At 33.9% G+C, this 288,358-nt stretch overlaps 1 protein-coding gene across 2 annotated transcripts; it reads right to left on the bottom strand.

Annotated features, from left to right (window-relative positions):
- Positions 1-170,288: 170,288 nt before the first annotated feature.
- On the bottom strand, positions 170,289-261,808 carry TENT4A (terminal nucleotidyltransferase 4A). Of its 2 annotated transcripts, XM_003759614.4 has the most exons (13): positions 260,583-261,808; positions 208,145-208,268; positions 205,059-205,105; positions 204,095-204,215; positions 202,106-202,213; positions 189,266-189,394; positions 184,723-184,936; positions 183,692-183,818; positions 181,899-181,999; positions 181,538-181,710; positions 180,737-180,895; positions 174,546-174,710; positions 170,289-172,716 (listed from the first exon to the last, which is right to left on the bottom strand). In XM_003759614.4, exons 1-13 carry the CDS (start codon positions 261,560-261,562, stop codon positions 172,522-172,524), a joined length of 2,643 nt encoding a protein of 880 aa, XP_003759662.2. In that variant the 5' UTR covers positions 261,563-261,808; the 3' UTR covers positions 170,289-172,521. The 2 variants fall into 2 exon arrangements, with proteins under 2 accessions (XP_003759662.2, XP_031801972.1); XM_031946112.1 differs by lacking the exon at positions 189,266-189,394.
- Positions 261,809-288,358: the final 26,550 nt, after the last annotated feature.

Genomic DNA, 288,358 nt, shown 5'->3' with positions numbered 1-288,358 from the left:
AAATGATCTATAAAAATTCATAATATAAAAAACACATCTCATAAATAAGTTTTACATCATCTGTAAAGAGTGGTTATTTTGCTTCCCTCTTCAATATAACTTTATACCCTAGAATTTTATTTCTTATTTTATTGAATAGCTAGAAGTTTTAGAATATTAAATAATAATGATGATAACAGGCATCTTTGCTTTACCTATGATCATATTTGAAAGGCCTCTAACCTATCTTTGTTACATAGAATGTTTGATTTTGGTTTTAAATAGATAATATTGGATCCATTAAGAAAATGTTCCTTTGTTATACTTCATAGTGCTTTAACAAAAAGAGATGTCCAATTTTGTCAAAATTATTGCCAGTATTTATTGATATCAGTATGTGTTTTAAAATTTATTTACCTTAAAAGCATGATTTATTTTATTTCTAGTCTTCCTTGTGTTGAACTAATTTGTCTCTGGCATTATTCCAATCTATTAATATGTGAGTTCATAAATTTATATTCATGGATATGTGTCTTAATTGTGTATTTCTCTCTATCTTGTCCTCCTGAGCTTTATCCTCTTTACTCTCACTACCTCTTTAAAAATAATAAGGTGGTAAAATAGTTTCACAGATACTTGTGATCTATAAATTAAAAAACCTGTTTTCTGCCTCTTCTAGTTTTTTTCTTCTTCCTGACCCATCTTTTAGGCCAATTTTTTCTTTCCTATTAATTATCCTTTGATGGCTTTGCAACACTTCATGTTTCTTATGACCATTCCCTCGCCTTTCTTATCCTCACTCTTAGATTCTTTTCTCACCTCCTTTATTCCTATTCCACTCCTATTTCTTTTTAATTTTTTAAAATTTAATGTATTCCTAAACTATTATCTTTGTATATAATTGTGTTCAATTTGATTTTATCTAATTCAGATAAATATGAGCTTATTCCCTTAGCCCTTTCCTCCTTGTTTAAATATTCTCCATCTTATGTACCTCTATTATGTGATTGTAATTCCCCTCCCATTATTCTATTTTTCTTCCCTAGTATGCTCCCCTGTCCTTTTAATTTCTTCTTCTCCAGAGACCATAAAAACAGAAAAAAAAAATCACCCACCCAGTTCTCATCTGTCATGTTTAAATATTAAGGAAATAATTTATATTTATTTCTTATCTCATTAGCAGCATGAAAATAATTCAACCACATTTAGTGCCTTCTAACCGAAAGAACAAACATGCCTTTCTGTTTCTCTTAGATCTCTTTTTCCATTCTAAATGTCTGCTCATATCTGGTCTTTTCATTAGTAGTGTTTGAAAATTCTCTCATTAAAGATTAATTTTTCTCCTAAAAGATTATGCTTGGTTTCATTATATAGGCTATTCTTGGTTGCAACCCTTTATCTTTTGCTTTTTGCAAACTATGTGTGGTTTCCCTTTCCTTTATAGTGGCAGCTTCCAATTATTGTGCTATCCTTATTGTGGCTCTTTGTTCTTTGAACCCTTTGTTCAATTTATATTTTCTTCTTTGACCTGGAGGTTCTGTATTTTAGCTCGGATATTCATGGGAAGTATTATTTCAGGGTTTCTTTCAAGAGCAACCAATGATTTCTATTTTTATTTTGTCCTCTGTTTCAAATATATGTAAAATGTTTTCTTTTATAATTTCATGAACCAGATTTGTGTTATAATAATATCATATCCAGATTTGTGGAGGAAAATCATGATTTTCAAATAATCTGATAATTTTTAAATCATCTTGTTTTCTAGGTCTTTTTCTTTCATATTATATTTCATACATTGTTTTCCATTTCTTTTGTTAGACTGTGAGCTACTTGAGGGCAAAGTATTAATAAATGTCTGTTGGTTGATTGATTTTTTCCATTTTTGATTTTTTAATATTTCTTTCTTTATTTAGTGATGATTTTCTAATTGGCCCATTTTACTTTTTAGGGTATTTCATTCTTGGGTAAGATTATTCACCATCTGTTTTAAGGCTATCATATTTTTTGCCATTCTTTCTTTGATAGTTATTCTACTGTATCTCTCTTATATTATTTCTTCCTGGTATTTTGAAATCGTGGTGGCCAGGGCTTTTTTCTTTCTCTGAATCTGTACTTGGACTTATTGCCACTTTCTTCCTTAGAGTTTATTCCCTGTCCATCTCCCAGATCCCAGATATTTCCTCATAATATTCAGTGTTTTTCTTGATTTGCTCATCTCAGTAGCTTAGTATTTGGGATGGAAGTACTATTTTTGGATTAAATACTGCTGCCTGAATGGCATGGAAAGACCTTGAGTGTGATACTGAAACCAGGTGTCTCATTCTCCAGGAATTATTTGGTCTTATTTCTTGCTCAGTCCCAGGTTACCTGAATGTTATATTAGGACAAGTTTGCCTGGATACTAATTCAGGACCTTTTGGGCTACCTGCCAGATATACAGGTAGCACTGCTGATGAGGCCTTTTCCTCCTGCTGCTCTGGATATTTCAGAGCCAAAATTAAGATCCCAAATCAAGTTGATAGGCTAGAGCAGTAGCTCAGACACCATAAGGCAAAATGTAATAACTGCAAAGTATGATATCTGAATTTTTAAAAATCGACTCTATTATTATAGGATTTAGTGATGATATTCTCATACAATGATTCATATAAAAGAACTGAGGGTCTTAGTGTATTACAGACTCTATGTGTCAATTTTCATATAGTGTCTAAACAAGTAATTCAATCTTACACTATGTTAAGATCCATAATATCCAGAATGTAGGAAGTGATCATCCTATTGTAGTCTATTGTAGTCCACCTTGTTCACAATGCCCTCACAATTGTTTTCAATTTATGGACCCAAAAATTTAAGATGAACATTGATGAGCCACAGTAAGTAGAGAAGTGGGTAATTAGGATGTTGAAGCACTAGAAACCAACGTTTATGAAGACTGGTTGTAGTAACTGAGATATATACTTCAGATAATAAGAGATTATTTTATATGAGTATCATTTGAAGTCATTAGAAATTTTTATCCTGGAGAAGATTTAGGGAAAGCATAACAAGTGTTTTCAAATAATCAAAATATTTAGAGAGATTAAACTGTTTGTGTTTAATCTTAAATAGCAAAACTAAAAGTAATGAATAGAAACTGTGGAGAGGCAGATCCCAATTCATTGTAAGGGACAACTTTATAATCATTAGGCAGTCATATGTGTTGTTTTAGAAGGTAGTTTTTTGCCTTTACTAATGATCTTTAAGCAAAAACTAAATATTATTTTGTTAGATATGTTATAGATGATTCTAATAACCTGTGAGGTCCCTTCTGTCTCTGAAAATCTATGGTTCTATGAGTTAAAAGTCAAAATAAATGAGATAATGTTAAAAATTCTCACTTGCCCTCAGTGACTTAAAATTGTCAGCCCTGGAAGACCTCATTCCAAGATCTGAAACAGATAGCAGAGATGATTGTTAATGATCAGTGATATAAAAGATTATAAGGAATCCATGCAGTGTATTCCTGTAATCCCAGTTACCAGAACTGAGATTGGGAACTAAAGTGATTAGATGTCTGCCCTCTCAGAAATCAATGGAAAAGTAAAGGGCCCAAAAGTTGCTTAAGAAGAAACAGACCCAGACCAGAAATAGTTTAAATCAAAGAATCTATGCCAATCAATGTAAGGATAGGGCTCCAGTACTCCCTATACTCCCAGCCTGATTGACATGAGGAGGGGAGAAGGAAAAGAGGGAGGAAGGGAAGAAAAAAGGAATGAGGAAATTGGTGAACAGGAGCAATCCTTTGAACCATAAAAAAAATGAGCTGCACACAAAGATGATATATTATTAAAGGGGGTATGTGAATATTTAGAAAATGAGGCATCAATTGGCAAAAGCCAGAATGGTGTCATCAATGTTATTTCCTTTTTATGATATGGTTATTAAACTGTAAATCAGGGAAATGATAGAAACATTGATTTCCAGTATTTCTTAAAATTGATTTTTAAATACCATTTACCAAAATCTCACTCATGATTTCCATTTGGCCATAATGAAGAGTTTGATGTTAGATGAAAATCTAGGTGAGTGGGTTAAGAATTGGTTGAGTCACTGGACCTAAAAAACTCTCACTAAAGAGGCAGTATCAACATAGAGGGGGGATCTGGTGGAATTTTCTTGACCCTGAACTATTGAATATTTTTATCAGTGATTTCAATAAAAGTACATGTGCCTATACTTATCAGATTTTCAGTGGCACAAAGCACAATAAGATGGCTAATACTTTGTATGATAGATTCAGGAACCAGAAAGATCTTGATAGACTAAAATGATGGACTTGTAATAATAAAATGAAATTTTATACAGATTAGAAATGCTAGCTAATTTTGATTAAAAGTCTGTCAGGTAGAAAACTAGATTTGTTCTGCTTAACCCCAGGGGGCAGAATTAGTAACACTTGATGTAAATTGAAGAGAAGTAGATGTAGAAAAAAAATCTTTCTAAAAAAGTAAGAAATCTACAGGTATGATGACATCCTGATTAGGTCATCTGTTCCCTCTTATTAGGAATCTTCAGGTAAAAACTGGATGATCTTTTGTTATTAACACTCTAGAGAGATTCCTTTTCAAATACATTTTGGGCTAAATGCCCTCTGAGATACCAAATCAATATTTTCTTCTTTAACCCAAACTTTTTCCCCTTCCAAACTTCTCAATTACTATCAAGATATAACTCTCCTCTAGGTAACCTAAATTCACAACCTAAGTGTTCACAATCTTCACTCTAATTTCCTCTAAATTCACTAGTATCCAATCAGATTTCAAGTCCTGAAGTCTCTACTTTCATAACAACTTTCAAATATATCTACAACTTTCTCCTCTTGTCTCCCAGAGGGTCTCCCTAACATAAGTTTTTCTCCACTCCAATCTATCTTCCATTCAGCTACCAAAGTGATCTTCCTGAACCACAGATCTACCCAAGTCACCCCCACTAGGCAATAAAATCCAATGGTTTTCTATTATCTCTAGGTAATAGCTTTTTTGTCAGTCAAGGTTCTTCAAAATCTGGCTCTCTTATAAACCTTTGTAGTCTACTTATGCCATACAATCTTCATAACATATTCTATGATCCAGAGATACTGGCCTCACTGATATTCCCTAACTAACACACTCATTTGCCCTCCTCCCTGCCTTTTCACCAGCCAAGTCCCTTACCTGAAATTCTCTCCTACCTCAACTCTATCTCCTGACTTCCCTAGCTTCTTTCAAATCTAAATTAAGACACTGTTTCCCTTAATGCTATTTACCTACAATTTATCACATATGTTTATATCTTTAGGTGATTTTTATTTATTTAACTATTTTTATAGTTAAATACTGATATGTAGATTATATCTTCTTTTCCATATTTGTTTTTAGTTTATCTGCCCAATTTGATTATGATCTCCTTGAGAAAAACAAATGTTTACCTTTTTTATTTGTATCCCCAATCTTTAGCACAGTACTTGGCACACAGTTGGAGCTTAATAAATGCTTGTTGACTCAATGATTTTTGTTTGTAAATCAAATCAATCATTGCCCTCTAAATGCTGTGTGGAAACTGTGTGAACTTACTCTCCCAAAAGATAGAGATGATATAGAGGACAGTGTACTAGCATATGTTGGAGAGGGAAAATGTTTTTCAAAATAACTCCAAAGTTATTTTGTAAGGAAAGATCTTCATAAAACCTTAAATGATCTGTTAAGTATCAATACTACATTTATAATGATGTTATTACTTTTTTAATATTATTATTTTTTTTCTTGTATTCTCTGTATCTTTTTTTTTAATTTAATAGCCTTTTATTTACAGGATATATGCATGGGTAACTTTACAGCATTAACAATTGCCAAACCTCTTGTTCCAATTTTTTACCTCTTACCTCCCTACCCCCTCCCCCAGATGGCAGGATGACCAGTAGATGTTAAGTACATTAAAATATAAATTAGATACACAATAAGTATACATGACCAAAACGTTATTTTGCTGTACAAAAAGAATCAGACTTTGAAATATTGTACAATTACCTTGTGAAGGAAATAAAAAATGCAGGTGGGCATAAATATAGGGATTGGGAATTCAAGGTAATGGTTTTTAGTCATCTCCCAGAGTTCTTTCTCTGGGCATAGCTGGTTCAGTTAATTACTGCTCCATTGGAAATGATTTGGTTGATCTCCTTGCTGAGGATGGCCAGGTCCATCAGACCTGGTCATCATATAGTATTGTTGTTGAAGTATATTAAATTAAGACAACTCTAAGATACCACTACACACCTGTCAGATTGGCTAAGATGACAGGAAAAAATAATGATGATTGTTGGAGGGGATGCGGGAAAACTGGGACATTGATGCATTGTTGGTGGAGTTGTGAACGAATCCAACCATTTTGGAGAGTAGTTTGGAACTATGCTCAAAAAGTTATCAAACTGTGCATACCCTTTGATCCAGCAGTGTTACTACTGGGATTATATCCCAAAGAGATTATAAAGAAGGGAAAGGGACCTGTATGTGCACAAATGTTTGTGGCAGCCCTTTTTGTAGTAGCTAGAAACTGGAAACTGAATGGATGTCCATCAGTTGGAGAATGGCTGAATAAATTGTGGTATATGAATATTATGGAATATTACTGTTCTGTAAGAAATGACCAACAGGATGATTTCAGAAAGGCCTGGAGAGACTTACACGAACTGATGCTGAGTGAAATGAGCAGGACCAGGAGATCATTATATACTTTTAATATTATTTTTAAAAATTATTTTGGTCTAGACTTTTAATTTCATTTATTGGTTTAAGAAATTTCCCAGTGAGGAATCTGTCTACCAATGCAGGTTAGAAACTGTTCAGTGATCTAAAGTCTTACGGAAGTACTTGGAATCCTAAGTAGTTAAGTGACATGTCACACAGCCAGTATGTGTCAGAATCAGAAACTGAACTCAATTGTTCCCCACTCCAAAAGTGTCTCTTTATCCTTTATACCTTGATATTATGTGGGACAGGTGTTAGACTTTTACCCAAATTGGCTGCTCAGAGGCATCTTCACATACAGGAGGCATTTATTCAGTCCTTGCAAGGAGAGGGTCAACACACCAGATGAACAGCCCTGCATGGTGTGTGGTCCTGGGCCAAAAACAATGAATGAATTATATAGCAACAAGATTTGGGTTCATTGGATAGACTGAAAAGGAACTAACTATTGACCAATGGTCAGCAATTCTGTGTGGATCACATAACTTTCGAAAGCTTAGACCTAGGGTCTGACCTTCTCTGACTTACAGAATAGGGAATCACATTACTTCCTGAAACTTAGGCCTAAAGTCCTACAACTGCTGAGAAATCTTCACCTGGTCCCATTCAATGTCAACTACATTACTATCTGATTCTGGCAAATAATCAGCAAAAAACACTATTAAGATGCTGTGGTTCCTACGGAAGCAGAAAAATCTGAAATAAGATAATCTTCCTCATAATATTCAGTGTTTCTTTCTTGTTCTTTTTCTATTTTTTCTATTTCCCCCAGAAACCACTTCCTACAGAACAAAATTTTGGGAAGAGAAACAAGGAAGGTCTTCTAATAGTCTCTAAGAAAAGTCTCTAAGAAAATAATTAACAAATGATGAGAAAAATAAAAAAACTAATTCATAATCTGAAAACTTTGCTAATAACAACCCTATCTGGCATAAAATGACAATTTGAACTTCAGTGGGCATGGTTGCTCTGTGGACAAGTTAGTCATTTTAAGCCATCAATGTAAAGCATTACAGTGATTTAAACCATGAAATTTTCAGATTATGAATTTGGGTTTTTTTTTCTCATCATGAGGAAATTTCTGGGTAGTCACATAAAGCTAGGAATACCTCCCTTATGTCAGTCAAAAAAATAAGGTTTATTCATATACTTTAGAAATTTTCTCCAAAGTTCAATTTCTTTTGAGATCCTTGATCACTCTCTAGGCACAATCAGATCAGACCAGTTGAGATTTGTAATGGAATCCCTAAATCCCTTTAAGGCTCATTTGATAACACTGGAAGAGGTCTTTCTGAATTCTTCCAGATGTGAGCATCTCCACCCCCAGGCAATCAATATCCATTCCTTTTATAGTAGTATCCATCTCCAGTAGTATCCATCCATTAGATCATAAGTTCCCTGGGGGTAAGGGCTTTTTTTTTGTTTTTCATCTTTCTATTCTTAGTACTTTGAATAGTGCCTGGCACAAGGTAGGTGTATATTAAGTGCTTGCTATTAACTATTTCCAGGGATTATTAACCAAGAGAGTCTATAATCTCCTTGGCTTTTGAAAAAAAATTTTGATAATAATATTAAAATATAACTTATTTCCTTTATAATTTAATATATTATAATATATAATGTGGTCTGAGAACGTAGCAATTCCTGAGAATCCCTAAAGCTACCTAGCCTTGGGAGTACCATAAACAGATGAAGAAACTGAGGCAAAAGAGGTAAGTGACTTGTCTAGAGTCACACAGTTAGTGTGTCTGAGGCCAGATTTGGACTCTAGATCAGGGATTTTACCTACTGCATCACCTACCTGCCTTTGTTTATATGTTGTCTATGTTTAAACAAAACTTATGTTTGTCTAAGTCAGAGGCTCTTAACTTTTTGTATGTGTGATGGATTTCTCTGGCAATCTGGTGAAGCCTATAGAATCCTTATCACAAGTTTCAAGAGATATACTATATCAATATTTCAAAGTCCAGACATTCTGCCAAATCAGGAGTGACTTCAGCTCATCCTCCTGTTCAGTGTCATCTTCTCCAAGAAGCATTCTAGTAACTTCAGGAAACACTTCCTTTAAGACATCTAGAAACCTTTGAGGAACCTAGAAACCCTTTAAATCCCAAGAGAGGCACATGCTAGAAAAAGACTTTGTAATTCAGTCTCAAGATCACTAAGCAAGCACATGCTTTCACTGATGTGTATCAGTAGCTGCCACAACTAGAGAAGAATCCTATCCCCTAGTACATACAAAAATTCCAAGGGAGAATTGACCGAGGACCAAATTACACATTCAGAAGATATAAAAAGCTATTCCTTTTCCTTTTAAACTTTATTGAGTATCTTGCTTTCTTGTATTTGTATTTTTGGCATTTGATTTCAGTATCTGCCTTTAGTAAACATTGAATAAAGGTGGTTCCATGTCCTGTGGCAAGGAGTAGCTCATAGAAATCAACCAGAAGCATCTGACTACACACAGCCATTATCAAGAATCCAAAGCACAAGTTATCAGAATTTCATGAGACATAAACTCAGTGATATGCATGTTCCATAGGATAGACCCCATACATCCAATATTAAGCATGCCATATATGTTTCTGAATAAATCCCTCCCTTCTCCCAATCCCACAATCCTTCCCTTATGACAAAAACAAATAAAAAGAGGGAAAAAAAGAGCAGTTTAGTAAATCACCAACATAACTAACTGATTCTGACAATACTTGACCCACTACCAATGAAAGGACTGCAATGCATTTTTTTCATCTCTTCTTTTAGTAAAAGCTGAAACCCAGCCTTTAGGTGATTCATTTCAAATCATAGAAGATGATCACTAGATATAAACATCACCAATAGCAGTGAAGAATAAATTCTGTTATGTGAAGAAAGATATGAATTAAGTATTTTATTGTGACTAATAAAGAAGACCCCCTAGCAAGAATATTCAGACAAGGAAAAGGTTAAACTCATTTATCCAGAGCTGCATACTAATTGAAGAGAGTCAATAAGGGGAAAATAATATAACTTCATATGCTTGTTTTTGTTTAACTTTTACAGGCTCTTTGGAGAAAGAGCACCTCCCAGTGTTCTTTCCCAGAGTTTTCCAGCAAGAGAACCCCTCATGGGAATGGTGCTGAGGACAGCTCCTATTAACTCAGTGTTCAAGAAAGTCTCTGAAATCTATTTGGAATTATACCCTGGGGGCAGTTGTTATGAAAAGGGTGTAGGGAGGGGAATTTATGCAGCTGTTCATTACAGGCTGTTTTCCAAGTTGCTTTTATAGCAATTTGACACTTCTGAAAAGATGTTAATAAAAGCCATACTATGATACAGAATGTAGATATGTACTGTGAGAAAGCCAAAGGCACAAACAGAGAGAAAGGGATAAATAAAGGGAGACAGACAATGAGAAGGAAGGCCTATTGAATAAGAATTGTTGTTAGACACACAACTAGATTTAATTTAACATTTAATACAGTAACATTCATTATCTCAGCATGCAAATGAGCAGTAGTTATACCCGCTTAGGGCTGTTCTTCTTACATTTACACAGTTATTTACCATAAAAATTATTTTCTCACATATTATCTCTTTGGATCCCCACAAGTAGTCAACAAGGTAAGTAGCACATGGGTAATTATCCTCCAACTTGTGTATAATAATAGTAATGCTAGTTTATATTAACATAATATTTGAAGATACATATTTTCCCCACAATCCTAATAAATAATGCAAATACAATTAACCATTTATAACAATAACAGAACACTTTAATGCTTAAAAGTGTTCTCAAAACACCTACTATGTTCTTCTGTCTCCAATGGAAATTCAAGTACTATTATCCCCATTTTATAAATTTAAAAAAAATTGCTCAGAAAGAAAAAATGACTTGATCCTAATAGCACAAAGCTAACACTTGAATGCAAACCTCACTCAAAAATACAATGCTCTCTACTCTGCACTATATTATAAAGTTCTTTCTGGATAGCCCAAATCCTCCCTTCCCTTCTTTATTTTTTCCTCTTGATGGCAATTATTCTCACCTCAAATAACAGGACTTACATATTCTTTCCCCACTAGCTAAAATGTCCTCCCAAAAAAGGATCAGATAGATAAGCTTGTTCTTGCTGTTATATATAAAGTCTAACTGCCTTATAGAGTATTTGTACTCCAAAAGGACAAAATCTTAAGCCAAAGAGATGGATTTAATGGTGAAATTTCAGATCTTAGTGATATGGAAGGTGGAAGAGCTGAGTGAGGAGGAGCTCAGATAGAACTTTTCTTACTTTGAAACTACATCATGACTGACCATCAATTCTACCTACTAACACTGTCTACCATGAGTCTATTACATCCTGACACTTTCCAACAGGCAAATCTTCTTTAGGAATAGTAGATTGTGAACTAATCTAACAGGTCTAATTTAGATAAGCAGCTCAAAGTTGGTTCTGCATCATCATTTACTCCTTCAATTGTAGTGTATACCACGGTTGAATCCTATAACAGAGGAGGCCACAAATTCTTACCAATACAGATATCTATGAAAACCCTTCCTTTTATTTCAATAAGAAAAAAGAAGAAAGACCTAGGCCCAAAGACACAGGCATGGCAGCTATATACCACTATGTGTCCTCTCACCAACAGACCCCTTTATTGTATTTACTTTTACTCCCTGTTCATCTGCAACCTGACAGAAGGATCATCAGCTATATACTCCTTCTCTTTCTCTTCATTTGGAAGGCCACTTCCTTCCCTTTTCTTCCTAAAATGCTATAATATGATATTTCATGAGTATGGCTGAATAAAGATGTACCTATATCTTGATATCTTCTTAAAAACAAATACGACTCCAGTAGTAACTTTCCTCTCCTTGTTTAATAATGAAACATCAAGGAAGCCTAACAAAATGTGTCTAATGAATACATCAAATCATAGACAATCCTTAAACATGCAGTAATAAAGATAACTGTATGACTTTGTGACTATTAGTATGGATCAAGTCACAAAACAAGGAGACATTTGTTGTCCAAAGGTATTTGCCTTTTGCTGTACAGACTTCACTATCATGGGATTTATATTGTACAGAGTAAAAATTGAAGTATTCTCCCTAAAATAGTGACTTTCTCCAATTCTTTAACTGGTATCAAGCCTCAAAACTATAGAGCTTCCTAAATGAAACTTATAATGATGCACAAGTTCAGTTTAATAATCCAGACAAGAAAACTGAATGGAATAAAATATGTATTGTCCAGTTAACATAGGCGATTGACTGGATAACACATTGAGCTAGCCCTCAAACACATTTTCGATGCACTGCAGATGGACAAGGACAACAGAATTAAACAAAAGGAAGAAACTTGGTTTGCATTGGATTCCACTTAGACTGCATTTGGAAAATTACATAACATTCAATGACTCTAAACTTCTGTCTGAAATAAAAACTCAACTTTTAATACCAATGTTCTTCTAGTAATTCTATATGACTGTAATTTATGGTATACTACAATCAAAGAGTCACAATTGTAGATACTCAAAAGAAAATGGAAATCTATTTGCTAAGTGTAAATAGGCCACAGTATACTATTACCAATTATGACTTTCACATCACACAAAGAAGATATCATCAGGGACTCACAAAAATATTACACATTACAAATTATTTCACTATCCTAAACTTCATTTATGGGCTTTCCATGTAATACAAGCAAAGGATAGCAGATAGCCTGAATGCTGCATCCATATTCCAAGAGGCTAAAAGAAAAGCACCCAGGATGGGGACTATATTTTCTCTGCAAACATTTTTAGAAGGATATGAAAAGTATCATACAGAAAGACAAGATGTTAATGGGTTGTAAAAGATACCACTGCAGGGAGCACCCAGACTAATGACATCACAGATCCACCAAATGTTAAAGCATAATTTCTAACTCTCACACTAAAGAAAATCTTCATGAAAACATATTCCTCTATAATCTCCCCCTCCATAAGAAAAAGAAACCAGAAGCTCCTTGATGGTAAGTACTACTGTTCTTATCTTTTCATCCCCAAAATTTAGTATAATATTTGGATGTAGTAGACATACAACTCAGTTGATATGCAGACTTGAAATTTTGATAAACCTTTGTCTTTTTATCTCTTAAACCAAAACTATAATTTTTAACTTAGTTTCTACAATGTGCCAACTTTTATGAAAGATATGAAGGATAAAGGTAAATGCTAATTTAATCTAGATGATATTTCTAGAATTTCACTACATCTTTCCCTATAATAATATTGACTATGAACTGCAAGTATCTTCCTAGTGGTCCATTTGTCCATGTTTATCATGAACAAGGGTTCATGATAAGCATGAACAAGAATCCCTGAAAATTATATTTTGATGCCTAAGAAAAATAATCCTGAAGTCAGTTCTGTCACATCTTTATTATCATTTTAAGAGAATCTATAAACCATCTTTCCTTTCAGTCATAACTACTTTATGTCTTCTTCTTAATTTATAATGAGAATAACTACATTGATTTCAGTTAGTCCCCTTAGTCCCCTCAGTTACATATCTCTCCACTTTTTGGTCATTGGACAAAAATCTCATATTGAGAATATGAATACTTAAATTAACATTCATAGATGGTCTAAAAACAGATTCTTAGCATCTGCTGCCTTCTTTAAAATTTCAATCTGCATAGTTTCTTCAGAGGGTTAGCAGCTTCCTGATGAATTATTTTATCATGACTCCAAACTCCTTCTTCATTCCCTAATTTACATTTTTCAGCTGTCTCTGAATGATTCCTTTTAGTGAACATTAAGAAAAATAAGCATTTATCTTTTTTCTTTGTTCTCAAAGTAAATAATTCATACTATTTCAAATAATAAATATTCTCCCAAATGACCTCTCATTTTGTCTTTTATGGGAACGCTTCCAATTTATCTTAAATTTTTCCATTGTAAACCATTTTTTTACCATTCTTTTTTCTTATACTTTCCCCCTTTGTCTTCTAGACATGCCAATTTTATTTCATTTTATATATTTGCTTCAGCAAGCCCGGTAGGTAGAAGCTGATTCTTTCACCACATTTTGCTTCAAATTTCAAATAATAACTGATGTGAATTTAGAGTTTTAAACTTTGCAAAGCATGGTATTACTTTATTTAAGTCTCACAAATACATTCTGGGGTATTATATGTATTTTTTATTAACCTGTGATTTCATCAGTGAGGAAACTGCCATCAATAAAGATTGGTACTTGTTCTAAAATTTATAGAAAGTTGTCTGGATCAATGAGATGCTTAATGATTTTCCCATCATCACATAGCTAGTATACATAAGAAACAGGACTTGAATCCAGGTCTTAATGATTCTAAGGCTGAACTTTTTTAGAATTCCACGTTTTTTCTCCAGGATAGGTATTATTATCTCCACTTATAAATGAATTAACTGAAGTTCAGAAAAGTTAAATGATTTACCTATAGTCACAGTCATACATGGGCTCTGAACCCACAGCTTCCTGATTCCAAATTCACTATGCCATATTGCCTTTCATATAAAAAGAAAAGGGGCAGCTAGATGAAGTGAATAGAATACTAGCCCTGAAATCAGAAGGACCTCAGTTCAAATCTGGCCTCAGACATTTAACATTCACCAGCTGTATGACCATGGAAAAGTCACTTAACTCTAATTGCCTTGCACCAAAAAAAAATATGGAAAATATTGTTAAAGGATTGCTACTTCTGATTAACAAAAATATTACTATATTTTAATACTTCTTGGATCCAAGACTTCATTTATACTAAATCCACTGATATTGGTATCAACCTTCTCATACTTTAATAGATATCTGAATGATGCATTGTGACCAAAAATAAAAATTGTACCTAGTAGTCAGTCCTGATTTAATTTAGCTATTCTTTTCTTAGAGTAACAAAGAGTGCATAATCTAGCTCACTTTCAAAGCCTTCAAGCTTTACAGCACCTTTACAGATCATTATGATGGGTTGGCCTGTCCCTCACCAGACTGAGACATCAAACAGGAATGCAGTGGAGCAGATCATTGGAAGAAGTGAGTTCTTGTCCACCCATATAGTCCAAAAGGACTGGATTATGATGAACATCACATTACTCACTGCTGGCAGACTATTGATTCCTGTCTCCTGATATTAAGCGGGTGGCATTCAATTTAACAAACTCTAAGCAAAGACAGAATGTAAAGTTCCTAAAAGCAGGGACTTTGTCATTTTGATTTATCTTCATTAAACACCTACCACAATACAGTACATGTATTAAATACTTAATAAATATTTGTTTAATGAAAAGGAATTGTGAGAAAACTAATTTAAGTATTAAATTTTCAGGTGTCATATGAATATATTAGCACAATTCTTTGTACAAATAATTAGCATTGGAACTAAAAACTAAAGTGAAGTCTAATAAATTACTTGTGTATGTCTTCTTTGTGAGTAATCTTTTCATTGATCCATGTCAATAATATCTTCCCACTTTAGGAGATATTCTTCATGAGTCTCCATGTGGTCAGGGTGGGGGAGAGAAATATCATCTGTAGGTTAACCTTCTGGTGGTGAGTCCAGTGCATGTAATTAGGGTAATGATTGTTCTACTATTTTCTCATCTGACATATATTTTATGCCTTTACAATTTAGTGGAATGCTCCAGAGTTTACATACTATTGTAACAATGCCTTCAAGAATCCAGAGTTACCCTTATGTTAACATGAGGCATCAGAAAAGCACCTTAGGGAACAAATCTTCTAAGAGTTAAGTTTTGATAACAAAGGGTAATGAAACATATTCATTCCTCCTAATTAATTCCTTCATTCAAGATGATCCTGCATCATAGGTGGAGGCTCTAGGACATAACTACCTAAGATATGGTTCATCAAGTCAGACAAATTTCTACCTTGACTCAGTCCATTCATGAAGCACCCTAGCTGCAAGATAAGATTGGGAACTCCATTTTTACCACATTTGTGGTAGTAGGAAGAAATGTGCTTTCCCAACATATCGCTGACATTTTTAATAAAGAATTCCACTTATAAAGACTTCATCTTTCATTAGGTACTACCTAATGCTCTAAAGCTAAAGCTAAAGCTTTGTTTGCTTTGGGATCAACCTCTGATAAATGCAAATAGGCAGCTGCAGTGTAAAATCAAAAATATTTGATGTTTCAGAGTCCACTGCAATTAATAAGATAGGTGCTTAAGCTACAGGGGAAAAAAGATGAAAGTTAAATTACATTATTCTGGAACTTGGGTAAAGGTAATGCTACTGCTGCTGCTGCTGCTGATATAAAGATTATTATTAGTAAAGGTTAATTAGTCTTTGTCATTTCTGATGCAGATAATCTCAATAGTATCTAATAATTGAAAGTTATGTCTGAAAGTAGTTCACAGTGTTGGAAAATATATCTGTTATAACTCCCGTGTAAAAGTCAGATGATTTACAAACTGTCAGATGGTGTCAAAAGCTGGTTAATTCAAACAAATGAAAGTCTGATCCAGGATTAGAAAACAATGAAATTAAAAATAGCGGGTCACAGCAATATAGCACTTTGTTTAAAAAAAAATTCCCTCACAAAACTCTTTGAGGTAGAAAATGATAATTTTTTTTTACAACTTATATAAAAGGAAACTGAGACCACTAGAAGTACAATGAACTGTCCAACATGAAATAACTAAGCAAGGATTGTCAAATCCTTGTCAAATGTCAGCAAGGATTCAATACCTGGGGTTAAGACTTCAAATTCAAAGTTCTCATTGACAGGCCCTTTTTCTCAAAATTCATTAAGTTGAAAAATAACTTGCAAAAGTTTACCTTTAAAACTAAGTTATTCATAAAAATTCAATATTTGACCAAAACTCTTGGGAAAACTGAAAAATAATATGGCAGAAATTAGGCACTGACAAACATCTCACACCATATATCAAAATAAGGTCAACATGGATACATGATTTGGACATAAAGAGTGATACCATCATATGAAAATTATGGAATATTACTGTTCTGTAAGAAATGACCAACAGGATGATTTCAGAAAGGCCTGGAGAGACTTACACGAACTGATGCTGAGTGAAATGAGCAGGACCAGGAGATCATTATATACTTCAACAACAATACTAGATGATGACCAGTTCTGATGGATCAGGCCATCCTCAGCAACGAGATCAACCAAATCATTTCTAATGGAGCAGTAATGAACTGAACTAGCTATGCCCAGAAAAAGAACTCTGGGAGATGACTAAAAACCATTACATTGAATTCCCAATCCCTATATGTATGCACACCTGCATTTTTTTATTTCCTTCACAAGCTAATTGTACAATAATTCAGAGTCTGATTCTTTTTGTACAGCAAAATAATGTTTTGGTCATGTATACTTATTGTGTATCTAAGTTATATTTTAATATATTTAACATCTGCTGGTCATCCTGCCATCTAGGGGGGGGGGTAAGAGGTGAAAAATTGGAACAAGAGGTTTGGCAATTGTTAATGCTGTAAAGTTACCCATGTATATATCCAGTAAATAAAAGGCTATTAAATTAAAAAAAAAAAAAAGAGTGATACCATCAGCAATTGGGAGAACAAGGAATAGTTTACCTATCAGATCTATAGAGACGGGAAGGATTTATGACCAAATAGGGTTGTATAGGACGGCTTGGAGGGCAGCGGTGTTTGCGTCAGTCCGGCCGAATCACCATCCGATGAGCATAAATGATATGATGCCTACACCTTCCCATCCAATGAACAGTTGAAATAGGTTGTTTGAGGTAGAGAACATTATGAAATGCAAAATGGATAATTTTGATTATATTAAATTTTAAAAGTTTTTGCATAAATGACACCAAAGCAGACAAGATTAGAAGGGAAGCAGAAAGTTGGGAAACAATTTTTACAACCAGTGTTTCCATTAAAAGGCTCATTTCTAAAACTATATGGAGAACTAAGTCAAATTTGTATGAATCCAAGCCATTCTCCATTTGGTAACTGATCAAAAAATAGGACCAGGAAGTTTTCAATGAAGAAATTAAAATTATCTATAGTTATATATAATTTCTCAAAATACCTACTGATTTGGGAAATTCAATTTAAAACAACTCTGAGGTATCACCTCATGCCTATCATATTGGCTAATATGACAGAAGAGGAAAATAATGAATGTTGTAGAAGATATGGAAAAAAATTAGAACAATAATGTATTGTTGGTGGATTTGTGAATTGTAAACATTTTGAAGAGCAATTTGGAACTATATTTAAAGGACTATAAAACTGCATACATTTTGATTTAGCAACATCACTCCTAGGTCTGTATCCCAAAGATGTCATTTACAAAAACAAGAAAAGGACCCACATATACACAAATGTTTATAGCACCTCTCTTTGTGGTAGCAAAGAATTAGAAATTGAGGAGATGGTCATCAATTAAGGAATGGCTGAACAAGCTCTATTGCATATGAATGTAATGGAATACTGTTGTACTATAAGAAAGGATGAGCAAATATATTTTAGAAAAACCTGGAAAGATTAATATGAACTGATGCTGAGTGAAGTGAACAGAACTGGGAAAATAGTGTACACAATAACAATAACATTGTGTGAAAATCAACTTTGATAGACTTTGCTCTTCTCAGCAATACATAGAAATGATCTAAGACAATGCCAAAAGACTCATATTGGAAAAATACTATTTATACCCAGAAAAAAGAATTGTGGAGCCTGAATAAAGATTAAAGTATACTGATTTCACTTTTTTTGGTTATTTTTTTCTTCTCCTTATTGAACCATGTCATAGGTCTCTTTTTCTGACCTCTTATGTTGTCTTAAGCTAGAAGAATGTGTCACTTTTTTTGGTGGTTCTGCCATTCCTGAATTTGATTTGAGGCAATATTTTAAAGTTGTTTGAAGGGTAATCTTTATTAATAAAATTTGTATCCAAACCGTCTCATCTTTTTTTTCTGCATCACATGTAAAGTGACTATTTTTAATAAATGAATCAAAATATTGGGGATACAAATTAATTCTTTGTAGCCTCAGTGAAAGCATGATCAGAGAAACTATACTAGCATTCAGCATATAATGAATGCTTTGTAACTTGACTTATTACAAGATGGTTTAAATTTGTTCCACTAGGTTTCTTTTTATACTTTGAAAACTTTTTAATTCTGTGTATTTTACAGATTATGAATATTCAATTTGGTTACACCTAATTAAAACATTCTTAATTTTTTATGAATTAAAGTTATGTCTGCAGAGGTGTAGGAAACAACTTTTAATGATAGTGTGTTTCAATACTTTATTTGGTGAATACTAAAGAATATTTTGAGGTTAGTATTCATACTTTGAGGACTTGTTGTCTTAGTTTATAAAGGATAGGAAGAATTTGGTATATAATTCTAGTCATCTGGCCATGTGTTTCTAATTAGATATCCAATAGATGTTTGTTTTCAATCTATAGAGATATATTTTACTGTTTCCATCATTTCTTGCATAATCTGCCCTGATCAATTCAAAGTCCCCAGGAATAAATTTTATATTTAACTTCTATTGAGAATTATCTGATCCTAAATAGTTACCACAAGCATCTCTGTTTCTTTAAACAAATTCTTATGAGCCATTCATTCATTTAATATTTCCTTATCAATGTATTATTGATTGAGTCCATGTAAGAATTGGCATTGGAGTAACTTTTAATGTCATTGTGGCATATGAACCTTTTCATGGGTTTAGCCTGAAGAAAATTCTCTTTTGGTTATATTCAAGGAACCTAATGGGATAAATCCATTGTTTTCCTAAAATGAGATCTGTTTGTTCCAAAAGTGAATGTGTAAGTTTTTAAATTTTATCATGTGTTCTGAGAATATTTAGCATTCTCATTCTTCCTTTTTTATGGAGATAGTATAAGACTTTCTGTAGCTGCCTTGGAGTAATGAGCTCTGTGTGTCATTAACATTGTATAGATTTTAGTGTAGTCCTCTTTCTGGATCCACCATGCTCCATCATGTTCCTGCATCTGTGTTATTTATCCAAATGTGCTTTGACTCCAGAATGCCAATCAATCTCTTAATATATACCGTTTCAGCTCTTTTCTTGATGGTCTAATGTTCATTGTGTTTTACTTGGAGAAGACTAAGGTATTTATGGTTTAACTTGACCCCCTAATTGAAGCTCAAAGCTATCAGTTTCTTACATCCTTGGTACTTGTTAAGAATTTTATATTTATTGGGAACAAATGGCATTTTAATATCATTGGGGAAATTTTCCATAAGAGGAAATAGCTATTTAATGTGTTTTGAAGCAGGTTCTCACTATGCTTAGAGCTAAAGACATAGTTTTTATCTCTATGAAGTTTATAGTAGAAAACATGTAGAGATCATTCTGACACAGAGTATAATCTAATTACAATAGAGAAATTTGTAGAATGACCATCCCAATTGTACCTTACCATAATCCTATATAATGGTATCACAAGTATTTTTACTCCCATTATCAGTATAAGGAAACTGAAGTTAAGAGAAGTGATTTCCCCAAGTTGACACAGCTAATAAAAGTCAAGGTAAGATAAGATCTCAGGTTTTCTAGAATCAAAATACAATACAATGTCTACCATGCCTTGCTATTTCTCTAAAAGAAAGGAATTGTTCTCCCAACTAATGGGGAAACTTTGATATTAGAAGCAAAAAAGGATCTCTGATAGAAGAGGAAAGATGGTAAGAAGATAGAATGGGGCCAAAGCTGCTTTGAATACCTATAACATGTCTTATGTTACAAACACAAGTTATTGGAGTGCAGTAAAATTATTTTCTCAATCTTTTCCAGAGAAATATTTTGTATTTTAAAAAGGTAAAAAGAATGAAAAGAACAAGAGGAACATATCAGAGGATTATACATATCTAAAAGAATCTTTAAGTTCCTAATAAATGCCTTGGGGATCAACTTTTCTATCATTTAAAAAAGAAAAATGACTTTGTGTGTGTATGACATTTCCATTTTAGAGCAATAGAGATAGCACCACAAGCCACCAGAAGAGACATAAATCTCTTTAACTGTTCTGTGATATAGAACAACCATATCTCTCTCTAGACATATCAGCCAGAAAAATCACTTTACCAGTCTCCTCTTCACCAGAATCAGTCAGATTCAATCTGATGGGCAAGAGGGAGAGGGAGTAGTGAATTGAAGAAATAGAATAGTCCTGTCAAGGGTCATATTTTCAATTTCCATTTAAAATTCCTGCTTGTTCACCTTCTATTTTTCTATTAAACTTTGACTCATTCATTTGCTTAAGTCCCACAAATCTATGCTCATTGTTGGGCTGTTGTCTATATTGTGTGTATTTCTGATACTAACCATTTTAACATCTTCACTAAGAATATAGAATCCTTAGAAAAAAATCCCATCCTTTTAACATCAAGATATTTTCAAACTAGGCCAGCAGCATAATGACCATCAATATGAAACAGGTTCCTGAAGCGATTTACAATGTCTAAAATAACTGGAACTCGGGTATCATGAAAGGTAACTGAATCCACACCTTGTTTAGCCTAAGCATCTTAAATACCTACAATCTCTATTGGAGTGTGGCAAGGCTTTAAATTTGACCATGCCCTATTCAACATTTTTTCTGGGGGGTGTTCTTGTTCTTTGTAGTTTCACCAAAGACATTTGTAGCTCTAAAATATCATATTTATCAAATGACACCATTCTAGGATGTAACTAATTCACTGAATAATGAAATCAAGACACAGAATCATTACCCAAAGCTAAAACAATGTATAATCTTATAGATGAAATAGATAAGGATAAATGTAAATTTTTGTACCGGAACTAAAAATCATTTTTTCATATGTGCCATATAGGACATTTGACTTAACTGAAATGAAAATGACTACAAATGCAATATGAATCACCAAGGTGATGTTCATACTAAAAATGTTTATTCAAACCCATCTTCTATTAGAAGTCTTGCCCTGATCTTCCTTTTTGCTAATGCCTTCTCTCTAAGATTAATTCCAAATTATCCCATCCAGAAATTGGAACTCATTATTGAACACCAAATAGATAATTTTGATTATATTAAATTAAAAAGATTTTGTACCAACAAAACTACCGTAAACAGCCTCATTTCTAAAATATAAACATAAATATTTGCTAGTCTGGATTTTCCAAAAAGCTATATCATTTATTTACTAAAAAATCTTGAGCCAAGAATAAATTATATCCTGTGGTTGCAATCTAAACAAAATTTCATTTTTCTCTGATCTAATTGTTCCTCATAATTGTATTGATTTGACTGTACAAATTCAATTCACTGATGTGAGAAGAGCTATCTTGCAGCTGGAGTTTTATCTAGTTGGTATTTTATACCTCAGATAAATAGCCAGATTACCTCTGTTGACATTCATTTGACCCTTTGTATGTCTGGATAACAGTCTTTCATTTGTAGGCTACCTAAATGGAAACTTTTTTCATATTAATTCAAGAAGGAAAAGGGGGACAGATTTGGACATCTAATGTGCAGTCTATGGTATATAACAATATAAAAGAAAAGGGTTCTTTCTTACCATCAAGAAATTTTCAATCTAGTGAGGAAGATGAGGACATAAAGCCTTATATAGTAGCTGCAATATGAAGCCTCAAACTCTTAGCCTAGTTCAGAAGAGAGATCTTTTCAGATTGGGGTGACAGTAGAAGTCTTCATGGAAAAGATGGCATTTGAGTAAAATATGGGTAGGATTTCACAAAAAATAGGGAATAGAGAGGGAGGTGTTTTAAGTAAGGGAAATGGCATGAGTAAAGGTCCATGGGCCAGAAGACAATGACTTTTGGACAAAAAGAAAGCAAAATATTTAAGTCCCCATAGGATGAACAATGAGAAAAATCTGGGGTTTTTATTGGGAATTCTCTCCCTTCTCATCTCTGCTCCTTGGCTTCCCTAACTTTTTAAAAATTTCAACTCAACTCCTACCTTCTTCAAAGACCCTTTCCTGTTTCCTTTTAATTTTAGAACTCTCCCTTAGAAACTGGCTCTAATCTGTCCCTTGATTGAGCATAGTGATTTATAGGTTGTTTCCCTTCCTATATTGTAAGGTCCCTTTTAGTAGAGACTATTCCCCCCTTTCTTTATATATCTAGCATTTAGTGTATGTAGTGCATGGCATGTAATAGTACTTAATATTACTTACTTGACTTGTTAACCTAAGAATTTAAACTTAATCCAGTAGGCAATTGGAGTTTCAAAATATTTTTGAGAAGAGTGTGGTTATTGAAAGTATTTAGAATTAACTGAATAGAGAAACTAGAGACAGAAAAATTGGTACCTCACTTTATTCTTCACTTCTAATGATAAAAATAATACAAGAGGCAGTATAACTTCATCAGTTCCATTTGTTTTAATTATCATCTCTATGAAGATAATTCACAAGTCTACATAGTCAGCCTCAATGTCTTTCCTGAGTTTCATTTATGCAATTCCAACTGCTTATTGGCTATTTCAGACTGAATGTCCCAGTGACATCTCAAACTAAATGTGTTCAAAAGAGAATTCATCATCTCCCTCTACATCCTTCCCTTTTCTTCTAGTTCTCAAGTTCATAATCTCAGGATTATTGTCACCTCTTCATTTTTCTTCACCTATGCATTGTCATATTTTGCTGTTTCTATCTCTACAGAGTCTCTTATCATAGGTCTCCTTCCCTCTACTTTCATAGACAACACTTCGGTTCAGAATCTCATCATTCCAACAGCTTCCTAACTGGTTTTCCTGCTTCAAATCTCTCCTCATTCCCATCTTACCTCAATGCAAATACCAACAAAATGTTCTTTAAATACAGCTATAACCATGTCATTCTTCTACTCAATAAATACCAGTGGCTCCTTATTGTCCTTAGAATAAAATATAAACTCTTCTTTTTGGTCTTTAAAACCCTTGAAAACTTGACCCCAAACTATTTTTCCAGTCAGTCATTTTATGAGAATTTATAAAGGAGTTGCTAAGTATCAAGCACTGTGCTAAGCATTGAGAATACATTGAGGGGGGAAAAACATTGTTTCTGTCTTCCCATTCAAATGAGAGAGAAAATATGCACTTAACTATAAACATACAAAATAAATATACCACAAAGAGAAAACACATTTGTTATTGTTTGATATTCCCCTCCTTCAAGCTACAATTGAGGCCAAATGAGCATTCTTTCATACATTTGACATTCAATTTCTACTTTCAGTATCTTTGTACTGGCTTTCCCACGTGCCTACTTTCAGTATCTTTGTACTGGCTTTCCCACGTGCCTAGCATTCACTCACTATTTCCTCATCCTGAAATCCCACACTCCCTTTAAAACACAGGTCAAGTGTTATTTTCTACACTATAATCAGGTAACCTTTCAGTGCCTCCAAGCAATTCTTTGAGACTATAAGTTATGAACAGATTCCCATTCTATATCCATGGTTGAAATTTTCACAGCATGAGATCCTTAGCTAGTTCATAATACATCTCAAAATATAGTTCCTAAATGACCTGTGGTTGGTTCTGATGACTTGACTAGAATTTAAAAGTATGAAATGCTAGTGGCTATGGAAGGATACCAAGAGCAAGGAAAAGTGAGAGAAGAAAGATATTTTTATTTAAGTAATTTTATTGCTAGAAACTGAGAAACTAGGAATATTTGACAGAATCCATTCTGTACCCATATTATTCTATAACTCTGATCCACAAAGGTAAAAAAAAAAATCCCTTCTACACTTCTGCCCTCATCTTTGAAAGTGGAAAATGATAGTTCATGTAATCAGATCTAGAGATTGACTATCTGAGAAAGTCATTTAAACTCCTTTGATTATAAGTGAGAGGAAAGTGAGGTTATTAATGGGAAATCAATTGTGTTATCAACAAAAAAAAATGTGAATCCCATCTAAATGTTATGTTTTAAAAGTTATTGCCACGATATGATAATCAATCCCTTAGATTTTTATAGAAAGAATCCATTTGAGGTTCACAATTCAATTCAACAAATAATAAGCCTGTACTATGTGCTAGGTTCTGGAGACACAAACCAAAAATGAAACAGGCAGTGAGGAATTCCCACATAAAAAAATACAAAATGATTTAAAAGATCTAATAAATAGAGGCAAATTAGGGAGAATTGGATAATGGGAGGACCTGAAAAAGTCCTATTTAAGAAGTAGTACTTGAGGCAATTCTTAAGGGAAATTGGGGATTCTTAAAGGTGGAGTCAAAAAAAGAATGCACACATTCGAATCATAGGGGATAGCCTATATAAAGATACAATAATAGAATACAGAAAAGGCTAGAATGAACATCAGGTAGCCCTGTCTAGAACCTAGAGTTCATGGAGAGGAATAATGTATAAGAAATATGGAAAAAATAGACCTGCCCCAGATTGTGAGAGGTCTTAACTACCCAAAGAAAGAGTTGAAATTTTTTCACAGAGGCAACAAGGAGGCAATGGAGGTTCTTGCACAAAGGAGAGATATGATCACATCTGTACCTTAGAAATATTCATTTTGCAGGTGAATAGAGAATTGCTTAAAGGAAAAGATGAGACAGGGAGCCCAAGAGACTACTGCAATAGTACAGGAAAATGATATTGAAGGCCAAATGTAATGTGGTGGGTGTGAGTGAAAAGCACTAGACAGATTTTATGGACATCTTATAAGCCTCCTTTTCTATAATTGAATTTAAATGCAACAAATAACATATCTTTGCTTTGTAAAAACTATTGAGAATTGTAAGCAAATTATTTTAGTGCCAGTCTCCAATTTTTATTTTAAGGCAGAAAAAAAATCTGTCTCTCATTTTCCATGACTGACAAAGAAGAACAAATACGTTTCTGAACTTCATTTAATTGATGACTTTCAGATCAGCAATAAAATCTCTTCAACAATATAATAGGACAGTGAAGCATGACATTCATTTTCAATTTTAATCATAAAACATCTGCTTGTTTTAAACTTCTTTTGATCTGACATTTAGTTAAAATTATCCCTATCCATCATGTAACTGTAAGAAAATATAAACATATCCCTATTGTCATCTGAGAAAGAATATTATAGAGGTATAGAAATACTGACATAACCAAGGTTGTAAATAACTCTGGTGATAGATGAATTAGTGAAAATAAAAAACATTTTTTTAAAACAACTTGAGATTTTAAATCAAAGAACTCATGAATATGTACAATTCAGTTAATATATTGCGTATTTTGCAGTGAATCATGTCAAGACTACAGTGTCAAATACACTAGAATATGAAATGTGTTTCAATTGCAATACTTTTAATTAAAACCAAATACCCACAAACTTGGATCCAGTCATAAAGTTCTGTAGTTCTATTTCCAAAACAATCCATCATATCAATTTGCAATTTCTGGAGCTTATAGAATCATAGATTCAAAAACTTTTAAAGCTGGAAAGGACCTTAAAGATTATCAACTCCATTCTTTTCCAGATGATATAATATCATTGGAGTGTCTATCTTTCTCAGGTTTTTTGTTTAAATTTTTAAAAAGATAATGAAAGTTAGAGGTAGCACTACTATGATAAATACCAAAGGAAAAATACAAGAGGTGTGTATACCTCTGTATATTTACTCAATGTTTATTAAAACCTAAATCAGCAGAACCTCCTGTAAAGCACTTTTTAGGGTGAGAATCTTAGATATAAGATATATATATATGATATGAACTAACCTGAGCATGATCAATTAAGCTATAGGGTTTAAAATTGATTTACCCATATGAGTAAAATCTGACTACATCACAGCCAAACTGGTTCACTACAAATAGATTCACAAGTAATTGAACTAGTGCTTTTTCTTTTCCCTTAAAAAACTTTTTTTATAACATACTAAAATTTTACATCATAGAAATTTCTAGATTGAACAAACGCTTTCCTATTCTCTTGGAGTAACAACAGCAAACATTACATTAAGCATTATCATTTAACACACTAATTGCATCTGATAATATGTGCAACTTTAAACACCCATAGTCTATCTCTTCTGGTGGCCTCTTTTCCAGGGCCAAAGCTGAGCATTATAATTACACTGAATTCAGCTTAATTTTCTTGTTTTTTCTTCATTGTTGTTTCTAATGTATATGCATGTGTGCACGGATATATATACATATATGTATGTATATGTGCATACATAGCTATTGACATGCACAGATATATTTATCTATTTATATTTATTCAATAGCTAAACAATATGAACAAAAAAGGACCAACAATTAAATGGAATCAAAATCAGGAAATAGTATAACAAACACTTAATAAATGCTCATTAATAAATAATTATATGTGCATATTTTTGTGATTCTGCTTTTTTATGCTACATCAATTCAAACAAGCTTTTCCAAGTTTCTCCAAATTCATTAGTTTTTATCTATTATGATATTACTTTCATATACCACAATTTATTTTATCTATTCCCCAATCGATGGGCATGCACATTCTCCCCAGTTCTTTGCTGCACATTATTAACATTTTTGCAAGGGACCTTTAAATTTTATCTTTGATTTTCTTGTGATTTATGCCCACAATGGGATCTTTGGGTCACAGGATATAAATGATAAAGACCCTTGGCTTACATACTTCCAAATTGTTTTCTAAAATGACTGGACCAATTCATAGCTTTGCTTACAGTCTGTGATTATACTTCATCCCACATCCCCTTAACATTGACTATACCTTCTATCTTCTTGCCTAATTTTCTGATGAAACTTCTAAATTGTTTTCATTTATATTTTTCTTAGTTATTTGGAGCAATTTCCAAGAGTTGCAAATAATTTTTAATTCTTCTTTTGAGAACGTTTAAAATACAATTTTTATTAAATTATCTACTGGAAATTACTTGATTTTGCATATTTGAGTTAATTCCATTTGTATACTGATATAAGTATGCTTGTATATATGATATCTGATCTTTAATAAAAAACATTTAATAGATTTTTCCCAATTGACAATTTCCCTTTTAATCCTAGTTTCTGTAATTCTATTCATATAAAAGTTGTCCATTTTAATATAATCAAAAATGTATCTGCTTGGCAGATAACAAATAAAAAAAGAAAAAAAATCACTAACACTTATAGTTGAGTCTTACTTAATAGCTGACTTTGCTATCTGGTCTCATCAAGAGATCCTCAAGCAACTCTAGCTTTGGTGGCAGTGGAAAGTCAAGACAATGATGATTAGAAAGGCAAAGAGAAGTAGACTGTGATAAGAAGAAACAATAAAATTTATGAATCTATTGCCATCATAACCCATTTTCTGACTTGAAATCAGCTGTCCATTGCCTTTACAAGAGGAGCAATATTGGAAATGGAAGTCTAAAATGCCTTATTCTATACCTACAATCCACCACTTTCTTGTGGAGAAGTGGGCAGTATAATTCCTGTTAATATTCTTTTCCTTTACATTTTTATGGTCATCGTCTCTGCTTTCTGTTTACTGTACTCTGCATTTCTTTTTATATTTATCCAAATTTCTCTGAATTTGCTGTTTTGTGATGTAATAATATTCTATTTGTATTAACATAGCACAATTTATTTAATCATTCTACAAATCTTGGGCATATACATTATTTCCAGTTTCTTGATATTTTCAAAAAGTGATTCTATAAGTATTTGGAAACATTCTGGATCTCTCCTTCTATCTGTGACCTTTTCATCCTTCTTCAAATTTCCTATGATTCTCTTTCTCCTCCCCCACCATCTCAGCTGGGAATCTTGCTCTGTATTTTACAGAAAAAAAATTGAGACTGTGAGATCCTTTTTTCTTCCCTTTTACCTATTTTTTTCCTTCACCCCTGACTCACAGAGAGGACTACCTCCCCACCTTCACAAGCAATCCCATTTTATCCTGTCTCTTTCAGCAAATTGTCTCCTCTGTTATCCCCACTGTCACTTATCTTCAATATTTCCCTTTCTGTTGGGTCATTCTCTACTACCTACAAACATTCCCATGATTCTCCCACTCTCAAAAAATTCCCAGTTAATCCTTCTATACTTACTATTAGATCTCTTCTGATCCTTGGGGCCAAACTCCTTGAAAAAGAGATTTATAATGAGTACCTCCCCTGTCTCTTTTCTCACTTCTTAACCTTTATAATCCTGTTTCTAAAATCATTATTCCATTGAAACTGCTTTCTCCAAAGTTAACAATGATCTTTTTAATTGCTGAATACAGTGGCCTTTTCTCAATCCTCCTTTTTATTGACCACTCTTTGACACTATGGATCACATCTTTTTCTCCCATACTCTCTTCTTCCTATATATATATTTTCAAGACCCCACTACTCTCTTCTGGCTTTTCTAACTACCAAACTTCCCCTTTTCCATTTCTTTTGCGGGATCTTCATCTAAGTCTCACTCAATAACCATAGGTGTCCCACAGATCTCAGTTTTTGCTCTTGTTCTTTTGTTCCTTTATATAATGGGCAGCCCTGAAAGGACTCATCTTGACTTCAAGAAGTTGTAGCATGTGCAGCAGCCACACTCTAATCCCTGGTAAAACTGTCTTGGCAAGGAGACCACTCCAGGTTGGAGGTAACCAATAAGCCTCAAACTTATTGATGAGTCTATTCCAAGCATATGAAGACTTCCTCCTATTTTTTTTCCCTAAGGCAATTGGAGTTAAGTGACTTAATTCAACATTATCGAAAAAAGAAATTATTTTTCCCTCTAAATCCTGGCCCCTCCTAATGTCTTTATTACTGCCAAAAGCAATATCATCCTCCTAGTCTCTTGGGCTCTCAACTTAAGTGTCATTCTCAACTCGTTACTATCTCTCACTTCCCATATCCAATCTGTTGTCAAGACCTGTTCAAAACCTCTTTTGCAATATCTCAAATGTGCTTTCTTCTCTCTTCATACACTGCCAACCTCCTGGTACAGGCTCTTCTCCCCATGCTTGGACCATAGTAATCGCCTGCCAGTTTGGTCTCCCTGCTTCAAGTTCCTTCCTGCTGTCAAAGTGTTTTCTTGAAGGACAAGTCCAACCATGTCACCTTCCCCCCACCCTCAACTCATTAAGCCTCAATGATTCTCTATTGCCTCCCACATAAAATACAAAATTTTCTCTTTGATATTTAAAGTTCTCCATAACTTTGTTCCCCTTTCTATCTTTCCAATCTTCTGATATTTTACTCCCCATACTCTAAAATCCAGCGACACTGGTCTCCTTGCTTTTACTCAAACAAGACACTCCATCTTTCAGCTCTGGATATTTTCTCTGGATGCTTGAAATGCTTTTCCTTCTCATCTAAATATATTGGTTTTTTAGCTTTCTTTAAATTGTAGCTAAAACCCTACCTTCTTTAAGAAGCTTCTTCTCAATTCCTTTTAATTCTGATACTTTCTCTTTCTAATATATGTGTATGTATGCACATGCACACAAGTGCACATATGCATATATGCTTGCCTGTTGTCTTGCTCATTATAGACTCAAGGATTATGATTTGCCTTTCTTTGTATGCCCAATTCTTAGAGTGATTGACAAATAATGGGCATTTAATAAATGTTTATTGATTGACTGACATTCTTGGTGAAAATGTCCAGCAACTATAAAGTATGGAAAGCTTAGTTACTACTTAACATAATTGTAAATTGTTTTAGGAAATAATTGTACCAATTTACAATTCAAACAAAAGTGTATTTGTGTGACTGACTTCCCATTACTTCTGCTCTGTCATTCCTACTGATTTGATTAGTGTGATATAAGATGTTTTAATTTAATTTAATTATTCTTGCTTGAGAGAATTTTTCATGTGATTGATAATTATTTGAATTCCATGTTCTGAAAATTATTGGTCATATTCTTTCCACTACTTATATACTAGGAAAAAACCATATTTTTAAAATATTCTAATACAACAAAATTAGCTAGCATTTATATAACACCTATTGTGTGTCAAGAATTTTGTTAAATGTTTTACAAATACTCTCTCTTTTGATCCCCTCAAAAACCTGGAAAATAGGTGCTATTATTGTCCCCATTTTATAGTTGAGGAAACTGAGGTAAACAGAGATAAAGTGATTTGCCCAAAATCACATAGTATCTGAGGCCTGATTTAAATTTGTGTTTTCTTCCATGCCTCCTTTATCTACTATACCACGCAGATGCTCAAATAGCTCCTTCATATAATAAATAAACTTGAAAATTCCTTGAATGACTCTTTGATTGACTAATATTTAATTTCATTTACAGAGTCAAATATATTTATTATGTATTACAGAATCAAATATATAAATGCTCTGAATTATGTGTTTCAGTTTACTAATTTCTCTCAATGCAAACTGTACATTTAAGTGTGAAAGAAAAACATATATATATATATATATATTTGTTCAGTTATTTAATTCATATCTTAATTCTGGGATACCATTTCTTGGCAAAGAAAATATAGTAATTTGCCATTTTGTTCTCCAGATCATTTTATAGTTGAGAAACTAAAGCAAACAGTGTTAAGTGACTTGCCCAGAGTCACAAAGGTAGTAAGTGTCTTAAGTGAGATTTAAGCTCATGAAGATAAGTCTTCCTGACTTAGGCCCAGCACTCTATCCATTATCTCACCTAACTGCCCTAACATATCTATAGAATCACTTGAACACAGTAATTTTTACTAAGCTACTTAAGTGGAAAAAGAGGAAAACTAAAATAATCAACACTTCCTTACAACACTATCCAACAATGAAAACCATTTCTATTCTATTTTTTTCCACTGCCAGTTTCTCCCTGGGCTAGCTGCTAGAATCATAATAGATAATTCCTGATGTCTTCTGAAAAATAATAAAGTTATGAGAAAAGTCACCCTTTGTGTACTCAAGCAATGTGGTCAGTGGTACAGGCTATAAGATTGTGTTCATGGACACTTGGGGAGCAGGAGCTCATCTCCCTTAGTGAATTAGAAGGCAATCAATAAGCAGAAGAAGAAAGGCACTACTTCATGAGAATTTCAATATAATAAAAGAATAATTGATCAAAAAACATTTTGGAGTGAAGTAAACTATCAAGTAATTCACCCATTTGAAAGCATGGGAGAGAGAGCAAAATACAACTCCTTTAGGAAAGAAAATGATTTACATTAGTTGTCCTTATATTCTAATCTCCTTCAGTGACTAGTACATACTAGGCACTTGATAAATTCTTGTTCAATTAAAAGGTAAGAGCTTAATTCAATTAAACTCCCTTCATGCCTTTGATTTGAATTCTAAGTATCCAATAGTTTAACTAAGTTCAATGAAATCTCCATTTATTTTTTCTCTACTTTTTTTGGGACCAGACCTGTGATTTTATTCATTTGGAAACTCTCAGAATAAAAAGAATTCTTCTGCCACTGTATAACACTACCTTTTCTGTACCTTATATTCTTAGATAATTACATGGAGAACTGAGAAACTCAGACTTGCAAAGGGCCATTCAGTACCAGAGGCAAGACTTTGAACCTAGGTCCTCCTGACTGCACTAAGGATAGCTCTCTATCCATTATATAATGCTGCCTCTTTCTTCCCTTATTGCTCTGTGAAATTTCCAGTGGAATAACAAGTCAGAAGAAATGTTTTTTAAATTTATATTTATTACCTGTGTAGTTACCTATGTGATCATGTACCACCTGTGTGATCTGCAAAGAAATTCTCTAGAAATACTAGTTTCCTTTTTAAGATACAAGTTGGGTTCTCCACATTAATGGCAGTAGCAGATATTGAAGTGACACTCTGATTTGACACCCTCAGCTTTTTATTTCAGTGTACATGTTCCTGTCAGTTTGTGAGCCTCTATTGTGGCTCACCAACCTGTCTGGCAGAGTGGCAGGCTTGGAGTATGAAACAGATTGAAAACAAATATATTTAGCAGACCAAGACTCTCACCTGAATGTACTATCAAACTATACCTTTTTGCAAAAGAAACTCTTCATGAAAAATAACTCTATGGCAGCCCAATTCTAGTATATTCAATATTGAGTGAGGCTGGCTGTCAAAGATGTTCTGATGATAATTAAGCATTGTTTACCAGAAATGTTACTACTACAAGTCAGTGTTTCCCAAACACATGTACACACACATCTCCCTGGTAGAGGCAAATTCGTTAAGTATCTATTGTGTGCCAGATCCTTGCTCAGCACCAGGGATACAAAAAAGAGTCAATAGACAGTTCTTGCCCTCAAAGACCTTACAATCTAATGAGGAATGCAACATGTAAGAACATGTGTACATAGCAAGGTGTGTGCAGAATAAATAGAAAAGAATTAAAAGAGAAAACAGCACTGGAATTAAGAGAGGAAGGGTTAATAAAGACTTCCTGTAGCAGATGAAATTTTAGTTGGGACATAAGGGAAACCAAGGAAGGACAGCAGTCAGCATAAAAGAGGGAGAGATTTCTAGGCATGGAGGGGGGTGGCCAGAGACACGCCCAAAGATGGAGTATCATCTTGTTTGTAGGATAGTCAGGAGGCCAATGTCTCTGAATCAAAGAATACATCATGGAGAAGAAAGAATAAAAAGACTGAAAAGGAAAGGGAAGGAAGGCTATGGAGGGCTTTAAATCTAGAAGACAATGCAATAGAAATATAATAACAGAGATGGTGACGGAGTTTTACAAGGCTGGATTATTGGTGACTACACTGGTAACTGGTAGAGATGCAATTTTGAACCCTCACCAAACTCATACATTCTAATTTATATCCTAACCGAAAGAATGCAGACTTCTTCTGGGTTCAGTTTCAAGAAAAGGTTTTGTCTGTGTCTCTCCCCCTACTCCCTTCATCTACAAATTGATAGCTTCACTGTTAATTTGAATTTCATGACAATACACTAGAATATGAACTTATCATTACAAATCTTGCTCAGTTTTTGAACAGGTTCCCTTTTATTTACAACTGAATTTCTGAGCTAAAGAGAAAAAAAGAAGCCATTCCTTTTAAAATAGCTGTACAATGTAAAAGAAGAATGAGCAGAATAAGTTTATTTTGTTGTCTCTCCTTCCTTGTTCCCAAATTGCTTCATACTTCATATTATCTGATGTATTGCAAAACTGAATCAGAACCATCCTAGACTGTGGTGTTAAACATATATGATGATGTATATTTCATTTATACTTTTACTCATACTTTATGTACATTAAATAAAGTCATCCTTAAGAAATAGAAGAGACAAAAATTGAACTACTTGAAAAGACAAATTATAAAGGTTCTGGGGTCCTGAAACCTTCTGTACTTTAGAAGAGTTTTTTCTTTATTCTGAAAGAATTCTGAATGTCTCTTGGATTGATTCATTTTTCCTTATACTTTATTGCCACTATTATATTGAATTCCTTTCCATTCCTCTCCAGCCCAAGGATATGACAACTAGGAGCTTTGTTTTTTGCAGCAGCTATCCTTAGAATCAAGAAAAAAAGAATACCACTTGCTTCTTGGAGAAAGATTCTTCAACTTATTTTTCCAAAAAAAAAAAACCAATTATAAGAAGTCCTTGAAAACATATAAGTTTAGGTATCAGACTCAAAAGTAACAATAACCAGAAAATGATCAAGTCAGAAGCCTATTCTTCCTTTATCCACTTTGCCATCTTCACCAATCTTCTTTCTATTTCTGACACAATTATCTTACAAAATGCTTATAGGAAAGGTTTATAAAGAATGTCTTAGGAAGCAAAGTAGGAACACAGTTGTATAAATGATTTTATACTCCCCATAACAATGTCATGAGAATAAAACTGAGCAACTGATTTCACATAAGAGATAGTCCATCATCTGAATACTCTATTCCTGAGTTTTCAAGGTTACTTTTGTCAAAGATTATTGATCTTTAAATTTTTGTTGAAATTTTTTTATTTTCTTCACCCATCCACTGAAAAAAAGTGAAGAAAAAAAGGAAGGAAAGGAGAGAAAGAGGGGAAAGGAAAGAAGGGAAGAAAAGAGGGAGGGGATAAGGGAGGGAGGGAAGTAGGAGGGAGGAAGGACAGAATCCCTGTATTATAGAAGCAAAATCAAGCAAAATATTTTTCCATGTTGAACACATCCAAAATTGAATCTCTTATTCTTCCTATCAGCCCATTATTTTTCTTTCATTGATTATATTCTTCTTTATCAATCCTCATTTTAGCTGATCAAGATCTAAATCTTTCAAAATTGTTCAATTTTATAACATTGATGTTACAGTGCAAGAGGACATCTATGTTTACAGATTTTTCAAATGCCTCATTTACTACAATGGAAGATTTCTGTTTGGTTGGATCAAAGATTATCAGCAAATAACATCAATCAGCATTTAAAGAGCATTTTAAGATTTACAAAACACTTTATAAATATATCACTTGATCTTCACGATAATGTTGGAGGATGTGTTATTGTTTTCCCCATTTTACAGGGGAGGGTATAAGAAGCAAGCTTCTTATCAAGAACTCTACTTGGAAGCTGCAAGTAAGTTAGGAAGAGCTTTTTTTTTTTTTTTTATTATGAACCTTCTTTCAAAAGGGGATATAAAAATATGGGCACAATCTTTAAGATAAATACACAGCCTTTTATTCCCCATTTCTAATTTGCATTTCCCTCCCTGTTTCCCCATTAGCTGGGCACCATGGAATTTCCAGCCTATCCAGAACTTAATCCCACCCTACCCCTACATAAAGCACCACCTCCACATTTTGGCACCACCTTCTCCCTATTTTAACTCAGTTTCAACCAGTTTTAACCCAAGTTAGTTTCTCTGTCACATAGGCGGCAACATTCTTATACATGATATGAAAAAGTAACATCCCCAAACATATTTTCTACAAGGAAATGGAGTCAGAATTCCTTATCAAGACTTTTTGACTCAAGGTCCAACATTCTGTCCCCTAGGCTACTTAGCTGCCTAAATAATTATAAATATTTTTTTAAAGCAGCAATAATTTTAAATGAACAAAGAAAACCAAAACAAGATAATTCAAACAAATAGATCAATTGTTACCTGATATAAAATAATACATATATGTATACATTGTTACTTCTTATATAAATTGTACATTGTAGAGTACCATAGTTTCTTTACAATCTACTTGATTATGTTTGTATTGAATTTTTTATGTTTTTTGAGGATTACTAAACTCACAATAAAAAAAATTTTTAAGGAAAAAAATTGCTGAATTTTATCAGTACTCTGTAACCAAATTGGAAAACTGCAGGTCTCAAATGACACCAAAACTGTCAGGTCATTTTTTTATATGCTGTTTTTGTGGTTTCAAGAAAGAAGACTCCTAGAAAGAACACTTGACAATATGGAGCAACAGGAGTCCCAGGAAAGAGCCTGGCAGCACAAGTTCTCAACCTCAGTCTTAACTTTTTTTTAAGGAGAGCAAAGTTGCCATTGCAGTGGGATTTAAGGACTATTGAAAGCTTCTCTTTTCTCATTCTCAAACTCTACCATTGATCTTGCCATTGTGCCTGAAATTCCCAGATTATTTCCTCATTGACTGATGATGGCCAAAGTTATCTATTAAAATATAAACATTCTCTAGGAGTTACAGCTGTTATCAATTCATTAGATCAAATTAGTTTTTGTCCTAGATCACAATATAAGCAAAGCTAAGCAAAGAGGAGATATGGCTAGCACATGGTAAAAATAAAAATGTTGTCCTATCCTTCCCCCTTTTGATCAATTCACATATAAGTGAGGTTCAAGTGTACCTCTTTCCCTCTTCTTTCTTCTTACTCATATAGACGTCTTATGGTCTCAGATTTTGTAAGATTTTTTTGCCCTATACCCTTTTTCCCTCCCCATTCTTCTTAAAAGATCATCAAAATATAATTGAACTAGGCCCTCTGTAAAATCAGACTACCTTTATGACCATTAGTGGTAATAGGGTTTTGTCATCTTCACATCTTAGAAGATAAATAGTTTCTCCTTTCTTAGTCTTCATGATTGTTTACTCATATTTACTTTTTATGTTTCTCATAACTCCTGTGATTTCATTGCAAATTTTCTAAGCAGCATTGGTTCTTTTTATTAAAATTAGAAATGCTTAGAAGTCATCTGTTTTATTAAAAATCTATTTTTCCCTGTAGGATTATATTCTATTTTGCTAGGGAAAATATTCTTGGTTGTAAACCTATATCTTTGCCTTATGATGTTAGAAGTTTTCAGCTCCTTTATAGTGGCTGCTAAATTGTATGTGATCCTTATCATAACTCCTTGGTACTTGAATTCTTTCATTCTGACTACTTGCAGTATTTTTTTTCCTTTGATCTGGAAACTTTAATGTTCCTGGGAGTTTTCATTTAGACATTTCTTTCAAGAGGTTACTGCTGGATTCATTCTATTCATACTTTTCCCTCTAGGTCTAAAAGGTCTAGGAAGTTTTCTCTTATGATTTCTTGAAATATGACACTATGCTTTCAGGTAATCCAAGGAAAAAGATTCCTCTGCTTGATCTGTTCTCCAGGTTATTATTGTTGAAGTTTTTTGCTATGAGATTCTTTAGTTTATTCTATTTTTCAGTCTTTTGACTTTATTTTATACTATTCATCTTTTGGAATCATTAATGAATTAAATTTAATTTAAATTTTTAAATATAATTTTATTAATTTATTTCATTCTAATTTTCAGGGATTTGTTGTTCAGATAAGCCTTTATATCTCTTATTACAAACTGTAATTCCACTCCATTTCAAATCTTTCATCTATAACATTTTTTTCTTTTTTTTTTTTTTTTGGCTGAGCCATTTGGGGTTAAGTGACTTGCCCAGGGTCACACAGCTAGGAAGTGTTAAGTGTCTGAAAACAAATTTGAACTCAGGTCCTCCTAATTTCAGGGCTGGTGCTCTATCCACTGCACCACCTAGCTGCCCCTATAACATTTCTTTTCTGGTTTTTTTTTTCTTCTTTAATGCTTTCATCTCACTCATAAACACAATTTAACTCTTTTTGTATCTCTTGCCTGGTCCCTTCCAGTTCCAGTAACTCCATTTAAATTTGTATCCAAGTGATTTTTTTTTTGAAGTTTTGCTTGTAGCTGTTTTAGAACCACTCCCTTCTTTTGAGTTTGTGTTTTGCATGTCCCTGTCTCTATAATGACTTTTTTATGGTGAGATTTTCAATTTTTTACTTCTTTGCTTATGCCTCCAATCTACTTCCTGAGTTATCACTTGATAATAGGGCAGGCTTTCTACACTTCTGAAGGGAATGTCTGTGCTGATCCTACTTTCATTTCCCTGGAGTAGGTATTGAATATTAATGCTATTCCAAGATTTCATACAAAAGTCAGGATAGAGACCTGAAAGATTTCATTGCTCCCAAAGTGGTCTGATCCAGAGCAAAAACTGATCAATGTTCTCCTAGTCTGAGCTCTGACCTATGTTTAAACCTAAGCCAAACATCTCAGGATTTGCAGAGTTAAAATTCTAGCAGATAGCTGCTGCTGAACGCTATTTCTGAGCGACTGAACTGAAGGTTCCATTTAGTCTGCAATTCCTTCCCCAATTATACCATTGTAGGCTTTACATAGGGCTGAAGGCTAAAACTGACTCTCCTCTGGGAGTCAAAGCATATAGCTCCTGCTTGCTTCTGAGCTTTTTGTTGCCTAGGATCTATGAACCACTCTTTACCTTAGAATGCCACTCCTATGGCAGGTTCCCTCCTCAGGCTGCTATGGATCTATAACCCAAGAGTGAAAAGTGAAGGATGGGGCTGCAAGTTAGTACCTATTCCTTACTCTGCACAAAATCATTCAGCTCATCTTTTTATGTCTGGCATTCCTTCCCTAGCACACAGCCTCTCTTCTCTTTCAGTTCTTGCAATGGTATTTTCCAATGTCCTTTCTAGCTAGACCCAGTGTCCACAGACCTCTCTGTCTGTCATCATATATAGACATGGGCTAAAAAGAAAAACTATTTGTTTCTTTAAATTTCCCAACCACGACTGTCTAGTAAGTGTTCCAGATCTTTGAGGGATATTTTAGGGCAGAGCATTATTGAAATTCTTCTTGCTACTTTACTATCTTGATTCTGTCTCTACTGAAGCACTTGGATGAATGACTAGGCCTGTCATCCATCCCAGCTGATTTCTTGATGTGGTTACTTCTTTTTCAGGACATCCTCATGAGTTCTTGACTTATTGCTTTAACACTAACTTTCACTACAGCTCTAATAACCCAGTCTCTTTCAACTTCCTCTGCAGCATTTTTTAAACCTGCAGAACTATTAAATACCACAATCTTTTTAAATTGCTAACTGATTCAGTTCAATTAGATAAGCATTTATTACATACTTATATTGTGCCAAAAATATTCTATGTTCTGGGGACACAAAAATATTTTTAAAAGTCCATGTTCTCAAGGAGTTTATATTTTCCTGCAGAGAAATATTGCATATACATATAACTAAATGTAAAATATATAGAAAAGAAAGAAAATATATAGAAAAAAGGTAATTTTTGGAGAAACAATCAATAATAATAGGAAGGAATTCTTTGTGTAGAGTTTGGAATTTGAGCCAAGCTTTGAAGGAAGCCAAGGACTCAAAGAGACAGAAATGAAGATGAAAAGTTACACAGACATGTAAGGACAATATGCCTAAGAACTAGCTGATGAAATTTTATGTGCCAGAAATATCAATTAAGCCAGTTTGGTTGGAATAAAGAGAGTATGAGGTACAGCTAATGTGCAATCAGTCCAGTAAGATAGATTGGAACTAGACTGTGAAAAAAAGATTGTATCTTGTCCTAAATATAATAGGGAGTCCCTGAAATTTTTTTAGCACTGAAATGACTTTTTCAGTTCTATACTTTAGAAATTTCAAATTGTCATCTGTGTGGAGGGTTGACTGAAAAAAAGGACAGACTTGAGACAGGGAGATCAATTAAGAAGCTTTTACAATACTCCAGATCCTAGTCACAAACTCATAAACCCATATGAGGTCTACTAATTGAAAGTGAGGACATGAAGTTATGATTTATCATTAAATGTTTGATTTGTACACCTATGTACCAGGATCATATAAACAGTTTTTGAGAAAAGTTTAAGAAGCCCTGGTCCAGATGATATACAACAAGGATCTAATTAACTAATGTAGTATTCCTGTGATTGGTCAGAAGGTTAGGAAAAATATAAAAAATTAAATGGGGAGAGAATCACAAGACTTTGTTAAGAAAATATCGTTATAGCAGACAAATGTTTGCAATCAAACCAAGACCCATCAATGTAAAAGGAAAAAATGTAAATAATATATGAGGAAAAGTTAGCAAGCTTTTAGGAAAATAAGAACAATTTGATATACAATACATTATTAGGTTTCTAATAGGCTCTCTGTTCCAACTTCATCTTATAAGATAATAATTTGTTCATAATTCATGTAAACAATTCTTTTGTCCTTAATAATCATCTTTTTTGCAATTAGGTTATCTTTAATATTTGTATATATATGTATATATATATATGTATACATATATATGTGTGGAGAGAGAGAGAGAGAGAGAGAGAGAGAGAATTATTTTGCAGTAACATTAAGGAGAAACATTATTTGATATAAAAATTACATTAAATCCATAACAAGACTAAATTTGAGTTGGAGAATGGGGGGAGAAAAACAGAAAGATAAAAATATCCAAGAATGCTGGAATATGATGTGAGGTGTAAAGAAACAAAGTGCAGAAAAGTCATTCTAAAAGGCATTAAAGAGAACAGAAAGAAGGAATAAATGGATTTAATAGGATAGAAAGAATTATCCCAATGCCTTTCCCTTGGGGAGAGGGAGGTAGAAAGATTTTAAAGAAATTAAGGGAACTGACCTAGATATACAATCTGAGTCAGAATTACCAAGATTTTACTTTATGCCTTACAGGTCCCCTTTTCATATATACTCCTGTTCATCCCTGCAGTGCCAAGACTATCGCCTTTGTAGATTGCTTCTGGACAGTATATTTTATTTTTTTTATTAAAGCTTTTTATTTTCAAAATATATGCATGGATAATTTTCAGCATTAACCCTTGGAAAATCTTGTGTTCTACATTTAATCTCTCCCTTACCCCCACCCCCTCTCTCTTAGACAGCAAGTAATCCAATATATATTAAATATGCACAATTCTTCTATACATATTTCCACTATTACCATGATGCACAAGAAAAATCAGATTGAAAAGGGAAAAAATTGAGAAAGAAAACAAAATGCAAGCAAACAACAACAAAAAAATGAAAATACTATGTTGGGATCCATATAGTTCTCAGTCTTCTCTCTGGGTATAGATGGCTCTCTCCATCACAAGACCATTGGAACTGGCATAAATCACCTCATTGTAGAAAAGAACCATGTCCATTAGAATTGATCACTATATAATCTTTTTGTGGCTATGTACAATGTTCTCCTGGTTCTACTCACTTCATTCAGCATTCATTCATGTAAGTCTCTCCAGGCCTCTCTGAAATCATCCTGCTAATTGTTTCTTACAGAACAATAATATTCCATAACATTCATATGCCATAATTTATTCAGCCATTCCCCAACTGATGGGCATCCACTCAGTTTCCAGTTTCTGGCCACTACAAAGAGGGCTGCCACAAACATTTTTGCACATGTGGGTCCCTTTCCCTCCTTTAAGATCTCTTTGGGATATAAGCCCAGTAGTAACACTGCTGGGTCAAAAGGTGTGCACAATTTGATAACTTTTTGAGCTTATTTCCAAATTGCTCTCCAGAATGGCTGATCTGTTCACAGTTCCACCAACAATGTATCAATGTCCCAGTTTTCCCACATACCCTCCAACATTCATTATTATCTTTTGCTGTTATCTTAGCCAATCTGAGAGGTGTGTAGTGGCATCTCAAAGTTATTCTTAATTTTCATTTCTCCAATCAATAGTGATTTAGAGCACCTTTTCATATGACTACAAATAGTTTTAATTTCTTCATCTGAAAATTGTCTGTTCATATCCTTTGACCATTTATCAGTTGTAAAATGGCTTGAATTCTTATAAATTCAAGTCAATTCTCAATATATAATTTTTTAAAATAAGGCCTTTATCAGAACCCTTGGATATAAAAAAATTTTTCCCCAGTTTATTGCTTCCCTTCTAATCTTGTCTGTGTTGGGTTTGTTTGTACAAAAGGTTTTTTTAAACTTAATATAATCAAAATTATCCATTTTGCTTTCCATAATATATTCTACCTTTTCTTTGGCCACAAATTTATTCCTTCTCCACAGATCCAAGAGGTAGACTATCCTTTGTTCCTCTAATTTGCTTACAGTATTACTCTTTATGTCTAAATCATGAATCCAATTCAACTTTATCTTAGTATAGAGTGTTAGATGTGGGTCTGTCATACTAATATCCAATTTTCCCAGAAATTTTTGTCAAATAATGAATTCTTATCCTAGTATCTGGGATCTTTAGGTTTATCAATCACGAGATTACTATAGTTGTTGAGTATAGTAGCTGGTATGTTTTGGGGATAGTAAACAGCATCAACTTACACTTAAAAGCCATTTATAAATTTTTAACTAATGCCATATAGAATCCTGCATTTGATTTTCATAGCAATCCCATGAGACCAATAGTACAAAAGTTCTAATCTATAATTAGAAAAAATGAGACTCTCAAGCGTTTAAGTAATTTGTCAGAACTAGAGCCCAAGTTATCTTTCCCAAAAGTAGAAAGGAATTTACCTGAATTATTGCTGCTTTTCCATGATAGAGAAGAAATGATACTGGCTCCCAATGGGCTGCTAGCATCCTTTGAAGAAGGGAGAAGAGAATAACCATCCTATCCGCCCTGAAGTTCTCTTATATGTGTTGCCTCCCTCAGTCAACTGGAGAGCAGATAAATGTCTTGCTCTTCAATTTGGATGCTCAGTGCTCAATTCTTAATTTGGGGGGTGGTTCATTCATTCATTCATACTTGGGATATCTGCTCAGAGGTCTGACATTCTGGAAATATTGTCATTTTAATGCTCTCCTTTACCTTGTGTGTTCTCTTATGTCTAAACATGAAGGGATGGCATTTATTCTTTAGGCCTATACCAATACTCAGTCTTTATCCTCATGCTATTTTCATATTCTTCTCTCCTCATCTTTGCTACTTCTCAGTGACAAGTATTTTTCCAAGAGATCACATAGCTACATCTTCAGCTATGGCCTCTTTTCTGAGTTCAAGTCCCACATTTCTTACTAATTACTGGACACCTTCATTTAGATAGCTACCATCAATTCAAACTTAACATACATTTAACCCAAACTCTTTCCTTTATTATCAACTTTCCTGTCAGGTAGCTATTCTTGATTCCTGACCCTCCTTTTATATCCAAATGTTATTAGTGCTTTTTTTGGTAATGTCTATCAATTCATTCCACTTCTTTTTCATTCAACTTCCAAGGATCCATCATATTTTAGACTGTTATAATTCTACTAGCAAAAACCTCCTCAAGAATGTCTCAATATCATAAATGTCTGCCTAATATTCCTGTGAAAATACTGCTATCAGCATCCTAAAACTACTATTAACAAAGTGTCATTCCAATTAAATGACTTCTCATTACTTACAAAGTAAAATCCAAATTATTTCAATCTATTTAAGGCATGTAGAACATATGAATTCACTTGAGCCCACCAAAACCATCACATCACAAATAGCATTCTTTGCTTCAATCAAACAACAAGCATTTGTTAAGCACCTACTACACGTAAGCCAGTATGACAAAAACAAAGGGTCTTTCTGCCTCATGATCAATAATCTTTCATCCAGAAATAGAAAACATTGATGAAACATTTCAGAAATAAGTTTCTCTTGACATTTTTAAAAGAATGCTTGAGATTCTGATTATCAAAATTGATTATTTCACTCATCTTCAATATTTGACAAAGAACCAGAAGGAGGAGGAAGAGGAAGATAAGGATGATGAAGAAAAAGAGAATAAGAGAGAGGAGGAGGAGGAATTATAATCATGTTTTTTTTTTCAATAGATGCAAAGTAATCACCTTCCATCTCACTTGGAAAAATCTTTTAATTTCAGACTGCTAACATGGCAAAAAAGGTTGAGAGTCAGAATTAGCATTTCTATCTCATTACCAAAGATAAACTGTTTAAATGACAAAGTATATATCTTCTGATTACTGAGACCTCCTTACTACCACCCTGTCTATTCCAGAGTTCTAATTAAAATAGGAATTGGGCTCTCTCCAATGCTATTTATCTTTCCCTCTGGCTCACTTGACTAAGTATTCAAAAAGGCTTTTCACAAAGAATCATCCCCCATGATGAATGATATCATTTGTCAGTGAGGTTATAGCATGACCTATGAATTCCTACCTACTACTAAAAATTGATTTCCATTATAAGTAAACACCCCTTTTATGGTAACTGAACTCCAAGTCAATATATTCCCAGACAAAATTCAAATTTCAAAAGCTAAAAAATCTGTAGAAACTTAACATAGAAGAGCAAATCACCAAAACAATCAATATTTAGTGTCTTTTTCATACATGAACACACAGTTCTGATCCACATTTCTATTCCTGAGGACATGCTCCAGAATTACTGATTCCACAACTTTCCAGGAGATAGAGGCCCTGCCTTTTATACTTAGCAATTTCATGACTTTAGACAAGTCATTTAAAATTTTCTGTGCCTCAGTTTCTTCATCTGTACTTGGTGACCTCAAAGAGATATTTTGGTTCTAAAGTTATGATCCATAATAATCCACATTAATACTTATCCCAAAGCAGCCAAGGGCCTGTCCTGAACTGTGCTCATTTTACTCGTTTAAAGACTTGATCTCCAGTCCTTAAACGTTAACTATTTATGTTTGTACACTTAAAAAATATCTTTAAACTATCTAAATCTATGTTAATTTTCCAAGAAACTTTCATGTTGTCTGTTTAAAGTATTCAAAACATGTTCAAATATCAGACATTCTTCCTCCTTGCCTAACACTGAGTCGCTGGACTCAAGTGTTTATCTTTCTGTCTTTGTTTCTGCCTCTGTCTCTCTGTCTTTGCCTCTCTCTCTCTCTCTCTCTGTTTCTTTCTGTGTCTCTCTCTGTCTTTCATTTTCTTTTTTACTTTAGATATCTCTCTGCCTCTCATTCTCTGATTCTCAAAACACATACATTGTTCTCTTCATCACATTATGATATCACCTTTTTATCCATCTAATGACTAACACAGGTATGGATAAATAGGATACTATTATTTTCAGCATTAGTTCGACAATAAATGAACAAAGAAGAGCTGTGATACCTTTATGTTTATTCCTATATGAAACAGGAATTATGAAATTCAACATTTAATGGTTGCATTTAACATCATCTATTCCAGGGATTCAGTAAAAATTTATCCAAGCTCTTTATAACTTGGCCCACCTGGCTGAGATAATTGAATCCCAGAAGTTACTAAACCTATTTTCATGTAAGTCTCAACCAGAATAACACACACACACACACACACACACACACACACAGGAGAGAGAGAGAGAAGGAGAGAGAGAGGGAAAAGGGAGGAAGTGGGAGGGAAGAGAGGGAGAGAAGGGGAAGAAGAGGGGAAGAAAGAAGGGGAAGGGAGAGGAAGAAGGGAAGGAAAAGGAGAGAAGAAGGAGAGAGAGGAGGGGGAGGAGGGATGAGAGAGGCATACCAAAAATAAAAATCCTAAAAAACAACACTCATGTATTAATAGACCAATCAAAGCTGAGTGACATTATTAAAGCAGAAAGTACTCAAGTAATAGTATTAAAATAGAAAATACTCTCAAAAAGGAAAAGTCTTTAAAGGTGTATTTCTTAAATTTTAAAATTTAAATGCCTTAAATTACAAAAATGTATAGACTATTTGCCATCCACTTTCTTGAAGCACTTTTCTGCTCAGGATTTGCTATCTTTGGCCATTATCATGGTCAATTTTAAGAAACCAATTTTAATTCAGATCCACAGCTCATTGCATGGATGGCCTCCAATTTCTCAGGCTCTTCTTGAATGACTGTTATTTGAAAGAATCTATTACTAAGTACCTAGAGGAACACAGAATTTTATGATCCAGGAGAGATAACCATCCTTAGCTTCACACATGCTAAATGATTTTTTTTTAATTCTGTACTCAAAAGTGTAATAGTTTTAAACATATAATACTTATAAATATACCTCATATTTACATACTGTTCTATAACTGGAATGGTTGATAGAGAGTTGGAATTAGAGTTAGTGATAGGATTTGAATCTAGTTTTTTCCTAACTGTGTGACTCATTTAACATCTCAGTCTCAGTTTTTAAATCCTAGAAATGGAGATAATAATATCTATATTACTTACTTCATAAGCTATTATGAAACTGAAATGATGATCTTTGTAAAAAGCTCTGTAAACTTGAAGGCACTATATAAATACCAGTTGTTATTAATTATTTCATATGGCCATCACAACCACCCTTTGACTAAACAGAGAAGAAATTACAGAAGAAACTTTTATGGAAGAAGAAATGTTTACAGAAGAAACAAATTAAAATATTTTCCAAAGATAACACAACTAGTAAGTGGCAAAACTCAGAGCCAAACTCAGATCTCTCCTACTCCAGCTTAAGTACTCTTTCTCCATACTAAAATTTCCAAATATTTTTATCATGAATAATAATAATAGTAAATAATCATAACTAGCCTTTATATGGTACCTATATACAAGTAAATTATTATTTGAACAGCCCACATAAACATGTTTATTTTTTTAATTTATGAGTTGTATATATGTACTACTATATTAATACATTATGAATAATATAAAGCATGTAAAAATTAAAATTAAAGATGAGAGAAATATTTTAAATAAATTTCACTTTAACAGCATAAAATCTTTTTAACATCACTAACATTTAATTGCATTGTATTATATTTCTCTTAATAATATATTGTGAAAACTAAGTGGTTGGATGTTTTTCACTATTTCTTTTAAATCTTGGTTTCATACTTTATGATATGCCAATTTTAAAGTCTGATTGCAAGAACTATCAACTGGATGATATCTGTACTTGCTTTTAATGACTGTCATAAAAGAAAAGGATACTTCACAAAGGTATTTTGACCAAGGTGAAAGAAATATATCACTGGCCACATTTATTTATGTATAGATTCATTTTTTTCAGTTCCATCTCTATTCATTTTTTGTTGAAATCTGACTATTAAAGTTCCATCTTCCCTTATATCAATCAGTTATTCTGGTAAACTAATTGAAAGATTTCACATTTTTATATTTTTAACAAATGGGTTTAAAACCTGCTAGATCTCTTCATTTGGAAAAAATTTTAATGGATTGGAAAAATGTTTCCAAATGTTAAATATGCATATATAAGAGGTTTCAGTGGTAACACACAGTTTTTTTCAATAGCAAAATATTTGTTTTATTTAATGTCTTAATAAGGATAGTGGCTTTAGACTAATCCTAAGTTAATCATTTACTAATAGCACATATAAATTCATATTTCAAATAATATTGATAATTTGGAACAATATTTTATCAAATTTTATTAGATTGTCGATTTTGCCTTATAACATGACTTACAAAGTATTAATACTGAGGTTGTGCTACCATTTTCTTGTCATTTGCTTATGCTTGGGTTATTCTATTATCTAGTTTCTTTGTAGAGTTCTTTTGAAGACATTGTTCATTTTGTTATTTTAGTTAAAACTAGATAATATAATCCATAAGTCCTCCTCAATAGACTCTTTAATCTACAATTTTCTAAAACTAAATGACTAATAGACGACACCACTGACAACATCTCTATGTCTCAAAGATCCTACTGTTGCCTCAGGATACTTCGAATATATGTCAAGGTGACTTCCTGACAGGAATTAATAACCCCAGTGTCAATCTACAAATTAAATATTAGTAAAAAAAATTATTTTTTTCTTTTCATATAAAAATAATTATAAATAGAAATTCTAGTATTTTTCCCACATTCCCTATGGATCCCATCTTGTGGACCCCATTTTGGACAGCATTACACTCTACTATATAAATGTTTTAAAAATCAAAATATAAATAAAGAATTTATTATTAAAGGGTTAAAGAACATCATGCAGAAAATGAGGATCTAGCCAAGCAAAGAATTCTTTAAAATGTCGATCAATGTTGTTCAGATAGATCCAGTGGAAAAAGACTAGATCAGGAATCAAAAGACAACACTTCATGTCCAATCTTTACCATTAACTAGTTCTATGACTTTGAATAAATTAAAAACTTTCTAGGTCTCATTATCACAGAATTATATTTAATATAGTCTATTATTGTATTTCTCCTCCTGAAGTACATTAGCACTTTCACTAGATATAGATGACATAAATATTAACTTACTTAAATAAGTTATAGAAAAATTATAATTAAATGAGAATTTTTAAAATTCTGCTTATTACATGTATTAAGGGATAAGAGTAGGAATGAGATAAATGCAGAAAGTTATGTAAGCAACATAAGTAATAACTGAGAAGACTACTATTTCAGAACTTTCTCAGGCTATTGTTTCATTTCAAATATCACAGAATTTTTAAAAGGGCAGGAACTGAGGGGATGGGTAGAATGGAGAATTTTTGTGAAGTGAGATAAAAGGAATGAAAAGCCAAAAACTTGCAAAATATCATTTGTATGTCTGTCAATCCTGTGTGTACTTTTTGAGTAAGATTTTTCAACTTTGTTCTAGGAATCTCTAGATTTGAGGTTGGTAAGCATTTCTGTAACATATGAATGTGTGTATTATCTATATACACATATACATTTGAATGTATATGTCTGCATGGGTGTGTATATATTTGTATATACACACAAATATATGTATATATAAGCCTCTATGCAATTTGGTCATCTTCAAGAGTTGCTTAGTGTATTTCCTGAGAGATTTGCCCAAGGTCACACAACTACTTAATGTGTCAGAAATGAGCAAACATGAAGAAAATCAATCCACTTTCCATATAACAGCTCCTCGGATAATGGAATTTAGCTATCATGTCCATGGCCCTCCCCAAAGTCTTCTCTTTTTTACCATAACTCCCCCTACCAGCCACTGTCTTTTCATATAGCTTCAACCCAAGACTTTCACCATGCTGATTATTTAAATCAGAGAAGCAACATTGCCAAACTGTTAGAGGCCTGGATTTGGTCTTAGAAATTCCTGAATCAGAATTCTGCATCTGAAACTTAGCAATTCTATCATTCTGGGCAAATCATTTTTGAGCAAAAATGGGTAAAAATGAGTAAAAATAAAGATAATAATAATAGTATCCATCTCAGAGCTGCTATGAGGCTCAAATAAGATTACATGTGTGTTTTATATAAATATATATATATATGTATGCATGTGTATACATGTTTATACAAATACATATATATACACATCTATATTTATCCCCTTGATATTTTAAAGAATGGGAATTTTTTAATTCCCATTTATTTATTATAATTTATTGAAATAAACTAATAGTTTTATAGACATACATCACAACATAATTATTAACATAGTCATAACATAATTATTAAAATATCAACATTACAAATAAACATGATTAAAAACATAAACAAGGAAATTATATCAAGCTTAAAAATAATGAAATAACTGATATTTACTATATGTATCAAATGGTTTAATATGTAAATACTTAAAGGAAAAAATTATTAAATAGAGAATGGCTGGAAAAATTATAGTATATGTAATAGAATATTACATGTAATGAGAAAGAAGAGTAAAATAGTAGATTTATTACTATCATGTTATATTTCATAGGCCCATTTTAAAAAAAAACTGCAATCACAGATGCTCTTTTCTATATAACAAAATGCTTGTGTTTATTATTTTAAAAAAACTTTAAAAAAAAAAGAACACTTTTTAAATAAAAAAATAAAAAGTTACTCAATATCTTCCAAGATCTTCCTATTATTCTCCTAAGTAAAAAGATTCTTCCTATAAACTATTCCACTACCTAACCTTCCTTAGAATACCTTAGATCCATCCTTGATTTTAATTCCAGAACTGTTTTCCCCAACTCCTTTGCCCTATAAAGTAGCAATGTGGTTCAAAGATAACACTCAATTTCAGATAGAAATTTCTAGTCAGCCACACTGAAATCCTTGATTTTTGACATCAGACTTTCTGAACTCATTTTTCCTTTCTTCTAGAAACAAAAGATCCTTTGAGTTGCCTCAGATCCCTAAGCTACTTATGCTCCCCAACAGTAATCTTAGCGCCTCAAATTTTCTGAACTCCCCCTCTTTTTACCTATTCCTTGGCAGCATCACAATAATTTAGTCCATTTCTATTTCCCACCCCAACTCCTCACCCTTAGGAGTCACCTCTGCCAAGTAATTGTATCTCTGAGTTCAGGCCAATGTTAGTACAGTTGCAACTTAATTATACTTGCACGTATTCTGGTCCTAACCAAATTGGAATCATTTCCAGAGATACATATGACTTTAGGGTATCTAAATTGTTGCCTCAATGTTCTCCCAAGACCTAGATAAACTAAATTGGACTCAATAAGTTTTAGAGAACAATTGGTTAGACTCCACCTCAATATATTTAAAATCAGTTGTAGAGTTTTATCCTGGAATACAAGACATGCTTCTGCCTGAAACATACTTCAGTGTTTTGAATGTAGAAAATATATATATATATATATATATATATATATATATATATATTTGTGTGTGTGAATATACATGTATACATTTAATATAATTACCACCAAAGTTCCTAAATTCAATATTCACAAAGTCATAGTTAACCTCTTTATGTTGGGAAATGCTGTTTCTATTGGCAATTATTTGTACTGTGTTTCCAAGACAGAAGCTTGCAGATACCTTGCCTGTGGGCAGTGGAATTGGTGATTAGATGAGCTCAAACACTGACTGTTCGTCAATGAGATAGCAGTTTGAAAAACAAGAAAGGATGCTGTCAGTTACTGGGTACCCTGAGGCCTGTCAAAAACTATTGACATGACATGTATGTGGCCCCTATGGAAATGAAGCTAGGGGAAAATGTATATTAGAAGAGGGGGAAAGAAGGTAGCAAATTGAAGAAAAGGACAAAGAAAAAGGGGTGGGGAAGGGGAATCTTTTTTCTATGGATTAGGATTAATTTCTATCTAGATGATAGCCAAAAGAAAGGTAGGCTGCTGGGGAAAGATCTGTTTCAATTCCATTAAATGCCAGACACTATACTAGGCAACAGAGATGCAAAGAGAAAAATAAATCAATCTCTGACATCAAAGAGCTGATTTTTGCCACAAAAATGATCTTCAGACCCCAAAGATTTTTAATATTCAATCATCCATCATTTTTGTCTAGGTACTATTTACTAGAAAATTGTGATCCACATTGTTTCCCTGAAGAATCTCAGATTCTCAATTGGGAAGGAGATTAAAAGCCAGCTAGTCAAAGATGTACATGAATAAGAATCCAACGACACCTCCTCCTCACCACCACCACATATCCAATCTTTGTCCAAAGATCCTCTAGGGGAGACAAACCCACTATCTCTCAAAGAAATCCATCCCACTTTAAAATTTTTCATCATAAGGAAATTTTTTTCCTTGTGTCAAACTTCAAATTTCCCTTAAACTAAACCATATAATAAATTCTCCTGGACTGTGACCTTTTCACTGAAAGAAGAAATTCCCAAGAATATATCCTCTCTTCATTCAGGTCAGGAATTTCTCTGAAATTTGGTTATCTTAAAGATTTGCTTAGTGTACTGAGAAATTAAGTGATTTGCCTAAGGTGACACGGTCACTAATGTGTCTGAAATGGTCCAAAATGAAGAAATCCAATCCCCTTCCCAAGTGACAGTACTTCAAATACTAAAAGACAGATAGTATGTCCATGGCTCTCTTCAAGGCCTTCTCTATCATAACTCCCCTTCCAGTTTCTGACTTCAACCAGTTCTCATATGGTTTCAACCCAATATCTTCATCTTGGTAGTCATTTAAATCAGAGAAGCAACATTGCCTAATGGTTAGAGTCCTGGATTTGGTCTTAGAAATACTTGAGCCAAAATTCTGCATCAGAAATTTACTAGTTTTGTCATGCTGGGTATTTAACCTTTTTGAGCTTCATTTACCTCATCTATAAAAATAAGTGAGCTAATGATAGTGTCCATTTCAAGAGCTGCTGTGAGGCTTAAATGAGATAATGTATAGAAAAGGTATTACAAAAGTTAAAGCACTATGAAAATGTAAACTATTATTATTAGAACTTAAATATTCTCCAACTTTCTAAAATGGGGTGCTCCAGATTTAACACAATACTCCACATGTGGGCTGACTTCCTGGTCAAAAGTCAAGTTCTTATATATGTACCTATGTATGTGCCTTATCTCCTTTCTTCAGGGACCACATCATACTTTAAAGTTAAGCATTTTAAAGTTTGAGAAAGAACAACAGTGACAGAAACACTCTGTGACCAAGTGCATAAGCAGAAACTCACTAAATGGCAGACTACTCATCTACTAAAAAAACTCAGTAATTCTAGGAAAATTCATGATGACATATGACCTACAACCTGTTCTTTCTGTCTTTTCCCAAAGACTAGTTCAGTTCAATGAGTAATTTATGAATTCTGTGCTATTACATAACACTACGTCATAGAATTGTAGGTCCTACTTAAGTATGTGTCCCAACACATTACATTTAGAGCCATCCTGGGCCACTTTACTCGGCCACAAAGGCTAAGTTGTTTGGAGTCAATCTCATCCCAAATTGAAGAGGATAATTTTCAAGATCTCCAGGAGGAGCCCAAAGCTGCGTTGTAGACTCCAGGTTTGTTCCAAATAGATTTGGCCTTCACTTCCCTATACCCAAAAAATTAGCCTAATCCCCTAACCTATCCCCTAAAGATTGATGTACAATCCTCTATGTATTTTGGGTTCTCAGTGATGAAGTAGTGGTGGATTGATAACAAAAGAAATGAATAAAGAATGAATATTAAGAAGAGGGGTCTACACCTCTATAAATAATAGCTACAATACCAAATAAAAGAATAATTTTGGAAACTACAAAAAGATCTGCTGATACAAAAACTACGTCAACTGTGTAAGCATGAAGAAAAATATTTCCTAAGCATTCTTCTGCAACAAGAACAATGATGAAAATAGTATGCATATGTATACATATGCATGTACATGTGTATTAGTGACAAAGCAACAGAGAGTGACCAAGTCTCTTAGATTCAAAACCAAAGGGAAAACATAGTTAACAGGTTACTATCTTGAGAGAAAAATAGGTAAAAATTTAAATAAATACAATAAAGGCATACTATGTATACTTATATTCCTTATCATGAGAGTTCTTGATAATTTCTAATATTATTTAATGTTATAGGCCAGAACTCTTGTACCTGAAACAAGGATTCTTACAAGGTGCTAAGTAGAATTAATAAGACAATGGTTATCTAGTTTAGCATGGTGATTAATAGTTCTCTAGTTATAATACATGTACTTAATACTTAATATAGTTCTACAAGATTCACACCTATGATGATGTAATTATAATAGAGTATATAAACAGCCAGCAGGGACTGAGAGACAGATTCATTCCATCATCCACCTTTGTGGTGGCTGGAGGCTGAAGCACAAGCTCTGGGAATCAGACACAGATTCACTTCATCTCATACCACCGTGGTGGCTGGCCTCCTGCACTTCCCCCACTGAGACCAAAGCCAATCTGAAAGGCTCTCCAGAAAGCTGCCCAGCCCCAGGCAAGGAGACAATAAAGAATTTGGACTTTAACATCTGGCTATTCTAGTGATGATTAAGACTAGAAGTAATTCTACTTTTCCTAGACAACAGATAAAAACATAAAGTTTGCAGAATTTGACCAAAGAAACATATTTAGCATAAACCAAGATACAAAGGAGGAAGAAGAGAAAGAGGAGGAAAAATCTAATTCATTTTCCTCTGTTCTTTTCAAACTAATAGGCTTTATCATCTTTGAAATTACATATTAGTTGGTTGCTCTTTTACTCTATTTTTTCATTCATTTAAAGTTTAAGTAATGGGAGAATGAGGCTTAATAGTATAGATGATTATTAAAAGAGCATTTCTTTAATTCTCTTATGGAGTAACAATTTTTTAAAAGTATATTTACTTCCATCAATGCCTCTAGATCAAGTCAGTCAAACCAATAAATGTTTATTGAGTATTAGTTGTGTTCATGGTTTTACTAGGCACTATATAGAAAGAGAGAAGCAATACCCTATCACTGCCCTTCAGGAGCTTCTTAATATTATTGAGAGAACAAAACATAAATATGTGAAATGAAAACAACAATAAAACTTAGAGGATAGTGCAATGTAATAATACAAAAAGATGGGATAAAGTCATCATGGTTAATTCCTATATGATTTGTGTGGGATTTCTCTAGGCTGGGCTGATCAGGGAAGATTTCATGAAAGAAATTGGATTTGGGATAGCCTTTAAAACTGAGATAGAATTGGAATAAAAAGAAAGGGGAGGAAATGGACATGCCAGGAGAACAATAGGACAAGGCTAAAATAACAAAAGAAACAAATTTGAGGCTTATTGAGGAAGAATGAAGTAAATCTAGAGTAAACATTTCAGGTTGTTGTTTGTCCTTCGTTCTTGAAGAGGACCATGACATCAGGGAGGTGATGCTGTGACATGCAAGTGAATTGGATTGAAATGAGGAAGGGCTATTCCAGGTCACCTGCTTCACCTTCCCCTCAGAGCCATCTGAGTCCAGGGGCCAGATACAGATCTGGAAGACAGGAGATGGTCTTACATGCATTAGAAGACTTTGGCCTTTTTAAGACTTCACAGGTCTCACTTTGACTGAGGCTGACTCCATTCAGTGATTAAGGCTAGGTAGCAATTGAGGCAAAAAAAAATCTCCTTTTTCACCTACTCCAAAAAAAATCTAAATAAATAAATTAATAAATGAATCTGGGAGGGGAAGACCCTGAAGATTTCTGGCCAAATGAGAAATGACTTATTTACATTCAATTTGAGTTAGGTAATAATTAAAATAGTTGATATGCCTTAAAGCTTACAAAGCAATTTTCATATATTATCTAAGATTTGGGTATTAAAATAATGCTATCAGATTATTAACTCAATTTTATAGTTGAGGAATAGGGCTCAGATTAGGTTATGTAATCTGTCCATAGTTACATAACTAATAGTTGCAAAAGATAGGATTTGAGACCTGGTCTTCCTGATACCTCATCTACCTATTACTCCATGCTATTCTAATGAACTATTTTAAAAGAAAGAAAATTGGAATTAAAAATTGCTTTCAATGCCAAAAAAAGGCACTTGGAGTTTATCTTCTAGGTAATGGAGAACCATTCAAGGGTACTGAACAAGGGAGTAATATATTTAAAGAAAATTTTGAGAAGATTTATTGGGCAGAAATATTCAGGACAGATTGGGAAGAGAAAAAGCTAATGAAACTGTTTATAACATAATATAAGCATGAAATAATACATTTCTGATTTATAATGCATCACATATTGCTATTTCTTTAATTGCTATAAGAGCATTGCACTGAGAGTCAAGAGTATACCAGATTATAGTCCTAGCTCTGCCTTTAATTTGTTTTGTGTCAATGGGCAACACTTAAGATTTCTAGGTCTTAGTTACCTCATCAAATCTGAATTAGTTCAATTACAAAAGTATTGAGATATGCATATGCATACCACATTTGTATGTATTTGCACATTATATGTGTTTGTACTTATATGTGTGTTTTTACATTTATATAGTGCTTTCAGATTTGCAAAGTGCTTTATATATACTATCACTGACTGAGTATAATCAAAAAGGTTTGGTAGCAAGTCTGGTATTCCATCAAACTTCTTGGACAGTTGAATTGCTATTTCATTCATTGGATTAAAGGAAAAAACCCTGAAATTGGCTTACGTTGTCACTAATCTGTACTCACAAAGTGGTGTTTGTTATGTTTGTTGTTATTGTTGTTGTTTTTCCATTTAACTGGAGAAATTGACTTTGGAAAATAAGATTGTAGAATGGAAATACTGGAGGTAACACAATTTGGGAGCATCGACTCTCAAGCTTATTGAAAGAGAGAAAAATAAATAATTAGGAATAAGTCACAGAAGCAATCAAGAAGACATCAATAACTATTGACCCATTTGCCTATTTTCTTCTCTCTCTAAAATTTTTAAGAAAACGAATAGAAAAAAAATCTAAAATATTCTGGAAGTAAAGATGGAAAAAGGAATAGACAGGCTTTCACAGACAATATTCTATATTAAATTATATCCTTGTTGTCATGAAAGAATGACATAGATGATACAATATTATGTTTTGTTTATTGTTTAATGATTACTTTTTTAAAAAAATATTTGATTCAGTAGACCAAATGTTGTTTCCTCCAGCAAATTGTTATGTCTGAATAAGTCATGAATTGTACAAGATTATTCAGAACAACAGGGAAAACTGAGGATCCCATGATCATCACCATTCAGAAAGGTATAAAATAGTAGATATGTATTTACCAGCAGTATTTGTCATTCTCAAGGAATCTGTCTAAATCAGGATTCAAATTAAAAAACAATTTACAGCTCTAATGAGATTCTCTAAATATTCCTATTTATAGATAATATTGTGCTGATTATTTTCTAAATACTAAGTCCTAGAATACTACAGCCTCTTAAATAAGATCCACAATCACTCAAGAGCTTGGCCTTAACAGTTCACAAATGGAAAAGATCTAATGGATGAAAAATACCTATCATAAACTTTACGACATACAATTGAATAGAAAAGTTGTTGATTTACTTGATCTTAGACAGGTTTCCTGTGGATTGAACCAGGCCTAGACTTAAATAGAAGGAATAGAATGTCAAGATTTTAGGAGACACACTGCTTTCCACAGCTAAGACCCAGCAAGCAAGCTATACTCTCAGTTTGGCTTAACAGTAATTCTCTACGTTCGCCCTCTAGATGATCTCTCCCTCTGACAATATCATATAATTTTTGTATTGCTTTGATTCCTATTTCCCAGGAGACCACAGAAAAGTCAGTACTGCAGCCAACATGCTATAACAGAAAGTGATCAATCAAATTTCCTGACATGCTAAGTGAACCAAACCAGGTGTTCCTGTTCCCATCAGACTAACTGGTTCTGTATCCTGATGAAAAAACTCCAGGCTCAGTGACCCTTAAGACTCAAGACAATCACAAGGCTCAATGACTGTGATAAAAACTGTTTCTACAGAACCTAAGAGCACCTTTATTGTGCCAAAAAAGAATGACTGTGTTGAGTTCCACCTTTTTGTGGTTTTCATGCCTAAAACACTATCCCTGCCACAAGTCACAAGCCCACCATCTTGCGAGGACTTTGGTTCACAAACCAGCACAACATGCCCTCATCAGAGAGGGTGTTGTGCTCTATGTAAAGCAGAAATGAAGTAACTCAAAAGAAATGCTAGATGTGCAAAATTAGAGAATTCATCCAAATGGTCACATAGACATTTTTACCTGACCTCTAGTAGAGCATTCTGAAGTTGTATTAGTCTGACCATTCACAATTAGACACACTGTAACATGATTAACATAGTGATGTCATTTTGATCCTTTTTGAGAACAAAGACAACAATCAGCCAATCCAGTCTGCACTGGAGCCAGTATTGTCAGGCACCAAGTCATAATTTCCCTCAGACTCAGTCAATCCACAGCAGGCCACAGAGATCTGACTTGTACTTTCTTTCAAGTCAGGACCCTGCAAGATGACAATTCACCCCCATGAGGTAACTTCAGTTGTGAAAGGAGGGATCTAATCAGACAGACTCAAGAAAGCCTTTAATCAGTCAAATTAGGGACAAGTTACAAGGTTTCTGTCATATCCATCATCCCCAATCAAGGTTTTAAGTATTCTTTCTATTTCTATTTCCATGGAATAATATTTCCCTTTACAGGAATATTGTTAATATCAAATGTAGTATTCCTTTCTCTGTTAAAAGGACATACTGACAGTAAGAAAGCTCCTCCCTTTAAACACTCCTAGGAATGCCCATGCTTTCCCATGTAATTACTCTCAACTAGATTGAGCCCAGGCCTTGTAGGCTAGCCACAGCTACCAAATGTTTTTCTCCGTTCCTTAGGTGACTGCCAGATTCCCTGCTCCTACTAAAAAGTATAAAAATCTTTTTAAAATTCTCTTGCAGAACATTTTATATAACAACAACAACAACAAAATGCATGGTTCTATTCAACAGCGAGTTGACTCAGGCCAGTTCCAATAGTTTTGTGATGAGGAAAGCCATTTGTACCCAAAGAGAGAATTATGGGGACTGAATGTGGATCACAATACAGTTTTTTTCACATTTTTGTTGTTGTTTGCTTGCTTTTTTGTTTTCTTTCTCTTTTTTTTTCCTTTTTGATCTGATTTATTTTATATATCATGATAATTGTGGAAATATGTATATAAGAATTGCACATATTTAACATATATTAGATTACTTGCCATCTCAGGGAGTATGTGGGAAGAAGGAAGTGAGAAAAAAATTTGGAACACAAGGTTTTGCAAAGGTGAATGTTGAAAATTATCTATGCATATATTTTGAAAATAAATAGCTTTGAAAAAAATAAAGTTCTCTTTGTGGACATCCATATACTCTATTATATGGGTGATCCAGGTTTCTGAGACCCTCTTTATTTTAATTAAAGACACCTTTTTTATTCCACTTTTGAGTTTGATTTATTTCAGGACTAACACACCATTCCTTAGCAGGAGAGAAAACAATCTCCTCTTTCTTTCCCATTCTTCCCACCCCCCTACCCATAAAGGTTATGTTACTCTTTGTAGAGCTGTAGATGTTAAAATAGTTGAATGTCTGTGAACAGTGATTAATGAGATAATTAACGTTTCAAAGGGATGAATTGCAAAGTATACAACTTACAGAGTTACCAGGTGAGAAAAAAGTAGTTTACCTCTTCTCCTCACCCTAATAGTTCTCTTTTTCTTTATTTTCAGAATGATTTTTGCCCCTTAAACTAAAACCAGCATCCAAAGACCCTTGCCAGGACTGTTACTTTCAGCATTAAATTTAGTGTTTGTCTTAAATGGACAATCTATTACTATCAACACTGGTCACAGACCAGCATATAATGTTTGCTATATATGTTCAGGTAAACTTAAATGTCTTACAGTGCCTCAAAATGCCTCAAAAGTCTCAAAAGTGGCATATTAATTTGTGTCATTTTAAAATTAAAATTATTTTGAAGTAAAACTTAGCTGTTAGCTTTTTACAATAAAATGTATTCAAGTATTAGTTTATTTAGTTTCTTAGATCAATAAAATAATATCCTTTATGACTAAATATTCAGTCAATGTTTGCCTTTAAATAAATAAATGAAAAATTCCTGTGGACATTCTTAGGAAATGTATTGTAAGTGCCTATGCTTCTGGTGACTTTAGATCTACTAAACTTATAGTTTGTAATGTCACTATTTAAAATATTAATGCCAATGTAAGAAAACTATTTCCCCCTGCCCCCGCTTTAGCTGCTGTGGTCAGGAGCCCAGAATGTAATCACAAGGCATTAAAGAGGTGGTAAACATTGTTCAAACAACCAACACAATGTTGTTAGATTAAATCCTTAATCAATTTAAGAGATTTATGGATCCTTTGCCTTTGGATGAAAGCAATTGCCAACACACAGGAAACATCTTATGACTGGCTAGGAAAATCAGTCTTGGGCCAAAATGAAAAAACAGGAAATTCTTTAGGAGGTGAGCAGTCTAACTTAAGGTGGGCTTTGCAGAGAAAGACTCCCATAGAGGGTTTGGAATGGAGGAAGGAGAGCTTTCTATCCTTTCATTTCCTTCTCCACTGGCCAGATTGATGAGGTCTTCACCTGAGTGGGATTGACAGAGGTAGGTTGAAGCTTTGATGGAATTGCTCCCTGGGGAGAGCAGGAAAGAGAATTGACAAAGATCAGTTTAGCCTCATGGTCCCATCCTTTGTGGATGTCACGAGTAGCTCCATCTTGCTATGTCCCATAAGAAATCCGAATTATGTTAAACCCCTGAGATTAAATTTCCCCTATAAATCTGTCCATGGTTCATACCACACCATGTTTACCGTTTCCCTCGGGGTTAGAACCATCCATGGCACTCTGCCTTTTTATCTCATCCTTACCCCATGCCATGTGATATCTCTCCTCTCAAGCCTCCTCATACTTAGGATGTTTTTTTTTTTTTTTCTTATAACTAACTCTTTCAGGATACTAAATCACTTTTGCTAGTTAGCCTGGCAGCTAAAGGCATACTCCAACCTCATGGAATATTCCCTTTCTCCTGGTTAATTGCAAATTTGACTAGAGAACTTTTTTTTCCCATTTTTAATTATTGAAACCACTTTCCTGTTTAACTATATGCTCTCCCAACTCTATTTCATATTTACCATCCTGGGTGCCTATAATATGTCTACATTTTGTCTGTAACATTTTCTCCTAAATAAACCTCCCTTTGCCAAAGAAAATGGCCAGTGTGGATTCTTTACATAACTGAACCCCAACATTTGGTGCCTAGATCACATATTTGCTCTCCTAAATCATCACATCAAGATCTTTGGAGTTATTGGACCACTATGAGACAATTGATTCATTAGGGACAGATATAGATAACAAGAGTTAGTCACCTGAGAGAAGTAATTTCAAAAAGTAACCTGTTTCTCCCTTGCAGCAGAGAAAAGTATTTTCTATAAATGAAGCAGGCCAACTGAGTGGTCTGTACCTGAAGGTCTTCCAATCCATGGAGTATCAGGTATTGTTACTCTTTTCCATATCTATTTCTTAAAATCATTGTACTCTCAGGTTGACCCCAGTCTTTCTATGGGGAACTGTGGTAGAATATGCCAGAGACTGGGAAGGTAGGAATGCGTCATATTAACTGTTCTTACTATACTCTCTTGGTAAATGCTTTTGCTAAAAACTAATTGCTGCTAGCTGATTGTTAATGCTACATATATCAATGAGAGATATTCCTGTAATAATAGGAGTAAACCAAAAGGTTACTCCCATGCCCAAGGTAGCAGCTATTTTTTGAGTATCCAACCAAAAGTTCAAATTCAAGATGAAGGAGTATCAAAGAACAGATTTCATTTTCAGGAATTTATTTTTTGAAAATCTCCAAAGATGTTTTTTATCAGAAGTATTTCTAATAGTAATGCTAATTAAACTGAGAAGAGTACTCAAAAAACTTAGAATGATACTAAGAAATTGACTAAAATTATCCATACTCTCTGACTCAGAATCCCACTATTAGGTATGTACCCCAAAGAAGCAAAGAAAAAAAGAAAAGAAAAGAAAATTCTCAAGTACACTGAAATATCGATACAGCATTTTTTGTAGTGACAAAGAATAGAAACAAAGTGCATAACAGTCTACTGGGAAAAGGCCAGACAGATTGTGCCCTATTAAAGTGCTGATGATAAATATGATGAGAATGGTGAAAATATGTCCACAATCCCTGATACTAGGAAGACTAGGGATAACAGCTGTAACAGGGAGCTTCAGTGAGCTATGATAGCATTAATTTGACATTAATAGCATGAGCCTCTGGATGGGGAGAGAGGATAATAAGATAGATGAATCAGGTTGCCTAAAGAGGGGCAAAACAGTTGGAAATAAGCAATTCAAAGCTTCCATGCCAGTCAGTAGTAGTATCACATCATGAGTAGCCCTGTCACTTCTCGCCTGATTATTTCAGGGAAAAATAGGTCTTTTAAAAAATATGAATATGCTAAATATGGAGAAGCCTGGGGAAAATTTTATGAACTAATATTAAGTGAAATAACCAGAATCAGGAAACCAATAAATGACTACAACAATATAAATGGAAAGAACAATTATAAAACAATCAAAACCAAAGGCAATGAAATGATAATGACTAAGTTGTTGCTCAGTTGTTTTCAGTCAAATCCAACTATTCCTGATCTCATTTGGGTTTTTTTTTTTTGGGGGGGGGGCAAAGATAATGGAATGGATTGCCATTTCCTTCTCTAATTCATATTACAGATGAGAAAACTGAAGCAAACATGGGTAAGTGACTTGCCCAGGATCACGCAGCTAGAAAGTGTAAAAGGTTAGATTTTAACTCAAATCTTCCTGACTAAAGAGCCCAGTATTCTGTCCAGTGCTCCACCTAGATTGGCCCTAAAATGATATGAGAATCCACCTGCTCACTTTTTTACAGAAAGGTAGATTGTTGATCTAGTGTTGGAGACTACAATTGTCAGAGTTTTTTTACATGTTGGTTAGTTTTGCTGAAATATTTTCCCTTTATAGTTTATTTTTAATAAGCAATGACTCTCTGGAAAGAGTACAGATGCATTGAAATTTGAAAAATATGTGTCAATAATTAGTGTCAAATTCCCACTCATTCTGAGTTTTTATCCATTTATACTTTAGGCAAATTCTCAGTTTCCATTCTTCATGCAATTCTAAATGTTTAAACCATAACTCTTTAATCCTTTCCACTGTTTTCTTCAAATTTTTGGCTTAATTTTTTTTTTTCCTTTTCCTATTTTTGCTTGTGTTACCTTCTTGGCCCCTTTAAATTCTTGCTTGGGGTTCCCACCCCCCCCCACCTTATTGTATTATATAACTCTTTGGGGTTGGATTTGGTCCCCCTAGCCTGGAAAGTTGTACATTTTTCCTTTCTCCCCTATCTTTTGTGTTCTCTCGGGTGTCCTTTCCAGGTTGTAATTCGTATTTTTGTGTACTTTGGGTGAAACGTGGCGTGTCTGGTATTGGGTTACCTGACATCTGCACTATCAATCAAGTTGAGCTGTCAAACTCGCCACTGCTGGATGGTTATTCTTCTAATGTCAATTTGTCGACTATTGTATATGTTCTCTGTAGATCTTGTTCCTCTCTAGATACTACTGGCTATCTTAAAAAATGATTGTTTGACAGAATGTTAATTTCTCTTTTTACTATTGCATCTATTTGTATCCAGATCTAAACAATATTTGTATGAATCTGTAACTAGTATGTCTATCATATCTACTATATGTAGTCTTGCTCATCCTAAATAGTGATTCAATGCATAAAAGTAATGATTGTCAATTATACTCATTCTAGTGATTCACAATGGCCAAGTCTGATGCATAATGTCAGAGGCAATGATTGGTAGTTCTTGCGATCCTTCCTGATCCTGAAAAGTCTATTCTACTCTTTCTGTACTTCTGCATCTGATCTACTTCATCATCTATATCCTTCTCTCCTGCTGATATGTCCTTCTCTCTCTCAATTATCTGTCATGATAGTTGTCTATCTGTTTTACTCTGTGAAAATCTAGCTCTAAATATATTGTCTTGTTCATAGGTGTACTATCTGACCCTTCTCATCTGTCTACTTCAATCTCATCTTCTTATCAGTTGTTTCTCTCTCTCTTTGTCATCATCTCTCTAATTCTCTTGTATTTCTCTCCTCACTTACATGCTCTCTCTCTATCTCTGTGCTATGTAGATTCTCTCAATCTCATGTCTCTCTCTCTCTCATGTCTGTGTGATCTCTCTCTTCTCTGTCTCTCTCCTCTATCTCTGATTAGTCCTGTCATCTCCACTTCTGTCAATGTTCTCATTCCTACCGTCTCTCTTTGTGTCTATAGTATCTCTTCTCTGTCTGTCTCTCTCTCATCTGTGTATGTATTCGTTCTCTATTGTTCCTGTATCATGAATGTTCTATTCATTGTTTCTCTGTTGATCCTGTTACTCTTATAATCTTTTGTCTATGTGATGCTATCTTCTTATTATGATTTTCATATCTTTTTATCTAGCTTATTTGTCTGGTCTTCTATATACTCTTGTCTTCTGTGTATCTTGCTTGCTGCTCATCTACATACTCATACTTGTGATAGTATTCATAATCGCTGTGACTACTCTACTTCTTATATCTAGCTTTGATGATGTCTTCATCATGCTATCATCTACTCATCTTATTGCTATCTGATCTATATCATAGCTCTTATCTGACTCTGATAGTATTCTCGTCTGTATACTCTCTCCTCTGACTCTGAATGTGATGCTCTTGTCTGATATTTACTTCTCGATCATTGATCTGATATCTACTCTTATGTACTGTCATGCTCTACTGGTCTATCTCGATGCTTATATCTGTCTCGACTCTATATTACTGCATCTACTGTATATATCTGTATCTCATGTTCTATTCTCCTATATACTTCTAGTGTGTGTGTACTCATCTATCTCTATATGCTATCTCTATACTCTGTTGTATCTCTGATCTCTATGTTCTCTCTTCTCTCTGCTGTTGTTGTCTCTCTCTTTCTGTGTCTGTCTCTCTTCTCCTCAATGCTCCTTATGTCTGTATCTTCTGTTACTCTCTCTATCATCTGACTATGATCTATCTCGATCTCTAGGTATATCTCTATCTCTCTATATATCTGTCCATCATCTTGTTTGTCTCTTCTCTTTGTTTCGTCTGCTCTTTCTGTCTTTTGCTGTCTTCCTCTGTATTGTACTCGTCGATCTCTATGTGTGTCTATCTGTCTGTATAGTGTCTGTCTATTATCTTCTGTCTATGTTTCTCGTCTGATCATTGTTGATCTCTCTTGTGTTGTCTTCTCGTTCTCTTCTCATAGTCGTTCTTTGTCTGTCTCTCTTCAGTCTTCTTCTGTGTCTCTATTCTCTCTCTCTGTCATAGTCTCTCGTCTTCTATTCATCTGTGTCTTCTGTATCTCTGTTCTGTCTCTCTCTGTGTCTGTGTCTGTCATGTCTCTCTTGTGTGTGTGTCTCTGTCTCTGCTTGTAGTGATGTCTGTCTTCTCTCTGTGTGTTGTCTAGTCTGTCTGTCTTCTTTGATCTAGTGCTGTCTGTCTGTTCTCTCTCTGTAGTCTGTTGCTCTCTGTGTGTAGTCTGTCTGTCTCATCTCTCTGCTCTGTCTGTGTCTGATTTCTCTGTCTCTATTAGTCTATCTGTCTGTCTCTGTGTGTGTGTTCTTCTCATCTCTCTCTTCATCTGTCTCTTCTTGTGTTCATCTACTCTATCTTTTTCTGATCTCTTTGTTTCTATCTAAACTTCTAGTTGATGTGATCTGTCTGTCGTTCTATCTGTGACTATGTCGTCTGTGTAGTCCTTCTCTCTGTGTTGTGATCGTCTCTGTCTCTCTCTGTGTGTGTCTGTCTGTGTGTGTGTGTCTGTCTCGTGTGTGTGTGTGTCTGTCTCTGTGTGTGTCTGTCTCTGTGTGTGGTCTGTCTCGTCTGTGTGTGGGTCTACTTCTGCTCTGTGTGTCTGGTCTATGTTGGTCTGTCTCTGTGTAGTGGCTGTCTGTGTCTCTCTCTCTCTCTCTCTGTCTCTCTGTGTCTCTTCTTGTGTGTCTGTCTGTGTTGGTCTGTCTCTATATTGTTATTCTGTTTTGTCGTGTGTGTCTGTCTCTCTCTGTCTCTCTGTGTGTGTGTCTGCTCTCTCTCTCGTGTCTGCTTTGTGTGGTCTGTCTGTTTTTCTCTCTTGTTTGTCTTCTCTTCTGTGTGTCTGTTCTCTGTTCTTCGTCTCTCTGTCTTCTCTCTCTTCTTCTCTGTCTCTCTCTTCTCTCTGTGTCTGTCTGTCATTTCTCTCTCGTCTGTCTCTGCTCTGTCTCTCTTCTCTGTGTGTCTGTTCTGTCTCTTCATCATCTTGTTACTGTCTCTCTCTTCTCTCTATGGTACCTGTCTCGTCTCTCTCTCTCTGCTGTGTATGTCCTCATCTCTCTCTCTCTCTGTTCACTATCTCTCTCTCTGTATCTTCTCTCTCTCTGTGTCGTCCTCTCTCTCTCTCTGTGTGCACTGTCTCTCTCTCTCTCTCTCTCTGTCTGTCTCTCTCTTGTGTATTGTCTCTCTCTCTGTGTGTGTCTCTGCTCGTCTCTCTTTTTCTGTGTTCTCTCTGTTTTCTGTCTCTCTCTCTCTCTTCTCTGTGTGTGTTTTCTCTCTCTCTCTGTGTGTCGCTCTTCTCTGTCATCCTCTCTCTTGTCTGTCTCTGTCTCTTCTGTGTGCTGTCTTGATAATTCTCTCTCTTGTGTATCTGTTCTGTGCTTGTCTCTGTCTCTGTTGATGTGTGGCATCTCCTTGTCTTACTCTCCTTGTCTGTCATCTCTCTGATGTATATGTGTCTGTGTTTCTGTGTCGTATTGTCTCTCTGTGTATTTCTGTCTTCTCTGGTCTGTGTGTCTGTCTGTCTGTCGTTCTCTGTCTGATCCGTCTGTTTGTGTGTGTTCAGTTGTTGTGTCTCTCTGTCTGTCTCTTCTCTTCTGTCTTTCTCTGTGATCTGCCTGTCGTCCTCTGTTTCTCGTCGTCTTGTGTGTGTCTTCTTTCTCGTGTGCTCTATATCTTCTCTTTCTCTGTGTCGCCTGTCTCTCTTTCTCTGTGTCGCCTGTCTCTCTTTCTCTGTGTCGCCTGTCTCTCTTTCTCTGTGTCGCCTGTCTCTCTTTCTCTCTCTCTGTGTCGCCTGTCTCTCTCTCTCTCTCTGTGTCGCCTGTCTCTGTCTCTCTCTCTGTGTCGCCTGTCTCTCTCTCTCTGTGTCGCCTGTCTCTCTGGGTGTGTCCGTCTGCCCGTCTGTCCGTCTCTGTCCGTCTGTCCGTCTCTGTCTGTCTGTCCGTCTCTGTCCGTCTGTCCGTCTCTGTCCATCTCTGTCTGTCCGTCTCTGTGTGTGTGTCAGTCTGTGTGTGTGTGTGTGTCTGTTGGTCTCCCCCTCCCTCCCTCCCTGCCTCTCTATCATGATTTTTTAAAAAATTAGCTCAGGAACTAGTGAAGAAATTTTTCACACTCACCTTGACTTGTTACATGTGAAAAACTCATGATAAACACCAGTTTTAGAAAGGTACAAGTATTTCCCCCATCTCTCAATCCCAGGACTTTAGTATGCAGATCAGGCTACTTCTCTCTGGGGGAAAAAAAAAGGCATGCTGTTGAGTGAATTTCTCTCTGAGAGCCTGATGCCCAACTTTTGGAACTCAAGCTCTCTGATCTCTTGGGATCTCTAGAATTGTAAGTTTTTAAGCTCAAGGTTATACCCATCCTGGGAGTATCCTCTCTCAGAATTTTTAGTTGCAAACCTAAAATTTTTGCTTTTCTGGATTTCAGTTTTCTCATATGTAAAATTAGGAAATTTAGAATTCCATTTAAATTGTATGATTGATGGCCCTTCTTAATCTGGGTATTAACAGCAAAATAGTACTTTGTTTTCCCTGGACACTTAGCTTTACCTTCAAGCAAAGACACAAGCTTTACACATCTTTCTTATCCAGCTATTGGCTTAATCTCTAGCCTTCTTTACTCTTCCAAATCATTTAGCTTCCTTTTTATTATTTCTTCAACAGGTTTTTTTTTTTCTCCAGCTTTTCTCAAAACTCACTCTCACAAAAGTACGATGTGCACCCTCCTCTTGAAGAAAATACATGAAGAGAAGGATCCAATTCCAAACTCTATAGTTACTATATCTAACCCAATTTATTTTCTCTAACTTCCTAAGATCAAATATTGATTTTGTATTTATATTTGATTCCATTCTCTGATTCTATTCAATAACAACCTGAGCCATGTTTCATTTTCTTGGATTTTAGTTTAGAAGTACATGAGTCCACGAAGAAATTAAAACTATTTCTAACCATATGAAAATATGCTACAAATCATTATTAATCAGAGAAATGCAAATTAAGACAACTCTGAGATACCACTACATACCTGTCAGATTGGCTAGAATGACAGGGAAAGATAATGATGATTGTTCAGGAAAAGATAACCCGGAATGTTGGAGGGGATGTGGGAAAGCAGGGACACTGATACATTGTTGGTGGAATTGTTGGTGGAGACACATCCAGCCATTCTGGAGAGCAATTTGGAACTATGCTCAAGAATTTATCAAACTGTGCATACCCTTTGATCGAGCAGTGTTTCTACTAGGTTCATACCCCAAAGAGATACTAAAGAAGGGAAAAGGACCTGTATGTGCCAAAATGTTTGTGGCAGCCCTTTTTATAGTGGCTAGAAGCTGGAAAATGAATGGATGCCCATCAATTGGAGAATGGTTGGGTAAATTGTGGTATATGAATGTTATGGAATATTATTGTTCTGCAAGAAACAACCAGCAGGATGAATACAGAGAGGATTGGCGAGACTTACATGAACTGATGCTGAGTGAAATGAGCAGAACCAGGAGATCATTATATACCTCAACAATGATACCGTATGAGGATGTATTCTGATGGAAGTGGATTTCTTTGACAAAGAGAAGATCTAACTCGGTTTCAATTGATCAAGGATGGACAGAAGCAGCTACACCCAAAGAAAGAACACTAGGAAATGAATGTAAACTGCTTGCATTTTTGTTTTTTCCTCCCGGGTTATTTATACCTTCTGAACCCAATTCTCCCTGAGCAACAAGAGAACTGTTTGGTTGCACACATATATTGTATAGGTGCTTGCCATCGCGGGGGGAGAGGCAGGGGGGTTGAAAGGAGGGAGGGAAAAATTGGAACAGATGTGAGTGCAAGGGATAATGTTGTAAAAAATTACCCTGGCATGGGTTCTGTCAATAAAAAGTTATTTTAAAAAAAAGGAAGAAGAAGAGGAAGAAGAGGAAGAAGAAGAACATGAGTCCAAAGTATAACTTATATTAGATTGCTTGACATCTTGGGGAATGGGAAGGAGGGAAAATGGAAATCATCTATCAATATACCTTTTCTGACCACAGGATTGAAGGAGGGGTTGTCACTACCTTCATATATCTACCCAATCATATTGTTTTTACTATCAATAATACTTTAGACTTTGTAACCCATCATATTGTTTTCCATCTATGATGCTTCTCAAAACCTTTTGATCTTGGCTCATTGAGGAGTCCAAGACTTATTTTGTTTTTGAGTACTATTTTCATCAATAAAATAAACATGCTCAAAACTTTATTGCCTCAGTTTGCCTTAAGTTTCAAATGTAACATTGCTTTAACTTCAACTAGTCTCTCTGCAATTATTCCATTACTTATATAATATCACAAATTCTTTCTCACCAGAAGATATAGACCTGTTCAATCCATGATACACCATGATACAATCCATGATTCTGGCTACTCTGAATACCCTAGAAGAAAAGCTGGTGCAAGAAGCTGTCATTCAATTAAGGTGTTTCCCCACAACCCAAATATCAGTAGAACATCTTCAGGGAATTTCCCTAATGTTACCCAAAATGCCACTTGTGCCTTCTTCTGCCTATGTTCCTCATAACACCTCCTAATGCCTCCTTATACTGATTTAATTTTTGCTTGACTAAAAATGCTTTCTTAAAAACCTCTCTCACATAAGTCCTCTTCTTTCCTCTGATAATATCACCACCCTGGTATAAGCTCTCACCAACATATTACCCACACACAACCCCCTCTCCAGTAAATTTCAGTAGCCCCCTTTGACTTTCAAGATCAATATGAAATCCTCTGGCATGAAAAGCCTTTCATAATCTGGCCCCCTCAAACTTGCTGGTCTTTTTATACCTTATACTAATACCCTACATACACACACACACATATTCAGCATCCAGTGATACTGGTCTTATCGCTGCTTCTTACACATTCCCCTTCTGATTATGCATTTTCACTGGCTGCCCCCATGCCTGGAACATTCTCCCTATTTGTCTTACTTGGATTTCATCATCTATAGATCATCATTCTAGAAGACGAAATCAACTTAGAAACTTCCACCTCCTTAATGATTCCCCAGTCTGTCATTTGATTCCATTATATCCCTGAAATGGGTAACCTTCCCTTCACTTCATTCCATGTTCTTTTTTTGTGTATAATCTCCCTCATTCAAAAATCTTACTTACTCTAAGAAGCCTTTCCCAGTTTTCCTTAATGTTTGAACATAGTTGTCTGCATGTCACTTGCCATTAGATTACAGATTCATTGAGAGGAAGGATTTAACTTTGTACTTCTTATGTCTTTGATGTCTATCCAAACTCTAAGCCTTTCATAACACCTGTTTCACCTGCCTTCATGGCCTTTGGGACAAATTGTTTTCATCTGCCCCTTCCACCAGGGGAAGTCTTAACATGTTTGGAGTAGACACCCCCCTAATTCATCATAGGGTTTTAAAACCTCTTAGTTACCCTCCACATGGTATAGCCCATCTGCTAAAATGGTTTTCTTGGGTATTTTGGAAGCCAAAATGGCTTCTGTGCATGCTACAGCATCTTGGAGCCACAGATGAGAATTAGGTTGATAAGGTAGAAAACAGCTTTATAAAGGACTCAGCAACCCTCATTCAACATGAACAACTTGAACAACATATCATACCCTTAGTTTCAAGTGCTCTGCCTAAAGGAAAATAAATTTTGTTCACTGAAACCTCACAATAAATATTGGGACTTACAGGATAGATTTTTTTTCTTAAGAACCTTGCCTTAAACTCAAATCACTCTGACTCTCATTAATTGGCCATCAAGAAGTTCCAAAGTCAAATTTAATCACTGTTTGGGCTTTGATTTTCTCAGAGTGGAATATAAATAGCAATTGTTTCTGTTTTGTTCAGAAATCTTGAGGAACTTCCCCTCCCAGCTTGATTTCTTTCTTTTTTTGACTAGGTAAAAGAGGCCATTCTCTGCCTCAGTTCTATATCTATATCTTGCCACTGAACCCAAATGCTTCTGGAGGAGAGAATGAGGCAGGTTACATAGTTCCCACTCACTTAATTCCAATTCACTTGCAGGTCATGGCCTCATTTCCCTGATGTCATAGTCATCTTCAAGAGCAAAGGACAAATAACAAACACTTTTTATGAGTGAGGCTAAATGCTGTTAATAAGTGTTTATCAACTTGACTTGGAATCAGCTGGTCTAATCTTGTCTGGGCTAATATTATTTTAAGTTCTGGATTTGTAAGTAACTTAGTTTCAGACAATAGCCAAGTGGCCCAGTGGATAGAACATCAGGTCAGGAAGACATGATTTCAAATTTAGTCTCAGACACTTACTAGCTATGTGACCCTGGGCAATTCATTTGACTTTTTGCCTCAGTTTCTTCATCTGTAAAATAAGCTGGTGGAGGAAATGGCAAACCAGTCCAGGATCTTTGCCAAGGAAACTCCAAATGGGATCAGGTAGAATGAGTTGAAATGACTAAACAGCAACAGGTTTCACAAGGCTTGGTAAGACCTCTCAGCCTTTCCAGAATCTGCTTCTCTAATATGAGTTCTGGATATGGGACTGGCTGACCCGCATCTCCTACTTCACTTTCATACACCTACAGTGACCCTTACCCAGACTACAGATCTTAAAGAAAAATAAAATTATCTCCTTTACCCTCCATCTTAGTGTTTATAGAACTCCAGAATGAGTCCCTTGACTCTCTTGATAAAAATGAGCTTTCCCAATGTAACCTTCAAAGATTTCTTCCTTAGACTTTAGTTATACTGTGAGTTACTGTTTGACCTTAGCCTCCATCATCCTCCCAGAGGACTGCAATAGTTATGATCTCAGAGGCTCACCATGTTACCATTAACCTTTCCTCTCTGCCCTAATTGATTTGCCTGAGGTAAATCTCTACTGTCGTATAACAAATAGTATTTTATTTTACTGACCCAGACTGGTATTTGGAACCCTTACTCATTGAAGGTCAAAATACCAAGACATAAAAGGCCTAGGTTTAACATTATTCCCTTTCAGACTTCATACTTCTCCTACCAATAATCCCCTGAGACAGACTGACTTGTTTTGCTGGCTCTCTTTTCCTCTCTTCTCCAAGGATAATAAGGCCTGAAATAACTAATATGATTTGGACAGCCTATAAACAACAGTAAAAAAAAAAAATCAGCCTCTCGCTTCTTTTATGTGCTTGCTATAGGCATCTTTTATATGAAAAAGAGGTCAATGTATTTCTCAAGGCTACTGGCAAAAGATACTATGCCCCACTTTGTCAGCTCAACTTTCCTCATCTTTTTCAAACATTAAGATACTTTATCATCATCGACATCAATGTCATCATTATCACCATCTCTGACATTTGCACAGTCCTTTGAAACCTAAAAAACATGATGAATATATATATATATATATATATATATATATATATATATATATAAATATAAAATTGGAACAATTTTTTTTAATCTGACCATTCTGCCAGAGGAAGTCTTCATAAGTTTGGAGCAGACATACCTGTCACTTATGGCTAGTTTTGAGTCCTGTCAGTTACCTTCAATTTGGCTTAATCCATCTGCTGAGATGATTTACTAGAATGTAACTACAGCTTCTTAAAGCCATAGGTATGCAGTTAGTATGCATCTGAGATATCCTCAGCAGTGTTTGTCTTTCATAATTAGCCAGAAAAATTATCATTTACAAAAAGTATCTACCAAGCAGGTACAGAAAGAATAGTTGGTACATATCCTTTTCCCAAAACAGGGGCACATTTGCCCACTGTACATGAGATTCATTGAGAGAATGGGCACAACCTTAAAGAACAATACTAGGTAGGCTATAAAAAAATGAGTGTAAGTGCCTTTCTATAGTGAGTAGCTAATGCTTCTTTCTACCATAAAGCATCATATTTCTTGAAACTGCCAGAGATTGTCTTTGGAGGATAAGGATGTTGCCATTCAATATCTATTTACTATTGTTCCAATTTTACTGCCATCATTTTTCTCTTGCCAGAATTCTTGAAGTCACAGGATCTCTTGGGCACTTCCATCTCAGAACACTCATCTACCTAAGATCACAAACTAATACATACAGCAAGAGGTGATGTGCCTAGATTTAGCAGAGCTGGGTAGAAAATAATACAACTGCCATTTCTCCTATCTGATTCTTAGAAACAACAGAAGGTAGTTCAGCCTCTTTGAAGTGCCAAAGGAAAGAGAATTAATACTAAAGCAGTAGACCCTTTTATATACACACCTAGTTCTGCTCCAGCAATCTTTGAGCTTCTATTGTCAATCAGAAGACTTTTTGTGATCACATAGTATCAGTTGTTGAGTCATGGCCAGAAAGAGACTCCAGGAAAGAAATACCTTCACCTGCTTCAAGGACTGAATCTTCTGGGTCAATCTATGCATATTACATAATGAAATAGCAACCCAGAGGTGAGGACCAAGAGTTAAAGAGTGACATTTTCTTTCTGTTGATTCTGTATCTTTTCAAAAAGGATTTATTCTATCCGTTTCTTGTTTTTAAGACAGATATGAAAATTGGTTGTATGGAATCCCAAAGATGTAACTAGCTAATAACCACAATAATAAAGATCAAAATGTAAAATCATAAATTATCCTTTGGTTTGTGCTTCAATATCAAAATATATTTGTTAATTTATGTCATACCTCAGTCAAAAAGTTTCCAGATTAAAGCACTGTGACATGGTGTGACATGCAAAACCCGTGAAACACAAACACAGTTTAATAATAGCTCTTAACAGGTTATAATCAGGGCAAAACTTTTAGCCTAAGTAATTAGCTTATTTGTTCAACATACAAGAAAAACAAGTAAGTATGAATTCTCCCATTTTATCTTCCTATATACATATGCTTGCATTCAAGTACACTTAAGATCAAAAGACCATAGATTTAGAACTGCATGGTTATTTTCTCAGAGAGATAAAAGGTAGCTGAGAAATGCTATTTCCAGAACAATGCTGTAAGGTAGATGCTATTATTATCCCCATTTTGTAAATGATGAACAGGCTAAAGCAGAGTCAGTGATTTGACCATGGTCACAGTTAAGAAAGTATCCAAGGTAGAATTTGAAGTGCTCTGTTTATTGTGTCACTTTTCATAGTGGCAGGATGATATAGAAGAAAAATCACTAGGCTTTGACTCAGAAAAGCAAGATTCGAATTTCTGCTTTATTTTTGTATCGTCTTACCCTTCTGTTTCCTTATTTATAATATGGCAAAAATATTTGTACCCATAACTCTCAGGGTCATTGTGATGTAAGTACTTCATAAACTGAAAAGTTATATAGAAATATGGGAAATTATTGGTTTTGTGGCACTTGTTATATGTGGAAAGCTTGAAGAGATTCCATTGCATCAACACATATGGAATAATCACTTGGTTTATAAAAACAAGTTATACCAAAATAAAGTCTTATCTTTGATGTAGAAAAAAAATGGAACAGAATTGATATCGCAGGAATACTTTGATTTATATATTTTTCCAAGAGTGGTAATTTATTTATGCCAATTTCCCCATGCTCTGTTCCTTTGGTAAACAATGGTTCAATTTTTTTATAGTAGCATATAATCACCTTAAGACTGACGCTCCATACATGAACAGATGATAAACTTTGGGTAAGATTATAGGTTATGAGTTGTTTGCCAGTTTATCTAAAAGCAATGATATAAAATGATAACAATACTAACAGGGGTATACTAAAGTTCTCCTAAAATTGTTTAGGGAAATTGGTGGTACAGTAGATAAAATATCAGTCTGGGAAAAGAAAGATTTATCTTCCCGAGGAGTTCAAATCTGACCTCAGACTATGTAGTTATGACTCTGGGCAAGTCATTTAATCCAGTTTGCCTCAATTTCCTCATCTATAAAATGAATTGAAGAAGGAAATAGCAAACCACTTCAATATCTCTACCAAAGAAATTGTAGTCATGGAGAGAGAGAGACATGACTGAAAAATGACTGAATAAGAACTGTTGAGTTCGATGTGTTGAATTATTCCTATTTAGTGAGTTTTCATATGTTTTCATTGATTGAACCATGAAGTGCTATAAAAGTATTAGCTATTAACATTATTTGTAAGTAAAACTTGATTTGTTTTCTACTAATTTCCCTTAATATCTCCCTCTCTCCTCCCCCCCCAAAAATTCAGCAGTAACACATCAATTCAGGTACTCTTTGAACAATACTGAATAAAACATAATTCCAGATCCTGCAGAACTTATTATCAAATACACAGGGACACATATATACATATGTGTGTAATATATATATATATATATATATATATGAATCCTATATGTGTATAACATAAATATATGCATATATACTTATGTGTTTGCATACGTATTCACACACACACAAACTGTGGGTAAGGGAGAAGAGATGAGGAGGAAGATCCTGGCAGTTGAGAGGATCAATATGATTCTTGAACCAATCCTTGAAGGAAGCTAGGGATTCTGATAGGAGCAGCTAAGAAGGGAGGAGTATTCCAGGCAAGAACAACCTATGCAAAGATGGTAACTAATTAATCCTTTGGCCAGATACTTAGAAGAGTAGAATAAGTGAATATAGGACTATAGATCATAGCAATAACTTAAGGGCTGGCAATAATGCGCTTTAAAGCAACAAACAGTAGCCTAGACTGAGGCAGTGAAATTTCAAAGAGTTTTTATGATAATAATTTTTTGTAAAACTTGTCCAACTGAACCTCAAATTACAGATAAAAAGCTTGAATAGATGACTTATGGGCAGCATTCATGCTAAGCCCCTCTCTATCTCCAAGGAAACAACTCTAGTTTCAATCTCAACATAGCTCCTCTCAGTACAATTACAATTAGACCATCTGATGTCTCCCAACACCCAAAAAAAGCTCTAACTGCTAATGTGGCTCTCGGCTGGAAAAGAGAGAAGGCTGGGAGAAAGGCATCAACATTTCTATTTATATTTAAGATGGTTATGCGCCTCCAAAACCACATGCCACATGCAGCCTCAGGGAAAACAGGCCCTCATTACTAGATAAAAACTGTTATAATATCTACACCTCCTTATTTGACAATAAGTCTGGAGTCAAAAAAGTGAATAATCTCAACCACAAAGTAACTATACTAAATACAACAGAAAGAATTTATTGAAGACTCAGAATCTAATCCATTGTGTTGATTAGCACTCCAAGTGCTTAAATCTTCTTGGCTACTTCTTCCTTGACTTGGCTGCATCACATATGTGAAGGCTTGTAGACTCAACAAGACACATGGCCCTGACATACCCAGGAAAACTCACCAACAAGATGTTCAATTCAATGCCACTATCATGGCCAATTTAACACAATGGAGCAAGACAACCAAGAGCCCTGCACCTCATTCTTTCTGCCTGACATATGACATGATTTCAACACAAACCAAAAACAAATCAGAATAGTGTTTATTGTTTCTATTCTGGATCCTGTCAGAGTGCATTTGTATATGTCCTCCTGAGCACATCTGCTCATGCCTTGCTGTTAGACTGCATGGAACAAAGTCTACTTTGCGAAGTCAAACCATCAGGAAACTCAACACATGACACTCCTTGAAGAAATTGGAGAAAACTGGGCCCTAGGAAGACTAAGGTAGAGAAAGAGAGGGAGGAGGAAGAGTGGAGTTTTTCTACTGACAAAAACTCTTAACTAGACTACATGCAATTGAATCAAGAACATGTTGATATCAAAATATGTATTGCTTCAGATAGACACTCAGTAGTGATGAAGGGTTCAGTACTCCATGGTCTGTTAGGCAAGGAGCAATTTCTTGTTTTTCCTGTGACTACGTATGAAGTGTTATTTTGAAGTCACACTGTGATAGACAACAAGTAACTAGATGTCATTTGTCCGAATGAAAATGTAAAGTTCCCGGGAAAGAAAGTCAATTAAAAACACAGGTATTATGCTACTGTGTCCCTAGGATCATGGTAGTTATTAAGAAGGACAAGATGGAGTACCTTTCTAGATGAAAAGTGTTAGAATCCTTACAAAGTGATGTCAGTTGCCTAATTTAGCATGAAACTTAGCAAATTCTCTAGCTCACTAATGTATTTAAGTACTCATTGGAATTCACACTTTTGGGAGATTCACTACTCAGTATGAGATTCACAAGTCAGAAACCCACAATCCCACTCTCTCAGAGGAGGAGTCAACCTTTGAGTTCACACCTCTAAAAGAGTATAAAAAGGAGCTGAGTTAGTTTAGTGAGTCAGTTCAGAAGAAGCCCACTCTCGGAGACGGAACCAGATTCATTCACTTCATCTCACACCACTGTGGTGGCTGGCCTCCTGCACTTGGCCCACTGAGACCAAGGCTGGTCTGAAAGGCTCTCCAGAAAGCTGCCCAGCCCCACGGAAGGAGACAAGACTCAGAAGGAGAAAATAAACGTTTGGATTTTATCAGCTGGCTGTATTTGAGGTGATTATTACTCTGAACTGAAACTAAGGCTGCCTCCAGAAAACCTCCCCAAGAAACCTGCTCTTAGAGAGAACAATTATGTATTATACAAAAGAAGAGAACATCACAGAAAAGACTAAACATATGTACATGAAGGAAAAGAGAATTAAGACATGATGTAATTAAGTAGTACTTTTTGTCAATTTATTTTACCCTTGCCAGAAGATTTTTACCCAAATGAGATAGGTTCCTTTGAAAGCTATTACCTTAAGAAGTTCTATTCAGATTCCAACAAAGCTGACTCTGCCCAGGGTACTGAAACTATTCTTTGGCAATTCCATTAGATCCTATAATTGGTTTTTTGGTTTTTTTTTTTTTTTTTTTTTTTTTTGAGGATATCCTCTTTCCTAAGAAATTATTACTTGAAAGTAGAGTCAATTGTTAGGAAGTCAACATAAGTCATTCATAGTAAATTGTGATGAATATGATGGATGTTCAAAATGTAGCTAAAATAGAATCAAAAATGAGGAGTAACTAACAAAGTAATGAGATCCTACTTCTGTTACCATCTGTGTGGCCTTGGCAAATTACTTAACCTTTTTCCTCATTTGTAATCTATGGCAATTTATGGGATCATCTATTGAGAGCCAGAAATGACCTCAGAGGCCCTTGAGTCTAACTCCTTCATTATATAAATAAAGAAGTTGAGGCCAGGAAAGTTGTAACTTACCCAGAGTTACAATTTTTCTGCATGGTTTCTTTTTAAATATATTTTTTATTTCATTAAGTATTTCCCAATTTCCAAAAGACATTTTAAAGCTCATTTTTTATATTTAAGTTCTAAATTCTTTCTCCCTTCCATTATGACCCCCTGTGTAAAAAGACAAGAAATATTTTAATCAATTATACATTTGAAGTCATGTAAACCATTTCCATATTAGCCATGCTGCAAAAACAGGAAAAAAACAGGAAAAAAAAACAAGAGTAATAAAGTAAAAATTATGCTTCAGAGTTCATTAGTTCTCTAAAGTTAGATAGCATTTTTCATCATGAGTTTTTTGGAATTGTTTTGGATCATTGTCTTGAGCAGAGTAGCTAAGTTTTTCTCGGTTGAACATCTTTTCTATATTTTTATACAAAGTTCTCATGGTTTTGCTCACTTCACTCACATTAGTTTATACATATATTTTCTGGCTTTTCTACTCATCATTTCTTATAGCACAATAGTATTCCATCAAAATCAAACTTGTTCAGCAATTCCCCAGTGATGGCATTCTACATGACTTCTTGAACCAGCCTCGACAAGCTTCACTCCAAGATATACTCAGACAATATCTATACCAACTTTTGATACAGCATTGCTTACAGGATCATAAATCTCTATTTCTCTGGAATTGAAAGGAAAATGTTTAGGTATAGTGCTTAATCCATAGCAAGTTTACTATGGTTTTTATTTAATAAAGGAGTTTAGTCGGCTTCTAAGTGGTACAATGATTTCAATGCTGGATCTGAGTCCAAATCCTTCCTCATACTAGCTGTGTAATCTTGGACAAATCACTTAAGTTCTATTTGCATCAGTTTCCTCATCTGTAAAGTGGGGATAAGAATGACTTCTACCTCACAGGATTATAGTGAGGATCAAAATTAGATACTATTCCTAATTTTTTTCAGAAACCTCAAATACATATGTGTATGTGTGCATGCCACATAGTAGTAGTAGTAGTAGTATATACTAATGGAAAAAATATTTAGGTAAGAATTAGAAATTCTAAGTCATTATAACAATATATTTAGATCTAAAATGGATCTTAGATCTTAGAAGTCTTCTCAACTAATCAACTTATTTTATAAATAAGAATATTGAGAGAGGATAAATTACATCTGAGGTAGTACAACTAGAAATAGCAATTCAGAAATGGTGCAAGTAATGGTAAATAATAATATAATAAAAATAGGTATATGTTAACCTGCTTAATATCCTTCTATAACTATCAGTAAATATAATATAAAATGCAAACTACTCAAACTAGTTTCACACTCATCACAATTGAGCTTTAACCTACTTACATTTAAATTAACCAAGGGAATAGGAGGCAGGAAGACCAGAGTTCAAATACTGTCTCAGCAATCTGTGTCATCTTGGGCAAGTCACTTAGACTCCCTCAAACTCAACGACTTTATCTGTAAAGTATGGATAATATATATATAAAACCCAAGAAAGCCCTATAAAATAAATAGATACTACAACTTCTACTATTATTACTTGCTACTTTCCAAACCCATTCTGCCTTCTATCCCCTTTATGCATTCATTCAAAAACAGCATTACTCATGCCTAGAATAACTTTACCTTTTAGCTGCTTGACAGCTGGTTTCATTTTGTAGGCTCTTCTCAGCTTTGAACGATTTAATTCAGTCGAAACACCTGAAATACAACTTGGTGGAACAAGAATACTGAGCTAAATCTACTACCTTGTCTTAATAGTCTCCAGATATCTTCAGGGATATTGGGAGCCAGCAGTTGTTACATTTTCATGGTGAGGACTTATACCTCGGAAAGTGACAAACTACAAATCAAGGCTTGATTTATTGTTTTGTTGATTCCTAGGCTATAGTAAGTGATGGGGCAAAAGGTTAATAATGCAGCTTAAACTAAAAAATGAGTTAATCATTAAATATTTACCAGCATACCCAACTGAATTGTAACATAATGCTAACAGAGTGATATAGGAAGGACATCAGAGCTGGAACAATGTTTTTAGACTATAGTATCTGTGACAAAACATCTCCTACAATGCAAGGCAAAATCAAAGCTACAGGAAAAAAAGGTGAGGTGGGGTGGGGTGGGGTGGGCAATATGTCTCTCTTGGTGTGAGACCACAAAGACTTGCTTACTGGGGAAGTGCTTTGTCTTCAGGATATGGCAAGAAGTATTCAGACTCAAAGGAATTTCATTTAGGTGAGAAATTCTCAAACGGAAAAGTTTTAAGGGTAATAGAGTAGTATGTTAGATCTGTAGTATACTTACTAGCAAGATGTGACCCTGACTAAATCATTTAAGCTGTCTGTTTCCTCATCTTTGAAAGAGGTGATAATAATAGCACCTATCTCACAGTGCTGTTTTGTGGATCAAATAAGAGAACATATGTAAACCATATGGAAAAGCTTGAATTGCTATATGAATACTAGCTAATATTATTAAGAAAAAATTATTTTGTTTAAATTGCTAGTAAAATCATACACTATTATTCAATGGCTTTTGTCATTGAGGACGGAGCCTGGGTTTTTGTTTAAGGTTTTTTGGTTTTTGTTTTTGTCTTTTTACTCCAAGGGCTTATCACTAAGCTTGAAATGGATTAGGTACTTAATAATGGCCTTTTGATTGGTTCAAGAGAAATTATCAAACTTTCTTGTATATCTGGGCCCACAGAAATACCAAAAGAATATAGGAGAGAAAGTGATCAAGGGATCACAGCTATAAGATATGAAATTATCTTCTTGGAGCTGAATTTTCCTAAAATACTTAATGTTGACTTCTCAAGCTTTCAATCACTGCTACAAGTTAATTCTGATTCTGCTCTGATCTTTTGTTTGGTTTATCCTGTGAACTCTAACCTGACTCAGAATTTTAATCCGTTTACTCTTCCAGGTGACAACTTGGATTCTTTCCCTGGTACAGAGAGGAAGTTATCTCTCCTCCAATGCCTATTATTTGCCCTAAGACCAAGTAGCTAGGGAAGAGTCAGAAGAACTTCAGAGCAGTCTAATCCTGAGAAGCATTCTCCACTAGCTTGAAAAGTATTGTATTAAGATTTGAGAGATTTGGGTTTATGTCTCAGGTTAACAAAGTGCACCTAAGCAAGTAATGTCATTTTTTTTTTGGAAATTAATCTTTTCATTGTAAAATAGGAGATATAATTCTTGCATTCCTTATCTTACAGAGTTGTTGTGAAGAAAGTACTGTGTTAACCTTAAGTTACTCTATAAATGTACATTGGTCTTTTAAATTAGTCACTTGACCTGAAAGATACCCAAATCCATTTAAAGAGTGGGAAATCAGAGCTAAGATATTAATTTGTGCCTGTGAAAAATAACCTGAAGACTTAACCATGTCAGGAAATACATTTGGAAGCAAAACTACATTTTCCATATACTTTAACCATACTTTAACCTAGTCAGTTGATCTTTAATTTCTTTTCCTTGTTCAAATGTTGAATGGAGTCTTATCTATTTACTGCCCAAACTGACTACAGTCATTGAAAATTATGAGCCTTCTTCATTCCCTTATTAGGGTACTAGACCCATTTTCCCAGCCAACTTCCTCTTTTGGAACAGAGAATAATCTTAAACCATACATTTTGCCAGGATTGATCACTCTTTTTAGCATTAGTGGCTCTATATAAAAATACGTAAATTCTATGGAAGAGATTTATTAAAACCTGATGCCATCCTGACTAGTTCAAAGTTCATCTGCTTGCCAAATGAAATCATGTACCAACCTTTTATGATAAAGAAATTGATTGTCCACAATGCTAGGGCCTCTATCAAGGCAAGACCAATCTGCAGTGTTCCTGGGATGTTGCTAATGAGTGTTGCCTCAGCTACAGGGGGAAATGGAGGTGCTTGAGAGCTACAGCTGCTCTTCATTTGATCTGTTAATAATGAGCCTCGCAAAACCTGCAGGTGCTGGCTGACGGGCCTGCTTGGAATATTCGATTGCTTTTGCTATAAAAAGAATTCCAAAGGATTTATGTGGGGAAGATAACTTGATGCTCAGCTTATCCCAAAAAGAAGAACTGCTTATATCTCTATTCACTTTCTGGTGATTATAAAACTTACAGCACTGAGCCTCAATGAGAGATGATCTCTAGAATCTATTCAATGATACAGCCTTGTGGGTAAGACTGTATTATAGTATAATGTTTGTACTTCCATGTAAGTAGCAGACTTCCTTTGGATAAGCTACAAAAAAAAAAACTTATGCTGAATTCTGCTCACTAGCAAATAATATTATAGTGAAGTTCCAATAACTTATAAAGTTCCAATAATGTAAGAAGTTCTAGTAACTAAATGAAATTTTTAAAAATAGATATTTGAGGATCTAACCAGGGGTCCTCAAACTACTGCCCGCGGGCCAGATGCAGCAGCTGAGGATGTTTATCCCTATGATAAACTATGAAGTTTCTTTATTTAAAGGCCCACAAAACAGTTTTTGTTTTTACTATAGTCCGGCCCTCCAACAGTCTGAGGGACAGTGAACTGGCCCCCTATTTTAAAAGTTTGAGGACCCCTGATTCTAAACTGTATAGTTTATAGTATATAGATTATAGTATATATATAGTATAGATGCAGATAGATATCTATATTTACATATATCTATGTTTGTGTACATCTATCTGTATACATAGATATAGATATATAGTATCAGTTTAGAACCATTTATATAGATCTGTTTACATATAACTATAAATATGACAAGTCCTTTTACTTATATAGGGAATTGCCAATGTAAAAATTTCTCCACAAATGCTGCCATGTACCTTACCTCTCAGCAACTTATTGTTGATAATCTGCTGAAGCACTTATATGTAAATGAGTTGTCCTGATTCACATTACTTAAGTGGGGCCCATACAGGTCTTAAACTCCAGTCTCCCAGAATCCAAGGTCAACTCTATGTACAATATTGTGCTTCTTCTCTCTACATTGCTATGACTCTTTCTTAACACTTTCCTTTATTTTGTATAAATCTACTAATTGGTTTGTTACTCATTGGTTGATGTGTTCCTCCTAAAAGATTGAAATAAAGCATGATTCGGGGGATAATTTTTTTGTTGTGTTTCTTTATACAAATGAAATCCTATTTTCCTGTTTATTTCAAATGAGATTTTCCAAAGACATTATATGAGGGTCTTTAGAGATTCTCTTAACACTGCTGCCTCATTCTATTGGCAGGATAGGAAAGTAAACAGCACTAAATGAAATTACTAACAATCTCCAACATTGGCTTAAAATAGCCTGACAGATCCAGTATTAACAACTAGACAAAATATGAAATATAAAACTTGAAGTACTGAATTGTGAGTCAGCAATATTTTGTTGACAGAAGAAGGAAAACAAGACCCACTCCCTTCATTTCAAAAGTTGGGTTTTGGTTTGTTAGATTTTTTATTTTATAGTGTTATAAAGAAACTACTAAATATCATCTAAAACCATTATGTTCCAATATACTTTAAAGTGTTCTGAAATGGGAATCATTAAATACTCTTTAATTAAAAAAAAAAAAGCTTGGAAAAAGAAGGAAATTTTTTAGTCAAATCAATGTGTAATCATAGGCAATTCAATGAAAAGTAAGTTTTCCACTAAAACCTAGTTTCTAAGTTAAGAAAAGAGAAGAGAGGCCAAACAATTGCAGGAAAATTGCCAGACAGTATTTTCCTATTGGAAAAGGATAGTCACATGATATATATACCAAGTATAAGAATGGGGGTCAATTGTATGAATCTGTCAACTCCCAGATGACTTATAGAAACTGACAAAATGTGAAGCTATGATAACTTTATGAAGGGAATATTCATTTCAGTATTCATTATGTATGAACAAGGCCCAGAGCTAAATCAATTAATCACAGGCTTTAGAATATATCTGAAATGTATTTAATCAGTTCTGGTGTCTTGAAAGCCACTGGCTGAACTAGAATAACATTGCATAAATGTGTTCATATTATTAAAGTAACATAACAATGCCCTGTAGGTCATCTATAAAATAGCAGACCAATTCAGAACCCAGAGATTCAAAAATTTGGCAATAAAGAGCAGCTTTCAGTCTACATCAAAAGCCAATGATAGAAAAGGATACAGTGAGAATAAAGTAGATTGAAGGTTTTACAAGAAGCTGAACAGCAAAGCTGCATTGTTGTTATGGCAAACATCTGGAGGATTCCAGCAACAGGACTTTCTGGAGCTGCAAGTTGCCCCTTTGCTATATGTGTTCTCTTTAAGCTTGATCCAATTCTCTGTGCATTGGTAAGAGAATGTGTCTTATGCTTCTGAAGCCATATTTTGTACTAACTATAATACCACAACAAAGATTCATTTCTAACAGCTAAGTAAGTCTAACCATTGAATTGATATCAACGGATAACCTTGAGGGGAAGCACACTGGTAGGAGTTTGTGAACTACAGAATTAGATAATTACACTCAGCCCTTCAGAGCAATCCCTAAAAACCTGAAGGGGAGAAGTAATCACCTGAGCTCTAGGGATCTGGCCTGACTGAAAATAAGGATTGAGAGAGGAGATAAAGCCTGTGCTAAACATGTCTGCCTCTGCTCTCATTATCACTTCTTTTTTTTCTTTGTAGCTTAGCTAAAAGAATATCTCTCCATGGGAAGAAAGATGCAAAGGTATAAGAATGAGAAAGGGATAACCTGAAAGAAAACTGGTGTGAAGGAAAGAGCTGCATCAGAATTAAAGCTGACCTCAAATAAAATTGGTTCCCAGAGATAAGCAATGATGATAGGTAATGAATTCCCTATTACTGATGGTACTGAGAAAAATTTTTGAGAAAAGGTTTGAGAAAAGAGCTGTTTGTCAGGTATGTTGGAAAAGGGCTTCATGCTTTAGTTAGGGGTTAAATTTAAATGATTTCAGGCATCCCAAATCTGAGATAGAATATTTAAACATTCTTTGATATATCTCAAGAAATCTCTAAAAGCTTTTTGTTACATAATTGATGAAAATTATAAAGATTAGATTACAACATATTACATAGTTCCCATGTCTAGTCTTTTAAGAAAGTGGTAGTTTTAAGAGATTATCAAGAGAGTTTGAATATAGTCCTAAATGGAGAATTCAAAGTGATACTGTTCCCAACTCCATCCAGGAGTGAGATCAGGCTTGGGACCCAGTAGGGATAATATCTGTGAAATTTCTATAGGATAAACCAAAGCCTCCTTGAATTAGAGAGAAATTTCATCCATGATATATGTCAGAATGATGAGGTCTAGATTTCAGGTACCCAAATGAAATTAGAGTTTCTCTTGGTCAGGGAATTAAATGAGGTCTAGTGGCAAGTTCAGGGTTCAGAGAGTCAAATGGAGCTCCCATGCAACTCCTCAGAATGCATCACAAGAATAGAAAGTTAAATGTGGTCTAGTGGTGGCATAAGCAATTCTCTGTAAAGGAATTTACAGACCTGAAAACCTAGATTGATTTTTTAAAAAGGCTTATTATGGGGATTAGAAGTAAGTTAAAAAGTCTGGTTAAAGTTTAGTTAAGGAAATAGGTGAAGATAAAGAGAGGAGGGCACTGGAAACAGTATTCCCGTGGGCAGAGACCCTTAGTGTGCCAAGCATAGGGCTGCCATGTTTGGAATCTCTGCAAAGAGAGGGCTTTAGTTTGGCTCTTTTATAATAGGAGGCCTTGGCTACAAGCTGAAGGGGGCTAATGGGTGGAGTCCCTGGTTGGTTCCTGGCTGGGTTTCAGCTAGGGCTAGAATTTGAATTGAATTCATTGGGTTTCAGGACTGAGCCCACCCCACCCAGCTAACAAAGATGAAACTGTACTTGGGGTGGAGTCCCCTCACTGAAGCAGAGTTGAAGGAGGTTTTCTCCTTTAAGGATTTTCAGTTTTGGGGTTCCCTCTTCAAGAACAGTCTGTATAGAAAGCAAATGTCAGGACATAATCATAGGAAAAGTAATGACTAGAATTACAGATTTTAGCACTGAAAGAGTCAGGCAATGAGGAAGACAGAGGGAAATTAGGTGTCAGAAGCAAGAATGGACCAGATGCACAGTGTCTTAAAACTATATTTGTTCATAACCAGGAACTCAAGAAAGTATAGGACAGCTAGCAAGAGACAAGACCTGAAGTTTAAGAATCAAATGTTAGAAATCAGGGAAACATCTGGAGTTGGGATAAATAAGCAGTATTTCAATTTGTCACACACTACATGCTGCCAGTCCATGCAGGATTTTTAAGTACATCTGTGAGCTTCCAGTACACCTTGAAGTTTCCCTTCAATTTTCTCTAAGTTTAGAGTTCCTAAAGGGGCTATAAGCATCATCAAAGTCTCTACAGGAATGGACTATAGCCCATATAAAGTTATTCTGGCCCTTTAGACTTGATGACTGATAGACAACATGAAATTCTTGATCTTGTTAATTTTATAAGCTAGTTAGATAAAACCATTTTAGAATTAGGCCTCCTCTTCACTGTTTATATATAGTAGCATTTGAAATGTAACTGCTTCCCACTGTGAAGTAGAAATCTGAATGATTACCACCAACTTAGACTACAGATGGAAATCTCTGAGTAGCTTACTTATTTTCCTCTCAAATCATAAGTAACTGGTTCAAATGCAAGTTTAAAATGGCTATTACATATTGCTAGACATAATGGAGTCATTATATTAGTGAATAAGTCAACAAATATTAAGTACCTACTATGTGCTAAGTCAGGCACTGTGTTAAATCAAGAGATAAGTGAATATTAAGAGAAAGAGGGAAAAAATTGTTAAATAGTACAAAGAAATCAAAGATTATGGCTGCCAAAATGCTATTGGATTTTAAAATGAACAGGTAAGTGGTGATCTTGGAGAGAGTATTTTCAGTAGTGATAAGTTTGGTAATCAAATGGATGTTTCAAAGTGAGTGGATGATGAAGAAGTAGGAAGGTTTAGCACTGAAGTAATGGGAAACGGGGAAGACATAACTGGGTTTGAGGGGGAAAGAGGTAAATAAATTTAACATGTTTGGAGGCAGATAAAAAGGATCCTGAGAAAATGACATCTTGAAGATGAAAGAGAAGGGAAGTAATGGAATTTAAGCTTCTTAAGGGCAGAAACCATTTTTGTATTTATATCCTTGCCCCCTTGCACCAGCTTGACATAGAAAAAGCGCTTAAATTATTGATTGAAAAACAGAGGGAAACAAAATAAATGAGAAATATGGATCCTAGAGGAAAAGGAAGATGCTAAGATAAAGAGGAAACAAAAGACCAACCCAAACTTTGAACATGCAAAGCAGTGGAGCTTCCTGTAGGCTTCTGATGACAAAGGCCTCAGGGGAAAAAAATCTGTATTAAGAATTATTGAATACCAAACAAAATCCACTAAATAAACATTTAGTAATATCTATTGCAGGCAGAGTATTGTCCTAAATTCTGTGAATTTAGGGAAGATATTGTAGAGACTACATACTGTTCCTATCTTCATTTGCGTGTGGTTTGGTTGGGAGATCTAACATAAATATACAAGGTAAGGTATTTTTATTATCATCTGTCAATCCCCTTTTTTCTAAAGTAAGAAAAATTAAAATTTGTCCATATTTTATCTAATTGCGTTAATGACTTACATAAATGCACTGATCAGGCTACTGAACAGAAATTTTTAATGCATCAATTTTTAATCCCAATTACATCTAGAATAATCATAGCTGGTAATGGGAAAATATGTATATTTATAAAATATGTCTTGGATTCATGTTCTCCATTATGACTTTTCTTACCATGCTATTTTAAGTGCCTTTTCTTTGAGCTACTTATGCCCTTTAGTTGACTAGAGAAATAGACATACTGGTGGATAAGGGTTTTGAGTGGATGAAAGAGTGTATTGAACCTGGAGTAATTATTCTAGAGACTCCACATGTGAGATGAGAAGAGGTTGCCCAGGTGCTATAACCATGGCAGGAAATAATGCATAACTGGATTAGAGAGATAGAAAGCAAATCAATGGGTGTTTTCTGAGCACTTAGGTTTTCAAAGTAGGTCACCTTGGATGGCATCTTGAGCTCTTTGCTCTTCAGAAAAATAAATCTGTTTTAAGCACTTACTATGTGCCTGTCACTGTGCTAATTGCTAGGGATATTAAAGAGGCAAAGAGGTTATCTCTGACCTCAAGAAGCACAAGGATCCAATAAAGTTTGCTGACTCATTGATTATAACTTCTAAATCCTTTACTCACACTTGGCTCTGATAACAGTTGATTCATTTGATTGTTGCCTTGCTAGTGTTCTTAATGTTCTAGACCATGGATAAAGGCAAAATTACTTTATCTGTTTTGCATGATTTTTTTTTCAAGAAGTTTTAGAGATACTGAGGATATGAAAAAATGAGAAGTATTCCATCTTATTGGTCATATTACCCAGAAGTCTCACTAGGGTTATCTAAGTAAGCCTTCATTTCATTTGCAAATAAGGATGATTTTGGTTCCTCCTTGTAGATGTGTACATGTAAGTTTTGTTTTCCAACCATATTGTCATAGAATTTCAAGAACTGTATAAAATAGCATAAAGGAGAAAGGGACATTCTTTTATTTCTGTACTGATTAAGAAAGCTTCCATTGTTTTATCATTGCAAATATTTTTAGTTTAAAATATTATATATATGCTTTTGATGCTATTAACAAGGATCCTTCCACATCCTTTTTAGGATCTTCTTTAAGAAGAGATTATTTTAAATTAGCAATATAACTTGACAAAGGATCATTCAGGTCTGTTGTTATAATCATGTGGCTTTAATACATTTTTTTGTATATATGATTGTTATTTTCCTAAGTGTAAACCATTTATGACTCCCTGATATAGGTTCAACTTAGTCATAATGAATAAATTGAAGCTGTAGCAATACTTTTCTTGCCAAGTCTTTGGATTTTTTCCATTAATTTTCTTTACTGAGATTGGTCTAAGGTACTCTTTCTCTGTTTTTTCTTATCCCAAATTTGGATAGCAGAACATTATTTAGGTATCCAAAAAAAAAAAAAACTTGAATAAGTGCCTTCTTTTTCATTTATCTTTGCAAAGGATTTTTTAAGAATTAAAGTGAGTTAAAGTCTGCAGATGTTTTTGCGTTTTGTGAATAATCCTTTTTTTTTTCTTCAGGTTTTCAGTTTTGCCAACATATAATTGTGTTTTCTTTCCCTCTGTTTATTATGAATTCACAGCACTCACTTAAAAAAAATTTCCTTTCTCTTTTCAAATCAACTTAGTTAATGACTTATTGATTTTGTTATACTTTTTAAAATTATATCTCTTGGTTTCATTTATCATTTATGTTGAGATTTTCTGCTTTCCGTGTTATCTATTTTTTAAAATAAATTTATGGTATATTTTATATATATAGGATTTTTAAATTGTTGCTTTTTGAGACTTTTTTTCAATTATATAATTGCTTAAGTATTTTTTATTTAATTTATATTCTGAAAGATATAACTTTTTGCAGAAGACTGTATAAGCAACATTCTTGCAAATCTGGTGTTTTGCCACATTGATCTCTTTTACACAGTTACTATCAGTGTATGATAGGTCCTTTGACCTATTCATTGATCAATCAGGATGTCATTATTTCATTTCCATTTAAACTTGTATATTTTTGTTTGAATTCTCTTTACTGATTATTATTTTATTATGATCTATGATGGATGTTTAATATTTCTATTTTTATGTATACATTTTACATATATTATATATAGATATGTACATTAAGTATAATATATGTGTGTTGAATAGCATCACCATAAATGAAATTCATAACATTTTAATATACAAAATTACACAACACTTATGTGGACGTCATTAATGAATCAATCAGCAATCACTATACAGTTGGTCACCAATTTGTAAGAGTAAATATCTAAATTAGTTCAAAAGAAAAGAGAATGAAAAAGATAAGAACATGTGATTAAAATTCTTATCTGATCTATATAATCTAGTAATTGATAGTATAAAGTGAGGGGGATATAAATTTAAATAGACAAAAGAACATCAGCACGAATTACAATAATTTCATTCAGAATTTTATCTAAGGAACATCACTTACTTTAATGAGGACACCAAAGTAGACTTAAAACTGATTTAACAAATATTTGACTTACTGAGCAAGCAGATTGACATGGCAGCAAAGGGCAACATCATTATAAAAGATAAATTTGAAAAAGAATTCCAGAAGATTATGAACAATATTGTCTTATAAAATAGAAGCAATAAAGACTAAAACTAGATAAAGTTCATTAGTATAAAAAAAAAAACCTAAGTCACCCAAAGAATTGCTTGATGAAATTGAAAGAATGACTAACACGCAAAAGATGGAAAAGATATGAAAATATTGTTATGACAATCTCAAAGACAGTGAAGAAATCAGAGTTGGACACTGTCAGTCCTGGGTGAACTTTTAGTAGTGGTATAAAAGACATCAAGGAAAACAAACCAGAAAAAAATAATTGGGCTAGATCTACTCAGAAGAGGTCCGTACAAGAATTAACAACAATACAATGATTTTGAAATATGGATTGTCAAAATAGCTGAAGGAGAAGATAATACTTAGAAAATATCTCTGACTTATGAATGCTCAAAAAATGAATAAGAATATTGCTAATTTCTATCAACTGATAACATTTTAATAAGAATAAGCTATATATGCATCAAAAAAAAAAATTCTTGTGGAAGGCATTTAATAGATTAGTCCTTCACAAGCAACCTTCCACATAATACCACATTTGTATCATCAAATGACTGAAATATGTAGAGAATAGAATCCCATTGCATTTGGTCTGTTAAGTATATTTAAAACATTTGATTTATACATATCCAAATCAAATAAAACTCTTTAAAGTTATTAATGAGATTATTTCATTTGATATTTTTCTAATCACAAATATTGGGCGAGATATAAGACATTTGCTTGCCAAAAGTATTCAGGATTACTATGGAGAAGCTGAAGAATAGATTCCAAGGGGAAGAGGGATGCCATGAAGATGAAGAAATCTTCCAAATGTTTCTATATATGGAAAGTATTGTGCTGTTTGCACAAAGTTCCACAAGATTTGAGAACAGCATGGATGAAATTTATAACTATGCAAAAAGAGTTTGATCTAATTATATGTCAAGAAAAAACCAAGGGAATGATTAATAGTGTATAGATTGCCAAAAATTGTATGTGTGTATGAAATCTTTAAGAGATACTAACTATGGATAGTGATTTAGGTGCGGGACTGAATGGGAGGAAGAAAGTATATAAACTATATACATACATATGATAATGGACATGATCTGTAGGTCCTCTATTTAAACAAATGTTGGTCTATACAATAAATATTAGTCATTTCCTTGGCTTTCCCATTAACTTAGATATTTCAGGAGGAAATATTTAAGTGGAATTGTTAAAATTTTAAATTTCCCAAAGACAATAGGGCCTATTCATATAATATATAGGTATATAAATAGCATATGTACTATGTAAGATGTGTGTGTATATATGTGTGTGTATATGAGTTTGTATATTTATGCACATATCTATGTGCATGTATATATTATGTATATAAATACATGTATTATAATCTTTAACAGACACTGCAAATGGATAGTGATTTAGGTGCCAAACTGAATTGGAGGCAATAAATAGACTATATTACCTTGGAGAAATTGCAAACCATGGTGATCACAAAATTTTCCCTGAAATATAGACGCACTGTTTTAATGCCAAAAGTATTTAGCTCCTATTTTATGGCTGCACGAAATAGAATACTTCATTCTCTGAAGTATTAAAATGCATGTCACCTACAGGTCAATGGAAAGGCATGTTGATAGATATGAGTAGGCTTATATTACAAAAAAAGGAATTGTGAAAGGAGAAATAAATTAAAAGATATCAATGAAATGTATGAGCAAAAAAAAAGATGAACTAGTCACATAATAAAAATGAATAATAACTATTGAACAGCCTAATGTTCTACTAGTCTCTATCTTCACTATGTTAGGAGAAAGCAAAGAAACTCCCTAACATGTTGAATGAACTTCCTTTGGTGAATATATGGTAGAGGGGTTAAGAGAGACAGAGATATGGGCTAGTTTAAATGAGTTATGGTCTGAACTGTTGGAGAAAACATATACATCAAAGAAATCAGAAGTACATTTGAATATACTTTATGCATTACTACATGATCAATTTATATCAAGGTACTCTGAAGTGTTGAAAAATATTCTTTTATGTTTGCATTCTGAAGATGTCTTTTGAATCTAATTTTTCTTACAATTTGTTCAATTCTGTAGTTATTGTTTAAAAGAAAAAAAAAACTACCTAGGGTAAATGTCCCTGAAAAAGGGACATTAGTCATCCACAATTACTATGTTACTGTTTTTTTGAATTTCAATTAATTTTCTTTTATGAATTAAGATGGTATTTTTTGGTGCATTTAAAAGTATAATTTTGTCTAAGGTCCATTTCAACATAAAGTAATTTTACTATTTATTCCTTCTGACATTATGAATTTTTGACATTGCTTTGACTGAAGTTATGACTACAACTCCTATGTTTCTGCAATCAACTTAAGGTAGCACAATAAATTTTGTTCCAGACTTTCATTTCTCTCATTTTTAATATGTCTTTTATTTTTTAAAAATATGTAGATAAAAGCAAAATTACATTTTATTTTCCTATCCATTCTGCTATTCAATATTGTTTTATTGGGAAATTGAATTCATTTGTTTTTAATTATGTTTTAAGTTTGTTTATCTTCATTTATTTTTTTGTCTTGATTTGAAACCCCCAAATTTAAATTAGCACTTGTTCCCAGCAATTTGTTTTGCTTACATAGATTTGTCTACTTTGTTTCCTTCTTACTCCATTATTTGAATTTACCTAAATTATTAATATCTATTTCTTTTATTTCTTTTTCCTTCGTACTCTTCTCTTTCCTACTTTAGATAAAAAATATGGCTCAAAATATCCCATCCCCTTCTTGCTTTGCCTTTTAACATTCATCCTCTGATTTTGAACAGCTTTCATTTGTGATTCTCTTTTTCATGAAGTGTCTGTGAACTTGTACTAATTTTTTCTCCCTTCTTTTCTGTTTTGAAAACTAGTTTCCTCTTCATATGTCATAAACTCACAGGCTTTTTAAAATTCTCTCTTTGTAACTAATACAAAGTAAAATTTATAGGGGAGAAAAATTTAGACTTTCTTTTTTGTCCTATTCACATTTTTATCTAATCTCTGATCTTGCTAATTCCATTTTTAAGGGACTTTTTTCTAATGAATCTTATTCTCTGGGATGAATTGTAATTTATGAAGGCTCTATTAAGACATGATGGAAGACATTTTATTTCTCAAATTATAGGAACCACTCCTTCATTATGACCTAACATTCATATTTTGCGTCCCAACAACAGTATATGTTATTGGAACAAATCTGCCTTACAGTTCTTCATATGCATACAATTTGATGTTCCCCCAAAAGAGGCTCCCTGCCTTCTTATACTTGATCCCTTTCATCTACTTTTCTAATGTAATTGTCCTATGCTGTTCCAAGCAGGTTAAAGAACCAAAGAAATAATTTTCTCTTATCCTCTCAAAGCCAGGCTGGCAGGAATGCATTTCCCATTTCTTGTTGTCTTCTTTATATCTAAGCAACTTCCATCAGCTCCCTAAGTCTTATTCCCTCTCCAAATTATTTTATGAAATAATATGAATTTAAATCAATAGAATGTTAATTTATTTTTTCTTCTTACCTTCTCCTCATTTGTCTATCTCTTAAAGTTTTCTTAAAATTTAAGACCTTTAGACCCTATAGTCCTAGACAATCTTTCTTTGATCCTTAATCAGTGTAAAAAAAAAATTTTTAAAGACTGTGTCTTTCCCTGGATCATGAGAAATATGATTGTATTGTTTGAACTTCTTTTATTAACCATGCTTAATTATCTACCTTGTATTTATCCTATATGAAGTGGTTACATTGTTGATAGCCTCTAAATTCTGGTTTCTTTTAGAGAAAAAAAAACTTAAATTGTTCCTTTGTTCTTGAAAATCTATTGATTTTTGTCAGGAAAGAGTCCTTTTTTAAAGAATGTTTACTTTAAGTGTTCCAAATCAATATTGATCAGAGAAATGCAAATTAAAACAACTCTGAGATAACGCTACACACCTGCCAGATTGGCCAGAATGACAGGGAAAGATTATGTGGAATGTTGGCGGGGATGTGGGAAAACAGGGACACTGATACATTGTTGGTGGAATTGTGAACACATCCAGCCATTCTGGAGAGCAATTTGGAACTATGCCCAAAAAGTTATCAAACTGTGCATACCCTTTGATCCAGCAGTGTTTCTACTGGGCTTATACCCCAAAGAGATACTAAAAAAGGTAAAGGGACCTGTATGTGCCAAAATGTTTGTGGCAGCCCTGTTTGTAGTGGCTAGAAGCTGGAAACTGAATGAATACCCATCAATTGGAGAATGGTTGAGTAAATTGTGGTATATGAATGTTATGGAATATTATTGTTCTGTAAGAAATGACCAGGAGGACGAATACAGAAAGGATTGGCAAGACTTACATGAACTGATGCTGAGTGAAATGAGCAGAACCAGGAGATCATTATATACCTCAACAATGATACTGTATGAGGATGTATTCTGATGAAGTGGATTTCTTCAACAAAGAGAAGATCTAACTTAGTTTTAATTGATCAAGGATGGACAGAAGCAGCTACACCCAAAGAAAGAACACTAGGAAATGAATGTAAACTGCTTGCATTTTTGTTCTTCTTCCCGGATTATTTATACCTTCTAAATCCAATTCTCCCTGAGCAACAAGAGAACTGTTTGGTTCTGCACACATATTATATCCAAGATCTACTGTAACCTCTTTAACATGTATAGGACTGCTTGCCATCTGGGGGAGAGGGTGGAGGGAGGGAGGGGAAAAATTGGAACAGAAGTGAGTGCAAGGGATAATGTTGTAAAAAATTACCCTGGCATGGGTTCTGTCAATAAAAAGTTATTTAAAAAAAAAAAGAATGTTACTTTAGGATAAATTCTAATCTCCTTTGCTTTCTGTAATATGATATTCCAGTTCTGTCTTTTTCTTATAAGCAAGGAATTCTAGGTTCTTCAAATTAATTTATCTTGATAAGTAAGTCTTTTTTTCTTAGTTGCTTGAAATATTTATGATTGAACACTGAAATCCTAAAGTTAAATTTTTTTTTATTTTTTTTATTTCTTCCTAATGGCAACTTGTGAATTTTCTCCATCAGTAACCTGAACTGTATTTTCACTGGGGCATTTGAGGGCATTATTTCCTGCAGTGATAGGAATCTTCACTCTCTTGTTTTTCCCTTTGAGAGGTCTATGATAACCAAATTATCATTTCATACCTCATCTTCAAAATAGTCATTTTGATTGTTTGGCATATATTCTCCCAATATGGCTATTCTTTGACTGTATCTTCACCAACTTTTCCAAAACATCTTTATCTTTTAGTTCTATGAATACTACTTTTTCATAGCCCCAATTATCATGAGAAGAGTCTCTATCATATTTTCTCAATTGCCTGCTCTCTGTTTTGAGAGTTCCACTTTACATTATTTTTTCTATTTCTCTTCTGAACCTTTCCACAGTTTCTTACTATCATTCCATTATTGTCAGAGTATGTATATAAATTGTTGCCTTGCTCCCCTCTCCATATTTTCCACTTCTTTGATGCTCTTAATCAATTTTTTTATTCTTTATGATTATCCCTGTTATTCTTTTTCCCCTTTTGGAGCTTCATTCTATCAATTTTCTTATGGTTTCTCCCTTCCCTTATTAATGGTCATCATTTTGTCAGGCTTCAAAACTGTTTAGTTTTTCCATTGGTTCCCAACTTTAATTTTTCACTACACAGATAACCAGGGCTTGGTGACTGCAGAATGTTCCTTGAATTAAGAATATAGGGTATCTTTTTAGTTCTCTGCCATGAGGAAACTTGTTGAATGATAGCTTCAGTTTGGTTCTCAGCCAGTACAATGCACACAAAAGATTGACTCTGTAGTACTAGAACTGCCCCACTACCACAACTGTTCACCCTCTCTACTCATAGGATTGGATGAGTTCTATCTTTCCCTCAGTTCATTCTCTCTCTCTCTCTCTCTCTCTCTCTCTCTCTCTCTCTCTCTCTCTCTCTCTCTCTCTCTCTCTGATATATATCTATATATATATCAATATATAGATGTATATCGATATATATATATATAAATTTAAATGATTTTACTGTGTTCTATAATGTAAAAATCAGTATCAAAAATACTCTGAAAACACATATTCAGGTGTCTAAGAGCATTATTTTAGAAGATTTTATGAACAATAAAAGTTTTTCTTTTTCCAATTTTTGATAAATCTGGTGCATTTCTTGTTTATTGAAGGTGATATGGTCTTATAATACTTCAATATCTTCTATCAGCTTGGTAAATGGGTTTTAATGACCCCCCCTCCAATTAAAATCACCTAGTTAAGGGTCATTTTATTTCACATATGCCAATGCAAAGCATTCATTCCTTATATTGTTCTCTTACTACAAGCAAGACTACTTTTTATATATTAATTTTATGGAAAAAAATATATAGGAATTGACAAAGCTGACATTAAATTCTTAACAAGGAAATTTGGAGGCAATAATAAGAAAAATAATGTTCTTTTCTTCTATAAAAATACTAAGGCAAACAAAGGAATTAATTACTGAATATGAAACATTGTTATACTAAACCTGGTAAGAACAGCTATTTAACAATCATTTACATACTTAGAAGCTTGTTATGTAAAGGAACCATCTTTCACGAAGTTTAACTCAATGAATGTTAGGTTGTAGCTGATATAGTTTTAATTTGATTTAATTTGATAAGTATGTATTAATTTCATGTTGTTGCATGGAACTAAGGAGTAGGAGAGCTACAAAGTTTCAATATGACACAACCTTCACTCTTACAAATTTTATTGTTTAGTTATATTGTACTTAAGATTATTTTTGTTGTTTCATTGTTCAAGCATTTTCAGTCATGTCTGATGCTTCATGACCCCATTTGGGTTTTCCTTATCAAAGATGTTGTAGTGGTTTGCCATGTCTTCCTCTAGCTCATTTTACATATGAGGAACTATGGCAAACAAAGCTAAATTACTTGCCCGAAATTACACAACTAGTAAGCATCTGAGGCCAGGTTTGAACTTAAGAAGGTCAATCTTTCTGACTTTAGGTTGGCATTCTATCCACTAGCTGCCCAAGATTGTTTTACTCTTACATTTGAGAATTATCTTAACTTTAAAGAACTGAGTGTTCCCATAACACTTGACAACATTTTATGCATTTGAGTTTACAACATTAATAAAAATAAAATAGTTGTAATTTCTTTGCCCAGAAATGTGAATAAGCTGTCATCAGGTAGATACTAGTGCCAAGATTTTGGCTTTCTAGTCAGAACAATGAGGCTTCAAAAGGGAGGGACATAGATGAATCCAGAGGAATATAATACCTATTTCAATTCAATTATGCTTTTTTAATTTAAAAAAATGAAACTATTAACACAGCTAAATATTACTAACTGTTAATCATTGTTTGATATGTTAAAATAACTAATTTGGAGACAAATTTGAATTAATAACCCTAATCTAAATTCTGAGCCTTATAGGAAGATGTTTTGTAACTACTATTTTTACTAAGTCATTTAAATAAATTCCTTTACTTCACATTAATTGGAGCTATTGTCTGACTGTTGATGGGAAACACATGAATTATAGAGTCAGGTGTAAATAACTACAGTATTTTCCCTGACTCCTGGAAGTAGTAGGTATTCTCTTGTTATTTAGCAAACATGAAAAACTTATGTGAGTATGACGTTGGGGAAATAATACAAAGGAGTCCTACATAAAAATACATTAGCATTTCACTACATTTCCTACAAGGAAGACAGTAATCTCAGTGATGTAATTCAAGGGAATCTAGAATGGCTTCCAAATCCAAAATATTTTCCAACTGACTTGTCCATAATGATTGAAATGCCATTATTACAGATTCATTCCTTTCTGCTAAGCATTTCCCTCTCCCCTTTTTAAAACATCAATACCTTTGGAAGAAATAATATTAAATTAGTGGCCCTTTAGTTTCAATTAGTTTTATTAGATCCCTTTCTTACCTAATGTTCTTGCAGAACATTAGGCCATGGTAAGAAATAGAAATAAAATATTGAAATGGAGGGGGAAAAGACTAAAGGCAAATGTGCACCAAAACCACAGTTTTTCCATATTTCAAGAATTTAATATTAGAAGCTGATTCTTTTCTGACCAAAGAATTATTTTCTACATAAAGCTACAATTCAGTTTGCAAATTTGTAATAGTGGATCTATAGCAGTAAATGATGAGAGAATCTTTTTTCTCTAAGTGCAGAATCTTTTCAGTTCATTATAATGCTTAGCTAAAGGGAAGATGATACTCATTATCTAAAGCTATTTAAACTATCAGGATCAAATGTCAACACCATAAATCAGCAGGCCTAGAATTGGGTGGTTAAAAAAAATTCTAGTCACTGGTTCTCCATCATTGAGTTTTATATCAATCTAAGATTCTATTTCCATTTAGATGAACAGTTATATATAGTGGGGAAAAAAACTAGAAAGGATGACAAAGAAGATATTGTGGATGATTTAAAGTATGAACATTAATGCTCTTATTTTTATGCACAATAATGAATAAACACTACTGTTCTCAGATTTGCAGCACTAGATAAAGTGAAGTTTTAGGGTTTGTTTGTGGGTTTGTTTTTTTTTGGTGGCTTCACTCTTCATAACTCATGAATATACTAAAATTTTATTATTCAAACTTGACAAATGCAAATATGAAAACATTTGTTCAATAATCAGATAATTATTAATATTAAACTAGTCATAAAAAAAATTCTAGGTGTTCATCTGAGTTACTTGTCATAAAAGATGCCAGATTCCCCAAAGCACTCAAGGTAATAATTGCAGTTATCATTTATGATATCTTTTTTTAACCTCACAGAAAATACAAAAGATATGAAGGAGACAGGGATGCATATGTAAGCTCATAAAATATACAGATAGATCCACAATAAACCATAAACAATAAAAATATTCTCTTCCCTCTCCAGTGATTCAGAATTGGATTCAAAAGTCCTTTTGACTCAGGACTAACCTGAGAAGGGAATGATACTTTTATTCTCCGGGTGGATAATACCCTGACATACCCTAATTGCCTCTTTGCCTCATAATGTCAACTGTAGTTTGGACTTCCCCAGATGATAAACATACTTTGAGCTCCTGAAAAGACACTTATACCTTTCCCAAAAGATCTATTTTATGTAACCTACTTTAATAGTTGGAAGGGTAAAATCCTTATCCTGTGCATTCCCTATAGTGGAATCTTAATCCCTTCTTCTTCTTCTAGTATTATAGATAAATGTAATGCTTACTTTATTCCAAGCACTGTGATAAGCCAACTCCCAAGAACCCATACAAGCATTTTCATTTTTAAAAAGAAAAGAAATATTTTCATAAAAAATCAAATGCCTGAACTCTCAAGCTGATGATTACTCATGAAGAAACCTCCATTTCTGGATCTCCTCAAGAAATCCCCCTTATAGAAGAAGAATTGGATAGGGAATTCACTAAAATCTTTTTAGTGAAAGAAGGAAGATTTCTTGTATAGCAGTAGCCTCACATCTTGTATATCTTGTATCTTGTGTATCTTGCTAGCAGATCCTTCACAAAAGGGATCCAGTTTGAGATTTCAGGGCTCTGTTCTTCTATTCAGAGAAGGGGAATTCATGGAGCAATCTGGAGTTAAAGAAATGCCATGGGGAGCAAAAGTTCAAGATTTTTAAATCTGTTGGAAACAGGTTGCTGCTTACCAGTTGCAGTGTGTTTCCCTTATTCACTTCCCATGACCTATTCTTCCCGCCCATCTCAGTGACACATAAAGATGGTCATACCCTTGATCTTGCCATCATGCATAAATATACAATCATCATGTTCAAGAAATTCTTACAACTTATTGTTTTTTTTTTACCTCTCCCTCTCTTTCCCTACACTTTAACCTTGCTGTGACCACCAATCCCTTGAACTCAATTCTCTTCCTGCCATCACTCCTGTACTAGTCACTTTCTATATAACCATATAACTATATAACTATTTTTATATAACAGCAATCAATTCACTTTCCTGTTCTCTACAGAAGTTCTTCTATTTCCCCCCCCCCCATTTTGTGACTTTTTATGGTTAAGTTCTGCTCCTGAGGGATAGGGGTTGATGTGCCAAGCTTCTTGTGCATCTCTAAGCCTTGACTTTGAATACAGTGGCCCCTTGTGTTTGGTATCTTGCTCATAATAGGGGGTAGCCCTACCTGCTCTCTCCAGGCAATAGTCTGGCTTCTTGGGCTGGCAATCTATTCTGCTACTGAGCCAGGACAGAGGGTCTCAATTCCTGATCTGTTGTGCTCAAGACTTTCTCACTGACTTTCCCAGACACCATATGAGCTGGACTGACTCCTTTCACCCCAGTAAGACTGACCTTTCTTGAAATCCTTCTAACTTATCTTGAGCCAGAAAGGAGTTTCATTCCATCAGACTGTTCAGAGGTTTGAGTTCATGTGGTTTTCAAAGGAAACTGGGAAAGCACAAGCAGCTTTTTGGCTTCACTCATTGCCTCCATCCTGGAACTAAATAGAAGCTCTTCTAAACCCCTTTATCCCTCCTCAAATTTCTAATGGTTCTCTCCCCACACTCTCTCACCTGAAATCCTGTCTCACATTTAAAAGAGAAAAAAAGTCCATGAGCTAGGATCTCTCTCTTCTTCCCATTTCCATATCTTTTGTCACTCAGATACCTTCTGACATTATCTCTTCCTTCACCTTTGTTGCACATGAAATGGACTTACTCGTTACTGAAGCTAACCTTTCCACATATTCAAGTGATTTTACTCCATCTCTTCTAATAGACTGCTCATTCTATCAACCAACCTCATTTTTCACTTATTTTCAGTCTCTATCTGTGTACTGTCTCCTTCCATACTGTCTAAAAACATATCCATATCTTCCCCACCCTGAAAAAAACCCTCAATTAATTCTTCCTTCTCTATCATCCTATATCTTTTCTGCACTTTGTAGTTAAACCCTTTGAAAAATCCATCCAATGGAGATGCCTCCACTTTCCCTCCTTTCATTCTTTTCATAACATTGGATCACATGACTTCTGATCCTTATCAATCCCACTGAAACTGTTCTCTTCAGATACTAATGATTTCAGCCCAGTGGTCTTTTTTTCAGTACTCCTTCTCCTTGATTTATCTGTAGTCTTTGACATTATTGATCACCCTCTCCTTAATACCTTTTTCTTGTGTTTTTGGAACCCCACTATCTTCTGATTTCCCTCCTACATATGTAGGATACTATCTCAGTATCTTTTTGCTTATTAAGTTTAACTATAGGGGTCCCACAGGGTTCTCTCCAGAGCCCTCTTTTCTCCTCCTTCTTTACTACTTAACTTGGTAATATCATAAATTCCAATCCATTTAATTACCATTTCTCTGCTCATGATTTTCAAATCTACCTAACCTTCTCCCAATTTTCTGTTGACCTTCAATCTTGTATCTCCAACTGCCTTTCAGAATCTGAAACTAGATGTCCAAAAGACATCTTTAATTCAATATATCAAAAGCAAATTTCTCCATAAACCCTCCCCCTTTTCCATTACTGTTCAGGGCAGCACTAACTTCTCAGTCCCTCAGGCTCACAATTTAAGAGTCATCTTCAATTTCTCTTTATCTCTCACCCATATCCAATATGTTGTCAGGAATTATTTCACCTTTATGACATTTCTCATATATGCTCTCTTCTCTCCCATGACACTGCTACCACTGTGGTACATGTCCTCATCACCTCATACCTGAATTGTTGTAATAGTCTGTAGATGGGTCTGTATGCCTCAAGGCTCTCCCCATCCAATTCATTCTCCATTTGGCCAAAAAAAAATGATTTTCCTTCTTATATACAGCCATGTCATTCCTCTCCTCAATAAACTCCCTATCACTTCCAGAATCAAATACAAAATGTTCTGACTGGTATTCAAATTCCTTTATAATTTATTCCCTTCCTACCTTTCCAATCTATCTTACCCCTTCTCATGTACTCTTCCATCCAGAAACACTTACTTCTTTGCAGTTCTACAGACAAAACACAACATCTCTCAGAGTCATAATTTTCTCTGTTTATCTTGGATTCAATCTCTCTCTCTCTCTCTCTCTCTCTCTCTCTCTCTCTCTCTCTCTCTCTCTCTCTCTCCTAGGTTCTTCCCTGGCTTCATCTGAGTCCCAATTAAAATCTCACCTTTTACTGGAAGCTTTTCTCAACCCCTCTTATTTCTAGTGTTTCTCTTCTCTTAATTATTTCCAATGTACCTGTTTATTTATATATTGTCTCTCCCATTAGATTGTGAACTCCTTGTGGACAGATCTTTTACCTCTTTTTGTATCATCAACACAACACAGTTGCCAGCACATAGTAGGCACTTACTAAATGTTGATTGATTGACTGAGAAATCCAAACTATACTACTATAAATCTCAAGAGGACATTGTAAGACTACCAAAGAAGATATGAATTCACCAGAATACTCAGCTGGCAGGGCCTACTTAGAACTCTTATTTTTAAAAAGGGGGGAAGGGGATTCCAAAATAAGGGGTGGTATTCAGTACTTTACTGGGGGGAAAAGGGCTCAGTATAGAAGAGAACTAGATTAATTGTTTATAGACTGTTGTGAGCTTTTTTTTAACACATTTTTTGCATCTGTTCATGTGCTTATATGAGACTTTTGTATTTCCTATATTTTCTGTGGAGTGAAATAAAATCTATCCTATATCTACTAAATGTTTCTATTACATTAAGTGTTTGTACAGGCACTGTGTATCCTGTTACTTTCATGTATGGAAACACAGACATAAATTTACTTCAAAGCTTAGAATTTACTCCCCCAAAAAATCTCCTGATTGTATAACAAACTATGAGATACTAAACTTTGAAGATTCCCCTTAAGATGGAATTCTGTCTATGTGAGAACAGAACTAACATGGGATTCATAATGTTAAATTCTATTTTTCTTCTCCTTTTAATATATTATTCCTGAAAAATAATGCTATCAGAAAAAAGAAAGAAAGGAGTTTTATGTTGTTAGCTTTCTTCAAAATAGACAGGCAAAGGAAAGTTCAATGTCAATGTTAATTCTTTTCCTCTGTATTTGGTTGTGATGTTGTATTTTCCTACTCCTCCCCTTTTGAAGGTCAGCAACAGAACATTCCTTTCTTTTCTCTTTAATGACATTTCTTTTTAAGAACCATATACTGAAAGAAGAAGAAAAATCTTTTGGAAATTATGTAAACTATAGCTCAGGGCCCTCAAAGCTCTGGCCTCTTATGGCAGGATCAAAAAATATTCCCATATAATTTGTATCTAGGTCATATACATGGGTAATAGGATTGCCAGATTTTGTACAAGCATTCAAGCTAAAAACATTTTAAAATGTAGATTCAATCTGTTCTATTTACCTGAAAAGTCTAACTTCATATTTTTTTCTCAATCACTTCATTTTCCCCAGATAACACTAGGTTTTACAAAAAGATAGGTCCTTTTTGCATCTGCCCAGTCTGCTAGCCCTGGCAGAAAGAAACAGATTGAGATAAGGGAATACAAAGCCCACTGATGAGTTTAATTCTTCATACCCCAATTTAGACCTAATCATTAGTCTGTGACACTGGTACAAAGGAAAATGATTTCCAGCTTGTATGCATAAGAATAACTTTTGCAAGCTGGTAGATTTTCGTCTTTTAATAAAAAAAAAATCCAAATAGTCTGAATTATTATTTGCCCTGAACACTTCAACTAAACACAGAGCACTTACTTCAACTCAATGATCTGTCCTCAGACCTTTCAATTTTTAGGACTTCCTCTGGAGAAGAATAACATTGGAACCTGGAGAAATGGAGAACTATCTCATTACTTCCTCAGTCACAGACTGTATCTGTAAAATCTCTCTGATTGTGCTTATGGAAATAACTAAGCACAATCTGCCTTAATCCAAATTTGGCCAAAGTTCCCATTTTGCTCATGTTACTGATCTACAAAAGGAAAAATTGCTTCTCAGTAAAAAATAGAAAAACTTCCAGGTCACTAGAAAAATAACAACAAAAACAATGAATTTGGAATAAGAGGACTAATTTTAAACTCCACCTCTGTCATTACTACCTTTGTGACCCTTAAGCAAAATGTTTAATTTTCTAGATCTTAGTTTCCTCACTTATAAAATAAGAGTTGGATTAAATGGCCTCAGGTCCCTTACAACTCTCAATCTTAGTCCCTATGAATCCAATGAGTAGCCAGAGAAGGATTTATTTCCTTAGCCTTCTAAGAAGCCTTAGCTTCTTAGAAGCATTTCTGTATTTTCTCAACCTCATTCTTGCCTCCTTTAATTGTGTGAGAGGTAAGATGGTATAATGGGTCTTGAGCTTGCCTCGAAGCCAAGAAAATCTGTTGTCTAACACAAATTTTCTGTGTGATCCTGAACAAGTCATTGAATCTCTCAATCCTGTAGGAAACTCTCCAAGATTATAAATTACAGAGAACATGATGAACTGTATTGGTCAAGAGAATTTTCTCATCTGTGAGTACCTTATAATAAAGAAGTTACAGATCAAGTTCCTATCCCTATTTCATGGAGCATAGGTCATCTCATGGATCAAACGGGAATAGGTCTATATCATGACCCCTTTTGATATGTTACATATGTCCTGACACCTTGCTAAAGAGCATATATGATTAATAATTGTAATATTCTTCTCTAAAATGTAATGTTCTCTAGGAGCAGGTTTCTTGGGGGGCTTCTGGGAGCAGCCTCCCTTTCAATTCAGTAATCACAAGTGCAGCCAGGAATTAAAGTCCAAATCTTTTATTGTCTCCTTCAAAGTCTTATCTCCTTCACTTGGGGCTCAGCTAGTTTTCTGGAGGCCTTAAGGATTTTGGTTTCAGTGTTCTCCACAGGACAGTCTGCCCCACTTCTCTGTCTTCCTTAGTTCAGCCCAACTGCCTTCTCTGCTTCTGAATCTCCTCAACTTCCAGAGATTTGTGCTTGAACCTCCAGCCACAACAAAGGTGGACAATGGAATGAATCTGTCTCAGCCTCAGAAAGCTTCTAGTGCCCTTGTCCTTTCTGGCCCTGACAGTTCCTCCTTATATGTTCCACACTAAGTATACACCAATCATTATATCACTAGGAAACCTTTATTTGTTGTAGGATTAAATCAATGCTAAACTAGATTTAACCATTTAACCTCAATTCCATTTACTTAGCACCTTGTTTCAAGTTCTGGCCCATAACAAATAATATCAGCTTGATCATTTGGCCCTCAAAATTTGGAAGAAAGGGGGTTACCAAAGACTACCTGAAAGTCCAAGCACCATCTCTCCTATTTCCTCATAAATCTCACAATAGGCAGTTGTTGTTGTTTTTATTTCTAGCTTAGTCACAAAGCTTCTTTTGTACAGATCACTCTCATCCTTTCATCGCTGCCCAGGAATATCTGGAGAACTTTACAATCTGAAGGTAATTCTTCTTCCATTTGGACTCTGTTGAGGTTTTTATATTCTGGTGACAAATGCCTTTTGTGGGCATATACTTTCTTGTTTATGCCTTACTTGACAGTTTTAATCAGTGAATCAAAGAACAAAGTTATCTCTGATGTCATATCTTTCAAGGAATTCTTAATTATTATATGCATGGGAGATCTGCCTTCTTGGAAGGGAGTCTTTGAGGCCGTGGGCTTTTTTTTTTCAACTAAATAAAAAAAATGATTATAGTCAGCTATAAACTATTAAGTCCATGAAAAAAGTACATCTCAATCTCATATTACCTAAACCTTTTAATAAACTATGTAACTGTAAAGATGTCATTTATAATATATAACTTATTTTTTAAAAGCCTTATTGTCCCTATCTCATATCTTAATCAAGGATGGCTTCAATGCTTTTGTGGATCATTCTTTTAATTTTTTAAAAAATAGATTGGAAACGTAGATATTCAATTTCCTAATAATATTCTCTTTGTCACCTTTTTTTGGCAATAAGAACTTCAATTTTTTCCATGCCTTTGATAGCCTCCTCCTTTTAAAATATTTTGGAAAGTGATCTCTTAATGCCCTCAAAAATTGTGTTGATTCCATGACAGATTCATACATATATATATATATATATATATATATATATATATATATAACTAATACTGCTGTTCTTCCCTTCATTTTTTTCTTTAGTTCCATTTCTGCTTCTTCATGAAGCACATTGTGGACTGGGTTGTTAAAGTCCAAATGTCAGGACTTTACTGTTTTTGGATGAAGAAAAATGTTATAAAAATCTTCACAAAGCTTTCCTACGTTTTCATTCTGATTACTGTCTCCCTTTCTGGTTGCAAAATAGGCATGAAAAATCCACTAAGATTTATTTTCTGAAACTTGATATGAACTTGATTAATAACACAATCTTAAGTTTTAAACCAGAACAGCTTTTTTGAAGGGAGTTCTTCAGTGTAATCACCTATAGAATAAATTTCACGCAATTTAATAGCTTTACTTGCAAAGCTTTTTGGTGACATTTTCTTCATTTTACCAGAATCATAAAGGTAAATCACTTGAGTTTCTGGGGCAAAAAGGCAGCAGAAGTTGCTAATATCCCTCTAGCCTCTCTCCTGCTTTATGACTGCATTTAGGCTAATAATGTGTATTATACTCCAGTTGACAAGATTCTTTTCTGGAAAAGAATCAAGAGAAATGAGATGGAGAGAACACACAAATACCCAGTGGAACCTTTGCAAAACAATGTAGCATACAGGTTCTGCTCTTATTTGGTAACTTTCCCTGTGGATCTCTATCCTCTCCTGAGCTCTCTCTATATATATATGTGTGTATCTGCAGAAGAATTCTGAATGATAAGTTATTTGGTAAGCTGTTTGAGGATTTGAGCACAGCAAATACATGAAGAGTTCAGATAATGATCCCAAGTGCCAAACATAATAAGTGCTTAATCTCTATCCATCCATGATACAGATTGGTGATGGTTGTGTCATAAACAATACTAGGTAAGGAGTAAGGCTTTGTTCTGGTTGTGCTGGGAGATTCACCTGCTCTATCACACTGTCTCCTTGTTGAAGGACTGTAGGTGCTTCTTTTATAGCAAAAACTGATATTTCCAAGGGTTTTTGAGTGACTCTTTCAACCACATTGGATAAAGCCAGTTCAACTTCTCTTAAAGCCTCTTGAGCTTCTTTTGTAAGCTGGCATGGTGAGTTTAAAGCACTGTCTCCCTTAAAATGTCATACAATGGCTGCAATTGATAGGTAGTCAAGCCTAACACTGGACACATACATTTCTGAAAGGTATTTAAGGTGTTCAACTTCTCTATTCTTAAGGAAAGTTTTTGTACTGTAAGTACCTTAGGGTATACTTCATATCCTAAATATTGAAAAGGAGCATGTCTGAATTTTTTCTGGAGCTATATGCAATTTGTAGTTCCTCAGTGTTTCTATGGTCTTTTGTAGACATGCTTCTAACATTTGTTTCTCAGGTTCACATCCCAATATATCATCCAGGTAATGTTATAACATTACTTTTGGAAATGCTTTTCTTACTGGAGTAAGAGCATCAGCAACATACATTTGGCCCATAGTTGAGCTATTTTTCATTCCCTGTGGCAAAACTGTCCATTCATATCTTTTATAAGGCTCAGCTAAGTTAATGCTGGGCACTGAAAAAACAAACCTTTTCATATCCTCCTTATCTAGAGAGATAGAATAGAAACAATCCTTAATATCTATAACCCAAAGAGGCCATTCCCTAGGTAATTGAATAGGAGATGGAAGTCCAGGCTGAGAGTTCCCATAGTTTCTATCTGTTCTTTACTTTTCTTAAATCAGTCAACATCCTCCATTTTCCAGATTTATTTCTTACAACAAATACAGGGGAATTCCAAGGATTTAGAGAAAGTTGTAAGTGTCCTTGGTCAAATTGCTCCTGTACTATTTCCAATAAGGCCTGAATTTTATCACTAGCTAAGGGCCACTATTCTATCCACACTGGTTTATCAGTTTTCTATTGAATAGAAACAGGTGAAAGTGTTGGCAGGCCTTCCATAGCAGCCCTGCCTAAAAAACCGAAGTACTCATTTTTAACCCTAATTGTTGTAAAATGTCTCTTCCCCACAGATTGATGGGGATTTTTTCAACTATAAAAGGAGTAAAAACTCCTGTTTCACCTTCAAAAGTCCATCTCAAAGGGGGAGCACTAACTTCAGCTGCTATTGATCCTCCTACACCAGACATGTAGGTGTCTGCCCTAATCTTTGGCCAGTGACTGGGCCCGTTGGCACCTCTAATGACTGTATGATCTGCACCTGTGTCTACCAATCCTTCTAATGGTAGGCCATTTATATAGATCGTGAGCATAGGTCAGTCAGCTGTAACTGCTACAGTCCACAATATTCCTGGATTTTGTTGCTTGGAGTCAGAATCTGGGCAACTATCACCAGATTGCCTATTAAGAGTCTGTATCAGTAAACCTGATGCTACTACTTCTCTGGTTGATTAAGTCACACATTGTCTACCTGTGTTAGTGACTGGGATATTATCTACATTTTCCCCAGTTTCCCACATCAGTGTATGGATGAACACTGTTTTCACCTCAAAGGAGGTGAAATGGCAAAGCCTACTGTGCCTGGAGGCAAGGGATCCATAGTCTGGAGAGGAACAGATTTCACCTCTCCAGGGGGTATCTCAGTAGTCCCAGCTGCATACAACTCTATTCTCCCCAATTGTAATCCTTTTTTCCATCAGGTTGCTTCTTGGCTGATTGGTCATGTCTGAGCATTGAACTTCTAAAGGTTCTCTTGGTGCAGCATTGGCTGCCATTGTGCCCCAAGTAGTTTTTGTTTTGGGTCCCCCCTCCCATTTCCCTGAATCAGTCTACATTCTGATGCCTAATGGAAGCCTCTGTTGCATTTTGGACATGGGGTTTTGGGTCTTGTTCTCCCACCCTGTTTTCTCACTCTGTCTCTATGCCAACATTGAGCTTTCAGATGCCCACATTGAAAGTATTGACGAGTCTCTCTGGAAGTCCCTTAGCAAAAGGGATTCTGTCTTCCCATGTTTGGATCTTGGGAAGTCTACATCATAGCCCGGCTATAAAAGGTATTTGTGCCCACTGTGGCACAATGTCTTATGATCTCCTTTAAAGGAGCATCTTTATATAGTCCTAGCATAATTCTTTTACAAACCTCATTAGCATTTTCTTTAGCAAGTTGCCTTATCATAATTTCTGTTGCTGCATTTTCACCAATAGTTCATATGACAGTTGTCTACAGACATCCCACAAAATCAGCAAAGGGTTCATTTGGCCCTTGTGCTTTTTTCATGAAGGCCTCTCTGTCCTATTTACCTGGGATAAAGCTCCATGCTTTGATAGCAGCAGAAGCAATTTGCTCATATGCTGCTATGGGGTAATTAATCTGTGCTGAAGTGTCTGCATAAGAACCTACACCTTTTAGTTGGGCACAGGTGATTGGAGATCAGTTTGCCTGTTTTGTTGGGCTTGTATCCTATAGTGCTCACTATATTCAGAAAGCCCCAACAAGTGTTGTCCAGGTTCTAAGCATGTCCTTGCTATAGATTTCCAATCACTAGGGGTTAAAATTTCATAAGCCAAATTCTGTAATAACATCTTAACATAAGATCATGTAGCCCCATAAAGAATGCAAGCCTTTTCAGATCTTTGATAATTTCTATATTAAAAGGAGTGTATCTTCTCCTTTCTTGACCTGAAGAGTTAAGCTGTTCAATTACAGAATATATTTCTATTCTCATATCAGCTGTATTCTGCTCTTCCTCTTTGGCTTTAAGTAATGCTTTTTGCAATTGAGTCATAGGAGGGGGTGATTGCTGGAGGGGTGGTGCTGGTGATATCACTGCCCCTCCCATTCCTCCTCCTCCCTCCACCCAGGAAGGTGAAGTTGATAGGGGAGGGTCAAGATCCTGCTGGGGTATAGGTAGAGTTGAAGCTGCCCTGTGAGAGTGAGAATCACCAAGCCCTTCAAGTTCACTTAACTCCTCATGCCCTCTGATGATATTTCCATTAATCTCTCCCTTCTCTTCCTCTTTCTCCTCACACTTCCTCATCTGGCTGTTCTTAAAACTTTTCTTTTTTCTATAACTTGTGGGATTTTTCTATAACTTGTGACCTCTGTCTCTCCCTCTAATTCTTGCCTACAATTATCTTAACACCAAACATTCAGCCAGCATGAACTGTAAGAAGAGCCATTTATCCAAACATATGCTAATAGAATCATTGTTTCAAATTAGTGCTCAATTGTCTGGTTCAAGTACACCTATTCAGAGTTTCAGCCCTCTACAATATATTTTATTGAAATTCTTTTTATAAACAAGGTCCCATACTAGGTGTTATGAAGGATAGATTGCTTAATAAAACAAACTTAATCCCTGCATCTTAGCTGCTTGGAGTCCAGTAGGAGAGATTTGATGTACACAAGTAACAAGATTACATGTAAAAAGTACCAAATGGGTTGTACATATGTGGCAATAGGTATTTTTAATAGGATCCATCATTTCCAACTGAGATGAATAGGAAGAGCTTAGTTTTTTTTATTCACTCCTCAGAAAAGCCCAATGTTGGAAAGAATCTCAGAAGCCAACTAAACCATGCCAAGGTTTTATAAATATCTGTCTATTTAAAAAATTCAAAAAGTGACAACCAATCTCTACTTGAAGACTGTTAGTAATGGGGGAAGTCAATCTGATGCAATTCATTTCACTTTTGGATATCCTAACCAGGAAGTATTTCTTCACATCAAGCTTTAAATCTACATTTTGACAATTTCTATTCTTTTTGTTTGGAACTCTGGTGCCAAACAGAAAAAAATAAAGTTTATTTCTCCTTTGACATAATAACCATTCAGTCTTTTTTTTTTACTTGAAAGTATTTTTTAAAATTACATATAAAGATAGTTTTCAATATTCATCTTTATAAGATTTTGAGCTCTAATTTTTTTCCCTCCCTTCCTTCCCCTCTACCCAAGGCAGCTAGCAATCTGATATGTTATACATGTACAACCATGTTAAATATATTTCTACATTAATTATGTTGTAAAAGAAGACTCATAAAAAGGGAAAAACTATGAGAAAAAATTAAAAGTAAAATAGTATGCTTTGCTCTGCATTCAGATTTCATAGTTTTTTCTCTGGATGTGGTGAGCATTTTCCAACACAAGTACCTTGGAATTGTCTTAAATCATTGAATTGATAAAAAAAAGCTGAGTCTATCTTAGCAATATTTTATCTTGTCTAAGTTATCTTATTTTATTACTTTTTTTCCTAAGGCAATTGGAGTTAAGTGACTTGCCCAGGATCACACAGCTAGGAAACTTCCTAGCTTCTGAGGCCAAATTTAAACTCTGGTCCTCCTGACTTTAGTGGCTAGCTTGCCACCTAGCTAACCCTATGTCTATAATTATTTTAAACGGAATTTCTCTTTATATTTCTTGTTTCTGGGTTTCATTAGTAATATATAAAAATGCTGATAATTTATGTGGTTTTCTTTATGTCCTGCAACTTTGCTAAAGTTGTTAATTTCAAGCAGTTTTTAATTGGTTCTTTAGGATGCTCTAAGCATACCATCATAAAATCTGCAAAGAGTAACAGTTTGTTTCCTCACTGTCTATTCTAATTCCATTTCTTTTTCTTCTCTTATTGCTAAGGCTAATATTTCTAGCACAATTTGAATAATAGTGGTGATAACAGGCATCCTTATTTCACTCCTGATCTTGGAATGCTTCTAGTTTATTCCCATTATATATAATACTTGCTGATGGTTTTAGATAGACATTGCTTATCATTTTATGAAAAACTCCATTTATTCCCATGTTCTCTAATATTTTTAATAGTAATGGGTGCTGTATTTTATAAAAAAGCTTTTTCTGCATCTATTGAGATAATCATATGGTTTCTGTTAATCTTGATAAGATTAAGTTTTTCTAATTTTTCTAATAGTTTTCCTAATGTTGAACTAGCTCTGCATTCCTGATATAAATCCCACCTGGTAATAGTATATTATCATTTAGTCTTAAAGGCAGCTCTTATGATCTCTTCACTCACCTCTCTCAAGTCTTCTCTACTATAAGTTGAAAATAGCTCAGTCTTCCAATTAACCATCCTATGATATGCTCTTCATTCCTCTTACCTTCCCAGTAGTCCTCCCTCTGAACATGCTCCAACTTTTCAGTGTGTCCTTTTTAAAACACCCAGAACTGGATACAATTATCCATATGTGGCTCTGACCAAGGTAGAATAAAATGGAACTATCAGCTCCCTTGTTATGAGCAAATTTTACTAGACAAATCATTTTATCTCAATTTCCTCAACTCTAAAATGAGAGTAATAATAGCATCTACTCCCCAGGATTGTTGTAAAGGTCAAGTGAAATAATATTTGTAAAGCACTTAGTATAATACCTAGCACATAATGAGTGTTTCCTTCCCTACTCCCTACCCCACCCTGAAAAATAGTAGTCTAATCAACATCACCTAGCTTGAAGTTGTGCAGTTGATCTTTTAAAGCCAAATGTAGTACTATATTTTATGGCCCTGAGAATAAACCGACTGTTTTCTGAGGATCAGCCTGGCTAATCATTAAGAGATACATCACCAGTTGAATGACTAAATGGTGATTTATTTTTTGGTGAGATCATGAAACAGAGGAAAATAAAAAAATATTCTTGGCCCTGTGCAGCCTCCTTCTGCTTTTGAAATAAAAATGATAGAGTGGCAGAAAAGGGAGTAGAGAATGCTAAGAATCACACAGATTGTAGACCAAAAAATTTGAGTTTAATTGTTAATACTCATGACCAATAAGTAGACAGACCTGTTGCTGAAGAGAACTAAATCATATTGATCTCAACATTCTTTTTATAAGCAAAACAAAACCAGAAGGAAAAAGGAAATTAAAGCTAAATGGAAGAATGCTTTAGAAGTACTTCTTAGAAAGTCAAAGAAAGAGTAAGTTTTATTATATACCCCAAAACTATGAGAAATATGATTCCATAGAATACTTGGTCATCATGTATTACAATAAAATATCATGACAGTAATTGCAAATTACACATCTAAAGCAATTGATAAGGACTACTTAGTAGAAAATGCTTTGAAAAACTTGATAAGATCCTTGCAATCAAATCATTATACTCTTTGATTTTTGATAAATTAAATACAAAGAGGAAAGGTGAGGATGGGAAAGAATATATAAGGAAGTATAGTTCAGGACAAAAAATGAAAGAAGCCAAATATTTGTAGACTAAAAGGAAGACTCAGACCTCTATGTTATAAGAATTTTCTCAAAAAACAATCGTTTGTAGTAGCTGAACATAATGAGCACCAAATAACATACAGAATAAAAATGACTGATTTTAACACATAGAAACAGATATTATCAATACAGGAATCATTTTTGCTATCTGTACACAATCTAATCATGAGCTCTTGGCACAGCTAAGAGCCCAATTTATAATAAACAAGGAAAAAAAGAATAGCAAAGAGAAAAATTAAAACATATAAGAAGATTTAACCCTGAATTACATAATAAAACTGTTAAAAATAAAAATAAGAAATAGGCAACAGAAATGACACTGACCCTAATTATAACAATTTTATCCAGTAGTTAAACCAATGTAAATTAGTTGCTACAAGGAGAGCTAAAAAAGCCAGGAATTCCCTTAGTCAACAAGCATTTGAGTTGCATGACAAAGGGCAAGAGATGACTGCCAGAGGTAATATAATTCAAACTCATATATAAAATCTTACAAAGAAGAATGATGGACAATCATAAGCAATATCATTTGATAGAACAAAGAAAAATGGTAGAGGATAAAACTATTCCAATAAAGGCATTCAAGATATACAACTAAGCAAAGTGATCCCAAGGATATTCAAGGATAAAAATGGAAAGATTACAAACAGAAGGAGAAAAAAAGAAACAAACAATTTGCAAAAATTTAAAAACAAGTGGAACCCCAGCCCTTGAAGCATAACATCACAAGTTACAGAGGAAGTGGAATTCAATTAAAGAGAATAAAGATGAGAAAGTGGCCAAATGAGATCAAATATTTAGAAAAGAAATCTAAGCAACATGAATATGAGGGCATAGAAGGACTGATTTATAAGGAGGAAAGTGTGTGTATGTATGTATGTGTGAGTGTGTGTATATACATACATTCACATACACACACAAACATATATAGAAAGAGAGAGAGAAAGAAAGAAATCAGTAACTACTTATAGGTCTACTCGGTCTATCTACAGAAAATTGTTATGAAGGTCATTTCAACATGAATTCAGGGCCTCAGAAAAGTATTTATTAGGAAATGATCAGGCTTTCACAAACTACATTCAACGAGGGCCCAAATCCTTAATATTTCACAATGGACTGAAAAACATAGATATTATATACCTATACTTATTGTTTGGTGATTTTAAAAAAATATTCAATTAGGTGAAAGAAAATGCCACCTTATAGACCCTTTTATGATAAGCCATCTCACATCCATATATCAAGATCATTCAATATTCCTTGGAAGATATTATAACAAAAATATCTTCTTCGGTGATCTAATGACAAATATCAGATGAAGCATGAAAGCGAGCAATATATGATCAATAGAAGCCATTGTGATAAAGTAGTCCAAGTTGAGGAGCAATTCTCTATGGAGTATGAGGTTCTCTGGATTTTTCTCTTTGTGTATGGTACTATGGTGATTGAACTGAGCCTCAAGGCATTGTAGGATCTTGTAGAAGAGAATACTAATCTTTCCTTGGAGTTGGGCCCATCCATCCAAATAGATAAGACCAAATGGATGAAAATTATCTGTTGTCCATACTTAAACATACATCTGAATTATATGTGTGTGGGTACATGTATATGTGTATATTATCTGAGACAGACAATAAAGGTGAAAAATGAGCTAGGCCTAGTGTCGAAATGGAGCATAACATACTGGATTGGTTCAGGAAACTACAAAACTACTTTTAGATTCCCTAACCTTTCTTTAGAGGTAAGGGACAGGGGCAACTAGGTGACACAGTGGATAGAGCACCAGCCCTGAAGTCAAGAAGACCTGAGTTCAAATCTGGCTTCAGACACTTAATACTTCCTAGCTGTGTGACCCTGAGAAAGTCACTTAACCCCAATTGCCTCAGGAAAAAAAAAAAGCAAGGAATCATCATTTCAATATAAATCTCTTACCAATGTTGCTGTATGGTATTGAGACCAAGAATACCACTACCTAAAGATGCACATCAAACAGATGCAATGGAAAGATATATAAAGTGTGTGATCAGACAGCAGCATATGATACTAATAGTTTGTTTTCATTATTATTACTACTAGCATTTCTATAGTACATTATGGTTTGCAAAGTGCTTTATAAGAAGTATTTTGCTTGATAAAACCGCCCTGAGAGATAGGTGTTATTATTATGGTTCCCTATCTTACAGATGAGGAAACTGAGGCAAACAGAGGATAAGTAACTTACTCAGAGTCACTTTTATGTGTCTGAGGTCAAATTTGAACTCAGAACTTCCTGTTTGTGTATAGTATTATGGTGATTGAATTGAGATCTATCTATACTACCATATAACTGCCACACCAATGAAGAATTTCAAAGCATATGAGTAAAGGAAATAATCAAAGGAAAGAAATGAACATTTATTAAGCACCAACTATGTGGCAAATATGCTAAATAATTTACAAATATCTCATTTGATCTTGACAAAAAGCTGGGAGGCAGGTGTGTGTGTGTGTGTGTGTGTGTGTGTGTGCGCGCGCGCTTGTACACATGTATACATTCACAAAATTCCTTCTATTTCTCTCATGCAGAAATGTGTGTTGGAAATGGAAAAGAAAGAGCATAACTGGTAGTTGGCAAAGAGATGTCCCACTTAAGATATAATGCCAAGTCATCTATAAGCAATCACTCAATAATAATTTATTAAGTGTTTACTATGTATTAGGAATTATGACAAACACTAGGGGAAACAAAGAAATCAAATTAAGACAGTAAACTCTTTAAGATTTAAGTAAACTCTGTAAAAAAATGACCACAGGAGATTCTCTCCTTCCATGCCTTGCCTTATCTCTAATCTTGCAGGAAATTGTACAATTCTACTAGTATCAATAGGACAAATGAAGTCACATTCAGCTGAGCTAAAGGAAGACAATGTTGAAAGTTATAGAAAGGGAACAAGTACCCTGCCAGCATAAAAGTAAGGAGCCAAGAATTCTAGCCCCAAGGTCCATATTTCATAGGCTCTCTGAGTGACTTCTGTCCCCTGCTCCTACCTTGTAGGAGTTGAGAGGTTTGTCTATGTACCTGCCATTATTTATTTGTCTCTAAACTGAAACCCAGTAAAAATGAGATTCTGCCCCCTGGAAAGGAATAAAGAATTCTGAATTGGTTGTCATTACTGAAATCTTTGTGTGCCCAGCTTATATTTTATCACCATTTTTGTTTTGTCATCAAAATTGTTTTTAATTTTTTTCTCTCCTCCACCTTTTTCAGTTTAAAACTTCCCTGATTAGATTTTCAAGTTCAAGTTAAATATATTTTACTGGTCCTCCCTACATTCTACTATTACTGTCCAAAAAACCCATCATTCTTATATTTTAAATGTGATCCAGATAGCCATATCTCATTTTCTAACACCATCTGTATCTTTGGAAGTAAATTTGCATAAATAATAACAAAAAACAACCTGTACTCCTAAGGTTTTTTGTTTGTTTGTTTGTTTTTTTAGCTTTGTTTTTCTTACCCAGGATATCATAACATATAATAATTCTTTCCAGCTTTTGTTTGGTATCATTCGTCTGTAAATTATGTGAACCACCAAAAATAGATAGTGTATATTAGTTTTTACAAGTATTATGATACTTCTCCTTTATTCCAAATATCTTCCTTCATAAAAGATGGTGATGTTGGAACACTTTAGCAATGAGTTAGTGAGCCAAACAACTTGCTGCATCTACCTCTGACCTGTACAAGATGGTTTCTTTCCTGGTAGCTGGAATAGGTTGTTATTATCACTCCTTGGAGTATGAAGTACTGTTTTTTTCCTCAAAGGATCTGTCTCTACTCTCTGTGTAAAGAGCCTTATGCCTACTACATAAATTCAAACGTTAATTGTTCTTTCTTCCTTAATTTCTTTATATCATATTCTTCTATCCTCTAACTTGCTGACACAGGTATATACTGTCCTCCACCTCTCCTGGTTGTTTCCTCTTCACTTTCCATTTGAAGCACTTCTCCAGTTATTTCAAGGAGCACTTCATTTTCTCAGTCCTTTCATCTTCTCTAATAGAAATCAACTTGCCTTTTGTGCACATGTAATACAGTTTGTTATTTGTTACTGCTTGCTCATCATGAGAAAATTTCCCTTTCCTTTCATGCTTGCTGGAACTGAAAACATCCATTCTCTATTAGTCTTATTGCTAGATCTTGTGCCTAACTCTCCTAGTGAACTGACAAGACAAACTTTCTGTCCATCACAACTTTTTACTGCATCATGGGTTCTGTGGTCGGGGCTCCAAAGTGAATTTTTTTCTATTTTCCTGCCTTTTTTCTGCAACTTTCATTGCTTTTGTTTGTAATGATATACTGCTACTTGATCATTTTCTCAGGTGCATCTGATTTACAGTTAGCACATTCCATCTTATCGTACTGCACATAAATTGTAGCTGTTCTTGACTGTAAGACAAACTTATTGTAAATCCAACTTTCCGTTTTTTCTTCTTTCTTTTCTCTCCTCTCCTCTCACTACTGATCAGTCAAACAATGCCCATTCATATCTTGTCTGTGCAAATTCCATGTCACTTATCTAAATTCCTTAATCTAATATACAGAAACCTAAGCAATGTAATCTCTTCCTGCTCCAACATATCTCTCTCTTTAAGCTCTACTACAGTCATACTGGCATATTTAAGATAGGACTAGAGATCTGTGCATCCTAAGCCAAGTTTAAAAATTGTTTCCTTTGTGTAATACACCAACAGAAACTTGGAACTTTTCTGTAATGTGTGTTAAAAAAGCAAATACCCAATAGGCAAAAAGAATAGAATTTTCTGGCAAACATGCCATTGTGCTCCGAATTACTAATTAAAGAAATGCAAATTAAAGAAACTCTGAAGTGCTACTTCATACTTAAAATGTTATCAAACTATACCATATTCTAGAGCCTATCGTTATCAAACTACACCATAGACCTAGCAAAATCACTACTAAACTTGTAAGCCAAGGAAATTGTTTGCAAAAAATATTCGTAGCAGTTTTTTATGGTAGCAAAGAGCTGGACACTAAGGGAGTGCCCATCAGTTAGGGAATGGCTCAACAGTTAAAATATACTAAAATATAGTATGTAAAATGTACTAAAATATATACTAAAATTAACAGTAAGAGTTAATGAAGGAAATGATTTGAGAGAAACCTTAAGACATAGGAACAAATAGAGAATGAAGTGAAAAAACAACAAGAACAATTTATACAATAATAACAACACTGTAAAGACAAAGGACTTTGAAAAACTTAAGAACTCTTATCAACATAATGACCAAAAACAATTCCAAAGAACCAACAACAAAATATGCTACCCACCATAAGAGTGAAATGATGGACTCAAGGTACAGAATGAGACTTTTGGGGGGGGGCATGGACAATACATATATTTGTTTTGTTTGACATATTTGTTACATAGTTTTTCTTTGCTTTTTTCCCCAGAGAAGGCAAGGAGAGAGGAAAGAATGAGAGAAATTTGATTCCTGTTTATTGGAAAAAAATAAAATTTAATAAAAATGTATTTTAAAAGTAGTATTTTAAGTGACCCCACATTTTGTCTGTTATACACTGCTCACTAGGTTGCTATCTTGCTCACCCTGTTGCCCCAACTCTTTATGTACATATACATATACCTTCCATTTTCCTATCTCTCCTTTGTAGCTTATTCCAGTACCCTTTTTCATAATGGTCCATGTCCATTCTCTTGTCAGAATCTTACTTGGTCTTCAAAGGCCAACTCAAGTCCTGCTACCTCCCTAAATTTTTCCCTGCCAATATTATTCCCTTTCCACCAACCAAAAGTGGTCTCTTGCTCCCAGTATTTATTGTCTGCATCACAGACATGTAACACTTATTATTAGTCATAGTTTTGTTTTTGTTGGTTGATTGGGGGAGGTAGAGTGTTGAGATTTTATATCTAAATAGGTGGAACTGGGAAATGAGAACCAGGCCTAGACTCAAGAAGCTCTAGTTCTAGCTTCAGACAATTACCAGCTGTATGACCAAGGAGAAGTAACTTAACCTACTATTACAAACTACCTCAAATTCCTCAACTATAAAATGGAGACAATATTATCATCTACCTCTCAAGGCTGTGGTGAGAATCAAATGGAATCAAATTTCAGAAGCATTCAACACAGTAGTGTTAAATAGTAGTGACATATAGTAGGTTCTTATTGAATAATTATTACCCTCATTTCTCCTGTGCCTTCAATTAGTCTATGAACTTCTTGAGCATATACTTATTTATATTACTTATAGTATCAGTGGTGGTTGGTAAATAGTAAATAACAAATAAATATCTATTCATTTGATTTGATAAACAAATATAAGTCCAAGTCAGTAATTACACTGGTCTTCTCACATGGATGAAATTTTATTCAGAGGTTTTGAAGAAAAAAAAAAGATTGTTATGAATATCAAACAAATTTGTTTTTTAGCATAGGACTGCAATTCTTTTGGCCATTCTTCAGGGCAACAGGCCAAGATGCCTTCTCACTTGACTCTTTTTATAACTATTTCATGGGAAGTCTTTACATTTCTTATTTATTTTTAAAAAGGTAAAGGTTAAGTCAGAATGAAAAGGTTAACTTGGAAAGATTAAAAGTGTTTCTGACATTCCCTGGGTCAGATGTGTTATACTTTATACCTGTCAAGCAGATCTTAACTGAAAATTGTTTTCAAGTAAAAATGTAATTGTAAGAGAATAAAGTAATCAGGCTACATTGTGTGCCCTAGACAAAGGGCTTGACAGATTTCAGGTCTGATCAGTTTTTTTCCTCACATACACAGAGTTGCCATCTTATATAAAGCTCCATTGTAACCAAATTACATTGGAAATATGCCATGCAAAGGCCAGTAGAAGGAAACAGGGATGTTTCACCTGGAAAAGTGAAGACTTCGAGAGCATATGGTAACTGTCATATGATAGGAAGTTTCACATTGTTCAGTTTGACCCCTGAAGGCAGAACTATGACATATTACTGTAAGATGCATTAAAGAAAATTTCTTGAAAATCAAAGCTGTTTAAAATTGGAATAGACTGTCTTGGGAAATAATGATTCCCATTCACCTGAAATATTCAAAGAGAGGCTGAATAATCATCTGCCAAGAATGTTTTGGAAGACATTACTGCTCAGGTATTCATTAGACTAGAAAAATTACTTAAAATCTTTTCCAAATCTGACCTTTTGCCCAGAGAATCACAGAAACAACGAAAGGAAATTGGCCAAATCCTGTACTCATGAGAACCAATAGAATATATGCTCTGCCCCAGATAAGATTATCTATTAGACACACATAATGAGAGAGACATACAGATATCATTAGACAGTGAAAATGGACAACACATTGAGGCCTGAATTAAAGAGGAAGAACAGAGCAAGCTGGATTGTCTTTGAGAAATTGTAAAATTTCTTTAATGGTGCTCCAAACTTCTCTAAAACAAAGACCCATCTTTTCAATAGCAATATTTTTATAGGTGTTTTGTAGTTATAAGTCATAGAACACTATAGTGTCTGAAAAATTAAAAATGAATATTAGTCAAAGTTATAATGGCATCCAAGTGGCATAATGGTTAGGGTGCTTGCATCTAAAGTCATAAAGAACTGAGGTTAAACCTAGTCTCAGACACTAACTAGCTATGTAATGTTGGGTAATTCATTGTTAACCTCTGCCTCAGTTTATTCATCTCTAAAATGGGGAGAATAATAGCACCTGCCTTTTAAGATTGCTGTGTAATCATTAAGGCACTATATAAATGCTAAATAATTATTGCTGCTAATAATAATAGAGGTACATGGTGTGTTTAAGGAGACAGTAAAACATATCTAGGACCAGAATAAAAGATATAAAAGAAATGCATAATGGGCAGGAATGGCAAAATAAAAAAGCTTGTCATGTTACAAGAGAAAGGGATAATCAGATAGACAATCCCATGGTCCACTGGCATTTTTGAGGTGTTAAGTAGAAGTGAGAATGACCTCCAGCATATGAAGCCTACAATCCACCTGTCAACAAACAAAGCTTATAGGAACATGTGGGAAAGAATTTCAAAGTGTGACATGACTAGGATTGGCATGAATGAATTGTGACATTCATCTCTGAAGAGAACATTTATATTGATATGATTATAGATCCATTTGAGAATTTGAACAAGGAGTCACTAGTGAAATATTTTGTTTGTTTTTTGTTTTGTTTTTAATAAGAATAATATCCTAAAGCTTATATATTGGAAAGATTAACTTGGCAGTTATCTGAAAAATTGAATTGGAGAACAATGAAGTTGGAGAAAGAGATAATTTAAAGGAAGCTATCACAATAATTCAGATTAGTTCAGACTTTAAGGCAGTGGCCATAGATGTGGAGAAAAAAAGGAATGGTTTTAAGAATATTGTTGAAATATAATGAAACAGATCTGGCAAACTGAATGTAAAATGTGAAAGGGGATGGCAGTCAAAGTTGACTGAGGTTTCATGCTTAGGTAAATGGGAAGATGATTAGACCATCAACAGAAAAAGTGGTTGCAAAAACTAGAAGGTTTGTGGAGATGATGACCTGAACTTCAAACAAGTTGATTTTGAAGTGCTGATGAATGATTCATCCATTTATGTAGATTTCCAACAAGTAGTTTAAATTTTGAGAAGATTAGGGCAGGATATATAGATTTGGGAGTCATTTCTAGTGATAAATGGATGACAGGTACATCAGGGATAATCAAAGGCCAAAGACAGAGTCTTGGTGATACCTAAACCTATCAGATGGGAAAAGGAAAGTGAGTCAGTAAATGAAGTAGAAAAAAAGAGTGAGAAAGGTAGAAAGAGATCTAGGAGAGGGCCTTGCCACTTAAAGGAAGAGAGTCAAGGAACCGACTTAACAGTAGCAAATGTTAAGAGGAAGCAAAAGAAAATTACTGAAAAAATAGTTTTGTATATTCAGTGAATAGATTGCTGGTAATTATGGAAAGAACAGTTTCAATAGAGTGATAGGGGGCGGAAACCAGAATTGAAGCTTTTAATTTAGATTTCTCTGGATAGCAATGAAGGGGAGGAAAGCTAAAGGAACGAGAATGTTAAAGAATCATTGTATTCTTTGATCTCTCCAGTCTGCCAAGTCATAGTCCATCTGAGAACATTACATTTATGGAATGGCTGGTGGATAATACTACCCAAAAGGTAATGCTGTGTTCTCTCTGTTCTCACAGGTGCAAAGTTCTGAAGGCCTTATACAGAGTGTCCCAAAAGTCTGCATTAATATATCATCAAAAGAATTTAAAAATGAAAAACAAGAAGTTCATGACCCCTTGGTTTAAGAACTCCTGTGCATTAATCCAGGAACTTTTGACACATTGCTGTGGAGCCAAAGCAACAAGGGACTAGGCTTTGTTATAAAGAAGCAAAAATACGGATTTTGCCCTCTACTTTTACCATGGCTTTTCTGGATAGTGCAGATCAGTTAGAAAAAGAGTTAACTCCCATCAAACCAGATTCTTTTTTTCCTTTCAAGGATCCAAACCTTATAGAAATACTATAAGACTTGAGGCCTATGCAGGTCTTTGAAGTGAAAGGAAGACTTACCAGTATATTGAGAAGGGGACGCAGATAGTGCCTAGCAAACCTGAACTGGCTCACTTCCAGTGAAGAGTTCAAGACTTTAGGATGGTAACTTAAGACATGATGTGTAAGGATCTGGGATAAAAGTGATATTGTAAAATTACCTCTCAAAAAGCCTCAATAAAAAGGGGGAAAGGTTTTATGGATTACTTGTGAGTTACCATGAGTTGCCTACCGTCTAGTTTTATTTTCTGAATTCTCTCTTTTGAGTAAAATAAAAACTGTCCTAAATTTGATATTTTGTATTTCATTGATTGCTTGCTTAGGCATTAGGGCCATATTAGCAACATCAATGAAGATTTAAAGAGCATAGCCTCAGAGACAGGAATACCTGGGTTCAAATTTCACCTATCATACATACTGGCTGTGTGTCTCTAAGCAAGCTGCTTAAGCTCTCAGTTCTCTAGACAATTTTCTAAGCCTATAAATTGCACAAAAGATATAAACTTGAATTGTTGAAAAGAATTGGTTCAGGAGGGAATTACCTATACCACTGAAATCTCAGGTCTGGATTCCATGCCTATCAATCAATCAATATTAAAGGTCTATTATGTGCTAAACACTGTGCTATGATCTTGGGATACAAAAAGAGGCAAAAGACAGTCCCTGCCCCCATGGATCTCACAATCTAGTGGAAGAAAACAAACAAAAATGCATTTAAAAGCTGTACAAAGGATAAATGTTGTTCATTCATTCAGTTATATCTGGTTCTTCATGACCTCATGGACCATAGCACACCAGGCACTTAAGGAAAATTACTTTAATGGCTGGCTGGAGAATGGATTGGATTGTCATGGAAGCAATAAACGTGAACTTGGACAAACATCAAAAGAAAGTAGGGGATCCTAACAGAAATAGATATAGCCCCTGGGAGTTGAGATTTTAATCTTATCTAGGATTGTCTGGCTCAGTAGCTCACTGTTTTTACTGCTATATTATCGACTTCCAATTTCATTTTGTGAATGTGCTGTAGCATCTTAATCTATTTTATATGCAATACATGCATATACATATGCATATGTATATATGTATGTGTATATATATATGTGTGTATACACACACTTATGCTATGTAATATCCTTTATGTTAGTTGACTCTTTAGGTCAATGGAAAGTTAGGATATAAGAAGACCATGGGAATGGATGCATGAGCCATTTAATAAATTATAAATTGTTGTTAGACACCTCCATATGTCATACCTTAGACAAAACAAAAGGTAACGAGTTAGACCCAAATTCAAATTTAGCCTCAGACACTTGTGAATTTGAGCCAGTCTCATAACCTCTGTCTCAGTTTCCTCATTTTTAAAATATAGATAATAACACTGATCTCCCAGGATTACTATGAGGACCACATCAGATAATATTTGCAAAGAGCCTTGCAGACCTTAAAGGGCTATATAAATATCATTTGTAGTCATTATTGTTGTTGTTGTTGTTGTTATAGAACTAAATCTCACAATCTTATCATAGATTAGGAAGGACCTCAGAGGTCATTTAGTGTAAGCTCCCATTTTAAAAAGAATACTAAGGACACAGAACCTATACTTTCATAAAGTACTAAAAGGAGCTCAGACAACTGGGAACTCAGGTCTGTCAAGTCTGTGCCTGTGCAAAGGAACTGGGTGGTTATTCAGGGCTTGGGGTGCCACCCACTGGTTTATTCATATAATGTACTCTGAGTAACTATTGCCCCAGTAGGAGAGGAAAAAAGCTATTTATTATCAAAACATGGACTTGAGGAAGAAGGAAAAAGGAAATTGGGAAGAAAAAAAGGCTGTTGCTTTTCTTCTTGTTCTCCCAAGCTTCTGAGTGGGTGAAAACTGCTCCAAAGAATTCTAGCAACCAATGTACATTTGAGTCTTAGCCTTATAAGCTTATCAAAGGCTCAGTATTACAAGTATTTATCATTATTAGGGTTAAAGGAAGTTTTTGGATTTTCAAAGTGTTTACTTTTATAAATCAGATGAAATGTAATTCAAGCAAGTTAGCAATTAAGATGTAACAAAACACACTCCTCTGTTATAAATCCTTTTGTATGGTTGTGGAGGATGTGAGTCACCCACCCACCCTTTGAGATCTATATTCCAGCTGAGTGCTATGAAGTAATTCTGCTCAAGAACTGTTCACTGAGCCTCCTACAGCCTAGAAAACACTTCAAGAACAAATCTACTGGAGAGCAGCTGACAGCTTCAAGATGATTTCCCAAGTTCTCTGAGTGAAGCAATATTCTCCTTTATAATACAAAGATCTTTTGCCTTTTGCCATAGCTGAAAAATTATGGGGTACCAAACTCCATGGGAAACAAAATAACTCTCCTCTACAGAATTCACAATTGATTTGCCCTAACCTCTGTATAGTCTTGACAACTGTATAGTCTACAGACAACTGCATAATCTTGGCTTAATTAAACTGTCTTTTCTATATGCTCCAAACACTAAATCCTGGATACAAGGAAATGAGGAATGATGCCAAGTGTTTTCCAATGAAGTTGGAGTTCATACTCTGCTTCTTTATTTTACCTAAGTCCACTCCAGATAATACAATTATTACCTGTATTGTATTAGCTCCTTTATTAAAGAAATAAGCAAGAAATGAACATTTCAGTTTTAACAATGTGCAGATGGATGATTGTTAGGTCCTTCTTATTATTTCTGATCTCTCTCTCTTAATCCCATCCTTCTTTTCTCCTACCTCCTAAAAGTATCATTCCCCAATAATAAATATAAGCTGGAAGAGACCTTAGAGGATACTTAATCAGATCATAGTCTAAAAAAATAGTGTTTCCATATATAAGTGGTATAACTTTATAGAATATTCACTAGGAGTATTCGCTTCTATGTGCTATCACATAACTATATTCAGGGAGTTTTAATTATATTGGAATGAAACATTTCACTTATTTGACAGGCATCATTCTATTTGAGCTACCAGGTCAAGTTATTTGATCACTCATTGCACATGTGTGAATAGAGCATTAACAGGCCCTGCATTATGGTAACCAATTTACTTTTGAATGCTCAGTGTTTAGTATAATTCCTGACATCTACTAAGTGCCTAGTAAATGCTAATTGACTAGATCTCAATGAAAGAGATTGCTATCAATATTAAATCATGAACTATTATTATATTCTAGCTCTACTCTTTCTTTTTCTTCTAAATCACTCACCACGTCTCTTTCTTTAGTATCCACAGATTCACACGAAGTATTTTATCATGAAGTTTCCACTGTATATAAAGTAAAAAGGAAAAAGAAAAATAGAAATGCTCTCTTTTTGCAGAAACGGACATCATCCACTAATTCCTTTTTTTGCACTCCTTTTTTTCTTCCAGATGTTCCATGACACAGAAAATTCTCCTCAGAGCTTTAATGGACTTATGAGCAAGGCTTATAAAAGGAATAAAGTAAGGAAAAGGATTTCATTTTCTGTTTTAAGGGATTATGAAATATAAAAGGGGTCAAAATATTCCTTCTCCTCACCTCAGCTTGCCAAGGTCATAAACAGGATTAATAGTCCATAGACCTTGCAAGTTCCAAATGATTCATCTCCTTCTCACTGCCTAAATTGGCCCTATCTACTTGAATAGGAAGAAGAATTCATAAATACACATTCTTATAATCCTACTGCATGTTTGCAGCTCAGGCTCTGAACTCCTTGTCACAAAGGAACCATCACCAAAAATCATAACTATCCTACTGAAGATGATCTCACTTCTAATAGTAGTGGGGAGAAAGGGCTTTAAGCAGATACTGCAAAATAGATCTTTGGAAGTCTCCAAAGGATCCCCTTCGGGAATCATTTCTTGGGTAAGCTTCTCTTGGGTTACAAGAATAAAAGAAAAAAAATCAGCTTGCAGCAGTGAGTACTTGGCAGAACATTTCTGCATTGTCTTTTTGAAGGCTTCCACCTTTTGAAAGCAGAGAAGTCAGCACTATAATTGTTGGACAAATTATGCAGCACTCTCTGAGTTCCATGCAAATGTTAACAAAAGCAGACATCAGCAACATTGGGTCTTTTAATCCATCTGTAACTAACCAGATGTAATACTACCTACATCCTGCTAGATTGAAAGAAATGAAAATTTAAAGTTTCAAAAATGCTTGCTTGTTGCTAAGGGAAAATTATTCCTGTGATCTCATGGGGCTCCCCAAGGCACTCATACAATACCTCACTTGTGGCCCAAAGAGTCTACCCAAGTTAAGGCATGGTCTTTATAGCTACTATCCAAGGAATTTTATATTCTGACCAAGCCTCAGAGTGGAGATGAGAACAAATTTGTAAGATGATAGATATAGATCAGGAAAAGCCTCCTGAGACTATCTTGTTCAACTCTTTCATTTAATGGAGGAAGGAACTGGAATCCTAGGAAATTAAATGACTTGTCCAACGTCATACAGATAGTGTCAGATGTAGGATTTCAGCTCAAGTCCTCTGTCTAGAGCCAGTGCTCTGAAAGAGAAAAAGAAAGGGAAAAGTTACCAAAATGAGAAGCAGATTAAATTAATTCAACACTGTATAGGTCAGACTGTTAAATTCTAGTGATGTTTACCTTTAGCACTGCACCTGGGATTCTTCATCAATCATGATGTTTATTTCAGCTGTTCTGTACTTACTCTTTTAGATTTTAAGTACTAAGGAGGTAAAAAGTTGTGCATCTATGATAGCCCATTCAGATGATTCCCTTCCCCCAGTGCTTCCAGTTAGTACCTGATAAAGCCAGGAAAAAAAAAAAAAACTAAGAAAAAATTAATTTCAACCTGCCTCACATCAAATCTTCTTCTAAAGACCAAAGAAACATACATCTTTGGATATGTCAAGCTCCCAAGCCTTCCAAAGATCTATTTTGCAGTGTCTGCTTAAAGCCAAACTAGACCTTGCCATCCATCAGATTGTCTCTGAAGGACATGCACCTGCTCTGAGCGCTAAGCTTATTTAACCCTGAAACTTTTCCTACTTCATCTTTCTGCTGAACTTTGCCACCTAAAAGGAAATGAACAAATAACTATGCAAATGACTATTTTCCTTAATGCAATAAATGTTTATGAATGGAATTGAATTGAAGAAAACCTGACATAAATTAATTCCCACTTACCTTTTTTTAAAAGTTTTTTGTTCTTATTTTTATATCACAGGCATTTCTATTTAAACTGCACATATACTGCAACCTTTCTTTATATTTTTATTTGATTTTACTGCTTTCAGTGAACAAATATCTACCTCTGCCTCCTATCTATAATTCCCACCTCATTGAAAAATAAATCCAAAAAACCTTCACAACAAAAAACACATAGTTAAAACAAATTCCCGCCTTGGCCATATCCCAAATATTTCTCATTATTATGAGTTATCAGGTTTATATGTCAAGTTTACAAAACATACTTTATTAATAGTCCTTTAGAATCATGATTAGTCACTATGTTGAAATAGAAATCCAAAAAAACCTTTACAATAAAAACACATAGTTAAAATAAATTCCCGCCTTGACCACATCCCAAATATTTCTCATTATTATGAGTTATCAGGTTTCTGTGTCAATTGCAAAGCATACTTTATTACTAGCCCTTTAGAATCATGATTGGTCATTATGTTGGTCAGAATTTAGAATTGTTTTTCTTTATAATGTGAATTTTTCTTGTGCTTCTGCTCTTTTCACTGTATCAGTTCCTATAAATGTTCCCAATGTTTTCTGAAACAATCCCTTTCTTCATTTTTTATAACACTACTACATTCACGTGCAATTTTTTCAGCCATTCTGAAAGTGATTGGCATTTTCATAGTTTCGAATTCTTTAGTACCACAAAAATAACTTCTATAATGTTTTTTGTATATCATGAGTTATTTTCCTCTTTCTTTGATCTCTTTGTGGGTAGAGGTCTAGTTATGGTACCAGTAGATCAAAAGCTATGGACAGTTCAGTCACTTTGGGGGGCATAATTCCAAAATATTTTCCAGAATGGCTGGATCAATTCACAGTTCTACCAACAATGAATTAGTATGCTTGTTTCCCCCAGTCTTTTCAATTTTTATCATTTTCCTTTTTTGTCATCTTAGCACAAAGAAGCACCTCACAGTTACTTTAATTTGTATTTCTCTTACTATTAGTGATTTAAAAAAAATTTTCCTATAATTACTGGTAGTGTAGATTTCTTCCTCAGAAAACAAGTTTCATAAGCTTTAACCATTTAACAACAGTGGATTATGAGCCTTCCCTTATAACAAGCAACAGATGCAATGATCAGGTAGATGGATTAAATCACATTCTACATTCATAATCCTTCCCTTCCTTAATGAAAAGAGAGAGGTATATTTCAATATAGGTTCTTCAGTTTGAAGATTATTACATTCAGTAAGAATTTGATGATATTTTAATGTTGTTTTCATAGTATTGTCAATTCAATCGTATCCTAGTCTTTGTGACCTCATTTGGGGTTTTCTTGGCAGAAATACTGGAATGGTTTGCTATTTTCTCCTCTAGCTCACTGTGTGGAAGAAGAAACTGAGGCAAACAGCATTAAGTGACTCACACAGCTAGTGTTTGAGGTCATATTTGAACTCAGGTCTTCCTAATTCCAGGCATGGCACTTTTTCCATTATACCATCTAGGTGCCCTTTTATATATTTTTGTGTACATTGTTATAATTATTTTGTATTTTGTTTTCTTGGTCTTTTTATTTCATTCTGTATTATTTCATTTAAACCTTTTTGAGTTTCTCTAAATTTCTCACATTCATCATTTCTTATGGTGCTATAATAATCTTTCATTTTTATGTGATAGTATTTCATTGAACCCATTCATCATAAAACGGGTGGCTACTTTTCCCCATTTTCCCCCATCACAAACTGTACTGTTATGAATATTTTGGCATATATGGACCCTTTCTTTATGTCTTTGACTTCTTTGGGGAATATCCTTAGTAGTGGAACAACCTATTTTTCCAATAGTTGTCTCTCATTGCCCCCATTCCTGTACTCTTCAATACCTTTCAGCCAAACTTATCTGCAAGATATTTTCACATCTTGTCCTGCATTCTCCACCTGTATATTCATACAGGCTGTCTCCCAAGCCTTGAAGGCACTTCATTCTCCTCTTTTCCTGTTGAAATCCATTTTCCTTCAAGAACTATAACTCAGATCAGTTCCCGTGGGTTCCATTATCTCTGTGCAGATAACTCTCAAACCTATATATCCAGTCAAAGTCTCTTATATAAGTTCTCATCGACCAATACTAACTGCCTAAAGAAATTTCATATTGGAAATCTAGAGTTATCTCAAACTCAATATGTCTAAAACAGAATTCATCATCTTTCCTTTCAAACCAATTCTTCTGAACTTTGCTGTGCTGTTAAGGACAACACTATCTGTCCAGTCACCCAGATTGGCAGCCTCAGTGTTATCCAACACTTTTCATTTTTATTTATTCGATATAGTCAGTTAATTGCCTATGTAAAGATAGATAGATAAATAAGTAGATCTAGAGAGATAGACCTAGATAAATATGAAGATGTAGCAAATGCCAATTTACAAAATAGTCCCAAAGAACAAAGGAGGAACTATCAGTATATTCACTGTAGTCACCTATAGCTCATAGAAAAGTTTGCTGAACTTTCCAACCAGCAGATGGAGAGAGAACTAGTGGACATTTACTTATAAAAATGACCAATGACATTAAAAGTAATTATACATTTGAGACTTATCCAAGCTCATTTTTGCAAGGGACTACAAAGGCTTTTTATTCAGGAGAGGAATGTAACTCCAGTCCCAAAATCCAATGGTAAGCGACTCTTTTCTCCTCATTCAAAGAAATCAGTGCTCTAAAGCTGAGTGAGGGCTAGGGCAAGTTTGTTGAGAGTGAGAGAGAAAAGCTTTATACCCAGTCTTTTCAGTCTCTCTGGGCCTCTTAAGGCTTTCTAGATCTATAGTTGCTTCAATCACTTCTGAATTTTTCTTTAAATAAATGTCCTTATGATTTATTATTAGGAAATGTTTGATTTTTATACCTACTTTATATACCCATATACCTGAGGTCACGTGAAAATTTTTCAGGTAAAAAATGATGAGATCCTGAATGGTGTGTTGGACAGAGAAAAACCAAAGAATTGATCCCTGAGGCAAGTATGGAGAAGGGACTGAAAGATATCAATTTAGCTTCAGTCTCTGGGAAGGTCATCTACACACAAATCTAAGTTTTATCAAACCCCTGAAATCTATCCTCTGTAGGGACCTTGGGCTGTCTCACCTTGTCATGATTTATCAGAAATCCCAGTCATGTCTCTGAAGTTAAATTTTCCCTATAAAGTCTACTTATGAGCCATCCCATGGCTGAGACCCTCCTTTGGATCAGTCCCCCTCATGATATCTTTCCCCTTATCCCTTCCCCATGACACATGGTATTTCTTCTAATTCCATTATGCTACTCAACCCCACTTCTCCTTTTAGCAAACTAACTATTTTAGGATAGTGAATCCCTTTCAGGATTTAGCCTGACAGCTAAGGGCATGCCCCAACCTCCTAGGTAATTTGAGTTGCACTGAGAAACTTTTCTTTTATATGCTCTTACAATCTATTTCATATTTACCATTCCAGGTATCTATTGTATCCCTTCATTTTGTCTGTAACCTCTTTCCTAAATTAATCCACCTTTTACCAAGGAATATGGCGATTGCTAATTCTTCACATGACTGAATCCCATCATCTGGTGTCTACATCATTTACATCAAAAGGAGCTTACAAGTGGGAAAAGTTTAAGAAGTCCTGCCCTAGAAGACTAAAATTCATTTTCCAAAAGATAAGCCTTGAATTTTTCAATGGTTGATTGGTTAAATCACACTTCTGATACCTCTGATGAAGCCAAAAAAAAAAAAAAAAAAGTATTTGTCTTTAGTAGCTCTCTTTTCAAGTTAAAAATGATAAATAATAGGAAAGGCAACATTGGAACATGTTCCAATATTACACTTATGAGAATTAAGTTGATTTGGATTAGAATGGAAGATCCTGATCAAGAGATTTCTTCAGTGTGAGAAAGTGAGAAATGTATGGGAATTTGTTGTCCACAATGATGAAATTTAATTTGGAGAAATGAAACTTTAATTAGAAAACTGAAACCCAAAAAGTTATCAAGGAATAATCAAGGATAGAGCTTATCTTCCCCCAAAAGAATGTAAGCTCCTTGGGTGTAGAGGACCACAGATAGTGAGAGAATTCTAGATGAGGTATAAGACCCTTCAGACCAGAGGAAACCTGCTAATAATGTCTGGGTTCGGCTCCACATCTCCCCTAAGGGCTCTCGACTTTCCTGAGAAGTCAGGGGGTGGTGACAACCTGTGTTGTGATTGAAGCAGAATGATACCGGCTGGCAATCTACATACAAGAGCAAGTTATTTATGTGGATCCCATGTGTGCATGCCCAGTGTTATTTTGGTTACATAAGGGTATTAGGATATATAAAGGGGGAAGACCTTGGAATAAATGGACTCCATGTTTTTCCATCATCCTCGAGAGTCTTGCCTCATCACTCCTCCACTAAGATGGTATATTTTAACTACTCCAGCATGGGGGCTCTAGAAAACAGGACACAATATTAGCCCCCAACGTGGAGCTCTAGATGAGCTGATGTGTCAGCTTGACTGTTCAGTGGAGAAGTCCCCATGACTAGGGTAGTATAAAAATAGGCAAATGGGAAGAATTGATAAGGGCTAATCTAATCACTTTCATTTCTCAACCAAAATGGGGCAAATACTAAGAAAAGAGCCTCCCCTGCCCCAGGTAAGTATGAAGCAAGCTTAATTAGGTTAACAGAGAAGCAAGGTTTATTGGTAACTCAGAAACAGATCGCTGGGTTCTTATATGCTCTGGAGTGCACCTCTCCTTGGCTTTGTAAGAAGAGTTTGGAGCCAGAGATGTGGAAGTTAGTGGAAGAACAAAAGAATCACACAAGTTTTAAAACAAGGAAAGATTTTAACTTGGGTGGTAAAACCTGTAAGTATGAGAGAAAAAATAAGCAGACGGTTGGTACCTATAGCCCCTGAGAGTACAGGACATGGGACAGAGCTAAGGAAGTCTTTTTTAGTATTTTACTGATTTATATAGTTTGTTACTGCTATAGGAAAGTTGCAGGGCATGGCCAGTTGGTAGAGAAGAGAGTTAAGTATCTTAAGTACCATGGCCTGTTGGGCAGAAAAGGAATTATGTACCTTAAGAATCTTGCTGATGAGCTTACTTTTCACTTTCAAAGTTTATTTTCAATTCTACCTATACCTGAGTATGCACCCCTAGGGTATTCCTCATCTCCTGACCCTCTTCCCTCAACTTTGCCTTCATGGGTGGGAGGAGGAGGAAGAAGAGGAGTGAGAGGGGCAATAACACCATCAGCACCACCAACAAAGCAGTTTTGCCCACCCCTTATGTCTTCATTACAAGAGGCAGAGCTCAGATCCAAGGTCCCAGATAACAAACACCTGAGGCATGATGGCAATAGCTATTACACCCAGAGAGTCTTTAAGCAAGTTGGTAGGGGAAGGGAATTACTGTTAAGGAGAATAGAGCTGTATACCCTTGGGACTACTGAGATATCCCTTGGAGAGTTGAAATCTGTCCCTGTCTGGCCTATAGATCCTTTGCCTCCACGCACAGTCAGCTTGACCATTTCACGTCCTGAGAGTGCTTACTAAACAGTGTCATCCATAACACTAATTTGGGAAAATAGGGAATGTGTAACTAATATCCCAGTCATTGGCCAAAGATTATGGCAAACACCCATATGTCTGGCATAAGAGGATCAATAGCAACTGAACTTAGTGCTACCCCTTTGAGATGGAAATTTTAAAATAAAACCGGAGTTTTTACTCCTTTTGTAGTAAAACAAAATCCTCATCAATCTATGGGGAAGAGACATCTTACAACAGTTAAGATTACAATTAAGTACTTCAGTTTTTTAGGTAGGGCTGCTGTTGAAGGCTTGCCAGAACTTTCACCTGTTCCCATTTAATGGAAAACTGATACACCAGTGTGGGTAGAACAGTGGCCCTTAGCCAGTGAAAAATTCAGACCTTTTTAGATATAGTACAGGAGCAACTTGACTAAGGACATCTACAACCTTCTCTAAGTCCTTTGAACTCTACTGTAAAAAAGAAATCTGGAAAACCCATGCTGTAGTGGACACCTTTTTCAGGATTTACTTTTGCAATACCAGCAGCAAAAGAGACAAGCCCAATTGGTCACTGAATTCCTTATACAAGCTTTTGCAATTATGGGTATGCCACAAGCAATAAAAATAGATAATGGGCATGCATAGAAGTATATGCAGAAGTATAAACATTTTGCACACTTTTGTGCACAGTATCAGATTTCACACACAACTGGCATACCTTTTAATCCTGTAGGACAGGCAATAGTAAAGAGGAGAAACCAAGACATCAAGACGTTCCTCCAAAAACAAAAGAAAGGGGGAGCCACAAGTAACCCTAGAGAACTTCTAAACTTAACTCTATATATTATTAATTTTTTTTGATTTTTGATGGATCTGCACTGGTTTTGGTAAACAGGATCTATAACCCACCAGAAGGGCACTGTCCAGTGCGAGTAGCTCCACTATCTTTAGATAATCGCCAGGTGATGTGGAAAGATCCAGAAAGTGGTGAATGGAAGGGACCAGATAGGTTAACTGCTTAGGGGAGAGGGTTTGCTTGTATCTCTACAGATGAAGAAAGAATCAGATGGGTGTCATGAGCCATATCCACCTTATGCCATATGAAAAAAGAGAAGACCCTCAAAACAAAGGAGAAGACCTAAGAAACATCAGATGGTTCCATCACTGAATGTGCCCACCACTGAAAAAGTCTGTGTATGGCAATTAACTCATGAACATCAAAAATAACTGTTAATGAGACTGATGCAGTACTTCAAAACCTGCAGGAATCATTGGATTTCCCAACCCACGAAGTAATGGACAATAGATTGGCTTTGGACTATCTCTTGGTTGCTGAAGGAGGTGTATGTGTGATTGTGAACTGATAGTTATTTTCCACACCTTCCTTCTGGGACTCATTGGAAATCTTTTATAGTATTTTGTTTATTCATATTGTTTATACTACTACTTGCTTGTGTTATATTACTACTTGCTTGTGTGATTCTTTCCATGCTGATAGATTTAACCATTGATATATACCTGATTCAATTAAAACAAAAGAAAGGGTGAGATGTAGAGGACCACAGATAGTGGGAGAACTCTGGGTGAGGTATAAGACCTTTTAGCCCAGAGGGAACCTGCTAACAATGTCTGGTTTGGTTCCCCATCTCCCCTAAGGGCTCTCTGCCTTCCTGAGAAATCAGGAGGCGATAACAACCTGTGTGTGATTGAAGCAGATTGATACAAGGTAGCAATCTACATATAATAGCAAGTTGTTTATGTGGTCCTGTGTGAGCAATATATACTTAGTGCATGCCCAGTGTTGTTTTGTTTACATAAAGGTTTTGTTTACATAAAGGTATAAGGGTATATAAAAGGGGAAGACTTGGAATAAATGGACTCCATGTTTTTCCACCATCCTCAAGAGTCTCACCTCATCACTCCTCCATTAAGACAGTATATTTTAACCACCCCAGCATGGGGGCTCTAGAAAGCATGGTACATTGTTACCCCAATTTGGGGGCTCTAGAAAGCAGGACACAACGCTTGGGGCAGAGACTGATTTTTGTAATCAGGGGTGAGGCTGAGATTTAAAAAGAATCTTTCATTCTTTGCCTTTAGCCCTCCTGAGTCACCTTCCCTCATCTAAAATGTAAGCTCATTGAGAGCAGGGACTGGCTATGTAATGAGAGGTAGAGATTCATGTCCCAAAACTTCTGTAATATCCAACTAATGGAGAATTGGGAGAGGGACTTGTGCTTCAGGATAGGAAATAAAATGCTGCTTTTGGAGTCCCAAAGTGTGTCTGCTCACCTACATACCCATTCTTGCAAAAATGTAAAGTAAATCTTTCCTGCATTCATCAGTGAGTCAGTGGAGTTCTTGGTAAGATATTTTGTTTCTTACTTTTGGGAGTCCCACTCTTGCCAGAAACTCTGTTCTTCATGAGACCTAATCATTGGAATAACAAATTTTTGGTTTCACTTAATACAGTCAATAATAGACAAGAATCAATAACTGAGGCTTCTGTCAGAACTTCAGGAGTTTTATTCTATATTTGCTTCATAGTTTTAAACTATGAAAAAGTTTAGTGAAATGAATATGATGGTAGAGGAAGCATTTGTAGCTGAAAAAGTGATTTGCTCTATAAATTAAATTATGTTGCCTTTTTAAAATACAAAACAAATTTGGGATTTGAAAAGAATAGACAAATAATTATAACCTAAGGTTATTTTACTGTTTTAAATATCCAATTACTAGATCAAAAATATTTACCTGTGTAAACACATCTATACATATAGGTATATATGCATAAAGGTAGTACATTAGTTGGTTGAGAGGGAGAAACAATGTTAGAATTTTTATTGACTCATAGAATTGATGAGATGTGAGCATTGAGGGTTGAGAGATCCCCTAATAGCAATGGGATCCTACTTGGCCAATGGCAGGCTTTGCAAAAGTATTTGCAAACTCCAATGAATACAAGCTCGAGGTTTGTGGCAAGAATGGGTTTATTTACACTAAGAAGACAGCTTTCTTAGTAGGCAAATTCCTGATTAGGAATTAGCAGAGTTGGATTGACAGGCCTTCAGTTTTATTGGGTTTCTTCTGGCCCATAGCTGGGGAGCAGTTTGGCCAAGATTCCCAATTGAATGAGATTACTTATCTGGGAGTTTTCCTTAAGAATGGGTGTGGCCCCTCCCAGAGGCCAGGAGGGTTTGAGACCCAGTAAAACCCTTCTCTCAAAGGTTCCTTTCTAGCCGTTCCCCCCCCCCCCAGATTAAAGGGGATACAGTTAATATCAGGGCTCCCCCAAAGATTAAAGGGGACACAGTTTACATCAGAATGATCTCAACTTGTTTTAATTCCAAAGATCAAATGTGCAATATTATGATTCTAATGACAAGGATTTTGATAAACTTTTAAAAAATATATAGTTTTCAAAAATTATAAAATTATCAGAGAATAGACACTTCATATATGGCCTTATCTAAAAAAAGGAATAAGAAATAGCTATCTTTCTTAATGATATTCTGAAAAAGAAAAAGGATGTGTGTTCCCACTAATATTTCAGTATACATAGGATAAAAATAAGAGAAACTAAACCAATTGTGAAGTGTAGGGCTTGCATTCCCTCTGGAGACACTAGCACTATTATAATTTGAGAAATTTGTGGGGAAGGAGAATGGAGAAAAGAGAGGAGGGAGGGAGTCCCAAGGGTACAGTGTATTACAAATTGTCCTTGACCTATGAAAGGCAAAGACAGCCTCAGGCATGCCCAGGCCTGCTGATAGCCTCATGCTGGGTTTGAAATAACAAGCAGAAGGATTGTGTGTGTCTAACTGGAAGGAGAGGCAAAGAGAAACAGGAAAGGCTATTCTGTAAATTACTTAAATTGGACATATTTTTTCACCAAGAACACAAGTTTCTAGATACTGAACACTAAATATATTTCAGTATAGTCCTAAAAATAAATACAAAAATGTTACTGGTTCACAGAATCAGAGACCAGAAAAGACCTTCAAGGTTACTTGGTCTATTTTTTCTCTCTGTCTCTCTCTCTGGAAAAAAAAAAAAAAAAAAAAAAAAAAAAAAAAAAAAAAAAAAAAAAAAAAAAAAAAAACTTGTTTAACCAAATTAATACAAAAGAGAATTTTTCAAACATCTAGACTTTCCGATTTCTGCTAATTTAGCTGCATTCTCTTCTCAGACTCCCATGTTAAAAAGCTTAGTCATCCTTCACTCATGCCTTTCTCTCTCCCCTTACATATTTAATCACTTGCTAATTTCTATTAGTAGGACATTGGAAATATAAATCCCCTCTTCTCTGTTGCTATGACTCTGTTTCAGGACCTTATTATATCTCATCTAGACCAATGTAATAGCCTCCTAACCAGTCTCTCCAGTTAATCCTACACTACACCAACAGATTAATTCTTGTAAAAGGTAGTTCTGATTGTATCTTTTCTCTATTCGAAACAATTCAGTAGATCCCCCAGTTCACTAAATAAAGTACAAAACTCTTTAGCCTAAAATTCAAAGGTATTCCCAAGCCACTGACTTCTCTCTTTTCCCTCTCTCTTTTATTTATGGTGTTAAGATGTGAAAATGAAATGAGTAGTATTTTTACATCTTCTGACCTCATTTTTTAGAATGTGAAAATTATTGACTGGAAGCAGATACTACCTCTCACTTTCCACTGAGCATGACTCTAATCACCACTCTCAACTTCATTCCAATTTTCTCTGGGCACACAAAGAGACAGGGAAGCAATGCAAAAGGCAGCATAAGCCACAAATCTCACCTCCTACAAGAAAAATTCACTTTTGCTTAAGGACAAAAGATTTAGATCCTGAATTACTTATTTTGAGAAGTTTGTCAGTAAAAGTAACTAATGGAATACCAAATACCCGATCAACTGCTTCAACACCCCCCAGTCTTTAGTTCCCTCATTCAGTCTTCATTCCATCCTTTGTATTACTCCCTCAACTCTCTAATTGCCATGAAAACTAAAAATGAAAAAAAAAAATCAAGGAAAAAAAAAAAAACACCCCATGTTGCCTAGCAAGCTCTCAATTCAAACTTGTTTACTGAGTCACTTCATGTTCTTACCCATGAGCACTTCATATTTCCATATCCCAGTGCATATCTCATATAAAAGTTTCATTCTAGCAAATAGAATTTCAAATCCAATCAGGACATTCTTCCATATCCAAAGGGATACAAAATTGGGGGTGTGCTCTCCAAGTTAGCCTCCATTTCAGAATGATGTCAGGAAAGTTTTCATTTCCTCATCCATGAGTTTCCATATGTGTTTCTGATTTGTGCCAGGACAGAATTTATCTATATTAAAAGACTGTGAATGGCCAGGATCAGTAGATATAGTACAACTGAGAACATTTTCCAATCAATATTTCATTTTAAAAGGCTGTGGGGAGAACTTTTACACCAAAGACCATATCTTCATTTTCTTTGTATCTTATCTAATGCCTAATACAGTATCTTCAACATATAAAATATTCAATGAATGTTTTCTGAATTTAATTGAATCAAAAGAGGGAGAAAAAGTTCATTGACCTGAATAATAATAGAGGTGAGACTAGAATTTGGGTCTCCTTAGTCTTTCTTTTTCCCTCCCTCTGGAATATTATTTTTATATTTTCTAAAAAATGATATTCACTAATTATTTTAACATTCTTTTCTTTTTAAATTTTTGTCCAAATCCATTTTTCCCTCTTCCCCTTGAGAAGGAAAGCTATATGATATCAATTATTCATGTGAAAATCATGTAAAACACATTCTACATTAACTTATGTTTGTTTTTTAAAAGTAAGGAAAACAAAATAAGAAAATTATATTTCAACTTGTTCTCAACTTGTACTTGAGTTTATCAGTTCCTGTCTGATTGCTTTTTTTTTTTTTTTTTTTTTTTTTTTTTTTCCATCACGAGTACTTTGAAATTGTCTTGGATCACTGTATTGGTCAGGATGTTACTATACACAATCATCTCCTGATTTTTTTTCACTTCACTTTGCATCAGTCCAGATAGAACTCATCCCTTTTTTCTGAAACTATGCTCATTTCTTGTAGCATAATAATACACGATTACAATGATATGCCACATCTTGTTCAGCCATTCCCTAAATGATGAATGTACTCTCAATTTTCATTTTTTGCCATCACAAAAAGAGCTGTTATAAATATTTTCGTACATATAGATCTTTTTCTTTCTTTAATTTCTTTGAGATGCAGATTTAATGGTACTATTGCTGAATCATGTATGCACACTTTGGTAACCCTTTAGACATAGTTCTAAACTATTCTCCAGAAAGGTTGAACCAGTTCACTATTCCATCAGGAGTTCATTATTGCACTTATTTTTCTATCATGTTCTCCAGCATTTGTCATTTCTCATAAATTTGAGGTAATAGATCAGAGTTGTTTAAATTTGCATTTGTCTAATCTAACTGGGAGGCAGCTAGGTAGCAGAGTGACTAAGTACTAGGTTGGAGTCAGGAAATCAAATTACTAAATTTAAATATGGCTATGTGACTCTGGGCAAGTCACTTAATTCTGTTTGTCTCAGTTTTCTCCTCTGTAAAATGAGCTGGAGAAGGAAATGGCATATCACTCCACAGTATCTTTGCCAAGAAAACCTTAAATGGGATAAAGAAGAATTGGACACAACTGAAATGACTAAACAACAACAATGAAATCAATAGTGATTTATATTTCTATATGACTTTGGATAGCTTTGATTTCTTTTTCAGAAAACTGCCTGTTTATATCCTTTGACTTTTTATCAATTTGGGGAATGGTACTTATTTTTATAAATTTTACTTCATTCTAAACTCAGCATATCTTCGAGATATAAGGCTTCTATAATAAAAACTTGCTGTAAAAATCTTTCATATTACTTCATTATTTATGGTATCTTTTAGAAATTTTTAATTTTTTAGAACTTTTAATTAGGTCTTTTATTGTTTTGTTTTTGCTTTATCTGAAATTGACTGCTACTCCTGCCTTTTTCACTTCATCTGAAATATATCAGATTCTGTTTCAGCCCTTGATTTCAACTCTGTTGCTATTATTCTGTTTTGAATGCATTTCTTATAAACAACACATTGCTGAACTCTACTTTCTAATCTATTCTGCAATCTACTTCAATTTTATGGATAAGTTCTTCCCATTCATATTCCAATTATAATTACTAACTGTATTTTCCTCCATCCCATTATCTTCTGTTTCTTCCTGTTTTTATATCTTGTCCCTTTTCAAAAGTCTATTTTGCTTCAAACCATTGTTTTCCTTAATTCTTCTTTCCCTTTACCAATCCTCTCTCTATTCACTTATCCCCTTCCTTTCTTTTTTTCCTTATAAGCTACATTTCTGTATATAATATAGTGTTTATATATTCTTTCCCTCTTTTAGCTAATTCTGATGAGAGTGAAAGTCAAGCATTATCTTCCACCATCCCTTATTTCTTCCTCTATTGTAAAAGCTATTATTCCTTGAGTACCTCTTTTATGTGAGAAAAGCTTCCCTCATACCTCTTCCTTCTCCCTTCTTCCAGTATATTCACTCTTTTTCACCCTTTATTTTTTATTTTATTTAAAAAATCATTCCAACATAATCAGCTCACACCTGTCCTCTGTCTATGTAAACTCCTTTTTAACTGCCCTAATCATGATAAAGTTTATAGGAGTTACATGTGATTACTCTTTCATTTTACCTTTTTTGTATTTCTCTTGACTTTGTGTTTGAATGTCACATTTTCTATTCAGCTCTTGTCTTTTCATCAGGAATGGTTGAAAGTTCTATATTTCATTAAATATCCATTTTTGTTATAATCTTACTCCTTAGCCTTCTATAATATTATATTTCAAGCCCTCTACTCAATTAACATTAAAACCACTAAATCTTATGTAATCATGAGTTTTGGGATATGGCTATAATATTCCTGGAAATTTTCATTTTTAGTTCTTTTTTAAATGATTGGTGAATTCTTTCAATTTCTGTTTTACAAATGCTGGATCTGAGATATCAGAGCAGTTTTCTTTCACAACTTCTTAAAATATGATGTCTTTAATCACAACTTTTACATAGTAACATAATTCTTAAATTATCTCTCCAGGTAGTTGTTTTTCCAATATGATATTTCACATTGTCCTCTCTGTGTCTATCTCTGTGTGTTTTATTCTTTCATGATGTCTCATGGAGTTATTAATTTCCAATTGCCTAGTTCTAATTTTTAATCATATATTTTCTTTGGTGAAATTTTGTACCTTTTTTCCATTTGGTCTATTCTGCTTTCTAAGGTATTATTTTCTTCAGTATTGTGTGTGTGTGCGTATCTCTTTTACTAAACTGTTAATTCTCTTTTCATAATTTTCTTGCACTACTGTCATTTCTCTTCCCAATTTTTTTCCTCTACCATTCTTATCTCTTTATCTCCCCCAGGAAAACTTACTGAGCTTGAGTCTCATTACATTTTTCTTTAAGGCTTTGTTTGTAGCTATTTTTACATTGTTATCTTCTTCTGACTTTATGTCTTGATCTTCCCTGCCAAAGTAGAGGCTTTTTATGGTCAAATGCTCATTTTTATAACATATTTCTTGACTTTGAACTTTATGTTAAAGTTGGACTCTGCTCACCTGAGGGTGAAGAGGCATTGTCCCAAGCTTCTCATTTTTTCATGCTGCTGTTTTCAGAGCTATTTCTGGGAATCTGCAAGTTTTTGGTGCTTCCAAGGTATTGTGAAGAATATGATTACTGTTCTAGTCTGTGTTCTGGTCCTCTGTAGCTGCATTTAAGAGTGCCCCCTCATTGCTTTAGAATTAACTAGAGCCTCTGTTCCCTTATGACTGAACACCAGCACTCCTTTCTGTCTGAAATTGCAACCCAGAACTGCATATGAACTAGACTTGCCAATCAGAGTCAGCTCTGCCCAGTGTCAGTCAGTAGTCCCTTGTAATCCCTTTCTGATCAATAATACAACATTCTTACCATCTCTAGGCTGAGAGTTTCCAAAGCTACTGTTGCTGCTCCAGCCAGTGTTGTAGACAACAGATAGACTTTCATCCTGGTATCATAGACTTCTCCTTATGAGTTCTTAAATTTTTTTAGCCTAGAAAAATGTCTCACCTTGAATTTCTGTTGTCTCTGCTGCTCTAAAATTTGATTTGAGGTATTATCTTTTAAATGGGTTGGAGGGGAATATTGGAAGAATTTAGCTGGGTGATTGCCCCAATCCACCATTTTGGTTCTACCCCGAGCTCCTTTATTCTTAACTAGTGCTCTTTCTTCCAACATACAATTTCCTGGAGACTAACCAGATGGTACTTTACCAATGATATGCTATTGTAATATTTTAATAGTCCTAGTAACATGAAAAAATTTCCATCTCTTCAAAAAACTTGTCATTTACTCCAAAGGAAATCTGCTATCTTAAATTAAGAAAGAATATATAATATAATTTACAGAATGTTGACTTTGGAGCCAAGAAGATCTGAGGTCAAAGTTCTACCTATCCCCATATTGACTATGTGATCGTAATGAAGTCACAACTCTCTAGTGCTCTAGACAATTCTCTAAGACCAAAAGTTGCAGAGATGGTGCTAACCTGTACTTGTTTACTTTATCTGGAAGTTCCCTATAAAGTTGCCCATAAAGATGAACTCACAGGTCCAATCCCTATCTCCTACATCTTAAACTAACAAAATGTCCCTAAAAATTTTCTTTGAAATATTTGGACACTAAATGTGGTTCCCCAAAATACCTTGCAGTATAAGTATTTTGAAATTAATATTTGAAATAATTGTAAATCATTTGTCCATTTATAATTCTCCAGGTCCAGTCAAAATCTCAATCATGGATCTTTCACATATAAGCAATCAATTTTGGGGTATACCCTGTACAAGGTATGACATCTCTATAGTAAGTTTACTAAAAGAAACAGCTGTAAGCAAATTATCTGTAGGAAAAACCATAAAAACATAAGAGATCTGGAGGAAATAAAAATAATAGTTTTTTCAGGTGTTTAGTGGTTTAAAAAACTCTACCTTTACATTAGAGACTGCCTATACTGACTAGAGTATTGGATTTGGAGAGTCAGAAAGACTTGACTTGAATTAAACTGAGACAAGAGACCCCCAAAAGGGTTAATCAACCTTCTTTACCTTCCAGATCATTTGAATTAAACAGACATGTCTAAGTTTCTGAGAAGGGAGGTTCTGAATCCAAAATATAACCTGTAAATATGATTATCTGATCTTTATTTCTTTGTGCTTATATTTTCTTGATTCTAGATAAAAGAAATATTAGAGATGATTTTATGGGCTTTGAAGGGTGAAAAGAGCATCCAGATTTTAGGAAGTAGAATTTGTGAACAACCAAGCCCAATCCAGATGTCCTGTAGTGGATGGACTAAGAGCAAACACAAGGTTTGCTTGTTTTTTAAGGTTTTGAAATTTAAGGTAAATATTAAAGACCAATTATAAGGGACTTGATAAGGTCAAACTGTTTATTTCTTATATGTGTAAATATTATCAGTACTTTTATAATTATCATTATTATCTGGATAATTTTTAGGGGGAAGGCTAGGGTTCAGCCATGTATGATGGAATCATAGTGAAAAACAACAAAAAAAAAGTAATTATCTCATACAAATGAGGCAAGAAAGGAAAAATTGATACAGAATAAGTAAGTGGAGTGGGGGTAGGGCTTGTAGTTTTGGAACCTTAATTCTCTTTGGAAATGGATTAAAGAGATAACCTATACATCTAGAAATTTAGAAAGAAATCTAAATTTAGAAAGAAATTAAGAGAGCAAAAGGATAAGAGAAGAGAGGAACTTTTAAACAAGGCATGCACATTAAAAATTAGGAAGGGGGAAGGATAAGGGGAAAAAAATCTTAGAAAGATAGGTATTTTAAGGTGGAGAATAGAGGGATTCTCAGAGGGCTGAGTAAGAAATAGAAGATAGGGTGTAGAAGTAAATTAGATGAGTGGGGAGGGATAGGGTAAATAGGGCAATAAGGATAATGAGGAAAAACAGGATAGAGGGAAATATACAATAAGTAATTATAACAGAATCCAATGGGATGAATTTACCCATAAAATTGAAAAGGAATACCTTTATTTTATTATTAGCTTTGACTTTGAGATCATGACTAATACCCTTGCTTTTTTAACATAAAAAGCCTACTCTAGCCCTTTATTTTATCTTTGTGTGTATCTTTAATTTTTTATTTCTTTTCCTGAAAGCTTGTTGAATTCAGATTTTAAATTGATTTTGCTATTCCTTTTCAGTTTTATGACAGTGTAGTTTCCCTATTTTTCTGCCACCAATATTATTCAATTTTGTTTTAGACCAGTTAAAATAGCTAGACATTATAAAATACCTAAGAGCATACCTGCCAAAAGAGACACAGGAACTAACTACAGGAACATAAAAAACACTTTATATAAAGTAAGATTTAAACAATTGCAGAAATAGTCATTGTTCATGAGTGGGTAAAGTCAATATAATAAAAAGGACAATTTTACCTAACTAATCTATTTATTCATTGCCATCCCAATTAAATAAGTAAAATAAAAGATTTAACTGAGTTAGAAAAAGTAATAATAAAATTCATTTGGAAGAACAAAAGGTCAAGTAGTTCAAAGAAACTAAGGGAATAAAATGTAAAGGAAGAAGAGTCAGCAATACCAGACCTTAACTAATATTATAAGATAAGAAAGAATTATTAAAGTCTAAAATGAATAATCTTGGTTACATTGATTTTTGTTTATACAATGTAACCAAGATTAGAAGGAATGCAAAAAACTTGGGGGAACATTTTCATAGATAATCTCTCAAATAGGATATGATTATGATGAAATACTGCTAGAATATAGGAAAGGATGAGCTGGTTGATTTAGAAAACACGTGGAAAGACTTGGACCAGTAATGCTGGAGAAACTGAGGTAAGATAGAGAGTAGAGAGTATTTAATAATTTATTTAATGAGAGAGATTTACTGGGACCAAATGGATCCATGGTTTGGTCCCAGGGCTGAACGAGACTATCGTCTCCAAGAATACAGCAAACAATGAGAGTTCTCAATGACCTATATACATTGGCTCAGATTCAGGGGGCAGACTGAGGCAGGGGCAGAGTCAGGGTGCTGAGACCAGGAACAGGACTCTGACAGGGTGAGGTGAGCCTCTGGAGATGAGATGACATAATAGGGGGAGGCACCCCAGACATGGGGAGGGGTATCTTGAAAAGATGGCATCTGACATTCCAGTAGCTTAGGATGGGGAGAGGCATTCTGATATTCTACAACATAAGATTTTTTTATCCTTACCAAATATTCTGATAAAGAGGGAAGGGAGGATAAAGAGGTCCAACTCCAGAGAAAGAATTGACAAATAAAATATGTATAGTTTGGTCTTACATATATGTATATATGTACATATGTGTATATAAAATGCATATTTTGCAATTTAATAGTAGCCTTCTCTAGGGCAGGGAGGTGGGAAGAAAGAGTAAAATTTAAAAGTATATACCAGGGAACAAAAGAAAATCTAGAAGGAAGTCCAGAAAAGCTGGGTTGCTTTAAAAACAATGTATAGGATTTATAGCTTTTAGTGAAATGGAAATTTGTTTTATATTGAATCCTCTCTTATGTTCTACTGTATACATGGAATTTTTTTCTGTTTTGATTTTCTTCTTTAATTTAAAATAAATTTTAAAATGAACATTAAAAAAGAGATAGAGGAGATGCCACCCCTGAAAGCTTTTGGGAAATGTCTATACTTTTCTTGTTGCTATCATAATAAATATTCCTTATAAAAGTTATTTGATATTACTTGGTTAATAATAATGGAACTCTAATCATTGCCTATTTATATTGCAGAGTACACTATCTCTCACATACTCTCCTTTTTCTTCTCTGACACTGACACTAACCTGGTAGCTCTTATTACCTACTATTATTACCATACTATTGTCGTAGTATGGAGTAATGAAATGGCCTACTGGTTGGTTTCCCTGCCACAAATCCATCCTTCACTCAACTGTAAAAGTATAACCTTCTATTTGCAGATCGAAGGAACTTTGCAGTTTTCTAGATTATGAAAACTTGTTACTGATAGAGTTTAACACCTTTTCTCAGGGCCTTTTAAAGGTGGCTATAAGTAAAAGGAACTTGCTGCTTCATCAGCTCAAGAACAGAAGAGAATCAGCTTTGACCATCAGGGGAGTAGTGAAAAACCAGAAAGGATGCAACTAACAGAGAAATGACTTTGTGCCATACAGATTGTTTATAAATAATCAAGGTACCAAGACTTTCAGTTCAGAAGAGAGTGAGGTTGGTGATTTTTCAAAGCTCTGTCTCACTTAAATCTAAATTACAAGCAATTCAAGGTATCATCCTTGTAATGACATTGGTCCTCTTTAGGAACAAAAGATGAAAAAAAAATTCCAGTAACTTCCTATCATTTTTAGGATCATTTTATTGTTCCAATAGCCTGAACCCTCTTTATCTTTCCCCTCTACTTACATTTTACACTTACTTTATACTTTGCAGTGACACTGACCTCCTATGGTTTTCTGTAAACATGGCATTCTACTCTCAACTCCAAGCATTTTCTCTGGCTATCCCTCATGCCTGAACCGTTTCCTTCCTCTTCTCTGCCTCCCAGATCTCCTGCTTCAAGTTCCAGCTAAATCCCCACCTTCTAAAGGAAGTCTTTCCTGACTCTCATTAATTCTAGTGCTTTCCTCTGTTGACTATTGATAATTTACCCTGTATATAGTTTGCTTCTTTGTAGTTGTTTGCATGTTGTTTCTCCCCATTAGACTATGAACTACTTCAAAATAGGGGCTGTCATTTACCTTTTTTTATTTTTTTGCATCTTCGATAATTAGCACAGTGCCTAGTATGTAGTAGGCACTTAATAAATGTATATTGATTGACCAGTATAGATGCTCAAGATGAGTGCATTAGAGATAAATCTACCACCAGCTTCTCAGAGGTGCCTCACTGAACCTTAAAGGAAGAGGTGATTTAGCTAGAATTATCATTGTGAGTGGTTGCAAATTGGGATAAGAATCCCCAGAGTTTACATAGGAGAAGGGGAGAGTGGGGGAATTCTAAAAGAAATTGTTAACCATTTCTGGGGCTACATAATTCCTCTATTCAGTCCTGAAGAAATCACACACATTTAAGTTTTAAAAAATACAAATTTAGTTACATCATTCTTAGCCAACCCCAATGGACCTATACTGTTCATCACTCAGCTTGTTTTTCATTTTGTTTTTGTTTTTCCACTGTGCTCATCACTTGAAGATCAGTAAGTAGAAGGTAAATCTGGACCTAATAAGAACAAACCATTCCATGTTCTCACTAGGAAGGTAAGAAAATCTGAAAGAGTCGATCATTAAGAGTTGTTTACATGATAGGGGGAACTCCAGGTTTGGATGTTTTTTACTGGGATCGACCAACCCTGTCAGAGACAAACCATCAACACAAACATTTTCCAAGGCTATAGGAATTGACAGTTCCCCCATCATGATCACTAACAATCACAGCAAAAATGAACTTTGACAAGTCACTAAAACAATAGAGCAAATAGCACATCAGAGCGGAATTGCCTTGTTTGGGACTTTTGCTGCTGAAAGAAATAATCCAAATCCCCCTGGGTAGGGATAACAAGTTTTCATTTAAAATGCCCTGATTTTGATTGTAGAAATTTCCCAGACACTCTTTCAGTAGAAAAGGGTGGGGGTGGGTGGAGGTTTGAGATTGTTATGAATAATCATTGCTACCCTTTTTTAAATGTTCTATTTTAAGTATTAGGCACAATCTTTCTGTCCTAGAATTAACTTAATTCACAAACCTAACTTAGAGAGACACCCTCTGACTTAAAAAGAAATCACTCCTTCACAAAAGCATATGGGGCCCTCCCCCCAACAACTGATGAGACAGGCAAGATAATGGGAGTGTTTGTTTTTGTTGCATTGAAATAAAGCAAAGACTGATACAAGAGTGCCCCCTCTCTCTGGAAAGACCGCTCAGCAACAGCAAATATTTCAGACAGGGTATAGAAATGTTTGGTGCTTGGGAATTTAAGTTTTCAGACTACATGCTATCTGCAAATATAGGACATTAGTTAATGAGCATCAACAGCCAAGTAGATATATCAAAGGAGATGATCTGCACAGTGGTTCAGATAATACAAAAGTAGCCAAAGCAACAGCTAGCTTGGCCCAGATATAGAAGGAATCACCCATAGATCCATAGCAACAAGACCCCAAGTTGTAAGGTAATTTACCTGCATCAATGAATAGTTAATAGATAGATATGTTTAAACAAAAAAAGTTAAAAATCATTTAGGAAGCACTATAAATCTTAAAACATTATAGAAATATGAGTCATTATCTCATCTTCTTCCAAACCCCTCAATGTTTTCAAATCTCTTTTCATTAAAATTGTTCCTCACTCTGAACCAATAAAATTAATAGTCCTACAGATAAAGTATTTTTAAAAATAAGATTGCAAAGTTCTTAGCAAATTTTGAGTTTCAAAATTGAAATTCCAAAAATTATCTTTGGATAGTTATTCACAGCTCCCCCCCCCCAATTTATAAAGCATATTTTAAACCTTTGAAATACTGAAGTATTGCTATATATTTGTCTTATTGAAGGGAAAGATTTAGGGACTTACAATACAGCTTTTGTTCAAGGCAATGAAAAGGCAAGATTAAGTTAACACAAGCAAATGTAATTCAATATAAATTTACTGAGTCTCTATCATATAAAAAGAACTGTTCTAGATGCTGTGGGAAACAGAAATATCAGGTACTGTCCCTTTCCTATGAAAACTGTTTAAGTTGTCTAAGGAGGAGCAAACCAGTTTGGGGAGGAGGAGAAGGAAGAGAAGGAGAAAGAGTAGTAAGGAGGAGGAAGGGGGGAAAAAAGGAGAAGAGGAACTTAGGAGGAAAATGAAAAGAGGAGGAGAAAGAAAAGAGGACGAGAAAAAAGAGGAAAAACAGAAGGAGGAAAAGAGAAGGAGGAGTAGGAGGGAGAGGGAAGGAGAAAATGAGGAAAAGGAAAGGGGAGGAAGGGAGAAGAAGAACAACAGCAGCAGCATCACGACCATCACTATCACCAGCAACAGCAGCAACAGCAGCCAGAGATAGAAGACTTAGAAACCTTCCACTTTTGACAGCTGATTTTTCAGCTGCTTAGCTGCGGATTTTCATATTTAAAGGTAAGCATAGTTGAGCTGTTTGGTTGGAGAAATGCTGGAACAGTTACAAGAAGCTCACTGGAAGGAAACTAACTCCTGTTGCTATGTGAAGAGCAATAATGGCTTATTGTTCTAGTGTCATCTACAACCGCAGGGAGGAAAACTCAAAGATGCATATGTTTCTTTTGACTTTTTCTGGTTTCAGAGGAAGAAACCGATTTTATATGTGCTGTGCTTTGCTATGAGAGGAGTCTTGGAGCTAATTGGACAAATTATATCATACTATTGCACTTCTGAGGGTTTTTATGGTGTTTTGGCTTAAGGAACTTGTCACTGATATCTTATAACACTTTTTCTGCTCAATGTCCTGTTAACTGTGCCTATAAGAAGAAAACAAAATGTATTGCTTCATCAGCTCAAGAAAAAGAGAGGTTTTGCCCATAGGGAGAAAAATAAAGACCAGATGAGAAGCATCTAGCAGAGAAGTGACTTTATGTAGTTCAGATTGTTCCTGAAGGGAATAAAGAATCAAGATTTGAAGTCTAGTGTTGTGAATTTCCCCCAGGAAGGTGAGTTTTCCCACTCATGTACCTCCCTGATAGATTTTTCTGAAGTTTGTACCCAATCTTCCTCATGGGCATTAGATACATTGCTAGAATGGTGTTAATGAATGGACTGTGATTTATTATTATTATTATTATTATTATTCCAGGTTTTGCCTTATATTGAGTAACTTTGGAGTTTGAGGCTTCCTGCTTTTGTCTTCTATTAAGTAAAAGGATTATTCCTGCTTTTGTCTTACAGTTTAGTAAATATCTTATGTTTAAGAGTTAATGTATCATAGTGTCTGCTTTTATATAAATGGAAAGCATACCAATGTGAGTTTGGGAGCTAGAGTAGCAGCAGTAGCAAGATGCAAAACACAAAGACATCCATACAATGTCCTAAAACTCCTTCCAAAATTATTCAGAGAATGATGTAAATGGAATACAGTGAAGTAGGTTGGAAAAATGAGTAAGCAAATAAAGTTGTTATTATATATGAATAGTTACGGAGATGAGCAGGACACAAACTCAGAATAAGAGAATGACTCCAAAATATCTTCAAGCAAAGCCTCAGAGTAAAACATAGTTTGGGTACAAATTCTACTAGAATTAGGGGGGAAATGAAGCAAGAATTTGAAAGAGTTAAAAAATGATCTATTAGTAAGTGAAAATACTCAAGGAAAAAGCTGGAAAAGAAATTAAAGTTATCAAGGAAAGATTTGGAAAGAGAATTTATAGCTTAACCCAAGAGGTATAAATCTTAACCTAAGCAAAAGATTTCTTGAAAATTATAATGGATAGAAGTTAATGACTCTATAAGACAACAAAAATACATTTAGGCAAAATCAAAAAACTGGGGGAAAATAGAAGAAAATGTTAAGATGCCTCATATCAAAAAAACACCTAACCTGAAAAACACATTAAAAAGAAAAAAATTAAGAATCATTAGACTACCTGAAAAAGCTAGGACAAAAATAACAAATATCATATTTTTAAAATTCATGAAATAAGGGAATTTAATAAACAAACATTTATTGAGCATCTAATATGGACAATGGCAATGTTAAGTCTGGAGGACAGAAAGATTTAAAAAAAAAGTTCTTATACACAATTAGTTCATGATCCAGTAGATTATAAGGAAATAAAATGGTCCTTTCCAACTATGAGATTTTATGGCTCTTAAAGAGACCATTTTATTTTGTTTTGTTTCTTAAAACTGAGTCAAAAGAAAATATTTTTTTCTCAAAAAAAAACTAAATACAGTATTTGGGTGTTGAACAAATTAAAAGAACAAATCTAAAAAGAAAATTAAAAAGTTATCTGTTAAACTTTACTTTTCAGGTCATATTCATTTGATGCATCTTGTTCAAAAATTGAGTTTTCAAGAGCAACTGAATAAAAGGATATTTCTGGCAAAGGAAAAAAAAAGTCAATTTTCTCTTATAACTTAGAATGTGCTTTCTCTTTAGACCTGTGTAATTCTCTACTGCCACCTAGTGGTATTTTATAATTTTTTAAAAGAATTAACAGCCTTATAGTTTTCAAACTAATATATTCAGTGACAAACTGTGACAAAAAGAAACAAACAGGATAAAAGACTATTAGAGATGTTATAATGCTAACACAAAAATTAAATAAATCCAAAGCAAGTTCACAACCAATTTATAGAGTCAAATTTTCAGATTTGAAAAGTTCTTCCTTGGATATCATGTAGTCCAATTAGTATCTTAACTCCACCGTCTGCAACATGCCTGACAGGTGGTCATCAATCCTTTATTTAAAATCTTAAATGATAGGGAAATCACTATCTGGTGGGGCAATCCATTCCTCTTTTGGTCAGTTTTGATTATTAGGAACTTTTTTTCTGACATCAAGTCTAAACCTGCAACCTAAAACCACTGCTCATCATTCCTATTAAAGGCCAAATAACACAAATCTAATCTCTCTTTCAAATTATCTGTCTTCAAATGATAGATGAGTAATTTGACTTCAGCTCCTGGAAAAAGTCTTCATTGTTCATGACATATAGAAATGGAAGCCACAATAAACAACAGCATGATTTCAATGAGTTCAAGCTATGCCACATTAACTTCATTTCCTTTTTTTTTTTTTTTTTTTTTTTTACCAGCTCACTAGAATGTTAGGTCAGAGGAATACTGAATACATATAACATATGTAGCATCTCCTTGACAATGCTTAATGAAGAATCTTTCCACTTCTAGAGCATACCCAAGGGGAATATATCATGGAATAGATGTCAGTAAATTGTGGATCCTTGTATTCAAGATGGAGAGAGATGGCTAAAAGATAATACAAAAAGATGAATTTAGAATTAGTTGAATATAAGTCAGAAGTCATGATGTATTTGTCAATGATGTGGTTGTCCAATTCTGTTTTAACCTTCATCAGAACTTATTAAGAGTATTCAGTTCTTTTATGAAGGATTTTATTAAAAGGCATGAGAGAGACAGAGAGAAGGAAATAGAGAGGGAGGGGGAGAAAGAAAGAGGGAGAAGAAGGAGGGAGGGAGATATAAGTGGGGGGGAAGAAAAAGAGAGAGAAGGGAAGGAAGTAAGAGAAAGGAGAGAAAGGGGGAAGGGAGGGGAGAGAAAAAGGGAGGAGAGAGATTCCAATAACTCCCAAGATAACACATTCCTCTTAGGGATGTTTCAGGATATTTTCCTTCAATTAAGTCTAAATTTGTTTATATAGCCTCCAGCCAACACTTTTTATGTGACAAAACAAAACAGGATTAAACCCTTTTTTATTCTAACAGCCCTTCAAATACTCAAAGTCTAAGGTCATTCAATTCATCCTTCCATGGCATGGTGTCTAGTCTTTTCACTAGTCTACTTACTTCCTCTAGAAAAATACATACCTATTACTCAGCACCAAATATTCAATTTAATTAAATTCAAAATTTATTAAGTATATGTTATATCCAGGGCATTGTTACATCCTGGGAATACAAAGAAAAAAGTCCTTGCTTTCAAAGAGTTACATTCTATTTTAAGTATTCAGTAGTTGTTCTTGCCTTTCTTCTCTATCATATTCTTTTACCTTATAAATTTGTAGAACAAGAGAAGGAATACTGGATTTGGAGTCAGAGTACCTGTTTTTAAATCCCCCTTTCTATCTATGACTCATACATCCATGGATCCAAGTTTCTTAAAAATGTAAATTCAGGGAGTTGGACTAAATAGCCTTTGAAGTCCTTTTCATCTGTGATCCCTTCTAACTTTAATTCTGTTATTCTATGAGCCAATGAATCCCCTAGCCAAAGTCTGGATTTCTTTCTTGCCTTTTCCAAGGCACTTTGTTGTTGTTGTTATTTTGGAGGGGAGGGGAGGAGTTGTTTTTTATTTAAAATTTAATATTTCTCTCTCTAGTTACATGTAAAACAATTTTTTTATTTGCTTTTTAAACTTTGAGTTCCAGATTCCCTCCCTTCCTTCTTCCCTATACTCACCCTCATTGAGAAGGCACATGTGAACTTATGCAAAACATTTACATAAAAGTCATGTTGTGAAAGAAAACATAAATTTCCCTTCCCCCAAAAAGAAAATCTTCAAGAAAAATAAAGTTTTCTTTTGTATTGTTTTAAAGAGTATGCTTCAATCTATATTGTTGATCATGCTTTTCAGATAGATGGATAATTTTTAAATTATTTTTCCTGGATCTATTTTCCAGGTTAGTTATTTTTCCAATAAGATATTTCACATTGTTTTCTATTTTTTATTCTTTTGGTTTGTTTTATTGTTTCTTTACTTTTCATAAAGTCCATTTGCTCAATTCTAATTTTCAAATAAGTATTTTCCTTGGTGAGATTTTGTACCTCCTTTTCCCATTTGGCCAATTTTACTTTTTAAGATGTTCTTCTCCTCATTAGTTTTTCTATTTCCTTTGCACTACTCTTGAAGGCGGAGGGGAACTGTTCCCTTTAAGATTATTATTCTGAGATTATATACCCTTTGAGCAGGATCTCTCAGGCTCCAAGGAGTCCAGATAGAGCCCAAACCATTCAGGATAAGAGAATCAACTCCCATAGAAATTTTAAATTCTCATTCAACTGAGGAATTCTGATCTGATCTGTCCCAGACCTCACTGGGTCTGACCTGCTTGGGCTGTCCCAGTCCCCACTAAAGATATCCAATATAACAGCTTCCTTTCACCAAGGTCTTTTGCAGATGGACCTAGATAGCTCACTCAGTTGTCAGGATCTTTCTGCACTCTGAGAAAGCATTCTCTCAGTGCCAAAACTCCATTTTCCAATAGATCTGCCACTATAGAAGTCAATCTCTTGGTAAATTGATTTCTATCCAACAATAAACTTTCATTTTGCAACTAATAATTCGGGAATGAGTGAATTCTTTCACTCCTAAAACTTGTGGCCAATTTAAAGGGGATTTTCACAACTCTCTTATTGCCATTAACCTTTAGACCATCAGGAATTGAGAACACTCAACCTGCATCACTCTCAGTTCTCTTTCCAATTTTTCTTCTTTCTCTCTTATTTGATTTTTCGAAATTCCTTTTGAGCTCTTCTATAACCTGAGGAATTCTCCTTATTTTTCTTGAATGTAGGAGCTTTAACTTTATCTTCTTCTGAGTGTGTTTTTATCTTCCTTGTCACCACAGTAGCTTTTTGTGATCAGAATCTTTTTCTGTAGTTTGCACTTTCTCATAGATATCATCCTCTACTCTTTCATATTTATTGGCAGTTTGGTCAAGAAGGCTTGAAATTTTTCAGAAGCACCCATAATGATGACTTTAGAACCTTGAATTGATTTTTCTGAATCATATGTTCACCAAAAAAAAAAAATATTTCAGTTTGATAAGCCAACCAGTAGATAAAATCTCTCCTTTCAAAGCACTCCTACACTGGATTTTTTTTCTTTCAGAAAAAGTGGAAATCTTGCATTTCAAACAATTTCTTTAAAACTTGTCATCTTGAAAGCCAGTACACTTCTGTATGATTAAGCAGGACTAGTCTGCTAGTCTGCTGTCATCACTGGCAAAATCATCTTTTAAATGAGATGATTCAGAGACTTACTTTTGATAAGCTGATGACTTTTATGGCTCTTGGTAAGACTTTTTTCAGAACTGTTGAAAGAGTCTTTACTACCAGCATCACATTACTGTAAAAAACAAATACAACATGAAAAGTTTCTTTTTTCATAAAATCAACAAAATTAAATATATTGTGAAGTAATGAGGAATTCCACATATGCAAAGAGTATGAGGTTTTTTTTTTTTTTTCCAAGTAAAAATTCTGTTTGGGGGAGTGGGGACCCTACCATTTTCAAAATATCAATGGCCCTTATTTCAAAAAAAGGGTCACAAAATAAAAATACTTTTTTCATGGCATTAGTTTGCCATCAAAAATCACTATTTTTTCGTGGCACAGTGAACAAAAACAAGAAACTGACTATATTATCAATGGTTTCAGCCAGTTGCATACTGAAGGGGGATGGCAAGGCTTTCAATTTCTCAATGACCTACTTCAAAATGTTAATATTGTTCACCATTACTATTTAATATTGTATTAGAAATGCTAGCTATGGCAATAAGAGCTGAGAAAGATATTAAAGGAATTAGAATAGGCAATGAGGAAACCAAATTATCACTCTTTGCTGATGATATGATGCTATACTTAGAGAACCCCAGAGATTCTACTAAAAAGTTATTATAAATAATCCACAATTTTAGCAAAGTTGCTGGTTATAAAATAAACCCACATAAGTCATCAGCATTCTTATATATCACTAACAAAATCCAACAGTCAGAGTTACAAAGAGAAATCCCATTTAAAGTAACTACTGATAGTATAAAATATTTAGGAATCTATCTGCCAAGGGAAAATCAGAAACTTTATGAGCAAAACTACAAAACACTTTCCACACAAATTAAGTCTGATCTAACTAACTGGAAAAATATTAAATGCTCTTGGATTGGGCGAGCAAATATAATAAAGATGACAATACTACCTAAACTAAACTATTTATTTAGCGCTATACCAATCAGACTTCCCAAAAATTATTTTGATGACCTAGAAAAAATAAAAACAAAGTTCATATGGAAAAACAAAAAGTCAAGAATTTCAAGGGAATTAATGAAAAAAAAAATCAAATGAAGGTGGCCTAGCTGTACCAGATCTAAAATTATATTATAAGGCAGCGGTTACTAAAACTATCTGGTATTGGCTAAGAAATAGACTAGTTGATCAATGGAATAGGTTAGGTTCAAAGGACAAAACAGCCAATAACTTTAATTATCTAGTGTTTGACAAACCCAAAGACCCCAGTTTTTGGGATAAGAATGCATTATTTGACAAAAATTGCTGGGAAAATTGGAAATTAGTATGGCAGAAACTAGGCATTGACCCACACTTAACACTGTACACCAAGATAAGGTCAAAATGGGTTCATGATCTAGGCATAAAGAATGAGATCATAAATAAATTGGAAGAGCATAGGATAGTTTACCTCTCAGACCTGTGGAAGAGGAAGGAATTTATGACCAAAGAAGAACTAGAGATCACTATTGACTACAAAATTGAAAATTTTGACTATACCAAATTGAAAAGTTTTTGCACAAACAAAACTAATGCAGGCAAGATTAGAAGGGAAACAATAAACTGGGAAAATATTTTTACAGTCAAAGGTTATGATAAAGGACTCATTTCCAAAATATATAGAGAATTGACTCTAATTTATAAGAAATCAAGCCATTCTCCAATTGATAAATGGTCAAAGGATATGAACAGACAATTTTCAGATGATGAAATTAAAACTATTACTACTCATATGAAAGAGTGTTCCAAATCACTATTGATCAGAGAAATGCAAATTAAGACAACTCTGAGATACCACTATACACCTGTCAGATTGGCCAGAATGACAGGGAAAGATAATGCAGAATGTTGGGGGGGATGTGGGAAAACAGGGACACTGATACATTGTTGGTGGAATTGTGAATACATCCAGCCATTCTGGAGAGCAATTTGGAACTATGTCCAAAAAGTTATCAAACTGTGCATACCCTTTGATCCAGCAGTGTCTCTACTGGGTTTATACCCCAAAGAGATACTAAAAAAGGGAAAGGGATCTGTATGTGCCAAAATGTTTGTGGCAGCCCTGTTTGTAGTGGCCAGAAGCTGGAAAATGAATGGATGCCCATCAATTGGAGAATGGTTGAGTAAATTGTGGTATATGAATGTTATGGAATATTATTGTTCTGTAAGAAATGACCAACAGGACGAATACAGAGAGGATTGGCGAGACTTACATGAACTAATGTTCATGTAATGAACAGAATGAGCAGAACCAGGAAATCATTATATACCTCAACAGCGATACTGTATGAGGATGTATTCTGATGGAAGTGGATTTCTTAAACAAAGACAAGATCCAACTGAGTTTCAATTGATCAAGGATGGACAGAAGCAGCTACACCCAAAGAAAGAACACTAGGAAATGAATGTAAACTGCTTGCATTTTTGTTCTTCTTCCCGGGTTATTTATACCTTTTAAATCCAATTCTCCTTGAGCAACAAGAAAACTGTTCGGTTCTGCACACATATATTATATCCAAGATCCACTGCAATCTATTTAACATGTATAGGACTGCTTGGCATCTTTGGGGAGAGGGCGGAGGGAGGGAGGGGAAAAATCAGAACAGAAGTGAGTGCAAGGGATAATGTTGTAAAAAACTACCCTGGCATAGGTTCTGTCAATAAAAAGTTATTTTAAAAAATGTTAATATTGTTTATCTTTGAACATATTTCACATTTCAATAGAATTTACCTTTCACCCCACCCCACCCCACCCCCCTGTTTTAATCCTAAAAAATCTCTCCAATAGTATGGGGCCTGTTCTGATTTAAAAAAAAAAAAAAAAAAAAGTGACCCACATCTGTAGATGCATTTTCAAGACAGGTGTGAGTTGTTCTTTCACTTTTGCTAGCTTCATAAATCTGGTTCAGAACCATTCTGCACAAAAAATTCACTAATGTTTTTGTCTTGTCACATTCCTTATTGAAAATTCAACTATTAATATATAAACTTCATTGTATTTCATTTTTATTATATCTCAACTTAAAATCGTCTACAAAAATACAAAATAAAACTAAAATTAAATGTTAATTTAATTGATATTTTAAAGCATTTTGTGTAGCTTTTAAATGATTTCCTTGATAAATCTGCATAGAAATAAATGACTGTGTTGATTAAATAATGCTCATGTGCCACCTCCTACAACAAACTTTTCTTGATTCCCTGGAGTTCTTAGTGCCCTCTTCCTTCTCAAATGATCTTACATATATTTTTGTTCATATGTTAAAATCAGTAGAGTTAAAGTTTCTTAATGACAGAGACCATTTTTCACTTGGTCTTTATTCTTTTAATAAGAACTAAACAGACACTTTTTACACTAACATGATGTAGCAACAAAGACTCTTCTAACAACCCTAAAAAACTCTTTTCAAGAGCCAAAAAGATTATTAATTTATCAAAAGCAAGTCTCTGAATTATCCCTTTTTGAGGTGATTTTGTAAATTAAATAATAACAGACCATGAAGTGCTATTTGACTTTACAAAGTATACTGATTTTCAAGGTGACAAGTCAAAGCATTTGTTGAATAATTTTGTTGCATTGAATCTATTATAAATTGCTTCTTAGAAATTTGGCTGAAGGTTAAAAGTCTAACATCAGTACTAAAGATAGAAAAACAAAACCTCTTCTAAATTAAGACAATTTGTTTTTTATTTTTAAGAGTCAAATTAGGCCCTAAAAATTTGCAATGCAAGAGGGAAGGTCTGTTCTATTTTTCTTCATATTCCGCTCTTTATACTTCTTAGTTTGTAGCTTGTTAGAGGCAGAGTATGTAGGATGAAAGTTGTTAGGAGGCAAGGTTGCTCAATAGATGGAGCACTGGATTTGGAGTCAAGAAGATCTGAATTCAAATTAGCCTAAAACACTCATCGGCTTGATCCTAAATAACTCATTTAATCTCTGTCTGCTTCAGTTTCCTTATTTACTAAATAGGGATAACAATGAAACCTACCTCCCAGGGTTATTGTGAAAATCAAAGAAGATAATATTTGTAAAAAGCTTTAAAAACTTTAAAGCCCTATATAAAATGCTAGTGATTATGACTATTGTTATTTTATATGACACATATCCCTACAAAGTGAATTTTCCTAGAAGCTGAAAGGGAACAAAACTAAAGAAAACAATTTAATCCTATTCCTTCCTGCTTCTGCAGAACTTTTGCTCCATCAATCATTCTCTTCCACCTTCCTCTTCGCCCCCCCTCTCTCTCCCACCCCCTTCCCCTCTCTTCCTCTCCTTCTCTTCCCCCACCCTCTTTCTCTCTCTCTCCATACCCATACCCACACCCACACCCACCTCCACACACACATCTTTTCCCTTAATCTGTAATCCCACTGCCCCACTCTTCAAACCTGAAAAACTTCTGGAAAGGATTCTATGCCTGATATCTCCACTTCAATATCCTCTCTTTGATCTCTCCAGATCTGGCTTCACTACTCATCACTCTCCTGAAATTGCTGTCACTGATATAATTAAAGATCTCCTAATATCCAAATCTAATGTTCAGAGTCCCTATGTCCTTGATTTTTATCCAATATTTGACACTAAGGGTAATTCTTCACTGATAATCTCTGTTCCCTTTTCTTAGAGGATATCATATTTTTCTGGTTCCTCTTGTACCTTCGTAATTCCATTTACTTTGTCTACTTTCCTGGCTCTCATTTCACTTTCTAACACCTTAATATTTATTGGAAAGGTTACCTCCTCAGGCCACTTCTCTATTTTTCCATTCATTCTTTTATTTGCCAAAATGACTTATATATGAATGATTACTAAATTTATATATTTAATCCTAATCTCTCTAAGATACAAACTTATCCCACATGGATTATCCTACCTGAATAAACTGGTGATAACCCAAATCTAATGTATCAAAAACTAAATTATTGTATTTCTATGAAAATCTGTTCTTCTAACAGGATAGCTTACCTCTCAGATCTGTGGAGGAGGAAGGAATTTGTGACCAAAGAATAACTAGAGATCATTACTGATCACAAAATAGAAAATTTTGATTATATCAAATTGAAAAGGTTTTGTACAAACAAAATGCAGACAAGATTAGAAGGGAAGCAATAAACTAGGAAAACATTTTTACAGTCAAAAGGTTCTGATAAAGGCCTCATTTCCAAAATATATAAAGAATTGACTCTAATTTATAAGAAATCAAGCCATTCTCCAATTGATAAATGGTCAAAGGATATGAACAATTTTCAGATGAAGAAATTGAAACTATTTCTAGCCATTTGAAAAGATGTTCCAAGTTATTATTAATCAGAGAAATGCAAATTAAGACAACTCTGGGATACCACTACACACCTGTCAGATTGGCTAGGATGACAGGGAAAGATAAAGCAGAATGTTGGAGGGCATGTGGGAAAACGGGGACACTGATACATTGCTGGTGGAATTGTGAATACATCCAGTCATTCTGGAGAGCGATTTGGAACTATGCTCAAAAAGTTATCAAACTGTGCATACCCTTTGATCCAGCAGTCTGGATACTGAGCTTATATCCCAAAGAGACATTAAAGAATGGAAAGGGACCTGTATGTGCAAGAATGTTTGTGGCAGCCCTCTTTGTAGTGACCAGAAACTGGAAACTGAGTGCACGCCCATCAATTGAAGAAAGGCTGAATAAATTTTGGTATATTAATGTTATGGAATATTATTTTTCTGTAAGAAATGACCAACAGGATGATTTCAGAAAGGCCTAGAGAGACTTACATGAACTGATGCTGAGTGAAATGAGCAGGACCAGGAGATCATTATATACTTCAAAATACTATATGATCATCAATTCTGATCGATATGGCTCTCTTCAACAATGAGATGAACGATATCAGTTCCAATTGTTCAGCAATGAATAGAATTAGCTACACCCAGCGAAAGAGCTCTGGGAAATGAGTGTGAACCACTACATAGAATTCCCAATACCTCTATTTTTGTCCACCTGCATTTTTGATTTCCTCCACAGGTTAATTGTACACTATTTCAAAGTCCGATTCTTTTTGTGCAGCAAAATAACTATAGGGACATGTATACATATATTGTATTTAACATATACTTTAACATATTTAACATATATTGGTCTACCTGCCATCTGGGGGAGGGGGTGAGAGGAAGGAAGGGAAAAATTGGAACAAAAGATTTTGCAATTGCCAATGCTGAAGAATTACCCATGCATTTATCTTGTAAATAAAAAGCTAAAATAATAAAAAAAAAGCAAAATAAAATAAAATATTCTTCTTCTTGACCTCCTGATTTATGACAATAACTAATAGCCAAAACATGATATTTACTTTTCTGAATCCTTTATCTCCCATATCCATTATTTGTCCAGCCTGAGGACTATATTTGTCACAACCCTTCTAGTGATTCCTCTATTTGCTTCCTTACCATAACCCACTATTGTAAACTCTCTCTTTGAATATAAGGCAAAAAGGCTCCAGGACTATTTCTCTTCTCTGTGTCATCAGGGACTATATATTTCTTTGGGATAAACAAAGTAGAAATAATTAAATGTAAAAACAAAGAGGTGGCAAAGAAAAATACTGACCTGTGACAAGAAATTAAATGAAAGAAATTAGAAGAGATCAAGAACCATTAAGCACTTGAAACCAAATAATAAATAAGAGTCTCTTCTCAAAGAGGATGCAGGTAAACAATCTGAAGAAGCTGTTGCCTATCCTCCAAGGAATGATGATGGGTGTGGTTCAACAGGTGCTATCAGGCAAACAATCATCCAGTGAGGAAAGGAAGAAGAAAACCTCCAAGACCAAAATAATAGTAGAGACATTTGCTTTCATCGCAGGATATATATTTAGAAAGGGATATAGAAACCACCTGCCATAAGGCTACTATTTGCTTTCCAATGATTCACACATATATCAAATGGTACAAGTAGAAGGAATTTAGAAAACACTGCTAAAATTATGACATCTTGGTCAGGAAATAGGGGACCTTCGGGGCTCAAGTGTGTTTCTGTCATTATTAATCAAGAAAAGAGTTTCAGAAAAGAAAAGAAAAGATTTGGTTTCAAATCTGTGAATGAGTTTTGGATTAATACTCCATGGCTTAAAATACAAGAATATCAGAAATGTAATGTATGTAGTAAAGTGAAGCAAGGTTATAGTTTATAAAGGTATTTTTTTTTTCTGGAGTCTTACAAATCTAATCAAAAGGATTTCAAACTGAAAAGAAAGGGGAAGGAAGAAAACTGTCCATCAATGTTAGCTAAGCTAGATAGGCTTAGACTTAGTATTACAGAGAGTCCTTACGATGTTGGGACAAAGAATGGAGAAATCTAGACACCCATTAGAGATACAATTCAAGAAAAGAGATAGGAAAAAAATAGACAAAAAAAAAAAAAAAAAAAAAAAAAAAAAAACCTATGGCAAAAAGTCTGATCTCGAGTTCTAGAACTGGAATCAGGAATCTTTAGGTTCAAATTTAATCCCTAAAACTTACATTTGTTCAACTATTAGGCAACTCATGCTTCTGAGTATCTTTTTGCAAATTCCAAATTCTCTTAAATATTTGGAATACATAATTAAAGGGAGAGTTTGTGAATATTTAGAAAACCAAAAAGGCATTATGAAGAGCTTGCATAGTTTCATCAGACCAGGTTGTGCCCCACTAAACTAATTTTTTTTCTTAGTATTATAAGACTAGTAGATGGTAGGAGGGGAAATAGAATAAGTAGAGCTTTTTTAGATCTCAACAAAATGTCTATGCTATTTTGTGAAAAAAGATTAAAAATGTAGGTCACAGAAGATTATAAATAGGTGACTTCTAAAGTAGTTGAATGGTCAGACTAAAAGATACTAATTAATGATTTGCTGTCAAGTTTGCTGTCAAGATTTCTATGAACAGAGAGATTTGTCCTTGGTGCTGCAGAGTTTAACACTTTTAAAAAATAAATCATTTACACAAAAATATAGATGTCATTTTCAGGAGCCACAAAGTTAAGATGGATAGCTAACACTGAATAACAAATCAAGATGCAAAAATACCTCGAGGATAGAACAGTGGGCCTAACCAAATAAAATGAAATGTAATAAGAATAAACATGAAAACTTACACTTGTACTCAAAAAGTATATTTTAAAAGAATATTATCGAAATTGGGTGATAAGATAGCAATGTATCTAAAAAAAGATTTGGGTTTTCAGTCAATCATAAATAAGGTCTAAGCATGTGTGTTATGCTCCTCCTCAGAATGAATGCATCCATCGGGTTCTATCAGGAATACTACTCAATTTGGAGCATCAGATTGGAGCAAGAACATTGACATAAACTGGAGAGATCCAAAGGAGGACATTCAGGATGATAAAGGACCTGATGATCTTGCCATATAATTGATTGAAGGATGTTTAACCTCAAGAAGGACAATGGGAATATAATCACAATGTCAACAAGGAACTGTAGAAAAGCAGAATTAAGCATCCTAGAGGAAAACTTTGCTCACATTATAAAAGCTCCTGTTAGGGAAGGGCTTTTGGTAGTTTTTTTGGCCTTACTTTGTATCTGCAGTATTTAATATAGGGCACAAAGTAATCCCCTACTAAACGATTACAGACTAACATTTAAAGCTGATCAATAGAGTATAAGTGTCTTAAAAAATAATGGGCTCTCTTATAGGTTTTAAAAGGAAGGTAATAGTAACATATACTCCTGCTTTAGACTACCTGTGTGACTGGGGAAAATTATTAAACTCTTCAGAGACTTTTTAAAAAAGTTATCTCCAAACTAGGGCTAATGGTGATACCTATCTCATAGGGCTATTGTGAGGATCAGATATGAATATACATAAAGCAAAGCTTTTTAAACTTTTTCCATTTGTGATTCCTTTTTGCCATAGAAATTTTTAGGTGACCTCAGGTACATAGATATATAAACTGTCATTATTCTAGAAGGGAGGAGTGAGGGGAGTGATTCTTGGCCCAATACAGTGGGCTAGATGGTTTCTGACATCCCTTTTAACTCTAGATTTTCTGATCTTCTAAGTCTAGTTCTATCATTTTACTATTACAATATCCTTATAACTAGCTTCTTTACCTTTATTCTAATCCATAATCTTTCCTTTGTAATGACAAATTCATCTTCTTTGTATACTGTCCTAATCACATTGTTATAGACACAAAGATTTTTAATAGTTCACTTTTATCTACAGCATTGGTCTAAGTTCATCATTTAAGGTTCTCTGCAATTACTATTATCCCACCTTTCTAGCCTCATCTTATACCACTTACACATATTCAATATTCCCAATAAGAGTGCACTACTACTTAATAGTACTCATATATATCCCCTACTGCATTCTCAACTTTGGGTGTTGCTCACAGCATTTCCTATTTTGGACTACTTTTCCCATTTACCTTGTACCCCCAACTTACTAAAATCCTTCCCATACTTCAAGACCTAATTAAAATACAACTTTTTTCTTGAAGTGTTTTTTTTTTTACTTTCCTTAGTGTTTTGCTTGTATCTAGTGTTTTATTTTACATTGTATTTATATAACATTCCTTATCCCATATTTGATTGTAGAAACCTCAAAGTCAGGAAGACCCACATTCAAGTTTCCCTTCTGCCTTCAGTTTGATCCCGAGTCATTTAACTCATATGACCTCTCAGAGGTCTAAGACTGATGACAGTAAAACTGTTTGACCTGAGACAGCCCTGTAAAAAAGTTATGTAAAATCACCAACAAAATGTATATACACATTCAATGGTCTTGCATCTTCAGGAGACAGCATTCTCTTAGATTCATGCATAAAATGAGTCTTCAGAAAATGTCTCCTTTGATATACAAACCCAAATGGTCTTGCATAATCGCTTGGAGAAAGTCTGACAGGATGTTAATTCTTAGACTCATGTATAAAATGGATCTTCAGAAAATGTTTTTTTGCAGATCACTTCTCTCTTGAGAATGATTTGTCCGCCAAGAGAATTTGTCTTGGTGTTTTCCTTAACAATAAAAGCTTTTTACCATAGCCTTTGAGTTTAGCAAAATTCCTTCACTGAGAACTTGCACCTTGGAGAACAAGGAAACCTCACCCATTCCTGCCAAACCTCTTCTTCAGTACCATTGTCCTCATCAAGACTATGAGTTGCAGAAAAGATACCAACTTGTTTTGGTAGAGGGTATCTACTATTGATGAAATCATAAATCTTTTCTCTGTTCCTATGTGTATGATCTCCTATTCCTTTAAAAATTTGTCTCCACCTAATATATTCAATTCTCACTATTCATTCTACAATTTCTTGCAAACTGGCTTTTATCCTCATCATTTTACTGGAACAACTCTCTCAGAGGTCACCAGTAATCTCTTAATCATCAAATTCAGTTGTCTTTTTCTTTTTCAATCTTCTTTCTTGGCTTCTCTGAAGTAGTTGATATTGACACTTCCTCTTCCCTTGCTTCCAGACACTAGACCACCTTGGTATACCAACCTCTGAAGGCAGCTCTTTCTCTGGCTTCTTTTCCTCTTCCAGCTCCTAACACTGGGTGCCCCTCAATGTGATATCTTTGGCTTTGTCTCAAAACTATTTCCTTTGAAGGCAAGAACTTTTTTCTTCTGACTTCAATCTTATCTTGCACTTGGTATAGCTCTGCATACAGTAGGTACTTAACATATACTTATTATGTTTAACACAAAACAGTACAAGTATAATTTTATACATACAAAGAGAAACCTTTACAATAAATCTTTAGTCCTGATATCATTTCTTTTTTAACTACTTTATTTAATGCTGCCCAGCCCGATTAATAATAAAAGGAAAGTCATTTGGCTATCTCTCTTAGATAAAGACCCCTTATATTACTTACTAGATAACTGGAAATGAATCAATAATCCCCCCCAACTTCAATGCATATTTGAAGGAATTCACTTAGTTATCTGATGTCTATTGTTGAGGGAGGTGAAGTTCAACAACTTGTGTGTGAATGTAAAAAAAAATCAAAAACATGATTAACCCAGAGACACATGGATGACTTATGGGAGCAAATTCAAAGTATAGCAAACTATATATACAAAATAATATTCATGACTAAATAATGTAAACAGAAACAACAAATTCATTGAAACTAAATTCTGTGAGGTTATGAACAAGCTTGGACACAAAGAAAAGATATGAGAAGTCCCCAAGTCTAGCTGCTTTGCAAGACTATAGGTATAAAATTTTATATATGAGGTCAGACTTTTTTCAACAACTTTGTTGGTTTTACTAACCTATGTTTTCCCCTTTTTTTCCCCTTGGAATTAGTGATTGAAGATCTATATTGGGAACTACAAGTTAATATATAAGCAAAAGATATCAATGCATCTCTTTTTTGCCATCCTGAGTGAAACAAGGCAAATTCCTGCTTACAAATTAGTCATCCTTAGAAATGATTAAGTATCCGAGAAAGATGGTCCACAGGTGAGATGTGAGAATTCAACATTCTTAGAAGCATTTGAAAAAGACATAGCAGGGAATTTCGAAACTCAAAATAGAAAGCAGGTAGGAAGCAAAGGCAAGGGTGGTGGGGAGTAAGGAGTAATGGATAAATTTTTTAAAAGGAAAATTTTACATGTATGTTTTACCTCTTAGGCACAATTATCTTCCTAAAATTTTCCCACATCCAAATTCTCAGTTACTGTTGAGTCTGCTATTCTATTACTAATTTTTTTCTGGGGGGGAGGTTGAGGTACTGAAGGTTAATTGCCTTGTCCAGGGTTCTACAGCTAGTAAGTATCAGCTCTCTGAAGTGAAATTTGAACTTAGGTCCTACTGATTCCAGAGGAGATGCTCTACCTATTCACTGTGCCAAATTAACTGTCCCTATTACTAGTTCTTTAAAAACAAGGCTAACCTGTAATTCTTTTTATAGGCCATTCATAAGTTCCAAAGATAAGTTTTTCCACTTCATGATTAATGACTTAAATACCACTTCTGGGGGGCAACTTGGTGGAACTAAAGTCAGGAAAAACTGAATTCCAATCCAGCCACAGACACTTACTAGCTGTATGAATGGGTAAATCATTTAATCCTGTTTACTTTCGTTTAGTTATCAGTAAAATAGGGTAGAGAAGGAAAAGGCAAACCCTTCCAGTATCTTTGCCAAGAAACCCTCAAATGAATAATGAGATACAAACAAAATGATTGAATAACCACCTCCACTTCCATTCCAGTTCTACAATAAATTCCTAGGGAAATTATTTCCTGATGAGATTAGCCTACCCTCTTTTTCATCACCTGACTACCATCAACTCACTTCTAATCAACCCTTTAACTTCTCCTACCACCATAATTCTCAGATGACCTTTCTCCTTAGAATCTTCATATGGTTTTGCTACATCCCCTTTATGCACAGTCCTACCATTTGGGATACATTATTGCAAAATCCTACCATCTCTTGTTTTTTTTTGTTTTGTTTTGTTTTGTTTTTTGCTAAACCAGCTAGTCTCATGGCTCAGATCTCCTAATTAATCTCATACCTCTTTACTACTACTCCTTATGTCTAGAACTCCCTCCACCCCCATTTACCTTTACCAACATCACTGACAAAGTGTTGACATCCAATTTCCTCCTTGAATTTATTTGAATTGGTTGCAAGGATCTTTCCTTCTTTTCTCCACTCATATAATTTAGCGCAAAATTTTCACTAAAGCTCTAAGGTAAATGATTTTATTGACCCTTTGATTTGGGTTTGCATATAGGATCTATCTTTATTCCTTCATATGTATTCATACCTATGCAACCTGTAAAAATAAAAAACAAAAAATTTATTTGTAGAACACATAGCTATGGCATGCACCAAGAAATATAATTTCATTAATTATGGAAAATTCAGCTCTTATTTATGCTCCCTTGCACTCTCTCACATATCAGCATTTACCAATTTAACCTATTTATTGGTCAGGTAGGTGAGTGGATAGAGGGCCAGGCCTAAAGTCAAGAAGACATCTTCCTGAATTCAAACCTGCACTTGAATACTCATTAGCTGTATTACTCTAGGCAAGTTACTTAATCCTATTTCCTTCAGTTTCCTCATCTATAAAATGAGCTGAAGAAATGGCAAACCAATTCAGTATCTTTGCCAAGAAAACCACAAATAGGGTCACAGAATCAGATATAACTAAAAACAATGAAACAATAAAAAGTCTAAATTATATAATATGATGGTCCTTTAACTCTCTGCCTCACAATGAATATGGATACATTTTGAGTGAACTACATACACATATCCCAGCTGAAGCAGCCAAGGAATAACAGAATATTGCTTAAGCCAGTTTGAAGAAGTAAAATAAATTGTGATGCTAATGAGACTGGCAAAAAGAAAAAATATTTCCAAGAAATGATTAGTTGATGAATTACCAAATAAGCCTAGTTGAAAAGTTATTGGCAGTTCAAGTTTGACTGAAAGAAATTTACCATCCAAGGTGTGATCTCCCTGGATTCTTCCAAATATTGTATTTATTTATATTTAGTGCTGAACTCTTGGACTTTTGCTTATAATTTTTCTACCATTTAATCTTCCAAAAAGCACACAAGGCAAGAATTTAGGCACTATGCTTAATGTATAAGACACAGCTTTAACTATTAACATAGTAGCATCTTTTAACTTTTTCTTTTCTATAAATTGATTCAATGTATTTCAAAACTATTTTGCCCTTCATTAATGCAACAGTAATATATGCATTTTGTGGCTTAGTTAATACATATTACTTACCTGAATTCAGATATCTTTTCTTCGAAGCCCAAATGAATTGAGTGTCTGAGCTAATTTACAAAAATACATTTGCTAAGAGACTGTTTAAAACGACTTAAACAAGATGTATTAGAATTAAAGGGATTGTGATAATCTAGTCCATTCTCATTTTACAAATGAGCAAACTGAATTCCAGTTAATGAATTTAAATTGCTCATCCAGGTTCTACAACTTAAACAGTGAGTGGTAGAAGTCAGAGCTCTCAATATACACTGTTTGACATTTAACAAGCACATCCCTCTCTAGACCTTGTATTGACTAAAAAAAAAACAAAAAGGAGGGGGGTGGGGGGAATACTTCAAAAGTCCCTTTTGAGCCCTTAAATACCACAAACTTGGGTGAATGTTTTATTTAAGAGAACCAGTGCTTAAGTAATATGTTTATCTAAAAGCATCTATGATGAATGCCTTGTTCAAAGTTTCTTTAAAAACTTGATCCACTTTAAGCAAAACAGAAAATATTTTTTCTTCTGAGGAAATAGGAATCCTTTCAGATAAGTTTCTATATATAAACTGTTATTTTCAGAAATTTAAACTCTAGAATAAGTGAACTCTGAGTAGCATCATTAGTATACTATTCTCATTCATAAATTGCTGAGGTGAGGGTATTAGAGAGGAAGAGAGAATTGAGAGGAGGGGAGGAAGAGGAGGGAGAGAGGGGAGAGAAGATTTTGTAGTTTAAATTTCATCTTTACTTGAATATTAGGGAAGATCTATGATTCGTCTATATTAACATATTCTTTTCCTCATGCCCTCTTCCCCACTTCCCCACTGCATACCTTCCCCTCAATAGTGGTCAACTTTCTCATGATGGAATTTTCTGAATTTTACTAGATCTCAATGACAAATACAGAAATCTGCCTCTGAAGCCTTTCTAGGTAAGTAGGAATTTCAGAAGTTTGTCTTCCACTAGGCATAGCCTTCCAAAATTAATACAAGATTCCCCTCTATACCATGACAAGTCAACAAAGTAAGACTTTAATGATAACTTTTTTTATCTGAATGTATACTTTCCCTGAATTATGTGTGGACTATTTTGAGACAATATCCCCATCAAGAATATAAACAGATTTTAAAATGAAATCAGATTGAGCAATTTTAAATTATTTTGAGCTTCTAGAAAAGATCACCGGTGCTTGATTTGAAATCTGAAATATAAACCTTCATTATACTAATAAAATTTTCTCAATTCATCAGAGATGAGTTCTGGAAAAACTAACTAAAATCCTACAAAAATTAAGATACTTAGAATGAGAGTACTATTAATCTATGAAAGAGTAAATGATCTGTGAGAAGACAGAGAATGGAAATATTAAAAGTTATGATTTTTTAATCCCATTTAAGTGGTCCAAACTCAAAAACAAAACAAAACAAAAACATGCAATTTAACAAAGAAAGATATATATCCACAAAGACAAAGACAAAAGTGGTTTCCAAAGTTTATTAAAAATCAAAGAATAGAAAAACTTTACATAAAAATATGTCAATTTTAGCTTCCACATTGTTGTCCACACACAAAAAAAAAAAATCTAAACATGATATCTTTTTTTTAAACCTGTAGCACATAACCACAGTGGTAGCCAGGCCAATTCATTTGGTTCACCATGACTGAAATGGAACATGATACCTGTGTTCTATGAATCTAGCTTTAAAATGCACACTACATAAGATACCAACTAAAGTCTGTGTAGTGGTTTCCTTAATGTAGGTTTATACTCAATATTGCTAATGTGTAAAGATTAGTAGTATAGGCCTATGTATCAGTCTTTATAAATATCTGTTTATGAATAGGTTCACAATTTAAATATTTTTAAATATTTTTGATAAGTTTCAATCATCAAGAACTGCAGAAAAATGTGCTACTCTATTCTGGAATGCCCTCCTTCTAAAAAATCTGCAGTTGCAGTTTATAGATTCCAATGACAATGTGGGCTAGTCCTGCTTCAAAAGGCATACCACAGACATTTTAAAGCTTTATCATGCTAGATGCCTATTTTAACATTCAGATATCAATTCTAAAACTTCCCACTTCTCTACATCATTTAGATGTCATGGTAATAAGTTTTCCTCTCAACATTCTCCACTAGTGGACTTCAAAAAACAACCCACCTGTAGTGTTTAGCAGGGCTACAACCCCTCATTTTAAAAACAGGAAGTCAGATGGCATATGAGATGCAACCAACTCCCAGGACAACTGTGGTGCTTCTAAAACTCAGGGTTAGGCAGGATGGATATATTCTTGTTCAAAAAAAGGTAACAAAGACAGTGGTTGTCATGGCAGAATACACTTGCATAGTATACCTGTATGCATCTGTAAATTAAGTGCCAGTCACTCAGACATGTGCAACCCTTGGCTGTGCTCTCCTGCAATACATTAAAAGATACTTCCTAGAGTGCACTGAGCAGATGAAGTACTTTTCATATATTTGCTCTTAACAGAACTAATGCATACTGCTATACAGATTCCATAATGGAATCAACATAATTCCTTTCTCCACATTCCTAAAACTGGGCAAACCTTTTTTAGTAATGATGTTCAGCAGATCCCCCAAGTTATTATAGGTTCTGTTTCATTACTAAAACTGACTGGAGCAATTCAAAATTCACAAATTTTTTTTAAAAATTTTTTTGGATTTTATATTGTGACAACCCTTTTCTCACCCTTAGAAAGTTATACTTCTGGCACTTTAATTGCTGGATTTGTTGTCTAGTTAAAAAGAAAAAAAAAAACAACACAACAATTAAAACTCACTGGTCAGAGCAAGACAACTGACAAGAGGCCAGACTAATGAGCTAATGAGGCAGGGTCAAAATAGTTTGGAGCTTAATTCCTTCATAAAACCGTAATCTAACTCTGCCCATTCACTATGAATCAAGAAGCCTCACATTTAACCAAGGAAAACAAAACAAAACAAAACAAAACAAAACAAAACAAAACAAAACAAAACAAAACAAAACAAAACAAAAAAAGGCTAAAAACAAAAACCCTCAGTGTGGTGTTCTAATGACATTCAACCTGCCAAAACTATTAAACCCAACTTAGAAAATGCAACTTGGGAAAGGATATAAGATTTAAAAAAAAAATTCCCTCCTCCCTTAAATATAACTTATGTGAAAATATGAAATTAAATTAAAAAATTCTGAGTTATTGCACAAATTATAAGTTTTCAATATTTACAGAGCAAAAAAGTTCTGAAATTTGAAAAAAAACATGAGGGCAGTAAAACTGTTACAAACTCCCAACTGTGTCTGCTGGGGGAAAAAAACATCAGGGGTTTAACTCTCCTCTACTTCTTTGACAGAAATAAAAATAAGAAACCCAAACTGCTAAGGAACAAATGCAGCTACAGCAAAAATGCCAAAGCATTTAATGTCCTTGCAGTTCTTTATGAAGAGCTGCTTCGGCACTCAATGAATAATCCTGGGAAGGCAGAAAACAACTTCCACATTTAATAAGGCTTCACAGATGAGCACAACTACTTTTTCTTTAAGATGGACTTAACCACCACACAAAGAAACATGCAAAATAATCAGCTGCAGATATTTCACAATACCCGGGCGCTGATGTGCTGAATGCTGGTCTCAGTTCCCCAGTTTAGTGTCCAATGTCACTCAGCTTCAGTTTGTAAAATTGGGGGTAGATAATTTTGACATGAGCCATTATCTGCTGAGACTAAGAGGCAAACTGTCTCTTGTGTGTGTGTGTTTTTTCCTTCTCCAGCCAGTACGGTTATATTGATGGTGTCCTCTGTTGCCCACAGGCTGCCGCATGCCACTGCTGCCAACAGGATTGTAACCATTGCCTTGGTTATGATTATGAGTTCCTTTCATGGAAAATTTCATGCCATTGTGCTGCTAAAAAAAAAAAAAAATAGAAAGTTCTCAGTATGTAGGTAGCCCAAGACAGCAACTATAAGCATAGTCACAAGGCAGAAAATGTCTGAAGTATAGGATGAATAGTTTTGTGTTATTTAGAAAATTGAGAATTGACAAAGGATTATAAAATTTAGGAGCAATTTAAGTTTTATATAAATACTAAATGCAGTATTTCTTAAAGTTCACAGACATCAATCTATTAGTCCTATTTCTCATAGAAAAAAGAGACTTGTCATAAACTTCTAAACTCACCTACTTATAGAGACCATATCAATAAGACAAAGATTTATATTTTGGTTTATCTCAGTCCGACAAACCCTGCATTTGGAACTAATTTCAAAGATTTTAAAAGTTTAAAATTCACTGTAGATAGTCAGTATAAAAAAGACATCACAAGATATTCAGTGTCACAAATGAAACTTCCTTCAGAAATAGGCTAAATGTAAATCAAGAGTAAACAAAGGTAAGACCTGGAAAAGATTCCATGACAGAATGAGTAACAAAATGGGAGGCAGAGAGGAGAAGGTCAAAGTCTCAATCATGTATCATATATGGAAGACTATTATTTATTAATAAATCTATTAATTAAATAATTTATTCTTACAAGTTCTGAATTTCATCTGGAATATTCCCAGTTTTATATTAGCAATGGTATGCCCTCTACATATTAATGCTTATTATTGATTTTTCTTGTTGAAGTTTAAGTATTTTGATAATATAATTTCATTCAGTTAGAAAAATTTCAATTTTTAGAAGATTAAAGGAGCTAAAAACTTATCCAAGTGTTATTATTTCTGCCCCCTTAATGAGTTTAAATTCCAAGAATAAAGAAGTTAGATTAAAAAAACGAGGGAAGAATAAGCAAAAGAAGGAATTTATTTTTATCACTAATGAACATGTTCCATAATATATCACCCATAGGGTTGTAAAGTCCCTATATCATTAAGGAAAAACAAATTCTTTAATGTGGAGACATTTACCTTCAGGGCCAGTTTGACATATTGTCTAATAGCTATCAATTTTTGAGAAACTATCCCTCAAATTCAGTATATAAGTATATGTGTATATATACATATATACATATATATATACACACACACACACACACATATAAATACATACAGATACACAGTCTATATTTAGCTTATCTGTTTTCTTTATGACAGCTGTTACTACTTTAGGCTATATATATTTGGGGGATTTCCAAGTAGATAAAAGAGAAATACTTGGGATATTCCAAAAACCAGAAAGTTTTGATTTAATGAAATAATTTGCTAAGTGGGGGAAGCATCAAGAATGCAGGTTATGAAGCATTGGCTAACACTACCACTTCCAATTCTTCAAGTAGTAGTTTTTATTTGATTAAAAATAATATATCTTCTCTTTATCCTTAACATATGAAGACGCATTTATCACGACAGCGAGTTTTTAACAGAAATCTTTTAATAGAGAACAAAATATTTTTACTTTATTTGTTTACTACTTTGAAATTCTATTTGCCAATATGTATAAGAACATAAAAGCTGAGACCATTACGAGACAAGAAGTTTAAAGTTTAACAGAATTTCCTTTGCCCTACTTATAAGAATAGGTTTTGTTTAAAAGGTACTAATGTTAGCATTATATGATGTTTAGAAAATTTGGGGTTGGTCTTAAAATTTTAACTCTATCACAAAAATATGTTAAATTATATTTTAGCAAGTCATATACAGAATATTTTCAACAATTGTTCTTTTTAAATTTAACATATACTAGGATGGTTAAAACTCTAAATTCAAGTAGTATATTAATATGATTTTGAAGCATACCTTATGATACAAATGGGGGCTTGAGAGTGGGTTGGGAGATGTAGAAGGAACAGCAGGAGATGACATGTGATGAACAGTTTTCAAAGATGGTGTCCCTTCAATACCAACTTGTCTGCAAGGAAGTGGGGGCACACCTAAGGTAGGTGGAGGTATAGTAAACCTAGTCTATGAAAAAGAAGTTGTAATAAACATTCAATGAATAGCAGAATAATTTAAATACAATTAAATTTTTAATCCTCATAAATAAAATTTGAATATTAAAACTACAAAAATGAAATTCTTACAGATGGCTTTTGAACAAAAGAACATTGTAGTAATAAATTTTATTTATTAAAATCTAAAGTAACAGATTTTATTTAGAATTAGACTCACTATATAAGTAAGTAGCAGGAAGACCTGGGTTTAAATTTCTCTTTAGACTTACTATCAGTGTGTCCCTAGGCAACTCACTGCTCTTAAGTCAGTTTCCTCATCTGTAAAATGGGGATAATAGCAATACCTGACTCAAAGAATTACGTGAGAATCAAATACTAAAGCACTATATTCGATGAATGTATAGCAAATAAAGTATTTGTAAACCCTTAAATTATTGTTATTATTAAAGTGCAATATTGAGGACCAATTCATAAAGTAATACAATTTTGCATATGTTAAATTTTGGTTCAAAAATAAGAAATATTCTACTTCATCTTAGAATACTACTATTACTATTCAGTTTTAAGAAAATGGTCTAAAGCATAACTGTCAAACTTGAACATGAACTTTAGGTAGGCTTCAAGAAGCCAGCAAAATTCAAAATATAATTGGGAAATATTTAATGAAATAAATAAAAATATGTATCACATAGATATTATAAATTTGTGGCAACCTTGCAAGGATTCTTTTTACAAGAATATACTTTTATTTTAACTTGATATCACCTTTCTAAAGTGTCCTATACTAATATGTTCATTTTGCTTTTGAAAATTTCCTATTTCCAGTATACAGTGTCATTAAATAAGAATACGTTCTTCAATATAATCAATGACTCCAAAGCTTGATCTGGTTAGTATGGCTTATGGACTATAGTTACTAGCAAAGCAATAATACTTTTTGCCTTACTGTTTTTCAAAATGACAACATCTTCAGTTTATTTGTTTTAGTATTTTCATTATGTTTCACTGTGGAAAAGGTCTCACTCAATAACTCTTCCCTAGACTTCAAAGAGTTTCACAGTTGTATCTTGAGATCAATATAAGTTTACAAGAGTAAAAACAAACTCTTAATTAGGTTCTCAAATGCCAGTGGGGTTGCATAACTACACAAAACTGAAACTGAAGCAGTACTGTTTTAAGAAGAAACAAAGCAAGGATCCCTCCCCTTGTATACTCTTTCTCATATACATAAACATATATGCATACATAAAAATATGTGTGTATATATAACTATATATGTGTATATGTATAAGTATTTATATATATACATATAAACACATTAACTGGGTATGCCTTCAGGGAGTTGTGGGAAGCTCTTGACCATAAGGTCAATGACAGAAAGGTCCCATACATACCAAAATATGAATAGCAGTACTCTGGCAGCAAAAAAAGAAAAGAAAAGAAACAAAGTGGGTGCCTATCAACTGGAAAATGATTGAACAAAGTATGACATATGAAAATAATATAGAATATTAGAATATAGGATAATAATATGAAATAATACATAATAAGTATCTTAAAATAAAAATGAGGAATTGAGAAAAATAGAGGATCGTGTGTAAAGTGATAAAGAGAAGAAAGCAGAATTGAGAACAATATATATACAATGAGTATCACAATTTGAATAACACTAAAAGGAAGATGAACTTAAGAGTAACAGGATGAATGATGTTGGTTCCGGGAAAACAAAAAAATGAAATATGCATTCCTCCTCTCAGTTCAGAGGTGGAAACTCAGGGTGTTAAAGTATTATGTTCAATAACACACATAGGTACTTTGTCAGTTGTAATTATTTTTGTCTACAAGGAAAGGTTAAAGGAAAGTATATGATAGGGTAATATTGAAAAGTGATTGATGGGGGAAAAAAAAAGACATCAATTTTTTGGGAGGGAAGAAATGAAGAGAGATGTCCTTAGTGTAATTCATGAGGATCCTTTGAGATATATTTAAATCCTAAGCCCCTTTCCTGAAAGATCTCTACCAAAATATAATTAAAGGATTAAGTAACTGCTTCATCTTGGGTAAGGCTTCAGGGGAATGACTGGCAAAATACCAAAGAACCTTGGCTCAACACCTAGCTATACCACTTGCCCCTGGGCACATCTCACTATCTCTATGAACCTCAGGTTTTTTTATCAATAGAATGAGAGTCGGACACAGTATCTGAAATCCTGTCCATCTCCAGGATTCTATGTGTCTCTATATATGGGTAAAAAAATAAATTTTAAAAATAATTGCTCCCACAAAAAACAGCATCACAAGATCATAGATCCAGAGTTAGAAGATTGCAGTGGTCAACTAGTACAGCTTTTTAATTTTAACAGATAAGAAAAGAGACCCAGAGAGGATGGATAATTTCCCTATGGTCACATAGGTAGTAGTGGCAGATCTGGCCTACAAAAGGGGCACTCTTTCCAATACACCAACTGAGACTTTTCAAGATTTGTTTCTTAAGGAGGTCTCCATTAACTGTCAGAACTCAGATTACAATGTAATAATCCAAATCAGTTTAATTTCATTGAAACATTAACTTACTAAGCACTTGGCACTAAGAATAGAAAAAGAAAAAAAATGGCAGTAATTACATCTCAAGGAGATTATAATCTACTAAAGTAAGATATCACTATACATACAAATAAATGTAAGTTCAAGTGTGATGGAGCAAAGAAGCCAAAGAGAGTTTTAGAAAAATTTAGGAAGAAGAAAATATTTTCAGCTAGGAAGATACTTTAACTTACTTCCTCATTAGCATTCAAATATTGAATTTCAAATATAAATTGCAATTGCCTGGAATCACTCAAAAACTTTTACACATTTCCCATGTCAACATTTTCTTTTTTTTTTAAATAACAAATATTCATCTTATAAAATATGGAACTAAATGATGCCATATTTCCACAAACTGGAATAAATGATATTCAAAATGCCTTGGGAAGCAACTAGCCTATTTTATGCTCAAATCATTACAAAATTTTTGAAATTCTTTTAGTTTGCCTACTTAGTGAATGCTTTTCCTCACATGTATACTATTCTGAAACACAATCTGGGAACAGAAAATTAAATTATTTTCAAATTTTCCCTTTGGTCTATTAAACATCTCGAAAAAGAGTGATCCGTTTATAATTATTTGAAGCAGAATAAGCCCTATATGCCCATTTAGTGCAAAAAAATAATTCACAGTAAATGAAATAGAAGAAAGTATAGCTTTAAGGTTGCTTTTTAAATTCTTTGAACTGAAAATGTAAAGATGGAATGCAAAGTACTATATACACTAAAACACTGCTCACTAAGTGCAATTAAAAACAGATGTAGCAGGGACTTCTCTCTCTCCTCTCTCTGTCTCTGTCTCTCTGTCTCTCTCTCCCCCTCCCCTCCCCCCCCTCTCTCTCCTTCCCTCCCTCCCTTCTTCACTCCCTCTCTCTCTCTCCCCAAGTGTATTTAACTAAACTATTGAAAGGATCACATTATAAAGGCAACCCTACTTATAAAACAACTCCACTATATTGGGAACTGTAGATAATATTAAAGAAAAAATTACAGAGTCACAAAGTTAAAAATAACTTCAGAGTTCATTTAGTCCAACTCCTTAATTTTACAGATGAGGAAACTGTCAGGGCCCAGGGAGGTTTGGTGACTTGCTCAAAGAATTTGCCTCCAGAGCATTCTATCAATCAGTCAAAATGTTTAGTATTTCTGAAAGCTGAAATGTGTCAATTTCATATATATATATATATATATAAACATATTGAAATGAAATGACATCATTTTAATGGATAAAAGATAGGTGGATTACTTCTGTGATTTCAGAATTTTATAATTAAATCAGTGACTGATAGTTAAGGATTACTCATTTTCCCCCTGCTCTTAATAACCACGTAAACCTTCACAAACTACCTACATACTCTTCACTTAAAATCTTTGATGTTTGTGAAGATTTGTCTACTCATATTTTTTTATTTACATATGGAATGTGTTGGATGGGGACAGGGAGAAGGAAAGAGAAATGGGATATACCTAAAAAGGTATTAAGAAGAAAAGAAAAAGAATATAGTCAATCAGAGAACATTTTTATTTACTATGTGCCATAAAAAGTGCTAAGGATGGAAAATATAAGTAAGAGAAAAATAAAGTCCCTGGTCTTCAAAGATTTCACCTTCTAATACAGTAGACAATATGCAAACAACTATGTATATACTTTAAAAAGAAGATACTCAGAGAAAAAGGTTTCTTGCAGAAGGTAATATTAATTGATTCTTAAAGAAAAACAGAGAAGCTGGTAAGCAGAGGTGAGGAATTAAAGCATCCCCAGGCCAGAATTCAGAAGAGCAGCCATTTAAAAGGCACAGATTTGAGAGTTGGAATAGTGTGCAAGAAGGCAGGTGCTGCTGGCTTATAAAGTATGTGGAGAAGAGTAAAAGGTAACAAGGCAAGAAGTGAATTGTTTTAAATGCCAGAACATTTTATTTTGTTTCTCAAGGTAATAAAGAGTCACTGAAATGTATTTAGTTAGGGGTAGAGTGTCTTCAGCTTTAAGAAAATATCTTTGATAGTTGAATAGAGGATATGAGAATATAGAGAAATGAATAGAGGCTATTGCAATAATCCAGATATGAGATAACAAAACATTTGCAGCACAGTAAATAGAAAGAAGAGGACATAAACATAAAATGTTATACATAAATTACATAAAATAAATTATACAAATATAAAAAATGAACTCATGAGAGATAATGAAACCACAAAGAAAAAAGAGGAAAAGAAGTTCCAGAAAAGAGCTTTGGAAGACACTTACAGTTAGTGGACATGATTTTAATGAAGAGACAAAAAAGGATACTGGGAAACAGTAGTTAGGCAGGCAGGAAGAGAATAAAGAGAGAACAGTGTCACAAAAACCTAGAGAAGATTAGGTTTAGAGTAATGTCTTAAAAACTTAAAAATTCTCTTCTTCAGGAGAAGAGAGTGATCAAAAATTTCAAAGGTTATAAAAAAAAAAGTCAAGATATTTGAAGAATAAAAAGAGGACATAGAGATTTAGTAGGTAAGAGATCATTGATGGGCAGAGAGGTAGTACAATCCATAGAACATCAGCTGCAGAGTCACGAGGGCCTAAGTTCAAATAAGCCTCAGACTTTTATTAAATGTATGATCCTAGACAAATCATTCAACCCCTATTTTCCAGAGACAGACAGACCAACCTCATTGGTGATTTAAGAAGACTAGCTTTAGTTGAATGAGAAGCTTGAAAATCAGATAACAGAAGATTTAGAATAAAATGAAAGGAGAGAAAGTGAGGGTAGATTGCCTTCTCAAGAAATTTAGTCAAGAAAATGAGAGTATGTACAAGATAACTTTTGGGGATAGTAGGACCAAGTGAGAGTATTTTAAGGATAGGGAGACATAGGTATATTTAGAGACATGATGAAAGGAATGAATAGACACAAAAAGATCAAAGAGTGGATGGCAGAGGAAGGGATTTGCTGAAAAAGACAAAATGGAATGAAATCAAGAGTTCATGTAAAAGAGATTTGCCTTGGCAAGGGAAAGGGTTATTTCTTCACAAAAGGAAGGCATAAATGAAGGGTATTTGGGAGAGAAAATGTTCGTAGGTGAAGGTAAAATATTTTTATTTCTGTATAGGTAAGAGAGGATGTGAATAACTACAAGAATGTATACAAATACCCTAAAAAGGTCCCTTTTTTTTTTCCCAAGGCTACCTTGAAAACCTCTGCTATTTTTTCCTATTCAGAAGTATCCCTTTTTAGGTAAGGATTATATTGTATCTTGAACAACTTCTTCTCCTATTGCCAATATCCTCTTAATTACTTTTAGACATCATTGTACTCCTCATCCAATATAACTCCTCATCCAAACTAACCAAATTAAAAAAAAAAAATCCGATTTTGGGGAACATTTGTACCAATGAAATATTTCCAATTGGAATCCTGTATTCTAGAAATGAAAAATTAACGTTTTAGAGAAATATGAAAATAATTGTACCTGGTTATTGGTTGTCATTATTAGCGTTCTAGTAGGAGCTGACTGAGGTTTACCACTTGGCATTGGCAATGCTGTAGGTAAACTGGCCATAAGCTGAGATGGTGCTTGCAGACTAAATTGGTAAACATTAGGAGTTGTGCAAGGTGGTGTATCAGAATCCTTTTTTGTAGAGAAAAATTAGAAAGGAAAAGCAGCTTCGTGAAAGGAATATTATTAGCTTATTTTCCAAAAACTAAGTAATGACAAACAAAAGCACTTATGCTATGAAAGCTAATGAACCTGATATTTTTGTCAGTTTGAAACTCAAGTCACAAAGTTACATGTACTTTCTATGAAGCAGTTTCAAAACTTGATTCAATTAGAATAAAAAGTATTGAAGAAATAAAATTAATAATGCAAGTCTTTATTGATGTCTCTTTCCCTATTGCAAAAGTATCTTTAAATTCAATATTTAATAATTTGAATTTTTGTATGATTTTTAAAGACGTGTACCTGATAGATATTAACCACAAGAATAATGTCTCCCACATATTAAGTACATGGATAAAGAAAGGGCTACATATAACAATGAATCAGGTTTAAATCTTTATGACAATTTTTAATAAATTTTTAATGAAAATGAAAATAGAATTTTAGCACTGAAATTCTTTTGTAAAAATACCAACTTTCAGAAAGATTTTAATATTTGCCACTAATTACACTGTTGCAATGTGTTAAAGAAGTATCTTAAGAAGAAGATATTATCACATTATTAATGGGTGCTTTACAATGACCACAAAACACAAAATATTCCATACTTACAATATCACTTCCAGAAAGTGAAGATACAGAAGAAGCAGATGAACCAGAGGAAAGAGGTTGAGTGCTAGACAAAGGCAAAGTCAAACGCTGGCTAAAGGGTGATTCTGTGTCTCTGCTTTGAGGCTGATCCCCATTACATGGAGTTATCTGCTCTTTTATCTTTATTCTATTATCTGTTAAGGCAAAAAAAAAAAAAAAATTAGAGAAAAAAAGTTTCTTAAACAGTCTATGTTGTGTAATTTTTATTAAGAATTTTGTAAAAATGAGTATAATAGTTTTTTTTTCAGTTGTTAAGTATGAATGAGAAAATGTTATATTGGAAAACTATAAAAGTCATCATAAACATAATTATCTTTCTTACCAAGTTCAGGTGATAGATTAATTTTGTTTCCCCATTTTTCTTTGATCCATCCTCTATAGTCAATCACTTCCTGTGTTACTTTGATGATTCTACCTAGTGTACTTTTAAAAAAAAGTTTGAAGATTACTGTAAAAATTTCTGAAAATTACCTTGTATCCTTCCCACTAACTAATCTAAATACTATTTCTCAACATGACAGCTTGCTAAGTCAAAGGCAATTGTAAAGAAGCTAACATTTTATAAAATTTCCTTCATTTCTGTTATTAAGTAAAAATCCTGTTTACATTTCAGATACTGGATGCTGCTATAAGTTTAAGTCCTCTTAAGAGATCATATTATGGAAGCTGTGCTCAACAAGTTCCTTATTTGCATACTAGCACTCTTCTCTTCAGGCCTAGAGCTAGCTCTTCTTAATTTTCCCTGCAAAGAAAGATTCTTTAATTAACTCAAAATCCTAAATAGCATAGCACCCAAAAATCTACATAATGTGGACATTAACACCAAAATTCAAATTTTGTGTGGATAAAACTATTTCTACATTGTCAAATGCCATCTATCCAATAAACATTTAAATACCAGAATTTTGCCTATCTCTTTCTGATAACTTTGGTAAGAGAATCATTTTCAACAGATAAAATTATGAGTGAGAGGCACTAAAAATTGCTTTACATATTAAGCAGAACAGACTATGTGAAATATAACAAAAAATATGAATCCACATAGGCTGTTCCAAGCATATGAAAAGGTTGTATTCTAAAATTGCATTTTTAAAGTTGGTTATTTGGAATAGCATCACAGAAATATAAGTAGTGGTTAAGTTTTTTAAGACTAGTCCACAAATACTAATTCAAACCAAACTATACCCTAACATGCTCATTTCAACTATATCTTCAACTATAATTATTAATGTATTTTATGGTAAAATGCATTCTAGGTTTCAGCATGACTTCATTCTCTTCTCTTCTTTCTCTTAAATAGTTTGAGGGGAAGATCTTTGGGGGGAGAAGAGAGCATATAAAGGGTAAGGTGTTAGCATGTTGCTAATTCTCTATACTCCACTAAGACAATTCTCTAAGTCAAACATTTTCAAAGAGTGGTCAAGTGATCCTTTCCGGGAATCATAAGCTCAAAACTAATTTCATAATAATAAGATGTTTTAATCTTTTATCGTGAATATCAATAGATATAATTCACATAAACAAAAGTTTTTTGAAAATCCCAAGTTTTAAAAGTGCAAAAGGGTACTGAAATCAAAAAGTTTTGAGAGGCATTGCTCTGAGCCAAGTAGTTTTCATGTATTTTAAACTAAAGAACAAAAAAAGAGTTGACTCACAAGAGGTGTGAGGGGGAGTTCAGTTATTCTGAGAATTCCCCCCCCCCTTTATATATTCAGTTGCCATACAGTTTAAATTTTAATAAACTGGGAGACTTCTGTAGAAAAAACAAAATCTAAGAAATCATTAACTATCAATTATTCATGTCTGGATTAGAACTGGAAAGGGGCAAAGCAGGATCACTTGAAGAAAAGAAGACCAAAGTAAATGCTAGTTCTGCTAACATCTTTACATTTTGCATCTTTCTAGATCATTAGACAATAAATCTTTTCAAATGGTTACTCCTTATAATCACTTTCCAATAAAATTTGATTTAACACCCAGAAAACAATTTGTAATTAGAGAAATTCTGCTTTTACTAGTGTTTTCCAAATAACAATAAGGAATATAAAAACTCCATAATGATAGGTAACTGAATATATAATTCCAGAAAATTCCAAAAACAAGAGACCATATTACCTTTCAGAATCTCTGTTTGGGTATGATCTTGCTAATGGTGACACTGCATGGCTAAGAACAATGTAGGCATAGTCAAAAACTTGCTTCACTTGCATGGCACCATATGAACTTCTGCCAACATCATTCCCTATAATGAGATGAACAGTTACAAAAATCTACAAAACATTTAAAGAGCAATTACCCAGATGAATTTTTTTTTGTATTTATGTTTGCAAAAGGCTTTTGCTTTAATCAGTTCACAAATATCCATAGCAATGATCTGGACCTTGGTTTTCCAGCCAAAACGTGGTCCCCAATAGCAGGGCATGATACATACAACAGTACATGAGTGGGGAAACAGGTACTTGAATGGTCTAATATTCTAATATTAATAATAACTCTAATATTAATTTAAATTAAAATACAAATGATTGTTAGGTTGTTTTATGACTCTCCACCTTAAAAATGGGTGACTGAGTTGTTCTTTATATATTTATCAAAACAAAAAAAGACCAAACAAAAACTGGCATCTCCTAATTAAATATTTTGTATCCAACCATTAAGACAAAATTGACATACTATGATAGCTAAAATACTTTAATATACCTAAAGCTAGAACCTAAAATTAAAACTAATCATACACTGCAAGGCATATAACTGACAGAATTTAACACGTTCTTAAATTTTAGGTACTTAGGTCTAAACTTTGATCTAACAAACCAGAGCACATTTTAAATAAGTCACTTAAATAAAATCATTTTATTTTATATAAATAATATGCCATAACTAATATATAATCTTTATAACTCAGAGGGAAGGGAAGTATTAGTTAAAGAATATGTCTTATATTATTTTCCTGGTTAAGATTACCATGAATTGGAAATCTTTTAACAACTAGAAATTCTTATAACTTTCAGTATTCATGTTATTTCAGAGTCAAATAATAAATGTCTAAATTTTAAAATAGTAAAATGCTATTCCTGTTTATAGAATGCTTTCTTGCTCAGACTCTGGGAAAATGAGAACATTTAGTGATATTTATTTAGTCTTACCAGGCAGTAGAGGATCTTCAATGCACAACATGGATGGTCTATATCCATTGGTCATGGCTTTCATGATTTCTTCTTTGGCGATATAGGCACCTCCATTTTTTATTCTAATACCAGTCTTCAAGTAATTAAAATTTCTTCCATACAGTTCAAAAAATTCTACTAGAAGCATTCCAAGGTTTTCATCAGCTCTTCTGGCATCAATTCTGGGATGCAACTGCAAAAGAAACACATTTCCTCTTTGCACAAATCTGAATGAACCTTCTAAATATGTCATGTATCATCAACTCTGTTGTCTAGACATCCTATAAGATTCAAATCCCTTATTGGACAGCGTTTCTTTCACAATCACTAGCTGGTACTTATAATGATTATAAAGCCAGTTAAGAATTTGAAATGCTTTCTGAATCAAAGCTTTTATTTAACATAATTATGGTGCAAAATACATTTTATGGCATATTTTAAATATTTCCAAATTGGTTGACTTGTGGTTTATAAGGTAACTAAAATTTATTCACAACATTGCCTTAATTAGAATTAATCTATTTCTAGGTCTTGGTAAAGAACAGTTTACTAACCCGAGCCTTGATTAAAAGTAAGTTCCACTATTTGTTACATGTGTTATATTGAGCAGAGCATTTCTGGGCCTCATTTCCATATCTATTAAATGAATCTATTGGATCCTTCTAGCAATAAATTTATGATCCTGTGTATTAGCCTGGATTCTAGAAAGTCCAAGTTTAATATTCTTGATTATTCTGAAGTAAAGCCAAAAGGGGGCAGCACCAGAACGAATAATTCACATTTTACATAAAATAGACAAATCAACAGATCTAATGTGTAATAATAATTAGTAAACATTTCCATTTTTCAAACAAATCAGTATGTGATTCAGATCACCGCTGCTTTGTCACCTAACATTTCGCTTTAAAGAGAAAGTTCAGTTAATACTAAACCTAAATAAACAACAGGCAACCAAGAAGAAACAGGGAAGGAAGAAAGATTTCTAAGAGTTGCTTTTCTTGAAAAAGCTTGATGTACCCCTGCTTCTACTGTCCCCAACACAGTAGTAAGAGATGCCAAAACTTATTACATTTAAAAACTAGATCCCCACCTAAAGCAACAATTTTCAATTAAATAACCATATATTAATTGCTTCTCCATAGGGCATTGTAATAGGTTTTCTGAATATAAAGAGGATAAATGACACTCTCTGTCTTAGTATGTAGACCACAACAATAGAATGAATCAGCTTTACGAAATCCTAAAATAACTGGGCTACCTAAATAGACTAAGGACAAGAATCCAGGGTAACTAAGCAGAACTATGTGGCCCACAAAATTTTCTTCAAAAATAATTTCAAGGAGAAATCAATATTCCACAATACACTGTTCACAAATATTTGATGTGGGAAAAGAAATAATTCTAATCCAATCTCTTTCAAAGAAAAATGTGGAACAATACAATCTTTATTAGATATTAAAATAAGATTTTCATCTCCTGATTTTAAAATAGAGTAGGAGAAAAAATTATAGATCACCCACAAAGCTATGTTATGATATGGTGAAAGTTACTGTCAAAAAAGATGAGTCTAGGATATTAAGAACAGTAATCACAAAAGAGTTTACAAGTAAAAGTAGGACTTCATACCTCTTAAGATTGGCTAAGATGACAGGAAAAGGTAATAACAAATGTTGGAGGGCATGTGGGAAAACTGGGACATAAATATTGAAAAATCAGATGGTAGAAATGTAAATGATCCAACCTTTTTGGAGAGCAATTTGGAACTATACCCAAAGGGCCTATAAAATTGTGCATGCCCTTTGATCCAGAAGTGTCTCTACTGGGTCTATATCCCAAAAAGATCATAAAAGAGGGAAAAGGATCCACCTGTGCAAAAATGATTGTAGAACATGGAAATGGAGTGGATACTTGTCATTTGGGGAATGGCTGAATAAGTTATAGTATATGAATGTGATGGAATATTATTGTCCTATAAGAAATGATGAGCAAGCTGATTTCAGAAAAGCCTGGAAAGATTTATATGAACTGATGCTGAGTGAAGTGAGCAAAACCAAGAGAACATTGTACATAATAACAACAAGATTATGTGATCAATTGTGATGGATATTTCCATGAATATTTCAACAATGCAGAGATTCAAGACAATTCCAATAGACTATTTCCAATAGGAAAATGCCATCTTTATGCAGAGAGAATTATGGAGATTGAATGTGGATCAAAGAATAGTATTTTCACCTTTTTTGTTATTATTGCTGTTTGCTTGCTTGTTTGTTTTTAGTTTTCATGGATTTTCCCTTTTTGATCTGATTTTTCTTGCACAAAATGATAAATACGGAAATGTTTTTAAAATTGGACATACATTTTTTAAAAAGAAAAAGTAGAGGTAGAAAAAGATTAATTTAGTTTTGAATATAGAATAATACAATTTAGAGCTAAATTAAGAGATCATCTAATTCAACTCCCTCATTTTATAGTAAGAAAAAGGAGGAAATTTTAAGGTTATAAGAGTAGATAATAGAGCTGAAATCTGAACCCAGCTCTTCTTGTACTACATAATAATTTTATCCATTATACTAGCTGTCTCAATGTTTTGATGAGTTTAAGGTGACAACAGAATATCCAAAGTGGAGGTATCCTTTAGGTAGCTGTAAATATGGAACTAGAAAGCAGGACATAAGTTAAGGGAGTCAAATATCACTTCTGTATTGTTCAAGCCATCAGAGTGAAAATGTCATCTACCAGAGTGAATATAAGCGAAATACTCACTAAAGAGGACCATTTTAATATAACCCAAAGAAGTCAAAGATTTTCAAAAGAGAAAAAAAATTACATATCCATTCATTCTCTGAGAGCATCAGTTTCCTCATCTGTAAAATGAGATGGTTAGATTAGATGCACTCTAAGAGCCCTCCTAATTTTAAGTAATAATCTTCACAAGACCATTAAACCTCTGAAAATCATTGTCTAAGTTACAATATTAAATAATACTAGTTTTATTATACTTGACTATATAATGTATATTTATGTGTATATCAACACACACATACATGGAATTAAGGCTATTTTAAGACATTCCATATTTTCCCAACTGGCAGATCAGAAAACTTTCTTTGTATTATCAGCTCTCAGAACAGTGTTTGGTATGTAGTAGGTGCATCTAAGGACCATATGCCACATTATCATAGTACTTAAAGACACAATAACAATTAATTTTCCTATGCTCCTTACAAAAACTGATATTATATTTTATTCTGAGAAGCAGATATCTGGAGTAAGGTTATCTGAATTCAAATCCATTCTCTCCTGTGACCTTGGGTAAGGAGTCTAGCCCCAGAGTTGCTTCATTTATAAAATAAGATTATGGGAGCTAAGCCCCCTCCAACTCTGGATCTGGATGTGATCCTATAATTTTGATAGGCTTAGATCACAACATTTAGCACTCAAAAATACATGCCATATTTTCTAGTAACTCTCCCATTTTTGCAGATAAAGAAAATAAGCACCAGAGTGGCTCTGAGACTTGTCCAAGATCCCCTCAGTTCTTAAATGCCTTTTCCAATATACAACACTGCTTAATGTGTTCTACATACTATGTGACTACAATTCAAAGAGATCTATTAAAGAAATATTAGAGTGAACTACCTGATAATTAGTAATAGCTTGCCTAAACATATTAATAAGTGTTTTATCTTACCTAACTGCCCTGGAAAAGTGCTTAACAAAAAAAGGAAAAGAAAAATATATTTAAGTTAGTCTACTTTTTTCAAGGACAAAACACTAGAATGTTAGATGAAGCAAAGTTCCTTTAATGAAAAAGGCTATTCAAGTTCTCTGTCAGGAAAAAATAGCTATACCATATTTTAAATTATAACTATATTCTGTGTTAAGTGAAGATTTTCAAAATCAGCTACAGTAGAATATAAGCACTTTGGGGGAAGGAACTGTTTTATTTTTATCTATAAAAAATTATATTATATTATTTAAAAAAAGCCCCAGCAGCTAGTACAAATGGTGAGAAAGGCTTATTAAAATGAAGCAACAGAAAACCATTTAGAAAAAAAAGATTTATAATGAATAGCATAATAAAATCCTTATTATAGGGAGAAGGGGAAACCTCTTTTCCCCATTTGGAGGAATTTATACACTATGTGTCCCACCTGGCTCCACCTAACTAAAGCTTTAAGTGAGTTGAGGTGGACCAAGAACTGAAGTAAGGCCAATCTTCCCAACTACTTTAGGCACCAGGCTAAGTAATATTCCACCAGGTGTTTCCAGTAGAAACAGAATGAGCGATTACTCAGTATAAGGAAAACTTAAATTTTTATACACAAAGTTTCAGGTTTATTTATACAAAGTGACCTTATATGTTCCATAAGTTCCAAAACAAAATAAGAATAAGGAGATACTAAGGGGAAAGGGACAAAAACATTTTATCTTTTTATGAAACAAAATGAAGTATATCTAGAATATAAAACACTTGTTATCTTATCTTTTTAAAATTGATCAGGGAGAAATCACTTACCTGTAGAAAGCTAATGGCCATTAAAATTAGGCTATAAGAGCTAATTCCACCTGTAAAAACTTCATTCAGGTCCCTCTGCAAGAGGAACTGTTTTAATACTAAAATCAAGTAAGGCAGCAATGAATATTTCTGTAAATAAAAGAAAACAGATGCACTATAGTTAATATATTTTTAGACAAATTATAGATTACCTTAATAGGGAGATAAAGGAGAGTATTACAACCTCCAAGTGGATTACATAAAGGCTTTAGGAGCTGTCCTAGGTATCTAGATAGCTGAAAATTGCCTTTCACCAGCTGGGTCATCAAGGTAAAAGTTCTGCAGTTTCTGTTTGAGTTTTGTTTTGCTTCAAGAGGAGAATGGGTAAAAAGCATCCTTTGAAGAAATAAGTTCACCTCTGTCCTAAAACTATATCTACCTTCTCCTAGTTCCTAAAAAGTAATATTTGTTTAAAGAAGTATACTAGAGAATTAGGGATTTTCCCCAAACCATCCAATGTGATTCACTTTCTCTCCAATCTGAAAGTTGGTTATAACTGTATATAAGTTATAATTTAAAATAGTATGGAGGCTGAACTTCAGGATCTTCAATAAAATGCTTTTCAGCATAAAATCTTCTCTATTGCTTCTACTTCATCTTTTCATTAATTTTTATTGTAAAGTTAACCAAAGACAAACATTTCAATATAAAAATAAAAGACTGAGAAAAAAACTGTCTTCTTATATAATTTTTAAATTATATATATATATATATAATATAAAAATATAGAAACAAATTCATGTCATGTACTTTTTCGTGGTCTGTATATTTTGAATCACATACAAATATATGTATGTATATGTATATATATATGTACATATATAACATGTATGTGTGTATATATATATATATATATATATATATATACACACACACACACACACATATATATATGTATTTTTTAAGGAAAGAAAACTGAAACCACTGTAATAAATATGTATAATCAAGAAAAACAAAAGCCTATAGTAAATGACTTCAACTCAAATAATTTCACCTCTTTAGAAGCTTCCTAACTTTGGATATTTTTCTCAGAAAAGGCCATGGTGACATTTCCCCAGGGCCTCTTAAACTTCTTCCACTCACAAACCCTTTTTGCCTGAGAAATTTTTACATGACCCGCAGGTATACAGGTATATAAATCAAGTATTTAATGATATGAAATCATGATTTCTGGACCCCCAACCTTCAATCACAAGATCTCCACCATGGGGTGGAGAACCACAGTTTAAGAAGCTGGGCATCATCCAATGTTAATTTGTGGTTTATATGGTGAAATCAGTTAAATGGATGATTTGTCCATTTTCATTCTTTGTAAACATCTTTATTTTTATATGCAATCTAAATACTTAAAATATTGTTTTATAGTTCTGAAGTTTAACCCCTTAATTAGTAAACAACAAATTTTTCTACTACAAAGATTTTATTACAAAATATTAATATTGAATTCATTGGTAATATATAGCTCCAGTCTCTGAGAAAAACAAAAAAAGCTAGGAGCATTAGCATTCAAGGGGGAAAAACAGGTTCACACACTTTTAAAGTATCAAATATATTTATTTAATATTGACAGTTTAAGCATCAGCAAGTTAACATTCACTCTGATTCATTCAAGTACAACCTTTTTTTCCAAAACAGATATACTTCACATTTGAATACAAAGTCACATTTTTTCCAATTTGCTTTTTATTAAAAATTGCCTGTATTCTCAAAAAAAATTTCTCATAGAAATGAAGTTGAAAACCTCTGGATAAAAAAAAAAAGATTAAAATGATAGTAGCTAATCTAGTAATATAATATGACCAAGTAGTCATTGTGGTACAGACACTTCCTAGTTGTTGCTTCTAATCTACCAACTATTTCCTCATACAACATTCCATCTTTCACTTCCATGCCTTTGCTCAAGTAATCCCTTCACATCTGGAATGTAATTTTTCCTTATTTCTGCTTCTAATAATCCTTAGGCTTTTCTCAAAGCATAGCTTCCACATTAGACTATTTCTGATCCTCCTGGTTGCTACTAAGTTCTACTTCTTAAAATCTGTTTGCATTACTTAGTTCTCTAAACATGTAAGATCCCAGGAAAATGTAAGCACTTGAAAGCAAGGAAGGACTGCTTTGTGTTTGTATCCCCACCACACAGGAAATTGCTCTACACATAATTTTTGAAAAACATTTATTTGTTTAAATGAATTTGATTTGTTTTGCATATTCATCTCCTACCAAAACTTATTCACTCCTTCACAAGCAGCTCAAACAATTCAGCCACAGCTAATCCAAGTAGTAAGGTGTGTGCTCTCTCTAAACGAACTTCAATGAGGTTAAACTATCTATTTCCATGCTTTTTTAAACTATGCTTCTAATATTTCAATATGCTAAGGACCAATTGATTTATTTCATCAGTATGAGAAATCCCTCTACAATACACATACAAATCCTTGAATGGCTGGCTTAATGAACTGCTGTTTCTAAAAAAAAACATTACCATGGAGTGATTACCTTTGAGAACTTATCTAGGCTCTTGAATGAAACACTAAGGTCATCTACTGACTTCACCAGCTTACAAGAATCTGCTGAAGCTTGGAATCTGCTAGTATAACTCTTCAGAATGCAGGATTAGCTCTATATCATAATTGGTAGGTCATGGCAGTTCAATTTTAGAACAAAATATTCAATTTAAATATTATATCATAAAGTTCTGTTAAATAATACCCAATTTTTTACTTTAACTATTTTCCCAATAATTTACTCTAACTCTGATTTTATAAACACAAACCCTGATTAGAAACATTTAATTTTAAAATACTTTCAATTTTATGTTCTGCTCTTTGGTTTCAGTCTGTTAATGTCCCTCAGGTCCTATTAAGAATCTTCTCTTATTCAGATTCTCCCTACTACCACCACCCAGGATATAAGTACTACATGTTTTATCCCTGTTCTTCAAATTAAGAAATCGAGGTTCAAAGAAACACAGATGAGAAATCTCATAGCAGAATGAAAATTCAGGCAAATCTTAACTTCAAGTTACTCTTCTCACTACACTTACACTTGTTAAACAAAAGCAGTAATATGTAACATGAATTTGTTTGAACATTTATTTACATTTTTATTCCAACATTTTCACTACATATGAAAAAATAAATTATACAATCACATGAGTCTTGTCCACTATCACCCTGGTTAGGCTTTCTTAATTTAAGAATGTTAATCCCATTCACTAAAGAAAACTAATTCCAAGTTAGAAAATTAGTAATATTAATTATAACTAAATTTAATATTTTTCCCTCTTCATCAATAATTCCTGCTGTTCCTGAAAAATACACATTAGAAAACAAAGTCTCTAAAAGAAAGCAATGATTTTTCCTATGATATTTCTTTATGAAGAACTCACTGTTTATATTACTAAGGGGGTCCTTAAAGAATCAGGGTAAAGGTAATCAAAAAGAGACTACCAGAATGAATTTAGTGATATGCAACTGATTAAAAGTTGACCAATATATTTATTATTTCCATTAATTTTCAGATTAAGGATTTAAGTATGTCTGACCTAGACAGGAAAAGAAAATCATTCAGGCCCCAAAGAAGCAAATAATTTGCTCTTGATTTAGATATGTATATTCCATCTCAACTTAGACTCTAAACTATAAAGGCAAGTAACACATTTTTTAACAACAAATAGCATAACAGCTTCACTTATTTATTGTGTGTCTGGCTCTATGCAATACACAGTGTTAGATGTTGGGAGAGACAGATTTATTTTTAAAAGCACAGATCCTACTTACTTGCGTAGAGCTTATAATCTAGTAAAAGGAAAAATTTGGACACAGACTCATACAGTATAATGTAAACCAAAGCAGTTGAGGAAAAAAAAAAATGATAGAAACATAATAAAGAGAGGAGGTGTAAGCTCCCGAGAATAAATGTTGATTTCATATAGCTTCACCTCATCAACTGTCCTTACTGTTTCTATCTTTTAATCTTTGCTGTGATGAGAAGTACTTCATATTCTAAGGAGAAAATAATGCCCAATGAAGAAGCTTCTAAAATTGCACTAGAGATCACATTTGGCTAAAAAGAAAGGCAGACAGACAGAAACAGAGAGGGACAACAAAAAATGAAAGGAGAGAGTACTGAGAAAAAAAGAAAGGTAAGAAGGAGAGGGAAAGACAGAGAGATGTAAAGAAGGGGGGAAAAGAAGAGAGGTAAGCACATGAGGAAAATCAAGGCAATAATAGAAAGGAAAATTGTAAGACACATACTGGCCAATAATTATTTAAAGTTGTAAATGTGTACAAAGTAAATATTTGAAAGTGTGTCTTATCTATGTCCTCATAAATTTATTTTAAGATTTACTGTTCTGCTATGCCCAAAGGACTATAAAACTGTATATACCTTTTGATCCAGCAATATCACTATTAGGTCTGTATCTCAAAAGGATCATAAAAGAAGGAAAAGGCCCATATGTGCAAAAAAAAAAAAAAAAAGAAAAGAAAAGAAAAAAGTTTGTAACAGCTCTTTTTGTAGTGGCAAATAATTGGAAAATGATGGGATACCCATCAGTTAGGGCATCGCCAAATAAATTATGGATATGAATGTAATGGGATATTATTGTTCTATAAGAAATGATGAGCAGACTGATAACAGAATAGCCTGGAAAGACTTGATGAATTGATGTTAAGTGAAGTGAGCAGAACTAGAAGAGAACACTGTACACAGTAACAGCAAGATTATGTGATGATAAACTATGACAGACTTGGCTCTTCTCAGCAATACCTTGATTCAAGACAATTCCAATAAACATAGGATGAAAAATTCTATCTGTATCCAGAGAGAGAACTATGGGGAATGAATGTTGATCAAGCATACTTTCACCTCTTTTTTATTTGCTTTTTTTTTCTCAAGGTTTTCCCCTTGTGTTCTGATTTTCCTTTCGCAAAATGATTAATATGGAAATATGCTTAAAACGATTATACATGCATAACCTATATCAGACTGCTTGCTATCTTGGAGAGAGGGTAGGTAAGGGAATGGGGAAATTGGGGAAAATTAAAAGGAATAGACAAATGGTAAAAAAAAAAAAAAAAAAAGGAAAAGTTGTAAATTTCATAGACCAAGTGAAATTTCCATGAATTTAAACATTTTCTAAAGCTAGAGATAAATCCGGTACTTTAGGGTTGCAGCCAAAAACATTATAAACAATAAAATGGAGCATAATGCTGAACAATAACAAAAACACTCAATGAATTGCCAAACTTTCAGGATATTGTTGTAAAAACGACTTCAACTTAATAGAAAATTTGACATACAAGATACAAGGGAAATATAAAAAATAAACATCAAAGACTAATTACAAGGAACTCAATAAGGACAAATTATTTACTTTATATATACTGTATGTCTAAGATTGTTATTGGTAATTGGGTAGTTCGAAAGAAAGATTAAGATAGAGTCGAGTATAATGTAATTCTAAAAAGCAAAACCATGTAGGAAAAAGAAAAAAAGTAATTATCTCATTACAAAGGAAGTACAAGAGGAAGAACTAATATAACGAAATAAGATGAAATAGGAGGGTTGCTCTGGTACCTTACTCTCATCAGGAATGACTTAAAGAGGGAAATATATATGTGTGTGTGTGTGTGTGTGTGTGTGTGTATATATATATGAAAAGATATAAAAGTCTTCTAAATTAAGAAAGAAATAAGAGGGTAAAGTGATAAGAAGGTGGGAGAGGATAAGGGAGGGATTTTTCGACAAAACCCTACTTACATCAGATCTCGGTTAAAGAGAGAACAACATATATATGTAGAAGGGAATAAAAGTCTTCTAAATTCATTAAGAAATAAGAAGGGTGAAGGAATAAGGTATGGGGAGAGGGCATAGAAGGGATATGTAGATTAATAGCAATGGGGTAAAGAGAAAACATATCTATTTGGATGTCTAGAAAAGTCATCTATATTCAGATAGAAACAAGAAATCAAGGGGATAGGTTCTCAGGAAGGATAAGGGAGGGATTTGTGAAAGGGGGGTAGGGTAATTAAGTAATAGGAGGGCAACATAGTAGATAGAAATAAAGTAGAAGAATTAGAAGGAATAGGGATAAAGTGAGAAGTATAGTAAGGAAAGGAAGAAGGAAGAAAATAAAGAAGTTAATTATAGCTTAAAACGTCAACTGTATGAATTCACCTATAAAATGAGCCAAGAGTAGATTTAAAATTTTAACTCATTGCTTTCAGGAAATTTCATAAAAATGAGAGCTATTCATAAATATAAAGTAAAGATCTAGAGTTGAATTTATTATGTAAAAACAAAGCAGATGTAGCAATCAGGATCTCAGATGAAGTTAAAGCTAAAATAAATTTAATAAAAAGAGAAAAACGGAAACTATACTACATATTAGCCACGTTAATTTTATTTTAGACTATTTAAAATAACTAGTCAGTTAAAATAAGTCAGTCAGGCTGGAATACTGTTGTGGTGTAAGAAATGATGAATTTGTGGATTTAGGAAAATGAAAAACCTCGATTTATGAAGAAAGATGCTAGCCACATTCAAAGAAACAAGAGGAAAAGTGGAGAAAAGCATAGTATGTTCTTATGTATATGTGTATGATTATAGATGTATATGTATGTGTACCCATATTTAACTGTAGCCTTCTTGGCCTGAGGGAGTGGGGGTTGGGGAGGTGGGAAGAGATGGAGAGGTAAGGAAAGGGGGAAAAATTAAGTAAAAAGTACACAGCGAAGAATAAAATAAAACCAACAATGAAGTAAAGAAAAAGATGGACAGCTCAGTTTTTATTATATAGGCTTTCTTGAAATGGAAATTTATTGCTTTTATTTTGAATTTCTCTTATGTTCTGCTGTGCACATGGCGACTTTTTTTCTTTTCTTATTTTGCATTTAAGTTTTTTTAAAAATTTAAGAAAACAAATTAAGCAACAATCGCTCAATTAAAAAGGATGTAAATAATCGGAGAACTTCAAAGCAGAAAAACCCACAGAGATTGATTTACTCCCAGATATTCCCAACAAGACATAATCTACTCACTGACAGGTAGAACTGGAGTTCTAAAAAATAAATTATATTTATTTATAAATCAGTGCTTACTTTGGCATCCCTCTCTCTCCACTTGGCAAGAAAATTAAGGGTTTGCTAGATGAAGCAGTTTCTAGGTTCTTTCAGTTTCAGTTTAATTACTGATTTACAATAGATAAACTTCCATAGGAAATAGTGGGTCATTTTCTACACATTATCATTTTATACATTTCTCATTTTAGGTAATGAACAATTTGTTTAAATAAGCTCCAACCAGACCAAACTGTTATATCTTCTCATTTTGATATTCTAATTTGGATTGATTTTAAAGTCAAATCTGTTATGTAACTATACAAAAGACAGCTTATAAGTGAATGACTCCCACATTAGTATTTAGTATTCTTTTCTACTAAAATGTAATTAATTTCATGTTTTTGATGCTAAACATTTTCCATATCCAGTTCCAATTCTTTTCTCAAAGGAAATATTCATGATATACAAGAGTGAAGTTTCTACACAGAATGAAAGTACTTTGCCTCTTGTTTCTTATTTTGACTCATGCTTTCCAACAAATTTTTCTGTTTTTCCCTAATGTCAATTTAATATGGAAGTCCCCAAAATATTAAAGTATAAGTTGATTTAATTTAGAGGGGTTTGTTGAGCTCTTCATAGATTTTTCTCCATATTTTCATTCTCTGAAATAAGAGTTGTTTCAAAAGCTTCCAGTACTTTTATAGTAATCTTTTTGCATGTATTTATCACATACAATAAGAGCCAATTAAGTGTAATGGAGGGAAGCTGTGACCTGAGTTCAAGTCCAGCCTCAGACACTTAATAGTCATGTAATCCCAGGCTCACCACTTAATCCTATTTGCTTCAGTTTCTTCATCTGTAAAATAAGCTGGAGAAAAAAAAAATGGCAAATAACTCCAGTTTCTTTGCCAAGAAAATCCCATATGGGGTCACAAAGAGTCAGACAAGAAACCACACAATAAGTGTAGCAAATGGTATTTCTTGTTATTTTATGACAGACCCAACTCCATCAACTTTTATTTGGAGAATAAATAAGGAGAATGAATAAGTCTTACCAAGTCTTATTCTGATGGTTTCTTGTGGCATAGAGGAGCCCCATGTTTTTTAGCACTAGTTCTTTTAAAGTTCTACGAGAGCAGTCATCAGATGAACTCCTGGCAATATGTAGCTAAATATTGAGAAGCTCACTACTTAGGCAGGCCACCTGGTGATGAATTCAAAGCTATTCAATTCAATAAATATTTATTAAGGGTCTACTATATACCATATACTGTGGTAAATGTTAGACAAAGAAGGGCAACCATACTACCCAAAGGTGCCTGTTCCTAGCAGAAACCCAAATTCAGGAACTAAAGCCAAAGAGATGGGTAAACAGAAGACGATACTAAGCAGAACCAAAAGTTAGTGCTAATTTAGAGACATCACAAAAGAAGAGAGTAATTCTGTAACAACAGCAGCAGACACTTAAAAGAAAAACTATTAATTTTCCACAAGGACTATATGAATACCTAAATTTTTTTTTTAAATTGAGGAATTAGGAGATTTTTTAAAAGGGGAAGGGGGAAGTTCTGGAGGAAAGAATAGGAAGAATAAATAATTTAAAACAGAAAGTAGCAAACTTTAACACGTAATGCACTCCCTGAAAACTAGAATAGACCAGACAGAAATAAATAATTCTATAAAAAAGAGAAATAAATATAAATAATTGGGGGGAGAGAAAAAACCTTATACTAAATGAAATTAATCCAGAAAACAGGTCAAGGAGAGAGTTTTAAAATTATCACCTTCCCTCAAAACTATGATTTTTGAAACACATATTTAAAGAAATCATAAATGAGAACTAACCAGATCTATAAGAACAAGAAAGCAAAGATAGAATTCTATCACTTTCTGAAATAACTACAAAAGGGAAAATCCTAAGAACATCAGCCAAATTCCAAAGCTTCCACATCAAAGAAGATACCATGAATATCCAAAAAGAAGCAATCCAAGGACCAAAGATAAAAACCAGGATCCCAAAAAGACCTAGAAACTCCTGTGGTAAATAAAAGGAGACGTTGAAATGCAATATTTAAAAGCAGAAGACATACTTTTGCCACTAAAAATAACCTATTCTGAAAAGATATGTATCATCTTACTAATTAGAGTAGGGAAAATAGACCTTTAATAGACGAAGATTTTCAACTATTACTAGAAAAGGCTAGAACTAAGAAGAACCTCTGAAATGCCAATACAAGAGTTAAGCGAAACCGAGAAAGTTAAAATTTATTTGAGGAAATGGATGAGACTTTATGATAATGTAATGCTAACAACATGATAGGAGATAAAACAAGTATCTCTTCAGAACTTTAATGTTTTAAAAAAAAAATTAGGATCTAAATCAGAAAAATACAAGTCCTGGGACCAAATTAGTCCCTTTCTCGGTATTTAAAAAGAAAATAAGGGTGATTATAAGAAATACTTATAGTTATAGGACAGCTAGATGGTGTAGAGGATAGAGCACTAACCTTCAAGTCTGGAATATCTGAGTTCAAATGCGAACTTTAACACTTACTAGCTGTGTGACTCTGGGCAAGCCAATTAATTCCAATTGCCTTGCCAAATAAATAAAATTATCATTATAATAATGCAATTATATAATACATTATATAATTACTGTTAAGGATAGAAAGTGTTTAAAGTTGTTCTTTTTCATAATTGAGATATGTGAGAAGAAAAGTATGCAAACATGGACAGGCATCAAAATGAACATCACTTTTAACTGAAACAGATAAAGGAAGATTAAACATAGATACATACTCAAACAATTTAGTGCAGAAATACATCAAATTCAAGAGAGAAGCAATTAGAAATGAAGGGTACAGAATTAAGGAAAAGGAGAATACTGGGATAGAGATAGCTACAGGCAAAACAAACTTCTTGATTTTGAGAAGTAAAAGAAAAAGCTAAAAATTAGATTGTAAAAGGGATGCTCATCTCCTTAGGAGAATGGCTGAACATATTTTGACGTAAGAATGTTATAAATTATTATGCCATTAGAAATGAAGAAAATTTGCAGAAAATCATTTGTAATATGAATTATGAGAGGGTAAAGTATGCAGAAACAAAGAATGGTTTATACACAGACAACAACAGTATAAAGAAAAACAAAAACTCTATTCAATATGATGATCACTCATATGTCCAAAGGACATATGATGAAACATTATTAGCCATCTAATAAAAAAGAGGTGATAAAGAAAGAATCTAGGAAAAAGGCATACATGTTTGGACATGGACACTGAATAGATGCTTTCTGCTTAGTTTTGTTACGAAAGTTTTGCTTCCCCACTTCCTCTCACTTTTTAATTTGGAGTACTGGAGGAGTGTTGAATAGAGAGGACAGATTAACAGTGTTAATACCAAATAGGGGAGCTAGCCACTGAAACACTTTTTGTTTAACTGCACAGAAGAAATCAGAAAAAAATACAGACAAGTAGGACAAATTTAAATGTAATGCATGGAATTTATCTACTTTTTAACAAATAAAAAAATAAACAGTATGAATTGGAGACTTATGGTCTCATATACTATCTTTTGCATTCTTCTGTTTATATCAATATGTTGTTTTTTATTTCTAAGTTCAAAATTTTAAAAATAGCAATAGAAAACTTATAACTAGATGAGAATCCAACTAAGTCAATTCATACCAAGAGTGGATAACAATGAAATTAGAAGTATAATCAAACAAAAAATACAAAAGATCTATAAAAATTTATATGACAATCTGTTGTCTTCAGTAATAATAGAGATATCATGTTTATACTACAATAAAATAGTCCCTATATGAGCATAAAAATGCCTTTAAAGAAATTAAATATGGGAAAAACAACTAGATGACACCATATAAAAGGTCCAACAGTGAAGGAATGAGGGGGAAAAAATCTTGGAATTTATTAGGAATTCCAAAACAGATATATGAAGAAATATCAATAACTATAAAATCAATTATTTATTAAGCAGCTACTATGCCCAAGACTGTTTTGCTCAAAATCACAAAGGTAGTAAAAGCATCAAGGGTATAGGATGTGAGTCTAGGTTCTTTGACTCTTGAGCTAGTTTTTTTTAAAGAAACAGTTCATCTATTTCACTACTAACCATTACATGAATGATGAAATCTTCTTCCTTAGGACAATGCAGAGCATCCTAAACGAAATCTATAATCATCAGAGTTCAGGCTAACTATCCAAATAGGAAAAAATAAGTGGATGAAGCATGTCTATTATCCAGAATTTTAAAAATATAACTGGACAGAATTGATCCAAAAATAAATACTTTGCACAGACACTGAAAAGTGGACAATGAACTGGGTCCAGGATTAAACAGAGACAAGTAGGTTGTATTGCCTTTAGGAAATTTAATAACTTATCTTCTCTTTAAAAAACAATGCATCTTAAAAATATAAATATTCTTTTTTTTTCCTTTGAGGCAATTAGGGTTAAGTGATTTGCCCAGCATCATATAGCTAGGAAGTGTTAAGTGTCACAAAGTGTCATGGTCTCTGAAGAATTAAAGTTGAGGGTGACCTTAAGGGCAGTAGAAAGACAGACAAGCACGAGTAGGCTATAGCACATTACCAAGGGAGAATTCCACATCTGTGAGATCACAGAGCCATTAAAGTATGAAATGACTTCATTGGTAAACACAAGAATTTTATAAAACTTTGATGCTGAATTTTTAAATTCTGATGATTAAGAATAACAGTACTTGTAAAACTTTAGTTAAAGAAGAAATATTTAAAACCTATACAAACCTATATCTGATTGTTTACCATATTAGGGAGAGAGGAATGAAATCTGAAATTCAACATTTTAGATTTTAGATGGCATATAACTGGGGGAAAAAAATTTTTTAAACTACATATGTGTATGTATGTACATATATGTGTGTATGTATTATAGTTATATTACATATCAGTTTAATGTTATCTGAAAGATGAATCACATTAGGAATGTTTATAACTTTCTACAAGATCCTTTTGGTATTGCTATCAGAAAGGATTTTTTAAAACCTATGGTGAAATAAAGCTATATCATTTTAAAGAAAATTTAAAAGGGTATTTATCTAAAAAAGAAAAAAAAGGGTTCAAATAAAATGTGAAGTTCATTTTAATCAAAATGAAGGACATTTCAAAGGATATACTTTTCCCTGAATTTTTTAAGTAATAGTAACACAGTTACAACTGAATACCAGACAACATTACATTTCTAAATTTTAAATTCACAACTAATTTAAGATTTTCCTGAATTCTCATTAAAAATCCTGAATTAAACTTGTAAATATGGCCAGTTTTCTATGTTATTTCTATAAAGAAACACCAGAAAAAGAAATTTAATAACTTCTTTCAGACCAAAATCCTACTTTGTTTCAAATTTAAAGATAGAACAAGATATTTCACAATGAAGAAGCAAATTTGCCAAATGGCTACTAAAATGGGACTCTCTCAGCTAAAACTTTGTAAATACTCAAGTGTAAGTGGGAAGGCAAATCTTAATAGTTACTTAGAAAAGGACTTTCCTTTATAATTTTGTAGCACAAATTAGGGCAAATATAATGCATTAAAAATAAAAGTCATTTTCCAAATTTCCATATTCAGCACTGTGACTTAACATTTTAAAGTTTAAATCAAAGAACTAAAATAACCTTTAAAATTCCTTTAAATTTTTTGAGATCCAACTTTTTAGCATCATAAACATACCTTCATATAATCCTTGATCAACCGAGCTGCCTTCACACCAGTTTCCATATTAAAACTGATGTCAACTTTTACTTCTGTCTCCTGGTCAGTGAGTTTTATTATTGGTACCTAAAAATTTTTTTTAAAGAAATTACTAAGTTATTGTTTAATATTTGTAGTAATAAGACTTTTCAAAATTGCTAGTTTCTATACATTTCAGGAAATAAAAATAACAAACAGCTGGACAAAAAGGACTTAGCAATGATACCTCCATAAATAAAGAGATGATGCCACCATAAATGAAGAGACTGAGATACTATATAATCTTGTAATCATAAACCAGATTACTAGAAATGCAAATAATGTAGAGTGAACTAGTGTTGCTTTTCAGAACTATAAAAAAATAGTGTTTATAGTATCTTACATATAGCAGAAATTAGTAAACACATTAATTTAAAGTTTTAGAGCTGAAAAAATCTTAAAACACAGACCTCATTTTTATCAAGGAGAAAACTGAACTTGACAAAAATTAAAGACTTGTCCAGGGACACCTAACTAGCAAGGATCTGAGGCTTAAACTGAACTTGGGTCTTCTTGACTCCAATTTCAACTCTCTATTCAGTATGCCATTCAGCTGCCCCATGATTAGTGACAAAGCTGAAACAATACCATGTATAACTACACCAAAAGGCTTTCACATAAAAGTACAACTCAATAAGTAAATGTAGGTGACAGAGATCTCATTCATCCTTGTTTTTACAGAATGGAGAATTTGAGAGCAAGAGGTATCCTGGAGTAGAAAAAGTAAAGGTGCACCCCTCTCATAAAAATTTGCCTGTGTGTATAAGGTAATGAAAAAATATTTTGTCTATTACTAATCTAAATTGTGTTCTTAAATTAAAATCTTTTTTTTTAGAATTTCTAAATACTAAATATGTATGCCTATATTAGAATTACATATATTTTTACCATGTTTAACATATATTGGTTTACTTGCCATTTAGGGAAGGGAGGTAGGGGGAAGGAGGGGAGAATCAGAACACAAGGTTTTGTGAGGGTTAATGGTGAAAAATTATCCTCACATGTTTTGAAAATAAGCTTCGATTAAAAAAAAAAAAAGAATTTCTAAATACTTTCATTCAACTTTAAGAATCACAACAAATCTAACCTACTATATTAGCAGTAATTCCATTTCTAGATATTTATATTATATATATATATTTATATTATTATTATGTATTCATATACATAAGATTATTTTTATTTCTCTAAAACTAAAAGTAATAAAATATAAGAATATAATTTCATCTAAGGGGCAGCTAGGTGATGCAGTGAATAGAGCACCAGCCCTGAAGTCAGAAGGACTTGAGTTCAAATTTAGCCTCAGACACTTAACACTTCTTAGCTGTGTGATCCTGGGCAAGTCACCTAACCCCAATTGGCTCAGCAGAAAAAAAAAGAAAAAAAAAAAGAAAAAAGAAAAACAGAAAGAAAAATTTCATTCAATTTGACAATAGAGCAAATATTTAATAAAGTTCTTTTACAAGTTCTCTATCTCAGAGTTTATACTAATGCCACTGTTTTGTTTACTAATATTCACCAGAGTACATTAAAAACCCAAAATTACCCTAGCCTCCCATTTTCAAGGTCTCTAAATGATTACAAAATTTCTAACTTAAATCATTTTTCTTCCTCCACAAGGAGGAAATTAAGTTTAAGTAAAATCATGGTACTCTGCCAAGAAAATCTTGGTTGTTTACTGGCTCTTGCTCTACTGATAATTAAAATTTTCATTAAGTTCTTATACAGCTGGTGATCATGATTACAGAATACATTACAAAAAGATTGATATTACATACATGCAAATTTTAACCTACATAAGAGCAAAATATTAAAAAATTAAACATATTAAGTCTTTACAATCTACTGGACTCAAAGAGCTGCTTATACAGAATTTATTTTTTTAATTCTTTAAATCCACCTGCCTCATTACTTTAAAAAAATACTTACTGTAGCTTTGTCAAGTACTTTAATGGAACATGGCTCAGCCACATTGTGTTTCCGTAGTGCTTGTTCCAACAGCTGTAAAGGTGGACGTTCCCATTTTCCAAAAACTACTAAGTCTATGTCACTACACAAAAAACACAGTACATATATCAACAAAACATGCAATAAGTACATTTTATTTATATTCATAGAGTATAACAATACATAATATTTAGAATTAATAAATCATTCACTCTATCTTTAGAAACATAAAATGATTCTACAAATTGTCACCACTGGTAAAAGGCAGTTTATTTCCTGTTGCAAAATGACACAGAACAGAGAAGACAAATAGTTTCCCTGGAACATCCAACAGTTATAATGAAAAACAGAGCTCATGTCTCCCAATTCACACTTCTGTGCTTTCTATTGATTATAGTGAATTTCTACGTCAAATTCATCTTTTGTTAATGTGATTTGGGATGTCCCTGAATTATCTAGAATCCTCATAAATAAAAGACTGTTTCTCCCTCAAGAAGGGCATTCACTCTTAAAAATCAAATTTTTAATGAAATTTCTTATACGATTATGATAAATATTACCCATAATTATGAGTAAAAAGGCCTATAATGGGGAAAATAGAGAACTATAAAAACTTCTTAGTTAAGATCACTGAATCACAGAGTTAGATGGCTTAGATACAAATGGTTTATCTTCTCATTTCATAAGTAATTTTAGTCTTTAAATAAGTCCAAGACTAAAACTAAGAACTATTAATATAAGTTTATAACCAAAACCTGAAACTTCTTGACATTTCATTTCTTACCACCTAGGTTCTTCACCAATCATGTTTTGACTCTAATCATGTGATGTATAATCTAGAACTTTAAAAAAGTAAACTATTTTATCTTTAATATTCACAAACACACAATATTTAACAGGAATGAAGACACTAAACAAGTAAAAATTTAATTTAGAATTAACTTACCTAGTTGGAAGATAAAGCCCTGTACTAAAGCTGCCAAATATCTGAACCTGAAAGAAAAAGATATGCTCTACAAAAACATTTCATGTAATTGATAATGATCAAAGTTCTAATTAAATTAACAAGTTTAATATAAAAAGAAATATTTATTATTAGATACTAAGTCAAACTAGAATTTTAATAGTAAAACACAAATCAAAATTAAATAACTGGTAAGGAAATAGATATTTTCTTATTTTATTGATTTCCTATTCCTATTGTATGAATCTTTAAAGCACTTAAAATCAAAAAATTAAATCATATTGCTCCACCTAAATAATTTTAAAATAAATATTGTAACTTTAAAAAACCCCCAAAAATGATATTTGAATTACTATATCAAAATAAATCACTTAAGCAATTATATTTGTTAGAACAAAAAGTTTTGACAGAAACTCAATGGTGAAACTAGATTATTATATGGTTATAAGACAAAATATGTAACGTGCTGGTACAAAAAGCTACTATGTTGAACTAGCAAATGGGCAGTAATTCTAAGACACAAGAATGCTCTGTAATAGACCCTGAAAAAACGATGAAGTCACATTTTCATGAAAATTAAATTTATAAATCCATAATTGAATGATCAAGTAAACCAACTCACTAAAAGGAATTCATGTCAAATCTATTAAAAATTCTTTAGGGTAAAAACCTTGATTTTGGATAGCCAGAAACAGTTGATAATAGCTTTTGTTGACAAAGTTTTCTGAAAAGCTATACTTCAATTTCTTTTAATAAATATTTAAAGGCCTATCATGTTCAAGGTATTTTACAGGACATTAGGGACATACAATACCACAACCAAAGGAAGAAAAAGCCACCAGTCCATGACCTCAAGAAGCTTGCAATATATTCCATGCAAATAGATTATTAAACACAAGATAATGTGAAGGAGAAAGTACCTCCCACTAAGAGAATCAGAAAAGGTAGGTGAACTGGGCCTTGAAAGAGTTAAGTATTTCAAGTGGCAAAGGTAAGAAAAAAGTATATTCCAGGCATAAAGGACACCCATGAAAAGATCTGGGGGCAGAGAATGGTGAAATTTGGGAAAGAGTAAATAGATCAGTTTCGCAGCAATGTCATTGTGTAAAAGGCAGTAATGTTAAGTTGGAAAAATTAGCCAAGGGTCAGAAAAGCAAGCACTAAATGTTGGACTGAGAATGTAGGCAATAGGGAATACTGAAGAGTTTTGAACAGAGTAGTAACATGATCAAAGCTGTACATCAGGGATGTTATTTTTGACAATTCTGTGAATGGTCAATTAGGGAAGTAAAAGACTAATAGCAAGAAAACCAATCAGAAAGCTACAATATTAGTCCAGGAAAGAAATAAGAAGGTCCTGAACACCAGGATAGTAGAAATATGAATAGCGATAAGAGAAGAAATTCAAGAGATGTTGCATAGCACAACTTAGAAATGGGCTGGATGAAGAGTTGGAGTGGTTTAGTGATTCCTTCAAGAGCAATAATGAAATATGGAAATGGGATCATCTTATTAAAGAAATATTGACAATTTTCATTATTAAGCTAATTCCATTTCCATTTTGAACATATTGGGTCTAAGAAGCCTATAGGACATCCAGGCAAAAGCAAAAAGCAGGAGATAATACTGAGTGAGAGAGCCTATAGTTCAGGAAAGAAATTATAGCCAGATGTTAACTTGGAAGTCATATGCATCAAAATAATAAATGAACCCATTAGTTCTAACTAATCACCAAGGAGAAGAAATAAAGAGAATGGGGAAGAGGGTCCAATATTGAGCCTGGGAGGAAGAGAGGAGGGAAAGGTGAGGAAAAGTTTGATAGTATATAAAGAGGAAAACTAGGAGACAAAGGCGGAATAGAAGCCAAAGAAATGCCCTAAGAGAAGGGGTTGACAGTGTTGAAAGCTATCAGTCAATAAGAATGATGTGATTAAGAGACTATTAACCTATGAGAGAAATGATTCTAGTAAATGATAGTGGCAGAAGCTAGATTTTTTAAGGAGTCAAAAATTGAAGAACTGAAAAAGTGGACATAATGACTGTGGATTTCTTTTTTCTTTAGGATTTTGGCCAAGAAAGAGAAAAATATCTAGAGGAAAAAAAAAAAGAATGAGAAAATTACAGTGTCGAATGAAGTTTTGTTTTGATTTTTTTTTTTTTTTAGAATGAAGGAGACCCTAGCATATTTTTAGGGAAGGGAGTGGTAGGTAAAAGAATCTGAACAATAGAAAGAGGTTAACTGAAGAGAAGGTATGAAAGGGCACAAAGAGGACAACTTCTTTGTCAGAGACAGGAACAAAGGAAGAGACTATGGCATATAACAGAGAAGGACTTTGAGTACAGAATAGAGAAGAGGGTATACACAACAAAAGGTATCAATTTTCTCTTTAAAGTAGGAGTCAAGGGTCTCTGTTGAGGGAGCCTGGAATAGGATGATGGAGGGGAAGAGAAAAGCAGTTTGAAATGATAGTTCTGGCAACATGACCAAAGCACTATCAGAGAAAAATAAAAGAATTACCAGGAAGTAGTGAAACATGTTTTTAAAATATTTCTTTACCATGGAACTAAGAAGACTGTTTCCTTAATGTTAAACAAGAAAAGAATGGGAAAGAGAAAGATAAATAGAGGTATCTGGAATAGTCTTATACACAAAAAATCTGTGATTTCATAAGTATAAGATACTTCAAAGATGGAACTCCATCCACCAAAAGCTCCTTTTTTAGCACAAGTGATAAATTTACAGAATCTATTATAAGGTCCTTTAGAGCAGAAACCATGCCTTTAGACATTTTTTATCTCTCATAGTGCTGGTCATATAAGTAGTTCAGTAAATAAAAACTTTTTCTATTCCTACTGTGTACTATGCTGCTTCTCATATGGCATGCAGATTAAAGAAAATTAGAATGTTTGGAGAATTCTTAACTTTATCAAGACAGAAGATAAAAATCATCCCTTTCCATAAAATATATGTTAGTGGCATTCTGACTAGAAAATGGGTCTAATTGCTTATGGAAATTATATTTTTAACAGCTATTTAATTGTACAGAGGTTTGAAAATATGCACTTACATCAGCCGTAGGCCAAAGATCTTTTATGACAGTTTCTATTCTTTTAACTACTTCTCTTCGCATAGCTGCTTCTTCAGGACAAGGGGACATGAAATTATAAAAGTCAATTATTTCCTCATGTAGCCTAAAAGGGAAAAAAAAAAAGGTAGAAGGAAAAAATCATTATTGTAATTATAAATGAGTTTCCCAAGACTACTTAACAATAAAGACCTATTAACAGTATTACTAAAGCTGTATAAACAAATCACAGGAATAATTTTTAAATCTTATTGGTTATTTTACACTTAAATGTATAAAACACACATTTTTTTAATATTAACTGAGCTGAATTAAAACAAGTCACACAATAGGATTTGGTTCCTACAGTGAATTCCACTACAGTGAAACAACTTGGAAGTAACTAGAATCAACATTGCTTAATTTAACCTAATAGACATATAAAGATATTTTCTCTAAAAGAGAACAATGTACAACAACAGCAAGAATTGAGTTCATTTAAAAGGCATTATCTCATTTTTCTAAGTCAAATCCTGAATAGTGTGTCTAAAATGGAGATCTTTTAAAAGGCTCATCCATCTTTACTTGCCTCCCCTTCCTTCCTGCCTCCAGCCACTTATCTTCCCAGGCACAACTTTATGTCAGCAACTGATAGATCTGACTATTGGCCTTTATAGGAAAGAAGCAACGATGTCAATTTAACATCACAAATGCTAAGCAGACTAATTGGTCATTGTATTAAAGAAATTAACTAGGAGGCAGAAGAGAGTAAAACTAGTACTTCAGAGTTTTAAAAATATGTATTTAAAATTTATGTGCTAATACTGAAAAGCCTACATTTGTTAAATATACAGATTCCATTACTACTGAAATAACTGGCAAAATAAACAATATGATCTGACGTCAAAAAGGAAAGCAAAACGATGTCATTTTACTGTTACTATACTACATACAGCTTCTGGTGCTGCTGACTTCAACAAGATGCCCACTAAATGAGTACTTTGTTGTTGTGGTTTTTTTTTTTAAAACACCACTTTTAAAAAGCTGGACAGGAACCATACTGAAAAACCCTAGGGGTGGCTGGGGGTTACTGTATTTTAATAGTCCATCATTAAAGTCACCATATGTTCAAAGTGTTTAATTAATAAGAGACAAAGCCATTTGTTCCATGATTTATGGAATGAAAAAATTTGCAGCCTTTTGGGATGCAATTAAATTGTACATAATTTTTATCAGAATGGTAATAACCATCCTTAAAATGTAAACACTACCTTAAGGAACAGAGTCTAGAAGCAAAAATCAAATTTTTCTGGAATGAATTTATAAGAAAAAGGGCAGAAGATCAAGGACATCAAACAGTTTTAGTACATTTATTATTATAATAGAATTTTCTATCAATACTTAACCATATATTTTATCAGGTAAACTGAGAGCAATTTAAAAGAACAATGTTTCATATTTCATATCAAATACAATATATTTATAACTATAAAAATCAAACTACCCATAAAAAGAAAAAAACAATTAACAAGCTGTGAATCTATATAAACATCTTTTATTTAGACTTTTAATATCAGTAAGACAGACCTACAGAGGCTGCAGAGAAGGGAGGAAAGAACTAGATTTTAAGGTAGTTAGACTTGGCCTCATCTTATCTAATAAATCATAAAAATCTGTGATCTCCTTTAGTTACAAGATATTCCTATAATGCAGTTCTTAGTCAAAATTAAAGATCCTCTTTTTTTTTTTTTACTTAAAAAAATGCTTATCTTCTTTTAAATTTGATTATGACCAAGTAAAAGAACAACTAAGAAAAAATAACAGTGATAGAACTCAAAAGACCTTCCTTCTACTTTCTGCTACTTTATTCAAGTCACCAGAAGCCTGAAAATGTGTTAAGACATATTTTGCCATTGGTAAAAAAGGAATAAGACACTCCCTATTGTAGCTTGAAGGAGTGGTATAAGGATGAAAACAATTTTATGCATAATATCATTCAATAATTTACTGAGTACAATGAATGAAAGTCAGGAAGAACTGTGAAAATAAATTTTAAAACATTATATAATTACTGTCATTATAACTTCAATTTATCAGCACCAGCACAGCTAAAGCATTCCAGAAATTACAGCTAAATCCAAAAGATAAGACAAAGATCTCATGCCTTAACCCCAGGAAACTTTAATACTTAAGAACTCTCACTTACCATAACTAACCTCAACCATTATTAAATACCTGCCTCAATGAGCACAAGGTCAAGCTCCCAAACTTATCACTCAGGGGACAACTATGGGAACACATCCTTCTCTGCTATGGTAGTGATCCTGTCTGTTTTTCTCAACATACAAAAAAAGCAGCATGCACTGATTCTGTTCAGTCATAGAAAGCAAAAGGGGTCAAGAAGCAGGAGTGAATGAACTGAGAAATTAAGGCTGGCCTGAAACAGGGGTATGTAGGATTTAGAGCCAAAGGATAGAGGAAAAGCAGGGTAATGGGATTAGAAACCAAGTTTCCTCCCCATTTACTCATGAAAAAGATCTGATTGTCACTTACCCTAATGAGAAGAGGAAAACCACCTAGTACATAAGACTTGAGGACAGACTAGGGTCTGTCCATCTGTGGAAAGGAAACTAGCAAAAAAGTGATAGAGAATATAAAAAAAACTATTAAGATACTACAATATCCTGAATAAAAACCTAGCTCATATGTAGTTGAACCAGAGAAGACCTAAAAATAGAAGGAAAAACACTTTAACAATTTTAATTTTAAAAAAAGGAAAATGAACAAATAATTGTCTGATAAAAGACTCACGTGGACTCCTTGGATATCATAGAAAAGCAATGAGAAATTCCAGAGTGACTTAAAAGAAATAAAATTCTTAAAAAAAAAAAAAAAAAAAAGAATAAATTTACAATTAAAACCTAAATAGCTAAGTAAGAAAAAAATTCTGATCAAGAATTTTCCAAAGTAATAAATACTATGAAATATTCAGAGGCAGATGAAGGAGGGGAAAAAAAAAGAAAGAGACGGAGACACATAGAGACAGGGAGGGGGGAAAAGGGGGGCAGAAGAGAGACTAACGAATACAAAAATACTGAAGTGGAGGGAAAAATACAATGAAAGATGTATAAAAATGAATTTTATATAAATGAAAGTGACATCAAAGATATGTGTAGTCACTAGATCCTAATTCTCCTAAATAGTATGAATTTTTAAAAATTTTATGGCATAATTTAAGAAACAGAAGTCTATAATTCCAAAAGCAGACAAAATCATGAGAACATACAAAATACTACTAGGATAAAACTTCACATTTTAAATATTGACATGCATTAACAAATTTTGGAAGCCATGAAGAGAAAATCTTTCAAATATGAATAATAAGTAATTTCAATGTAATTTTATTCAATACAATATACAACAGGAATATAATTTTATATTTAAAAAATTAAATGAGTCCAAACTGAAACCTCCAATAGCAAATAATGCCATAAATCAGAAACTTAATGTCACTGAACAAAATCTCCCCCAAAATCTTTAAGATGAGGAGAGAAATAAATAAAATGGAAAATTAAAAAACTACGCACCTAAAAAGCAAAACTAAAGCTGGCTCTTTGAAAAGACTAACAATACTGATAAACCTCTAGCTATTCTCTTAAAAAAATGAAGAAAATCAAATTGCTCAAGTTAATAGAAACAACATAATCGAAACAGAGAATATAAATTATAAATCACATCCCAAGCACGTGAAAGAGAATTTGAAAGAGATGGAAGATTATCTGTAACATAAAAAATGAAAATTAATAGAATGTGAAATAGAGACCTTAACCAAATTTCAAAAACTGAAACTGAAGTAGGAACTACTGAGGGAGAAGGGAGCAAAAAGGGGGACTACCTAGCCCAAATAGTTTCACTAGTGAATTCTATCAAATAATAATTAAAGAATTAATATCTATGCCATACTGACTGTTCTCAAAAATTGAAAAAAAAATCACCAAATATCTTATGTGACAAATATAATTTAATGTCTAAACCTGAGAAGAAAAAAGACCAAAAAATTAAACTATAAACCATTATAACTAATGAATACTATTTTTTAAAGTTTAACAAAAAACTAATATATCCAAAAATCATTCATTATGATCTAAATTGGATCCAGAGAACTCAAGCATGGTCCATCATTGGCATAAATAATTACTTTATTTAAAAATCCCAAATAATATGATTTTAATAAAACAAACATGCCTCTTATTCTCTAATGTTATCTGACACTGTTTTAGAAATTTCAGTTGTTAAAAAAAAAAGAAATTAAAAACATAAACACAGTCAAAAGGGGGAACAGAATTACCATTTATTTATAATGTTATGATCTCCAAGTCTATCAAGTAACATACTCTCAAGACATATGTTGTTACAAAATATTTTTTTAAATGACAAATAATTGGAGAGATATTCATTGCCCATGACTGAGTCAAATGAATGTAAAAATAAATGGCCTATATTATTTTACCTATATTACCTATATTATTTTACATATTTACTTATTAGACCCATGAAAGTACAGACACACTTCAGAGATACTGCAGTTTCAAACTATGGCAATAAATCAAGTCACATGAATTTTTTTGTTTCCCAATACATATAAAATTAATGTTTATGGTATATTATAGTCTATTGAGTATTCAATAGTATTATATCTTTTTACAAAGCAATGTACAGACCTTAATTTTAAAAATACTTTACAGTTTTAAAAAATGTTAATAATCATTTGAGCCTTCATTGAGTAGTAATCTTTTTGCTTGTGGAGGGTCTTGCTTAGGATGTTGATGACTGCTAACCAGGGTATGATCTAGCTTTTGACAAGTCTCTTTTAGTAACCTTAATCATTTCTAGATTTTAAAGTGAGAGACTTTTGAATTTTTCTTTCACTTGAACACTTAGAGGCCATTAAAGAATTATTAACTGGCCTAACTTCAATATTGTTGTGTCTCAGGGAACAGGAAAAGCCTATTGGAAAAGCAGACAGAATATAGACAAGATTTACTGAATTATCTCACCTTCTTATATGGGCTTGTTAGGGAAACCCAAAACAATCACAATAGTAACATCAAAAATCACTGATCATATATCACCATATCAGATATAATAATAATGAAAAGGGTTTAAATATTGTGAGAATTACCAAAACATGACACAGAAAACACAATAAGAGTATAGGCCGCTGGAAAAATAGCAGGGAAAGACTTCCTTGATGCAGAGTTGCACTAAACACTCAATTTATAAAAAACATAATATTTATGAAGCATAGTAAAATATAGTATATCTGTGTCAAGAAAGATACATTACAAACCCTGACAAAATAATAAAATTCATTGTAAAGACAACCTAGAATCTGAAGAGAATTAAAAAAAAAAAAAAAAAAAAGAATAGAAATGAAGAAGAAATAGCATTCCCAGATTTCAAGTTACACTACAAAGTAGTAATCATGAAAACAGTTTGGTGCCAGATCTGAAGAACATTTGTAATCCTAGCTATTTGGGAGGATGAGTTACCAGATTTCTTGAAATCAGGAGTTCTGAGATACAGTGGGCAATACCCATCAGGTGTCCACATTAAGTTGAACACCAATATAATTACATTCCCAACCATAACTCGAAATCTTTCTGATTACTAAATAAACTCTTGGACTACAAACAACCAGTTTCCTCATACTACGTGTACTCTCCACTCCTCATTTTTGCAATAACTAGTTATGATTTTCAAATACTGCTGATGATTTGTACTTCCCTCTTAGCAGAAAAGATGAATTAGAGATACAAGATGAGATTTAATTTTCAGATGTGGCCAATGAAGAAATCTGGTTTGCTTTACTATACTTATTAAGTATAAAGAGGGACTTTAATGGGGGAAAGGGAGAGCAAGGAGTGGGGTGGAGTGTTGTAGAGAAGTTGGTGAGTGGTGACAGTGGTGAAAAAATAATAGAAAAGTACATCAATGAAACAAAAAAAAAATACATTGGAGAATAAATGAAAGTTCAGAAGGGGATAAAGAAAAGTAAGGAAATATCCTATTAAATTTAACATACACTTTCAAAAATTGTAATAGAAGTTAAATTGCATATACAATCCTCTTTTTTCTGGTCTTTGAATATTAAAGTGGTCATGTTGGTTGAACCTTATTGAGTTCCTAATTAAAAAAGGAAAGATTTCTTTATACAACACAAAAAATAAGAAAAAAAAAAAGAACTAATAATATTTAAAAATATAGATGAAACAAAGAATAGATATCAGAAGAAGAATGCAATAGCATGCTACAATTCCTGTTAAGATTAAGTGAAGGATGACTAAAGATTATTAGAATGAGGTGAGGTGAGAAGGGGGGAAAAAGTTTCTAAAGATAAACTAGGGAAAGAGGAGGGTCAAAGGAGAGATGAGATGAAATCTAATAATAAAGAGAAGGAAACAGTTCTTCAATTATTCTCTTATTTAGCTTACTTTGTGGGCCAAGGGTAAAGACCTTTTTCTATGAAAGTGAAAGAACAAATGTACTTAGTAGGGACCTGATACTCAAGATAATTAAGGCAATAAAGAGAACACCTATATGCCCTGGATGAATTCAAGTGGATAGCTGTGGTGAACTACAGCAAAGTACCTACTGCTAAACTACAATCATTTGCGAGATGAAGGATTATAGAGAGATGTCACAGAAGTAAAGAGCAAATATCTTCCTTAAAAAAATAAAGAATATATAAGCTCTAAAAAGCCAATAAGATTACAATAAATTCCCTGAAAATTTTATTACACATTAGAAAGATAGTGAAAATCTTTAAAAAGGACTTGGTAATATTAAGAGCCAACATAAATTCATGAACGGAAGATTTATTTCCTTTTTTCAATAAGAATTCACACAGGTAAATCATGGAAAATGCTACAATTTTAGTTTAACTATAAGATGTTTGATTTTTTTTTAAATTTCATAATATTCTTATGCAAAAGTTGGGAGATTATATAGGCTAGCTGTTAATACAGTTTGATAAATTTAAAACTGTTAAATGGCAGGAATCAAAGATTACTTATTATAGTTAGAAATTAGCTCAACAGAAGGGCCTTAGTGGAGTATTGCAGGGATTTATAGCTTTACCCTCAGCTGTTCAATAATGACTTGAATAAGCAGTCAGAATCTTTATCAATTTTTTAGATAAGAGCTGAGAATATCTAATATAGGGTCATGATGCAAAAATGTCTTGACAGTTTTGGACAATGGACTAAATCTAGTATGATGAAATTCAATAAATAGTTCTATTGGTAATCAAAAAACTAAGTTCACAAGTACAAAATGGGGGAGGCATGGTTAAGATAGCACTTTGTCTGATAAGGAAGGAAAATATATAATAAGGTCAATATAATCAACAGAATGGTGTGATGGCCACCAAAAAAAAAAAAAAAAAAAAAAAGTTCATGCAATCTTGGGCTACATAAAAGCTTTCTAGAATTAGGAAATGATAATCTCTTTTGTATCTTGCTCTGGTCAGACCTGATCAGGAGTGTAGAATATGTAGAGTATAGTGCACAGTTCTGGGTAACACCACGTGAAAAGAACTTTTGTAACCACAAAGACTAAGAGCTTTCTTATAGAAGTTGATAATGGAACTAGGAATGTTTTTTAAAAAGAAGATTAAATGGATAGTGTAGTAGTAGATGGAGAGGTGGAAACTGTCTCCAAATATCTGAAAGGCTATCATTTGAATGAGGTTATGAGACTTATCCTCTTTGGACCCAGAGTAGAACCAAAAGCAGCAGACAGGTTGTGGAGACAAAAACTTCCTAATGATCAGATTTATCTAAAAGTGGAATGAAATGTGTGAGGGGGCAGTGGACTCCTTTTCACTGGAGGTCATCAAGCAGAAGATGGATAATCATGTGTCAATTATGTTGTAATAAGAATTACTTTCAAGGACAAGACAGACTAGGTAGCTCTGATTCTATGATACTGAAAAAATTCAATATTGGAAGGTCTATGGGAAAAAACAATATTTTTAATTCATTGCTATGAATTTTAGCAAGAAATCTGAAAAACAATTAGAATTATTCAAGAAGAGTTGTATAATTGTCCATTACCTCTGAGTCATCAATTTCACCAAATTTCTACCCCTACAAAGTTACTAATAACAAGAAAAGATGTTTGTACCAAAAAAATTCATAGCACCATTATTTGCATTAGGAAAAGATGGAAATAAAACCATGGGTCCACCAACTGGGGAATAAATGAATTAAGTATAACATGAATGTAATGTAACCTAATTGTGCCTAAAGGATAAATATGGAAAACTCAATAAAATGTGGGATATGTAGAAAATTAATGAAGAACTAAAGATACTGCAATTATATGAATTAAAACAAAAGCATCAAATAGCAACAAAAATAAGGTTAAATACAATAAACAACTAACTTATTAGAGAATGCATACTTTTGTTTCTTTTTAACAACTGGTAAATATACAAAAATATATGATCTTATTGTCAATAACTCCTTTATGTACTTTTTGCTGAACATTTTCAGGGACTTATACTTTTTATTTTAGTTTCTCTCTTGAATAAAACAAAATCTATAAATTAACAAAAAAAAAATACTTCCTTATGTTTTATGTTTTCTTTTTCTCATTAAATTTCTCTGTACCAAAAGCATTCAAAATCATTCCAACAACTTTAGAAGCTGCCTTCAACTTTCCTACTTATTCTACCTAACCAGTTTATTTTTGATTGTCAGAATATTTCATTAGATGATCAAAAAAAGAAATTATAGTCATTAACAAACATTTAGAAAGGAATGCCAAGACAGTTCTTATTGAAATACTAAAAGAGGCTTAAGACCATATCCTGAGTATGCACATTCTTGTCCTTCACAAGACATTGGTGGAAATCTCTGAAAGGATAAAAGCAAGAAAAACTGGAATGAATGTTAATTAAGCATCTTTAAATAAGTAAAGCTTTCTAGAGCTTCTAAAATACCAAAAGGTTGAACTGTCATTAGAAAATGAAAAAAATTGAAGACACATTAAAGTAGGTGGTAAATTCAATTAATAAGATCTATATACATTTTCAGGATATAATTTATTTATAAAATTATATATACATATATAATATATATTATTAATATTTATTACACTTAGGAACCCTTAGCCTAAACCACTCATTTCTTCAGATATGCACTCATGCAATAAATGTATGCCTTGCTGAACAAGTTGTGGTATATAATTCTGATGAAATTCTATTGTGTTATAAAAAATGATGAGCAGGATCCTTTTCAGAAAAACCTGGAAAATTTTATAGGAACTGATATAAAGTAAAGTGAGCAAAACCAGGAGAACATTGTATACAGTAATGGCAATATTAGTCATTCTCAGGAATACAATGATCCAAGACAATTTCAAAGGACTCGTGATGAAAAGCTATCCACTTCCAAAGGAAGAACTAATGGAATCTGAATGAAGATCAAAGCATACTATTTTTTACTTTATTTTTTTGTGGGGGGAGAAAGAGTTTCTTGGTTTGTGTTTTCTTCTACAACATGACTAATATGGAAATTTTTTTATGATTCCACATGTATAACTGATATCAAATAGTTTATTATCTCAGGGAACGGGAATAGAAGGGAATACAACTCTTCAAATATAATTTGAAAATCCAAATTTAAAAAAAAGTAATGATAAAAATTATTTTTACATGCAATTAAAAGCAAATATTATTTAAAAAAATAAATGTAGCCTTGAAAAACTATTTTTAAAAAATCATGTCCTCTTTTATTATGTCACTTTCCTATTAACTACCTTAACTGTAGATGTACAAATAAAACAAATAGGGTGGTAGAAAATATCTGTATGATTTGTTGCAACACATCTTTTATTTTAAACACAAACTTCCAGGATAGACATGTGATTTTTAAGGGAAACACTACTATTCATTGTGTATTTAACTTGGCTAATGTCAAGTTAAATTAAACTCTAATGTTCTAAAAGGATCCAAAAACTAAATATTTTAAAATATAATTTTTCTTAACAGTATACCTAATAAAAATATTAATCATCATCTTGAAAGACAGTAAGACTGAACAATATATTATGACAACTTATGTATACAAATAATTATTTGCCTTTACTATCCTGTTCAGAAAAATATATAAGATAGTAGTGTTTAATTACTTACTAAGTAATATGCTTATCAGTTCAATTCTCCAAAACTTTTTGGGTTACTGTGCCAGCCAAGTTAGTATTATGTAATTTTCCACTTAAAAGCTAACTAATCCACTAACTCTACAAAGACTGATAGCTTTCATTCAAAAAGTTTAATAATGAAAAGTCACCAGTATCTAGCCTCCATACTGTTTTCTTCTTCCCAATTTACTGTGCTTTAGAGTCTTTGAATTCCCAATGTACATCAGTAGTGTCAAACTCAATAAAAATTAATCCCTGTAGGTCATATAATGATTCTGAAAGCCACAAATTAATATTATCTAAGGTTAATTTAACATTCCCAATTACATTTTAATCTGGCTCGGGCCTATATGAGAATTTTGGAGTTACAAGTTGTACATCACTGGTCTACATTGTACAAGACTATTGGGTTATAAATACAAATAAAACAGTCTTTGCCCTCAATGATTTATAATCTACTAGAGGATACTAATGAAAATGGTCAAGTATAATATGAGGGGAGAAACATAGGCAAAGGAGAAATTCAGAAAAAGGATTCTTGGCTCTCTCATATTAGGAAGAACACTATCAATATGCCAGTAACATAAGAAGCAGTATAACATAACAGAGGAAAGAATGTTATTTGAATCTTGCCTTTGACTCTAATGAATAGGGTAACCAAAGACAAGCCTCTTAGCTTCTCTAAGATTCAATTTCCTCTTCTATAAAATGGGAATAAAACTGCACAAACTACATCATAATGTGGTTGTGCAACTCAAATGAGACAATACATGTCAAGTACTGGCAACCAAAAAGCATTATATGAAAGTCCGCCATAATCCAGCTGGTCCAGAACAGAACATACATAAAGGTAAATTATGTGAAATAAATGTGGAAAGCTAGATGAGAATCAGGTATGAAAAAGAGGTCTTTAAGTGTGAAGCTAAATTTTATAAATTTACCAAAGAGAAAAACAGGAAGTCATTAAAGGTGTCTAAGTGAGCAGGTGAATGGCTCAGTGAATAGTGTTCCAGGTCTAGAGAACAGAGTGCCAGATCTTCCTGAGAGCAAATCTGGTTCCAGACAATTACTAGCTATGTGACCCTGTAAGTCACTTAAGTCTCTTTGCCTCAATTTCTTCTTCTGCAAAATGAGTTGGAGAAGGAAATGGCAAATTACTCCAGTATCTTTGCCAAGAAAACTCCAAACAAAATCACAGAAAAGTAAGATATGACTGAAAACGACTCAACAACAAGATGTTTGTATCTAATCAGATCTATGAGTTGGGAATGAAGCAAATCTTATAGAGGAGGGACAAAAGGCCTGGAAATCACTTAGAAAACAATAATAGCATAAGAGACTGATTAATGATTAACCTGAACTAGGTTAGAGTGGTAACCTGTCACTAAGTATTTATTAAACACTTATTATGTGGTAAGCACTAAGGTAAAAGCTAGGGATACAAAAAGAAACAAAAGGCAATCCTTTCCCTCTAGGAGCTCACAACCTATTCGGGGAAACAACAAGCAAGTATGTAATAACAAGATATATAGAATATAAATGAGAAATCATTTAAAAAGAGAATACACTAGAATTAAGAGAAATTATGAAAGGCTTCCTGTTTTAGATGGAATTTTCCCAACTAAAATTGGGACTGAAAGGAGGCCAAGGTAACCTGTATGGATGGATAATGAGGGAAGAGCATTCCAAACATGAGGAACAGTCAGAGAATATATCTGGAGCTGGGAGATGGAGGTTCTAGTTTCTGGAATAGCAAAGAAGCCAGTGCATTACATCAAAGAATAAATAGTGAGGTGTAAGGTATAAGAAGACTAGAAAGGTTAGGTTGTAAATACTAAAAATAACTTTTTTTTATTCTGAAGGAAAAAAGCAAACATTGGAGTTTATCATGTAAGGGAGTGGCATGTTGGAAATGAATACAGAAAAGAGAATACATGCTAGATACACTAAGGAAAAAATAAAAAACAGCATTTAGCAATTGACAATATAGGAGGTAAAAAAAAGAAAAATGAGAGAACTATTAGGTTTTGATCAGTAAAGGCAGAATTATCAACAGAAACTGGGAAGGAATTTGAAGGCAGTACGAAGGAGATGATTACTTCAGTTTTGGATAAGTTGAACTGAGTTACCAGTGAGACACCCAGACAGATATGCCCTACAAACAGTTAAGGAGGTGGGCAAAAAGTGAAAATTAATATATAGATTTGGAAATTCTAAATGTAGAAGTGATAATCAAATCCTTAAGGAAGGATGTGGCTGCCCATCTTAAAAACTATAGTTTCTCGAGGATAAACAAAGCTGACAAGAGTACCTTACATTTTAAACATAAATTTCTGTTGCAAAAAAACATAGGCCAGCTTTTTCAAATGAATCTGTGATCATCAATTTGAGATTCTCTCCAATGAGGCAAATGACAACCAAACAATGCCTATCCATCCTCTGGGATTCTTCTCCATGTCTTCTCATAAATTTGCCAAAGAATAGCCTTCCTAGCTCTCTGCTGGCTTTTTTAGAGTACTCAGTGCAGCATCTCTTCCCATTATACATTTCTTTGATGACAATTTTTACTCCTATTATTCAAAGTTCTTGAATACATAATTGAATATATGTTGCAGCCTACTCACATCTATCATATCCCATTGCCCTCTATGCAATCTTCATTTTTAATTCTGCAGAAAACCTTTGTATTCGATGTCTCATTGTCACACAACACATGTAGGATGTTGGTATTAAAGATGGAAAACTTGGAACTTTTTAAGGACACTGCAGATTTTAGAAGACAATTTAAATCACTCTCTGCTATTCCAAATGCAAATAACAATCTGAACAACAAATATTCTTGATGCAATGGAAAAAATACAGCCTAGAGTCAAGAAGACCTATGTTCAAATCCAGACTCATATACTTACTGTGTGACCCTGGATAAGACATTTAACCTCTTTTTGCCTCAGTTTTCTCAACTACATAAGGAAGATAATAATAGCACCTACCTCCCAGGGTTACTGTGAAGATCAAATGAGATAATATTTGTAAAGTGTTTAATAGAGTGCCTGGCACATAGTAGGCATTTAAATGCTTGCTTCCTTCCATCCCTTCCTTTATCAGGACAAACTCTGGAGTGTTTTCAGAACTCCTCTTCCAGGAGCCTCTGCAATGTGCTGGGGATTGATTCAACCAGCACAACATGTAATCTACAAACAAGCATCTGTAAGACTTCCTTCTCAACATAATTCATCTGTAACTTGGACTCTTTGAACTTCTCAAAGACACTTTTGACAAACAAGTTATCTACCCTTTTTAGAGCTCAACTAATGTTTAGATACAGGTAATTATTGAATATGGTTGTTTCTATTATGTCTTTCAAGGAATTTGTAATTATTTTGAGAGATGGATGGGTATTGACAGTCTTTGACATGGTATTTCACTGTTCCAAATCTAAAAAGATTTTTATAATCAACAATAAAGCACACTAGGACCTGGATGAGTTAAACTCAAGAAATTTTAGAATTTATCTACAAATCAGAGCCTATCCGCTCAATGCTGCTTAAGAACTGTATTACACTGAGTGACAGGCTTTAAATCAAGAAGATCTGCATTTAAGTGCTCCTTCTGACACTTATTAGCTGTCTGATTCTGGGCAAATCACATAACCTTCCAGAGTCTCAGTTTTCTCAACTGTAAAACAAAGGGCTTATATTATATGTCTCTGAGATTCCTTTTAGATCTATCATCGTAGGATATGATTTCTCTTTCACTTACTCTCGTTAACCAAGTAGGGTAGCTCTTATATGATTTACTTCCTTCTCCTTTTAATACATTAAATTATTTTTCCCAATTTTGTAAGGTTTCCCATTTTCTATCTCTATGCTTTTTCTCCTCTGATCTCATCCATGACTCTGTCTTTGATTTTAATTATCACTTCTATGTAGATTACTCCCAAATCCTTATCCTAAGTTCCAATTTGAATGCAAAATGCTGTACTAGCACTTCTAAATTCCTATAGCACTGAGGAGTAACTAACACATTAAGCTAAAACAAAACAGTTCAGTTTTTCCTCAAAGCTATACAGGGAAAGCAGCTCAGAAAAGTACAAAATCAGTAGGAAGAAAAATCAATTAAAAAAAAAAAAAAAAAAAGAATGCTGGTATCCAAACCAGGAAGCTTATTTAAGCTTGATTCTTACTAATAAGGTCTATTTATTGCTTATTACATATACAAACATACATACACACACACACACACACACACACAAGTAGTAGCTTCACAGGGACATGACTTTTTCATCTCAAAATCTGATATAAAGGAAAGCAGGTACAGTACAACATGTACCCCAGGCTTCAAGAAAGAGATTGTAAAAAACAAAAAGAAAGTTGATGAGAGAGGAAAAGTTAAATAACCTAAGAAAACAAAAATGATACACTGGGAATTCAGTGGACAAGTAAGACTTTTAAACATGAATATCGATATACTTCAAAAAGGTCAATGATAAAAAAAAAAAGTCTCCATATAAGAAAAATATTTAAAGTAGTATATATGTAATAGTTAAGACCTAGAAACAAAGAAGATACCTATTTAGTGGAAATTGACAAAACAAGATGTGCTATATAAATATAATGGAATATTACCATGGTATAAGAAATGAGGAACACAGAAGCACGGAAGATATTTGGAAAGAAAAACAATATAAAGGAAACTGAATTTTGCGAAATTATAATGATCAAGTTTCATCCCAAAGAAGAGAAGCAACTACTCCCATCCTTTTCAGAGTTATCAGTATGGCATACTGTATATAACATCCGACTTTTTCAAAATGTTGTTAAGTTTTGCTAAATTTCTTCTCTGTAAGAAGTATAATATAAAAACAATATATCAATAATTTTTTAAGAAATGTGAAAAAGAAAAATACAAAGACTAAAATGAATAAGCACTAAAACTCAAGAAAGAAAAAAAAAAAAAATAATGACTCTACTTACTCCAAGTCCAGCACTCTTAAAGCATCAGAATAGCTAACACTTCTACAATTCCACTTTAAGGATTATAAAGTATTTCATGAATATTTTAATTTGATCTTGAATCCCATTATTACAATGATTTAAGTGAGGTCCCAATATATTCCTAATATTGTAAAAGATCAGATTACCTTTTAAGTGCATTAATCTTATATTTATTTACATTCCAGGCTATACTAGCCAATGATTTGAATCACGTTAACTAGCATGTCCTTTGTCTTCAGCTTTTAGTAAAAAGAAAATTACATATACTACCCATTAATAGAAAACAAAACTGTTGGGCATGACATAATCTAATTATAAACATCAAATACAAGTTTCTGAATATTTTTAAATGACTATAATAGCTAACACATATAGTGTTTTTAGTTTTTCAGAGCACTTTACAAATATTATTTCATTTTATCTTTACAAATATCTGAGATTGATACTATTATTATGCCCATTTTAAAAATGAGGAAACTTAAGCAGAGAAGTTGTGACTTGCCAAGGACCATATAGCTAGTAAGTTTCTGCAGCAGGATTTGAATCTGGCTTTTCCCGACTCCAGGTCTGGCAAACACCATCTAGCTGCCTCTATTTTAAGATAATCTATAACATACCTGATGATTTTTAAGATGAGTTATGTACCCATCACTACAGAAGGTACCATGATACCTATACAATGCTAAATAGTAAACAAGCAATTAATAGATATTTTCTGAGTGATGTCATTATTAACATAATTCAATTCCATCAAGATAATAGCAAGAGAGCATGAAACAAAAAAAGGATTCTATTGCCTCATATTTGTATTTAGTGCTTTTAAGAGTTTAAAAAGTACTCTCTCTTAAGATTATGAAAGGGGTATTATCTATTATTAACAGATAAGGAATGGAAATTTAGAAAAACTTAGTTATTTGACTAAAATCACATCATTAATAAGTGTCAGAAAAATAAAATCTAGCTATTGACTCCTGATCTAGCACTCTTTTTACCACATAACATTGTGAAAGGGTTACTATCTGTTGAAAAAAGCAAATGTCTTTAGATTATAATAAAATGAAATATTAAGTAACATCACAAATGTAGCCAACAGGGAAAAATATGGCATAAATTGTTCTGTTCAAAGACTAATAGGTTTAAGAAATAAGGGAATGAACTCTGGAAATAAAAAAGACAAAAGTATTACTTTATGTGCTAATGAAGGATAAATATGAAGCATGTATTTTTTACTCCCCTTTGCACACTCAAAGATTCTGCCAAAATCAGCTGGTCAATAAACACTTATTAAGGACCTATGTGCAAGGCACTGTGCTAAGTTGTGGACTACCACTATTCCCCAAACTCTTCTTGATTGTTCCTGCTTTTTACATTTATTTATACTACAATGTATAACTGAAATTAAATTTGATATAGAAATGTATTCAGTCACTATTATGTACAAGGAACAACGCTAAACATTAGAAACATAAAGATGAAAACCGACAATCTTTATATTCAGGAAGCTTATCTAATCTACTAGTTGGAATATAACATTCCCAAATATTTAAAAAAAAATGGAGAAAGTAGAAAACTCTAGAAAAATACGAAACTCAGAAAAGTTGTGGCAGGGGTGGGAAAGCAGTCAGGGAAGAAGGAAGAGAATCAGGGCATCATTCATGAAGAAATTAGCCCCTAACCTAAGGCTTAGAAGAAAATTTCAACAGGCATAGAAGTATGCCCTATATATGGAGGCAAAAGATAGCAAAACTATCCTTATTTACACATATGCATATATATATATATATACACATGTACACACACACTTGTACGCGCACATACACAGAAATCTTACCATCCCTAGAGTTCAGCTCAAATGCCACCTCCTCTACAATGCTATCCTTGATTATTCTTCCTTCACAGACACATCTTGATAATTACCTCGCCATCTCCTTGGATCCCTTACAGGCTTATAAATCCGAAAGAGAAATACAAAGTGAAATTTTGCATTATGCTACTAAACAACTTATCAACTTAGGTATAAAGGAATATACATATTATCTCCCCTAGCAATTGCCTTGACTACATCTAATTACTGTTTTCCTTCTTACAATTTTTATCTTCTTCCTGTTGTTTCTCACATAGTGGGGAACAATTATTTGTTCAATTGAATTAATGTGTTGTGATAGGATCAAAATAGGTCAAGGATCTAGATATACTTGCAAGTTCAAGAATATTATTATATTAGTAGGTGCAGATTATGAGATTCTAAGGACTGGTTCAGACTAAAAAAAAAAATCAAAAATAATAAAACAGAATGACGGTTTATTAATTTATATGTTATTGTATAAATGAGAGACAACATGACAGAGTGAATAGTTGGCCTCAACTCCAGCAAGATACAGATTGGATTGTTAATGCTGTAAAGTTACCCATGCATATAACCTGTAAATAAAAGGCTATTATATTAAAAAAAAAAAAATGTATGTAATTGACCTCATTGCAAGGTCAAGTGAACCACAATAGAGCCCAGTGCCTTGCACACATTAGGGTCTTAATAAATGTTTAATGAATTGAGTTGATCACTTTTGAATATATTTCTTTGAGTACAATACTAAAAGTGTTATTCCTGGTAGGAACTAGTAATATTCTGAACTACTATAAAATAACTGTTATATTTAGATCCTAAAGGTTAACAAAATATTAAACCATATTTAATAAAATCTAATTTTCCACTAAAAAAAAAAAAAAAGATACAGATTGGAATCCTACCTCTGACACATATGGACCATGTAACCCTGGGCAAGTTGCTTATGCTTTCTGTACTCTACACAGTAACTCTCTAACGCTGTTAGGTTACAGAGAAAGTACCAAACTGCATTGGTGGAGCTACCACACTCACCTAGGAATTTTCTATAATAATGAAATCATAGGCCCAGTTCCTATCCCTATCTTCACAATGATCAAGCTGACCAAAATACTCATGTCAGCTAGTCAATGTATTCTCAACTCAGAATGCAGTTTATTTTGAAAATCAATTAAGATCAGTTCATTTAGTGAATATTATCACAGCAAAGCAGAATGAACTTAAAGGACTGTATCATGAAACTTTGACAGTATAATATACCCCAACAATTGAGATACAATATGTCTAACTGCTAATTAGGCATTTTTTACCCTAAGATAGTGATGAACTAACCAAATATATTCTCTGGCTTCCTTTTTCTAAGCTCCAGGCAGATTATTGCTCTTATAGCTTAATTTATAAGATGTAACTAATTAAATTACAACCTATATTATTTTAGTTACACTTTAGTTTTCTTGAGGAGACCTGGATCTTTAATTACAACAAAGCCAAAAGTTAGTACAATAAGTCTATTCACATGGTGACTCACAACACAGATTTAACATTACATGAGACTTCTATTAAATATTGAAATAATCTTATTGTTTTTCTATACCATAATAATGGTAGTTATAAAGGGGAAAGTACTGCATAAAGTTTCAAGAAAAAATCAACCACTTCACTCAAATGAAAACTATTGTTATAAAAACCACAGCTAATTTTAATACGTGCAAAAAAATCCACATTCAAGTACACAAAAGTCTTTATGTGATCTACTCCTACCTTAGACTCATGATAAATCTTAGTGAATAACCAATTTAAATCCTCTCTGGAATTCTGGGAATACACAATGTTTGCATCTGCTTTCTCTATATACATTTACATTTACTATACTCTCTTGCTTCCTGGAAGACCCCTTTCATCTCCAATCCTTTTTTCTTCATCCAACTTAAGCTGTTAATGATACCTTTTTAGTCAATTTTTATACTCTCCATATTTTCTTATCACCCTCAATTCCACCATGCTAGTTCAGTGTCTCACTAATCTGGTCCCCTTGCCTCAATCTTCTTCTGACTCTATCCATACCATGCTAATAAATCATATATACCACTGTCAAACTGGCCTTCATACTTCCCAGACCAAGTCTCCTTACTACTACAAAACATAGTATTTCATTACATACTAAATCAAGTAAAAATCCTTTATCCACTATTCAAAAGTCTCCAAAAATCCTTTCTTCTTTATATGATAGGAATTTTAGTGGATTGTAAACAGCTTGACCTCAGAGTACAAAACTAAATGATAAAGGGGTGATGAGGTAGATTTCAACTAAAGAAAAACATCCCACTGATTTTAGTTGTCTAAAAAAGCAATGAGCTATATGAGTAGCTAATATGTTTTACCTCATGGAATATTTCCTGAAGGAAACTAAGATGACCATTTGTGTCATGGATGTTATAAATGGGATTCATATTCCAAGCAGGTAAGGAAGTAGATTAAATCTGATAATATAGAATCAAAACTTTATCACTTTATATTTCTCATTCCTTAGCACATTTTATGCTTTCTTATTTCTAAACCTTTACTTATGTTAAGCTCTTGTCTGGAATACCTTACTTCTATGTCTGCCTGCTGAAACTCTATTCATCCTGTAACGTGTAACTTAAATGCAACATTCCTTCTTTGAACCTTTTAGCCATAAATTACACAGTCTCTCAGACTTTTGAGCCTCCTAAAAGGCAGTGACTTGCCTTATCCTTCTTCATATTATCCTTGAACCTTCAATTGTGCACTTTTCACATGGTAACAGCTAAATAAATTAATTATTGAATCAAGTAATACAGATAAGTCCCAATAATTCAACAAAGTGATTTGAAAAAACAGAAATTATAAAACCCCTACAGTAGGATATCTTAAGGCTCACTCATCAGCCTTCATTAACAAACATGCATGTACTTAAAAACCGACTCAAATTCTGCATTAGACAATGATACCATCTTAGGGAGTAATTACTATGAAGAAAAGGTTCACCCTCCCTGATACCAACAATACTAACTACCACTGAAAAAAGGCAGATAAGTCCAAGAAGCCCTGGAAAAATGGCATCTCCAATCTTGATTTCAGCCTGCTCCTGCAACCCAACCTTACTTGTGCAGATTGATCTAGGAAATGGTTTAGTGGGTAATACAGCGCCTCTCCCCACCCCCTTTCTTTGTAGCCTTAGGATTCTGAGATCCAGAAAATGTTCTCACCAAAGTCCTTAGCACAATCTGTAATGTCCAGGCTAGCTTTCTTGAGAATCTCTCTGAAGTCTGGAGTCTGAGATCGAGCTTGAGCATACTCTCACTCAAGTCTCTCTCAAGTATGTTTATTTCAAGCCCTCTCAGCCCTTATATACCTTAGTACAATTACATCACTACAGCACACTGAGCATGTTGTCAATTGTAGAACCATTACATCATTATACTAAGTATAGTGTACTTATTAGTACTTATACTAAGTAAATGTAGAGATCCATTATCTCATCAATCACACTGAGTAAACACCCTATTTCAAATATAGTTTTCCAGAGTTCCCCAATATCTGCAGTCCTCTACAACAATCCAAAAGTTTAACAACAGAAATAGATCATGTTTTATCAATAGAAATGACATTAAAGATAGATAACCATATGCATGCTGCTGCATCATAAGAACCACTGGACCTTTCTATTTAACTTTCAGAGAAAATCTTGCATATTGTAGTTTTCTCTTATTAGTAAGTTCTTCGAGGACAGGGAATGTTTCTCATTTATTTATATCATTAGCACTTAGCATATTATATCCCTGACAAATTATTTTTCATTAATTCACTGTTCATCAATGCTTTTTTCCTGTCTTTATAATCATTAAATACTTTGGTATTCCAGAAGAGATTTTTCCTTCAAGTTAGCCACAGTAAGCTAATAAATCAACTAATACATTAATATTTATCATTAGATACATAAAGATGATATTGGTAGTGGTGGTGGTGGTGGTGGTGCGTTTTTGTTTGGGGAGGGACAAAGTGGAAGTGAGGAGTAGTGGCCTAAATAATGTTCAAATGATCATATTACAAGTATATGATGACATGGCTATCTTTTTTAAAATGAATGAGATAATAAATATAAAGTACTTTGCAAAACTTCAAGCTATTATTATGTTCCCTTATTAGAATACAATTACTGTAGGAATAAGGTTTGGTTCATTATTCTTTTATCCCTAGCATTCAGCATATGGTAGGCACTTAAAAAACACCTTTTTTTTAAGTGAATCCTAAGACAACAAAACAACTTTAGATCTATATAAAAAGCTAAAAAACTATTGCAATTGCAATCTGAATTTTTATAACATTTCTAAACTTCTTATACCTTTTAAAATATGTCATTCTAATTTCTACATTTCACTTTAGCAGTGTTAATGCTTAAACACAGAAAGTCAACTATTCTTTGTTTACCACTTTAGTTATTCTATCTAGAGCTCCCTCTACCTTCAATGTCCTCCCAGATTCCACTATCTATTGAAATTTTAGCCATCTTTTAAACCATTTCTTCATAAAGCATTACCCAAATGCTAATAATGTTTCTTCAAAATGCTAAAGTTTCTTCCTGACACTTTGCTTCTATCTATTATAAATAACATATTCATCTAGCACTTTACAGTATATGAAAGCATTATTTCCCCAACAACTCTTTAGGATAGTAGTACATGTATTACAGATAAGAAAACTGATTTCAAAGAAGCTAAAGGATTTACCCAAATATGATTACATAAGTGACTGAGTCATAACTACAATCCAGGTGTTCTGCCTTTGAATCAAAAGTTATTATGAGAAATATTACTGTGGTTTAAAAAATGACATGTCAGATTGGCTAAGATGACAGGAAGAGATAATGAAGAATGTTGGAGGGGATGTGGGAAAACTGGGACACTAATATATTGTTGGTGGAATTGTGAAGTGATTCAACTATTCTGGAGAGCAATTTGGAACTATGCTCACAAAGTTATCAAACTGTACATACCCTTTGATCCAGCAGTGTTTCTATTGGGTCTATATCCCAAAGACACCTTAAAGGAAGGAAAGAGACCCACATATGCAGTCAACCCTTTTCGTTGTGTCAAGAAACTGGAAACTGAGTGGGTAGCCATCAATTGGTGAATGGCTAAATAAGTTATGTTATCTGAATGTTATGGAACATTTTGTTTTATAAAAAAAAGATTGCCAAATGATGTCAGAGAGGCCTGGAGAGACTTGCATGAAATGATACTAAGTGAAATGAGCAGAAACATGAAATCATAGTAAATGGCAAGATCAATATTACACGATAATCAATTCTAATTCGTGACTCTTTTCAACAACGAGATGATTCAGACCAGTTCCCATAATCTTGTGATTAAGAAAGTCATCTACACCCAGAGACAGAAATATGGGAACTGAGTGTGGACCACAACATAGCATTCTCACTCTTTTTGTTGTTGTTTGTTTGTTGTTGTTCGCTTGCAATTTGTTTTCTTACTCGTTTACTTTCCTTTTTGATCTGATTTTTCTTGTACAGCAAGAGAATTATACAAATATGTTTATACATATTGGATTTAACATATATTTTCACATATATAGCATATATTAGATTACTTGCCATCTAGGGGAAGGAGGAGAAAATCTGAAACACAAGGCTATGTAAGGGTCAATGTTGAAAAATTATCCATGCATGTTTTGAAAATAAAAAGCCTTAAAAATTAAAAATTAAAAAATGACAGATGTGATTAAATACACAAAAAAATGGAAAGATATACATGAATTGTTGCAGTATAATCAAAGACAAGAAAACAATATACACAATAACAATAATGTAAACAGAAAGATCATTTAAAAATTCACAATGTAAATGTTGTGAAATTATAAAAACAAATGTGGCTTGAATGTAAAAATATGAGAAAATGCTCCCACCCCACCCATTGGCAGAGGTAGGAAGTCCACAAGTTTTGTACATTGCACATATTTTCAGATTTCAAAAGATGAAGTTTCACGTATATGGAACAGCAATTAGGTTAGTCTGGCTAGGCTAGAAAGTATATTAAGGAAGTTATTATGTAATAAGTCTAGAAAGGCAGACAGCAGTCAGATTGACAAGAGTTTTACCATCTAAAGAGAGGCATAAAATGTGCTAAGGAATGAGAACAAAACTTAAAACTGTGCGTTTCAATCCCATATGGTTCATATAACTAAATGTGAGAATGGTGAAATTATGATTTATTGTCAGTAAATGTTTGAATTGTATACTTATTTTATATACCTATATACCCAGGGCAGTGTCAAATTTTCTCAGATGAAAGAAAGGTTGTGACAAAGACCCCAGCTTTTAGGATAAGAACTCATTATTTGACAAAAGTTGCTGGGAAAATTGAAAACTAGTATGGCAGAAATTAGGCATTGACCCACATCTAACACCACATACCAAAATAAGGTCGAAAGGGGTTCATGATTTAGACATAAAGAATGCTATCACAAGCAAATTAGAAGAACATAAGGTAGTTTACCTCTCAGATCTGTGGAGAAGGAAGGAATTTGTGGCCAAAGAAAAATTGGAATTCATTACTGAACAAAAAATAGATAATTTTGATTATATTAAGTTAAAAAGTTTTTGTACAAACAAAACTAATGCAAACAAGATTAGAAGGGAAGCAATAAACTGGGAAACCATTTTTATATTCAAAGGTTCTGATAAAGGCCTCATTTCTAAAATATATATAGAACTGACTCAAATTTATAAGAATTCAAGCCATTTTCCAACTGATAAATGGTCAAAAAATATGAAAAGACAATTTTCAGATGAAGGAATTAAAACCTTTCTAGTCATATAAAAAAGGTGCTCCTAAATCACTATTGATCAGAGCAATGCAAATTATGACAGCTCTGAGGAACCACCACACACTTCTCAGACTGGCAAAGATAACAAGAAAAGATAATGACGAATGTCGGAGGGGATGTGGGAAAACTGGGACACTAATGAATTGTTGATGGATTTGTGAAGTGATTCAACCATTCTGGAGAGCAATTTGGAGCTATGTCCAAAGAGTTATCAAACGGTGCATACCCTTTGACCCAGCAGTGTTTCTGCTGGGCTTATAGCCCAAAGGGATCTTAAAGGACGGATAGGGACCCACATGTGCAAAAATGTTTATGGCAGGCCTTTTTGTACTGGCAAGAAACTGGAAACTGACTGGACGCCCATCTGCTGGAGACTGGCTGAATAAGTTATGATATGTAAATGTTATGGAATATTATGGTTTTATAAAAAAACAACTGGCAAAATTATCTAAGAGAGGCCTAGAGAGACTTACATATACTGATGCTAAGTGAAATGAACAGAACCAGATGTACATGACAACAGCAAGATTATATGATGGTAAATTCTTATGGACATGGCTCTTTTCAACAAGAAGATGATCAAGACCAGTTCCAATGATTTTGTGATGAAGAGAGCCATCTACATCCAGAGAGAGGACTGTGGGAACTGAGTCTGGATTACAACATAATATTCTTGCATTTTGTTTTCTTACTCATTTACTTTCCTTTTTGATTTGATTTTTCCTGTGCAGCAAGATAATTGTGTAAATATGTATGCAATATTGGATTTAACATATATTTTACCATGTTTAACATATATTGGATTTTTGCCATCTAGGAGAGGGAACAGGGGGAAGTCGGGAAAGAATTGGAACACAAAATTTTGCAGGATTTAATGTTGAAAAATTATCCATGCATGTTTTGAAAATTAAAAAGCTTTCATGAAAAAAAGAAAAGAAAAAAGAGTTGTGAGTGGAAAAAGTTTAAGAAGCCCTGATCTAGAATGCTATAGGAACATCTGAGGCAGAGGCATACTGTATAAGACTTGAGATTTAGAAATAACAATTTGGAAATTGTGGAGGATGGATTAAAGATTAGGAAGAGATGGATTGAGAGCAAAGAAATCCAATTAGGAGGCTACTAATAGTTCAGGTGAGAAGTAACAAAAGCTGAACAAGTTGATGAATATGTGAGAAGAGGGGAAAATGTTGTAGAAATATAATTAACAGAGCTGGCAATGGGGATGACTACAAGGTTACGAATCTTGGGGCAACTAGAAGAGTATGTGATACCCTCAACAAAAAAGTACAAGTTTGGAATGCAGCAAGAATGAAAACAAAACTAGAAGAAAAATACCCACGGAATTTCAATTTGAAAATGGGGAACAGAACTCAGAAGAAAGGTAAGAGTTGGATGTGTAGATTTGGAAGTCATGAGTATAGAAATAATAATTAAACATTACATAGCTCTTTTACCTCACCAGGTTATTTATCTTAACTTACTTTCAAATCTCCATCCTGAGACTGATCCAATAACTGCTGAGTATGTATCTGAAACCACCATGAGAAAACAGCTACCCTGCTCCCTTTTCTCTTTCCTCTCCCTCTTCTGCCAGCTACACTAGCATATTTTCTTCCCCTATCCTATGTTCCTTACTCTTTTTAATGTCATTTTGCCTCACTCCCCATTACAATGTAAGCTTCTTAAGAGAAAAGTCCATCTTTTTTTTTTTTTTGCTTTTTTTTTTTTATGGCCAGACAGCAATTGTTCCTTCACCCCAAGGTTTCTAATATTCATACTATCATGAACTCCCTGTGATGAAATTCAGATCTCATAGATTTAATCAATCAGACCCAAAAGAAAATTCTCTCTTGTTGATTCCTTCAACTTCTGAAGGACAAAATTGGAATTAAGTCAAGTCAAGAAGTTATTATCCAAGAAGAGATGAGAAAGGGAGACAGCTCCAAAAGAAATCTGAATATCTAAAATTAGTCTATCAGTAACATAGCATGACTATAACAGAATTCTGACCTGTTTCCCATACTCTTTCTTAGTTCCTCTTTTTATCCTGGTAATCAGTAATATACTCTGATGACACAATCAATGCTTCTGTTTTCTTTTCCACCAATGTTCTCTATCATTCTTCATTTCCATAAGAACTTTTTCACATATAATGTTATCTATTCCTCCTCTTTACCTGTCTTTTTTCTTTTCAATTAAGATATATCTATCCAGAACTCTATGCCATATTTTAACTCACTATCTATAATAACTATAATTTCCTTCCTTGTGTTAGGGCCATTAGCTCCTTGCTTGTATAAATTTTATTCATTCATGTAGAAAGACATTTAAGGCAATGTACTTTGGAGACTCTTGTTTTATTTTGTTTCCTATTAACATCTGACTGCCTCAACTGAATGTCTGTACTATAGTTCAGAAAGACTTTATTTTCACTGAAAAAGTTTAACATGAGCATAATAGCTTGTACTGATTTGGGTAATAATAACTTGGCCCGTAATTTCATTGGTTTAGAAATCCCTAAATAACAAAACTCCTTCTGCCAAGGTACATGGACATGTTCTCCACAATTCAGGAGCTCAGTTACCTAAATGACTGGGGGTTTAATGACTTGCCTTGAATCACACAGAAGTGTGTGATTCATAGGAGAAGATGAATTAGTCTTCTTGGATCCATCTCTCCATTACGTCCCAATGCCTCTCATTTCATTTATAAATCTAAGATTTCAAATTGCACAAATTAATTTACACACAAATCAAGGTAGAGCCAAGATGGCAGCATAAAGGCAGGGACTGATCCAAGCTTTCCCCCAAATCACTGCAATTTCCTTTAAATAATGACTCTGAACAAATTTTAGAGTGACAACACACACACACACACACACACACACACAAAGATGGAGTAGAACATTTTCTAGCAGAAGACTGGAAGGTCAGCAGCAAAGATCTATGGCACCAGAGTAGGAGTCAGTATAAAGTTCTGAAGCAGGCCATGTCAGCACAGTTCCAGTCCCAGCAAAGCAGAAATTGTCATTGGACCTCTGAATCAGCGGCAGTATTGGTGATTTCTAGACTTCTCAGTCCAGAGATACCAAAGTTAACTTGAAGGTCAGCAGGAAAGATCTGTCAATAGGGTGGGAAACCAGTATACATCGAGTGGACTTGAGCAGTGCAGTGGCAGCAGCTTTTGGAGGCCTCAGCTCACATGAAGTTTCTTTACGAGCACTGAGGAAGGACTCTGTTGCTTTAGCACACTAGAACTTAAGTGGAGTAAAGACATTCCTCACTATTCCAAGGCACAAAGGAGTATTTATGGTCAGGTTCCTAGAAAGATCTTTGAAAACAGCTGCATAAAACTCTTGAAGCTTGGAACAATACATCCTCTACCCTGCAAACAAGGCCTTCTTTAATAAAGAGTTAAAAAAAAACAAAACAAAAAAACAAGTAATAGGCTGGGAAAATGAGCAGAAAACATAAAAACATTCTGACCACAGAAAATTACTGTGGTGACAAAGAAGATCCAAACACACACACACACACACACACACACACACAGATAACAAAATTTAAGCTCCAACATCCAAAACCTCAAAGAAAAATAAGAAATGGTCTCAAGCCATGGAAGAGCTCAAAAGGGATTTCAAAAATCAAGTAAGAGAGATAGAGGAAAACTTGGGAAGAGAATTGAGAGTGAAGCAAAAGGAAATACAAAAAGCTAATGGGAAGAATACTTTAAAAAGCAAAATTGGCCAAATAGGAAAAGAGATACAAAAGCTCAATAAGGAAAATAATTTCTTAAAACATAGCAAATGGAAACTAATGACTTTATGAGAAATCAAGAAACAATAAAAGAAGCCAAAAGAATGGGGGGAGGGGAAGAGAACAATGTGAAATATCTCATTAATAGATCCAAGAGAGATCAGTTAAAAATTATTGGTCTACCTGAAAACCATCATCTTAAAAAGAGCCTAGATATCATCTTTCAAGAAATTATTAAGGAAAACTGTCCTCATATTCTGGACATTAAAAGAATCTACCAATCACCTCCTGTTGATCCCAGAGATCCCAAATTGAAAACTCCCAGATCAAGGAGAAAACACTGCAAGCATCAAGAAATACACAATTCAAGTCAGGATAACACAAGATTTGGCAGCTTCTACATTAAAGGATTGGAGGGTTTAGAACATGATATTCCAGGGAGCTGTGGAGCTAGGATTACAATCAAAAATCACCTACCTAGAAAAACTATAATCCTTCAGGGGAAAAAAGGTGAAAATTCAATGAATAAATGGTTTTCAAGCATTTATCATGAAAAGACCAGAGCTGAATAGAAAATCAGATTTTCAAATACAGGGCTCAGGAAAAGCATAAGAAGGTAATCAAGAAAGGGATATCATGTGGGACTTAAGATTAATATGTTAACATTCCTACATGGGAGAATGGTACTTGTAACTCATTAGAACTTTCTCATTATTATGTCAGAAAGATTATATATAAACAAAGGAAACAGATATGAGCTGAATCTGAAAGGATAATCTAAAAAATTAAATTAAGGGGTAGAGAGGAATGCACTAGAAGAATGAGAAAGGGAAAGGTGGAATCATGTAAATAACTTGCCATAAAAGAACAGTGGAAAGGAAGGAGAAGGAAGGGGGTGTGAGTGAACTTTACTCCCATCAGAACTGACTCAAAGAAGAAATAACATACAAACTCAATTTTGGTATAGAAGAGAGAGTATATTGGGAAAGGGAATGGTCAGTAGTAAAACACTTTTGAGGAAGATGAGGGTGGAAGGAGATAAAGAATAAACAGGAAGAGGGGAATACAATTAGCAATAGTAATTAGGAAAAGAATTTTGAAGCAAGTTTCTTTGATGAAGTCCTCATTTCTCAAATGTATAAACATATGAATCAAATAAAAAGAAAAATATAAGAGCCATTCCCCAATTGATAAATTATCAAAACATATGAACTATGCCCAAATGGTTATAAAATCATGCATATCCTTTGACCTAATAATACCACTACTAAGCATGAATCCCAACAGAGACTTATAAAAAATAAGTACCGATATGCACAAAAAGATTTATAGCTGCTCTCTCCTCAGGGAAAAGAACTGAAAAATGAGGGACTGCCCATCATTTGGGGAATGGCTGAATAAATTGTGGTAGCTGATTATAATAGAATATTATTGTTCCATGAGAAATGATGAGGATGCACTCAAAAAAACCTGGAAAGTCCCCTATGAATTCAATAAAGTGAATGTAGCATGTACAAAGTAATAGCAATATTGTGGGATGATCAGCTGTGAATGACTTTGCTATTCTCAGCAACAGTGATACTTGACTATGCTAAAGTACTTACAATGTTACCCATTCCCAGAGAAAACTGATTAACTGAATACAGATAGAAGCATATTCTTTTTTTTTTAACTTTATTTTTCTTGAGGATTGCGGTTTTGGGGCAGAAGGAAAGGAATTCATGTTTTCTTTCACAACATGACTTTTATGGAAATGTTTTGCATAACTCCACATGTGATTTCTTAAAGGGGTGGGAGAAAGAAGGGAAAGAATCTGCACTCAAAGTTTTAAAAACAAATGTAAAAATTGTTTTACATGTAACAGGAAAAATAAAAATATTAAATAAATTTGCCCACAAATCTGTATAATTCTGAAGAGTGTTCTATGAATAAGTATTCTTTCTCATTTTAGTTGCTTGAAAATGGAGTTTTTGTTTCTATCACACACAATTCTTTCAGGTCACCATTTAAAACATCCTATTTTTTATCCTATTTAATATTTTTTAAATTTATGTTTTTTCTCCCTTCTCCCAATGTGGTCCTTCAAATGGAGATTTCTTTGATTTTTGGGGGAGGAACAAGGAAGGGTAAAAAAAATATCCCTAAACTTCACAGTCTCCTTCTTTTACTTTTGCTGCACATCTGGATTTCTACAAGAGTCTCTATTGAAAACTTTTCATTTTATCATTCAAGTATTACTTTTTTAAAGTACAATTCAATAACAGGAAAACTTCATTAAATCACAACCCAACTCAATGAGACAGGGAAAAAACTCTACCTTTTCACTACCTATAAATGAGGATTTCCTAAGCAAATTAATAATTCCCATGTTTTGTTTATATAATTAAAGTTATAAGGAGAACATGTTTTCAAAGACTACTCAGGCTTAATCACTTAAAATCTATATTAAAAACAAACAAGACATATTGCAAATGAAATAGAACATTTAGATTCAGGCCTTTAAAAATTAGGTGCAGAGTTTATATTTCAAAAGCAATGAACTGAAAAACAAATTATTTTTAATATGTTGCATTAACAATAAATTAAAACAAGCAGTGAGTTTTAAAATGGGGATTTCCAATGAAAACTTCAATTTTAAACTCCCTAAATGTTTTTTTAGAATTTGAAAAATTTAAAAGAATAATTTGAAGGAAAAAAAAAAAAAAGACCTGGATTCATTCAACTCTGCTTATTTAAAACAGCCTGAAATTTTCAGGGTATGTGTAAAAAGAAATCTATGAAAATACTAGTACCTTTAGGAACAAATAAGAACTTCATAAATGTTTTTTTTTTAATTATTCAAAAACTTGCTTCAAGGATTTTTTTAAATGTCAAGATAATATGTCTTTCTAAACCATTTTTGATAATGGAATATCAATTCACCAGGAAGAAAGGGATAGAGGTAAGCTAAGTTAGAGCTGTGAATATAATGAAATTATATGTATTCATTTGGGGAATAGAAAGTTGAATTATTCAATAAATAAATAAATATTTATTAAGTGACTACTATGTACTACCTCTCTCTGAAATTCTGTGAATAATACAAAGATCAGGAGGAAAAAAAAAAAATCTCAGTCCTCACAGAGCTTCCATTCTTTAGGAAAACAAATGAATTCAGATAAGTAAATATAAAATATATTCAAAGTAAACACAAGTAAAGGAGAAGGGGCTACAGGAAGCTAGATTCCCACAAATGGAAGTAAGAAGGAAATACATTCTAGGCAAAGATTCTGGGAACAGCCTATATGCAAAGGGAGGTAAAAATCTAAGAGGAAGTATCTAGTTAAAGGAATAGCCAAGTCATAAAATCATAGCAAGGAAAAAATTATAACAGATTAGGGGTAGAATAGCTAAGAGGAATCAAGAACTATTATGTAAATGTTCACTCAGTAAAAAAGAGTTTAATAAGAAAATTAACATCCTTCCAAAAGAATTGTCACAGAGAATAGGACAGCACAGGTGGGTCCAAGGGCAGTCTACAGTGGAGAGAAAGATAAAGGTACTACAAAGCTACTACTTCTAAGTAGACATATAATTAGATAAGTGGAATTCTTAACAGTTAAAAACCAAGGAGAGAGATTTGTACCAGAAGTTACTAAGTCTTTTAACTTATGCTTCAACTGAGCATTGTGATACTTGTTTTAAGAAAAGGGAAGTTGTTCAGTAGAGTTTTAAAAGACTATTTTTGGTAGAAAAGACACAGATGAGTAGATTTTACCCAAAAGTTGTTAGTACCCTTAGCTAACCTAAGGCACTACTTAATGACATACATCTGGTAGTTCAGGCATAGAATGCTGAAGCTAAAATCAGATGCAGTCAACACGTATTTATTAAGGAGCCCTTTTGAGGGTGACCAGGTGTAGTGCACAGGGAACAAAAAGAAAATAAGAACAATGTTCCTGCTCTCAAGAGATTCATATCTAAAAGTCAAAAGAAGGCCTTTAAAAATCATTCTCACTTTTTACCTCAAAGGAAAGGACCTACTTAATTTAAATAATATGACCAAATTTTACAGTTATGACTCTTAAACCTATGCCTCAAATCACCAATCTCCCTAGGCCAAGGTCTCCCATTTCATCCAGGACCATCTCTAGTCATTCTGATCTATATCTGCCCCTGGGCCCAGATGGCTCTGGAGGGGAAAGTGAGGCAGGTGACCTTACACAGCCTCCCTCATTTCAATCCAACTCATTTGCCTGTCATGGTTCTGTTTGAGAAGGAAGGACAACCAACCAATACTATCTTCCAAATGGAATGGCTTGCTCTCTCCAACCATTTTTTTTTGTAATGTAAACTTCACTAATAATAATAGCTACCATTTATTTAGTACTTTTAAGTTTTACAAAGCTCTTTACAAATATTGTCTCTTTATCCTCAAAACAACTCCCGAAGAAAAATGTTATTATAATCCCTATTTGCAAATAAGCAAACTGATGACTTACCCAAAAACCACACAATGTCTGTGGTCTGAAACTACATCTGGACTCAGGTCTTCCTGATTCCAGATCCAGTCTTCTCTAAGTTGGACCACCAGCTATCTATATCTTTACCTGTTTACAGGGGTATCCCTAAGACCTTTTAGTGAACAATGATTTATTGACTAATTTCAAATTACTGTCTTGCTTTATAAATGAACTAGATGTCTCCATTAATATACCATTTAAAATTTGACAATCTTAATTCTCCCCACTTGCCCGACAGCTTTTGTAGTACTTTACAAATCTTCTTTAAAAATCAACTCTTTCAGTTTCAAAATAGAGTTTATTTCATTCCATACATGTCTCTAATATTCACTGATCCATCTGACAGTATACATTGAGCTCCAAGAGAACTTTAAGGCAGTTATCACACATTTGCATGTACTATAAACTGTGAAAAACAAAGGACTTATTCAAGGACAGGAAAAGTTTTCCCAAGTAGCAACTATAAAAATTTAAAGAGTTCTACTTTGCATATGGTTATTATCTTGTCTCACCATCACCCAGGGGCTGGCAGGAGGAACAAAGTTAAGTGATTACAAGTAGTACCCAATTTTAAAACAAGCCACATTCTGAAAATTAATTTATAAATCAGTATTTGGTACTTTGAACTATTTTTCAATGGAAACACTATAATATAAATTCTCACCAACAAAAGACTTTTTGAACCATTAATAAACTCAAAGTATAATAATATGTTATTAGTAGCAAAGAATTTGAACACTTTATATAACAATGCTTCTATGGTTTTAAACACACACACACACATACACATACACACAAGACATTCAGACTTCTAACTTGGGGACTTTAAGACCAACATCCCTATTGAAGAAGAATAGAGGATTTCTCTTGTCCAGCCCCTTCTTCAAGAACAATAAGAATTCAAGAAAGGAAAGAAGAACCAAGGGATTACCACTTTCTTTTCTCCTTTAATTCTTTCAGTAATTATTCAAATTCTCCATGGGCTATGGTTTCTGGAATCTATCTTCTTCCCTTAAAAAAAATTTTTTTTTTCCATTTCCGACATTCTAGCACAACTTTTACTTTCTTCAAGGATTATATTCATTTGATAATCCCATCTGCAAATTCTTCCATACCATGTAGCAGCATTTCTCTACTCCTGCAGACTTGATCTCAAAGCTCATCCCACCATACTGAGCCACCATACTATAATTTGCTCCCTTTACCATAAGTAGTTTTATACCTTTGTTGCTTACACTCTATCCAAGCTTATTCAAAGGCCCTTTTTACTGTCCTAAGTTTCAGGGTGGCTTTTTTCACCCCCCCCCCAAAAAAACCTTCAATTTGTTCTGACATTTAGCCTTGTTAATAACGTTGTTCATGATTATGCCCTTCATCCTTGAACATCTATAGACCAAGGTGAAATTTTCATCACTACAGAGGATGGGTAGAGTTGAATAGAAGACAACAAAAAATGGTATGTCCTTGGACGTGGATGAAGTACATCTAACAAGACCAGGAGAAGAAAAAAAATTTTCCTGAAGGCTCACAAATATAATTGAGAGGGTTTTTAAACAAACAATGGGGGGAAAAAAAAGTTAGAAAGGTAGACTGTCCACATAAAATCTGAAAAATCTGATACTACATTAGCAAATATAACAGAAAAAAGAACCAGTGATTCAGGGGGGAATATGCATAAAGATGGAAAGATAGAAAGCTTCAAATATTTGCTGGTTAAACAAATTAATAAAGAGGGTAAAAGAGAGCTCCACAAAAAAAGGAAGCAAATCTGATCTCATAATTATCAAAAATATGACAGTGATGAATCTCATGACTAAAAAGATCTGGGAGCACATATACTTTACTTTTTAAAAGAAAATATCATTTATCTACTAAGAAAACATAAGTTCCTAAAAGAGTGTAAGTCTCCCGTAAGCAGAAACTATTTTGAAGTTTTGAACTAAAATGGTTAGTAGAAAGAAGTCTAAAGTAAAGGGGGAAAAAAATGTTCAGGTATTAACAACTGACATTTATGTATTACTTTTTTTTTTTTTTTTTTTTTTTTGGCTAACACAATTGGGGTTAAGTGACTTGCCTAGGGTCACACAGCTAGGAAGTGTTAAGTGCCTGAGATCAGATTTAAACTCAGGTCCTCCGCACTTCAGGGCTGGTGCTCTATCCACCATTATGCCATCTAGCTGCCCCTTATGTATTACTTTTAAAATTTTTCAAAGAATATATTTTCATATATTTACTTTAAACAGGAGATAGCTAATACAATTTAAAATTTTTTGAAGTTTATTTATTTTAGTTTTTGTTGTTGGGAATTTGAGATGAAAGAAGGGCTACACCCTAATTAGTATGGAGAATTCATGGATGGAAATTATTTCATCCCCAGCCCCTAATATAAGGCTTGATACATAGTAGGTATATAATAAATGCTTACTAATTGAGGAAATCTTGGAATCTAAGAGTGGGGAAATATATTGTACAATATTTGAGTAAGGATAAAAAAAGAGAAGCCATATGGTTTAAGGCCATATTATAGCCAAATGGACAAAAGGAAGAATTAGGTGAGGAGTTTGAAAAACAAGTCACCAATCTGGCACAGAAGCATGATATTCTGAAAATGGGGGATTCTAGCCAAACTTTCTGTCAAATGCAAAGCATTTAGTTATTATGTGATTTGCCTTAATGATGAAGTAGAAAATGTTAATGACAATTCCATGACAGAAATAGGAAGAGGAAAAATACAGGCCTTGTTTGACTATGCACTAGTTCTAAAGACAGGGTGTTTTAGAATATGTAGATAAAGAATAGATGGGATATAATAGATATTTTGCAAAGAAGGTAGGGACAGAGAGTATAGGACCATAAGATCATAGAATTAAAGGATCCTTATGTACAAAAATATTTATAGCTGCTTCTTCTGTAATGACAAAAAAAAAAAAAAAAAAGAAAAAGAAAACTAGAAATGAAGCAGGTCCCTATCAATTGGGGAATGTCTAAATTGTGGTATATGAATATAATGGAATAATATTGTGCTATACAATTATGGAGAGAATATATATGTTATCACAGTTTTGTTTATGTTTTTCTTTCTTTTTTTCTAATGGAGATGAATGGGAAATAGAAGAGAATATATTTTTGATTAAATAAAATTTAAATTTTTTTTTCAAATTATAAAACAGGAAGGAAACCTGAAGATCACATAGCTCAAAGCTTTCATTATATAGATGAAGAAATTGAACCCAAGGTGAATTAAGTGATTAGGCTGATGGAACAAAACTAAGCCTTAAACCTCATTCAAAGTGTAAGAAAGTTTTTATGACCTCAGAAGTTAAAAAAAAATTAATTCAATGAAAAATACAAGACAGAGCACCTACAGAGACTGATAAAGTAGCAGCACAGAGAAGCAGTACATTAACCAATTCAAATTTTTGTATGTGTGTGTATATGTGTTTTTATAAGGCATGTATAGAACATAAGAGCACAGGCAAATAACTAAGGATACAGACAAAAGAAAAGTAAGGTCTTATGAAAACAGTGTAGGAACACCTAACTTTAGAATGGATCATGCACCACTATAAGACTAGCAAAAGGTTTGTTTCTCTAAGCTATGCTGAACAGCTAAAGAGGAAATTTTAAAAAGGGGTAGGACAATAAAAATGGACAACAATGAGAAAGCTGAACTACTACTCAATTCTTATATTGCACCTGTTTTCATCAATGTTTTGAATTAAGAATTATAAAATTGCTTAGTAGACAGAAACCCAAAATAAAGGAGAAAAAAAAATTCAGTTAATAACTGACATTTACAAAAACTTTTAAAAGTTTTTCTATGAGAAAGCTAACACTTTTTTTAAAAAATGTGTTTGCAGTAAGTTTTACAAAAATAGTTGCTGAAAACTATTTTTACATGTATTTGGAAAAATAAAATACTATTTTTTAAAAATCTGTTTGCTTATTTCAGGAGATTTGGGAAGGGAAAGTATGTATGTATGGAAATGTATGGAAATTCCTTCCACCAAACTAGAAAAGCAATTCATCAATAATTTACAATTTTAAAGAGTTGCCAGGTCCACCAAAAGGTTGTTACTTGCCCCATTGGCCACACAGTTTCAGAGAAATTCACTTCTTCCTAATATCAAGTCTAATTTTATTCACAATAACATACTACCCTAAATGAATCATGTCACCATGAGTGGATGGATATACCTATTGGTTAGATCAAAATTAAATTTGTGTGTAAAGTGTTTTGTAGTTTTGTCCATAAAGTTTCTGATTTTCCCTTGGCAAATAGATTCCTAAATATTTTTAATTTAAATGGAATTTCTCTTTATAATTAACTGTTGGGTTTTGTTAGTGATATATAAGAATGCTGATGACTTATGTGGATTTATTTTGTATCCTGCAACTTTGCTAAAGGTGTGAACTACTTCTAATAACTTTTTAGTAGAATCTCTGGGGTTCTCTAAGTATACCATAATATCATCAGCAAAGAGTGATAATTTGGTTTCCTCATTATCTACTCTAATTCCTTTAATCTCTTTCTCAACTCTTATTGCCACAGCTAGCATTTCTAATACAATATTGAATAGTAACCATGATAGTGGGCAATCTTGTTTCACTTATCCTAAGGTAATAAAAGAACAAGAAGATGTGCTTTTGAGATATTTTTAGTGACCTCTAGAAGGGAAGAAGTACTGTAAAACTGGTAAGTATCCTATTTAAAAAGATAGAAGAGGATGGCAAAATCTGCTAATCAGTGAGAATGACAAAATTATTTTGGATAAAATATTTTACTAAAATGGTATGTAGTTTCTCAAAAAGAAATAATTATCACTGAAAGCCAATACTGCTGTATCAAGAGTATGTCATGCAAAAGATAGGCAAAAAAGATAATTTCAATTACATCAAACTTAAAAGCTTTCACACTATCAAAATCAATTCAATTAGAATAAAAAGCAATTGGGAAAAAGTCTTTACATCAAATAGCTTAAAAAAAAAAAAAAAACCCTAACACTTGAAATAACAAGGAATAAATCCCAATATGAGATTAAGAGAGATTTCCCCACTATATAAATTTGGTCCAAAAAGATGAAAAATAAAAGATAAACTCAAAGATTTCAACAACCACATGGGGAAAATGCATCAAATTACAACACAACTGCAAAGTAAACAACTCTTGAGATTTCACCTTACCCCCTATCAAATTGACAAAGATAATAAAGGATAAAAAATAGTTAATGTTGGAAGGCCTTTGGAATGACACCATACTAATAATATATTGCTGGAAGAACTGTGAATTGGTCTGACTTTTCAGGGAAAATACTTGATTTTAAGAAGAAATACTAAATAATCTCTAACCAAAAAGAATCACAAAGAGGTCAAAGTCAGAAAGAATTATTATACATAATATACATTAATAAAAATATGAAAGTTTTTATAGCAGTATTTTCTGTATTGGGGAAAAAGAAAAAGGGGGGACAAAATAGGTACCCATCAATTGGGAAATGATTAAACTGTGGTTATAAATATAATGAAATACTACTGCATTAAGAAATTTATGACAACACTGGAGAAGCAGTCACTGAAAGATTGTTGAAATTGGGTATGTTCAGACTAAAGAACAAACAACCTTGTGTAGTGATGCAGTAGTACTCTTCAAATATCTGAAGAATTCTCATGTGGAAAAAGGATTAGACTTGTTCTGCTTAGCCCCATCAGACAGGAGTAGAAACAATGTGAAGTCTTTACAGAGTGGTAGATTTAAGCTTGATGTAAAGAAAGCACTGCTAACAATTATAGTCTTCTTCAGGGCAAAGGTCTTCAGAATCTGAAAGTCACCCATTAGTCAGATGTACATTGACCTTTATCAGTCAAGATCCTTTCAGTCTTTGGTAATGTGTTTCTCTAGTGCTCTATGAATTCATTCCTATGTTCTGTCATTCTGAACCATACAAATAATGTATAACAACAGTCATCTATTCTTCTCTGCTTAACATTTCCATTCTAACAGACCAGGGTTTTCACCAATTTTTAAAATTCAACATAGGATCAAAGATCTAGAACAAGAAAGAACTTCAGAAATCATTTAGTTCAACATCCTTGTTTTACATATAAGGAAACGAGTCAGGAAGGTTCAAGAAGTTGTTCGAGGTCACATATAAATGTCAAAGGTACTATGAACTACAAAGACAATAAATTCTCAAATTAGTCATCTGTGGTCAGGTAAAATCTAATCTAAATTATTGCATAATCCTCTACCAGCATTGCATCAGGCAAAGTATCTCTGATCCAAAAGACAAGTCCTTTCTTCCCTCTTCTCTAATTTACAGAATTCTTCCATCAATTCTACAATATAATTAATTCAACAGAAAATTTGAAGTCTCTATCATATGCAAGAAATAGAACTGAAGTGCCCAAAGGCTGAACTCCTGTGAAAAAAATCATTGGCATCCTGTGGCAATAAACTTATTCATTAAAAAGGAATTTGAGAAAAGTTTGTTTCAGGAGAGAGAAGGAACTGAAGAAAAAAAAGCATAATTTTAAAATAATATACCATGAAAGAAAAAGTAGCACTCATGTTAAACTTGTTGCTCATTTTATCATATATCTCTCGTTAACTGAAAAAAAAAAAAAAAAAAAAAAAAAAAGCTGCCATTCTAAGGCTTATTTAGGCCCACAGTCCCTACCATCTTCCAATTTTTCAAATCTGGACTAGTCTTTCTAAATTATAGTGTATTAGCTCTTAAAGTATGTCAGTAGTCATCATCTACTACAGCACGCTACAACCAGCATATATCTGATACATACATACATATATATATATATGTATGGATACAACTATACAACAAATACACAAGATGAATAATGATCCCTGGCTCTATAATCCCAAAAGTCACATGCTATTAAAACAAGAAATCTCAGTTAATCATATTGGGTGGATAAAAAATAAAAACAGTAAAATCAGAATGTGGCAACTTTTAGCATACAGTATTAAAAGCCATATGAATATAAACATATCTTATGCTTATAAGATATGGCCTTTAAAGTATTTAGACTTTGCAGGAATATATCTATGAATAGTTCCTGTTCCTTTGAAAGCACTATCAAAAGAAGGCTTTAAGGACCTAATCCAGTAGAATCCTCAATCTAGTACTATAATCGCTACATAACTATTGAGAACTAGCAAGAAGTCTCTTCTACATCAAAATGACTGGAAAATCAAAAGCAAACTTGCCAAAAAGAATTGCAGCATTTATTTAAAAACTAGATTAGCTTTTTATTTATATTTTAAAATCTGGACATTAGATTTACATTGTAGATAAAATTTTAATAATTTAATATAATTTAAAATTATTCTGAGAGCTCAATATTTTCAAGTTTTCTAAGATTATTTTTGTAAAATGAATACAAACATCTAATATTAATGTTTTACAAATCTGTTTAATATTGTTCAGTATTATTCAGAGCACTAAGAATGATCTTTTTTTAATTGCTTCCCAATTTTTAAAACCATGCTATGCATAGCAGTATGCATAACTCTATAAAATACTGTATTAGTTAGATACTGTGTCTCTCATTTGATTTTTGAAACTAAGGCAGGAGGCATATGCATTATTGTCTCCCTATTTAAAAGAAGAAAAACTAAGGTTCAGGAATTTAAGTGACTTCCTTAATGCCACAGGCTGGTAAAAAGAGCTGAGACACAAATAAAGTAGCAGAGGATATGCAAATCTGAAGTTGCCTCTGGATCACTCAGCTAAGAAAGCCCAGTCCAGGGCATTGGCAAAAGGATGAAAGAGTAAACTTGGACTTTGGAAAAGTAAAAGGAGGGCAAGTTAGCTTTGACTAAGCTTCTGAATCAATATCCTATCACTGTGAAATTCTAAAACTTCATACTTTCAGTGTACTCTGAACATACAAAAATGGAAATATGGATGTGAAAAAAAATTCAGCTTCTGAATTTATTCAGTTTGTTAAGTGATTAGAGGATAATTTATGGTGCATATTTCTACTACTGCCTTTCTACTTGATTATTTTATGCAACATAAATCCTAATCATGCCAAAGATTTCTGAGTCACCTAATTTTTTATATTACTAGTCAGGCTTTTTTTCTTGTCATAAAAATAACTAAACTTGCATTTTCATGCCTTTTTCCTAATAAAACATTGTCATTTAATCTAGTTCACAGATTAAGGTTAGTCCTCAATAAAAGTTTCTAGCACTTCCTAACTAGAAAAGTGCTGAAAAACAAAAGCTTTTACTATCTGCCACATGGTTCACAGATGTAACACTAAGTTAAAATTTGAATTCCTGCCCCTCCCTGTAACTGAATAAATCACTTTACTTTCCCAAATGTCTTTCCTCATCTACCAAAATAATAATAATAATAATAATAGCTAAGATTTTACAGTGCTAAATTTAAGGTTTGCAAAGCACTTTATATCCATTCTCTCAATTTAGGTCCCTTCTAATCTGATCTGAGGTCCCTTCTAGTCCTAAAATCTATAATCTTAAAATTCTAAAGCTAACCACTTAGTTAATTCTTCTTTGATCTTCTCTAGCCTTCAAGTTTACAGGCATTATAGAAAATTAAGCAATTATTTTTACTCCTTCATTGCCTGCCCACAATAATGATAATTCTTCCTTGAGTGGAGACTAGAGAACACAAGTACAAGGCACATTTGTAAACAGCAAATGCCAGAAACAAATACATAAACAAGAAAGTACAGCAGGATTGCTCTCTGGGAATTTTTAAAAAGTTTCTCTCAAAAAAAAAAAAAAAAAAAAAAAGTGGGGAGGAGGGAATTTTCTAATTTCAAAGAACAGTTTCAGTCTCAAAGCAATTGCTTTGCTCAAATCTAAAAGACTTAAAATTAAGAGTCATTAGTAGTTTCTATATGAAAGAAGATTTGGCTTGTGTTGGAAAGGTTGGTGTGTGCGCGCGTGTGTGTGTGTGTGTGTGTGTGTGTGTGTGTGTGTTTTTAAACAAATTAAAAGAATTTGCAGAACTGGGCTTTTTAGTTTTTGGTTCAATCTACAAGAAGAGTTTGAAAAGGAGCCTGTATGCCTTTTAAACCTAGTGAAAGTTGCCTTTAGCAACTGAAGAGATAACTTGTACTCTATACACAAGTATAATCTTATAAACACTGAACTAATTATGATTAAATTTTTATGAGACTAGATATCTAACCATCATTCATTAAAAACTATCAGAACTATTTATTATACATTCTTTAATCTAGTCAAACTGTCTTTCTTGCTGTTCCTCATATTTGACATTCCATATCCCATATTTCATTTTTTACTTTTACATAAATTTTTTCCTGAGGCCTGGAATGCCCTCCCTCCATACCTTCCCCTCTAAGACTGCCTAGTTTCTTTCAAAGCTCAATTAAAATACCGGTTTTTACATGAAAGTTTTCCTGATCTCCCTAGCAAAAAAAAAAATTAAAGAAGATCCGGTATATATTTTGGAAATTTGTGTATATGATTATGTATATATTTATGTATATGCTACCTTACCCAACAAAACATAAATTCCTTGAGGAAATTGTATATAAAAAAATTTATTTTTATCTTTGTATCTCCAGTGGATAGTATAGTACCTGATAAATATTAGTTGATAACAAAAAGTGAAACTGGTTACATATTAAAAGATATCAAGTTATTAATAAGAGTCATTCCTGAATCAGTTATATACATTCAGAACCACAAATTCTTATTAGTACAAGGAAAACACATTTAAGCAAAAGTACAAGAGTGTTAAAGGACAAATCAGACACCAGAAGATATACCATCAAAAAAATCCCCAATACTTACTTGATCTCTGATGTTACTGTTTAGGACATATTTGCAGAGAAGTGAGAAATGGCACTGAAGATCATGAAAATGGAAAATCAGAACAAAAATATACAAAAAAGCTGATAGCTGCTAAAAACAACAATTTTGAAGACGTTGAAAAACTAATTCTTCTCTTTCAATTGAATGAAAAGATACCAAAGGCAAAGAAAAAATAATCTCAAACTTTATTATAAATTTTTAAAAAGCAACTGAGATCAATAACTACCAAGCCTCCTTTCCTATATATATAAAACTTTTCTGAAATAAATCCGTACACATATCTCTATAATTATTTTTGGTAAAGAAAAAAGCAGATTTTTGCAAACAATATTCCATAAAAGAATATATCTCTGCCATCCTATTTGAAAGATGCAGAGAATGCAAAGTTCTATCATTGTAAGGTAGTTTGTTTGTTTGTTTGTTTGTTTTAGTGAATGGGCACAACTTTCATAAAGTATTTCTATACAAATTGCCAAATTTACAAAAAAATAAATGTTAAAAGTGATTTGTTTTTAAAACTTAAAATACTGGATTGGATGGCAAACTCAATCTTCACAAGTTTAACCTGGAAAAGAAACATTTTCCTGTTTTTCATTCCTAAATAATGCTTCAATCTAGAAAGAAAAAAAAATTTTGAACATCTGAAAGCAAGAAATCCTAGATTCCAGTCTTGATTTTACTACTCTCACTTTATTTGATTTGGGGCAATAAATACACTTTATTATTTAGGGCCTCAATTTATTTATCTGTAAAATGAGGGCAGATCTGTCCTTATGGGATTTACAATCAGCAAAATTTACAGGTATAGCTGTGACACAAATGAAACCTCTCATTCAATGAAATAAAATAAGAATGACAAATCTGCCCTGTAGATAGAAGGAAGAGCAATAGTTCACTTACACTGAAGTCAAGGGATCTGTTTTTAAATCCTACCTCTACCCTTTCATATCTTTTTGACCCAAGTAAGTTACAATCTCGCTGAGTCTCAATTTATGCACTCATAAAAAGAAGTAAGAATAGACAAATTCCTCAAATCCCTTGCAGTTCTAAATCTATGATCATAAAACAAAACAAAATACAGTATGGGTGCAACATGAAATCTTATGTGAGAAAGATCATTATCAAATAGATTTAGGGACAGGAAAAAGGAAGGCTAGGTTCAGATATTCCAAATATAATGAATAGCATAAATGAAAGTAAAGAGACAAGAAAGCATAGAAACTACAACAGTGGTAGAAGCACGGAGAAAAAGAATGAAATAAAGCCAGAAAGGTATGGTGACAGCAGATTGTAAAAGACCTTGAATATCCAAGAAGACTGAACTATATTCCTTAAGCAATAGGGTAAGGGTTTTGAAAAAAAAAAAAATCTAGCAGCTTTGTAAATTTTAGGATGGGGAGAGAGAGTGAAGGAAGGATAAGAGAGAAGGAAAAGGAAATTAAAAAGAGCAATAATAAAATGTCAGTGAAATAACAATCCACATGGTTTGTAGAAAAGAGCCACACTATGGTTCTGAAGAAGGGGAAAATGCCAAAAAGTACAAAAGTAAAGTCAACAAGACTTGGAAACACACTAGACAAATAAGAGATGGCTAAGTCAAAGGCATTACCAAGATTTCAAACATGTAAGACTCACTCATTTGTGGTATCAATGAAATGATTAGAAAGAGGGGACCAGGGCAGAGGTAATAAGCCTGGAATTGAATATGTTGAATTTGAGGTATAAGTGTATACAAGTAGAAAATCCTTTAAGTTCACATCCTAACCCTGAAATCTGTCTTCTTGATCCTATTGAACTGAAACTGCTTTCACCAAACCTACTGATGATCTCAGTTGCTAATTCCAAGGTCCTATTCTCAGTTCTTAACCTTTTTAACCTCTTTCAGAATTGATCATCCCCTCCTACAAAATACTTCTTGCTCCTTGGGGTTTTGTGACACTTTTTTCTAAATATCTCTTTTCTCTCATTATCTTTGACTGGCTCATCATCTAATCTATCCCCTACATAAGCTCATATCAAAAAGATGCATCTTCATTTTCTATTCTCTACTTCCATTGTTGGTACTGGTGATCTTACTTAGCTCTCATGGGTTCAATATTCATCTCTATGAAGATTTTAAAGCATTTTTAAATGAATGATTTGCCATGAACTGTGCATAATAATAATAAGCCCTCCTATCTCTCTTAAATTCAAATCCTACTACACCAACTTTCTGCTAGGAACCACAACCTGGATATATCACAAACATCTCAAAGAGAATAGAAACAAAATGTATTTTCCCCCTTTTCTTTTCACAGGGGAAAATCCACTTTTCTTTTTAATTCTTTCTCTCTCTCTGATAAGGATTCGATTATTCTTTCAGTCAACCAGATTCACAATCTAAGTTCACAATTTCAAAATTATGTTTGATTCTATACTCTACCTTACTACCTTACCCTATTCCTAGTCAGATGTCAAATCATGTCACTTCTACCACTTCAACAACTTTTTAATCTGTCCTTTTATCACACAGTCACCACTCTAGTTCAGGCCCTCTCCTCTGGATTTTGAAAGTTTCTTAACTAGTCTCCCTGCTACAAATCTCTCCTTCATTAACTATCCTCCATATTGCTGCCAAACTGGTATTTATAAAGTATAAGTCTGACCATGACTTTTCCCACTCAAAAAATGTTGCTCATTAGCTCTCTATTATCTCTAACAGAGAATAGAAATTCTACTAATTAAGCATTTGAAACTGGCCTCTTCAATCTTTCCATATCAATTTCATGTTCATTTCCCTCCTCCTCACTCAACATATAGTCTACATTACAGAGAAACAGAACTAGATACTTTCCACATGTGACCTTCTATCTCCAGTCTCCATAGTCTCCTCCCATTCCTGGAATTTAATTCCTTCTTACTATGCCTATCAGTAGTAAGGCTCCTTTCAAGTCTCTGACCAAGTGCCTTTCCTAATGCCCTAGTTGTTAATGTTCTTTCCTCACCCCAAAATTACTTCAAATATTTTATATCGGCATTTGAATGCATATACATTTTGTATTTATAATTTGTTTTTATCTTGTTGAACGCTATCTCCATGGGGTCAGGGATTGTTTCATTTTTATCATTTTATCTCTAGTGCCTTTGTTTCATGGGTAGCCAAGGTAGGGGAAAAATCATCATCAGATGTTCAACCTAATACTAATGTGCTTCTAAAGAATTACAAATTATTATCACACAAAGAACAATGGAGAAGAATGTGGTGGTCCTAAGCAGAAATATAATTACTGAGGAAAAATAGGAATAAAAGATGCCATATAAATAAACTGTATAAGATGGGCTAATTATATGACAAGATTTAGGGATCACAAGTAGAAAGTCATAGTGCTTCATGAATACCCCTGGAATATCAAGAGGAGTAGAGGAAGTCCTTAAACATAGTGACTAGATCCTCTGGTAAACTAATAGGAAAGCATAGAAAGAAATGACACAGGTATGGATCAGTTATGATATGTATCACTAAAACTATCAAATCTAAAAGATCATAAAACCATCACTAAGTTGTTGAATTATGTTAATTGTTCATCTGGAGATATAGTTTTGAAAGGCATCTGCAGAGAGGCAATAGGTAAAAAACTATGAAAGTGAATTAAGTTGTCAAGGGAATGAATGGAAAAAACAGAAGGGTCAAAGCACCAGCCTTGAGAAACACCATTGTTAAAAGACTGGGAAAATGAATCACTGAAGTTAGAAAAAGCTATTAAAGAGAGACAATGAGAATGAATATTATTTTGTTTAGGAAGAAAGCATATCCTAGGGAGAGGACTGTCAGAAATCAACAATTACAAAATTTGGTCATTAAATTTGGTGAGAAGTGAGTAATCGTGAGAATGGATTCAGCAGAATAGTAGGGTACACCTAGTGGAAACAGGACTGCAAAAGCTGATGAACAGAAGTGGTGGGGTAAATGGAAATGTAGCATAGACTATTTTTTCTAAGAAGTTAGTGCTTAAAAGAAGAAGACTGAGAGGATAAAAGGAGGACTTTTTTAGGATGAGAAGATTTCAATATATACAAAGGCATATGAGAAGGAACCAAAGGGAAAGAGATTAATGATAAGAACATAAATTGTGCTGGCAAGGAGTTCTGAGATTATCTATTCCAGGGATTCGTGATCTAGGATTTATGGACTTGGATTTCAGGATGTCCATGAATTTAGACTGAAAAAATATACATTTTTATTTTCATTAACTTCTAAATCAAACTTAGCATTTCCTTTCTGTATGAAATTGCTTAAAAATATTATTCTGAGGAATCCATTGGCTTCATTAGACTGACAAAGGAGTCCATGACACTCCATTAAAAAAATAATAAGTTACAAACTGCTATTGTTCCAACTCTCTCATAAATCATTGGTTTACTGCACTGGTAGTAAAGAGGTGACAAATCCAGAAAGTGACTTGGCCACAATTGAGAGGGTAATAACTTGAAGGTCTCTAAGTTATTTTTTATATCACCTGATTCAATCCAAAAACTATAATCACTATATCTAATTAGCAATTAAAGTTTGCAAAGCACTTTCTTCACAATGCAGTTAAAGTTTTATCATACCCATTGTTTTTTGTTTTGTTTTGTTTTGTTTTGTTTTGCTGAAGCAATTGGGGTTAAGTGGCTTGCCCAGGATCACACAGTTAGGAAGTGTCTGAGGTCATATTTGAACTCAGGTCCTCCTGACTTCAGGACTTGCAGGTGCTCTAACCACTGCATCAAGTATTTACCCCTTATCATACCCATCTTAAAGAAGAGCAACCCGATCCTCTAAAAGATGAAATGGATTATCCTGGACTATATAAATAGTAATGGACACATTTTGTGACATAGCTCAAACCCAAACAACCTAATTTTTAAATCTACCTTCTTTCCACTATATCCATTGCCTCTCAGTTCCATGAAATACACCTAAACACACTTTTTACATCTGATAAGATTTATTTACTTTTAGAAAACTTCCTACTTTCTATATTTTATATTTCAAAGAACAAAATTAGTTTACCTACACTATTCTGAGAGGTTTTATTGTTGTTTCAGAGGGGAGGCAAAGGGAAATAAATAACTTGCTTAAGATCACATAGCTAGTAGTTATGCTATAATAACAAGGAAAAAAAAGGTATAATTTTGGTAATAACCAAAAGAATGTGTAAGTACTGTACAGAATTAGAATTTAAACCTTAGAAATATCACTAGGCAATAAATGAACAAGAAATGTCTTCAACAGTGAAGGAATATTAGTCTCTTATTATATAAAAATTCAAGTTTGATGTTCTAGGGAGATTTTCCCCATATTGTATTATTTTCCAGTTCTCTCACTTGTCCATTCAAATGAATGAATATGTTTTCAGTAACATGTAGCACCAAGAGACATCTATTGTAAAAGGTCAGGAAGGGTCAGTTTATCATAGACTTTGAGCTTTAAGAAACCTTCTAAATTTTATAGATGATGAAACTAAAGTTCAGAGAAATCATGACTTGCCAGATGTCAACTAATCTATTAAACACAATTTGAACTTGAACCAGAATTTATTATTCTAATCCCACTACAGTTTTTATTATACCACAAAGGCTCTGTTTATTTCCACCTAAAGAAGAAAAATGAGGAGTAAGATCTGGGGTAAGGACTGGAGTATATGAGTATTTGTAAAAATAAATGGCACCTTATTGATCCAAAACAGTCAATTTCTAAAATCAAACATCAGTTTGTTGTTTCTGTGTTTCAGCTGTATCCAACTCTTCCTAACTCCATTTGGAGTTTTCTTGGCAAAGATCTTAGAGTGGTTTGCCATGTCCTCTAGCTTATTTTAACAGATGAGGAACTGAGGCATACAGGGTTAAATGATTTGCCCAGCTAGAGTATGAGGCACTAACTAAAGGCTTCCTATCCACTGCACTACCTAGGTATTCCTAAAATGTCAATATTGTGGATCATTTGAAAAAAAAATTCTGTTTATATATTTTTAGGAAAATAGGATGCAGATTCTATCAAGTTTGACTGAGTAAATCACATTACTCCTTTCTGTACAGCAGCTTCCTCATATGCAAAATGATTATTGCCTCTCCTACAAAATAAAATCATAAGAGAATTCATTCCATTTAACACATTACATGTCAATTAATTACTGAATTGTATTATAAAATACATATGGAATCTATACATATACATTGATTACAGAAAAAAAGATTAAATTTTTTAAAAATGTAAACATTAAAACGCATCTTGTTAAATATTTAAAGTATAATTAACATAATGAGGTATCACTAAGCATTTTGAGACAAGACATAAAATATAATACTGATATAATCTGTCATAAAAAGGAAATAAACATTTGTAAAAGAACAAATAAATAAAGGTAGAGTCCAAAAGGGGGAGGGGAGAGAGAATTAGTGTTTTAAAGTTCCTTGCTTTTTTAAATTTAAAAAGATTAAAAACAATTCAACACATAAAAGTTCTAAATAAATTTAAAACTGTTCTTCTCTGACATCCAAATGATCATTTTTTCCAATCACATAATGTATTGTACAAACATTATAAAACAGTACTTTTTTCCCCAGTAAATGGATTAAAAGACAAGCCAAACTAAGTATTCTCCAGATAACAAGATCTTAATACAAAAACTGTTGCAACCAATAACCACTAATTAAATATATGACACATGATTATATTCATTAAGTTCAACAACTACAAAACAAATACTAACTTTAAATGACAGACAACTTTTTAAACAGGTTTGTTTGTTTTTGTCAATTATTGGTTGTTTAGTTTCAAAACATCCCTAACCCCTACGGAATGGAAAGAAACATACAAGACACTGACCCCACTTCTATCTCAGAAATACCTGGTAGTTTCTTTATAATATTTATTCATGCTTTTTTTTTTTTTTGGTTACTATTTAATAAATAACTAGCTTCTCCTCATCCTCCTCATACACAGATTCTCCCTATCCTTTAGTGACTTATGAAGCAAAAATTTACATAGTCATTCACAGACTGTTAGGGTGGTAGGGAGATAGGTTAAAAAAAAAAAAAAAGTCAAGGTATTAAAACAAACAAATAGACCAAGCAATACTAGATTAACCCAGGGTAGTTCAGAAATAGGACTAGGTACTAGATTTTTTTTAGTAACACTGACAAAATTTCTTTCAGCCACAATTTTAACTTTTTTTTTCCTTATTCTCAAATACTATCAACTATTGTCCAACAGCCTTTTTAAATGTAAAATGAACAATAGTGTCCAAAAAGACCAATCCAGATTAGCAAAACCCAGGAAAACATTTCACCTATCCCCTTTCTCTTTCTGAAAGTTCCCCTTTGCTCTGTTCTTTTTAACCTTTGACTATTTTTCCCTTATCACAATCAAGATTCAATTAATTCCACAAAGTAGATTGGGCAAATACTCATAATGCCAACCACTTGTTTTGATGATAGAAAGTTCCTGCTGAACCTCCCCTTATACCTTTCCAGAAAAGTACAGGTTGCTACATAGGTCACCAGGCCTATGGATTACAGCCATAAATCCTTATTTGAATCCCACAACCTTGATCTACCAAGGAGACAAGCAATTTCAACTTCTAGTCCTCCACAGCTGACTAATTAAGCAATTGAAAATTCCCAAGTTTTATCTATGCTTATTTCTGTTAGATCCTTTCTAGGTTCAAGTGGATTAGACTTTTTGTAGTGCTAAACTATCACATTAGCTATTTATACAAGTCACTGTCAGGTTCAACCCCCAAGGCAGAAGCTTCAGAAATAGTTTATGACTAGCTTAGGTTTTTCCATATATCAAACTGGGTAACAATTAACCTGTAGTCTTTTCTACCTTAATTTTAAAAACAACTCTGATTTTCTACTTCCAGATTTTTGTACATTATTGAAGCAAGCCTTCTGCTTACTCAGCCCCTTCAGGAAGTAGGTGACAAGCCATCAATCTCCCTTTTCTTTAATGCAAAAGTGAACTTGCCTTCAATTTACAATAATATAAGGAAGCATCAAAGGAAACAGGGGAAAGTGTGAATTCTTGAGAAGGCCACACTTTTTAGATAAAAGTCCCTAAGCAATTTGGGCCTCACTAGAATTAACAGATGTTCAGCATTTACACCACTAACTCTAGTAGTGGCATAAGCCATGTCCCATGTACCACAAAATGTCCTGCTACTTGGCAGGTGATAGGTAAGTAATGATAAACAAAACAGTAAGAACAACTTGGGAACAGGATACAATCAGCAGAATCATTTAGTAGAGCTCTGACATGTATGCTAATCATAAACGACTCCAAACCTAGAACATGCTTCCCAAGATGGATAGTAAGATGCAAATAAGATGTCATTGAACAATATAGGACATATGTGTTTCATCAGACAAATTCCATTCAAATATTTTAATTTGTAAGCACACTGGATGTTCAAAATGTATAAATACTATACTACTTAAATTTTTAAATCCGATTTCTACTTAGGAAGCCCTAAAAAAAAAAAAAAAAAAAAAAAAAAAAAAAAAATTTAAAAGCTCTCTTCATCATTCCACTAAGAATTCTCAATAGCCACAGATTTAAACTTCAAATTCAAACCAGGTGAAACAAATTATGGGCATGTAGTTATAATGTATCATGCATACTTTCAAGTATCAATTTCCAAGCATTCCACTTAACATAAACTGATTTTTAAAAACACAGAAAAATAGACCTAATTTAAAAAGAATCCTTTACTATTGCTTTTTGTCAATACATCTATAGGGCAAAAAATAATCACTGCTCTTAATAAATGCTGAAAAATCTAGATGTGTCTCCTTTAAGGTTTATAAGTTTTAAGATTATAGTTTCTATGCTGAGTTCGGTTTATTATCTTGATTGCTTGGGAAGACAGTGACAAATGTTAACTGTCCATAACACAAGAATATCACAAGCAGTTACTATTGCGCTTTACACACAAGAAGTACTTATTAATAAATGTTTATTGATGTGAACTCAAATAAAGGGGGGAAGGAGTCTTTCCTTTAAAATTCTCAATCATACAAATACCAAAATGGGAGATGAGGAATGAGAGGAATACTTGTAAGCACTCATTACAGAAAATAGTAGCAAATTGGAGACCTTTTTTTGGGGGGGGGAGGGGTGAATTTCCTGTTTTCAATATTTTCACCAGAATTCACCCCCAACAAAGCTTCTCAAACAAGTTAAATAAATATTTTCAGTCAGTTTCCAGTAAGAGGAATAATGACTATGAAAGTTGAGACTAAAGACCTACTATTGTTTCAGTTTTTTCATGCAAAGGATGAACACTGAATCACAGTTTAATTGTAAAATAAAAGATGTAACTGGTAAATTAGCTTTTCGGCTACTCAATTGCATTATTACAGAAAAATATACCCATTTAATGCAGTATGCACACCAATTTTCTTGTCTTTAAAACTTCTTTAAAAACATTTGATTGTGACAATTTTCATACCTATACAAATCAAAACCCTATGCCAATTTCCTTTAAGAAAACATATACTTAGATTTATTCCATATAAAAAGTGGAAACAAATTAAAAATTCTATTCCATTCGTAAGTGATTAGCAAGGAAATTTTGCACAGTATCAATGTAGAAAAGTCATATATAAAACTCCAGTAGGCTTTGCCTTCATCTATTAGTTTCATAATCTAAGTTGTTATGCTCATATTAAAATCGAAACTTTTCCTTTAAAAGACAAATTGAAGTTAGTAGTTGTAAATTATATCATGCTTACCTCAATGGCAAGAGCAATTTGATTTGCCTCTAAATTCACGAAAATAACTTCAAACGAAATTATTCGACAGTAAGGTACTGCAGCTAGATACCGATTCAGTACAAATGACTTTTGACTGGTACTCTACAATTCTTGTGAGTGTTCAACTCTCTCTGCTGAATTCCCTGTTAGATCTAGCAACCAGGTCTTTTTTCGAGTTTACACCAAACGAGGAGCAGACTTTTTTTTTTTTTTTTTAAAGCACCTCCTTGTAATCTAACCACTCTAACAACAATCACTTTCCTGAACACTTCAATTTCCTTTCTTCACCAGAGCAATAGGGGAAATAGTGACTTGAATAAATGCTTTCCATATGGGACTGTGGCTTAATGCTCAACCTCTCTCACTTTTTATAGCCTGCTCCACACTACTTTGTATAACCAAGTATCCGTTGCTGTACTCCACCCCCCATAAAAGTCTTGCACTTCAGAAAGAAACCAAATAACCGCAGCCCCTTAAGCCCCTCCTTTCTCTGTACATTAGGACATGCGGGTCACTCCTCCTCCCCCCAAAACACACACACGCGTTAGTACACCATTTCCTAACCTTTATAGCTGCAATAGAATATTACTTCCCGTCCTGCATGCCCAGGTTCCCGTTACTTTAACTCTTCAAGTGCTGTCCGCTCTCTACAGGCCATTACTCACCCTTGGATGCCCGGGCTGTAAGTCCTGGTCTTCCAGGGGGTGCCGGGTCTCTGCTGCTGCTCCTGGGGAAGATGGTTATTGTTCAGCGCGGCCCCTCGGCTCCCGGACAGCAGGTAGTTCATCCCATAAGTGCTAGCTTTATTCTCCCGTTTCCTGCGGCCCGGATGATACTGGTGCTGTTGGATGGAGTTAGATGAGGCGGGGGCAGAAGACGGCGGGGGCGGGGGCTGGGACTGCTGCTGCTGCGGCTGCTGCTGCGGCTGCTGCTGCTGCTGGGGCTGCGGCGGGGGCGGAGGAGGCGGCGGCGCCAGGAGGTTGCCGTTGGCTCCACTGTGCGGATTATGGTGGTGGTGATGGCCATTCACGCTGTTGAGATTGTTCAATTTGTTCTCATTGAAGTTAAAAAAGGCGCCCGGGCCTCCACCGCCTCCCCGACCAGGTAAGGTCCCACCGCCGCCCCCGGACAGAGTCCGGCCGGAAGAGGCGCTGCTTGAGGACGAGGAGGAGGAAGAGGAGGAAAAACCGGGGCTTTCGGTGCCAGATTCGTTGTTGGAAGAGGTGGAAGACGAAGAGGACACGGAGGGAGACTTCTGCAGCCGCCGCCCACCTTCGGTGCTCCCAGCAGCGGTGGCAGGTACTAGTCCTGTCAGCAGCACTGGCAGCGCCGCGGGCGGCGGAGGCGAGGAGGCGGAGGAGAGGCTGCCGCTACCGCCGCCGCCGCCACCACCGGGGGTCGAAGTCTGAAGAGCCGCGGCAGGGCCAGCTTTGACAAGTGGGGTGCAGCTGTGGCTCCCGCCGCCAGGGGTGCAGGGAGAGGAAGCGGCAGCGGTGGTGTCCAGGGCCGGGGAGTTGAGGCAGAAATACGGCGGGTAGCTAGAGCTGCTCCGCCCCACTCCCTGCGAGGTCTCCCAGATCTGCATCCAGAGAGCATTAGCGGGTCCTTTCTGCTCCGGCTGAATCCAGGCCACACGCGGATCCATTCACCCTCTCTCCGCCGGCCGCCTCTCCTCCCCAAGCGGAGACGACTGCAAGCACACGAACCCTCCCCACCCCCTGCACACGCGCGCACACACACACGACACACTCACTCACACTCACAGATCCGACCGGCACTCACTCACCCCAGACAGAGTAGGCTCGGCAGCCGGCAAGAGCAGCAGCAGCAACCCCGCCCCCTGGCTCTCCCGGGCGGCGGTGGCGGCGGAGCGCAGCCCCGCAGCCCTGCCCTCCCGGTTCCAACGCCTCCACCCCCACCCCCCAAGCTCACACACACTCACACACAAACCCACCCCCCACCCCCCCAGAGAAAGACAGACAGACAGACACGGAGCGCTGCCGGCCGCGAGGTCCGGCCCCGGCACTGCTCCAGGCCGGCTGCTCACTCGCCCTCCCCCGTCGGTGTCTCGGCCGCCGCCGCCGGGTGGGAGGAGAGAGGGAGCAAAGGCAGGAGGGAGGGAGACAGAGAGAAGGAGGAAGGGAGGAGGGGGAGGGAGAGCAGGCGGTGGCGGAGGCGTCGGGCCCGGGCTGGGCTGAGCCTGGGAGGCCGGGGCCGGGACCGGCAGGGTCGAGGCCGGGGACGCGAATGGACTCCGGCGCTCGGCACGTTCCTGGCGGGCGGCTCCGGCTTTTCTCTCTCTGTCTCTGGCTCGCTCACTCTCTCAGGGGTTCCCGAGTCACACGCCCCGGAGCGGGGGCCGCGGCGGCGGCGGCGGCGTTATCCACAGGCCGGGGGGAGCGGCCATCTGTAATGGGGCGGGAGGGGAGGGGGAAAGGGGAGGGGGGGGCAGCCGAGGGGGCGGGCCCAGCCGCCGCGCAGCCGGCACAGGACGCCCCGGAGGAGGGGACCGGGCGGCGGGCGTGCTACGTCTACCCGGAGCCCGGGGCTTCTCGGTCACTCTCCGGTCCCTGCTATTCGGACACACAGTCCAGAAGACAGCAGCGCAGAGCAGGAACCCAGACCGAGGAGGAGGCCGCCGCCGAGGCTCCAATGAGGGGAGGGGGGGAAGAGGAGGAGGGGCCGGGGGCGGGCAGAGGGAGGGGGAGGGGGGAGTAGGGAGGGCCGCCCTCGCCGGCAACAGAATTCGCACTGCGCATGTGCTGTCGATTTTAAATCCTCACTAGACTCGGCCGCCTAGGTTACCACGACTGCGCACTAGGACTCTTCTCGGGACTGGCGGAGGGGAGACTGGATGGAAGATGTTAGAGTACGCGACAGGGAGGGGCTATGGAGCTGGGGAGGGGGTGTCGGAGTGGTGTCTGGAGGGTTCGAAGTCGGCTCACCCGCGCTCCTTTTAAAATGGACTTGGCCTCGGGGGAAGAGGTTAATGGGTGTGTATATGTATGTATGCGCGCTGCTGCGACTGGAATGGCACCCACGGATACACGTTGGGATTGGGGCCAATTCCGGGAGACGGGCGCGCGGCGTCTGCTAGCGGGAACATTTGGAACCTCTCAGAAAAGCCGAGACGCCGGCAATCCGAGGTCCCTTTACAACCCCGCCCGGCTCTCAAGTGCGCTTGCGCAGCGGGACCCCTTAGCTGCCACCTCTGGATGGAACTTTCTACGCAGCTGGGAAGGGAGGGGTCCTATTCCCCACCCCCATGCCTCGTATTCTGGGCCCTAATTCCGTAGGGGGGAGAGAGGAGAAGGTGCTGAAAGCTGCCAGAGCTTTTGCTGTTACATTGAGGAGGGAGGAGAGAAGCGGATGAGGGCCCGCATTGATTGTGAGCCTCAGCGCTCAGCAATTTCCCTGGAGCTGCCTTCCTCCCCCTGTCATAACTGGAGCCATGTGCCGCCTACGCTAGACCCGGGGATGCTTGTCCCCGAGAAGCTGTGATTTATAACTATCATCAAACGGCCGCTTCAATTTCCTCTCCTCCCTGCTGGGCTCAAGCAAGTGCCTGCTAAAGCCTCCGCAGCGCGGTGGCCTGACTTGAAAAACGTCTGAATTGCCGTTCATTGGCCCCTTTCGTCAGACCCTCTATCAGCCCCGGGTACAGTTCCCTACGTCGGACTGCCTTCAAAATCTCTTTGGTCTGGTTAAGCCAGAAGCTCTGGCAGTGGCATTCTCCGTGCCCTGCGTGCGGGTGGATCTGCCCCGCTGCTGAGCAACGAGCCCCGGGAGTTTACCCTGGCCGCCAAGCAGCTAGTTTCAGTTTCGTTTCCATTATACGGTTTCGTTCAACGGGACTGCATTACATAAGTAACAAAAGTATAATAAATAACTTCGGCCTGGGTGGGAGCACGACCTACAGCAGGGTGCTAAAACCGGCAGGAAGTGGCAAATCACAATGCCTGGGGTCCGATTCCAGTCTCCGAACTGCAATGTGGTTATGTTGTGTTGGACGGAAAAAAGAAAGGAAAAAAAAAAAAAAAAAAGCTGCCCCTACCACCACATTTGAAGCACAATATTATGTATATGCATGAAAAAGTGAAAAGTCCAAATGTTAACTTCCAGCTTTCGTTATGAATTGGCCCTAGAGGAATTCATAAGTACACATCTTGTTAGAACATTTTCCTCTCAAAATAAACTATAAAGTTTTAGAATCATTCTTATGCCCAATGTGCCTGCCCAAAATTTTTCAAGTACTCGGCTGCTTTTATGCTTCAGTGTAATAATACCACATTATAGAATTATTAATGTTGTACTCAAGTTATATTATTAAACAATTAACTTGGTGGCGCAATCAAATACAGCGTAATTAGTAATGCAAACATTCTCAAGAAAGCTTCTCGACACCTAACTTCTCTTGGCTTGAAGCTTATAAATTGATGTTCTTTTTATTGACAAGATTCATTATATTATTGTCCAATCTTTTGCTATATTTGATTTCTGACCTGTGGAGGAAGAAACTTTGGGCAAATCACTTAACTTTCGCCGAACAAGAAAATCTTATGACTGTTAAAAGAGAAATTGCCAATTTGCACTGGTAAAAGCAATTTCCTTACTGGTAGTTTGCTCACTAGAGATTTGATCTGGAAAGGAAAGAGAAGAACGTTAACCTCACATTAAATCCTCCAAAATAGATATCTATTGATCATAATTATTTCAAGAACTTATACAATGTGAGATTTAGTAGCTGAATCCCTGATAATTCCGAGTTCCACCCCACTTCTGTTTATCATTATAAGATTTATTAAGTAGTCACACAGGGACTGTCTTCCCATAGAAAGCAACAATTATTTCAGGCCTCTAACTATGGAACTAAAGACAGATTTTTAAAAAGTTTATTGTCAGACTCATCAATGGAATTCTCTGCCTTCCTTAGTTCTTATTTTGTAGTCTATTATATAAAACTGGCTTTAGTAAAATATCCAACCTGGATTGAGTGATATTAAAGATGTCCATTTTATGATATTCTCATATTTTAAAAAATAAAGTATATATTATTAAAGCTAACCATTCTAAATATTTTACATACACCACTGATTTAATTATATTTTGCCCTGATGCATTTTGGAGGGGGGGAGGGGAAGATACTATTGAATAAATCAACTAAATAAATATGATAGATGAGATGATAACCATAAAACTTATTTTGAAAAATACTGGACTATAAAATATGTACATTAATAAACAGACCAGAAATATATAGGCAAGTTTATATTTTGAGAGCATTTCTATTTTATTTTCACTATCTTCAAAATACATCACGTATAGGCTTACCATATTGTTCTTTTTAATTAAAAAAAAAATAGTATTTTCCATTCTGTAACTTACATTTTAAGGACGAAGCCTATTCCACCATTTTTATTTCTAATTATGCAATTTTCCTTAAACCCTTCATTGCAACTTCATCAGCACATGATCCTTTATTTTATTCACTAACAAATCTGATCATTTATGCAATCTAAATTTATTACTATATATTACTGTGATTCAACTAGCAATAATTGTACCATCTTTATTAGCCATGTTTATTTCACTGTGAAAAGAATCATAAACTCGCTGCCTACATTTCCTAACAATCAGTCATTCACTTCTCAATTCCTTGCAATATGATTTTCAACTTAACCACTTTGTGGAAACTGCTTTTACAATGTTCTCAAAAATGATAAATTCAATGCAAAAGTCCTAATTTCTCATGCTCCTGGACCTCTTTGCAGTTTTTGATACCTCTTTATAGCTCAACTTTCTCTTTTCCTGTTTGAATGGATAGTTTCTCCTTCTGACTACTTGTTCCCAGTATTTTTATGTTGATTTATGTACTGTTCCCCAAGTAAAATTATGCCTTCAAATCTAAGGCTCCTTTCCTTACCCTACATTTTTTCCCTGGCCCCCTATATCTTGCCTCTCTTTAAATTAGATTACAGATTCCTTTAAGGCAAGGATTCTTTCTTTTCTTTATAATGCTCTGGCCTTGACCTTCTCTACTCCTTCTACACATTTATCCTTAATGATACCATCTATTTGTAACAAACCTGAAATGACCTGTAGAGGATCATGTGCCCAGAGTTTCTCTGGAAATTTCCACAACTCCAAGTAACTCATAGCTTGGCTTCCTTTTAGGTGTAAATATCTAGCTGCCTATGACCAAATAGTGGCCAGTTGATGAAAGTATTTGGCATTTTAAAAATGAAGAAAGCCCTGAATGGTCCCTCCCTTAGTCATCCCCTCCATGTGGCAGTAACTCTCCAGGTAATATCCTGTGACTTCAATGAGGGCCTGGAAAGAATGAGTCTTTCAATACCTCAGTATCACTGTGCCCTCTACTGCCCATCTCCACTTCAAGCATGAACTCAAGTACACAGCCTTGCATCAAGTCCTACAACTACCTTTGCCCTTTTTATATTTGTTCTTCCTTGATTTCAGGCAAATGAGTATCCCAAACTAGATGTGTCTAGGATTTGAGGCAACTGAATAAGTTTGAAAGGTCTAGAAGGACTGAATGGGAGATGTCTGCAAGGGAATGTATTATATTGAAATCAGTCACTGACAAAAAGTTTAACACCACTCTGTCCCATTTGATACACAATAAAATTGTACCTTGAGTTGTTTGGATAGCCATCAGCTGAGGTGTGCTGTAATACTGATTAACCATTCTGGAAATTATTTTATATTCTAATTAGACTCCTAGTAGATTGGAATTTAATTCTGTTCCATTCTGTTACTGCACACTGATTCTTTTATGCTTAGTATTCTTTTGCATGTAATAATAACTTATCTGTTCTATATGGATTGTCCATCCAGTACTTTTTTTCCTCCTTTCTTTTTAGAATTCCTTAGACTTTTGAGGCTAAGGATTTATTGAGGGAGAAGGGTGGAAGAAAATCATAATAATAGAATGTATTTATATAGTGCCTATTCTTATACATAGTATCAGGTCTTGTACTAAGTACTTTACAATTATCCCATTTGATCCTCAGGATAACTCTTCGGAGGTAAGTGCTATTATTATCCCCATTTTATAGTTGAGGAAACTGAAGCAAAAAACAAGTTACATGACTTAACCAGAGATACATAGTGAGTGTCTGAGTGGATTTGAACTGAAGTTTTCTGACTCCAGGCCCAGAACTCTACCTGCCTATTGTAATTTATTTATCTGAATTAAAAATCATTTATGGTGGGAGGCTTTATGAGGCAACAAATGCAAGAAAAGGGAGCCCCCTCTCACCAGAAACCAAGACATCCAAGGCTGAACACTATCATAACAACATACCTGCATAATGAACAAGGAGGAGAGAGTATCTTGGGTATGGTGGGTTCGGTCAAACAGTGCTTCAATCCTAAATGCTCAGGTTCAATTATTGTTTCAATACAATTTACTCCCAAGTCTATAAGTCCTAGCCCTGCAACATAAGTGCCACCTGGATGTGTTTTGCCATGTCAAACTCATCTTCAAAATAGAACTTATTTCCCACCACCCTTAAAGCTTCCTCTTTTCCAAACATCATTATTTTTTTGAGGGTATCACCATTCTCCCAGTAACTAAGATTCATGATCTTGGAAACTCCTTTGGTTCTTCCTTCTCCCTCTTCTTCCACACCACCAGTTGCCAAGATCTACCCTTCAACACATCTTTTTTTTTTTTTTTTTTTTTTTTTTTTTTTTTTTTTTTTTTTTTTTGCATTCATCTCCTTTTCTCCCATCACACAACAACCTAGGTATCATTGCCTCTCAATTGTTCTCATTATAGTCTCTTAACCTCCATTCATCCCCCTCTCCAATGCATTGTTCATATGGCTGCAAAAAAATGCTCTTCTTAAAGAATAGGTCTAACTATATTACTCCTCTACAAAAAAACAAACAAACTCTGAGTGGCTTCTATTGCTTCTAGTATGAAAAATGGACCAACTATTTAAGCTTTTCCATAGTATAACCCTAATCTATCTTTACAGATTATTTCATATAACTTGTCTTCACACAATCTGTGTTCCACAGAAATAAATCTACTGGACAAGCTGTCCTTGATGTATTAAATCTTCATCCATTTCTGCATTTTCCTTTGAGACTAACACAGTTAATAGTTATTCTTTCCTGATCTTCCTGTTGTGTCTAAACTTGCTGTATCATTCCTGTATAAATTTAATTTCCTAGAGGTATTCTTTTGTTTATTCTTTGTATCCCCAGTGTCTTACACAGAGTTAATACAGTGTATATGTTGAACTGAAGTTAAGAAACAATATATCTTGTAGAACTTTAAAGTATAATTCATAAAATCTTTCAATGATGACTTTCCCATTCTATTTTTTTTTTGTATTTTTCTTTAAAAGTTCTTTTAATAAGCCTTAGCCTCTTACAAAAAATTTTTCTTTTTTGATCCAAAAGCCTCTACTTTCTCCGTGTTGAATTTTTCAAAGCAAGGGCCTATGATTTCATTGATACAAGGAAGTTTAAGATGAGAATATTCCTTTTGGCAATACAAGTAAGCACTTTCCCTACAATTTAGGGTATTAAAGGGTTGCTTAGAGTTGGATAGTTTAAATGATTTGCCCACAATTATTGTGTGTCAGAGGCACTCAAATAGAAGTCTTTCTGACTTAGAGACCAGCTCTCTATTCTTTGTAGACTTTATGCCATGTTACCTTTCAAACTTTTAAAAGAGATATTAAGTATCTCCTTTTTAATGACCACTCTCTTTGAAAGTATAATATGTAACATTTCTGGGAAGGAAGATTATAATATACCAACTAGATTAGTTGGTACATTAGAACCATACTAAAACCACAGCTTTATGAGCTGTGAAACTTAAAAGATAAGAAAGTTAACTGATGCTATGCCACAATGGCTTGTAGCACAAAAATCACACAAGATTTAGAAGGATCAAACCCAAGACTTAAATATGGCTCTTGATAAGTATACTTTATTCAAAAGTAGTTAAGATTGGGGTAGAATAGAGTAGGTAGAAAACACACTCATTTAAGGAAACCCAGGAATGAAAGGGGGGAAAGCATAGTGAAAAGTTTTAAAAAAAATCATTGAGGGGGAAAACAGAAGCAATTTTGTCATTGGAATTACTATAAACCACCTAGACAGAAAGGGGAAATAGATGAACTGAGAAATTAATTATCTCCTTTTTAATGACCACTCTCTTTGAAAGTATAATATGTAACATTTCTGGGAAGGAAGATTATAATATACCAACTAGATTAGTTGGTACATTAGAACCATACTAAAACCACAGCTTTATGAGCTGTGAAACTTAAAAGATAAGAAAGTTAACTGATGCTATGCCACAATGGCTTATAGCACAAAGAATCACACAAGATTTAGAAGGATCAAACCCAAGACTTAAATATGGTTCTTGATAAGTTTACTTTATTCAAAAGTAGTTAAGATAGGGGTAGAATAGATTAGGTAGAAAACACACTCATTTAAGGAAACCCAGGAATGAAAGGGGGGAAAGCATAGTGAAAAGTTTTAAAGAAAATCATTGAGGGGGAAAACAGAAGCAATTTTGTCATTGGAATTACTATAAACCACCTAGACAGAAAGGGGAAATAGATGAACTGAGAAAACATCACAATCCTGGCAGAAGTATGTTATGAGTGATGAGAGGTATTGACTTCCAGAAATAGTTTGGCATTCTCTATCTGCTAAAAGCAAACTAAAGGTACAGGATGAAGCATATATTTTCAGACACCAAATGTGTATATTTCTTTTGCTTGATTCTACTTATTTGTTACAAAAGAGGACTTTATTTTTTTAAGGGGTGTGTGAATATAAGGGAGAATAGGAACTAGTGATAACAAAAAATAAGAAAGGAAAGAGCATGTATAGCAAATATTTTTAAAATATACAAATGAGAACATAAGGGAATAATCAAGCAGAGTAGTTTTAAAACTGCCATGTTAAATTTAATATATGCAGGATGTCCCAAAAATCTTAGTGCATAAAAAATATACTGTCATTAGGATAACTGTATTTTTTTTTATGTTGTGGACAGTAGATTCATAGTGTTATATACAATCCTTTTCTATTATTTTTTAAATAAGAAAATGTTCATTTTTGTTGATGTTTGCTATGACCATAATATTTTTAAAATAAAACAAAGACCCCATTTGGCATGGTCCTCTAAAAATAGTTTCAGGGATGTTAAACATCATAATGAAGTAAGGCTAATGGAAAGAGTATAGGATGTAAGAGAGAGAGACTGCTCTTAGAGTTTGGGGCTCAAGAAAACCAAGTTAGTCAAAGTTGACTTGATATGAGTCTAAGCTGAAAACTCATCCAAGGATTTATTATTAATCAGTATTGTGGGAAAGAGGAGATATAGAAAAGGAAATGGACCATCATTTAAGGTAAATATGATAACTGATAACAGAAGGAAAGAAGAGCTTCTTAATATTTTGCTTCTGTTTTCTCTACCATGAAGAATGATCTTTACAGAGGAAAGAGCACCAAATTACAATGAGGAATGTTTTTCCCAAGAAAAATAAGAAGATAGTATTAGAGCACATAGTTGCCTTATATGAATTCAAATCATCTCAGCAAGATGACTGGTCACTGAAAGAACTGATGGGTGTGGTTATTGGGCTATTGTTATTGACATTTGAGAAACTATGAGAAATGAAAGCAGTACCACAGACCTGGAAAAAGACACATGTCCCTTTTTTCAAATAAGACAACATCTGAAAATTATTTTCCAGTGATTTGATTACTGGTAAAATCGAGAGAGCTTCTCTAGACTTTAAAAGTTTTGAGCATCTGAATCATAAAGCTTCACTGTGCTTGATGTGGCAGGATCCCGAAGAACAAGGCTTGCTGGACCTCTCTCTTCCTTTCTTGAAGTTCTAGGATTAGTTCATGAGGGAGTGATTTTTCTAATGCTACCAGTTTAGACCTCCAATCTATTTTGGTCTACCATATATTGGCAACAATTAGCACCTTAATTTCATCAATATTAATTGTTTTTTTTTTAAATATAGATATAGGTGTTGAGAAGTTATAGCAAAAACAGAAATAGGAAACACTCACCAGAACCAGGGACATGTTTTCCTTTATACTAATTCAGTCCCTAATTTAGAGTAGGTCTTAAAGTATTTGCTTTAAAGCATTTACCCCCACCCAATTTACTTTCAAGTGCTATTTAGCTGTTGGACAAAGTTGTTTAGACTTATTGATCTAGTCCCTAATACATACCCTTAAAGAGATGATCAGTGAGTTTCTGGAAAGAAAAAAAAAGAATGATAACAAAGAGCCAGCATAACTATATCAAGAACAGATCATGACAGACCAACTTTTCATTTTTTGACATGTTTACTAAACATGTAGTAGATCAGGTGAAAACTGTAGCTACAGTTTATCCCTATTTTCAGCAAAGAAACTGACAAAGTATCTCATTCTGTGCTTATAAAAAATGAAGAGATGAGGACTAGAAGATGATAGAATTAGATGGCTTTGGAATCAGCTGAATGTACTCAAAAAGTAGTTGTTTAATAGTTCCATATTGCACAAGATCTCCCATGAAGGGTCTTGAGGATATATATCTGGCTCTATGTTATTTAACATTTTTATCAATGACTTGCATAAACATGGTATGCTCATCAAGTTTAGAAATGACACAAAGCTGGAAAAGTTAAGTTAAACACTAGAGGACAGGATCTAAAGAGATATGAACAGGATGCTGGGCTTAAAAAGGAGGAAGTTCAGTTGGAATAGATATGTCATACATATAAGTTATAATCAACTTCATGTATGCAGAATGGGGGCAGCCTGATTAGATTGAACTTTATCTGAAAAAGATCTGGGAATACTAATGGTTTATAGGCTCAATATTAATTCAGTATTATAGGATGGACCAAAAAAAAAAAAAAAAGCTAATGCAATATTGTGCTGTATTAAAAGAAGAGGTATCTTTCCAGGAAAAAGGAAGTATTCATCCTAAATCACCCTGGTCAGATCACATTTCAAATATAATGTTCAGTCCTGAATTTAAAGATCTCAATTAGCTGGGAAGACTAGCCAAAACAAAGCCATCAGAGTGGTTAAAAAGTCTTGAGTAAACATCATATAAGAACAAATTGAAGAAATTAGGAATGTTTATTCTGGAGAAAATATGTCATAGGTAAGATATGATAGCTCTTTCCAAGTATTTGGAGGGTTGTTATGTGGAAAAAGGATTAGACTTGTTCTATTTGGCCACTGTGGGAAGAACCAGGAGAAATACTAAGAGCCAAATTTAGATTTGATGTCAGGAAAAACTTTCTAGCAACTAGAGCTCTCCAAAAATGGACTTGGCTGGCTCAGAAAGTAATAGGTTCCCTGTCATTAGAAGTTTTGGAGTAGAGACTAACTGAGCATTTGTTAAGCATTATTTATAGTAGAGATTCTTTGGGCATATAACTTTGGACTATTTGGCTGCTGACACCTCTTCCAACTCTAAAAATCTGATGAAACTGGAGAAATTTCTGTAAAAGAGATGGCATACAGTAAGTAATAGAAAACTGGCCTTGAAGCCATAAAGATCAAGACTTAAAAATTGCCTGTGACACATAATTAGCTTTGTGACTTTGAGCAAGTCACTTTATCTCCCATTGTCCCAGGCAACTTTTAAGATTATAAACTGCAAAGAGCACACAGATCTTCATTGCTACAGTGAGTTTGCTCACTTGTGAATTATCTATACCAATGAAATCACAACTGCACAGCTTAATCCTAGAAAACATGAAATAGAAGTGAGCACATCTACCTAGTTATTCTCTTAGATTCTGGAGCCTAAAGTTATGGACCTTTGAGAATACTTGAAAGATTCTATGGACCTCTTGGATCTCTTTACTTCAGAAAATAGATGAGGCTGTTGAGTTTGGGAGAGTATTATGATTTAGTTATTTCAATTATGTCTGACTGTCCATGATCTCATTTAGGATTTTCTGGGCAAAGATACTAGAATGGTTTGCCATTTCCTTCTCCAATTAATTTTATGGATGAGGAAACTGAGGCAAACAAAATTGAGTGACTTGCCCAGAGTCATACAGATAGTGTATCTTGAGACCAGATTTGAATTCAGAAGATGAGTGTTCCTGACTCTAGGCCCAGCACTCTATCCATTATGCCATCTAACAACCCTGTGGGAAAATACAGCTAATTAAAAATTTACCACAATTGCATTCAGTTATATTCTGTTTGGTGATGTACTTGTCAAAAGTTTCTCCTTATGCCAATCCTTTTTCCACTCAGCTGCCAAATTGATCTTCCTAAAGTACAAGTCTATTATGTTACTTCTTAATCAATAGATTCTAGTAGTTCCCTCTCATCTCCTGGATTAAATATAAAATCCTCTGATACTCATTGTCTTCATAATCTCCTCTCATCATGAACTTTCCATTCTTCTTATATTTTATAATCCCACCCACATACTCAGGCTCTAATCACAGTGGCCTACTCTAACTCACACTATCCACCAGACATTCCATGTCCCAACACCTTATGTTTTTACTGAAGGTCCTCAATGCCTAGGATGCATGTCCTCTTCCATCTCTGTTTCCTGACTTCCCTGCTTCCTTCAGTTGCCAGCCAAAATCCCACCTTTTACAGGAAACCTTTCTTGATCCTTCTTAATTCTGTGATTATTTCCAATTTGATAACCAGGAACTTTCTTTTATCCTTCCTTGTATCTCCATCATGTAACACATTACTTGGCACATAACAGGTACTTTATAAATGTTTATTAACTGACTGATCTATTCCAACAGGAAGTTTAAGATCAATGTATTTTTTCCTTCATTACATAAATTTAATTTCATGAAGATGCTAGTAATGATTGCATGAAAATCAGTCATATAATTACAGATTTATATATATCGAATCTTATTTTGATCCATTTAGGAAGCTTACATTTCTTTTCATCTTTGGTCTTAGATATGAAAGCAAAGCTAAAATAGTCAAAAAATATATAAATTATCTTTACATTTGGTCATGCCTTTTAATTAATTAATTTCAATTTGTTTTCTGGATGTGATAGAGATTTAGAACAACAGAATTTATTGATAGCTATGATGACTCACCAAACTCCCTGTTGTCCCTGCCAGTTCCTGGGAACTTGAATTTGAGAATAAGTTATTCAAGAAGTGCTAGCTTTGTCAAGTTTCAAGAAGTCAGAAACCACACCTTTTATTCCCAAGGAGATCCACAGGTGACGTTTCAATCACATATTGATGAACTTGGTAAGAAAAGGAAGATCTGAATAAAAATCTCAATGAAGTAATCATCTTTCATTCTTGTTTTTTACATATGTATGACCATTCAAAAAATAATGCTATCATCTTGGTCGTGTAAGTTAACATTCATGCTACTTATTTACACAGTTAGGTAGATGGCATAGTGAATAGAGCACTGAACCTGGAATAAAGAATTGAATTCAGATTTGACCTCAGAAACTTATAGGCTGTTTGATCTTGAGCAAATCACATAACCTCTGCTTGCCTCAATTTCCTTCTTTGTAAAGTACAGATAATACTAGAACCTAATTCCCAAAATTTCTATGAAAATATAATATGTGTAAAGAGCTTTGATGACCTTGAAGTTTATATAAATGCTAGCTAATATTTTTCTTGTCACCAATCTACAGATGAAGAATCTGAAATTTTTTCTGTGTTTCATTTTTCAGGAGGCTATTTGCATCTATGTGCAATGACATCACCAAGTGAAAACTAAAGCTGGTAGAGTTTTATGAGAGGTAGAAGCTTAAAAAATGAAGTAGTTAAAAACATGACCATCAGTGAAAGTAGAGAGAGCTGCTATTGTCAACAAAGTAGCAATAAGGGTCATTTTTGTCAGTCTGCAAAGAAAATTGCAAACCCCAAAAGTTTAGCAGAAATCTAATGGCCCTAAAGCCAACCAAGTGAAGTTTACATATGAGAAGCTATAGCAGATTTCCATTTCAGGTACCAAGACCAAGCTGAGAGGAGACAAGAACATTTGATTTTTTTCCTTTACCTCATTAGCCTTCACAGAAAAAGATAGCTTTTTCCTGGGAAGATGGCCTCCTTTTCTGTTCAAGAACTAAGTATTACATCTCCATTTGTTATGTCTGTTGAGTCTCAATTAACTACTTGGCTATTGAATTTAAATAATCATCCTTGTCTGTAATAGAGTATGAAGTAGAATTGCCAGAATAATGATAAACCCAAACCAAAAATACATTGTTTTTAAACTTCCTGTTGGAATAGATGAATGTCAGTTTATAAACATTTATGAAGTACTAGTTATGTGCCAGGTATTGTGATACATGCTGGAAACTTAGAGGTAATAAAGAGTCTTGAAAATGATGGAACTCATGATACATCTTTTTTTTTAACTTTTTATTATAGCCCTTTTATTTACAAGATATATGCATGGTAATTTTTCAGCATTGACAATTGCAAAACCTTTTGTTCCAATTTTCCCCCTCTTTCCCCCCACCTCCTCCCCCAGATGGCAGGTAGACCAATACATGTTTAAAAATGTTAAAGTATATGTTAAATACAATATATGTATACATGTCCATACAGTTATTTTGCTGCACAAGAAGAATTGGACTTTGAAATAGTGTACAGTTAACCTGTGAAGGAAAACAAAAATGCAGACGGACAAAAATAGAGGGATTGGGAATTCTATGTAGTAGTTCACACTCATTTCCCAGAGTTCTTTTGCTGGGTGTAGTTGGTTCAATTCATTACTACTCTATTGGAAGTGATTTGGTTCATCTCATTGTTGAAGAGGACCACGTCCATCAGAATTGATCATCATGTATTACTGTTGTTGAAGTATATAATGATCTACTGGTCCTGCTTATTTCACTCAGCATTAGTTCATGTAAGTCTCTCCAGGCCTTTCTGAAATCATCCTGCTGGTCATTTCTTACCAAACAATAATATTCCATAACATTTATACACCACAGTCATTCTCCAATTGATGGTCATCCACTTAGTTTTCAGTTTCCACTACAAAGAGGGTTGCCCCAAACATTCTTGTATATACAGGTCCCTTTCCCTTCTTTAAGATCTCTTTGGGATATAAGCCAAGTACTAACACTGCTGGATCAAAGGGTATGCACAGTTTAATAACTTTTTGAGCTTAGTTCCAAATCGCTCTCCAGAATGACTGGATGTATTCACAATTCCACCAACAATGTATCGGTATCCCAGTTTTCTCACATGCCCTCCAACATTCCACATTATCTTTCTCTGTCATCCTAGCCAATCTGACAAGTATGTAGTGATGTCTCAGAATTGTTTTAATTTGCATTTCTCTGATTAATAATGACTTAGAGTATCTTTTCATATGGCTAGAAATAATTTCAATTTCTTCATCTGAGAATTGTTTATTTATATCCTTTGACCATTTATCAATTGGAGAATGGCTTGATTTCTTATAAATTAGAGTCAATTCTCTATATATTTTGGAAATGAGGTTTTTATCAGAACCTTTGACTGTAAAAATGTTTTTTCCAGTTTATTCCTTCCCTTCTAATCTTGTCTGCATTAGTTTTGTTTATTCAAAAACTTTTCAATTTGATATAATCAAAATTTTCTATTTTGTGATCAATAATGATTTCTAGTTCTTCTTTGGTGATAAAATTCCTTCCTCCTCCATAGGTCTGAGAGGTAAACTATCCTATGTTCTTCTAATTTATTTATAATCTCATTCTTTATACCTAGGTCATGAATCCATTTTGACCTTATTTTGATGTACAGTGTTAAATGTGGATCAATGTCTAGTTTCTGCCATACTAATTTCCAATTTTACCAGCGGTTTTTGTCAAACAGTGAATTCTTATCCCAAAAGCTGGGGCTTTGGTTTGTCAAACACTAGATTATTAAAGTTATTGACTGGTTTGTCCTTTGAACCCAACCTATTCCACTGATCAACTAGTCTATTTCTTGGCCAATACCAAATGATTTTGGTAACTGCTGATTTATAATATAATTTTAGATCTGGTACAGCTAGGCCATCTTCATTTATTTTTTTTCATTAGTTCCCTTGAGATTCTTGACTTTAGTTTTTCCATATGAACTTTGTTCTAGGTCATTTTTCTAGGTCATTAAAATAGGTAGTATTGTCATCTTTATTATATTTGCTCACCCTATCCAAGAGCATTTAATATTTTTTTCAATTAGTTAGCTCTGACTTTATTTGTGTGGAAAGTGTTTGGTAGTTTTGCTCACATAGTTCCTGATTTTCCCTTGACAGATAGATTCCCAAATATTTTATACTATTGGTAGTTATTTTAAATGGAATTCCTCTTTGTAACTCTAACTGTTGGATTTTGTTAGTGATATATAAGAATGCTGATGACTTATGTGGGTTTATTTTGTATCCTGCAGCTTTGCTAAAGTTGTGGATTATTTCTAATAGCTTTTTAGTAGAATCTCTGGGGTTCTCTGAGTATGCCATCATATTGTCAGCAAAGAATAATAATTTGGTTTCCTCATTACCTACTCTAATTCCTTTAATCTCTTTCTCAACTCATTGCTGAAACTAGCATTTCTAATACATTATTGAATACTAATGGTGATAGTGGGCAACCTTGTTTCACTCCTGATCTTATTGGGAATAGTTCCAGTTTATCTCCATTACATATGATACTTACTGGTGGTTTTAAATAGATACTTCTGATTATTTTAAGGAAAAGTCCACTATTCTTATACTCTCAAGTATTTTTAATAGGAATGAATGTTGGATTTTATAAAATGCTTTTTCTACATCTATTGAGATGATCATATGTTTTTTTGTTAATTTGGTTATTGATATGGTCAATTATACTAATAGTTTTTCTAATATTGAATCAGCCCTCCATTCCTGGTATAAATCCTACTTGGTCATGGTATATTATTTAAGATTTTAGCATTAATTTAGCATCGATATTCATTAGGGAGATTGATCTGTAATTTTCCTTCTCTGTTTCCAACCTCTCTGGTTTAGGTATCAGAACCAACTCATGATACATCTTTATCTGTGCTTTATCTGTACTTAGATTTTTATTATAATCAGACCATGATCTCATTATACAGAGATAATTAATCCTAATTGACTACTATATTTTATAGCTCCTTCTTTTCTGCTAGATTAGAGATTATTTTTTATGAAATTCTATGCCAATTTCATTCAGGGCCTTTTGACTCTTCTTAAAGAAAGAATTCATGATATAGAAAAGTAAGTCTTCTGAATAACCTAAAAAGTTTTTGCCTTAATTTCTTGATTCCAAATTCTATAGAATAGGATTTTGATATTACTTTTTTGGCCTCTACTTCAGCAATGCACTACAGTCACTAAATATTGAATGTGTACTGTAGGCCATATCACTGAATAAGATCAACTTTAGACTCATATGAGCCAAATTAAATCTGAAAGGATTCTCATTAACTGGCTCTGTGGCTCATAAAGTTTTATCTATGAGGTGCAAGGCGGTTCAATGGAGTCAAAGAAGACCCGTGTTCAAATTTTACCTCAGATACATATTAGCTGTGTCATAGCCATTTAGCCACTTAACCTTTGTCTGCCTGTTTCTTTAACTCTAAAATGGAGATAATAACAGCTTATGAAAAGAAATGATATTTGTGAGATACTTAGCACAGTCCCGGACACATAGAAAGTGAGGTATAAAATGTTTATTTCCTTCCCACCAACTTAGGAAGTCATGTCATCAACCACAGATGTTTACCCTCGTTTGTGGTTCTATTTGGCTCAAGTATAGGTTTTCCCTAAAAAAAAAAAAAAAAAAAAAAAAAAAAAAGGAAATGTTTTAGCTCCCATATAAAGAGATGAATTAAAAAGATATAATACAGGACAGATTTTATTTAACTAAGAAGAAAACAAAGACTCATAACTAAGTTCACAAATAGTCAAAAGTTCTTTACTTCTTCATTTTCCACACTAGATATCATATAATCTGCAATTAAATTCATCATGGTATGCTGTCTTAGATTCAGGAGCTTGGAGTATTTTGTCAGTACAAAAGAATCAATTTTCCCATGAAGTAATACATCTTTTTGCTCTTGTGTGAGGCTAATTTGGTTGATTTTGTTATTCACTTTTCTAAGGAAAACTGGGAACCAGCTTTCCATTCAGCTACAAATTCTTTGTTCATTCCATTTTCATTTATGGGGAAAATGTCATGTGGATATGATTCAATTCCTCCACCAGCAGGTCAATATTTTTTATCACTGAACAAAGATTGTGACCAGAATACCAAGAGTTACTTTAATGTTTGTAGATATTCTAAAAAGTGTTTGGTGCTAAAAAGCCTCTGCTTCTTTTTCCTCCACTTGGCTACCATCAGTTATGGAAACAAAAAGAGACCACCCAAAACAAACAAAAAAATTTTTCCTATTTATTACTATTAACATCACACACACACACACACACACACACACACACACACACAGCTTGCTGCTGAGCTCCCACTCAAAGCCTTTTCAGTTTGATATAGCCTTCCAAAGCATATGCTCTTCTGACATAAGTTTTGAAAATCCATGGTCTACTCAACACCATAACAAGGAATCAGAATAGGACTTTATTAGTACCTAGAAAAAACATATCCAGTTAAAAAATCCACATAGGGGTTTGAAATAACAAGCCTCTCATCACAAAAGCTTATATTCAAATTGAATATTTAGTCAAGTCTTCAGCTTCTCTAACTCCAGCCACTTTTTATCAATTTCTTTTTGATATCTTAAATACTGTTTTTCATATTCACAAATATTTTCTATGCCAATTTTTCACAGAACTCATGGGAATTTTCATTTTCTACTTATCTATACTTTCTTGAAAATTGGTGATATTTCATGCTCTTGGCTTGCAGAGAGGACTCCTCAAGCAAAAGAGGAAAGAGTGGCATTCAATCTCAATATTTTGCTTGCTTTGTTCAAAGAAAATAAGCTTTCTTTTTACACAATTGAAAATAAAAGATTCCAACTTATCTGAACACACTTATGGAACCAGAAATTTACAGTAGAAGGAACCACAGAGATCACATAATATGGCTTCATCATTTTATAAGAATGGGAAAGTTGAGCCCAAAGAAATAAAGAAACTTATGCAAAATAGATAATACAGTTAATCAGTGGTATAGGCAGCACTCAAAGCAAATCATTTTAGTTTGAGTCCTATGCTCCTTCAAGCATATCATGCTGATATAAAACATGAATAATCAGGCAACTGATACAGAGTACACCTTACCATTAGTACTAATAGAGAATATTTTTGAAGTGCATTAGTAATCCTAAAGCACTTTTACATATATTCTCTCAATTCATATTCCTATCCACCCTGTGAAGTAAGTATTCTCCATTTTATAAATGAGTAAACTGAGATCTAGTTTAAGTCCTGATTTCACAATGTTGGAGACAGGATTCAAACATGTCTCTCCTTATTTCATGTACAATGCAAGCCACCATTTGCATTGCTTCTAGCATAAATTCAAGTGAATCATAATATATATTCATCATATGCACATATATGAACATAGGGTAGAGAAGCAGAATGAGGGAATGCTTCTTAGAGAAGGTATGTCGTAAGTAGTTTTTGAATGAATTAACATATACATGGAGAGGAACTAGAAGGGCATTGCAAGAAGGAGGATAATGCTAAATATATCTTTTTTAGAGATATATTTGGCACAAGTTCAATTTTAACAAACATTATTTATGGAAGAATAATAGTACAAATACCAAAATAACTACTTGCCATTAGAAAAATATACTTTGTTGTTTATCTAATAGTGGAGATGGATTTACATTGATGTATCTGCATTTTGGTTTTGTTTGTTTGTTTGTTTGTTGTTTGTTTTTTGCTTAGCCAATTGGGGTTAAGTGACTTGCCTAGGATCACACAGTCAGAAAATGTTAAGTGTCTGAGGCCAGATTTGAACTCAGGTCCTTCTGACTTCAGGGCTGGTGCTTTATCCACTGTACCAACTAGCTGCCCCAATGTTCATTCTTAATAGCAATTCTCAGAGTTACAAAGGACCTGAAAGATCCCTATTCAAATCCATACCCAAATCATGAATTCCATCTATAACATGATTATAAATTCTAATGCAGACTTCTCTTGAAGACCAGGGATGATGGAAAACATATTACCTTCCAGGGCAATCTATTACATATTTTGACAGGTCTAATGATAAGGAAATTTTCTTCACATCAAATAGAATATGCATTTTTACAAATTCCATATATGTAGTGCTAGTTGACAATTTTTCAAATGTTGAAAGTAACTATCATGTTCTCCCTTAAGTCATCCTTTCTACAAGCTAAATAATCCTAGTTTTTTTTTTTCAATAGCTCCTCTTTTGGTCAGGTTTTAGTCCCTTCACCCTTCTGGTAACTGTCCTCTGGAAACTCCAATTTTGCTATTGTCCTTCTTAAGATGTAGGATTTATAGCACTTTAAATTTGGTCTAATATTACCTCTGTCATTACCTCTGTCACACCTCTGTTATCTATGCCTCTGTTAATGTGACACAGTATCACATTAGTTTTTCTGGCTTCCATGTCATACTGCTCACTCGTAGTTAGATTTTAACTCACTAAAATAACAAAGTTATTTGTTTGTCTATTCATAAGTTCCCAGTGCTGTTCTTGGGGGTGTGATTTTTAAAAATTTAATATACTAAAGTTATTAGTTTTTATTATTTTAATATCTTCTAATAGAAGCTGTCTATTTTTAATTGGTCAATTTTTAAGTAAAATATCACTCAGGTCCAGAATTTTTCAAAATTAACATATTCTAAGTGCCAAATTTCATTTTTCTTTCCTTATTTCTGAAAGCAATAGAAAACATTTTTAAAAGCATTTGGTTTTAACTCTTTCTCCATCCTTGCTTCTACATAACAAAACCAGTTCAAGTTTTTGTAATACTCCATGCTTCCCTCTACTGGAAAGAATAAGACTTAACTCAGATCTGCACTTATTCTAAAGGTTGATAGAATATTTTTGTAGACTTTCCAAAACCCCTGATTCATGCAAAATTCACAGAATTGTGTAATTTATAATTGAGAAGGTTGTAAAAGATCATAAATTAGTCCAACTCACTGATTTTACAGCTAAAGAAGCTGAGGCCCAGAAAGGTAGAGTCCAGTCCAAATTATTCTATATAGTGTCATACCTTTCTGTACAAAGACATACCTTTCTGTACAAGGATATATTAAGATTCTGGATTTTCTGAAAGCACAAGTTATGTAATTATAAAATGAAGGGAAGAGTGAAGACAATTATACAGTTAATCCAGCATCAAAACAAGCTCTGGAAAATGGAACTTATATTAGCTTCTTATTACAAAGACTGAATAAATTTGCTGAGTATGTTTCATCACTTCACTCATTCTACATTGACTCAAACATAATTAGCATGAATTACTAATGTATGATTAATATTATTTAGTCATTACATATTGTGAATATACTTATTCTTTTGAAACCTTTATTTATAATTGTATAGTTATTTTAATTGTACATATTTATATTCATATTCTCTTATGCATGTATATCGGTTGCTTGTCTAAACACTTCAATCTGATACTTTATTTCATGGTTATTTTATTATTGAGTGCCTTTATTATAAAGTATATGATTCAATATTATACACAAATCTGAAGGTAGAACAGAATATTTCTCAAATAGGGATTTTAAGTTTTCCTAAAGTGATCAATTAAATAATTTTTTCAGGAAAGATAATGCCCAGACAATGTAATAAAAAGAATTACTAGCTCAGATATCAAAGGCTATAAGCATGAGAGATTAGCATATACTGTTATCCAACATGGAATATAGCAAACTTTCTGTTTGTCAAAAGTACATTTCTTTTTGGGGGGAGATAGGAAGAAGGAATACCCAATGTTATAATTTTTCTCTTGAACAGAATTGTTCCAGTATTATAGCTGTCCTACAGAACATTTGAAAGGGGAGTGTTCTAATAGACCATCAAACATTCAATACATTGTTTGTTTTATGTTGTTTTCTGGTTACTTGCAGGTTTTGTGTCCAACTCAGGTCTTCCTGATTCCAAGCTCAATGTACCATCCACTGAATTACCCTGCTACTTCCTACCTTCATACTTTACCCTATTTTAAATCTTGAGGATGAAATAATACAATGGAAGCACTAATTATTGGTTAGTATGCATACTGACACATAATGTCATTGATGTGGTACAGAGGCTAGAATCTTCATTTAAGTCAGAAATTCCTGAGTTCAAATCCAGTCTAAGACATTTACTGGCTGTATTACCTGGGCAAGTCACTTAATCCTCTGTCTGACTCAGTTTCTTCACATGTAAAATGAGGATAATACTTACCTCTCAGATTTGTGAAGATCAAATGAAATAGTTATAAAACATTTGCAAATCTTAAAATACTATATAAATACTATCTGTTATTATATTATTATTATTTTATTATTACTGCTGCTCTTCACTGGTATTTTTTTTAAAATGTTATCATAATTGACCTCTAAAGTATAGCAGAAATTCTTTAAAGTTCCTGGGAGGGGGAGGAATAGGCATATCTTTGTTGGTTGTTCTGAATGATCTTTTAGTTCTCAGTGCTTAGCTATGAAGTCCAAAGTTTACATTCAAAAATCTGTCCATGAACTATGCTCAAAAAGTTATCAAACTGTGCATACCCTTTGATCCAGCAGTGTTACTAGTGGGCTTATATCCCAAAGAGATCTTAAAGGAAGGAAAGGGACCTGTGTGTGCAAAAATGTTTGTGGCAACCCTTTTTGTAGTGTCTACAAACTGGAAATTGAATGGATGCCCATCAATTGGAGAATGGCTAAATAAGTTGTGGTATATGAATGTTATGGAATATTATTGTTCTGTAAGAAATGACCAGCAGGATGATTTCAGAAAGGCCTGGAAAGACTTACATGAACTGATGCTGAGTGAGATGAACAAAACCAGGAGATCATTATACACTTCAACAATAATACTAAATGATGATCAATTCTGATGGACATGGCTCTCTTCAACAATGAGATGAACCAAATCAGTTCCATTTGTTCAATAATGAAGAGAATCAGCTATACCCAGTGAAAGAACTATGGGAAATGAGTGTGAACTACAACATAGCATTTCTACTCCTGTTTTTGTCTGCTTGCATTTTTGATTTCCTTCTCAGGTTATTTTAACTTATTTCTAAGTCCAATTTTTCTTGTGTAGCATAATAACTGTATGGATATGTATGCATATATTGTGTTTAACATATACTTTAACATATTTAGTATGTATTGGTCTACCTGCCATCTAAGGGAGGGAGTGGGAGAAGGAGGGGGAAAATTGGAACAGGTTTTGCAAGGGTCAATGCTGAAAAATTACCCATGCATATGTCTTGTAAATAAAAAGCTATAACAAATTTAAAAAAAAAGTTGTCCATGGTCCTAACTACAAAACCAATCGTTCTATTTTCTTTTCTGTATGACAAGAAAGAAATGAACTGAATAGTAAATATACATTCCATTAACAATTTCTGGATTTTATCCTGTCATATCAAGTGGGATAACTTTTGAGACAATGATAAATGTTGTAATGACAGCATTTAATGAATAAATGCTGTAAGTTTAATACTGTGCTGTGTATAATGAAGATGACAGATGTATAAGACCTAATCTTTGACCTTAAGTATTTTAATCTTTTTCCCCAATGGTATTTTATTTTTCCAAATACATGCAAAGATAATTTTCAACATTCATCTTTGCAACACCCTGTGTTCTTTCCCTCCTCCTGCCTCCCCTAAACAACAAGCAATCCAATACAGGTTTAACATGTTCAGTTCTTATGCTCAAAAAGTTATCAAACTGTGCCTACCCTTTGATCCAGCAGTGTTACTAGTGGGCTTATATCCCAAAGAGATCATAAAGAAGGGAAAGGGACCTGTATGTGCACGAATGTTTGTGGCAGCCCTCTTTGGAGTGGCCAGAAACTGGAAAGTGAGTGGATGCCCATCAATTAGAGAATGGCCGAATAAATTGTGGTATATGAATATTATGGAATATTATTGTTTGGTAAGAAATGACCAGCAGGATGATTTCAGAAAGGCCTGGAGAGACTTACACAAACTGATGCTGAATGAAATGAGCAGGGCCAGGAGATCATTATATACTTCAACAACAATACTATATGATGACCAATTTTGATGGACCTGGCCATCCTCAGCAATGAGATGAACCAAATCAGTTCCAATAGAGCAGCAATGAACTGAACCAGATACGCCCAGCGAAAGAACTCCAGGAAATGACTAAGAACCATTACATTGAATTCCCAATCCCTATATTTTTGCCCACCTGCATTTTTGATTTCCTTCACAAGCTAATTGTACAATATTTCAGAGTCTGATTCTTTTTGTACAGCAAAATAACAGTTTGGTCATGTATACTTATTGTGTATCTAATTTATATTTTAATATATTTAACATCTACTGGTCATCCTGCCATCTGGGGAAGGGAGGAAGGAGGGGAAAAATTGGAACAAGAGGTTTGGAAATTGTCAATGCCATAAAGTTACCCATACATATAACTTGTAAATAAAAGGCTATTTAAAAAAGTGCAGTTCTTCTAATATTTCCATATTCATCATGCTGTACAAAAAAAAATCAGATCAAAAGGGAAAGAGAAAAATAACAAGCAAACAACAGCAATAACAAAAAGATAGAAATATTATGCTTTGATACACATTCAGTCTCCTAGTTCTCTCTCTGAATGCACATGATGCTTTTCATCCCTATTGGAATTGCCTTGAATTATATCATTGTTGAAAAGAACCAAGTTCAGTACAGTTGATCATCACATAATCTTGTTACTGTGTTCAGTGCTTTCTTAAAAGACTTTAATGTCTTAAGGAATGTAAAGTCTAGTGAAAGAGACAAGACTAATATATGTTAGTGGGGAAACGACAGACAGTATATGATTAAATGCAAAATTTTAAGATATAAATTATATTGCTATAGTTGTTCTGAAAAGGAATAGATTAGTGATGACTAGAGTGGCAGGCAAAATATCAATATAGGAACCAATATTTTACATAGGTCTTGAAGGATTGATAGTCTTCAGAATGGCAGAAAGAAGAAGAGGCAGTCATTTCATTTCCAGTTATACCCTGGAGGAATGGATGCTCAGCAAACATGACTACATAATTTTTCTCTCCTCTTCCCCTTCATATGTTATTCTGGTATCTAACTTCATCATTAATCCTCTTTTCTAGGTGCCGTATTTGAATGGGAATAATTCTTTGAGGCCCCTTTGTCAAGAGTGAGACAATGAAGATAGGTGTTCTTTCCCTGAGTTCTTAGTCCCATTGGTAATTGCTAATTAAAGCAGGAGGTACAGCATCTTTACATTGGGGGAAAGATGAAACAAATGACAATCAGTCAACAGGAACCAATATAGAGCTGGAAACAGATTTTCAAGTTTCAAATAGAGATTGTCCATATGATCTCTTGTGTCAGATCTGGGGAATGTAGGGACCAGAAAGCAAAAGAAAGCTTAAGGATAAAAGAGCTGTATTTTTTTAACTTAAAAAACCCCTAAGTGTCCAATATGGACTAGTCAATAGATGGCTCCCTTGGGAAAGAAAGGAGTGCAGTCTCCTGATACCTACGGAGAACACCAGAATTTCAAGAGACAATGGTTGATGTTGGTGATAAAAATGATCTCATGTGGGAAACTAAGGAAAGATTTGGGAAACAGGAACAAGAAGCAGAAATGAGATAAAGTAATTGCTGGCAATATCTGGTTAAAGCAAAGAGTTGTTGTAAGTAAACTATCTGTATAGGGCAGAGGAATTACAGAGGAATACTAGTGTTAAAAAGTCAACTCTGATTGTCCCGACCTAAAAATCTATCAAGAGCACTTGTTTGTCAATAAGTTTGTACAGACCTCTTGACTATGACTATCAGTCTCTAAGATTTTGGATATAAAGACACTCAATAAATTAATAAACATTTATTAAATATATGAAATGTACATGAGCACTAGGTGCTTAAGTTACAAAGAGAAAAATAAAACAACCTCTGCTTTCAAAATTACATTCTATTAGAGAAGAAATATAGATGTAAATATATTCATTTAAAATACAAGGTAAATTTAGAGGAGTAAGGGTACTATAAAGTGGAAGAGCAAGATGCACTCTAGATATTACTTGACTAGTGTTTTGAAAGAAATGAAATATCCTAAAAAGTAGTGGTGAAGTAAGAGTAAATCTTACACATGAGGTATAGCTAGTGCAACGATGTAGAAACAAAAAAAATGAATTGTTATTCATAGGTATCTGCAAGGCAAGAAAGCAAATTTAGCTGAATTGTAGAATATGAGAAGGGAAGCAATGTATATAAGTGTAGAAAAATGTATTGGGGCCAAATTGTGAAAAGTTTAAAAAAGATAAAAAATAACCCTATTTGATCAGAGAGAAAACTGTGAATAGTAGAATTGTATTTTCTTCTTCCTCTTCCTCAACCCATTCTTTCTTTAAAAAAATTTTTTTAAAGGAAAATGAAAGAAAAGCCTTTGAAAAGCTTTTTGGTGTAAACACTCCAGAGAGGATTTTTAACCATTTGTGGCAGAGAACCACAACTTCTCATTGTGACACTAAATGATGGTGTAGAGTACAAATGAATAGCTTTTATATCATTGAAAGGACATCTTAGTACTCTTGCTGATATTTCAACATTCAATATACTAGAGGGGTAGCTAAATGATGCAGTGAAGAGTGTTGGGTCTCAAGTCAGGAAGACTCATCTTCATGAGTCATAAAATTTAACTGTGTGCCATTCAAATCTCGGTCTATAACTCTGGGCAAGTAGCTTAACACTGCCTCAGTTCCTCATTTGTAAAATGGACTAGAGAAGGAAATGATAAACTACTCCAATATCTTTGAAAAGAAAATCCCAAATGGGATCATAAAGAGTTGAGCATGACTGAAAAACAACCAAACAACAACAAATACTGGAAGGTATGTTGGATGTTTCTTTTTGGAAGACACTAAAATGAGAACACACAGTGAATCCCTTTAAACTGAGTAGAGCAATTTTCCTCTTAAAATAAATAGATGTGTGTTAATTTTAGGTAAGACTTTTTAAGGAAAATTAAGGAATGTTCCTAATCAGGTGACTATCTCATTGTTGGCTACAGAGGTAAGGTAGGTAGTGAAAGCAAATTAGAACTAGTCAAAGGTTGGTTTCCTCAGGATATCAAAATATCAGGTAGAACAATCTACTCATGGATAGAGAATTTATTAGACTTCCTCTTCTACTACCCTTTTAAGATTATTTATAATCATACCTTTCCATATTTTTCTTAGCTAATTCCACTTATTCTAGAAGCCCCGACTCACCTCTTCCTTAGTGTTCTCTTTCAGGTCCTGCCTACA

The sequence above is a fragment of the Sarcophilus harrisii genome, chromosome 1 (assembly GCF_902635505.1).
Source record: "Sarcophilus harrisii chromosome 1, mSarHar1.11, whole genome shotgun sequence".
Taxonomy (NCBI): Eukaryota; Metazoa; Chordata; class Mammalia; order Dasyuromorphia; family Dasyuridae; genus Sarcophilus; species Sarcophilus harrisii.
The sequence above is the reverse complement of the archived record's forward strand: the minus strand, read 5'-3'. Positions and strand labels throughout refer to the sequence as shown.

Coding starts and splice junctions, on each gene's coding strand:
- TENT4A (XM_003759614.4), bottom strand. CDS start 261,562: ATGGATCCGCGTGTGGCCTGGATTCAGCCGGAGCAGAAAGGACCCGCT. Junction 182,000..183,691: donor CCAAACAGAGATTCTGAAAG/GTAATATGGTCT, acceptor TTTTTTTAAAAG/TACACTAGGTAGAATCATCA. Junction 181,711..181,898: donor TAATCTATCACCTGAACTTG/GTAAGAAAGATA, acceptor TTGCCTTAACAG/ATAATAGAATAAAGATAAAA.